Source organism: Trichosurus vulpecula, chromosome 4, assembly GCF_011100635.1.
Source record: "Trichosurus vulpecula isolate mTriVul1 chromosome 4, mTriVul1.pri, whole genome shotgun sequence".
NCBI classification, from domain to species: Eukaryota; Metazoa; Chordata; class Mammalia; order Diprotodontia; family Phalangeridae; genus Trichosurus; species Trichosurus vulpecula.
The window spans coordinates 215608663-215897020 of NC_050576.1; the positions used below are offsets into that span (position 1 = coordinate 215608663).

The window sequence follows — 288358 nt, forward strand, 5'->3', positions numbered from 1 at the left end:
CTTTTATGCGAGATAATTTACCCCATTCTATCTCTCCCTTTCTCCCTCTCTCAATATATTCCTCTCTCATCCCTTAAATTGATTTTATTTTTTTAGACATCATCCCTTCATATTCAACTCACCCTGTGCCCTTTGTGTGTGTATATATATGTATACCTACATATATACATACATAGACACACACATATGTATATATATATGTATACACACACATATATATATGCATATTCCTTTCAGCCACTATGATATTGAGGTCTCATAAATCATACCCATCATCTTTCTATGTAGGAATGTAAACAAAACAGTTCAACTTTAGTAAGTCCCTTATGATTTCTCTTTCTTGTTTACCTTTTCATGCTTCTCTTGATTCTTGTGTTTGAAAGTCAAATTTTCTATTCAGTTCTGGTCTTTACACTGAGAAAGCTTGAAAGTCCTCTATTTTATTGAAAGTCCATATTTTGCCTTGGAACATGATACTCAGTTTTGCTGGGTAGGTGATTCTAGGTTTTAATCCTAGCTCCGTTGACCTCCGGAATATCGCATTCCAAGCCTTTCGATATCTTAATGTAGAAGCTGCCAGATCTTGGGTTATTCTGATTTCCACAATACTCAAATTGTTTCTTTCTGGCTGCTTGCAATATTTTCTCCTTGATCTGGGAGCTCTGGAATTTGGCGACAATATTCCTAGGAGATTTCTTTTTGGGATCTATTTGAGGAGGCGATCGATGGATTCTTTCAATTTCTATTTTGCCCTGTGGTTCTAGAATATCAGGGCAGTTCTCCTTGATAATTTCTTGAAAGATGGTATCTAGACTCTTTTTTTGATCATGGCTTTCAGGTAGTCCAATAATTTTTAAATTATCTCTCCTGGATCTATTTTCCAGGTCAGTGGTTTTTCCAATGAGATATTTCACGTTGTCTTCCATTTTTTCATTCCTTTGGTTCTGTTTTATAATATCCTGACTTCTCATAAAGTCACTAGCTTCCACTTGCTCCAATCTAATTTTTAAAGTAGTATTTTCTTCAGTGGTCTTTTGGACCTCCTTTTGCATTTGGCTAATTCTGCCTTTCAAAGCATTCTTCTCCTCATTGGCTTTTTGGAGCTCTTTTGCCATTTGAGTTAATCTATTTTTTAAGGTGTTATTTTCTTCAGTGTATTTTTCAGTATTTTTTTGGGTCTCCTTTAGCAAGTCGTTGACTTGTTTTTCATGGTTTTCTCGCATCCTTCTCATTTCTCTTCCCAATTTTTCCTCTACTTCTCTAACTTGCTTTTCCAACTCCTTTTTGAGCTCTTCCATGGCCTGAGACTAGTTCATATTTTTCTTGGAGGCTCTTGGTGTATGCTCTTGGACTTTGTTGACTTCTTCAGGGTGTATGTTTTGGTCTTCTTTGTCATCAAAGAAAGAATGCAAAGTCTGAGACTGAATCTGGGTGTGTTTTTGCTGCCTGGCCATGTTCCTAGCCAACTTACTCGACCCTTGAGTTTTTTGATGGGGTATGACTGCTTGTAGAGCAATGAGTACTTTGTTCCAAGCTTGAGGGGATGTGCCATTGATTTCAGAGCTATTTCTATATAGCTAGCTCTGCCACCCCAGCACTCCCCCTTCCTCAAGAACCACCAACCCGGACCTGATGCAAATCTTCAGCAGGCTCTGCACTCCTGCTCTGATCCGCCACTTAATTCCTCCCACCATGTGGGCCTGGCACTGGAAGTAACTGCAGCTGCAGTTCTGTAGCTGCACCTCCCCCGCGGCCCCTGGGGCGGTGGCCGAACAGCGGACTCTGTCCCCCACAGCTTTTCCCACTAACCTTCTCTGTTGTCTTTGGTGTTTGTGGGTTGAGAAGTCTGGTAACTGCCACAGCTCAGTGATTCAGGGTGCTAGGGCACGCTCCACCCGGCTCCTGGTCTGGTTGGTCCTGCTGCCTCCCATGCTGAGCTCTGTTCCCCTCCACTCCATGCGCGATAGACCTCATCCAGCGACCATCCGGGCTGTCCTGGGCTGGATCCCTGCTTCCCTCAGCTATTTTGTGGGTTCTGCAGTTATAGAATTTGTTCAGAGTCATTTTTTATAGGTTTTTGGAGGGACATGGTGGGGAGCTCATGCAAGTCCCAGCTTTCCAGCTGCCATCTTGGCTCCACCCCTGGAAGTCCCGATCAGTAGTTCTTAAAGGGACCTGGGGGTATATAAGATCCTGGGAACTGAAAGTTCAAAACTATTTTAATAAAAATACTAAGATATTATTTGCCTAGTAAAGTGCCCTTTTCCTTTCCAGTTATATATTTGTGTGAGGCCAAATTTTCTTTATATACTCAACTAAAACAATTAATTGGAACAGATTAAATGAAGAGGCAGATATAAGAATCTGTGTCCTTTTAGAAGCCAGATATTAAAGAGATTTGTAAAAATATGTAAAACAATATCACTTTTCTCATTAAAATTTTTTAAATGTAGCAATATTGCTTTTAGAACGACTTTGAGCGACTGTGTCATTTTGAGTATTATAAATACACAAATTAAAAATAAAGGACATATGAAGATAAATAAAAATAAAGGACATATCTACATCCAGAAAAAGAACAGATAAATAGAATGTGTAGAATAATTTTACATATACCTATTTGTGTCTAATGGTAGCCATCTCTAGGGCAAGGTGGAAGAGGGGAAGAAAAAAAGAAAAAAAACTTTACATGATAACTTTATTATATATTTAAAAGGAATAGCAAGTTGTACACAATAGTTTTGCAGTTTCATGTGCAATCTTTTTTTTATTATACTATATTATGGAAATCTTTGTTTTATTCCATAAATTAAAAATTAAATAAATTAAATAAAAAGAAAATATATTTTCCCACAAAATATATTATTTCAATTTTTTATTTATTTTAGTTTTCAACATTCACTTTTACAAGAATTTGAGTTCCAAATTTTCTCCCCATCTCTCCCCTTCCCCCACCCCATGATGGCATGTATTTCGATTACCCTTTAACCCAATCCACTCTCCCTTCTATCACCCCCCCAACCCCGCCTTCTCTCATCCCCTTCCTCTTCTATTTTTATGTAGGGTAAGATAGATGTCTATACTCCATTGCCTGTGTATCTTATTTCCCAGTTGCATGCAAAAACAATTTTTAATATTCTTTTTTTAAAACTTTGATTTCCATATTCTTCCCCTTCCTCCCTCCCCACCCACCCTCATTGAAAGGGCAAGCAATTCAATATAAGTTATACATGTGTAGTCATATAAAACACTTCCATAATAGTCATATTGTGAAAGACTAACTATATTGCCCTCCATCCTATCCCACCCCTTTATTTATTCTTTTCTCTTCTTTGACCCTGTCCTTCCTCAAAAGTGTTTGCTTCTGATTACCCCTCCCCCAATCTGCCTCCCTTCTATTACCACCCCCCCCCATCCCCTTCTCCCCTACTTTTCTGTAGGGTAAGATAGATTTCCATACCCAATTGAGTATATATATTATTCCCTCCTTAAGCCAAATCTGATGAGAGTAAGGTTCCCTCATTCCCTCTCACCTTCCCCCTCTTCCCCTCCACTGTAAAAGCTTTTTCTTGCTTCTTTTATGTGAGATAATTTACCCCTTCTACCTCTCCCTTTCTTCTTCTCCCAGTACATTCTTCTCTCACCCCTTAATTTTATTTTTTAGATATCATCCCTTCATATTCAACTCACCCTGTAGTCTCTGTCTATATATATTCCCTTCAACTACCCTAATAATGAGAAAGATCTCATGAGTAACAAATATCATCTTTCCATGTAGGAATGTAAATAGTTCAACTTTAATAAGTTCCTTGTGATTTCTCTTTCCTGTTTACCTTTTCATGCTTCTCTTGAGTCTTGTATTTATTTGAAAGTTATTTTTTCTATTTAGCTCTGGCTTCTCAAGAATGCATTAAATTCCTCTATGTGACTGAATATCAATTTTTGCCCCTCATTGATTACAGTCAGTTTTGCTGGGTAGATGATTCTTGGTTTTAATCCTAGCTCCTTTGACTTCCAGAATATCATATTCCAATCCCTCCAATCCCTTAATGTAGAAACTGCTAAATCTTATGTAATCCTGATTGTGTATCCACAGTACTTGAATTGTTTTTTTCTGGCTGCTTGCAATATTTTCTCCTTGACCTGGGAACTCTGGAATTTGGCTAGAATATTCCTGGGAGTTTTTATTTTGGGATCTTTTTCAAGAGGTGATTAGAAGAATTTCTATTTTTACTCTCTGGTTCTAGAATATCAGGTCAGTTTTCCTTGATAATTTCTTGAAAGATGATATATAGACTCTTTTTTTTGATTATGGCTTTCAGGTAGTCAATAATTTTTAAATGATCTCTCCTGGATCTATTTTCCAGGTCAGTTGCTTTTCTAATGAGATATTTCACATTGTCTTCTGTTTTTCATTCTTTTGCTTCTGTTTTATAATTTATAATTTAGCTTCCACTTGCTCCATCTTAATTTTTAAGGAATTATTGTCTCTAGTGAGCTTCTGGACCTCTTTTTCCATTTGGCCAATTCTACTTTTTAAGGCATTCTTCTCCTCATTGGCCTTTTGGACCTCTTTTGCCATTTGGTCTAGTCTATTTTTAAGGTGTTATTTTCTTCTTTTGGGTAAAGGAACAAGCTGTTGACTTGTTATTCATGATTTTCTTGCATCACTCTCATTTCTTTTCCCAATTTTTCCTCTACTTCTCTTACTTGATTTTCCAAATCCTTTTTGAGCTCTTCCATGGCCTGAGACCAATTCATATTTTTCTTGGAGGCTTTGGATGTAGGAGCTTTGACTTGTTGTCTTCTTCCGATTGTATATTTTGGTCTTTCTTGTCACCAGAGTAAAATTCTATAGTCTGAGGTTTTTTCCACTTTTTGCTCATTTCCCCAGCCAATTACTTGACTTTTTTTAACTCTTTGTTAAGGTAGGGCTCTGCTTCCAGTGTGGAGGGTGCACTGTCCCAAGTTTCAGGGGTTTTGTGCAGCTGTTTTCAGAGATACTTCTAGGGACCTGTAAGTTTTCAGTTCTTCTAAGGTGGCATGATCAAAGGAGATGTGTTTACTCCCTTCCTGGCTTGTGTCTAGTCTGTGAGTGACCACAAGCACTCTTTTCTGCCCTGAAACTGTCAGGAAGGTTCCCTCTGCACTGCTGCCACAAGCTCTGCTATGTCAGTGCTCCTCCTAGCCCCAGGACCACCACTCAAGTTTGTGACCCAGATTCAGTGACAGCAAAGAGATCCCTGTAATCTCCTTCTGATCAGTTGTTCAATCCCTTACTGTCTGTGGGCTGAGAGCCCTGGAAGCTGCTGCTGCTGCTGCTGGTCTGCACTTCTCTCTCACCCAGGTCCAACAGATCTTTCCCACTAACCTTCTTAGTTGTCTTTGGTGTTTGTGGGTTGAGAAGTCTGGAAACCACCTCAGCTGCAAGTGATTCAATCCCTGAGGCCTGCTCCAGGTTTGCTGGGGCCTGGTCTGTGCTGGCTCAGCCTGCGCTGGACTGCGCTCCTCTCCCAGCCTAGAGCAACAGATCTTTTCTGTCAACCATCCAGATTGTCTTGGGCTGGAAATTTGTTTCACTCTGTCTTTTTATGGGTTCTGCTGTTCTAGAATTGTTTTTAGAATCATTTTTGCAGGTATTTGGAGGGGCTCGAGGGGAACTCAAGTGAGACCCTGCTTTTGCTCTGCCATCTTGGCTCTGTTCACAAAAATTGTGTTATTTCTATCAACATGTATAACCCAAAGAGCATGGTATGGGATTCAGTTCTCATTGTGGAGATCAATGCCCTGAGCTTGTATGAGGGCAGGGGTGGAATTGGCAAGAGTGGGACAGAGGAGAGAGAGGTTCACTCTCTTCACTCTTGGGAGTCTCTCTCTTCAGGTCTGCCCTCTTCTTTGGGCTTTGGGTGCTTCCAACTTCAAGATTTGGAAGAGAAAGATGGAAGAGGCTAACCCCACTTCATTTTGCTGAAGGAAAATAAGGTTGTGGAAGATGCTGACATGGGAGGAGCTAGGCAGTCTCCACCATGCGCCTGTCCCCAGCTTGCTACACTAGAGACTATGAGGAGCTAAGACTTTCTCTTTTGGCTGAAGAGTTGCTTTGATTCCAAAGGGAGAACTCTTTCATTCTCTAGTGCCTATCGTATATTCTTCTATATATTCTTTCTCTAATTTCTGTTTGCATGGACTTGGATAAATGGATTTCTTTGATACCTGCTGTAGGTGTTCATTGTGGAACTGGTATTTGGTGGGGGGGGGGGTCAAGCCTTGGATATAGAGTTGGGGTCCTGCTCCCTCCACTTAATGAACTTCAATCGAACCCAAAAACCACCTCCCTCCTACACTAACAATATTTATGGGAGCAGAAAGATATAATCTTATTTTAGTACTCCCCTTTCCCTGAGGAGAGCAGAGTGGCCAAGCTTCTGGTCCCAACCTTCTGCTTCCCCTCCTGGCAGGAAATAAAATTTCCCTTGGAGAAGAGTTGGGCAGAAGAGGCTAAAGATGTCTATTCTGCCTCTCTTCAAGCCACACAATTATATTCCCTCGCTACACGTGGGGGACAGCTCTTACAACATGTGAAAAGGGTTACTGTTATTTTAAAATAAATCAACAAATAAATCTTTAAAAATGTATCCATTTTAACTTCTAGCATGCTAAATATCTATAGATAAAACCCATGTAAATGGGAGCTCTTTGGGCTTTTAAATTACTTTAAGAGAGTGAAAGAACATAAGACCCCAAATTTTGAAAAACGCTGCTCAAGCTGTGGCCTGCCCAAGACAGAGTAGGATTAATACTTCCCTCTTTCTGGACACTGTCTTCTATTAACATGGCCAAAGATTTAATTAGCCCTTTTGGCTTCCATTACACACTGCTGACCTTTATCCTGCTTACCATCACCTAAAACGCTGCTTGGCGCTTTTTAAATTTAAACTTTCTGGAACTATGATTTCATTAGTGTAGGGCCCTCTCACTGAAGAAACTCCTTCTGCCAATGCAGATCTGAATCTAACCTGCAACTTAGAGTCCCATGATAAATAAATAAATGGGGGGGGATCTAGCCCCCAACCCCCAAGATACTTTGAGAAGTATAAGCAATCAAAAGTTACATTCCTTTGGACAGAGCACTCATACGTAAAGGTATGACTCCCCACGTGGGCAGAAAGATAGAAGGAGGAGGAGGAGGAGGAGGAGGAGGAGGAGGAAGAGGAGGAGGAGAAAAAGAAGAAGCATTGTCCAACTTGAACTGGCTGGTTGGGTCCCCAGGGGGCAGCTGCTACTATTCATAGATTGTTGTTCATCCTTCATTCTGGAAGAGGACCGATGACATCAGGAGGGTGATGTCTTGACTTGTGAGTGAATTGAGTTTAAGTGAGGCAAAGTCATCAATCTCTCTCCTCCAGGGTCATCCATGTCCAGTGGCAAGATAAGTTAAGAGACTTGCCCAAGGTTATGGAGCCATCATGTGTCAGACTGAGGACCTGAACCCAGGACTTCCTGAATCTGCAGCAATCTCTCCATGCTGTCTCTACACAACAGCCTTTTTCATATGAACTATTATCTGGCTGTGCTTCCCCTACCCTGTATTGGGGCATGAATTTATTGAACCCAAGTATAGAACTTTTTATTTATCCCTGTTAACTCTCACTTTCCTAGTGAACCATGAAGATAATTGTAGTGTATGTGCCAACGTCTGTGGCAAAAGATAAAAAAGCAGAGAAGAATGTGATAAGATCAGAGAAATCAAGTTGACATGGTTTCGTCATTAGTGTAAGGCTGCAAGCGAGGCTGATGAAAATACATTGGAAAATATGATTCATTTTTAAGAAACAAAAGCCACCAAAGGCTCATACACTGCTATGCAGCCTTACACCTATATTTGATGAGTACTTTCCTCCAGAAGATCACTGGAAGGTGTTGAATGTGTTGAGTGCTATCACCACAAATAAACAATTCTTAACTGACAGGAAACAACTGCTTATTGATGTGGAAGTCCTATTAGAATCGACTCTGTTCAGTCAGATCACCAGCTCTTTAGAACAAAGGTCAAAATCAACCTTAGAGTAGAAGAAAGGTTAAAGGTGGGAAAAGATGCTTTGAACAATTGAAATGGCTTCAACCTGACCTATTCAAAAGAGCCACTGATCAAAAAAAAAAAGGAAATGGAAAAAGGTGACTATATTGACCTTGATTTTTACCATTTGCTGCAAAAGATTAATTGATGTAAAAAAAAAGAAAACTTGCCAAAAGAAGAAGTCCAGTAGAATGCAGAAGTCACTTTAGGCAGCAAAGACTTGATTTCCTTGCCAAGCAGAAAGATATGGCAGTTAAAGACCGCTTTAGTTTAGAATATAAACTTATTTGTAAATCACTATGGAGATTGATAAACCTCCAGTTCCTGGAGGAGAGTCTCGGAATCTGACAAAAACTGCTTTGAAAACTGGAAAGTGGTCTGACAGAAATTAGGTTTAGACACAGCGCCTATATATGCCAAGATAAGCTCCCATGGATGCATGGCGTAGGTATAAACAAATCAGCGGAGCAAGAAGGAAATCACCTTTCAGATCTATGGATTGGGGAAGAATTCATGACCCAACAAGCGATAGGCCTGCAGAAGATAAAATGAACAATTTGGATTACATAATACTAAAAAGTTTTTGCAAAAAGTAATAGAATTAAAAATAGAAGAGAAACATGGAAAATTTTTTCACAGTGTTTCTTTGATAAAGTTTTCATATCCAAGAAGTATAAACTGATTCAATTATAAGAACAAGAGCTATTCCCTAATAGGTAAATGCTCAATGGGTATGGATAGGCAGGTTTCAAAGGAAGAAACATAAGTTATCAACAATCATATGAAAAAAGGCTCTAAATCACTAATAATTAGAGAAATGCAAAGTAAAATAATTTTGAGGTTCCACCTTACACCAATCAGACTAGCAAAGATGACAAAAGAGGAAAATGGTAATTGTTGGAGGGACTGTGGGAAAGTAAATACATTAGTGCATTGTTGGTAGCAGTCTGCACTGGCCTAGCCATTCTGCAAAACAACTCGGAACCATGCCCCAAAGTTGCTAACTGTACCTTTGACACAGCAATAGCCCTAAGAGATCAAACAAGGAGGAATACATCCCGTACATACAAAAATATTTGAAGTAGTCTTTTTGTGGTAGCCAAAAAGTTGGAAACTAAGAGTGTGTCCTCCTATTAGGGAATGGCTAAGCAAACTGACAGCGTATGAATATGATTGAATATTATTGTGCCATTGAAGTGACTAAATGGACAGTATCAGAAGAAACTTAGAACTGACACAGAGTGAAGTGAGGAGGTGAACAATTTATACAATGATAGAACAATTATAGAGGAAAACAACTTTGAAAGACTTTAGAACCTAGCAAAAAGATAAACCACTAGCCCAAAATAAAGAAGAGAGAGTTAACAAGTCACCAAACTTTTATTCATTATGTAGTGAATGAAAGGCACTGTGGTAAACCCTAGGGATACAAATACAAGTGAGAAGAAAGACAGTTCTTGCCCTCGAGGAGTCTACATTCTAACTGGGAAGATAACACATTAAAGGGAACTTAAAAGTACGTGGGATTGTGGGAAGCTTGTGGAGTGTCAGGAGCAGCCTGAAGGATGATTGGCCCCTAAACCCTTCCTCAAAATGGAGTCTCTTTGAAGAGCTCACTATGGGAGAAGGGAGCTGCGGGGGTGGAGGGATCCTCCAGGGGAGGAAGGCCACAGGGATGGGGTTGGGGGAGATGGAGAGAGGGAAGGATCTTCGGTGTAAAGGTGCCTGAGGCAAGTTGGCAAAATCAGGAGAGTGAGTTATATTTCTTATTTCTTTCATTTTCATCCAAAGCTGTGGTGTCATTGGCACAGGGAACTCCTGGTGAGTGAATTCCCTCTACCAATGGAGATATACAACAGTTCTGTAACTTCTAGTCTAAGCAGGTCAATAAGAGGTTAAATGACTTGCATACATACTCACGCAGTATGTATCAGAGCCAGAATGCAAACCCAGGTCTTCCTAACTCTTAGACTGACTTTGTAGCTATCTGCTAGACCACAGTGATCTCCTGAACAACTGAACGTCTCCTTAAAAACTGAACAAGTTTGTTTTATTTTATTTTTTATGGCACATTTCTATTCCATTGCATTCAAATATCACAATTAGTTCAGACATTTCCCAATAGATGGACACCCATTTGCTACCACAAAAAAATGCTACTATGAATACACACACATATGCATATGTGAGTGTATGTATACACACACACACACACACACACACACACACACACAATTTTTCTTTCTCTTTTTGTCTTTGATCTTAGTATATATGCCAAAAGGAGGGTGTATGAGTGTTCAAGAAGTCCCACTGGTGTGAGGGCTTCTGGAGCCTTTTTCAGGGCTGCTCATCCACCTTTGGTGTCCCACCCGATCCACCCAACTCTCGCTTGTGGCTCCAAGAAGCTGTAGCACCAGCAGTGGCCACACCCCACAGACAGGCTAAACCAGGTTAAGGGTAACCAGTGGGTCTGTTAGGGGGGTGTCTACCCCAAGAATGTCTACCTCCCTCGGTGGAATGGGTGGATGAGAACAATTGTTCCAACAGCCATGAAGGCGTCTGAAGCAGTGCCGTGGAGTGCTTAGAACTTGGTGACACCAAGGTGGCATCTTGACCTTTGTCCTGCCACTAGACTTCAATGACTCAGTCAAAGAGAGAGTGAGGCTGATGACTGCGCAACTCAGCCACACTTAAATCCAATTCAAACACGAGTCAAGACATCACCTCGTGATATCATTGGATCTCTTTGAAAATGAAGGACAAAAACAACAACATATGTCAAAGGACTGAAATCTCTGAGAATAGCTTAGCCTCTTTTAATTGTTTTCCAGAATGGTTAGATCAGTTCACTGTTCCCCCAATAGTGTATGTGTTGCTGTATTCCTGCACCCCCTCCAACATGATTTTCATCTTTTGTTATCTTTGCCAATTTACTGAGAATGAGGCAAAACCTTAGATTTATTTTAATTTACATTTCTCTCCTCATTAGCGATTTGGAGGATGTTTTCATATGTCATTCATAATTTGCAATTCTTCTATAAAAAACTGACTAGTCATCTTTTGGTCATTTATTTACTGATGAAATGGCCTTTGGTCTTACATGTTTTTTCCATTAAATACATACATGTACACACATATTTATACAGTTAATTCCCTATATAGATAGCAGACATTTAATTATTAATTTTATTGATATCTTTTTATTTACATAAACCAATTTCCCCCTTTCCTCTCAGAAAGTCATCCCATATAACAAATAATATTTTAAAAGAAAAACAAGGAAAAGAAGAGAGAAAAAAGCAGCAAGCTGATCAATACATTGAAAAAAATCTCTAAATATATACAATGTTCTACACAGGTGAACCTTCTGGAAAGGAGTGGAGGTGGGGTTGCCTTCTCATTTCTTTTCTTTGGAGCCATGCTTATTCTTTCTAATTTTTCAACATTCTTTTTCAGTTGTTTCATTAGAGGCAGCTGATGGATAGAAAAAATGAGGCTGGAGTCAGGAAGACCTGAATTCAAATATTGCCTCAGAAACTTATTAGCTATGTGACCCTGGACAAGTCACTTCTGTCTGCCTGTTTTCTCATCTGTAAAATGGGGATGATGATAGCATCTACGTCACGGTGTTGTCATGAGGATCAAATGAAATGATATCTGTAAAGTGCTTAGCAGTGTCTGTCACAGAGCTTGTTTCCTTCCCCTTCCCCCTCCCCTACCTTTGTAGTGGTTATTCTTCCCATTTACATTGTGTATATTCTTTTATTGTCTCTACTTACTTCCCTCTGCATCAAATCATCTAAGTCTTTCCATGCTTTTCTGCATTCATCATATTTGTAATTGCTTACAGCACAGTAAAATTCCATTACATCCTTGTACCACAATTTGATTAGCTATTCCCCAACTAATGTGCATCTATTTTGTTTCCAGTCCTTTGCTATCAAAAAAAGTGCTGCTGCTGTAAATATTTGGGTGTATATGAAGACTTTCTTATTAGTGGCCTTCTTGGGGTATAAACTTAGCAATAAGGGATAGACATCTTAGTCACTTTATTTACTTAATTCCAAATAGCTTTCCAAAATGTTTTTTTTTTTACTGATTCACAGCTCCACCAACAATGTATCTGTGTACTTATCTCTAACTCTTTAATATTAACTATTGCTATCTCTTGTCATCTTTGCTAATTTGTAGGGTGTGAGGTAAAACCTCAGAATTGTTTTGCTTTGAATTTCTCTTATTATCAGTGATTTAGTACATTCTTTCATATGGTTGTCAACAGTTTGCAAGAAAAGCATTTGTTTATATCCTTTGATATTTATTGGGGATTGATTTTTGGTAATATATATATATATATATATATATACACATACACACATATGTATGCATTGACATATGTGTGTATAAATCCACACATATGCATATATGTACCTGTTGGTCGTCTCCTATTTTCGATATAAAATCCTTATTTGAGAAAGCTGATACAAGGATTTTTTTTGACCATTTGACTACTTCCTTTCTTATACGCATTAATTTTATTCATGCAAAAGATTTTGTTTTTTTGTGATGAAAGTTATCTATTTTATCTTTAACAATTACCTCTATCCTATCTTTAGTTAAGAATAAATTTCCTAACCTGTAGCTATGATCTGCTTTTCTTCTAATTTTTTGTGCTATGATCTTTAATATTAAGGTCATTAATTTGTTTGGAATTTATTGTGAAATATGGCATAAGGTATTGGTCTAAGTCTAATTTCCACCAGATTGCTTCCCAGTTTTCCTAGCAGTTTTTTATCAAATAGAGAGTTCTTTCTCAAGTAATTTATGTTTTCTGGGGCAGCAGACTTCTTTCAGAGATAGCTGATGCAAAGATTTTTTTTTTCCAAATTGTCAATTTCCAAATTCTCTTATTAACTGCTTTATCTTGTTTGTGTTTTTAGTTTTACGTAATCCAAATTGTTTACTTATCTTTTATGCTCCCCTTCATCTCTTTGTTTGGTTAAGAATTCTCCCCCATTCATAGTTGTGAAAGAGATTTCGTTCAATTTGCCTCTAATTTGTTTAGGACATACTAACGGTATTCTTTCAGAACAGTACCACTCCCTTGTGTTCAGTTTTCCTCCTCTTCCTCCTCTCCTTCCTTTGCTTCTCTCACCTGTGCTGTGGTTCACTTGTTTGAGCCGTGTCTGACTCTGTGACCCCATTCCGTGTTTTCTTGGCAAAGATATTTGAGTGGTTTGCCATTGCCTCCTCCAGCTCATTTTATTGAGAAAGCTCAGGCACAAAGGGTTAAGGGACTTGCCCAGGGTCGCAGAGGTTGGATCGGAATGAACCCAGGTGGTCCTGCCTTCAGGGTGGGCACTCTATCCGTTGCACCACTGAGCTATCATCTCTCTCCTATACATACCTTTTAAAAGTCTGAGCTAGTCAATGAGGCCCCTGTGTGTCTGTGTTGTTGCTCCTTCTTTCTGGGAGAGGATAGATGATATGTGGGTGATGTCTGTGAACTGGATTTAAGTGTGGCCGAGCCATACATCCACCCTGGTCTCTTTAGAGAGCTCCCCCTTACCCCCTAGATCTCCTGACTTCTTGTTCAGTGCTGTTTAGGGTTGGTGTTGAACTGGACTGTTAAAGGGATCTCTGGGCTCTTGTGGAATATTAGTTTTGTAGTCAGTTTTGACTAACTGCACTTGCTTCCCGCTTCCTGTTCTCTCTCCTTGGTCCTGCTCTCTTAGCCTGCCATGGCCTTCCTCCCCAATGTCACCGGCCTTCTCCTTGCACAGCTAGGCCAGCCACTCTGAATCATAGGCCTCCTCCTTCACCTCGTCTCTGCACATTGAACAAGGGGAGTGTGTTCTGGGCCCACATCCATCATGTTCTTCCTTGAAGGCTGGTGCAGGAAGAGGAGGTCCTGGGTCACTCTGGCTGTGAGATTCATCACGCCGGCTGCATCCTAATCACGGGAGAGGAAGGAATGGGGTGAACATGAGCCTTTAGTAATGATGATTTTTATTTATCTGGAGTTTGTCTCAGAGAAACTTGGAGCACTTTACAGACATTATCTCATTTATCTTTACCACACCTCTGTGAAATAGGTCAAAGGAAAGGATTGTCCTTGCTTTAAAGGGTAAGGAAACTGAGTCATAGGAAGAAGCAGGGGCTTATTCAAGGCCATGCAGAACCAGACCTGAGATAACAAACCAAATCTCTGTAAGACGAAAGGAGTCTTGATTTAAAAAAAAATATCACTATCTTCACTATTGCTTATTTTAATTGGACGGTTAATAGTAATAGCAGAGGATGAAGGCTCTGGACTCCGTTTGTGGGTCCATTCAGCATGTTTGCACAGGAAGAAATAGTAATTGGCAGCAGCAATCTTTGCATGCAGCTTGTACACGGTCACATTCCTGTCTGCCCTAGATTCTTAATTTGGGCTGATCCTGGCTCCAGGTAGAAATGGATCAGGGCCCGCAGCCTAGACTCTTCCGCCGATCGGAGCCAAGACTTGGTCTGGGGCTGGACTCCACTCCTCTAAGATGTGGACCGAGGGATGTCCGAGGTGAGCCAGCTGCTGCAGAGGGGGCTGGACGGAGGGGGAGGAGGACTTGGGGAGTGGGGGATGGATCTTCGTCTGTCCCTGAGCTGCACGGCTCCTCTCTTCTTCGTTTGTCCCTCACAGAAGCCGTGTCTAATGGAAACAGCAAGGGACCCAGTCCCGTTGCCAACTTTCCCTGCAATTGGCTGGGTGTAGTTCAGTGCAAGTCATTCCCCCTTCTGGTGTCTCTGCTTTCCCATATGCCCAGTGGGCACGAGCACACAGATGGATGCGCGGCATCCCAAGCTCTGTCAGCAGAACAGCGTTCTCTTCCTACCCTGTTGCTTCTTTGGGTCCCTTCTCCCCTCTTTTGTTGGGGGAGCTTAGGTCTAGAGTTTTCTCTAGATCTAGCCTCTTCCCTGTTCTCCACCATTCACAACCCCCCACCCCCTAACACACATACACACCTTCATTTGGGATTGCTGCCCAGGCCAGTGGAATGAACAATTAAAGCTCCCTTGTCCCCAATTGGTTTGTGGTATTAAAAACTAATTGCGATCAGCCCTGGTTGTCATTTCTACCTGATAAAACATCACTTTTATTGATCTCACTCACCCAGCTATCATTTATCTTGTTTCAGCATTCCACATAATGGTTCATTTGTCTTGATCAAAGTGTAGTCTTATATTTTTAACCCCTTGGGCTCCAAACCCTTTTCTACTCTTGCCTTGCCTACCCCCAAATTCCAGGCCTCTGCCCTTCATCAAGCTCCTTCTCTCTATGGCACCCCATGAGAATGGGACTGGTGGTTACTAGAAGTGGCTAAGGTCCCTTTGAGAAAGTTTGAGCTGGAGGGAAAGAACAGCAGACGGGAGGAGAGGAGAGAGGCAAACAAGACAGAAGGACTGGAATACAAGGAATACAAGAGAAGGACACTGAAGGGCAAATCTGAGTCCAGTAATGGTGGGAATAGCTGGAGGGAAAGCAGATGTCACTGGGAAAATGGGTGTTTGTATGGGGCAGAAGGCCCTGTCTTTTCCACTACAAAGCACATCGGATGGGTTTCAGCCTTCAGCATTTTGCAGTATTTCATAGCAGAGTGAGACCTAATGAGGAAAGAAGAAAGAGGTCTTTGCGGTTGGCTCTGGCACTGACTTGCTATGTGACCTTGGGTGAGTCACTGGTCTTCTTGAGGTTTCACATCTCAATAGGATTCAAATCTTAAAAGAATACTGGAGAATTTCTCTAAATTGCTCTTATTTTATACCAGTATGTATGTCCTTTCAGGCAGAAAGGGAGTGAGGGGACCTTGTTCCAGCACTATAACTGGCAATTTTTATGCCCGGGGCAGCATAAACTATGCCAAGGTCAGCGGCAAGAATCAACATTTTAAGCCAGGTCACCCCTGGTCTGACATGCCCAACATTGTGAGGCAATTGGAGTCGGATGTTGGGGAGGAGCTCACCTGGCATACAGCCACAAGGGGAGGAACTTCAACAGAAATGTCCCATTTTAACTGATTCTTTTTGCAGCCTAGGTGCTAAGCTTTGTTTCTACTCTGCCGAAAGATTGCAAAAGCTTTTTCGGCGACTTCTAAATCCCTGCCCTGTGACAAAGCCCTTATCTCCATGCCCTAGTTATAACTCTAACTCCTGCCCCACCATGTTTTCTCAAAAGTCTTATTCGCCTGTTGCTTTTGCCACATTTCCTCCTTTTAGCCTATCCTTGTTGACGTTGTTCTCCCTAATTACTCTGTCCGGGTCTTATCAGACCAGGGCTTCTTAAACGTTTTCTACTTGTGACCGCTTCAGCGCTTCTTGAACTGTGGGTCATGATTCTAGGTGTAGATACTGGGCTGGTAGAAGGAACAGAGAACTTTCAAGCACTTTCAGGGATAGTACTTTATAAACTGGCACAGAGCACGTGGAAGCCACTGGCAATATTAATTATGCCTCTTGTCAGAATATTCCTATTACCTTCTACTAGTAAGTCCAGTGTGTTTCCTGGGTGCCTATTCAATACCATCAGATTCTAAGAAGAGGAGTGTGGGAAATAGACTAAAGAAGACATAGGGCCAGCTAAGTGGCTCAGTGAGTAGAGCACCCACCCTGGAGTCAGGAGAACCTGAGTTCAAAACTGGATGCAGACGCTTGACACACTTACTAACTGTGTGACCTTGGGCAAGTCACTTAACTCCAATTGCCCTGCCTTCCCCCCTCCAAAAAAAAATAGATATGTAATCCTGGCCTCCAAGCAACTTCCAAATTTCCTTTCCTGGCTTAATAGGGAAGCTTTTTCTTGCTCTAGCTTTCAGGAATCTGATGGAACCATGAATGGTAGAAGAGGAGTGTTTTTAAAAGCTCTTTTCCTCATGAGTTCTCCACTGTTTCAGCCTTCTATCCATCCCTCATTAGTTTCAATCATGGTGGACTTCATACCACATCAGGAAGAAGAGGCGGGGTAGGGGTGAGGTCTTACTCTCCTTCATATTGTACTAGTTCCAGGAAAAGAGGGAAGGAGTAGAAAAAGGACAGAGGAGAAAAAGAAGAGTACTATATTAAGGACTACAATAGCAGCCCAAGGATCTATCTCAACTGTGCTGGCAGGGAGTAGGGTCTGCTCATTGGGACCTGGAGCTGGGTAATGGATTCAAGGGCAAAGCAGCTGAGTCAGGGAGGGAGATGATGATATGGGTGAATTGGGTAATGTGAGCAGAGCCAAGAAGCTTCTGCGAAGTCAGCTTCTACATCATGGGGCTTAGGGATGTGGAACACCCTCCCTCCCCATGCTCCCTCTCCCACCCTGGTTAAAATTTTTGGACATCCCTTCATACCAGAGAAGGTCTGAATTTTTCTTTTTCTTTTATTGGGTATTTATAGTGCCTTATTGTAAAATTTGGGTTTAAGTATTTGGTCATGGGTTCTGTGTTGTCTGCTGGCCTTCATGTGTCATCTGCAGCTTCTGCAAAACTCTCCCATAATTTGCCGACCCGCGACATATTGAAACCACGATGGGGAAAGTCATAATGTGGGAGGGATAACTGTACAGTCATCACCCATACTTGTATGCCCAGAGAACCCGGGGTGGTTGATGCTGCCCATAACTTCATAGAGGCTGAGGCCATTCCAATGCGTACCTTTTCCTTGTTGTTGCTCTTGGCACTAAATCCAGAGCCTCACTGGTTCCTACAGTCCCTTCTTAAGCCAGAGTAGTGGTTTGCTCCATCGTGGTTTTTCATTCTCAAATTAATCTCCCCAAGTAACTACACAGTGATTAAGTATATTCTGGCCTCAGTTTCCCCTTGCTTACCTACACTGATCTCAGTACTCAGAGGGTGGAGTGTGTCAACCCCAGTCAATTATTCTCCTTCCTGCAAACTAGCTCAAGAAAGGAGAGGAAGAGCAACCTGCTAGAATGAAGAATCACAAATTTAAAGTCAGAAGGGACCTCCAAGGTCATCCATCTAGATACCTGTGGACTAGATGACTTGGGAGAGCTCCCAGCTTTAGAGTTATGATTGTTGTGTCCAACTCTCCCATTTTAAAGATAGGGAAATTGAGGCCCAAGAAAGTTAAGCACAACCAAGATTCAAATCTGTCTTCTTAAGATCTAGTGCTTTTACACTGGAGTATAAGCCCCTTGAGGGTAAAGGTTGTACTGAGTTTCTATCTTTCTCTGTGTCTGTCTCTCCCTCTCCCTCTCTCAGACTAACCTCCCCAGGCTGGATCTACAGTGGCCACTCATGGACCTGATCCCACTACTAATCGGTTTTGTTGTCATTCAGTTGAGTCTGACTCTTCGTGACTTTATTTGGGGTTTTCTTGGCAAAGATACTGGAATGGCTTGCCATTTCCTTCTCCAGTTCATTTTATAGATGAGGAAACCAAGGCAGATGTGGCTAAATGACTTGTCTAGGGTCACACAGCTGGTGATTATCTACTGTACCACCTAGCTGCCCCACTACTAATCAATACAGAAATTATATCCTCCTCTGACAGGAGCCAGTTTGCTCCTCTTTGGGCAGCCTGGTGGCTCTCCACTCCTGAGGGCTTACTATATTGGGGTCGGACACCCAATCAACGCTAGCCTCACTGCAACTCAGAACCCCTGAACTCAAGCAATCTACCAGCCTTAGTCTCCCCCAATAGCAGGGCTTCCTGGCATTTATCACCACATTTGACTACTCTGAGTATCATCGTGCCCGTAAAAGGTGCTTAATAAATGTTACTGGACTAAGTCCTGGGCCTCTTGAAGTTCTCTCAGAGCTGCAGCTGTGCTAGGTGTAGGTTTCTTGCTCGGTAAACAAGTACACTCTTAGAATCATACCCTCCCACTTATTTTCTCCTCACTTTCTCTAAGTCCCAATGCTCAGAGGCAATGGTAGTCCAGTTAGAACAAATGGGCGACTGAGTGGGAACCAGTAGTGCTAAGAGTGAAGGGCGATCTCCACTCACCATCCGGCTGGTGACAATCCCGTTTGGACTGTCCCTCAAAGACTAGGCTGAGCCGGACATGATTAATTCTGTCATCCAAGCTCAGGCTGGTCATTTGGATTCATTTGGCAAAAACACACAGTTGAGAGAAATAAAGACCGGGCCCGTGTGTCCCTGAGAATGCCTGGGAGTGAACACACATGTACCTAGCTTCATATGCATGTACACCAGATGACCTGAACAATGTTTCATATATTTATTCATAAGCCAAGTTATCAATAAAAAATTAATACTAAAATGCCTTTACATAGAGTTTGCTGTTCATAAAACCTTTGTTTTGTTTTTGTATTTTTAGTGTTTACATTGAAAAAAAATTCCAACCATCATCATACTTTACACATTTACAATAATACCGGCTTTCACAACATTTAACCACGGTTAGAAAGGGAGGGGAATTCACGTTATCTATACAAAAGAAAGAAAGGAAGAAAGAAAGACAACAGAAAACCCAACACAAGGAGGAAAAGAAACTTCAACAAGAGGGACAAAAAAAGGGTCTTTTTTTCCCTTTCACTCTCAGTTCTTCTGTACTTGGGGCTTAAAATAGCTTTAGATTCTAATTTCAGCCAACAGCATTGTCCTCACTTTCTCTTGTCACTTAATCACTTTTTCTTCACTCAATATCCTTGTATATTTTCAGAGTGAAAAAGTGGAACTTTCAATGGGGGTGTGGGGTGAAGCATGTGTTTTCTCAGCTCAAAAACAAGGACCCCCAGCCCCTGGGCTTGGAGGAGGTTGCTGCCTTTGACTTTAGCAACCAAAGGAGAAAACCACAGATAGCAAATATTGCACTCATGTCAAGAGACAGAAGAAGACTGAGGCATTGGAAGATACCCCCAAATAAATAAAAAGGCCCTTCCTCCCCCAAACTTTCTGCCATTGTCCTCTGAGCCAGGGTCACGTTGCCTGGAAACTGGAAACCATAAGGCATAGACACGGGTCAGGCTGCCTCTTGGGACACCAGAGATTCCTTGAAACCCATTGATTCATTCCTCATTCTTTTAAGGAAAGGAAGGCCAAGAGGTGAAGGATGGGGATATAGGTGGGGTGGAGAAAGGGAGATCAGCAGTGGTTAGGCAGGAATCCGTGAGATGGAAGACTGGAGCCCTGAAGCAGAAATCTCATTAATGTCACCTTTAGGACTAAGTTCTAAAGGATTTGACTGTGACACCTACTAGTTTCAGATATTTTGGTACCTGCTCTTACTAGAGGATTTCTTTAAGAGGGCTCATCCTAAGAATAGGAAAACTGCTTAGTGATAGAACCCAATGGTTCAAATAAGGGTGAGGGCAGAAAAAGGATGCTCTATAAGGTGGTGGACCAAACTGGGGCCCTCTCACCTGGCCCCTTTACTTCTCCCCTCTGGTCCAACTATTCAGTAATTGCCACCTTAGGAGGCATAGAAGCCCAGGGAGTTTGTACCATCGGTCTGAGACCGGTAGAGTACATGTAATATGCTCTAAAAGAAGTCACATTTTCAACTCAGGCCCAACTCAATTGGTCAACTAGAAAATAAAGAGGAAAAGGGCCTAAATATTTTGGGATTAGATGATCCCCAAGATCTCTTCCAGTTCTGACAGTCTATGACTATGATTTTTCCTAAAAGAAAATTGCTGTTCAGTTCTCAGTCAGTTCTGGACAGCCTCAGTCTTTGGAGTCACTGTGCTACCCTTTACATGAATATAAATTCTTACCTTGTCCTATTAATACTAGGGCATAGCACTCTGGGGCCCAAGGGATGAACTGATTTTTAAGTCAAGAGGAGGAAAAGTCAAGGACGGGCATTAGGCATCATGTTGAGTGAATCTTAGAGAAGGAACTGAAATTGTGTGCTAAACAATGGTCCAATCTGGAAGGCTTGCTTTCCTTTTTGGCCAATGTTCTCATTGCTCTTGGCCTGTCTACATGATGAAGGCTCTGGGAGACCAGGGGCCCACATGATGTAACCAATCATCTCATGGCCAGAGGTCATTTAGCCCACAGCATCTTCTTCCATCTCCATCTCCATCCAAGCAACCAACAAAAGGGAAACAAACAAACAAAAAAAAAACCACCACAGGGAAAAAACAAAAACAGGTAATCAAAGAAGGCAATCAATACCCAAAGCCCATGCACCAAGGGGAGAAGGCTGGGAGGGGAAGGATGGGACTTGATTTCCTCCTGAAAAGAATGTGCTCCAGAGAGCTGTGTTTGATTGTCCTCCACATGGGCCCCATCTAGGTCAGAGGCGGACAGTATTCATCACACCCACCCAGGGGTGTCACCGAGAGGGCTTCCTGGCCAGGGAAAGGCCAGGAGGTCAGAGAGGGCATTGGGGGTGGGGGAGGAAAGAAAGTGGCAAGGTGATGGGGAGGGCATTTTCTCTGCTTTGGTTTGTTCTTTTATCGTCTGATGTTTTCATGGAAAGTCATTCGATCTGACTTTAGATGTGAGGTGGGGAGAGAGAAAGAAGCAGCCATGTGGTCCTGTGGCCATGCTGCCCACTAAGAAAGCCACGAAGGTCATATGGCATGATTCTGGGGCAACAGTAGGGATGGGCACATGAGGGGTTAAGTTAGAGGGGAGTTTCCTTCCTTCCTTTTTCCTCTTACTCCACACATTGGAAAAAGCCAATCTGTCCCAGCTTCCTATGCTGCAGCAGCTCAAACAAGGGGGCTGAGGACGAAAGGAAGGAACCCGAAAAGGGGGAATCTGCCTTATTCCTCTTAAACCGAGGAAAGGCTATCACAAGAGAGCTAGAAAGAAGGAAAAGGTAGATCTATCTCTGCCTGAGTTTCCGAGAACTGAGGTATAATATTCATATATCATCACTGTTTGTTTGCAGGGTTTTTGACTTGAAAAATAAAACTGAGGCTCTAGGTTGAGGAGGGAATTTGCAGTCCTGCCTAAGCCAGCGTAGGGGTCATTTTTGGTGTTCCTTGTATGGATATTGACAAGTGAACGGGAAGGGACACCAACATTGGTGGGGGAAGGGGAAGCCTGAGCCTCTATTGTCCCGGATGGACAGCAGGTACCTAGTTTCTCCTGGGCTATGAGGGCCGTGAAGTGGGGACAAGGGAACATGGAGTCAACCATGGAAAACTGAACTAGGAAAGAACTTGCAATATACAGAATGAATAAAATGAAAAGATGACCTTTTCTTACTTTCTCTCACTTTTAAACCTCATTTTACTTTTCCTGTTTTGTAGATTTCTTTTCTTAAAAAATAGAGGTAAGGTAAATATGGCTGTTGTCCCCCACCCCTAGCTCCTGCCCCCGAGGAATGCGGGACACAGTTGATACTGATTTTTAGAATAATTTATAATCTTTTCTTGTGGGGGTATCACCTCATGCCATCCTCCCCAACCCCCCTAATATAGTGTGTGTGTGTGTGTGTGTGTGTGTGTGTGTGTGTGTGTGTGTGTGTATTTAAAGGATGTATAAAAGGAAAGAGACCTTGGTGTGGTTTCTATCTTTAAACAGTTCCACAAGGAGGTTAGTGAATTAAAGTGGGATATCTCTCATTAAGAACACTTCACTAGAGTGCCCACAGTTGCTCTCCTGGCCCTTAACACCCCCTACCCGCCCACCCAAATGCTGCCTCTATATTTACAGATTAGCCCAGTCCTGGAGCTCAGCCAGGCTGAGAAAAAACAGTGCATTTTCAAAGAAAATTCCCAAACCCAAATCCCTCCCAACACACGCACATGCGCACACGCACACACACATACATACATACACACACACTCACTCACAAAACCTTCTTTTTTTCTAGTTTTTTTCCATAAAACTTCCCCGAAGAAATACAATATTTACATAGAGAAATAAATAGACAATACACCTGATTTCTGCTTTCCCTGGTGGGAGACAGTCAGAGGTACTAGGGAAAATATGGCTTGAATTCTAATCTCTTGTGAACTGCCAATGCTGGGGAGAAAAACAGAGGTGGAAATCCACCGGTCTGCGTGTGTGATCAACTGAGGGGAATGCGGCCCTCAGTCCAGGTCCCAGGAAGGAGACCTTGGGGCCTAGCAGGATCAGAGTCAGATGGGGAATTGGATTCTGAAGCCAGAGAGCTTTCTCTTTCCAGGGAAAATAATTAATATTAATAATAATAATAATAATAATTTAAAAAGCCTGAATCTTGCTGTGATGGGTTTTGCATATTTACTCAGACTCTCCATTTTGGAGCGCCATGTGGGGCCTGCCTTAAAGCTGTGTTGTTAGGCAGGGAGGGTCCTGACTGGGGCTTGGATGGAAGACCCCAACATTGCCAGCTGTCACAGCCTGGCTCCTCTTCCGTGATCCACACTCCTCCTCATCCCTGGGGAGGAAACTGCTCGGGGAAGCAGAGGCCATCTGAGTGGGTCGGGGGAGGTCCGGGGAGGCTCAGGGTGGAGGAGGATGAAACAAAGTTTTCAAGTTTCCGATGATTAGGGAGGTCACTGCCCTGGGGTGGGGTTTGGGGAGAGCCGTTCAGTGCACCCCCTCATGCAACGCAGTGGCGAGTTCCAGTGGTACTGCCCAGATCAGCACAGGATGGGCACACCATCTGCTGTCACGAGGCGTCCGGTGGTAGGGTCATAGGTCCCTGCCAGGTAGTAGAGGTCCTGGCGGTCCTGGTATTTCTTACTCCGTGTCATCTGCTCGTATTGTTCTCTCCCCACAACCTGGCACTTATGTGAGATGGTCTGGACGTCATTTTCATCCTCATGGCATGACTGGTACAGGGCATTCTGTGAGGGGGACAAGACAGACAGAACGGGTTGGATCAGCAGCTAAGCATTCACTCCCATGCAACCTTCCTCCCCCAGAGAGGGGATGTGACTTTGCTCCCCTATGAAATAAGGGGTTGCCTTATATGACTTCCAAGATTCTTATCCCAGGCCAGAAAAGGGATGCAATAAAGGCCATTGCTACTGCTGAACCTTTCCTTGACTGGCACCTACCTAGCAGCACTAATCCTGCAGGAGAGATGAACTTCTAAAGGGAACTGGATAGTTGGGAACCAATGGTGAGCCTCAAGGCACAGGGGCCACTATAATGCAAATGGAGTCAATTCCTAGGCTGGAGGTAGGCTTCTGGTCTCTAGAAGATGGGGGTGGGGGCAATCCCCAAAAGAGGGCAGAAGAAGTATGTGGGAGTATGGAGAAGGCCCTAGCAGACAAAAAATGTCCAGTCTGGGGGAAGGACACCCAGATTCTCATGCTTCAAAGCATCAAATCAGCACCTAGCTTGCTTCCATGGCCTAAGAAATGGTGATACCTTAGCCCATAGGAAGCCATCATCTCCCAATAAGCTCTCAGACCCTCCCACCAGGCTCACCTTCCCGTCACTTTGCCGTTTGCCCAACTTGGTCTCCTCTGGGTGGTAGAACCATTTCACCTTCACCACCATGTTGCTGCCCCAGGATTCCCACATGCTCTCGATGCGTCCGATATAGGGTAGGTTGGGCCGGCCTGCCGACAAGAAGACAGCGCAATCCCCGATGCAGAGTGTCTCCTTTCCCCGAACGATTGCCTTGTAGAACAGCTTCCTGGCCTTCCCTTTCATTCCCCGCCTCTGCATGGAGACCAAAGAAAGGCTTTGAGGGACAAGAATACTCTGGAGGGAAGGAAGGTGCTAGGAATGATAGGCTGAATTGGGAAGGTGTGAGATGAGTGTGTGTGGGCAGTGCTATGATGGAAATGCTGTAAAACATATAGCAGGAATGTAGCAAGTGAGGAAACGAGGGAGGAGACACACAGTTTGGGAAAGCTAGGACATCTGAACAGAGTTGGGGAGAGATAGCTGAAAGGGTGAGAGAGGAGGGAGGAAAGGGTGGGGTCAGGGGAAGAGACAGAGAGAGAGAGAGAGAGAGAGAGAGGGAGGGAGGGAGAGGGAGAAGGAGAGGGAGAGGGAGAGGGAGAGAGGAGGAGGAGACAGACACACAGAGACAGACAGAAATGGAGAACATTATTACTTGTATATCTCTGAAGCTTTCCACTATTCCCTCTCTACCAAGAGAGGTTCATAGGCTGTTGGAATTTCACATAAGAAATCCCACAACTTTCCTTCCTAAGGATGCCTTGAGGGAAAGGAGTCAGGGATTCCCTGCCTTCCAGGGTCCAGTAACTCCCACCCCTTACCTGAGTGGGATTCCCAGACCACTTCCACAGTTGCCGGGCTGGCAGGAAGGCTGAGATCTTTGGCCGATTTTCCACGGAGGGCAGCCGCTGCCTTCGGGAAAACTCTTTGGCTTTGGAGAAGCTCAGGGCCTCCTTCCGCTTCATCTTGGTCTTGCCACTGGCTGCAGCGGCTTTGGCGAGGAAGCAGCGCTGGGGGTGAGGGTGGGGGCTGCCCCCCTTCGAGCGCAGGGCCTCGGGCTGCGCCAGAAGGGCGGGCACAGGGTGGGTGAGACAAGTCTGGAGCAGCAAAGTCGAGTCCTCATCATCCGAGCTGTAGGATGAGTCCTCATTATCTGAGGAGCACAGGCTCGATGTAGAGATGGAGCCTGAGGATGACGACGTGGAAGAACCGGAGGAGGAGGAAGAGACCGAGAGGCGGGTGAGAAACCGAGACGGGACGTTGCCTGCCAGTCCATCCTCGTCCTCATCGGAGTAGGAGCTGTGGCAGTCGCTGTCACAGTGCAGTGAACAGTCAGCTTGGCCTGCATATTTACGCAGGGCCAGCCCCATGGGCAATGGGTGGACGGGAGCCCGCCCTTTTTTTTCCTTGCTGACTAGAGCCGGGTGGACATAGCCTGGGGTGGGCAAGGGCCTCCCCAGCTTGGGTCCATCATCTTTGTCTCCCATGAGCAAGGCCTTACAGTTCTTATTCTTGGGTGAGGTCACCCCTTCGTGATCCAGCTTGACCAGGAACTCCCCACCGACTTTCCGACGCCCACTCTTCTCAGCCTCCAACCGTTCTGCCTTCTTTGCTCGAAGCAGCTTGTGGGCACCCCCAGGCAGGGCCAGCCCTGCCCCGCTTGCAAATGGGGCATAAGAGTTGGCTATGCTGCTGAAGGAGTCAGCCCCAAAGCCATTGCCAAAGACTGGGGTGGCCATGCTGTGCACAGGGAACAAGGCTTCTCGGGCTCTCAGCTTCTTGGCACTGCCGTTGAGCTGGAAGAGGTTCTGGAGGACACCTGTGCTCTTGCTGCCCCCTCCTCCTCCTCCAGCCATTGCTGTCCCTTTCCTCTTAGTCTGTGCCACTGAAGACCAGCTCAGCATCGGGCTGCCCCGTCTGCCCAGGAAGTGCTCGGCTGCTACCACTGGTGTCTTGGTCCCTGGCGTTAAGACATCAGCTTTGCCTGTGGGATGAAAACAAGGTAGCATCGGAGAGGTCGTACTGCACTTTCCCTTACTCCACTCCCTGCCCTGCCCTGCCCCCACCTCCTAGAACACTGCTGACATTTACCTCCATACATCCCGTCCCATCATACCTCTAGTCTTTCACTAGAGCTAGTTCAAACTGTGTGCCTCAGCAAGATCTGAAAACAGCACCCTCTGGGTCTGTTGAAGGCTCTGATCCTTTGTCATTAACACAAGGAACTTGACTTGCCATAAAAGAAATACTAATGTGTCATGGAGATATGGAGATATTTTAGGATAAAAATATGTGCATTTATTTAAAAAAGGTTATATTTTCAAAGCGTGGTCTGTGGGTACTCCAGTATCTTATGTGATAGGCGGCTGCCTGTCCTTCCTGCTTGCAAGATTCCAGCCTCCTATAGACTGACAGAAGTGCCCACCCCTAGCTCCAAGCTCTTCACATTAGCCCGATGCTTTATCTGTCCCTCCAGAAACGGCAATTGGAGGCAACCTCTCTTCTAGCCCCTTTTTGGGTACTTTCCTAAGCACCCCCTTTTGGTTACCTGCTTTGTCTTTGCTGACAGCCTTCTTCCCCAAGTTCTTTGAGGGTTCAGGGATATCCCGTCCCTCAGGAGACAGACTGGGTGCTGTTTCACTGGGTGGGGGGGCATCACTGGAAGATCTTTTGTTTCTGCGACAGCTGCTGGACACGAGCAGGGCCGGGGAGGGTTCTGTGCCTGCAATTCAGAACCAGCCATCTCTTCATCCCAAAAGGTCTTCTTGTTCACCCCACCCTTGGCCATTCTACGCCCACAGCAACAGCTCTATGACTACATGATGGGCAGCTGGGGAGGCTGGAGGTGGGGCAGCAGAGACACCACTCATTCCTGCCCACTCAGGGTGGTGTGGCAATCAAGGTTCCTCACTACAGCAGGGTCCCCAGGTTTCAGAAAGAACTCATCCTTGAGGAGGAGAGCATTCCAAACAGAGATGGGAGTCAAGTAAACCAGTCCTAAGGGGTGGGCCTTAGGGTAGAAATGATCTGAGGTGAAGGAGGCTGAACTAGACGAGCTTCCCTCTGCCCTAGATGATGCAAGGGCACTTTCTAGCCCCCAAGCAGACTCACACTGGATCTTGAAGTCTGGAGGTAATAATCGAATATTGGATACAGAGATGTGGCCTGTGTCACCGTCATCAAACTCAACTACCACTGAATCTAGGTCTTCTTCTTCATCACTGGAGGCACCTGTAGGTGGTGGAGATCAGACAGTTAAGTCTTAGGGGCAGAGGCAGGAGACGCTGTCCAGGAGCGACACCAAAGCACAAGAGCCAGAACCCCACGGTATCAAGACAGCAGTCACCCTGCCCCATCCTCATCCTCCCTTCAGTGGGAACGCACAGAGTTACTATCTCTCTAAACACCTGTAGATGGAAAAGCAGATGAGAAAGGGGCTAGGTGGAGAGCTGGGGTGTGTCTGGGGGCCCAAGAGGTGAGATGGAGTGAGGCAGGGGGCTGCCCTGTGCAATCAGATGGGGATTGATGAAGGGAAAGGGCTCCCCGAGGGGCCTCTGACAAATGACACTGAGAAAATTCAGCTCCCAGATCACATTCGACCTTGGAGTTCCCCACCCCCAATCCTGGGTAACTGATGGATTTCATCTCTTCTCACTCCTAACAGCCACTCCGCTCTCATTGCAATATTATTACCATTCATCATGCCCCCTTCCCTTCCAATGTACACGCCAGATGCAGAGACCCATCCAGAGTACCACGCGCACACAGAATTCAGGTCTTTCACCCAGCTTTGAATAGACCCAACACCCTGATATCCACAAGGCTGAGGTCAAGCAGACACAGCCAAGGACATGGGTGCTTCCCCCTCCAGAGCACTGCTTTCCATTCCCCTGTGAAACTGGGGCTTTGTTGATCCATCCTTTCCTGATGTCCCCCCCACCCCCGTCCCCAGTCCCCATTCCCCCATTCCCAAGTCCAGCTGGGAATGGGTCACCCTAATGGAGAGCTAATTCACATTTAAATGTTTTCTCAATGGCAGCAGGATGAGGGCTCATTGGGTGATAATTACTCTTTTTGCCTAGCTCAGCAGAAGCAGCAGGAGCCCCTCCCTTCACCCCACTCGCAGCCCCTCCCTATGGCTGCTACTCCTTACTCCACCTTTTTTATGGTGACATTCAGAGCAGATTCTATTATCTTGCTCCTGTATAAGCAGGAATATGTCACTGCCAGCTAAGAAACTCCTTGGCTCTCTCTCTTCTCGGGTCTGTAGTTGGACCAGCCTCACTAAGGGCCGTAGGTGTAGGTATAAGACCGTCAGGAGGTATAGTTACAATGGGGAAATGTCATAAGGTTCTTGCATGGGAGGCGGAGGAGAGATGTTCAAGGAACACTGGAGAGATGTGATAATGGAGAAATGGGGTTGAAGGGGGATATAATTGGACCGGGGAGATTGGGAGATGGCAAGAGGGTAGAGTTTCTAGATGTTGGATGGTAAGGAAAGGCCTCTTGGGAGTGACTTGGCAACAGCTGATTATGACCTTGGGTAAGCCATCTCCATTCTCTAAGTCTCAGTTTTCCCATGTGCAACATGAGAGAATTGGACTAGATCATTCCTAAGGTTCCTTTCAGCTCTAAAATTCTGTGGCTGTATCCCCATGTCAACCTGCCTGTCATGTCTGCCCAGCACTGAAAGGAGAAGCACCTTCTGTTGGCATTCAACTTTGGGTGCCCAGGGCATTGGTCACACCATCGCCCACAGTGGGAGGAGAGGGGAGGATAGAAGCCGGGGGCAAGAGGAAGGGGTGGGGAGAAGCAGAATCCACACTCCTCCCACCCATGGACTTTCTCTTCTTGACACCCGTATGCCTTCTCTCACCTTGGACCACATTGCCTGGGTATAGGCAGCGGGACTTTTGACTCCAGTAGGCACAGACCCGGGTGCCCGGTGGGAGGTAGCGACTTGATTGGGGTCGGATGTCAAGGACCTGAATGGAGACGGGTAGGGGGGAAGAGAGATGAGCTGGGTTAGGAGAGATCCTTGGGCAGAGATCCTAGGAAGCATTTTGAGACAGGGCTTACATTTGCAGAGGCAGCAGGCAGGGAGTTTGGGGGCCAACCCAAATAGGAGTTAAGATCACCCAGTTGGATTTAAAGTTCCCTACAAGCTACCCTTGGGGAAGGAGCTAGGGAAGGGGAGCGTTGATGTGTCAGGCCCTGGGCTAATGGCAGAGCTGACATAAAGGGCTTCTTCTGGGAATAAATAAGAAGGAAAGTCCTTGTAGCCACAGGGCCTCTGGCTGGGAGCTATTCCTTCATTCTGACTTCGAGAGAGAGAGGGCCTTTTGGGGATAGCAGAAGAAGGGGCACAAGGCCTCCCCAGCAGAGAAGAGGATGGCAGGGGAATGCATCCATTCATCTCACAGTGAAAGGTTATCACTCAAGACATAGAACTCACAGCTTCCTGTAACAGCTGCTCCAGGGAGTAGATCCTCTGTCTGTTTCCTCTCTCACCCTCAATCACGATGCTATAGCTGAAAAGCAGAGTTTGGAAGGAGCCGATGAAAAGAGGCCAGGGAAGGAGAACCTCCACCCACCTGAGGCCACTCTGTCCTCACCAAGGTGTGAGGGAGAGAAGGTGGGGAAGGAGGCGAGGAGAAGGGCTGTTTTTCACCTGGTCTAATGCAACACTGAAAAGTCACCCTGAGAAGCCACACAGAGGATGAGGGAAGAGAGGAGGGTCCTACTGTCCTTTAGCTAAGAAGGAAGGGGACTACTTTCCTTGGTCTAGGAAAGATCAAACTGCTGGGGTAGGTGGGCAAGAGGGAAAGAGGTTCCCCTTCTCTGTTACAAACACCAAACTTGGGGAAATAGGATCTGAATTGGAACTCCAGTTCTGCTACTTATTTTAACCTGTGTGACTTTGAAGAGTCACTTAATCTCACTGGGCCTCAATTTCCTCTTCTGTAAAATGGGGGGACTGGACAAGCTGACCTCTATGATTCCTTCCAATTCCTTCCATGACCATGATTCCCAGTCCTCCTCAGTGGGGCTAGGTCTAGGGTCTCCTCTCCTACATATTGTTATCTTTTCCCGACCCCACCCCCTCCTCCCATCTATCTTCATAGCTCCCTTTTTGAGAGAGGAGGAGGGGTGGCCATCCTTACATGTCTGGAGGCTGCAGGGTTTTCACACTGCCAGCATACAACAAGCTGTCCTCTTTGGGGATGAGCACGTGTAGGCCGTCCTGGAGATCTTCTTTGTGGATAGTACATGACTGGACTGAAGGACAATGCAGAGCATTTGTAACACTTGTATCAGTTACCCACCACCCATCTCTCCTTAAGATTCAGGTGTCACAAGTATGGATTCCCAAGAGAGGGGGGAACCCATCTAGGGTAAGAAACTGTGTGGAAGTCGTAGGCATCCCCTAACAAGAGAGCTGGTGTGACCTTTAAGAAAACTTGCCAGGAAAGGCAATCGGATGATGTTGCTCCCACCAAATTCCCATCTGGCCTGTAAGCTTTTGGCCTCCAGAAGTGACCCTGGGATGGTCTGTGTGGATGAGGATCAGCAGTGGCTCCCCTCCTTATTCCTGTTCTATGTCCCCAACCACCCCCACCTTTACCAAATTCCTATAAGCCAATACTACATGCATGGAGGTGGAGGTAGGGTCTTAGTCTGTGCTACTGAACTGGGATGGATTAACTCACCATGAGCAATGCCCTGGTCTCCACTCAGGGTGCCGTTTTCTTCCTCTGAGAAGCTGCTGTTATCATCAAACTCGAAGTCATCCTCCACTGCAAAGCTCTCCAGCAGCCGGCTCACTGCCCGGCCCTTACCCTAGGAAGATGACATGGTCAGACCCATGGGTGCTAACCTTCCTCTTCCTGGATGACCTAAGGGACATCTTCACTGGTCTCCCCATCCCCAACCCAGGCCTTCTGAGGGGCCTGCTCAGATACAATTTAAGAAGAGTTTCATTCAACTTCTTTCTTGCACTATTGGTCCCTTTAGCAGGTTGGAGATAGAGAAAAGTGGGGGACTCCATGTTTGGGGCTGGGGTTGAGGAATATATCTACTTCTGGGTAGTTGCTTGGGCCCCAAACCAGCCCCACCTTGCCTCAGTTCCCAGAGGCAAACTAGGGTTAGCTTTTTTCCTTAGAAGCACTGGCTTTACCCTCCCTCCAGGGGAAGAAAGGAAAGAAGGAAGGAAGAAAAGAAGGAAAAAAGGAAGGAATGAAGGAAGGAAGGAAAGAAGGAAGGAGAGAAAGAAGAGAGGGAAGGAAAGAAGGAAGGGATGAAGGAAGGAAAGAAGGAAAAAAGGAAGGAAGGAAGGAAAGAAGAGAGGGAAGGAAAGAAGGAAGGAAGGAAGGAAAGATGAAAGGAAGGAAAGAAGGAAGAAAAGAAAGAAGAGAAGGAAGGAATGAAGGAAGGAAGGAAAGAAAGAAGATACCTGCTTGCTGACAGCCTTACTCTTCACCTTGCCCAGCTTCTTGCCCTTGCTCAAGATAGTCTTGGCATTCCGGGGTGACAAGGCGATAGACAAGGCTCCGTTCTTCCGCTGTTGGGGGAGGACAAGATAGAGAGGAGATGTCAGAGATTGTACTCATTGAGGGTGCCTTGCTTGACTGGTGTCCAGTGTGGTTAGTTCTGTGTTAGCTATATTTCCATGGCCTGCCCTACTTTCTGTGGGGCTAATAAGGTCTACCATGGAGGGCAGGTTAGCTTTGTCTCAGTATGGAACAGACCAACAACCTGAGAAGCTGTCCTGAGAGAGGGAAGGACAGAGGCATAGCCCAGTGCCCTGATGGGGTCTGTGTGTAGAGGAGAAAGGGAGTCTATCCTTTACTTTGGCTGTCCCAGCCTCCATGCTTCCTTGTCTCTCTTCCTGAGCTTCAATGCTCAGGGGTACAAACTTGGCCTCAGAGAAACAGTGAGGGCCATCATTTTCCACTCTTTATTCTCCCTCTGGAAACCCCCTGGATCCAACTCAGGCCTCTCACCCTTAGAGCTGACTGTAACACTTTGCTCTTCCTTGTGGCTTTCTTTAGTCGCTCACTGGCCAGCTTCCCACCCTCTTCCCGAGAAGAGAAGGCCCGGGCTTGGCTGTAGAGATCATCTGCACTGGGTGTAGCCCCAGGCTCTGGACGCAGGCTGTCTTTGGGCTTTGCTTTCAGTTTCTTCTTGCCCTCTCCATCACAGACTCCTGGCCTCCTGCGCACTGGGGCCCGCTCCAGTTTTCGGGTCTCAGCTCCAGGCTTTACCGCCCGCCTTTTAATTTTGACCTCACCCTCAGGGCTGGATATTCGGCAGGACCCTTAGGGGAAAAATTGGAAGACAAAAATACTTAGAGTTACTGGAGCTCTGGGTGCCAATATCTTGGTGCCCACGAAGGCTGGAGCTAGCAGGGGTGCATGTAGCTGGTGCCACTGTCCTGGGCGATGACTGTGAGAATGGCTGACAAAAACCAAGGCTAAAAATAGGCTCTGCATAGGGGATGTCCCTCTGGGAGGCAGAGGGGGAGGGATACATGGGATACTATGGTGATAGAAAAACAGAAAATATCAACAAAAGGTCATTTTTTAAAAAAGGCTCTGCTGATGGGCTGCTCTCTGAATGCTCCCTGGGCCCCTTATATGCCAGGCAGCCAAGCCATCATGAACAGGACTGAGTTTGATTATGGGGGTAGTGGTGGTGGAGGGTGATATCCTTCACAGCTTCACTGGCGTGTGCCCTCAGCTTGGGGCTACAATGTTGTCATGGTGGGGGGCTGTCCTGTTAGCAGTCATTCCCGCTTTTTCTCCCTCTCTCTGCTGTTCATTGCTTCCTCCCATAGTTACCTAGCAAGCCCTGCCTCTCCTTCTTCTTTTTGGCCTTCTGGTTGGCTTCCATTTTCACCACTGAGGATGGGGAGGGGCCCAATGTTGTAGGACTGACCCCTGTATGGAGGGGAGGGTTTAGGTCCTTGGTTGGAGGTTCACCTCCTAGAAGTCCCTCACAATCCTCACTGTCATAGTCCCCATCCTGGTTTCCACCTGCAAGAAGAGAAGAGAAAATGCTTTTAGCTGGCCCTGGCCTAGGTTCTCAGATAACCTTCCCTTGAGTGCCCATGCTCTGCCAATCAGTCTCTCCTGGGGTTTCTGCCAAGGGCAGAGGCCTTCTTTTTAGAACAGAGGTTCTTAACCTGTGGTCTGTGAACTTATTAAAAATATTTTGATAAATGTATTTCAATATAATCGGTTCCTTTTGCAATCCTATGTATTTTATTTTTATGCATTTAAAAATAGTATTATGAGAAGGGTTCCCCCCTCCTTGTTTTGGAAATAGGCTTTGCCAGACTGCCAAAGGGGTCCATGGCACACAGAAAGTTAAGAACCTTCTTTTGGAGCACCATAGCCTTGTCCTCAGCATTCAGGTCACCAGATTTTGAATGGAAGCATCTTTAATGGGTATGCAATGAAGTTCTCTGTGAGCTGGGGGTGGGGCAGGGATTCAAGGGTGCTGCTCATCTCTTTGACATCTGTTCAAGCCCCACACCCACCTTGTCTTGTAAACTATTTGGTTACTGGTAAGGGAGCAGGAGAGGCTAAAAGAAGATGGGGGCAACAAAATAATGTGGGCCTGGAACCTACACGATGACTCCATCTATGTCTCTGAGGGTCGAGTCAGGGAGTTGAGCTAGAAGGGACCTCAGGGATCATTTGGCAGATGAGGGGCCAGGGCTCAGGGCCAAAGAAATGGAGTGATCTGCCCTGTGTCTTGTTTGGGCAAATGGGGGTAAGGATATGATGAATGGGGTTCATGCCCATCATCTCTGGAGCAGCTATCAACCCACTCTACTTTATGTCCATGGAGGGCAATACACATCATTTCAACTTATCTTCACAACAAATCCGGGAGGCTGAGATCATTAACTCTTTGCATGGCCTTGCCCACTGGGCATGCCCCAGGACCTAGGGTACAGAGCTTCTACCCAGCAGGCATCCTCCTGGCCTTCCAATCTCATCTCATAGCCTAGCCAGCTGCTCCCAGAGAGTACACCTCCTATACAGAGAGACCTTCCTGCTTTCTATTTCCTGGTTCCTCTTCCCTCTTCCAGCCCTCAGAACTTTTCTTTGTTCTTTCCAATGAGAGGTTCTTGTCCCCCCCCCTTTTTTTTCGGTGTGTGTGTGTGTGTGTGTGTGTGTGTGTGTGTGTGTGTGTGTGTGTGTATGTAAGGGGAATAGGTCAGGGGAAGGAGGAAGAGGGGGGGGAGTAAGGGAAAATGGGGAGGAAATATCTATTTGTTCAGTGTTGTGTTTCTTGTGTGTGCATGTGTTGTTTTTCTGGGGCCTGATAACACATCCTGCAGGCTTCCAGGTCAAATCCTGGGCTGGAGATTCACAGGAAGAAAGCTAGGGCTATTTTAAAATCCATTTTCCGAGATGCTTTCCAGGGCCACTTGTTAGGCTTCTGGGATGGGGAAGCAGGAGGAGGGAGGGAGTCCTCAATGAGAACGATAAAGTCGTCCCAAAGGAGATCCTTGCTTTCCGTCATCTCTTTGAGATCGCCTTCCTACTCACTGCCAACCCTCCAACTCTGCCCCCCTCCCCCCGTGATATCCTCTTTTTAGTCACACAGGTTAGCTGCTGAGGACAGCAACAGAGGACACGTTAACCACACCTCTTTTTATGCTCTGTGGCCTCCCAGCCACAATCTGATTTTTCCACCAGTCAAGGGTTCTTCCCTTCTTCCCCTTTCTCCTTCTATCTTCCAGACACTCAGAAGAAGCCCAGAATGCTCTGCCAAACTGGTCCCACCTGAGTTTGGTGGCACAAGGTTCACCTCTCCCTGAAAGTGAAGAGTAGGCCCAGACTTGAGATTACTTGCCTGCCTCAGTTCCCCCTGCTGCTGTTGTGGGCTTGGCTGCGAACTTGGGGCTGTCCTTGCCATCGCTGTCTGGCTGTGGGTGCTTGGCTGCCAAGGCCACCTTGGTGCTCTTGGCTCGAGACAGCTTCTTTTGGATGCGTCCGCCAGGGTTGGCCTCTTTCCGCCGGAAGGGGCTGATGCCAGCTGGCAAACCTTTGTTCCTGACCTTCGGCTTCAGCTGGGCCACTTTACTCTGGGATCCACTCTTTTTACACCGAACCTTCTCCTGTGGAACAATCCATACAGGGAAATCGCTCAGTGCTTGGTCCTCGTTCGCATCTCAAGACCTATAATATGCCTGGCTGGTTTGGTGGGGGAGGGCATTCAGTGATAGAAATCTAGCTTGAGGTTGCCTTCCCCAAGCAGACCAGGCAAATTCCTGTGATGCTAGGCTGTATTACTGGGCTGAGTTTTTTGGAGGCTTGGGCCACTGGTTCAGTTCTCCTTTCCCCTTCCCTCTGGGAAAAGCAAAAAAGCAGCAAATTATCCCAAAGGCCCACTGAACTCTGGCAGAATTGCCCAGCTGTGGCAAATCTCTCCAGAAGCTAAAAATGGCTGGGGGTAAAAGGACCAGCACTCATGTGATGAGGGAAAGGCCAGACCTTGTCTCTCTGTTATGGGTAAAATGGGGTGAGGGAAGGATGTATGGATTTTTTTCTCAGTTTCCCTTTAGCTGAGTGCCCTGCTCAGACTGTGCCAACTCCACTGGAGTCTCACACTTCAAAGGAGCCAAGGCAAAGTCTGGGACTGGGTGGAAATGGTGCCGATCTGTTTGGGCCTTCCCAAATCTGACTACGTCTGGCTCCCTGATGACAAGCTTAAGATTGGTGCTATCAATGGAATCCCATTTTCCCTGCCCTGGCCCATTTTGGATTCCATGTGGGTGGGCAGAGGGGCCAAGGACACCCAGAAAGTTGTGGGTACTGTGGCCACTCTAGTTTACCAAAGTGTCTGGCTAGAGTTGGCTTTTCTAAAGCAAAAGGAAAAAAAAGCTGGGGGGGGAGGGAAGGAGGACACATTTCTGACACACTGAATTGCCTGTGGAGGGCAGTTTAGCATTGCCTTTTCAGATGGGGATAGGGGAAAGAAGAGAGAGGTCACTGAGATGGTGTGAGCGCAAGCAAGAGATTATTGGCTAGAGTGGTCTTGGGGAGGCTGCAGAGAGTGTGGGTCAAGGGGCTGGCTCTGTGTGTGGATGTGCTGGGGAGATGGGAAGAGGGTTTTTAAGGTTTTCAGTTCTCTGAATGGCGGCCATCTGGTTCTTCACTTCTCTAATGACAAAAGTTTTGCAAATGACTCTTATCCTGTAAGACTGAGGATTTGTCACTTTGACCCTGCACCTCCTTACTACTCGTATGCTTAACTGGTGCTATAGGTGGGCCTTGCTTTCCATACTAGATGTGTCCCTGAGGCGTTCTGTGGAAACCCAGTTTCTGTAAATTGAACCGTATTTTAGGTGTCCTAGGGGAGTTTGCTTTTTCTGCAAGGCAACTCGCTCAGGATTTTACCCACATTATAAATCTGGATTTTCCTATATTGGATTTGTTTAAAGTGAAATATATGGGATCATAGATAGAGCTAGCTGGGAAGCCATCAAGTATTACTCTCTTATTTTACAGATCAGACAACTGAGGCACTGAAAGGTTAAGCGACTTACCTATAAGTATTATTTTTTACTCTGGGGATCAAAGAATACAGGGCCAGAAGGGTACTTAGAGATAATCTAAATCCAAAATTTCATTTTTCAGATTGGCAAACTGAGGCTTAGAAAAGTTAAGTCACTGCCAAAGGCTACAGAGATAGTAGCAAAGTAAGCATTCAAACTTGGAGCCGCTGTCTCCAAATCTAGTTCTTTCTCCCTTCCCTTTTCCTTCTCTGTATTTCGTTGACTGGGTCCCCCTATTTCACTCCGTCTCAATGTACAGCAGCCACTCAGGCCCAACACTGCCCCTTCTGATAGCTCAGAATCCCAATCTGTGCTGGTTCCCACCTCCTGAATTGGGCTGGAGGCCCTACCCCATTCCTCAGCAGCTGGGTGCTACCATATTGGTATTGGACTTAGTGTAGGCACCTGATTGGCTTTAGACCTAGTACAGCTCAGAACTCCTGAGCTCAAGTGATCCTCTAACTCTGGCTTCCCCAGTAGCAGCAACTACAAGCCTGCATCAGGACATCCCACCAGTGAACTTCCTATAACACTGCATATATGGATACTATTTCTCATTTTTTTTTATAGATCTAGAAATGGAAAAGACCTCAGAGGTCATCTAGTCCAGCCCCTCATTTTATGGATGAGGAAACAGAGGCTGAGAAGTAAAGCGATTTGCCATAGGTCATAAAAGTAGTTAAGTGACAGAGAGAGGATTTGAACTCAGTTCCTCTGACTCCTAATCCAGGATTCTTTCCAAGGACAGTAGGCTACTGGCAACTTGGAGGAAGGTACTACGTCTTGAATCTTTCTTCTGTAAGCCTTACCGTCTCATACAGTGCCCTGTATATTAAGGAGGTATTCAAATATTTGCTGAATGAATAAATGAATAGCAAATTTCTCAATAAATGCTTCTTTACTGTCTGATGTATTGCTTTCTTAAATAGCTTCAGTTTTTAAAAGTCTATGATCTGTTTTTACAACTAATAATACAGATAACAATAGGTAACATTTATATAGCTCCTACTATGTGGCAGGCACTGTGCTAAACGCTTTACAACTATTATCTTGTTTGATTTTCACAACAACCCTGCGAGGTAGGTGCTATCACTGTCCCCATTTTACAGTTAAGGAAACTGAGGCAAACAGAGGTTAAGTGACTTGACCAGGGCAACAAAGCTAGTAAGTTTCTGAACTCAGGTCTTCCTGATTCCAGACCCACTGTACCGTCTAGCTGCTCAGATTAGACTTTAAGCTCCCCAAGGACCTTAACCTATTTAGTTTACATCCCTTTACAACAAAAGAGGCCCCTTTTCTAGAGAGACGCTACTTTTGATTCTCCAAACCTTTAGCCTAAGAGCAGGGTGAGGGTTGCTGACAATATAATTGCTAAGAGAAGGGAGAAGGAAAGGAAGGAGATGGGAGAGCTGCTGCCAGCCTCCTCTCCCTGTGTGCACATGTGTGTGTATGTGCGTTGGGGGTGGTGTTGGCAGTGACAACATAGCCAGCTGGAAGCTTCATCAGGGGAATGGTCAAAATCCATAAGCTGCTGATAACGGGTTAACCTACTGTAGAGGCCTGGCCCGTAGGATATCTGTACAAGGAAGATGCTCTGTGCGGAGGACTCACTGACTAGGTTGGGAATATTTAAGGGCCGCAGCTCCCAAAGGCACTCATTCTAGCATCTATTTCTGGAATTCCAGGGATAGAGAGGAGTTAGCAACATACCCATGGCCGGTAAGGGGTCCATTAACAATTTAAAAAACTTTAGCCCCCAACAGTCATTCAAAACCTTACAGACAGAAAGATGGTAGAAAATGGAAATGGGAACATGTTCCTTCCATGGCTGCTAGGCTGAAATAAAATGGCATCGCTCCCAAATAACCCAGGGATGACAGAGGGAGGAAATGAGTGTGGAAAACAGACTGAGCAGGAATATAGACAAGGACTTACCTGGGAGTTGAGACTGCTGTAGACCCCCTTATCTAATTTGCTTCTCTTCTTCTTGGGCTCCCCTTCACTCCGTAACTCAGCACACAGGATGCTCAGGCTGGCCTTCACGGATCTGAGACGTGGGGAGGAAGGAGGAAAGGATGATTAAGTCCCACAGGAAGCGTCTTGCCTTGGTAGAAAGAGTACTGGAAGGTGAGTCAGAAGACCCAATTGGGGTTTCTAGTCTTGACCCTGCTATGGACAAGCTACCTAGAAGTAGCAAGGGCAAGTCATATGCCTTCTCTGGGACTCAGTTTTCTCATCTGTAAAATGAGCAAGTTGGATTAGATGCTATCTAAGGTGCCGTCCAGATCTAAAAGTTGATGCCTATGTCTAACTCCATTATAACCAAGGTCAACACCAGAGGCCATTATGGATGACGTAGCAAAGAGTATGCTCACATAAACATCTCACAATGATCAACAGAATGTAAGGGTGGTAAAACAATGAGGGGAGGGATGGGGAGGGAGAAAAGAGAAATAGGGAAATGGAAAGAGGGAGAAACTCCAGAGCAAAAGGGGATGGAACTGAGATAGAAGGAAAAAGGAAACAACTGGGGAAAGAAAATGAAATTTAAAGATTGAGACATAGACTATGAGAAAAGGAAAGAAGAAAGAGCAAAGGAAGGAGAAAGAGCGGGAGGGATGGCTAGTGAGACAGGATGCAAATATAACAAAGAAAAGGGAAAAAAATCTCAGAGAGACAAAAAAGAAGACCCAGAAGGGAGACTAGAGAAAAAGACAGTACAACCTCACTGTCACAAAAAATCAATCAGGGCAAAAATACGACAGATTTAGTACTGAAAAAAGAATAATAACTGATATGTATATGTACGTGCACATACATAAATGTATACATACATTATATACACACATACATATATAGATATATCATATGTGCATATATACACACGGTGTACACAGTAAGGTAGGCCTGTATCTAGGCCTTCCCCAGCTCCTTGACAACAGCCGCTATTTTATCTTTGCTTATCCCAGACCACTGAACACAGAGCTTTGCACATAACGGAAGCTTACTAAATGTTGGTTGATTATTGGATGAAAATTTAAGGTTCCTGCTAAGACATAGTCATGGTCCTTTTAGGCCATTCTTTGAAAGAAGCCCTCCTGAAAAACAGTTGAATGGCTCCCCATCTCATCTGCTCTTAAAAGTATTGCTAGAAATAGACTTTGTTTCCTTTAGGTGGTGGTGATGCAGCTCCCAAGTAGACCACCTGGATCCTCTTCAGATCACCATGGTGCCCCCTGCCAATATATACTGAGTTTTGTCTCTGGAGACAGGTACTAGGATGGTATGGCCAAGTATCTAGGGATGTTCTCTCTTAAGGGGATTGTCTAACTTATCACAGGAAGCTGAGCTCAGGTGGCAGTGGGTATATGTAAAAAGATAGAATGGACCCTTGGCCTCTGAAGATAGCCTTAGTTGGAATGGATGGACTCAAAATGAAGATAGAAGCATTTTTTTTATTCCTTTCTCTTGCTATTTTTTTTGGGGTGGGGGGAACATGGCTAATGCAGAAATTTCTTTTACATGTCTATACATATTTGCAATAGATTTTGTATTTCTTGCCTTCTCTTTGGGTAGGGGAGGGAGTAGAAGGAGGGAAATAATTTAGAATTGAAAAAAAAGAATGAAAAAGTCTCTGTGCTTAAAAGAAAGATAGCTTCATTTATAAAATAGGCAAGGTAAGTAAATGATGACTAAGATTCCTTTTAGCTCACAGGTTCATAACCTTGGGTCTATGACCTTTAAAAATTTTTTTTTGATAACCATATTTCAATAGAATTGATTTCCTTTGTAATATTATGAAATTTATTTTATGCATTTGAAAACATTATTCTGAGAAGAGGTCCATAGATTTCATCAGACTGCCGAGGAGTCTCGGCAGTCTGATGAAATCTATGGACCTCTTCTCAGAATAATGCTCCCACCCTGGCACATCTTTGGACATTTCAAACTGGATGTCCTGCTGGCAACTCAAACTCAATACGTCCAAACCACAAGTGATCTTTTCTTCCAAACTCAGCACCTTCTGTCACCAGGTTCAGTGACTTGGTGTCCTACTCAATTCCTCACTCTTCCTCACCCCACATATCCAATCTGCTGCCAAGCCTTTGTGTTTCTCCCTTGACAGACTCTCACTCTACGATCCCTTCTCTCTACCCTTAGAGACGCCTTCTCATCCTCTCTCCCTCACAGTATTGGAATAGCTTGTCTCACCTCTCTTCCCACTCCAGTACGCCTTCCACACAGCTGCCGAAGTGATAACCCCTTCACAACCTGGTCCAAACGATCTTTCTGGCCTTGTTATTGCTTTCCCTTCACACATTTTCATATGCACCCACCCAACCCTCACTTCTGCTTCTTCCACCCTAGCTCCTTTCAACACGCAGCTCAACACCCAGAGGCTAATACCCTCCTTAAAAATCACCTTGTATCTACTGTATAAAATGTATACGCACACACACACACACACACACACACACATACATATGTACATGTATAGGTTTCCCTGATACAGATAAACTCCTTGAAGGTAGGGATTGTTTCATTTCTGTTTTTGTATCCCCGGCACCTAATTCAGTTCCTGACACATAGTAGGTACTTAATAAATGCTTAATGATAGATGGATTGATTCTGCAGAACACCTCTCGAGGGCAATTTCTTCTAAGAGACACCAACTTTGATGGGCTTGGAGAGCCATCAAGCCAGGAGACAGAAAGACTGTCTCTCCTGGGAGCTGCAATCCAAGATCACAGGATTTCAAAGTTGCAAGGGACCTCAGATGCCATCTGACCCAACATCCCCAGAAAGTGACCATCCAGCCTTTGCCTAGAGATCTCTAGTGAGGGGAATCTACTGCCGTCCAAGGCAACCCATTCTATTTTGGGAGAGCTCTAATTGGTGGGTTGTTTTCTTTAGACCGCATAAATCTATCTCTCTGTAGTATCTAGCCATTGCTACTGGCTCTTTCCTCTAGGGCTAAGAACAAGGCCAATCCCAATTCTACATGACAGGCCTTCAAATATTTGCTTTTGGCTCCTCCTCTGGACTCTCTCCAAGGATCAGGAGTGGGTCACTCACACTCCTCTGCCACATTCTCAGAGGGTTTGAGTTTTGGCTACAGCTTCAGATTGGGGGAGGGAGAGAAGTGGAGGACCTGAGTGTAAGGATCATGCCTAGGGAATTCTGGGTCCCCTAACATTTATCTCCCATCCCCAGTGCTTAGTTCACCACCACTGAGCCACTGGAGAAAGTTTTCCCCTGAGTACTGAGCAGCCCAGAAGATGAAGGGGACACCATCATCTTCCACATTTCAGACCAAGTGCCCACTCACCTCCCACCCCACCCTTCCTCTCCTCAGCCTCCAGCGCTATCACCCTCTGCTCAGCCTGGGACTGGGTGGGAAGAGGCACAAGTGTATGGTGGGCAGTATTATTTTTTAAAAAATAACAAACTTTGAAAGACTTGAGAACTCTGATTAATGAAATGACAAATCATGATTCCAGAAGTAGCTAAAGATAAAGTACATTAGAAATCTCCAGCTAGAAAAGGGATAGACTTCCAATGCAGAATGAGGCATACATTTTTGGACATGGCCATTGTGGGAATTCGTTTTGTTGGACTGTGAATATGTTCTAAAGGGTTTTTTTAAAAATTTTTTCAATGGCAGGGAGGGTAAGAAGGAAGGATAGCTAATAAATTGGTATAAATAAACAAATGGGGAAATGTAATGTACGTTATGGAACCTAACATACATAAATAACAGGTTCTAACAAGTATGTTATAGGTATGTTATAGGTTAGGTCAGCACTGTGGTCAGGTGGGTTTGTATTATAGTCACACCTACAAAGAGCTGTCAACAGGAAAGCCTTGCTTAAAGTTTTCAAAGCCAAGAAGTACTTAAAACTGTGGCTACTCCATATATATTGGGTCCAGTCAATATGTCCTTCCACCTCTCCAGGTTCCAGGTATAAGGGATGCCATTTGGCCCACCTATACTCTAATGGAGACACTTTCAAAGAAAGTCAGTTCCTAAGGCTGGGTTGCCAGGATCCAGGACTCTGGGTCTATCAGAGTGACTCACTTTCCTTGAAGGCTTATGAGATCACAGTCATTTGGTAGGCCTGGGTCTTGGTCTGGCTCGGCTAGGGACTTGAACTGCCCACATTGGCCACACATATGATCACAGGCAGGCAGCTTCACTGCTACACACCACTGCTTAGGTTACTATTCCCAGGTTATAACTGGCCAGCGGTACCCAGACTTTTCCTGATCTTTGTAGCTTTCAAAGGGACCCAGGTGTGTCCATTCACTTTTCCTTTGCTCTAGCTGGAAACGTCCTTGCTTGTGCTGGAGACCAGAGAAGGGAAATGGCTCAATTCCACCATTTGGTCCTCCCTGCATGCTATAGGCCGATTCTGAACCTCTAACCCCAGCTTCTAACCTCAGAGGACAAACCTAACTGGGATCTGCTAGGCAGGATGGGGCCTGAGTTTCCCTCTCTAATCTGGCTTCTTCCTTGATCCTTGGCCTCTGGAGAGGAGAAGAAACAATAGGGCTAGAGATTAAGGGGAAGGGCTGTTGCTAGGAGGAGGCTGTATCACTAGTGGGCTCCAAGTACCTAGTCAAAAGACAAAAGAGGAAAGGGGGTGGGCAGCAGGGAAGAGGGGGAAGAGAAGGAGAAGGAAGAAGAAGAAGAGGAGGAGGAGGAGGAGGAGGAGGAGGAGGAGGGGTGAGGCCTTTAGTAAACTGGAGTCCACTCTACTGGACTGTAGCTTTCCTCTTGTCCTGCTCCTCTTCCCTCTCTCTCTTTCTCTGTCTTCTCTGTTTCTCTCTCACACACCCACATACACACCAGACCTAGATAAACCACACCCACATGCACATGCTATTCACACATATATACAATATATGTACACCACACACATGCACATATATACACCATAAACACATATATTGACCCACCACACACACACAGAACTGAGGCCACGAACCTAGGGTCACAGAAATAGGCTAGGCGCAGGGGTGGGGAACCTGTGGCCTCGAGGCTGCGTGTAGCCCTCTAGGTCTTCAGGTGCAGTCCCTTGACCGAATCCACACTTCACAGAACAAATCCCCTTAATAAAAGGATTTGTTCTGTAAAACTTGGACTTGGTAAAAAGATGGCACCCAAGGACCCAGAAGGCCACATGTGTGGCCTGGAAGCTGCAGATTCCTCACCCCAGTAGGGAGAACAACTCCTTCACTCTACCAAAGAGGAAACTGAGCGTCACAAAACCAGTAAGTGACAAGATTTAAGATGAGGAGCTGCCTGGGGTCCCTCTAGTGACTGAGGAGGCAGAACAGAGAATATGCTTCCTAAAACCCCTGGGGAGGGGTGGGGAGGGTGGCAAGGAGTAGAACAAGGACCTATCCCCGTCCCCATCCCTCCTCCCCCTCCACCAGTGCCATTTTTTAGTCACTAGAGAGCTAATGATTCATACTCTAAGCCCAGGGTGGGACAGTGTCCTCCACAAATCATACAGGTTTCTCATCTGTGGTAGGAGTCATGGGCCTCAAGATCCTCTACCAGCAATGCAGCACATGTTGAAGTCCCTGCCAGCAGGTAGTCACTGGGCTCCTGACACTGTCAACTCACTAGATCTGGAATGGTGCTGTAGTGTCTGGGTCTGGTACTTACTAAACGCTATGCCAGGACCTGGTTTGCCCTTCCAGGACCACTCCAGTTTCCTAACCCTTCCACCCCTGACATTCCCCTCTGATCAAGGAGGGGTGAGGAGCCATCCCTGTACTCTCAAAGCCTCTCGACACCTACCCATTCATTTACTCACTTCCCGTAATTCTTGGTTGGTATTCCCTGTCTCAAAGCTCTCCTCAATCCAGACCATCTTTCATTTAGCTGTCAAGGTGATTGTTCTAAAGGGTTGGTCTGACCATGTTGCCCCATTATTCCATAAACTTCAGTGGCTTCCTATTACTCCTAGGATCAAATACAAAATCTTCTGTTTTGCTTTTAAAATCCTTCATGATCTGCACCCTTTCTAGCTTTCCAGTCTTCTTCTCACATTTTGCTCCTCTCTTCCCTCTGTCACTATCTCCAGTCAATCCTGTATCTATCTTATTTGCACATAGTTGTTTGCATGTTGCCACCTCCGTTAGACTTTGAGCAACTTGAGAGAAGGGACTTTTCTTTGTATCCCAAGCACAGTAATAAATGACTGATTGAGGGAGCAAAAATGGCACTCATTCTTGTTTGCCAATGAGTATTAGAGGTTGGTGGGCCATATAAAGCCACCTCTAAGAACCAGGGTCAAGGAACTGAAGGTGAGGGGATACCTCTACCTTTCCTGTCCTGAAGGGACATCTGCTAGGTCACAATTTGCCAATAACACTTGTGCTGGAACAGAGAGGTATAGCGTCAAGTGGCCACACCAGTGGTTTCTCTAATAGCAGTGGGGAAAGCAGCCAACTCAGCTAGTCAATGCCCTGGGTGGTACTGGTCCAAGGGTTTTGCCACCTAACAGGCTACAGCTGGTTCCGGCCCAATCCATCTTGAGCCTCCTTCCCAGCTTAGGTTGGGGACGACTGGCCTGGGTGGAAAGGACCCAGCAGGACTCTGGTTCGAGTTGTACTATCCCATTCGGGTTCTAGCAGCTCCCCCAAAGTGAGCATAAGGGATAGCTTGGAGGAGAAGCAAAGGTCCCTTGGACCAATGTGTTCTCTGATCTTGGGGATGGGGGAGGGGGATTTGGGAGAAGCTGCTTTGGGACAGCTCCTAGGAGAACATCCCCCAGCCATGTTGGTATAGCCCTGATGCAACCTGAAGCCAATACTAACTTCTCCCCCCTCCCTCCCTCTAACCTTCACTACATTTGCTAATGTTTTGTGACATAAAACCCAGAGATTAATTTTTTTTCTCTGTCTTAATTGAAGGAACCATTTAGTGCAGATTTAACTATTATTACCAAATCATCAGGATTGATGCAGTGCACACACACTCACTCCAATCATGTTTGGAAGAGCTTGGAGGATTTATGCAAATGGGCCTGCCGGGAGAGGCAATTTGTAGCAGAGAAGGACAATTATAGAGGGCCCGGGAGTGCGAGAATGACTGTGCCGGGCGGGTAATGGATAATAACAAAGCGCCAGCAGCAATGAACACCATTGCAGCGTGACCAACGACTTTATACAGCACAGATAAAGAGGCTTTTATGCAACGCGGCCTCACACTTCAGAGGGGGGAGGCCACAGGGCGGAGGTGGGGGGGGGGGAGGGGATGTTGGCTCCAAAACTAGGTGATCAACATCTCAGGCCCCCCTGGTGTTGGTGCAGAGGCACCGACCGATAGGGGGAGCTGGATCCGGGGAGTTTAGTGACTGTGAACATTGGAGTTGTGAGAGGCAGTTCCATCATTCCAACTTCCCGTTGCCACCCCCATTACTGCCTCCTCCTGGGAGGGGGGATGCTGCCCTGTCCTGCCCGGCCACAGAGGGAAGCTGTCTGCTGGGGCCAGAGCTGGGTGGGGCGTGCTGGTCGCTACCCAAGAAGAGGGACATGAAGGTACCCACCTCTTCTGGGTACCCAGCCGGGAACCCCTCAACTAGCAGTTCTACTGATTCCAGATGAACCAACAGGCAGATGCCACACAGAGACCACTGAGAAGAACACAAGGCTAAAGAGCCCCCATATGAGCCACAGCAACAACTCTGAGCAGTGGGAAAGGAGCAAGGCACACACTGATGCAGACACACAGGCAGAGAGGTGAGAGGGGAGATGATCCAAGACAGGATGGTTGATCAGCTCTGCTACATGCCAACCAAATAACTTGACTGGCCCAGAGGGCCCTGCCTAGCACAACTGCAAGCCCTCTGAGCAGACAGGCTTAAGGGATTCCCACAGCAAGGAATTCTTCCCAGCAAGACCACCTAGTGAAGACTCACTTGACTTTTTTGCTGTCACACTTGGGAAGGTGGCTGCCCTGTCGGAGGGTTGGCAGGATGCCAGAGTGCTTTCGTTTCCTCGGTCGCCCTGGCCCTCGCCGAGCTGGGCTCCTGGAGCGCTCATCTCTTCTGGATGGGAGGGAAAGAGTACAGTGAGAACCTTCTGGAGCAAACTGCTTCTCTAACCCAGAACTCTGACCTGCCCCAAAAAACTATGTTCGAAATGCTATGCTAGGTGCTAAAAAAGATCCCTTGCCCTCACGGAATTTACAGTCTAGTTTTAGAAGAAGACACCAATCCAGCTATGATATACAATATTACAAAAGTACATCAGAGAGTTACTTAATAAAGTGCCACTTGTGGCTCAAAGGGGATAGTCATTACCAATAAGGGGGGAATCAGGAAAATTTGTGGACAAAAGTAACTTTTGACTTGGTTAAGCTTTAAAGGGTGGATAGGAATTTGCCAGAAAAAGATGGGAAAGGAGGACATTACAGACCTAAGGAATAGAGAAAAGTTCAGGGCATTTTTTGTGGGGAGGGGAAAGAGTTCAGTTTGGCCAGAGCATACAACATATGGAGGGAACAACAGGAGACAAGACTGGAAAAACAGCAGGTTGGGGGCAGGGTACCACATTTTGGGTGCTTGAATGCCAAGCAAAAGGAGTTAGAACTTAATTCAGTAGGCAATGAGGAATCATCGAAGATTCTGGAGTAGAAGAATGCCATGTCTGGGTCTATGCATGAGGAAAGTTATTCTGGAAGTGGTATGAAAGGTGAGTTATAAAATCCCAGCTTCCCACAAGTGCCTTAATTCAGAACCCTGAGCAGGCCGCTCAGCTGCAAGGCTCGGGTTTCTGAATCAGTCTGCTCCTTCCCTTCCGCATTTCCTATCATGGGTGCCTAGAGAATAAGGAAGGTCACTTAAATAGAGTCACAGAATCATAGTGAAGTTTGGGGTTAGAAAGAATCTTTGAGGTCACCTTGATCCCATCTCCTCCCCTGTATGGGAGGGAAGGCCATCTATGACATCCCTGATGGACGTTCTTCCAGCCACGAGAGGCTCACCACCCCATAAGGCCCTCCATTACATTGGAGGATACCTCTAATTTTTAGAAAGCTCTCAAAAAGGGGAGTTGAACTAGGCAATCCCTAAAGTCTTTTCCAGTTCTTTCTAAGATGAAGGGCTCTTAACCTGGGATCTGTGAACTTGTCTTTTAAAAATATTTTGATAATTGTATTTCAACAGCATCAGTTTCCTTTGTAATTCTATGTATTTCATTTAATGCATTCAAAAATATTATTCTAAGAAGGGGTCCATAGGCTTCACTAGGCTTCCAAAGGGGCCAATGGCTCAAAAAAAATGTTAAGAACACCTGGTCCAGTCTATGATTCCATATAATCCTCTACTCCTTCTCTCTTTTCCACTTCCTGCTATTCCACTCTCTTCTCACATTCCAGGTCCAACTTGATGCCTTGAAGGGCCCACCTCAGCCCCCCTCCAGACTTGCTCCAGACTTACTCATGATCATGCCGCCGCTGCAGCTTGGCCAATTCCCGCTGCTTTTCCTTGTACCGCCGCTGCAGGTCTACCAGTCGCATCCTCATCTCCACCTCCTTTGTGCCTAGTTGGTCGATGGCGGCTTTGAGAGGGCATACCTGGTGAGCAGGGACATGGGAGCCTCTTAGTACGGGGAAAGAGAATACCATGTTATGTGTAATTGAAGGATGGGGAGGCAAGAGCCAATGAGTTCTGGTCATAGGTAAGGTCTAGGGATCCATGGAAAGGTCTCTTAGGGTCTCTCCATGCTGGGTCTCTCAACTTCCTTCTTGTTTAGGAAGGGGAGGGGAGAGAACTGAAGGAAGTTATTCTTGGGATCATAGTGGACCTTCTTCATCAGTCCAAAACTGAGGTCAAATCTTCCCTAGAATAAAATCATGTGCTAGGACATCCCCCTGCCTATTTGCCCTCTTTTACCATCCCCTGCCATGGGTTGCCCAGGGTGATCTAGGAGAATCTTTTACTCACAGGTTTGGTTTTCGGGGTCCATGTGTATTTGCGTCGGAGGATTTGCATTCGGGGTGTGAGGGTGGAGCAGCAGGGCCCAGGAACGGGGAGCCCAGCAGCAGGAGGTCCAGCCTCCAGGCTGGCAGCCTCCGCTAGAGACCAGGCGGCAGCCAGGGTGGCCAGATGTTGCAGGTTGAAGTCCATCAACTCTTCCTCTTCAGCTGGATGGGAAGAAGGTTAATCATATGGGGGAAGAGGAGAAACGAGGGAAAGGGGATGACAGTGGAGGTGGAGAATAAAGAACTTTCAGCCATGGGAAAGCATCCCTAACTCCTTCTCTAACCTCCTACTATTACTAGCTATGTGGCCTTAGACAGGTTATTTAATCTCACTGAGTCTTAGTTTTCCCATCTATAAAATGCAGACAGTAATCCCCACTCACAGGAGTGTTTCAAGGAGTGAACAAAATAATGTATTTAGAGTGTTTTTACAAACATTAAAATGCAATATAAATACCGGTTTTTATTTCCTCCCCTCCTTAATTTGAAAGGTTCCTTATCTCTCTTTTTTTTTTTTTGGAGTGGGGAAGGCAGGGCAGTTGGGGTTCAGCGACTTGCCCAAGGTCACACAGCTAGTAAGTGTATCAAGCGTCTGAGGCTGCATTTGAGCTCAGGTCCTCCTGACTCCAGGGCTGGTGCTCTACTCACTGTGCCACCTAGCTGCCCGGAAAGATTCCTTATCTCAAATACCAGATTAGGGTAAGGAATAAAGGAATGAAGGAGTGAGCTTCAATGACTGTATTTCACATGGCCAGGCCCCGCTCTGTCCCTCTGTCTCTGGGAAAGTCATTGAACCTGTTTGCCTCAGTTTCCCCAACTATGAAATTCAGATAGCATCGAGCTATCTTCCAAGGTTATTGTGAGGATCGTATGAGATATCGGTAAAGCGTTTAACACAGTACTTGGCACAGAGTAAACACTGAACAAATGCTATTCCCTCCCTCCCTCCCTCCCTCCCTCGTCTTGGTTCGTCTCCCACACAAGTGGTTAGTCAAGCAGGCAACTTTGAACTGCCTTGAATTTCAAAGCCTGCTTGACCAGCACCGGGGTGATCTCTTCCATGCCTCCAAGGGCTTGTCAAAAGCTGACCTTATTACCAGAGAGGCAGGCAAGGCAAAGAGATGAAGCTGTAGAGAAGGAACACAGAGGCAAGAAAATGGGGAGCCTGAATCTGGGACCACTACAAACGTTATGCACATCCCAGAGCCTGTTGATATTGATAATATCTGACATCCATAGAATTAATAACAGTAGCTAACATTTGTATAGCACTTTAAGGTTTACAAAGTACTTTACAAATGTGATTTCATTTTCTCCTCACAATAACCTTGGGAGACAGATTATATTATCACCATTCTACAGAAAACTGAGGCAGACAGAGGTTAAGTGACTTGCCCAAAGCCACACAGCTCGTAAGTATTCCGAGCTGCATTAGAACTTAGGTCTTCCTGATTCCAAGCCCAGTGTTCTAACCACTGCACCACTAGGTCATCTGCTAAGATAATGTAGAAGCAGAGGGGCAGTGTGACATAAGATAGAGAGTCAGCTTCTGAGCTAGGAAGATCTGGGTTCAAATCCTACTTCTGATGCATATTGGCTATGTGAGTAGGGTCGAATCACTTAACATCACTATTCTATGCAACTCTCTTAAACCAGAAATTCTTGACCTAGGGTCTGTGATAAGTATTTCATTCTAATTGGTTTGCTTTGTAATCTTAGGCATTATATTTTATGCATTTAAAAACATCAGTTCTGCAAAGGAGGATGTAGGCTTTACCAGACTGCCAAAAAGATCCATGGCAAAGAAAGGGTTAAGAACTTTTGCTTTGGGGCAGCTAGGTGGCACAGTGAGTAGAGAACCAGCCCTGCAGTCAAGAGGACCTGAGTTCAAATCCAGCCTCAGACACCTGACACACTTACTTAGCTGTGTGACCCTGGGCAAGTCACTTAACCCCAATTGCCCTGCCTTCCCTCCTCCAAAAATAATAATAATAATAAAAAAAGAACTTTTGCTTTGAAACCCTACGTCAAGGAGAAGGAGTCGGGGATTCTCCTCATCCAGGAATGCTCTATAGCACAGGTGTAGAGAAACTCCAGATGTAGGTGAAATCACACACGCAGGCCCTATCTCCTCAGAGTTTGCCAAGTATTTTATACCCATTGTCTTATGTGGTCCTCACAGCAACCCTATGAGGTAGGGAGTGCCTATGATAACCCTGCTCATTTTACAGAAGAGAAAGCTTCAGGGCACGGAAGGTAAGTGATTTTGCTAGTAAGCGGCTAACCTGGATGCCAATAGAGGTCTTCATCTGCCCTGTGCTATGGTGCTTGTAGGAGGTATGGGATGCAATGAATACCATTCCGTCATACCTGGGGTAGAGGGGAAGGGGGCGACAGGCAGGGCAGCCGGCTTAGAAAAAAAGAGACTAGTTTGGTTCTCTTGAGATGTGTTAATATCGATAATACGTAATAATCTTGGAGCAGATAGGTGATGGAGTGGATAGAGTACTGGCCCTGAAGTTAGGAAGACCCGAGTTCAAATGTGGCCTCAGACACCGTGTGACCCTGGGCAAGTCACTTAACCCCGATTACCTCAAAAATACATAATAATCTCAATAACACACAGAAGGATGCGTCTAGAGTGAGAGTGTTAGGCCCCATGAATCCACTGATGCCACGTCCCTAATACCACAGGACATTAAGCACCTGCCCCTAGGCGCTCCAAGCTGGGGCAAGTCCTTTGTCCATTCTTGAAGTGTTAGTCTTAATCAAGTAAGGTTTGAAGACCATGCTCCGTGTGTGTGTGTGTGTGTGTGTGTGTGTGTGTGTGTGTGTTCCATGTGTGATGCTCTTCCTCCTGGAAGCCTTCATGGAACACATGTCACAAGCATCACTTTGATATTTCAAGGATCTTTGATTTCGTCATAGTGGGAGCTCCCTCCACAAAGGCAGAGCACAATAATCCTGCCTCTTAAGAGAGTCTTCAAAAGTTGTTTTGCCCAAAAGATACTTCACCTCTTGTCTAACTTTTGATCACAGACTTAGGGCCAGAAGGAAACCTCAGAGGCCATCTAGTCAAATGCCTTTCATTTTGCAGATGGGGACACTGAGGCACAAAGAAGGGGGATTTGAAGCTTGGTCCTCTTGATTCCAAATCCATCTATCTTTCTACCTCATCAAGATACCTGGGATTGAGAAACAAATGCCTGCTATGGAGAGTGGGACATTTTTCGATCACCAAAAATATGTGATTCATAAAATATGTTATATATATTTGGTTCATATATATGTATACACACATATATAATACAGACACACATATATGAATCAAAATGTATTTTTTACTTTGTATCTCTTACAGCTGCTTCCTTTGCCTACCCCTGGTCCTGTGCTGATGTGTTTTTCCAAAACTTCTTTCTCTGCCATTATCAGCTTTCCCCAGGACTCCAGGTTCTTGGGCAGCAGTGCCAGGATACTAGATGGTTTCTTTGTTGGATTCCTTTCCAATCCACCCTCAGTTGGGAGGTTGAAGAAATAGAGCAGAAACCCCCTCCTAGCAGAGAACTCTGCTCTGCAGGGTTTTGCCCCAGGTAGAGAGGTGGGTGGGACAAGCCCGTGGAGGACTCAGAGATCCCTATTCGGTTCTGCTGGTGTGGGAAAAAGGGTCTGCTGTGGGTGACTGCCGCAGGCCCAGGGTGTGGGAATCTGGGCTCCTTCCTGTTCTTGTGGCAATGGGTGCCAAAAACTTTACTATCCTGACTCCTTGGTCCCAGTCTCCTCCTTGTCTAGGTGTTTGCTGTTCTGGGGGCAGCCACAGCTGGATGCTGCCAACCACCATGTAAGCGGCAAAGGTGGTGGTAGGGAGTGGGAACAAGGCTGTGGTCTTTTGCTAGGGGAGGGTTTAAATTCCCTGGTTTCATTCTTCTCATCCAGTCCACTGCTAACCTATTTAGAGACAAGATGCTATTCTTCTAGAGCCTTAGACCCTTATAAAATGAAGGGCAGGGGGAACCAAAAAGTGTTGAGATCCTGAGTCACTTAAGCCTTCTCTGCTACTGGATAAAGCCTCCAAACCAAGCTCAAAGGGCAGACAGTTCACAGTGGGTATGCTTAAGGCTCAAGAATGCGTTTTTGTTTTATATTTGGGGGATGGGGAGGCCCAGACATCCAGGGGTTAAAAATAAAAACAAGGGTGGGCTCAGACCCAAACCGCCCCCATCCCTCTCCACTCATACATCTGTTTGCTTCTAAAATACCAGGCAGTCATTAAGGGGGGAGGGGGAAAGTTTGACAGGGATACTAAAGACTTTTACATAGGAGTCAGTGCCAGGCCATGGTGTTGACAGCCACCCCAGTACAGCCGGCCCATGGAAGGAGGCAGTTTGGGGTCAGAGAGGGGCAGTCTGGCTGGGAAGAGATGGCTATGCCTTCCCAGGAATCCAGCTTTCCCCCTCCTAAGCTGTGAGAAGGCCACATAGATGGGATGGTTCCTCTTGTGTCATTATTTATTACGGGAATTATAATGGGTTCTCCCCCTCTCCTGAGACCATCTCCCAGACTTGAGAACTGCTCTAGTGATTCTAAGAACTTCTCTCCCTAGGGAATTTCCAACTTGTAGTTAGCACCATCTCACATCCAATACCCACTTCTGAGGTTAGATCCTCTCCCTTTGTCCCCACCCCATACATCTTATCTAGTGCAGTGGTTGGATCTAGCTGACCTCCAGGAGTCACTTAGCTCCTTATGGAAAGGGACTATGAAAATGGAAGAATAGATTTTCCTCTGTCGGCATGTGGTTTAAGGTAGAAGAAGAAAGAAAGGAAGAAAGAAAGAAAGAAAGAAAGAAAGAAAGAAAGAAAGAAAGAAAGAAAGAAAGGAAGGAAGGAAGGAAGGAAGAAAGGAAGGAGGGAAGAAAGAAAGAAGGAAAGAAAGGAAGAAAGAAAGAAGGAAAGAAAGGAAGGAATGAAAGAAGGAAAGAAAGAGACAAAGAGAAGGAAAGAAAGGAAGGAAAGAAAGAAAGGAAGAAGGAAGAAAGGAAGAAAAAGAAAGAGAGAAAAAGAGAAAGAAAGAATGGCCATGAATGGAGGCAGGAGGATGGCTTAGTTGACCTTCTGTTGCCCCCTCAAGCCTTAAGGTTATCCTGATAAAACTGGCTCTCTTTCTCTCTCTCTTTGTACTTCCAGGAAGGACTGGTGGGAGATAACTAGAAATAGGGAGAGGAAGCACCTGCAGGATGCCGAGGCTAGGAGGAGCTCATTCCTTTAGGGGAGGGAGGGAGGCTTAGTCCCCGTTGCCAATGTCCACTCAGGCCCAATTCAGTTTTGATTCCCAATCCCAAAGCCTGGGGAAAAGGAGGGGCCAAGTTGAAAAATGGTACTTGAGTTCTAGGGCATAGGTTTCCAAACCTTGGCATCCTGGGACAGGGTTTCCTGAATAAAAAGAGGAAATGTCTCAGGTACAGAGTGGTCAGCTGGCAAAGTGATAGGTCAGACTTCCTAAATTATATAGACCTCTGCATGATGTATGTGCACACATAAACATGATCCCCAGACATCTGCATCTCCACATCCTAGCTTCTTTCAAGGCTCAGTTAAAGTACAGTGTCTTCCCTCTGAGATCAGCTCCAATTTATTATAAAAACCTAGAAGGCTTCACTGGAGATGATGATGATGATAATTAGTATTTAAACAGTGCTTTAAGGGTCACAAAATACTTTACAAATATTAATTCATTTTATCCTCACGGTAACCTGGGAAGTAAGTGCCACTCTTATCCCTATTTTACAGTTGAGGAAACTGAGGCAGACAACAGTTGAGTGATCTGCCCAGGGTCACTCAGCTAGTAACTATCTGAGGCTGGATTTGAATTTAGGTCTTCCTGATTCCAGTCTCAGTGCTTTGTCCACTATGAAGGTTGAGAGATTAGGGGGAAAGAAGACTGCAGGCGCTGTCTGACTAAATAGGTATGGCTCCGTCTAGAACCATTTTAGAGCCTTGAGCTTGAGGCAGTCCTAGAATGAGCTACTGGCTTGTCCTAGACCTAGATGACAGCTTTAGAGCTGGATGTCCCTTAAGATCCCTTATGGGTCAACTTTTCTCATTTTACATGTGAGGAAAGAGAGGTCCAGAAAGTGACTAAGTGACTTGCTAAGGGCCACACAATGTTTAAAGTTAAATTTGAACCTAGGTCTTCCTGACTCCAAATACAGCACCCGACCTACGACACCATGAAGCTAAGTAAATATGCTTTTCTTGAAGTTGCCTGAATGTTTTGAAGACACTGGTTTGGAGTTGGGAATTTGGGGGGTGCGGGTTGAGAGGAATGTAAGAAAGGAGGTGCCTTGGAATGGACTATGATGGGGGAGGAAGAATCTGGGTCAGAGATTCAGTCACCACCAACAGAGGGCAAAAAGAATAGAAGGCAGCAACTAAAATTCAACTCATGCCATGGATTTCAATAAGTTGGATTTGGGAATGGAGGGGATGCCTAGATTTCTGGGCTGGTATTGTAATGGGGAAACTCTCTTCTGGGGAGCAAAGGGCTTTACTGTTTCACTTGCCAAGAGTAGGAGACGCAAAGTCTTTCTCTCCCTTTCCTTACCCCTTCCTTACCCAGTCCTAAACACATTTTAAGTAGTCAGTCTGTCCTAAGTGAACACCTCCCCTAAGCAGGCAAAGGGCCCAAGAGTCTTTGAACGTCAATTAACTAATAACGTGGCAGACACTCCAAATCAAGAATGGAAGAGGTGACTGGGTCACCTTCCACACCAGTGAGTTTGCCTCAAGCTTCTCTCATACTGGGAGGAAACGGAAAATGAAGACAAACCTTGAAGGTTAGATGAAAATGGGACTGGAGGTCTATATTGTGTATCTGCACAGCCAGATCAAAATGGACAATCCTATGAAACACAGAGAGGTGAAGAAAGGCAGTGAAAACAGAGCCTTTATCTTTTGCCTTTTAGAATATCATATCGGGTTCTCCTTTCCTTTAAAGTCTTAGTTGCCAAGTCTTGTGTGATCCTGACCCTGGTCCCCTTGGTACTTAAACTCATTCTTTTTTCTTCTTTTTACCACTTTTAGTATTTTTTCTTTAACCTGGATGCTCTGAATTTTGGCTCTGGTATTCCTAGGAGTTTTCATTTTGGGACTTCTTTCAGGAGGCGACCAATGTTTTCTATTTTATTCTATTTTATAATGGATCTGGACAGTTTTTATTTATGATTTCTTGAAACATCATAAACAGACATTTTGGGAGATGGGAAAGAATCATGATTTTCTGATGTCCTGATAATTCTTGATTATATCTCCTTGACCTGTTTTCCAGACTAGATTAGTATACATCATATTTTTTTCTTTTTTTTTTAGTCTTCTGATTTTTGTTTTGATATTTTCTATTGTCTCAGGAAGTCTTTACTTTCCCCTTGGTCTATTATAATTTTCAAGTTCAATTCTGGGGTAAAGTTTACAACCTGCTAGTCTATGCTACTAATTCTCTTTTCCATTACATTTTATATCTCTTGCTTCATTTCTTCCAGGTACTCCTGTAGTTCTTATGGCAAGGTCATTTTTTCTCTGGGCTTCTACCTGGACTTGTACTGGATTTGCATTCTCTGTCTGGGTTTACCTCTTGGACTCATTGAAATCTATATTGTGTTTGACATTTTCTTCTGTTGACTCATACCTATAGCCACAGGTTCTGGATTGGGGCTTTGTGCCTGGGTCAGACTCCACTCCCTCCAATCCTCTTGAATGCTGTGGGCAGTCTCTTCCTAGTCCTGGATGGAGGGCCTAGAGGCTCTACCCCCTTTCGTAATTCCTGGGTTTGGGCTTTGTCTCGTGGCATCTTGACTTAGGTTATGGCCTTGAATCCTTAGATCCTCTATCTTCTTTTTGCATAGTTCCATACCTGAAGTTAGCTCCAGCCCTTGCTGTGACCCTGGCAGACTACACCTAGATGTCACTGACTACACTGGTAAGAGGCTTCCTGCAGGCCCCCAGATATTCTGTTTTGGGGGAACTGTCCTCATCTTTTCTCCTGTCATGGGCTTGGCCATGAGCTGCTTGGGTGCTGGGCTTCCCCTACTGCTGCTATGGTTCAGGAATGGGTTATATGGCCTCTGGGTTGGGAACAGGCTAGTGTGAGGCAGTCGGATGGCACAGTGGTGAGCTATTATTGCTAGTCTAGCTGCTTCCATACTATGCCTCCCACCTACCCCCTCGTTTCCACTCAGAGCCTTTGGAGGTTTCTAGAAGTATACTTGGGTAGTCTTCATTATTGTTCTTTGTGGTACATTTTTAAGAGCTTTCATGGAGGTGTTTCCAGAGGGTCTGGGCTCCTCTAAGTTCTAACATACCACCACCTTAGCCAGAAATCTCCAGGTGACTTTAATGGATTAAGAACATCTCCGAAGACTATCACTCTGCAGTCCCACATCCTATATTGCACAGGCAGCTAGGTGGTACAGGGGAGAGAACGCTGGACAGAGAGTCAGAAAGACCAGGTCCAAATCCAGCCTCAGACACTTTCTAACTGTGTGACCCTGAGCAAGTCGATTAACCTCTCCTGCCTCAGTTTCCTTATCTATAAAAAGGGGATATAATAGCATCTCCCTCCCAGGGTTGTTGTGAAGATTAAATGAGATAAGATTTGTAAAATGCTTTGTAAACCTTAAAGCAAAATATAAATCCTAATTACATTAGGAAAGAGTGACACTTTTCCTCCAAGCCCAGAGAGAAAAGTATTTGGCTTATGACAGAATGAAGATTCAGAAGCAGGAATCTCAGTTGCAGTCCAGCTGTCCCTAGCATGAACCTAAGTAGCCTCTTGGGTGAAAGATGTAGTCTCCATTTCACTGGGTGAAAATATATCTGTCCTGTTGTGTGTCACCTTTGGGCAGTAGAGCTGGCTAGAAGGAGATGAAGATTAACCAAAAGCTCAGGAGTAGAAACTGTGGGCATGGCTCTAGCCATGCCATTTTAGCCTGAGTGCCATCCTTTGCATCTAATCACTTTGTTACACTTGGCTCCTGTCTTCTACTTTTTCTTTCTGCAAACCTTTCTGTTCACCAGGAAAAAAAATCACCTCGTGACTGTATCTGATTTCCTATTGAATATCTAAAAAAGTTGTCACTGCCTTTATAATCAGGGAAAGAAGTCTAGATCCAAAGAACTCTAGATACGGGTCTGGCCTATTGACCCAGGAAGAATGTGTCCCTGTACCTGCCCCTATGCCTACTAAAGAGACTGCTGTGCTCTAAGCGCTGCTCCTGCCATGGAGGCATGGTGCCAGGGCTGGAGCTAGGGCAAGCAAGTGTAGAGGGGAAGGAGGAACCAGTCTAAAAGAAGCAATTCTCTGCATTCCACCCCCCAGCCCCATTCTGCAAAGGGTTAAAATTCACTCCTCTGGATCCTGGGATCTAGCAATGCAGACACATGCTAAGTGCACATACATCACACACAAAGTCCTATGATATGTGAGGCACGGACAAAAAATACTTTAGTTGGTTCACACCACTAGGCCGCTTAACTTTGGAAAATACACACAGAATGTTCACATGGGTGCATGCACGCACACAGACATACAGTTTCAATGAATATATTGACAGCCCTCCGTAACTCAGGTACTTTGCATATGAGATGATAGAATCAGATTTAGAGCTACAAGAGAGTGTAAAGGTCATCATTTTACACAGGAAACTGAGGCCCCAAGAGATGAAGACAATGTAGTAACATTGGCAGCAGCAGAGGAAAGATTTGAATCCAGGCCCTCTAACTCTAAATCCAGTGCTTGCTTTGGGGGACCACACTTCTAATCTCATACACACTGGGAAGAGGTGAAGAGCTTCCATGTCAAACATTCATTCTATGCATACACTGCTGCAGAATCACCTGTCCTAGGGCTCATCTAGACAGCACACATCCCTACCACCCACTGTGGGCAGCTTTGGGGCCCCATAAACCCTGGCTTCTCCTTCATATCTCCCAGGAGGGGCCATCCCGCTCAGCTTCTCCAGGGGACGGAATGGGGAGGATGCTTCTGGTGGGCAGGTCCTGAAGGAATAGATTAATGGGAGAACTAGAATGTTAGGAATTCCCGAGGGAGGCTAAGCCACCAAGGGAATCTCTCTTCTCTCCAGCCACACAATCTACAATCTCAGCAGCTGTCTCTTTCCTTCCTAGGTAAAGGATGAGGGATGGGAAAACTGAAGAAAGGAAGATTGGGGGGGAGGGAGGTGTCTAGCCTCCTAGTCTGCAGAGAACTACAAGGCTCATGAGGTTGACAGCCTCAGTTCCTTTCCCCAGAACCTTCTCCAGGCCTGACACAGCCCTCTCCCTGCTGGTGGGTGGCTCCAACACGCTCCCTCCCTCCTCCACCCTCCCTCCCTGGCCTTGACTGCAGCTCCATCCAACGGCCAAGGCAAGCTGCAGCCAGAGGAGAGGGAGTGACATACAGGCCTTCGGGGAAATTAACTTTACAAGAACATTCGCTTTATCTCAGCCCTACACAAAGACTCTGAAGAATGTTGGCAGCCAGTGCTGGCTGGCGGGTTTTATGTGTTGGGAAAACAAATGCAGGCTGAGCCATGAGGATTGTGCTATTTTCTTTCTATAAATATCAATGAAACGTAATATGTGGACTTGGGAGGTGTGATTCTCTACCCCACACCCCTACCCCCAACCAGGGGAAGGTAAAAGACTATGAGGATGGGTTTCCTCTGGTGTCTCATTCCAGGTGCCTGGAGGAAGAGTGTGTGTGTGTGTGTGTGTGTGTGTGTGTGTGTGTGTGTTTGTGTAGGGAAGGGAGTGATATATGTCAAGAATCTGTACCAACCCTTCCTCACCACCAACTGTACCATCTGGAGAAAGTTGGGGTCATCCAGTTACTTAACCTTCGTCTCCCTGGCAAGAAGGGGCTCCTCCTTCTACCCCTTGCACTCTCCCTAAATCCCAAGATTCTGAGCTCCATCAGTGCTACAGAAATCTAACTGAAAAGCAGTGGGGAGGATGTGCTGAGAAATAAGTCTGGGGAATTAAGCAGAGCTTGCTGAGACAGGGGATGTGCCCATGGCTAAGTGCAAGGTAGAGAACAAGCTTGCCCCACCCCCAGGCCTGGAATCTGCTCTTCCCAAAATCTTTGGCTTATAACCATAGCTCATTAATGATGGCAGGTCAAAGGTGGAGGCCTTCCTGCCATAAAAAGACTCCAGGTCTCCATATAGTTACTTGGGCTAGCATCTCTGGGCAGCCATTTAGGATCCAGTGGAATGGGTAAGGAGAAAGGATGGTGCCTGAAGATGTCCCCAACCCCAGGGAATCTCCTGAAGATATCCTTATCCTTTAAGACATCTAGCTCTTAATCCCAAAAGGAGAGAGATGGAATACAGAGACCTGCCCTGAGGCTGCCAGGGTAAAAGGTAGCCAGCCCTTCTCCAGATTCCATAGGCATGCATGCATGTGTGTGTGTGTGTGTGTGTGTGTGTGTGTGTGTGTGTGTGTGTGTGTGTGTGTGTGTAGGGAGTCCTACACAGGTGGATGCCTGGCCTGTTGAAGCCCAACAGCACAGGAGCATGATTAGAAGCTACTCTAAATGTGTCTGAGGTCAAGAGAAATCTTTCATCTTTACAAAATTTGGTAAAAATAGAAACAGGTTTTCAAACTCTAACCACCAGAAGTACGTAGTTGTCAAAGATGGACATTGGGGTCATTCCTTAAGTCAATCCTGTATGTGTATATGAATTGGAGTTAGAGGTCCAGAGTTCAAATCCTGACTGCTACTATGTAATGTTGGGCAAGTCAACTCACTTTCTGGACCTCATTTCCTCATATATAAAATTAGAGGACCAAAATAAATGATCTCCAGAATCCCTTTCTGCTCTAAAACCTAGGAGCCTAGTTCATTGGCTATTAGTTTAACTGGGTTTGAAAGGAACCTCCCACAAAATCGTTTCACCTCGGGCATCACAAAAAGGTTGGGTAGGAAGGTGAGTCCCAGGTTTGAAGGTCAGTGGTCCAATGTGAAAGAAGGTTAAATAGAAAGAGTAAAGGAAGACTCTAGAATACTTACCTTCCGTGACTTGTTCACACTTCTGCCGCTGGAACTCCAGGTCAGCCAATTCACTAAGAAGGGCAATGCCATGAATTCCTGAGCCACCCTGAAGGGCAGGAGCATTTGGAAGCTGTAGAGGGGCTGAAGGTTGAGTGCTGGGTGGGCTCAATGAGGGTAGGTCTCCCAGGTCAATGGTGGCTGCTACCAAGGCATCCAGACCTGGCAACGATTTGGGCAGGTGGTCTTCCTCTTGAATCATGTCCCAGGCTTCCTCTCCTTCTTCCTCTTCCTCCTCTTCTCTTTCTTCCTCCTCTCCTTCCTCTTCCTCCTCCTCCTTTGGGTCAGGCCCCTCCCCCACCTCTTCCTCTCCCAGAGGACGTGGGCTTAGTGCTCCCTGCTCAGAGGCCATAGGGGAGGACCTTGCCAGCAGCCCTTTGCCATCCCCCTCCTCAGTCATCTCCTCTTTTGTCCCTTCCTGAGTAGAATCTATGCAGCCCCTCGTCTCAGGGCCTCCTCCTTCCATGAGGGCACCATAGGGGAGTTCCTGAAGCTCCCCCAACCCACTGGGAGCGTCTGCCTCACTGGGGGGCCCCAGCTCCATGGGGTGTGGATGCCCATGAGTGTGTGGCTGGCACTCCAGCTCCAGGGCCCTTGGCTCGGTGCCCTCCACCTGGCCACCTGCTCCCTCTACCAGGCTGGCCCCATCCAGAGCACTAGGATCACAGTGAGGCCCCTCTGAGGGTGGAAATGTCCTGGACTGCTCGGGTTCGGCTGCAGTGGAGACAGTTTGCATAGTTTCAGGGTCTGCAGGATCAGCCGAGTGCATGTCATGGGGTAGGGGGGAAGAGTAGCCCATGCTGACTGCAGGGTAGGTGTATCCTGGGGGCAGGTCTGAGAGAGAGAGAGAGAGAGAGAGAGAGAGAGAGAGAGAGAGAGAGAGAGAAGCTGATAAGACTGGTGAACAGATTGTGGGCACTTAAGGGGCTTGCCCTGAGCCCCACTCGGGGAGGGCATCCCCAACACAGTTCTCTAGGAGCTAAACATCAGTTGCTTGCTGGTGCTCCCTAACCTGTACAGTGAATACTCTAAATTCTGCATGGCTACTATCTAAGATGAAAAGGACAGAGGTAGATCCAGACTTTGCTGACCATGAAAGGCTGGCTGATCCCAGCTTTTCCTCTTTCCCCAGCCCCCAGTCACTCCTGGGCCCTGGAATACCAGACCCAGACAAATGGGGACTACAGGGCTAAGCTGGGAGGTAGGACCTGGGCTCCACTTCTAGGGCTCAATGACTCTTACTCGAAGGGCAAGTGCATCAGCTTCTCTAGTGGATAAGGATGGGGTGACTATCTCCCTCCCCATAACAAGGAGTCTGAGAAATGTTGTAGGGTTTAGGAGGAGGGATAAGGAATACTCAGGGTGTCAGAGGCTGAGAAGAGGGAGGGTCACACTGAAGCAACTCTGACATTCCCCCCAACCCCAAATCCAAAGTGTTTTCCCCTCTAGCCTGGAGTCCTGCCCTTACTGCTTGCTGTGTCTCCACCTCATGGATATGCCCTTTGGTCTGTCTGAAGGACAGACTAACCAGAGAAGGGGGATTTTTTTTTAAAGCCATGATGCTTGAATCAGGGCTTTCCCTGAACCAGAACGAGCCGGCTGCATGTCGGAGGCATTACGCCCCATTAACTGTAATAAAAAAAAAAACCTTAAAAAAAAAAACCCTGTTGGCTCTGTCTCCTTATTGTGAAACTGGGACCGGTTTTATGTTCGCCACACGGATTTCCAATGTAAACACTCAGCCTAATTCAGAGAGAATTAAATAGCCTTGTCGGGGAGCTGGCACTGAGAGCTGGCTGGCGTGGCTGGTACTGGCACTCAGGAAGAGGTGGCTTCTGTGGCAAAGGGGGGTGGGCAGGCGGGAGGTGAGTCTAGGGCCCTGGCCGGGGTCTCCAACACGAGCTATAACAACTTTCCTTCCTCTCAGGTTAATTTCCTCAACATCCCCATCTGAGTCTCTCTTTTTTCCCCCATCCCTTGCTGCTCTGTGACCACAAAAGTCCAGAGAGTCAGTGGCTAGAAATGACCCCGTCTTCTTGTCTCCTTTACGTCCAAAGTTTCCCTGTAGCATAGCCACACATTGTTGCTTCTAAGATCATTCTGCTCAGCAAACGGCCTTGAATGGACGAATGGTACTGCCATTCCCTTCCCCTCCTCTGCCCAGGGATTGGTGAAGGAAATAACGAGGACTTTACCCATCCCCCTACTGATCACCCCAGCCTGTGGCCTAAGAAGATGCGGGCAGGGGAAGGGAAGGAGAGGGACTTTTCTAGAGGTGCAGCCTTATTAGGGATGGGGTATGTGGGCCAACATGCCTTGTCAGAAAGAAGACATCTAAGAAAAGAAGCGAGAAGCAGGCCCTTCTTTGAAAAAATGGTTGTTTTCCATTTGGGCCAGGACCTCGCTCTCCTTAAAGCAGACTAAATGACCCCAGGAAGTCATTAAGATCGAATGTCTCAGCTTAGCAGTTCCCATGATATGGAACCATTTCTGCCCCTCTGCCCTCCTAGAATGGGAGAGGTTAGCTTCCTTCAAATGTTCTCCTTTCAGAGCATCATAGAGAGAGCTGGAAGGAGCTGGAAGCCACCTTAGAGAAGCCATATAGCCCAACCCTTGCCCTTCACAGATAAGGAAACTGAGGCAAGGAAAACTGGCCAAGGTAATGCAGCAGAGCCAGGATCTGGACCCAGGATCTTGGACTCTCAATCCAGCATGGTTGCCATGCCCCCCCAGGAAACCCCCTATAAGTCTTACCTGGTTCTAGAGATTTGGGATAGTCTTGCGGAGGCTGGCCCTCTCCTCTCTTGTCCTCAACTTCAGTACCCTTAGAGCTCTGAGCAGGGCCAGGACTGGTGGCTGGGGAGCGGGGCGCCACAGCAGAGCTGGCAGTGGGGCAGAGGGGTAAAGTGCACGGGGCAGTGGAGAGTGGCGTGGTGCATTTGGAGGGGTGCCGCAGGGCAGGAGAATGGCAGCAAGGTGAAAGTTTGGCAGGGCATGGAGCAGCAGCCGGTGAAGAGGCGCCCTTGGATAGGGGGGTTAAGGCAACTGGTTTATGAGAGGACTTCAGGGTCTTCTCAGGGACTGCTTCTTCAAACTCTGCATGGTAATCCTCAGGCTTCCTCTGGGAAAGTAGAGACAGAGCATGGTCACCCCCATCACCATGACTGGCCAGTGGCAAAGGGGACCACCTGGGGAGCTCTAGGCATGAGGGACAGGGAACAGGGTCTTTAGCATGGTCACGGGAAGGGGGATCCTAGGGAACAGGAAGGTGATAAGATGAGAGACAGAGAGGAAATCTAAACCCTAAAGGCCTTGGACAAGGCAATGGGTTCTCCAGAAAGGATAGGGGAGGGTTTTCTAGCCCCAGGGAGATGGAGAAGGGAGATGTTTGGCTTGGGTGAGGACATCACCACTACAGCAGGATGACAGGTCCTTTGTGGACAACAGAGGAGGGAAAAGGTTGTGTCCATGGGTAACTGGAGGGAAAGAGAAGGGGGGGTCTCATTGGTACCTGAAGCTGAGATTTCCGCTGCATTTCTAGTGCCTGGGCTGCTCTCTGCTGCTGCTGGAGGGCATAGAGCTCTTGCTGCCGTAGAAACTGGGAGCGGGAATAGACAGGAAGCTGGCTGGGGTGCTGCATGTGAGAGGCAGGCCCCCGACCTGGGTACATGGGTGGCCACAATGAAGCCTGGTCCATGACGTCAGCTGCAAGAGGGTTGGACAAGGAAGAAGGAAGGAGACCAAAGTCACAGAAAATGTTAGACAGTGGTATGGGGGTAGGCTGTGCTTTGAATGGGCTCCCCCCCTCAGCCCACCCCTAATTCCCAGGGACTGCAATGAGTATCCTAAATCCATCCACTTGACAGGTTAGACTGTCCAGGAACAAAATGGCTCTTCCCAGGTGCGATCCAAAGTACATTATGATGTTAGGTTTCCCATCTCCCTTCTTGTCTTTTCTTCAATCTCCCCTCTTCCCTTTTGACTTTCATTTTATTTATTAAGTGGCGAAGATATGCTGAGCTAGGCACTGGGGACACGAGACAAAAATGAGATAATCCCTACTCTCTTGGAGAGTTTACATCCCGATGGGGGATGGAGGTGGAGAAGAATGATTTTCTTTCTGCCCTTTCCTATTCCTCATCCCTTCTCTCCTCCATTTTCCCTTTTCTTTATCTCCCCTTATTCTTTCCCTTTCTCCTCTTCTTCCCTTGTCTTCTCCCTTCTGTTTCATCCTTCACTCCTCTTCCCTCTCCCTTCTTCTCCACCCCCTTCCTTGTTGTTTCTTTCCCTCTTTTGTGTCTCTCCATCTCGGCCCTCATCATCTTCTCTTCTTCCCTCTTGTTCCAGATGGGGCTGGATTTGGGAGGAGGCTTGGATCAGAACAGTTTTGAGCAGGAACTGGCAAAAAACCCGGTACAACAGTGCTTCCTGGGCCTCAGGCCCTTTCCAACACCCAAAAGGGGATGGCAACAGAATCCTCCCCAGGTCCCTAGGCTTTCCCTTACCAAGTGAATGGGGAGCAGCATGGGGTGTAGGCTCGGTGGGCAAGATGACCAGCTGGGCAGGGGGGTCCTGGGACAGGGGAAACATGGACTGCATTGTGCTGGGCATGGTGGCTGGGAAGCCAGGTGGCAGGTTCTGGTGGAGAGCCGGGTGGCCAAGCCCTGCAGAAGAGCAGGTACACAGTGGTCAGTGCAAAATGGTGGAAGCAGAGGGTACCACTGGCTTTAACGGGAAGCAGGCAGCACTGAGGCTGGCACGCTAAAAAGCCAGGGCTAAGAAAATATCATGACAACCAGAGCTGCTGGCTATATTGCCTATGGAGCTAGACAGCTCTGGAGCCTGTGCCTAGGGCTCCAATTTGTTGGGTTCCATGATGACTTATGGGGCTCCAATGGGAGGCACTCCTCTAGAGGTCTGGAGGCCAAACTGGAGTTTGGCACCAAAGAAAATGATCTTGCTGTTTCTTAGCCTCCCTCCAGGGCCTCCATCTAAGCCCAGTAGAGTCAGGGGTCTACCCGGGGAGCAGGGAGTACTGGCAGACTTACATGAAGCCACACAGGAGAGGAACAGATTGATAGTATCCACAGGAAGCAAAAGGACACAGAGTCAGGGGCCCAAGGAGGACCCCAAGTGGTTTGTCCTTTTTCTTTTAGAAGGGTCAAAGAGCAATAATGGCCTAATCACCTTGGACACTTGGCTTACCAGAAGTGTTTCCTAGCTCAAAAATTGACCAAAGACCAGTAAAATATTCTCTACCATGGCTGATTTCCTCTCTGTAAGCTCAGCAGAGAAGCTTCCAGTGGCTCTGGGAGTGGGGAGGGGGAGCCAGAGAGAAGGGGACCAGAATGGGATGTACAGAATGCAGGGAGAATTAGGTTTTTATTTATAAGCTTAAAAAAGCAAGGACCATTAATATCAAAAGTTTTGTGGGCCAGAAAAAAAATATTTGAAATGGTTAAATGTTGCAAAACACTAGCCTAAAGACTTAGCATCCCGGTCTGCTTTGGGGAAGTTGTCCCAACCTGAATGTAAGCTAGAGAGGGGTATGTAGGAAGGCCAAGGGCTTTGGATGGGGGTGCTTGGCACCTAGTGCCCAGTGATTCTAATCACCGTCTGGGCTCCAAAAGAGGAAAAGCCAATGAGCTACCTCAATCCCACTTCTCCCATCTCCTGTGTCCATCCCCATCTTACCCCTGAATACTGACCGTAGGAATGTCCTCCCATCCAAATGGAGGGACTGCGGGTTCGGGGCAGCCAGGGGGGGTGAGCTGGATGGGCGTGGGTGGTAGGATCACCCCCAAGCTGGCTAGTTTGCAGAGATGATCCTCCAGCAATCATGAGGTGGGAGGTCACATCTCCAGGGCAGCCACTGGATGGGTGAATTCGGGCAAACTCAACAAGGTCTTTGTTATCCCTGGAAAGACAATATGGATAGAGTAGGGTCCAGGAGTTCCACTCAGACCCTGGTCTCTTCACCTTAGAACAGGGAATCTTAACCTGGCGTCCATGAGTTTATTTTAAAAATTATTTTATTAAATATTTCAACAGAACTGGTTTTTTTTGTAATGCTATTTATTTTATGATTTAACAAAATTACTCTGAGAACACAGGTTTCACCGGGTGGCCAAAGGGGTCCATGGTATCAAAAAAAAAAAAAAGTTAAGACTGCTTGTCCTAGAATCACAGATTTTAGAGTCAGCAGGGCTAGGCACATGCCTACAGTCCCTGCTCCAGGAAAGGCTGAGCCTGCTGGCATCTCTTGAACTTAGAATTCTGAGCCACTATGGGGTGAAAGACAACTGGGTGTCCACACTGAATCCAGCACCAAAGTGGTGAGTCTCCAGAGTTGTGGCGGCCATCAGGCTGTCTAAGAAAAAGCGAACTATCTCAGGTTGGAAATAGCTCCTGTGCAGATCAGTAGTTGGATGGGGGGTGGGTGGGGGTGGGAGTGGGGCAGCCAGGTAGCACAGCGAGTAGAGTGCCGGCCCTGGAGTCAGGAGGACCTGAGTTCAAATCCGGCCTCAGACACTTGACACATTTATTAGCTGTGTGACCCTGGGCAAGTTACTTAACCCCAATTGCCCTGCCCCTCAAAAAAAAAAAAGTAGTGGGATGGGGCTGTGAGTAGCTGTGGTAATTCTAGATGGGGCAAGATAGGGAGATGACTGGGGGAGGGGGAAAAGAAGAGAGAGACAGACAGAGACAGAGAGACACACAGAGAGAAGAAGAGGAAGGAGGAGAAGGAGGAGAGGAAGAGGGAAGAGCAAGGGAAGAGGAGAGAGAGGAGAGAAGAGGAAAGAGCAAGGAAAAGGAGAGACAGGGAGAGAGAAGAAAAGAAGAGGAACAGAAGAGAGAGGAAGGGGAGAGAGAGAAAAAAGAAGAAAAGAGAGGGAGGGAGGAAGAGGAGAGAAAGAGAGGGGAGGGGAGAAAGAGAGACAGAGGGTAGGGAGCTTAGAAATTCAATTCAGTTCAACCCCTTTCCTCATTCCCAGGCCCCATCTTCTTTCAGATTAGGATATACCTCTATAGAAACACTTCCAGTGGGAGTCCAAGAAGCTACCAAGGGACACAGGGTACAGCTGAGTCTGAGTGGTGAAGTGACTTGCCCATGGGCCATCTAGACAGTAAGTGGAAGAGCTGAGAACAGAACACAGGCCACTCTCCCAGTCCAGTGCCGTAGGGCTCCTCTCCCTTACCTCTTACTCCCTCTGCTCAAAAGCCAGGTCCTTGACAGTACATAGCCTGCCTCTGGAGAGATATCATCTCAGAGAGGGAAATAACATTTTTACTCCTATAGTTAGGGATAACAGATGGACAACTCCAGGGCACCGATGACACCCTCAAAATGCCACTAAAGTCCTGGAGCAGGAATTTTCAACCATGGATAGATTTCAGAGAATGTGTGAACTTTGATGGAGAAAAAAAAACTACATCTTTATTTTAATATAATTGGTTTCCTTTATAAAAATGTGATTTATTTTATGAATTTAAAAATATTCTTGTGAGAAGAGGTCCATGTTTCACTAGACTTCCCCAGGAATCCAAAGCCCCAAAGAAGTTAAAAATCCCTGACCTGGAGGAAAGCCTCTAGCATGTTGGCCAGATCCTATAAATGGCAGATCTCTGGAAGAATATGGACAAGAATCTTACCCATGATGAGAAAGCATGGATGGGCTGGGATGTACATCCATAGGAGGGAGACCCCTGTGGATGAGATCGCAAATTTATTGCAGTAATAAAGCATTCCACACCTGAGATAAGGTGGAAATATGAAGATCAGGTCAGCTCTATGATCTAAGGCCTTCATCACTAATGGAGATATTTGGGTGGGTGGAGGCCTAAGTTCCAGGCTATCATCATCATCATCATTACTCATAATGGCTCCCATTTATATAATGTTCTTAATGGTTTACAACGTCCATTAAAATTCTGCTCCATTGAATCTTACTGGCTATGCTGACTGAGCATAGGTTCTGGCATGTTCTACTAAGATGTAAATACTTAGAGTCCCGAAACAGACTATGTATGTGTCTGTGATCTGAGGATCAGCCTGGCTAACTGGGTGAATTCGCTTGGTCACAGCCAACTCCGACTGTGCGGGGAAGGCTCTGGTCTGGCTAACCGGGTGAATTCGCTTGGTTACAGAAACTCATCAAGCCAACTCCGACTGTGCGGGGAAGGCTCTGATCTTTATGTCGGTGGAAGGAAGGAATACTCACACAGGTAAAATCACAGATCCTTCAAAGCAATGAAAAAGGAGATAGCTTCCAAGAGAGGCAGTGTGGTGTAGGGTTAGAATGCTTGCCTCTGACACTTACAGGCTTCGTCCCCCTAGGCAAGTCCCATAACCTCTCAGAGTCCTGAGCGGCCCTCTAAGACTCTACGTTGCAGAACACATGCTGATATGCGTTGACAGAGGGAACTTCCTTTGGGGCGGTGCAGTGGTTAGAGTACTAGACCTGAAGTCAGGCAGTCAATCCTGAGTTCAAATCTGATCTCAGACACTTGTTAGCTGTGTGACCTTGGGCAAGTCACTGAATAGCTCTGGGCCTCAGTTTCCTTATCTGTAAAATAGGGATAATAATAGCCTAACCTCTCCCAGGGTTGTTATGAGGATAAAATGAGATATCTGTAAAATGTTTTATAAACGTTAAAGCACAATATAAATGCTAGCTGCTGCTACCACTACTACTATGACTGCTGTGACCACGATTACTACTACTACTGTCACTACTATTCACAAGTCTAGTTAAAAAAATAAAAAAACGAAAAAAAAGTTTGCAAGATGCTTTTCTCAGAACGATAGGACTGGTGGGGAGACATCCTATTTCGTTCCATTCAATTATTTCAGTTTATCCACAGGACAACCTTGAAAGGGCAGGGATTACCACGACCCATTTTGGTGAAGGAAAAGCTCTGCCCTAGTCAGGTTAAGTGATTGGCTTAAGGTTACACAGACAGTGAAGAGTACAGTGAGGAAGAAAAGCCAGGACTTCATGACCTTTAGCTCAATGTTCTTTCCACATCATCATTCTCTGTATCAGGAGAGATTGGGCCCTGTGTAAATTAATCTATGACTCTGTGTGTGTGTGTGTGTGTGTGTGTGTGTGCTCACGCGCGTGTGTGAGTGCACACGAGCGCACATGCACCGTCCCACCCTCCACCCCTGCCTTGGAGCCCCAGGTCCTTACTGGAGAAGCAGCTCCCGGCTTGTAAGGCCCAGCCGTTCATCACCACAGAGTCGGCTCCTCTCCTCCTCGGCTTCCAGATCGATCACGTGCATGGAGCGGTTGGGGCCCGCTATACAGAGGCCAACAGGGAAGAAACAACAGTAAGGAGGCTTAGGCTTAGGAGCTCCTCGGTTCTACAATGTGGGGAAGGTTGACTAAGGGATAAGGCATGAAGTAGATTGGATGGGGCTCTGACAAGGGGTCCAAGGAAGGGGTTAATGCCCATAGCAGGGACTGGCACTGCAAGTGATGGGTAAAAGCTTGATGGAGTTATGGGACGTGGTGCATCCACTGGGAGGGCAGAAGGAAACTCAGATGGTGAGAGAAGGGGTGAGAAGAAGGGAGAGAAGAGGGTGTAAATAGGGCTGGGTCAGTGGGGGCATGCTAGCACAAAGCACCCTCTCTCCAGCCACAGAGGGATGGGGAGGTGGGTCTGGAGCTTTTGGAGTACAGACCAATGAGGGGATTGGTCTGCTTCCCTCCTGGAGAGCTGACTGCCTCCATTCTGTCCCCCTGCTGCCCCTCCTGAAAGTGAGCCATGAACTCTAGAAGGCCTTGGGGCCCTGTGGGTGAGCCTGAGGTCAGGCAATGAGAACCAGATGAGGTTAGTAGGCCCATTCTTGACTCCACCCCCACCTCTAGTTTGGAGCCTGAGCTCTGGTGACATCACCCCAATTCATCCCTCCCCCACCCCTTTTCCTTTAGGTTCTGTACCTTTGAACCCAGGCATTGCACGGCCCTGCCGGCTAGAATTAGTGCCATAGGAAGGTTCTGGGCGGCTCAAAGTGTCCTTCTGGCGGGCCACAGCCACAGCAATGCCCACAGGGGGCTGCCTCACCTCCCCATCACTATGGGGGGCTTCATGCTCCCGGCTCCGGGCACAGTCAGGCCTCTCTAGCTCCCCTTGACCCTTGCCTGACTGGAACTTCACTTCCTGTTGGACACAGCTGGCTTTGATATTTCCCAGACCCACAAAGGGGGGCTTCTGGCCGACGATAAGCGCTTGGTTGCTATACTTAAGCAGGTTCTTCATGGCAGAGACCTCGTCCGGTGGGGCGGGCAACTCTTGGGACATGAGGGCTGCCTGCTGCAGGCTGTTGCTGAAGGGGTCAAGGTAGGAGCCCTTCCTCTCCTCACTGATGGAGATGGGGGGACCCTGACTCCCGTGGACTGTCCAGGGTGGCAGGTGGGGCCCATTGTAGCCCAGAGATGCCAACTCAATGGACTTCCTCTGGGCTTCAGCCCCATTTCCCGTCTGTTCCATCTCAGGTAACAGGTGCTGCTGATGCCGTATCCTAGCAACCTTTTGGGCACTGGGGCCTGGGGCCTCTTTGGCACCCTTGTCTAAAGTGCAGCAGGTTTGGCTGATTTTCACACACAAGGGGTCCTGGTGGCCAGGGCGGGAGCAGTCCTGAGAGGGAGGGGGCATCTCAAAGTAGCTTCCTTTCTCGAGGCCACCTTTGGGGGGTGCATGGGGTAGATTAGGGAAAGGGCCTTCAGATCCAGTGCTATTGAGATATTCCAATCCCTTCAGCCTTGGGTTGAGGGCTGCCTCAAAGCCAAGCCTCCGCTCCCCCTTGCCCTCGGCCTTTAGGTGGGGGTAGGAGGTTCCATAGGACGCTGGGTGGTCAGCACCCACCTCATGGTGCCGATCCTTCCCCTCTCCTGCCAGGCATGGCTCTGATGCCACCTGGAATGACCGGCTCTTGTCAGGTAGGTGCCCCACAGAAGGCACAAAGGTGGGCCCACTGAGTTTCAGGTCTCGGGTGGCTTTGTCTTGAAGGGGGCATAACATGTCTGGATTGGAGTGAAGCTGTAAGCAAGGAAATGTCCCAGAGCTGGTACTAAGTGGGGGTGGCACAGCTGGCAAGCTGGAGGGCACCGTGTAGGAAACGGAATGGTGGAGCATCTGCCTCCGCTCCAGACATTCGCTGTACGGCTGGTTCGGCTCGTGATGGCCCAACTCGCGCTCCCGCTCAGGCCGTCCTGCATCCTTGGCACAGCGGCTGGGCACCACCCCTGCCCCATGTCGAGGCAGCATGCCCCCTGTACAGCTGGCCAGGACAGCTTTGCCCACCTCACCATTGAGCACCTTGGTACTCAGGAAGCAGGAGTTGAGGTGCTTGGTTCGGTTCTCACAGGTACTTCGAGGATGGGTACTCTCCTTGCAGTGTCCCTCAGGAGTCATGGGCATTACCAGCTTGTGCCGTTCCTTCACATCATCTTCTACTGGCCGATCCTTACCCTCTGCCTTGCCTGTCTTCTCCTTGCCCAGTTCCTTGTTCATTAGGAATCGGTCAAACTCCTTAGGGCCTTTCTGGAGGTGGCCTGCCTCCCGATCTCTGCTGCAAGAGCCAATGGGGTGACCTGGGGCTGCTCTGGCAATGCTGGGGAAGTTGTGATTGGGGGGCAGAAGTGTGGGCTGGGCAGGCAGGTTGCGTAGATAGAAGTTATCTGGAACACAAATGAACAGAAGGTCAAGGGGAGAAGTGGCGGACAGAGGCAGTTTGGGATCCAAACAGTTCAATATCTCCACCTAGCAAGAGTCCAAAGAGATGCCCCTAACCAACCAGAGGTTGCTTCTTCACATCCAATTAATTGACAAGCATTTATGAAGTTCATACTATGTGCCAGGCACTGAGAGTAGCTGCTGATACAAAGACAAAAATGAAAACTGTCCATACCCTCCAAGAGCTTATGAGAGACTGAGCCAGAAAGTGAGATAGGGGGAAAGGGGGGGGGAAGGGGAATGGAGGGAGGGAGAGAGAGAGAGCAAGAGAGGGGGGAGAGACAAGGGGGAGGGAGTGAGAGACAGTGAGAGAGGTAGGGGAGAAAGAGAGAAAAGGGAGGAAGGACAGAGACAGCGAGAGAGGTAAGGGAGTGAGTGAGAGAGAAAAGGGAGGGAGAGGGAGAGAGAGTGAGAAAAAAAGATGGTGGATGGAGAGAGAGGGAGACGAGAGAGGTAGGAGAGAAGGACAAAGAGAAAGACAGAGAAGGAGGGAGGGAGAGGTGGAAGAGAGGGGGAGAGGAAGAGAGAGGGGGAAGGAAGGAGAGGAAGAAGGAGAAAGGGGAGGGGGAGAGAGAGAGAGAGAGAGAGAGAGAGAGAGAGAAGTAGGCGTCTCCAGGAGTAGCTTCTAGGACTAGGTGGACATTTTCCACGCTTTGGTTTCTCCAGCTGGACCTAGAAAGGAGGGGAGAGGGTCGTTGGGGCTGCTTCTCTGGAGCTGGGTGGCTAGAATGTTCAGGGGACTGTTTCTACCTGAGTCTCAAAGCCTCCCTTGGTAGCCCTGTCTGCTTCATCCCTCATCTGTTTCTTGTCTGCCAGACTGATACGCCCAATCCTATAGAGTCCCAGCCTGACAGCCCATGGCCCAGAGAGCAATAGGCCCTCAGGTAGAGGGAATCCCCATCAGAACCTCACCCTCCCTGGCAATTCTCCCTCTTCTTTGTCCCGGCAAAGACGCAGCCTCTTGACCTGCCCCTAATGCCCCCAGTGGAAACAAGCCTCGAAACCCTAGAGGCCGCTGAGGAATCCTGGAGGAGGAAGGGCCCCAACCTCCCCTCACTGGGGTTGCCCCAAGTGCTTAGTTTTAGAGAAGCCTGGCCAGACCAGCACAGGCTGGGAGCTCAAGGCTGAGAGCTGAAAGACTACTGGTCCGAGGGTGAAACAAAAGAAACATTTGGAACTTGTAAAACTGTCCTCAGTCATGTAAATTCCTCTGTCAATTTCCTGCTAATTAAAAACAAGGGGGAGAGTGGAAGAAGGAGGGGGGTGGGGATAGAGGGAGGAGGGGGGGGGTGAAACCTAATTAGCTCAATTTCCAAAACCAAATAATGTTCTTGGATTAGGCTCCCGACACAATATTATGAAAGCTGAGAGGCCCACTAGGCAGCCTCCTGTTGAAACCTGCCTGCCAGAGGCAGCACCCCAGGAACTCCCCAGGGGCTCTGGTTTGCAAGGGAGGGAGGGGTCAGGTTTCTTGGGCCTGGGACAAGCCACCTGCCTGCTTGTGACAAATGCTGTCAAAATAGCTCTGCTGGGATGGAGATTAATTTAGGGTGGTGGGGGGAGGAATCCCACACACACACACACACACACACACACACACACACACACACACATGACAAGTGGGGGAGACTCTCTTTTTTGGCAGGGTACAATAGCAACCTCCTTCAGAGCATGCCCAGGAACTCTCTGGGACGCCAAGACCCCAGAATTTTCTCCCCCTCACCCCACTCAGAGACAGAAAAGAGCAAGACCACTGGGCACATATCCAACTGCCCTCTAGAGGGGTCACAGGTGACAGGGATGGGAACAGGAGACGCAAGGCTAGTCTCACTGGACCGTTTTGCAAGACTCCCAAGGGTCAGGCTATTATTCCTCAGTGGTGGAGAGCACTACCTTGGAGAGAAAGGTAGGTCAGCTCCTGGTCTTCTCCGAAGACTGTAACCAGAGAAGATTTCTGGGGTGTTCCAGTCTGGACTTCAGAGGCACTAAATATAAGGTCCGGTGAACTCTTGGGGCAAGGCCCTGTAACCCCAAGGGTGGAGCTAAAGAGCAGGAGAGGGGATTGAAAGGCACTGAATATTCAGGCTGGCTGAGGCAGGGGCAGGGCTGGAGACCTGGGTTTCCTTCTCTAGCCCTCCCTCCCTCACCCCCCAGTCCCATTGGCCAGCTCTTACTTAACTCACAGCTGGGCCTTTTCTTCTAAGATTGTTACCATTTACTCAGGATCTATCTTGTATGTACTTAATTATTTGCATGTAGTCTCCCCCATTAGAATGTGGGCTCCTTGAGGACAGGATCTATTTTTACCTTTCTTTGTATCTTTAGCAGTTGGAATAGTGTCTGGCACATAGTAAGTGTTTAATAAATGCTGGTGGACAAAACAAATCTTCTGGGTGTTTCCTTCATTAGGTGGTCGAATGTCTCCTCCTGACCAGGTCCTTTAATGTCTCTTCCAGAAGGCTTATCGCCACAAACCACTCCATTTTGTCAGGATTTGGTTCATCCCATCATAGATCTCCCTCTAACTTCTCTCCCCCATCCCCACCCCCACCCCCACCCCCACCCCCACCCCCAGGGAATGTCACAGCTCCGTCACCTTCTCCTGCTGGAGCACCAGAAGCTTCTCCCTTCGGATGTTTCCCACCCGCTTCCATGGCAATGCTAGCTACAGCTAGATCCCACTGCCGCTGGTACTTGCCTTTTTGGGTTTCATAGAAACGGTGTTGCCCGTAGAGAACGTTGCTGTTTCCATGGTGATCTAAGTGGCTCATGGGTAGGAAGGTAGATGCCAGGCTCCCCGAAAATCTGGGGTACCCTGGAGCTAGAGAAAGAGAGAGACAGGCTGGAGAGGCAGAACCATTGGCCCCCTGGGAACCTTCCAGCCCCAGCCCAGACACCAAGGTGCTGAGATACTGTCCGGCTCTGTATGGATACCCTATAGAACTCCATATAGCACACCAGTGGGAAATCAAACCATCAATACATCATATTAACTCTGACTTGACTAATACCATCCCTCCGGTGCTGTACAAATTGAATTGCTGATGGGATGGAGGGAGTGGAGAGGGGAAGGAAGGAGGGGAGGGGACCCACTTTGATTTTCCTTTCATGACCACAGCCACCATGGTGAGAAGTGCTCAGAGGGATGGCAGCAAGAGAGGAGTTTTTAAAAAACCTCTCAGGAGAAGTGAAGGGAGAGATGAATGGCAGTGGATCAACTCCTTGGACTGGGGAGGGGGTGGCAAGAGCTGCTTTTTCTAGCTGATCAGGAAGAAAAAGGGCGTGGCTCCAAGTTCCTCAGGCCTGGAGTTCTGGATCTCTCAGTGAGAGGTAGCCTTGGGCACAAGGAAGTCTTTTTCTAACTGTTGGAAGGGCGGTGCAGACAGTGTGGCCTAGGACTTGGTGGCAGAGAGCTTTTAAACTGTGTTTTTAGAATTTCTCCTGATCCCTTGTTAAGTCAGTTGGAGAATGCCTTCCACTCTTAGCAAGGGGGCTGAGAGCCAGAAGGGGTAATGATAACTAATATTTACATAGTAGTTTACAATTTGTAAGGCATGTTACACACATGACCTCATTTGAGCCTCCGGACCACTTTGCTTATCCCCATTTGATGGAGTGGTTAATTGACAGAAAGGAAGGAAGCAAGAAACAAGGCTCTCCATCTACCACAACCAAACACCCCACCTCAGGAATACCCCTGTACAGACCTGCTCAGAAGTATTCCAAGGATCTGATTCAATCCAAACCTAATCCAATGCGATCCAACAAGCACATATTTAGCACCATCATCGACATATACGACACTGTTAGGTGCAGGGGATATAAAAACAAAATGGTCCCCGCCCTCAAAGATCTTACATTCTACTGGGGACATCAAGGCAGGCCACATGGGGATAGGGTAGCTGTGTGAGAAGCGTGGACAGGAAGCTGATATGTCTAGGAGTCTTATGGAGTCCCCAAAATGACATAGCCAAAGTAAATTATTCCTCAATAGGTACATACTACCCCTTCAGTCACCACATAAATTCATGCAAAATAACACAGGTGTCATTCTCCCAACCAGACCAGGTCTTCCTTTTGATCTAACTCTTCCTCCAAGGGAGTCAAGGTTGCAAAGGGACCCTGGAGACTGTGATAGCTACATCTTCCTAAGCTCCTCCATTAAGCCTCCAAATGCTAGGCTTAAGGGTCAAGCACACCCTGCTGCCCTCCTTGGCTGGGAAGACTCCTTCCTTCCTTGATGCTGTGGGGAAGGAGAGGGGAAGGGGTGCTGGTCTGTTTTCAAGTCTAGTCTTTTTTTTCTCAATCCTCCCATGATTCTCTCTGCCTAACAGGATGGGGCCTAAGCTCAGAGAGCAAAAGTGACTGGGTAACAGGTGGAAAGGGCAAAATGATAAAAGGGCTAGAGTAAAGGGATCTCCTACTATAGGGGTCCACTATAGCCAAAGGGAGAGGGATGGGTTTGTTTGGAGACAAAAACCTAGAACTCATGGACTGGCATCAAGTGTGGGATTCTTCCTTGTGGTCAGAATTGTTTTTTCCCCCACCAGGCCTCAACTCATTAGAAGTGGAGAAGCAAGGTGGCATCCCCACAGAGATAAAAAGAAAGGCTGTGGCTGTGGTGATAGGGTTCCAAGTTAAAATCGGCTCTACCTGAGTGTCAGGGACACGTGTTCCCCAGCCTGTGTCTCCCACAGACCCTCGCCCCCCCACCCCATCCTGACCCCACTCCCCTACTTTGCAGCTGCCATGGCAAACATGGAGTCTCTAATTCCTCAGTTTATATCCACGGGCAGCTTTCCCCTAAGGGAATGATGCAGAAGGCTGAGAATCATCTTCCTTACTACTTCCAGCCTCTACCCAATGAGTGGCCAAGAAATTTTCTACATTAGGACAATTGTCTCTTGGATGTAGAGAGAATAGGACACCCTACTTTGGTGAGATGACCCTGGCTAGAATAGGATTTTTTTTTAAATCACTGAATAGGGTTCAATAGTAAATAACTTCTCCCCCTTCCATCTTTTTGTCCTCTTCCCTCAGGCCCTGAGGCCAGATTCAGTGACCTCAGAATCACCAACCCCCCTCTCTGAAGCCTATGGACTCTTTTTTCTGCTGGGTAGGAGAAACTGTACTTTTTTTTTTGCTTTTGCTTTCTCAAGGAGGGGACAAGGTAGGGGTGAAGTGAAGAGAGTGGCAGGAGCTTGAACCAAACATCCTGGTCTTACCAAGTCTGGCCTGTTTGCTGTCATCCTGCTTGTGTTAAGGAGATCCATGGGTGTGGACACAGTTCCCCTGAATCAGTAGTTACAAACTAGAAGCTGGGGTGCAGAGTTGTAAGTCAGACTTCCCAGTTGGGAGTAGCCAGTCTTTGCATCTACCCGCCACTTAAACTCTGTGCCCATTCCTAGTGCGATTCTTAGAATCTGGTGAGGCACAGGGTTGGTTTGTCTCTGGGAGCAGAATTCTGAGTGGAAACAGTTCAAGTCTCTAATGGCAGCTAGGTGGTGCGGTGGGTAGAGCATGGGGCTTGGAGTGAAGAAGATCTGAGTTTGAATGTGACCTCATGCACTTACTTGCTCTGTGACCTTGGGCAAGTCACTTAACCTCTGTTTGCCTTAGTTTCCCCAACTATAAAATGGACCTTAGAGCTTTTGTGAGGTTCAAATGAGATAATAATTGTAAAGTAATAAATTGTACAGCTCAATGCCTGGAACATAGTAAGCTCTATATAAATGTCAGCTATTATTGTTGTTATTAATGGGGGATGTTCTAGTCTCAGTTTGGAGTGTAAAACCCCAAGGTTGAATCTCTGGCCTTTTGCTGAGACTAGAGCAGAAGTGTCTTATGGGAGAAGTTTTACAGTCCTCAGTCTTTAACAACTGAAAATCTAAATAAAGAAGCCTCCTTAACACCACCCGTATCCTTCTGCCCCAACCACCGGTCTGGGTGGACCCCTGGTCCCATGCCTTATGGTGATTCTTCATGCGGCCCCAAGAAAAGCTCTTCATCCTGTCCAGCCATGAGCACTGGAAAAATGGCTGGTCAGTAAGTCTTGTTGTGGGCACGGGGTCACCCCTATCCCAGAAGAAAGGAGGACATTACCAACCCAGAGAAAAAGACAAAGGGACCATGCCTGATCCCCAATGTCTCCTCCTTCTTCCACGAGGACACAGATGCAAAATTTGAGAGGAATGGATAGACTTGGCCTCTGTCTGGTTTGTGCCGAGGCACATCTGGAACAGATGTTTGCTAGATTAACCTCAGCTGCTGGAAAACATTTTTGAGAGAAGCTGAGAGGGTGGGGAAAACAGGGGTGGAGGGTTGGGAGGGGCAAGGGTGGAAGTAGTGGTGATGGGAGGTTACTGCTTCTCTGCTACCCAAAGCCAGGGGAAGGGACAGATTGGTTAAATCACTGCAGCTGTTCTCTTTTAATTGGCTGTTGTTAAAACTTTTACTGGCCCTCGTTTTGGTAAACAGAAGTCTGTAAATTCCTCTATCCCAGATGCCAGTTTCCCAGGCACAGAACCCCCCTGCAACCCCTCAGGAGGTCCTTGCCTCTTGTTTCCCCATTGGGAGGAGCCCATACAAATAGCTGGCAACTAAAAAGGCATCTCAGGGTGGGGATGCCCTCCCCACCCAGTCCTCCACTGCTCCCTTCCCTCCTAGTCTGGGGACAGGGAGGGTGGAACACTAACCCACCAAATGCCAGAGGAATTACTCTTTCTCTTTTGGGGAAATGGGAGAAGGGGTTCACAGGAGGAAAAGGCTGGTGCTGGTGGGAGTGAACAACATATGACCACATGCTCTCCACCAAAATGAGACCCTATAACCAAAAGCTTGCTTCTTGTGCCAGGAGCAGTCTCCTGAACTTTAAACTGGACCAAATATAGCCAGATAGCAGCTGCTAGTAGTGTCTTAAAAATGACAGGAGTGGTTGCTGGGGGCAGAGGGAGGTGGTAGGTAAGGCGGAGAGAAATCTGCCCATGTCTATCAGGGGCACTGAACAAGATCACAGTGCCAATCTGGCAGACCCCATCAGCCTTAGGCTGCTCGGTGTACCTCTGCCTCTATTCCTTGGCCCCCTGACCAGCTGTGAGAACAGAGGGAGGGCAGGGAGGCTTGGGGGAGCAGAGGGAGGGCAGAGAGGCTGGGCGGGAGGCTAGGCTCTGGAAAATGCCTCTGCCAACACTCAGGTTCTGACCCTAGAGAAAGAGATGCATAAAGAAAAAGTACAAGAAGGGATGGAAATGAGGACATAGAAGAAGGGAGGGGGGATGAGTGGGAGGAAGAAGAAAAAGAAAAGACCACTGGGAGAAAACAGCGTGGGAGAGGCAAAGCAAAGTTGAGAAAAAAGAGAGGATGAGAAAGTAATGAATTGGTGCCTGGGGGTATGTGTGTGAGTCTGAGAGGAAATAAATGGGAGGGGGAAAAGGAAGGAAGAAGAGAAAGAACAAAAAACGGGAAGAAAGGAGGAAAGAGAAAGTTAGAAGGAAGGAAAGGACAGGACTTGGAGATGCTAAGCGTGAAAGGAGCAAATGAAAGACAGGAGACAGAGAGGATGGGAAACTAGACCCTCTCAGACTGACAGGCCTGCCTAACTGGATGATAAAAGACTCCTTTCTTTCTTTCTTCCAACAAGATAGAACCCTCTGAATTGAAGAAAATAAAAAAAATGATTTTTATGAATCAGAGCAGCTGTTCTTGGACCAGTTCGGTCTCTGTTTATTGCCCGAGTTGGGGAAAACACTGGGATTCTTTCAGGGACTGGGGCTGGGTTCTGCCTGCAGCTGTGCTCAAGGAATGTGCCTTGGGCTCGGCAGTGGTTCATTGCTGAGGTAGCCTATTGGGGGGTGGGGGTGGGGGTGGAAAGAGGATGTGGGGGGAGGAGATAGGTCATCAGGGAATCGCTGATTGTAGGACCCAGAGGAGCTGACTGAGATCCATTCCTCAGCTAGGGCTTGGTTGACATCAGTCCTTGGGAGAAAGTCTGGAGACTGAATCCCATTATACAGGAGGTCAGGGAGAGATGCTGAAGGAACAAAGAGAAGATGAAGAACAGGTCAAGGATAAATGGTCCTAGGAAAGAGAAGGAGGTACTTTGGGATGTGTCAAGGAAAAGAAGACAGTTGGGGTGGGGGTGGCGGGCTTGGTATTGTTTAGGGATGCCAGGTAAGGAAAGCAGGGAGATGGTAATGTGGGTTGTAGAAGGACCTGGAGAAAAGGAAAAATACCAAAAAAAGTGAAGAGAAAAACAGGACTTGAGAAGAGCAGGGCAATGTTATATCCAAGTGAGAGAAAGGATATCTTCTGAACCTTAGCCTCAGAGTTCTGAGCAGAAAGGAGCCCCCTACCTGAGCACCTTCCCACAAGCATTCCCGGGGAAAGGGACCCAGCACGCACCCTTTTCCTTCTTTTCCCCGTTCTGTTCTAGAGAATCTGACTAGTGCTGTAGGGTTGTGGCAAGTTCATGAGGCACTCGAGCCCCACACTGTTAACGGTGCCCCTTGCCCCAGTCCTTAGCAGAAGTGAATTGCCATGGAGACCCAAGAGACTTTGGTTTTTTTTTTTTTACAAAAATCCTATTAATATAAATGGCAACAATTAGACAGAGGATGGTCGGAATCAGGGAGCAATCAGCACCTAATGATGTGTAATAAAGCTGGGGGAAGTCATTTGGCCTTACTATAAGCCAATTGTAGGGATGGGTGGAGGGTGGGGGGTGGGAGGCAGGGAAAAACCACATGGTCCCACTAGGTCCTTGGGCTAGAGTGAGACAAGGTTATTGTCCCCAACTTTAATTAAATCTTCTAAACTTCTGCCTCTCCTCGTGTCCCCGGGACTCCTCTATCTGGCCAAAACCAAAAAGGTCAGGGGTATTTGCTGGAGGGAATCCAAGAGAAGGCCAGGCAAAAAGATAAGGTTGAGGGTGGGACTCCTTCTGAGTCTCTGGTTTCCCAAGAGCAAGGGGCCAGGGCCATAGATACAGTGACCATATTTTGTGAACCAGATCAGTCACATGCCTGTCAAAGAGAGGCAATGTATTTTTACCAAATAGAGCGCTGGACCTAGGGTCAAGAAGACCTGTGTTCAAATCTCTCCTCAGACACTTACTAGCCCCTCGACCCTGGGCAAGTCAGTGAGCTTCAGTTTGCTTATCTGAGACTGGACTCAGAAAATCTCTAAGATCCCTCTCCAACTCCAAGATCTAAGATTATAAAAGAGGTTTCCTTTGCAAAGCCTTTGTTTTAACGAGTTGTTTCTTTTGCTGAAATCAAAATGCTCTCAGAAAAAGCACGTAGGACTAATGTGCTCAGCATTCAGGATAGAGGAAGTGAGCTAGGTTAGGACCTCACCTGGCCCTCAATGGGAAGGTCTGTGTAGGCTCCATTTGAAAGGGTGGGACCAAGAGCAAGAACGGTTCACAACAGGACCTAGACCGTAGGCCAAAAGGGTGAGAAAAAGCAATAGAGATAAAGTGCAGTTTCTTGTACTAATGTTGGATAATTGCCAGGAAGAGTTAAGGGAGGGTTAAAGCCCTAGCAAACTGGGCTTCAGGGTGTCTCCTAACACCAGAAAATCCTACTGAGAGCTAGGAGAGGCCCAAGAGACTATCTACTCCTTCATCTTATAGAAGAGAAAGCGAGAACTCCAAGAGGTCAAGTGAATTGCCCAATGTCCCAAAGTCATGCCAAGTCAACAAGCATTTATCACATGTTTCTAATGTGCCTGGGACTGTACTAAGTGCTTGGGGATACAATGAAAAGAAAAAAAAAAAGGCCCTGCCCTCAACGTACTCATATTCTAATGGGAAAGACAACAGGCAAACACCTAGGATCCAAGATACACACAGGGTAAAAGAGAGATTCTCTCAGAGAGAGAAGGCACTAGATGAAAGGAAGAGGGAAAAGCTTCTTGCAGAAGGTGGGATTTTAACTGACATTTGAAGGAAGCCAGGACAAAGGTTCAGGGATCACAGACCTAGAGATGGAAGGAACCTCAGAGACCATCTAGCCCAAGTATCAAGCAGCAGAGCCAGGATTCAAACCCAGGACTTTTGACTCTAGGTACTCTTTCTGGTATACCAGTCAGTCACCTACTGAAGGCCTCCACCTGATGTTAATTCTCCAGGAAAGGCCCTGGGTTCAAGTCTCTGCTGCATATCCAAGACTGAGAGGAACCCTCCAGCTCATTCTCTTCCTCCTCAGATTAGCCTAATTCTTGTCTAGTTGGGCTTTGGGGAAACGAGAAGGGGTCTTACGTTTTTTTTTTTTTTTTGCTGTTAAGAGTACCCAGGCTAGAAGAGAGAAGAGGAGGAGGGCCCTCCAGTTATCCATCCTTACTGTTAGTAAGTACTGTTACTTAAGTTAGTCTTTTCTCATGTTATCAAACAAATAGAGAAGGGTAACCTTCCTTAGTCACGTGGACACTGTTGATGACAGCCAAAAATGAGTCTCCATGAAGTCCTCCTTTCATAGCCGACATTTCCCGGGTTCCACTTCCTCAGACTTGGACAAGGTCCCCACTTCTAGAATGACGATTCCCCCCTTCTCTTCTCTTTTCCTTTCCTCTTTCTTCTCCCAGACTCTTTCCCATTTGGTCACTCTCTGGGAGGAAGTGGGTAGTGGTATTGGGGGCCGGGGGTGGGGAAGGGTGGTGAGTGGAGAAACAAGACTTCTGGTATGGGACCTGACTGGAACTTGGGGAAGGAAGAGGTGGGAGAATGATGTATCCAGATCCCTCCTCCCAGGCTCAAGTAGCAGCCTCCTGCCTTCCTCTCCGGCCCACAGTCGAGGACTGACATTTGCCAGTGCAGACCTAGGATCCTGGGGCATTCCCCACCCCCAACCCCCTTGCTCTGAAAGCCCTGCTCTGTTTGGGATTTAACAGGCCTAGGGAGGGTTTTAAAGGACTCCAATGCTTCCCCTGCCAGCCAGCCCTGGGCCTCCTCTATAACTCTCTTTCTCTTCAAGCCAGGAGTATTTCTATGGAAAGCAGCCTCTCCAGCCTCCCCTCTCCCTTCCTTCCCCCCCATCATTGTCTTGAGACAATAAGACCATTTTCCCAAAGGCACAAAGCAGCAGGGTCTGTCTCCCAGGCTCAGCTCCCAGCTCCCTTCTCTCCCTGCTGTCCTGGGGGTGGGATGGGAGGGTGGGAATGGAGATACAGAAGGGAGTTGAGGGGGAGAAATAACTGGTGTTAGTGCTCACTCCCCATGTCTCTTTTTAGGGTCCTCACCTGTTCCCAAACTGCCTTCCTTGAGTAAGAAGAAAGGTAAGGTTATGATAGGAATGTGTAGAGATGGGAAGGATAAAGGAAGGGTTGCCTTACCTGACTCTTATGCCTGCAGACTGGTTGATTTTTTCCTTTAACTCCACCATAAAACTCTAAGAAGCTCACCTCTAGGGCAGGGCCTCAGCGAAAAGAGTGTGGTAAATGCTGGTTTAGCCGTGAGCTATCTATCTCCCTTGATTTGAGAATTTGCCCTAACCAAGTTAAAGTGGCAGGTAGGTGGTGAAGTGGAGAAGAGTGCTGAGGCCAGAGTTAGGAAGACTCACCTACCTGAGTTCAAATCTGGCCTTAGACACTTACTAGCTGTGTCGCCCTGGACAAGTCACTAAACCTCGTTTGCCTCAGTTTCCTCATCTGTAAAATGAACTGGAGAAGGAAATGGCAAAGCACTCCAGTATCTTTGCCAAGAAAATCCCAAAGGGGAGTCGCATCAGACATGACTGAAATGACTGAACAACAATGAAATAACTAAGTTAGAAGAATATTTTAATATAATAATATATAAAAGCTATAATGAGTCACAGTGTGTTTTGTGCTGGATAGAAAGAGGCAGCCTCGGAGTCAGAGGACTTGAGTGCAAATCCTACTCCTGACTAAGTACATGACCCTGGGTGAGTCTCACTGCTTTGGGCCACTCTCCGAGACAAGTTACAGAGAAGGGCTGATCCACGCTTGGCATCCATGCAAATGAAACCATGGGTCCGATTCCTAAAAATAGAGACTATCCTAAGAAAGCCAAAGAAAGCCAGGTTCCCACAGGTTTGAAAACTAAGGTTTTGACCACAAGTTCACGAGTCACCAGATATAGCCCAATCTTAGATCTAAAATCCTATCTGACTATCCACATGGCATGGCTAAAAGAATACTTGACCTAGGAATCAGATCTGCCTCAGAGAGATTAAGAAAGAGGAAAAGGATCTTTATGCACAAAAAATATTTATAGCAGTCTTTTATGTTGCAAAGAGTGGGAAACAAAATGCATGCCCTTCAATTGGGAAAGAGCTGGATAATTTATGGTATAGGAAAATGATAGATTATTGTATTATATTATTGAGCCATAAGAAATGGCAAGAAGAAAGGTTTCAGAGAAACCTGGGAGGATATGTATGAACTAATGCATGGAGTAAAGTAAGCAGAGTCAGAAGAATGACTTATGCAATGACTACAACATTGTAAAGGAAAACAACTATGAAAGACCAGAACTTTGATCAGTTCAGTGACCAGAGGTGCAGAATTGGACACAGCCAATGTGCATATTTGCCAATGTGCATATTTGCTCTGTGGATTTGTTATAAAAAAGAATTTTTATTAGGGGTAGGGGGTGGGGAGTGAGATTTGGGGGGAATACGGAGGTGACAATAGTGTGTGTGGGGGGGAAAGGAAGTAAAGAGGAAAAAAACACAATAAATCCTTAAAAATAAAGAGAAGTGAGCAGAAGGAAGTTCAGAAGGGAGATTTAGTCAAGTAGGGCAGTGATATAGCTATCATATTAAATATAAAATATATCAAAAAAGATTCAACTCATAGAGATTTATGATTTTATACGCATTCTTCTTTTTCTGTTCTTTGTATATGGAAACATTCAATGTTTTCAAAATTAATAAAAAATAAAAAGGGACATTAAAAAAATCTGGGTTCAAATTTTACCTCTGACCTACAAGTCACAAAGCTAGGTGGTATAGTGGAAAGAATGCACAGCACTGGAGTCAGGAAGACCTGAGTTCCAATCCTGCCTCAGATACTTACTAGCTATGTAACCCTGAGCAAGTCACTTAACTCTCTACGTGTCTCAGTTTTCTCATCTGTAAAATGGGACTAACACCTACCTCAAAAGATTGTTGTGAGCTAACATATGTAAAGCCCTCTGTAAACCTTAAGGAGCTACATAAATGCCATTCTTATTACTTGTCCATAGACAAATCAGTTTACTTTTCTGAAACTCAGCTGATCACCTATAAAATGGTGATAATACTCACGCCACATTGTAAAAGCAAGCAAAGTCAGAGTTTTTACTTTTGCTCTTTTTTCTTTTGGAGTTCTAGTTCTTCTCAGCACTAAGGTAATCAAGCGCCTTTGATCGAGACTTGCCTTTGTTTAAATCAAGAGTCTCTGACTAGTCAAGAGTCTTTGATTAATTAAGAGTTTTTGATGACCTGCTTAAGTCACAAGAAAGCCTAAGTCACATGAGTTCGAGTCACATGGTTGTGATACCCTCTGTGGGCTGACCCTGAAGAAGTGTATATATACCCTGAGGTTAGCATTTTGCTTTGGTCACTCACTCACTGGAAGAGAGAGCGTTCATGTGATTTGACCAGATGAGACTCTGGTAATGGTTAAACAGCTGCCCCCCTCCCCCGCCCCCTGGCTTTGAAAACCCAGATGTTGGTGCTTCCTTCTCTGGTAAATATGTTTGTATGTATTGCTATGGACAGACAGTTAGAAGTTCTATCTGCTGATTTGTGTTATTTGCTCTGTTTACATAATTTCTGCTTGTAATTTCTGTTTGTGTTTTCTCTGAAGTTCATGTGCTGACTTTTCCCCTTGAACTAAGTGAATGATATATGTATGTTTAATTAAAGTGAGATTGTAAACCCCTTAAAGTTGCTTTCCTCAGAAAAGCAGATCAAAGAATCTGTGCTAGCAGCTCTCTTGTGTGCTGGTGCTGTTGGTCTTACACCTCCACAGCAGCTGCAAGCAGCATTGCTGTTACACACATATTTAAATGTAAGCTATTAAAAGAAAGTGCTAAGCTTGGTAAAATGCTATATAAACATGAGCTTTTGACATTAGCTTTACCCTACTCTCAGCAACTTCCTGCCCCTCATATCCCAGGCTCCATCTCTCTTAGAGTACCTGGTGGTTGCTCCAGTGGGAAGAAAGGTGCAAAGGATATCTGTATAGACAGACAGTCAACAAGCATTTATTAAGCTGATGCACCTATGGAGCATTCCTCCATGGCATTGAATTAAGCATGGCGGATACAAAGAAAAGAATGTACGCCAGTCCTGCTCTCATAGCACTCACATTTTAATGGAGGAGACAACATGCAAACAACTATGCAAAATGAGAGATATACACGTTAGATGGAAGGGTTGGAGGTGAGAGGGTAGTACTCTTGTAGAAAGTGGGACTTAATTTGATTCTTAAAGGATGCTAAAGTCAGGAAGCAGCGTTGGGGAGGCAGCAAATTCCAGGCATTGGGAAGAGCTAGGAGATAGAATCTGGTATTTGAAAAACAGCAAGATGGATTATTTTTTTTTCCTGGTCCAAACCTGTGATTTTATTGGTGTAGATGAGAAAATTCTGTATGCCAATGCAGATAAGCTACTACTTACAACTTAAAAGTCTTTGAGAGTTGCTGGGACCACTGAGAAGTTAAGTGATATGGCCAGGATCACATAGTCCGTATGTATCAGAGGTGGACTTGAACTCAGGTCATTGTGACTCCCTGGTAACTTTTCATTACTCTCACACTGCTCCTTTTCAATATTACTTTTTAAAAAATACAAATATTTTTAGCGTCAGAAAATCTCACTCTCCAGTGCATCCAATGTATTTATATGATGATATCAAGATGTACATGCTATGTAATTGGGGAAAAAATAAAATCTTATTAAAAAATAAAATTAGAGTTAAACCACACACACAGAAAAGGGATATATATATATATATATACTCAGATTCAAAGCCTCAGTGGGACCCTTAGGATTGAGGTACAATTTTTGAACTTTGCCCAGATGCCTTAGTTTGGCTCTGCCTGAGGGATGGAAGCTGTGGATTCTTCCATCTGAGGGAAGATGTCAAAAGCCCGGGCAACAGTGGTCAGGTTGCTTTGGAACAACAGGAATGGGCAGTCTGCCCCAGAGCCTTGGGAACTCCCTGTGCCCCTGGCACATACTTCAAAGGGAGGAGAGGTATTTCACTGTAACCCAAACTCAGAAGGGAACCCTTCCAAAAGGGAGTCCAGCCCTGAGGGGTGGGGGGAGGGGCAGGAAGCCAGGCAGGCTTCTGGCCTGGGTATGTGGAGAGCAGGTGCAGAGACACACAGAATCCTGGAGTCTTCTGGTTAGAAAGGACCTCTGGGAACATTGCAGAAATCCTTCCTACAATTTCAATGCCTTAAACATCTTTGATATTTAGGATAATGGTTATTGAACTTTTCTTGAACACTTCCAGAGACAGGAAGCTCCTTACCCCATTGGGCACTTTGTTCTTTGCAATACCAAACTAATATCTCTGTCCTTCTCCCTATAACATGGACCCCTTGGTTCTCATTCTGCCTTCTAATGCAAGAAAACAAATCCAGTTTCTCTACCTTACAGTAGCCCTCACTAGCCTGGAGGCTCTCTAAACTCTGTCAAACAACAAATATTTAAAGCATGCCTACTATGTGTCATCCAAGATAAAAATGAAACAGCCCATTCCCCTTGAGGTGTGGCTCCCAGAATGAGACTACACTTGATAATGGTCTGTTTGACCACCATTTAGATTTCTGAGGACACAGTCTCATACTGCAATAGTCTGGAAGTCTCTGGGCTCATGCCAAGAGATGTGTATATCTAATAATAACAAAGGTGGTAATAATTTTAGCTCACATTTCTATAGGGCTTTAAGGTTGACAGAGCACTTTCCTTGCAATGGCCCTGTGAGGTCTATCTCCCCAGGGGAGAAAACCACCAGTGCCTTTTTTTTCTAGACATATAGATATGGGAACACACACGGGAACCCAGAAATACATCCATATCTTGCATGAAAACCGGTGCATTTGGCTGATTATAGGCAACTAGGTGGTGGAGTAGGTAGTGTAGGAATTGGCATTCAGGAAAACACAAGTTGAAATCCTACCTGAGACCTTTATGAGCCATGTGGCCCTTGGTCAAGTCACTTAACTTGTTTGAGCCTCAGTTTCCTCATCCGCAAACCTATTTTATAGGGCACCATTGTCTCTCACCGAAAACCCCAGGCACTCCTGTCCCTCCACCTAGTTAATGTCCCAGGTACTATTGTCTCCTCACCTTGGGTCCCAGGATAGAAAAAGGAAACCTTTCTTCCCAGTGAGTGACAGGACACCCCGGACCTGGAGCTGGAAGCCTGGCAAGACACAGAGATTCAGAGATGCTACCTAACTGGACACATTCAACTCCTTTTTCTCATAAATGGCTGAGCCCTAAGGAATTAGGCTTTGCTCCTTCTCCTTTGGGGGGTTCTGTACGCCAGCAGAAACCAGGCAGTTTCTGGCTGGGCAGTGGAGGCAACTAGGGGATTGTTGCTCAGTCATTTCTGATTCTTTGTGACCTCGTGTGGGGTTTTCTTGGCAAAGATACTGAAGTGGTTTGTTATTTCCTTCTCCAGGTCATTTCACAGAAACTGATGCAAACAGGGTGAAGTGACTTGCCCAGGGTCACAAAGCCAGTTAGTGTCTGAGGCCAGATTCCAACTCAGGTCCAGGCCTGGGGCTCTATCCACTGTGCCACCTAGGGTAGTAGTGAAGAGTTATCTTAGATGTCATTAAAAAAATGGAAAAAAGACTAGAGACTCATATCTATATATCCAGCCCCCAACACTATGACAGAAAGCCCTATCTTTTGTCCTCTTCTACACACATCCCCACTAATTCTCCTTAATGTTTTAATTCTTTAAAAAAAAAAAACAGCCACTCAGGGCAGTTAGGTGGTGCAGTGAGTAGAGCACTGGCCCTGGAGTCAGGAGGACCTGAGTTCAAATTCGGCCTCAGACACTTGACACATTTACTAGCTGTGTGACCTTGGGCAAGTCACTTAACCCCAATTGCCCTGCCTTCCCCCCTCCCCCCAAAAAGAATCTTTACAAAAACATCTGCTCCTTTCCCCCACTTCAAGGCTAACCTATTAATGTTAATTTTTGCCTGATTAAAAATATATGTGAGAATTGTACGGGCTTGGCATGACACCCGGGTCTGCATACAGATCTTCTCGACACCTCCTAGCTAGGTGGCACAGTGGAGAGCATGCTAGAGCAGAAGTGAAGGAGCCTTTGGTTCAAATCCATCTTCAGACCCTTAACTGCATGACCTTGGGCAGGTCACTTAACCTCTCAATGTCTCAGTTTCCGCCTCTGTAAAATGTGGGGAATAACAGTGCTTACCTTCCAGGGTTGTTGTGAGGATATAATGAAGTGCTTCGTGAAACTTAAAGCACAATATAAATGCTATCTATTATTATTATTAATTAATGCTGATGATGTCACTTAATCACAGCCCCTCAAGTTCCTCATGAATAAAATGGGGGCGATCATACTTATTCCACCAACACCACAGGCTTGTTGTGAGGTCAGCACTTTCCAAACTTAAATGAGTATGAGTTGGGATTGGTTATAATACTGATCATTAGACTCCCCAGCTCCATACCGTTCTAGAAAGGTCCCGAGCTTCAGGACCATCTGAGAAGGGGCTTGCTCTCATGCTGATAATAATGACACTGATGCACATTCATATATTGCATTAAAGTTTGCAAGCACTTTACATTGTTATCCGGTTGGAGCATCACAACAACCCCGTGAGGTATAACTAGTACCTATGTGTACCATTATCCCCATTTTACAGCTGAGAAAGCTGAAGCTCTGAGGGTTAAAAAGAATGAGGACTTGTTGATGGCCATGCAGCTGTTAGAGGGAGGATTTGAACCCAGATCCTCTTGACTTCAAGTTGGGCACTATGCCAACCTGTCACTTCTATCCCCACCCTGTCCAGACTTCTCAGCCAACTCCTTGAGAATCATTAAACGGCCATGAAAAGCAACTGTACACCCCCTAACTCTGGGACGCTTTGGCTGGAAATCATCGACTGTGTGCTTCAACTTGGCTTGGAAGGAGTGTCCTCAATGTGGGGAGAAAGGCAAAGATAAGGGAGGATGACTCTGTGACCTTGGGCCCCAGTCACTTCTACCTCCCTTTTATCGTGAGTAGAATAGTGGTGTTGGACCGCAGAGGTCATCTCGAATATGAAGGGAATTCATTTCTTGGAAAGTGTCCTTGATCAGAGATACAGTCAGGAAAAAAGGAAATCGGTTAGAGTGGGAGGACCACCTTAGAGAGTGATAGATGTTTTCCCAAATTTAAGAAGACCTCCTCTGGAGCCATTTCCTGACCAAAAAAAGATTTTTTTAAGTTCATGTGGGGGGAATTGGAGTCTTTCCTAGGTCCTGTTAAAAAGACATAGACATAATATGATGTTGGGCTCAGGATCTCATTGATGCCCATAGATATTCTCAGGGAACCACTTGTGAAAATAGGAGAATTTTCTTCTTTTCTCCAAAGACTAAGCTGAATCCCCAAATAAAAGCAATTATTAAGAAATGCTAAGGATAATGGGGAAGGGGAGATGACAGCAAGATGGTGATTTCTGAGACCTGCGATCACTGTTATGCGTCAGGATCCTCTCTACTCCAGCTAGAGACTTTGTCTTGAGGTCAAACTTTGACTTAAGACCTGAGTAGGCCCCATATATGGGAGTTTGGGATCAGTGAATTTTGCCTGCCTAGGACTTTAGAAAACACAAGGCTAAGGGGTTAAAGTTAGGGTAAGAAGCGGGTCTATGTGCCTGGCTTATTTCAGAAGTTTTGCCCCCCTCCAGAGACAAGAGACCACAAATGAAATAAGTTTCAGAAGTCTGCTCTGCTTTCCTTGCCCCCAACCTCCAGCCTGTTCCCCATTTCCCTCCCCAGCACAGGCCCCCATCAAACAGCATCTCCTTTCATCGGCCCTGTGGGTGGTCCCAGCCTCAACAGCTGGGGGGTGGGGTGGGGAAGGAGGGGGCAGGAATTCCCTGACAATAGGACCAGCTGCACTGAACCCCACCAGCACCACCCCTGCTCTGACCCACCCAGAACAGGGTGGGCCAGGATGCCTGGCTTACCTCAGCTGAAGAGGGGCCCTAAGTCCTCTCTGACCCACCCCACTCACCACAACCTCTAACCAGAAGATGAATCCATCTTCCCCTAGTAGGAACAGGCCTCCTGGGAAGGCCTGGGGTTTGAAGGATAAGGGGGTAGCAGCTGCCCTTGGCTCTGTCTTGTCACCAGATGTTATTTCATGACCAGCTCATCAGCTCCAGACCCAATTCAACTTCTCTGCCCAGCTCTATGGGAGCTTCCCCAAGCCCCACCCAAAGAACTCTCAGAAAGCCAATGCATTGGGCTGCTGGGAGCATCAGGAAGTTCATTCTTCCCCTACCCAAGGACCTAGCTGGACAGCAGATGCTAAAGCTAGGCCAGGCCAGGGAGGAAGAGCCTGCTGGATGAGGGGGTGGGACACAACTCTGGAATGTGAAAGAGGCTAAGAGCTGCCCCTCCTCTGCTTATTTCAATCTCAAAGCCTTCCTTGTCACCCCCATACCCTTCCATCCTGCCCAGGTGCCCACAGCCCTTTCAGAAACCCCGCCTGCCATGACCCAGCTGCTTCAGCTCCTTCAAATGAAGGATCCAACCCTTACATGCCTTGTGATGGTTGGCAAAGGAGGCTGGAGGGCAGAAAGGGGTGGTAGTACGTGGTGATTTGGTTTCCTTTCTTCCAGGGAATGAAGAGAAATGGGAGAGGTGAGCCTGGGTTGACCACTTGGAGTGCAATTTCATGGTGGAAAGACTCCTAAGTTCCACCCTGTGCCTGGGTCCACCCCATTCCTACCTCACTCCCTTTTGCCTCCTTGGCCTTGTCGTGTGCCCCCACCCGGCTTCCCCCCCACCTCCCCTGAACACACAAGGCAAAGGAACAGGCCTGAGCATGCCAGAAGCCAGTTGGCACTCATCCAAACTAGCAGCCAGGCATGATGCCAGGGCAGGTTGCCAATACTACCTCTCTCTCTCTCTCTCTCTCTCTCTCTCTTTCTCTCTCTCTCTCTCCTCCCCACCGCAGCGCACCGCCCCCCTCCCCTACCCTCCCCCACCCCCTGCTGCTTATTGGTTCTCTACTCTCCTAAATTGAAAGGGAAGAGGAAATCCCAGGGCTAAGGGGAAGTGGAAACAGAGGCAGGGTGAAACCATAGCATGAAAGTGAAGATGAGTTGGGAAAACTGAAAGGTCCTAGTCCTAGGTCACCTAATGAAGGAGTAGCAGAACAGGGAACTAGAGTCCAAGAACCTCCTAGTCTGAGACTTTCTGCTTTGGAAGCGGTTTGACCACTGGTAAACTCAGCACATTGACTTTCCCAGGTGGATATGAAGGATGGGTCACTCTTATAAAAACTCACCGTTATATACAAACTTAAGCCCTTGTATTAGAACATCCCTATACAGACACACACATGCCCAAACTAACATACACACACATAAAGACACTGACACGGATACAGCTACACAAAAGATACAGGTATTTGTCCTCTTGGGCAGAGTCCTTCTGTCCCCAGTGAACTGACTATGCTGGCCAAGCACCCTCCCTGGCTCTTCTCTTTTCTCCATATCAATAACTGAAACCCTACCTTCTTCCCCCAGCTTCTCTACATCCCAGAGCATTTCCGAGCTTTGCTCACTGCCTACCCCTCCCCACCACTGGGAGCTATGGGACCCTGACTTGGCCCACAGCTGAAAACTTAGAATTAGGGGGCTTTTGTACAACGTATAAATACTAAGAGAGTTTGTAGATGCTTAGCACAATTCAGTTCTAAAGGCCTTTGGTGAAGTTCCGATCTGGTCACCCTCAGGGTTGGGTTTTGAGTCTTTAGCTGGAGGTCAAGATCTCTTCCTCCTGCATTACCGGAGTTAGGAGACCTATTTCTGCTCTCAATTCAGTATATTATCCTAACCCTATTATACTTCAGGGGCAGTTAGGTGGAGCAATAGATAGAGCACTGGTCCTGGAGTCAGGAAGATCTGAGTTCAAATCTGGCCTCAGACACTTACTAGCTGTGTGACCCAGGACAAGTCACTCAACTCTGTTTGCCTCGGTTTCCTTATCTGTAAAATAAGCTGGAGAAGGAAATGGCAAACCACTCCAGTATCTCTGCCAAGAAAACCCCAGTCAGACACTAATGAAAGTGACTGAACAACCACTGTTCCTCAGTTTCCTCTTCTATCAACACTCCCTCACAGGGTTGTGAGACTCAAATAAGTACAGATAGGAAAATATCTTGATGAAGCATATAGATACAAATGTTGTATCCTCATCATCACCATCAACCTGCTTCCCCTCCTGAAGTAGCTACAACTCAAGGACAGGTGAGGGAAGGGTCGGCAGGGAAAGCAGACTGGACCTTACAAGTGCTTTCTCCCTTACCCTACCCTCCAGAGCTGGACGCAGAAAGCAGAGAGGGTAGGATAAGGGAGAGAAGGCGGCCAAATGGAGAGTCAACACTGAAGGGGCTCCCAAAGACGGCATCAAGTAGGGAGTTGAGGGGAGGGGGGTGGTGAGTAAGCGATGTGGCAAATTTACCAAACTTCCCTTCTACATTATCTTGCCATGGCTCTGCCTGGTTTGTTTTAGGGAATCCCTGGCTTTAGGGCAGAGGAGTAGGCAATCAGTTTATGATTCCCTCCTGCCCTCCTCAGAGCTAAATTATATCCTGATGTCTCATTTAACCTATCCTAATTCTGGCAAGGAAAGGAATCCTTAAAGGGAGATGACAGGGGACACTGTGGGGCAGGGGAGGAATATCGTGGAGATGCCGAGTCTAAACTGTCCTTCAGGCGGCCGTTGGTAGAGGGGGAAGTGGGTAGTTGGGGGCGGTTGGACTCAGGGACATGAGGACGGAGACTTTAGGTCTAAGTTAGGTGGTGGGGGTGGGGTCTAGCAACCTGTCACCGTCTTTAAGGACAACTCTTCTTCCCTCCCCTTCCTCCGACTCAGCCCTTTATGGTTGGGCAAGGCTAGACAGAAGGATGGACCCCTTTCCTCCGGGCCCCAGCAGGTGGTGTTGCCCACAAACCGCCGCCTTTTGCTGGCAAGATTCCCAGAGCCATGTGGGGAGTGGTGGCGGGTATAGTCCCTGTGGTGTGGCTGGAGGGAGGGGAGGGGTTCTGGGGGATAAAAGATCACCCCAGCAGCCTTTTCTATCTCAGGAGTAGGTCAAGTCCAGTACAAATTACAGGGTGACAGGCTGTTCTCTGCTCTCCATCCACCAATTCCCCAAACTCCTTGGGCCCTTATGAGAAAACGAAGGATAAGGTTATTTTCCTCTCACCCAGCTTTGCCTAAGTGCCCACCATTGTGCCCCACTCACGTGCACCTGTGACAGACCAGGGAGGGAGTCAATGGAGCAGACAGCTGTTTATGTTAGTGTAGCTTCTTATAGCCCCTGTAGGCCTGCTGGTGACATCTTCCCCCAACACACGCATACACTCATACCATCCATTCCTCCCCTAGTCTAGTCTAAGGGGCTCCATGTTAGAGGCAGCAATGGAGTGGGAACAGGGGTGTCAGTGTATTCAGAGAGTTCTAAGTGGGGCATGGATGAGTGGAGCGGCATTGACGGAAGTGAGGACCAGAGACTTTGGAAAGAATGGGGCTCAGTTTCCCAAGCAGGGCTCTGAAGGAGTTTTCATCGATTTTCCTGCCTTTAGTCTCTGCCAGTGATCCCTTCTCTGTCTTCACCTTCCTTTCAGTGGCAACACAACAGGTGCTGCTGAGAGATGCTAGGTAGTACAGAGAATACAGTATGTGGGGACCCGGAGGCAGGAAGCCCTGTCTCAGACGTTGTGCGATTCTGGACAAGATGCATAGCCTTTGTTTGCCACAGTTTCTTCATCTGTAGAATGAGACTGATGGTAAGTACCTCCCAAGGCTGTTGTAAGGATCAAATGAGATAACATATATAACGCATTTTTTCAAACCTTAAGTTGCTGTGTAAATGCTAGAGATTATTATTATCTTAGGGGGAATAGAATTTAAAGGGTGGGGGAAAGATTAGGGCAGAAGGTACTCTTTCTCCCTCCTTGGAGACCAAATGCTACTCCAGGCCCTACCCAACTCCCAGCTTCCTGAATAGTGGATAAGAGAGTTGTTCCTTATCTCTCCCAAAACGTGAGCTGCGCTCTGAAGCTGAAAACAGAGATGATTTTTAACAACTGTTGCTCATTCTTCACCTGTCCTGTATAGAATACAAAGCCTTCTCCCTATTTTTCTCCTCCTCTCTTCTCCTCTCCTCTCCTCCCCTCCCCTCTCTTCTCCTCTCTTCTCTCTCCCCTCGCCCCACCCCCACAAGCTGGGCGCTAATCTCCCTTGTTGGAACACGAGGTGTACAGTGTGAGTCCGACGGACTGTCAGTAAACACGACATTCGCTCATCAGAGTCTTTGAGTTACAGCGGAGCCGGGTGCCAGGAGCGGAAAGCCCTCTATACTCAATGCCAACTGCAATTACCTCTCTGTCTGCCAGCCGGCAACAAGGACTTAACTCTTTCCGTGTCTTATGGGAGGAAATAACTGAGGAAGAAGGGTAATATGAAAGAAGAGAGGGAGGGGCAACTAGCCAGGAAAAAGTAAATTGCCCCAAATATAGAAAAGAAAGTTTATTCCATGGTTTCCCCCCACCTCTCAACAGCTGCAGATTCAATGAAGTGTAGATTAATCAACAAGTATTTACGAGTCCCTACTATGAGGCTCGAGCTAAGTTAGGCAGGGGATGACTAGGTGGGCGTGTCACAACTTCTCCTCTCTCCTGAGGCATGGACTGTTAAGGGGTGGCATGCCCCACTCATGATGACAACTCTCTACCCCCTCCCACTCCCAGGCTGGCACGTATGGTGACCATTCTTCCTACCAGGGATACCCAGTAGCCTTGTCCCATCTAGTGGGACGAGCATCCCACACTGGGGTCTTAACCCAGCTGTGAAACACATTTCCCTAGCAATGAACTTTACTCCTTTCTTTTCCACCCCCACCCCTCCCACCCCTGCCCCAACCCTTTCTACCTTTCTGCACATCTGTCTAAAACAATTGTTAATATATCTCCTTTTTCCTTCTGAGTCAGAAGTTTTCATAGGGAAGAGGATGGTGAGAAAGGATTGAGCCCTAGACCCAGAACTCACTTGACCCACCTGAGTGGGGAGAGGCTCCCACTAAGAAATGCTTGAATTCTGTCTCATGTTATGCCCACCCCTTCCCATTCTAGTCTTGTACTGTGTGCCCTCCATAACTAGGACTTATTCTTGCTAGTAGTAAAGGTCAGCAGAGGTCCAATCCAGGGGCCATGGGTCCTTTCCTTGCTCCCAACTCCTCACCCCACAATATCAAGTACAGAGGAAGGGCCCCTGCCTCTCCCTCCCCTATCAGTATAGCTGAGACTGGGTTGGGGAGGGGGAACTCTAGAACTCCTTACCTTCATGGGAGTGGGAGAACCAGATCTGGGAGGTACCGGAGTGGGGGCCCCGATAGGCCTGATCAGAGGGGGAGGAAGTGGGACCACTGGGGTGTGCAGGAGCAGTGGATCCCAGGCTGCTGGTGAGGAAACTGCCCATGAAAGATGAGGCTGGAGGATTCCCCATTAGGCGGCTGCTGGCTGTGGAAAAAGAAAGGGAGGAAAGAGATGAGTATGGGGTCAGTAGCTCTGTTTGGGGTCACCCCCACAATATGGACATGAATTGATTCATTGAGAAATTTCTTCTGTGCATATTCTATGCAAAGCACTGCACTAAGTATGGGGGGAAGGAGGAGAGAGCTAAGAATGACACAGTCCCTGCTCTCATGGAGTTTACATTCATTCACACCTGGCCTGGCGAAACAGATGCATTCACCCCAATGGGTACTTGTCTAGTCTGTTCACTTCCATGTTCATGACAGGTGGAACAGTGAAAAGAGTTGGGGATTTGGAGTCAAAGGACCTGAGTTCAAACGCCATTAACTACTGCTATGATTTTTGAGCAAGTTACTTGAGACTCATTCTCTGGGCTTCGATTTTCTCATCTGTAAAATGAGGGAGTCGGACTAGATGACCTCTAAGGTTCCTTCCATCTCTAAATCTTTGATCCTGTAGGATTCATATTCAACCCAACCAAAGGGCTACCATTCACGAAGCACTCTCTATTCATATGTCTGGCATATGCTCTTCCACCACTTTATCCACAGGCCAACGAGTCCATCCCAGAGCTGACGCACAGGTCTTGGACCTCATCTGGAAAATGGAGTAGGTCTATTTTCAATTACCCAAAAGCCAAAAGCTAAGGAGCTCTCTTTCCTCTCTTCCCATGTTTATTTACAGTTGCTTGGAGTCCCTCACATTGTACCAATTATTCTCTCAGGGCCCAAACACGACCCTATGCCTAATTCTCTTCTCAGTATCCAGTACCCTCCTTGGTACCACACAGCCTCAAAAACCAGACATGCCTTGATTGCACATGTATAATCTGTATCAGATTGCTTGCCATCTTGAGGAGGAGGGAAGGGAGGGAGAAAAATTTGGAACTCAAAATCTTATAAAAAATGAATGTTGAAAATTGTCTTTACATGTAATTAGAAAAAGATAAAACAGTATTTACATTAAAAAACAACAACAACAAAACACTGCCCTGCATCAGACATTCTTAACTTGGTCCACAGATGACTCCACCCCCACTCCAATTCCATTTATTCCTGTCTCTGGTCCTATGTAGATACTCACCCAGTTCACTATAGTAGAAAACACACTGGACAAGGAGTCAGTGGGACCCGGGGACTAGTCTTGATTTTGCTACCAATGAGCTATGTGATTGGGCAATCTATTCACCCTGTCTGAGCCTTAGCTCTCTCATCTGTAAAATGAAAGATCTCAGAACTCTTTCCAGGTTTAGCATTGTGTGATTCAGTGGCCTAATGCCCTCCACTAACTTGGGTAATGTTTCTTAGGCTACCCCACTCCATTGTATCTAGACTGGGGACCTTTCAGCTCTTCTCGTCTACTCAGTCTGTGGCGCCATAAGATCCATAAGAAAAGGAGAAACACAACAGGATACTAGAGAACTCTGTGTGTGTGTGTGTGTGTGTGTGTGTGTGTGTGTGTGTGTGTGTGTGTGTGTGTATATGTGTGTGTGTGTGTGTTGGGGGTGTGTTGGGGAGGGGTGGTAAAATGCAATATGCCTGGCCTTGAGAGACTCCAGTGAGAGTCAACCATGTTATGTAAGTACAGAGTTGTTTGCACACTGTCTCTCCCATTAGATTGGGAGCTCCTTGAGGGCAGAAACTACTTTTGCCTGTCTTTGTATTTCCAGAATTGAGCATAGTATGGCATATAATAAGTGCTTAATAAATATCTGTTGATTGACTGACATCAGCTAGTTCCCAGTTTCTTTTAGGGAAATATTATATGCAAATGTACACATATATTTAGAGACTGCCATACTGGCCAGCCAAAAGGCATCCTGCCGCTGCTATGGAACTAACTGCTACCTCCCCTGGGGAACACAGTGGGGCATCTTTTCAGTACAGCTGAAAATAGTATCCCTACCAGCAATGTGCAGCTGTGGGCACATCCCAATGAGCACCATAATCACACATGTGTGACGTGCTCACTCAAGAGAAGGACACAGGGACTCTATGACAGTTTGCTCTCACTTGGGTACCCAACTAATCTACATGTATATCAGGGAAGAAGAGCAAAATGAAGGATGGCCCCCTAGGGTTCGGGCCCTCTTTGGTGTAGAGTAAACCATGGCAGTGAACAGCCCTCAGGCTTAGCCTACACCCACTGTCTTACTCCCAGAATAGCTGGCATCAGGCCACCAAGCCATTATCCTGATCATCTCAGTTGACACCACCCAGCCAAGTCCTAAACGCTGGAGTCTCAGGAGGGAGAGGCTTCTGGAGATAGTCTCTCCAGGTAGAAGGGAGCTGTAGGGGGCTCTTAACACCAACTACCCTAATAGGTATCAGTTAGTGGGACATGAGTGGGCCCATAAGCTTGCCAGGAGCTTTCTGTCTCTAAGTGAGAAAGTATCAGATTCCCAAGAGCAAATGCACAGAAAGCCTGAATGCCTCCCAGACCAACTGGACTCTACTGATTGGCTTGGCAGGTTTGGCCTCATTACTTTGGCAGAACAGAGTTAGTGCCCCTTGGGGCCAGTTCCAGTCTGAAAACCTGATACCTCTGACTGAACAGGCTAGAATGAGGAGTGTGTCTCCCCAAGGAGGGGGAGGATCTTCATCAATAAGGAATGTGGACTGCTGGGGGTAAGTCCTTTCTGAAGGGTCTCACTCTGGGGGACTGCTTATAGAGCCCATGGGTCTGAGCTGGGGAATGATGCATTTGCATTTGTGCATGGGGGAAAGAGAAGGAGAAAGAAAAAGAGACGGGGGAGAGAGGAGGGAGTGTGAAAGGGGTAGGGGAGGAGAAAGGGAAGTAGAGAGAGAGAAGGAAAGAGGGAGGGAGGAAGAGAAAGCAGAGAGGGAAAAGAATATCTGAATTGAATATCTAGCATGTGATTCAACTGATCTATTTAACAATACCTTCAACGTTTCATACACATCACACTCTGACTATTACCAGGTCTAAATACAACTGGTAGGGATTCTTTCACTTTTTTAAAAATCACTTTTGGAGTCACAGCCTTCTTGGAGGCAGCAACACACAAGTCACCATTTTCCTTTACCCTATAACCTTTAGTGATGGAGATGAGGAACATTGTTTTCCTCCAGGCCCCTACTGGAAGTAGCAGGCTTGCTGTCCTTCCTGTCCCCAGTCCTGAAGCAACTGATCACAAAGGTCTGGTTCTAGGCCATCCTGTTAACTTCTGACTGAAGGCCAGCCCATCTCTCCAAACCTGTGGTATTTGCGTGTGTGTGTGAGTGTGTGTGTGTGTGTGTGTGTGTGTGTGTGTGTGTGTAAAGTGACGTAGCGGATAGAGAGCTGGACTCAGTCAGGAAGATCTGAGTTCAAATCTTGTCCTTGACACGTACTGAATATGCCCTATTAATTTCTAAAAGGAAATTATATGGAAGATTTCAGTCGTGGGATTATAACTCTAGTTGGGGTAAATCCCTTAACCTCTCTCAGTACTAGAGGCAACTCTTGAGGGAGCAACCTGTAATGGCAGCGGGAATTTTTCTTTGCCTGGGAATTCTTTATGCCAGTAAAATGACAAGTCTAATCTCTGCTCCCCTCCCCTGCCCCTGCCCTCTGCTATGCCAAGTTATCTCTGTGTCTATGCACATTCGTATGCTCCACTAAGACACTGTGTTCTACTGCATGTGTATGTGTGGGTCTTGTTTTCTCTGACTTTCCTGCTCTTGGATAACCAGAGCTCTGCTGGGCCAATGGGGAATAGGCCTTAGACCCGAGGCACCATGAAGTAATGGAAAGAAGGTTAGATTTGGAATCAGGAGATTTGGGTTCTAGTCCTAGTACTGACACTTTCTAGTTCTATAACCACAAGCAAATCACGTCCCCTTAGTCGTTTTCTTACCCGAGGTGGTGGGTTAGAAAAAGCTTCTTCTAAAATCCCATTCAACTCTGGCACCTTCTCATTTGGATCTTCTAGGCCTTCCCTTAAACCCAGCAGACCAGCTTCAGTTTAGGGCAGAAGACCTCCAGAAGACCTCCCTTTCTATTGCCATGATACCAAAGACCCTCTCTTGAAGAAAAAATGGAGGCCTCCTTTTCATGTACTTCTTGAAGAGCATTCCATTTGGAGTCTGAATTTTGGCTCTGTGTGAGTTACTATTACTTCTATGACCTGGGGAAAATTGTTTTAACCTCACTGAAACCCTGTTTTCCCAACGACAAAATTAGGGAGGTTACACTAAATGATTTCCAAAGTCCCTCAGGCCCCTGTGGATCCCTGTTCTGCTAGAAACAACCCGAGTCAATGGATTCCCTGACCATTTTCTCAGAACCCTAAATCCGGTTGGCTTCGGTCAGTTTAGTGCTGAACCAAGGGCAAGGGAGCAAAGGAAACCAGGATGCTAAGCCGGAAGCTGGTGTAAGGCACAGACAATGGGCATATTGCCAGAGGGGTCCAGGCTACAGAAAGAGAAGGATGAGGACAAGGGGTGAGTTGGAGTCTGTGTTGGGTGAAGTTGGAGGAATGTGAAGGTCAGTGGTCAAGGAGAGGCAGAGAGACTGGGGCATTAGAAAGGGGAGAGGTGCCACCAGCCTAGGGTGGTATAGTTAAGGGGATGTCTCCCTGGATTCTTCCAGCAGAATACAGGCTGACCTCCTGTAATCCAGCTGCACAGGCCAAGGTGAGTCAGGAGGTCATTCCATTGCCTGGGGGTGGGGAATTTATGATGTCTCATCTGGGTCCAGCCCAGAGACCTCAGGAGCTTTTCAGACAGTAGAGTGACTCAACCCTAGAACCTCAGGAGGATGGGAGGAAAGCACAAATATTTGGAAGGGTGGAAGGTAAGGCTGTGAGAATAGACTCCCAGAGAGCCACAACATGTGAGAGCCAAAAGAGTGTGAGACCAAGGGCCTGAGAAATGCTTTGAGATGTGTGTTCTCATTTGTGGAAGAGTGGGAAGGTAGAGTATCATGTGGAAAGATATAATGTCTATCCCATGTGTGTAGGGCTGGATGGTGGGGGAGGGGGAGGCCAGGGAGGAGTAACTTCACCCTATAGTCGCTGAGGCCTCTTAATGACATGGCTTACAGAATAAAAATTGGTTTCTGCTGGAAGATGCATGTGTGTGTGTGCATGTGTGTGTGTGTGTAAGAGGATGTGTGTGTGTGTGTGTGTGTGTGTGTGTGTAACAGACAGTTAAACATTCCAGCTTCCTGAGGTTAGTATTGATTGTGAGACCATGTGAGTGAACGAGGAGAGGGCAGCAAAGGGAAAGTGTGTGTGAGCTGGCTTGGGAGTGTGGGAATATCATAAGGTTGTCAGGGAGAGAGTGTCAGACAGCGTGTGAGGAGGGAGGAATCTGTGGGAGAGTGCATGTGCTGGAGAGTGGAGGCATGAAGGAGTGTGTGTGTGTGTGTAATGGAGATTAAGGGGTCTGGGAAGAAAGCAGAGGAAATGGGTACTAAAAACCTGGGGGCGTCCTGAGGAATCTTGCTGGGAGATCCCAGGGATTCCTTAGGGTAGAGATGGCTCACACTGTATACACGCCCAGACCACATGTGTTTCCAGCCGTGGGTGAAGGATTGGAGAAAGAAGTATCAGCTTCCTCGGGCTCTGCAGAGAGAGGCTGTATATTGAGGTGGGGGGGGGGGGGAACATGAGGGGAGGGAAATAAAGAGAAAGCTTTGGCCCCTGCTCCCTAGCAACTTCCTCCATGGGGATGCCTGTGGGATGAGTGTCAGGGATAAAAACTCACAGGCTTCCTGCTTCATCAACTGGGGCTGGGCCCTAAATCCCTGGGGCAGATCCACCCCCTCGTCCCTCCCAGGGCAGTCCCTTCCCACCCCTTTTCCACCCAGAGGCAAACGGAATGGCTTGAATCTTGGTGGGAAGCACCAGAAGTCCAAAAGTCAGGACTGGATGGAGGAATTTTTTTTTTTCTCAAGAGTTCAGCCCTGAGAACCCAACACCTTATGCTCTCCCACACGTGGGAGTCCAACCCCAGGCCTCTGAGACCAGGCCTCTGGCTCGAGATGGAGAGACAGTTCAGTTGGCGGAAAGGCTAGGGATGTGACACCAGCAGGGCTGTGGGCAGGGAGCCCAGGGTGGGGGTGGGGAGGAGCTGTTTTCAAAACACTTTTCAAACTGTTAGAAACACTGACCCTGAGGGCTCTCTGGAAAGGGTCAAGAGGAAGGATACAGGGGGAAATCTAGGTGACAGAAAGACAAAAACTATCAATAGAAATGGAAGGAAGGAATGAAGAAAAGGAAGGAAGGCACTTGAGAGATGGAGCATCTCAGCTCTGGGCATTTTCTCTGGTTGTCTCCCATGTCTGGGACATCCTCCCTCCTCTACTTTGATTACTGACCTCCCTGGCTTCCTTTAAATCTCCACTAAAATCCGACCTTCTACTGGAAGCCTTCCCTAACTCCTCTTAATTCCAGTGCCTTTCCTCTGTTGATTATTTCCTATTTATCTCGTACATAGTTTGCATCATATATATTTGTTTACATGTTGTCTTTCCTATCAGATTGTAAGCTGCTTAAGGGCAAAGACTGTCTTTTCCTCTTTTTGTATCCCCAGATCTTTGCACAGTTCCTGGCACTTAATAAATGGAAGGTAGGAAGCAAGGGAGGGAGGAAGAAAGGGAGGGAAAGATATAATGGTATGGAAACAGAAACACTCAGTGTTCAGTATAATTAAGGGATCTTTTCAGAACAGGATCCAACACATAGGAGCACAAGGACAGACCGGGGATACAAGAATCAGATTAAACCAAAAACGAAATAACATAAAATAAAATACAAAGCCTACTACTGAATCAAGAGGTGAGTGCTAGTATGAATGAATGGCTTGAATGAAATCTTCCTTATCTGAAAAAGATTTTGGAGGGCTAGATTAGATCACCAAATACAGCCGGCAGTACCCTGCCTAGAAACGTCAGCATTCCTAGGGTAGCTGGACAGCTAGTCAAAATCTAACACCTGGCTGCTACATTTGGCAAGAGAGACGTGGAGATCCGAGGCCTTCTCTCTGTTGATCATCAACAATTTATCACGTACACATATATGTATGCTACGTACTAACTCTGTATACTATGTATCATAAAAATGTATACAAGTACCAACAAGATTACATATACATTGTTATATATGTATGTGTGCGTGATATAACTGTACATACCATGTATACATGACGTACACTAAATATCATTACGCACACACAGGATTTGTGCATATACATACATGATACATAATGTACACTGTGTGATACATTGTGTGTACATAGTATACATCTATGCATATAAATTATAAGCACACATGTATAATACACACACAAAAATCTTATTTTTTAAAAAAATTTTTTGAGGGGGGAGGCAGGGCAATTGGGGTTAAGTGACTTGCCCAAGGTCACACAGCTAGGAAGTGTGTCAAGTGTCTGGGGCCACATTTGAACTCAGGTCCTCCTGACTCCAGGGCCAGTGCTCTACTCACTAGGCCACCTAGCTGCCCTACAAAAATCTTATGTATACATAGTATGCACTGTGTATACTAATGCACATATATGTATATATGCATATATGCTCTATCTAGTGTTTCTATAGTTGTTTGCATGTTGTCTCTCCCCCATTAGAAGAAGATCCCCTGGTCTGGCACATACTAGGTGCTGAATAAATGCTTACTGACTGACTGAGAAAAAAAGCTGTATCTTTCTCTGGGGTAGCAAGAGAGGACATTTGATGTCTTGGCTAAAAGAAGCTGTTCAAAAGCAGCAGAATTGTATGGCGGAAAGAATGTCGGACTTTTGGGTCAGAGGTCATTGGGTTGGAATCTCAGATTGGACAGTTATTACCCATGCAACACTAGCCAAGTCACATAAATTCTCTGTATCTTATTTTCCTCAGTCTGTTAAATGGGCACATACTGGAACTATCTATCTCACAGTGTTATGAGGAGAGTATATTCCCCATTCTGTTAAATGGCTATAATAATGCTGGTAGTATCTATCCCACAGAGCTAGGAGCAGAGTATTCTGGAAATCTCTCCTTCCAAATCCAGGCAGAGCTAGAGAGCCCACCAGTAGGGCTGTAGCTCAGCAAAGTTCCTCCAGGGAAGCAGGTTTTCCAAGTATCATCCCTAATCCCTCCCTCAAAAAACCCTTTCAAAACCCAAAGGAAAGGTGATGCCCAAGAGAGAAAGATCCTACTGCCTGACCTCAGCCTGTGAGTCCCCAAACCTTGGCAAACACATTAGCCTCTGGCTCACGCTCTCACCACAGGAATTTGGACTTTGACTAAAAGCAGCTCTCTATCAGCACAACCCCTTTTCTAGCACCATCATCTGCCCCCAAACAGTCTGGCCTAACTTGCTTGCAGTCCTTTGGGATCCCTTTCTACAGCCTGCTTCCCAGAAGCCATTGTGAAGGGGGAAAACCCAAAGCCCAGGAGAAATGAAGGACAGAATGGAGGGGACTAGTCAGGGGTATGAGTAAGGAAAGACAAGGAGGGGGATTATGTTTATCTCCATTCCCCTCATCCCTGGCCTGGTCAGTTTCTAGTTTCAACCCAGAACATCTTTTGATTAATTGGCAATTCAGAGGTAACCAAAGTGGCCAATCCATAGGGTAGGCAGAGGTAGTAAAAGGAGGTCTGAGAGAGAGAGAGGATATAGCTAGGGTAAAGGAGGAAGCTAAATACTGGCTTCTACCTCCAGCAGGGGTCCTTAATCTATTTTTTGTGCCATCACCATAGCAGCTAGCATTTAGATAACACTTTAAGGTCTGCGGAGCACCGTACATATGTTATCTCATTTGATCATAGACCCCTTTTGCAGTCTGGCAAAGCCTTCTCAAAATAATATTGTTTTTAAAAATCGTAATTCAAGAAAATGCTAAATTTTAGTTGGAAGTTAGTGAAAATAAAGATTTCCCTCTACATTCGGGGGTGGGAGAAAGGGGTGTGTGTGTCTATGGACTCTAAGTTAAAAACCCCTGACCTAAAGCCTCGTTAGGTCTGATTAACCCTCTCCCTGCTTTTTTGTCCCACATGCTCCCATGTAATCCCCACAAACTCCATTGGCCGCAGGGGGATCTCCTCAGAAAGCTTGAGCTGCCAGGAAAAAAGGCTCGGCAATTGTTAGAACTGATGGGGAGCATCACCAGCTCCTAATTGTCACCTCAACCAGAGGGGAGAGAGAGTTGTAAGGCCTGGTGCCCAGCCTGGCTCCTGGCAGAGCCGTGGGACAGGCAGGGGTGGCTGCACTTGACAGTCTGCAACTCCTTCTCTATCCTCCATCCTATCCTGTCAGTCACACCAAAAGCCAAACAGTGACTTTCCCCAGCTCTTCTTGAAAGCTGGAGGAATCAGATCCAGGACCAGAGCCAGAGTCAGAGACAGAGCTTTCCCCGGGCCAAGCAGAGCCGGGAACTTGGCTTCCGGCTTCTTTTCACTTGGCACCATCCATTCTCTGCTTTGCACTGTGGTTAGCAACACAGAAGGGAACTAAGCAAAGGCCCTGATATGGGGAGGGATGCAGAGTTTAAAGTACTGAGGGTAAGCAGGTGATAGAGAATGTCCCAAAGCTGTAATAGGAAAATGGTCTGCCAACCTAAGCTTCAGAACAAGAGTCAAGGATGTTAGAACTAACCAGGTTAGGTGATGAGGTAAAGTAATTTATCCTCTCTATACATCAGTTAAATGAAGATAATGCCTGCCCTAGACAACAATACCTTACTTCTATAGGGTGCCTTACTCTATTCAAAGCATTTTTATACTCATTATCTCACGGTTGTAAGGGGTGGGGGGACCAGGGCATTATGATTCCCACTATGACAGGCAGCCTTGCATAAGAGAAAGAACACTAGTCCGGAAATTGAAAAACCCTGGTTCAAATCCTAGCTCTGCCACTTGTGACTGGGCAATTCATTTACCTGCTTTGAACCTCGGTTTTAGCATCTGTGAAATGAGGGTAATGATACTTGTAGCACATGTCTCAAAGGTAGGGGTGTTTAGAGGATTTCACCTTGTAAGCTGTAGAGACTACACAAATTGTGAGCACTTATCAGAGATGGGTTAGTTAGGTGGTGCAGAGGATAGAGTTCCTGGTTCAAATCCAGCCTCAGACACTACAGGTGACCCTGGGCGAGTCACTTAACTCTGTCTGCCTCAGTTTCCTCATCTGTAAAATGAGCTGGAGAAGAAAATGACGAACCATTCCAGTATCTTTGCCTCCCCAAATGGGATCGTGAAGAATCAGGCATGACTGAAAAATGAATGAACAACGTCAGAGGTGGGGGAACTAGCTTTACAATGCTCACAAGGTTGTAGTGATGCCAGATGAGCCAGATGAAAGCCCTTTGAAAAAAGTAAATGTTGATATGTAGATAATAATGTAACATTTCTAGAAGGCTTTAAGGTTTGCAAAGAGCTTTACAAATATCTCATTTTAACCTCACAACAACCTTGGGAGGTAGTTGCCATTACTATCACCCCTATTTTAACAGATATATAAAATATAAATCCTAATCGTCCTCTAAGATGAAGAGTAACCCTCTTTACCCATAACTCTAACCAATGGCTTACTGTACATGGCAGTGGCTTGTGAGATTCAGAGGGTGTCACGTCCCTGTGCCCAAAGCTCTATTGGAAAACAGGATGGAAGAAGAGTTCTCCTTAGCCTGGTATCAAGGGATGTGTGTTGTTCCTGTCTGAAGAGACAAGGTTAGAGGAAGGAAGCCCTCAAGAATTAAGATAGGGCCCACTTTAGTGGCCCAGGTACCCATACCCATCAGCCTTATTCCATTATGGAAACCCTAGTGTTTGTTTTCTTAATCTAACACCTTATACTTATCACAGTCTTGAGAGATTAGTCTCTCCAGAGTCAGTATGGGTTGAGAGGTAGAGACTGTGGGTGTGAAGTGCACTGTTAGATGCAGTTATTCCACCTGTTTGTTTTAATGAACTTTTTATCTGTCACAAGAAAAGGCTCACCAGAGAAGCGTGAAGGGGGTCAGTGCTCAGATGAGGAGACGTTATTATTATTATTATTATTATTAAGAGGCTGTGGAACAATACAAAAAGTGCAGGTTTGTTATTAAGAGGACCTGGGTTCGAATTCTTTGTGACACTTACTAGTTGTATGCCAGTGGGTGAGTCACTAAACCTCCCAGCTTACTCACCCATTAAATGGGGATAATAACACCTCATGTGATTGGGGTGAGGGTTGAATCAGTTAACATATGTAAAAAGGTCTTCATGCATTTAACAACTAGGAACTGTTCTCAGAACTAGAGAAGACAAAGACAAAATGAAAAACAGTCCCAGTCCTCAAGCATTTACGTTCTACTTGGTTGTGAACTTTAAAGCACTATATAAAACTAGCTATTATTATTAATCAGTGGCTAAATACATGGTGCCTTGCTCAAAGTAGAGGCTTGACAAATGTCGGTTGAATTGAGCCCAATTTATGGCTGCTCTTTCCCTTTCTTAGCCCTTGAACTTTGAGGTTCATCATGTGCCCTCCAGGCACATCTTTCCTCTTCAGGTTGTGGTCACTGTGCCTGCCCAGGTGAAAGGAAAGACTGGCTTAGTGCCATATGGGCAGAGGAACAGAAGGTGAGATAGGGATACCTGCCAGTCTCACCAGTGGCCTGTTTTACAACCTCAACCCTACTCACCACCCCATTCCAAAAGACTTCTCCCACCTGGGCTTCTTAGGCACGGTGGTCATTTCAAGAAGGTGACAGGGAATTCGTAGATAGCCCTACTTGTTGACTGGTAAAGTGGGCACTTGGATAAGCCCTCAAGTTGCTCAGAGACCCTAAAAACCAAGGAGACCTGAGAGCAGGGAAGAAGTCAATCGGCTGGTCAATAGAATTGGCTGTCCCAAAACTGTCATTATTTAAATTATAGGCTCAAGGTGGCATTGGATTGACTAGCTTTTGAGCAAAGTCTCTAAACATACTCTGCTTCAGCCTTTTAATCACCTCCCCCCACCCAAACCAAAATGAAAGCTACCATGGAACCCAAGTCTGGCTTCTATGGATTTATTTTAGCAACTCTCCAGCTTCTTCTACCCCTAATTCCCACTCCATTGAAAAGAGGCATTAACAGGTTCCCCAGGGAGGGGGAAAAATTAGGTGAAGGAAGGTCTGGTCCCACAGTCACATAGGATGAGGGAAGGAGCTGGAAGGAGGAACATACAGGGAAAAGAAAGGAGAGAACGTGGGAGGAGGGTTTGGGGAGAGTGAGCAGGAGTTGGGAAAAGAAACAGCGGAAACAAACATTTGTTTTGAGTTAAGTGAGCCACTGAGAAAGCATCCTCCTTTTCTGGAAGCTGTGAAATGGGTTGTTAAAAAAAAAGTCTCTTAGCGATTCCTGGCTGCAGGCTCCTTGAGAACAGAGCCCCTTCCTTCCTCAAGCTCAGAGCACACACTCCCCAGCCTTCTAGTCTGGCAGCCAAACCCTACACACACACACACACACACACACACACACACACACACACACACACACCCCCTCTCTCTATCCTCCCCACAGCCAATACCCTTATTTCCTGTCCCAAGCCTTCTATTTTTTTCTTCTCTCAAAGTACTCAACCTGCCAGAACCCTAGGCTCTCACAGTTGGAGGAGAGGACTGAGGAGGAGGAGGAGGTGGCAGGGGGAAGAGGAAGTTTCCCTCCCAAGCTCCCCTTTCATTCCCTGGGAGGCAGCAGAACAGGCAACAGGAGACACACCTCAGCCCAGGAAGCCTCTGGGGGGAAGTCCTAGCCTTTCAAAGCTACCTCCTGAGCATCAGGCACAGCCCCAGGGAGGATGGGAGCCAGAGACAAGAGACACAGCCACAAGTAACATAAGGGATCCACGGGTGTGAGATGCCTAAAAAAAAAAAAAAGTGAAAATCACCAATTCCACCATAAATTTTAAAAATTCCACTAAAGAGGGAAAAGGAAAGGGTCCACATTAGCCCTAGATGAAAAGCCCCTCATCCTTGAGAGCTCTACGGCAGGTGGGGTTGGCTGAAGTAGGAGACTGAGGGGGGACATGGTGGGAGCAGAACGAGGTGGGGTAGGAGGGAGGCAACCCTCCTAGATCTGTCTCATCATGATCCCACCCCCTAGCACCACAGCTGTGGGATCAGGCAGACAAGAAGCTGCTGTGTGACTAGGGCTAGGAGCCTCCTGCTGTCACATCTCCTGGCCCATACTTCCAGGGAGATGAATAATTAATTTCTCATTGCAGCCTGGCTCTGAAACTGGGACCATTTAACTCCTTGGAGCGAGTTTCACAGCTGGCCCTTAGAATCTTCCAGTGTGGTTAGTCAGTCGGTCAGTCAGCATGCATTTATTAACCATAGTGCTAAGATCCAGGGAAACGAAGAAAGGCAAATATACTGCTCCTACCCTCGAAGAACTCATATTCTAATGCAGGAGACAGAGGTAATAGGGAACAACTGGAGTTTATGGAATAAGAGGGGAGGGGGTAACAGTCAAGAAAAGCACTTGAGCAGCTGTGTAAAGGATAGATTGGAGTGGGGGAGAGATGAAAGGCAGACAGACTAATTAGAAGGCTATTATAAAAGTATGTGTGTTTCTTCAGGTCTAGGGAAACTGTGACCATCCTATTTTTATTCTCTCTCTCTTTTTTTCACATGTGTTAGATTCAGTCCTGTGCTCCGTTTCCCAGTTACTGGGTTGATGATGTTCAGGAGTGTGTGTGTGTGTGTGTGTGTGTGTGTGTGTGTGTGTGTGTGTGTGTGTTTGTATGTGTATATACATCATCAATCTTCTGTACCAGGAGCTCCTGCCTTAGTGGAGGTTAGCAATTGGGAACCCACCAAAATAGGGCTTGGATGAGGTGATGAGCAGTCTGCAGAAGCAGGTTCCAAAGGTGTAATGATCCAACCTTGAGTGCATAGACCTGGTCTATATTTGTATTCCTGATGCCTGCATGTAGTGAGTTGTGACTGATAAATGTCTGTTGAATTCAAATGACTGAACAGTAGACAGCACCAGTCCTAAAGTTTCCATCTGATTCATGGGATGTTTGGTTTAGATGGTGCCTATGAAGAATGAGTAGGTGCCTCCCTAAGAGAGTGTTATGCCCTCAGTGGGGAGTATCCAGCCCTAGATGAAGGAAAGAAGTGTATGAATTCTTAGGGGCAGCTGGTACCTAGAATGATGGCGAATAAAGGGAGTGTTATGGGGAACAAGGAACCAAAGATGAGATGTCACAGCCTTTGGGAAGGAGACTCTTCACAATCAGGGCAGGAGGTTGTTAGGCCACAGGATTTAGGGCACAGCAATTTCTACTCATGAGGTGCTGCTTCTACCCACATTGTTTCCCTCGCAAATGGATATTTCTAAGAGTGAAACACAGCAGAAAAAAAGGGGAGGATGAGGCAAGATCTATAAAAGTAATAACACAAAAATTGATTAGAAGATAGAGCTCAAACCTGGCACTTCAGAAGCTTTAACCCCATGAGGAACACAGAAAGAATAAAAAAGGAACAAATACAGGTATAGCCCAGGAATCAGAAAATAAAATTAAGACCAGAAAAGAAACAATGAAGAAAATGGAGCAAAGATAAACTTCTCAGAGAAAGGTACAGTAAAAGAAAATTAATAAAAATAAGAAATTGAATGGGAGGAGAGAAGGAAATTTTGAACTTAACACTTAACTGAGTGGGGAAAGGGAAGAGACAAAAGAGGGAGAAAGAAATAGATAAACAAAGAAAAGAAAAATTAGCAATTTAAGTAAAATCCAAGAACTAGGGAACCGGTAGGCAAAATGCAGTAGGGGAAAGAAAAGTCTATGGGAATAAAAGATAATCAAGATGCTATAAACAAAGTACTGATTTAAAAGGAAGGGGATTTTTAAAAAGCAATACTAAGGAAATAAATGGAAGAAAACAGAAGTCTAACTATCATAATTTTAAATGTAAAAGGATTAAACAACCCAATAAAATGAAAGAGTGACAGAATGGATAATTGTTGGAGAATTTACAGCTCAATGACTTATGAACACAAACATATTTCTTAGCACCACATGGCACCTTTTAAAAAAATAGACCATTTACTAGGACACAGAGAAATTATAAGTACAAAAAAATACTAAGCACATACTTTGCAGATCATAACACTAAAAAATAATAATTAATACCAGAAGTACAAATGAAAGATACAGATCCAAAAGAACTTATTTATTTATTTTAGCTTTGAATAATGAGTGGGTCAAAGAACAAATCATAGGAACAATTAATGACTATGCAAAAGAAAATGAAAAAAAGATGAAATAACATACCAAAATCTGTGGTACACAAATCATTCATTAGAGAAGAAATCATAACCCTGAGAATACATATCAACAAACTAAAAAAAAGACTATCAACAAACTGAATGCAATTTTTAAGATTACTAAATAAGCAAATCCAAAATAAACACAAAAGAGAAATCTTGAAAATTAAAGAAAAGAGAAACTGGGGGGAAAGACTAAAAAACTAATAGACAAAACTGAAAGCTGGTTCTTTGGGAACACTATAACAAAACTGATAAACCTTTATAGTAAAAAGAAGATAGAAGAAAATCAAATGAACAAAATAAACAATGAAAGGGGTGAAATCATAACAGAATAAATAAAGGGAATTATCAACATCTGCTATACACATTTATGTTATCAAAATTGAGAGTTAAAAGAAATAGAGGATTACATTTGTTGTTCAATCATTTCTGTCATGACTGACTCTCTGTGACCCTGTTTGGGGTTTTCTTGGCTAAGACGCTGGAGTGGTTTGCCATTTCCTTCTCTAGCTCATTTTACAGATAAAGAACTGAGGCAAACAGGGTTAAGTTACTTGCTCAGGACCACATAGCTAGTAAGTGTCTCGGGCTGGATTTAAACACAGAAAGATGAGTCTTCCTGACTTCAGGTCCAGCATTCTATCCACTATGCTACCTAGCTGCCCAGAGGATTACTTACAAATACATAAAATACCAAATTAAGAGAACACCAAATAGAGATCTTAATCTAATTTCTGAAAAGAAGTTGAAATAACTGTAAAAGAATCAGCAAAGATGGGAGAGACTCTGATCCAGATGAATTTTCAGGAGAATTTGATCAACACTTTAAAAGAACAATTAATACTGATGTAATGGGGGTAAACTGGCTAAGGAAGTCGGGGGAGGTCAGTCTTTGGAGTATGAACAGATTCCTTGCCTGGGTCTAGTACAAGCAACCATGTGGAAGCTTGTGGAAAAATGATTTACTAGCAGCCATGATGACTCAGGGGTTTCTACTGTGTAATGGGAAACACACCAATAGACTCTCAAGAACTCCGGTACTAAAAGTTCTCTAATTGGCTGCAGAGCCTGAAGAAGTAATGACTCAGGGTTTGCTAAGCCTGAATTACATGTACTGCCCACTCATCTCTCTGTCTCTATCTCTGTGTCTCTTTCTCTCTGAAGAGAGAAATGCATTGAAAGCTGGCTCTTGGAGAGGAAGGAAGGAATCAGAGGGCAGCAGCCCAGTCTTCCTAGGCCTCACTCTTTTGTATTCTCATCTTAAGTGAATAAAAATTCCAGAAGGAAGTGCCTAGGTGACCTTATGAGCTCTGGAAATCCAAAGGTCCCATTGGGGTCCTTTGGTATAATTTCTAGTTTATTAATATCTCCCTGAACACTGTGCTCTAGAGGTGTTAAAACTAGACCAAATCCTACCCAAAAAGATAAAAGAAAGAAGGAAAGGATCCTTATTGTGGAAAAGAACTGGAAACAAAAGGGGTATCCACTGATTGTGGAATGGCTGAACAAATTACATCACGTAATAGCATATTATTGTGCCTCAGGAAACGATGAATGGCACAAATTCAGAGGAACCTGGGAAGACTTGTACGAACTGATTCAGAGGGAAGTGAGCAGAATCAGGAGAACAATGACTGTACTCAATGACTATAGCATCTTAAAGGAGAACTGAAAAATATAGGTACTAAACAATAACCGACCACAGCTCCTTAAGACTGATGATGAATCATGCTTTCTACTTCTTGACAAAGATGTGATGGACTAGAAGTACGGAATGAACCACATATTTTTAGGCTGTATTTAGTCCTTATGAAAAGTTTTAATTGGGAGGAGGGGCATTTTATGGAGGGTAGTGATTTTAAAAAATTAGGAAAAGAAAACAAAGAGCATCAATGAAACACTGTAAAGACACACAGAAAGGAATGGTAGAAAGAAGGGAATACAGATAAGCAGGGCAGTGTTGGTACTACCATGTTAAATTTAATATATACTTTAGAAAATAAGTTGTATCTAACAGAGATTCATGATACCATGTACAATCTTTTTCTGTTCTTTCACAGTGAAAGGTTCATGGTTGTTGATATATGTAAAGTTCATAATAATAAAAAGTAAAATAAAACTACATATAAAATTAAAAGGCTGAGGATTCTAAACTAGGACAAGGTGTCCCAGATCTTTCTCTCAGTACCTTTTCCCAACCTAGAATTTATTCCTCCCTCACCAAGAACTCCCCAAGACACTGAGATCCCTCAGATTTTGCCTGGCATTCCTGCCAAGAGAAAAAGATGCTGAGTGAGAGTCCCACCCATACCAATTACTGTGAGCCTCTGTGTCAACTCTTAGTAGATATTGCTTTGCCCCCAGCATTACCCACCTTTAAAGTCATCTCTTAGGAGGTAAGCTCCAGGGTCCCAGATTAGTATTTGACTGTCTCTCCCACAGATTCCTCTCCATCTGCCTCCCCTAATGCATATACAAGACTTCAGCGATCCTGGTCTTCACCTACCAAGGACTTTCTCATTCATTTATCCATGCATTCATTCAAAACATATTTTTAAGCTCCTACTCTATGCTAGGCATTGAGGGAAATACAATTCAATTTAACAAACATTTATTAGGTCCCTACTATGTTGCTTGGGATATGATGACAAAAATGAGGTTCTTGCCCTCGAGCTAACATTCTATAAAACATGTCACATATCATAGAATTTCTAGTCCAGTAGGAGGGAAGGACATGAATATGGACAATATTACGTGATAAGTATACTAGAAAGGTGCTAATGAAATGCAAGGGGGATCAAGGAAGGTTTCAAGGAGGGGTGACATTTCCAGTGGTTGAATGGATAGGAATTTAATAAATGAAGAGGAGGCAGGGAAGAAAATCCAGGTATAGCAACAACGTGAGCAAAGTCATTGTTGAGGAAATAGAGGAGGCCACGGGGTGTGTCTTGGGGACTAAGAGTTGGACAGTTTGGTTGAAGCATAGTCAGTACTATGTATATTACAAATGTTGCTTTCGTTGTAGATGAGAAGACTGGGGATAAGGTGATGAATACCCTTCTATGATCACACAGCTAGTGGGGGATCAGAAGCACGATTTGAATTCTAGTTTTAACACACCTGGAGTACTGCATTCAGGCCAGTTTCAGGAAGATGTTGATAAAGTAGAAAACAAATAGAAGAGAGTGACCAGAACCTCAAGATCCCACCATATTGTCAGTGGAAGGGTCTAGGAAGGTTTAGCCTGCTTTAGGGTAGGCTGGAGGATAGGCATTGTGGTCTAGTGAATAGAGCTGGAAGTCAGGAAGAGCTGGGCTCAGATGTCATCTCCTACACAAGCTAGAAGAGAAGCTGTAAAGGGGACATGGTAGTTACCTTCTACACGCAAAAGTTAAGTGACCGCTTACTCGGATAATGGTTGGCCTGGAGAGCTTCTGAGGTCCCTTCCAACTCTGAGATTCTGTGAAAGCTATATCATCCATAAAGTAGTATAATATAAAATAATACTGGCAGCCAATCAGTCGCTCAACCAGCACTGGCTAAAGCACCTACTATGTGTAGGGCACTGTGATAGGGGCTGGAGATACTAGACAAAAGTGAAACAGTTCCTGCTCCCAAGGAGTTTCCGTTCTATCAGAGGAGACAACATGTACATCAACAGGTATGTACGAGGTGGCTAGGGAGGGAGAACATTAGGAATTGGAGGGATCAGGAAAGGATTAGAAGATGGTGCTTGAGCTGGGTCTTAAAAAGTAAGGATTCCGTGAAGTAGAAGGGAGGAAGAAGTATATTCCAGGAACGGGGTGGGAGGAGGGGTGGATAGCCAGGGCAAAGGCATGGATTTGGAGGATGGAGTGCTATGTGTGAGAAACAGAAAGGAGGCCAATTTGGATGGGTAATAAAGTATGGGATGGGGAGAAATGTGTAATAAGGCTGGAAAGGTAGGCTGGAGCCAAATTGGGAAGGCCTTTAGAAGCCAAACAGAGGAGTTTTATACTTTATCCCAGAGGCAATAGGGAACCACTGGAGTTTATTCAGTGAGGGAGTGACAGGTTTGGAAAATTTCTTTGATTGCTGGGTGGAGGATGCATTGGCCTGGATTTCCATCACGCTACATGTGAGAAAAAAGTATTATGAAGGCATATGGATGCTTGCATGTGGAAGGAAGAGAGATTAGAAGATGGGAAATCTATCAGAAGATTACTTCATTAAGTAGTCCAGGTGGAGGTTTGTGAAGACCTACTGGAAGCAGTGGAAATAGAGGCGACAGATAAGAGATACCACGGAGCATTCTGGACACTTATTCCCTATGGCATCATCAAACCATCATTGACCTTGGACAGTCATTCTCATGCTGACATGCTTCCCACCCACCCAACATACAGACAGAAGAGAGTGAGACATGTCAACAAACAGGATAGGAGAAGGGTACGAGAGGGAAGAGGATGAGAATGGAGAAAGGAAGAGCAGTGACTGAGAAAGTACAGAGCTTAAGTGACAGAACAAGAGTTATAGAAGCTGGGAGAAAGAAGAAGAATGAGTCAGAGAATTCTGAGAAGGGGTGTCTCCACTCCTGAACACGATGGGAGGTGGGGGTGGGACCAGGGCTGGGGGGAGGAGAGGAGTCTTGCCTGAAAATATTAGCCATTAAATCTCAGAAACCTCTTTAAGTCTTGCCTAGGAACCCCACACAGTAAGCTTGTGTGAAAACCTCCCCAAAAGCCACAGACAACCCGAAAGGCCAGTTCCTCTCTACCCATAATAGGAAAAATATTTGGACACTGGGCCATCAGACAAAACAAATATGGAAACATTCGGGATTCAATGCTGGCCCCCTCCCCCTCTAACCCCACCCTAGGACTCAACAACCAAGAACCCAAAAACTAATAAAAGAAAGGAAAAATTCGGATATAAATCTGGTTTCCATTAAAAGGGTAAATTTAGCCCTGTGGCTGGGGCAGCTGGGGTAGGGCAGCTGAGGCAGGCCATGGGATTAGCTGGGGCAGGGTGAGTCAGAGTCAAGAGTCCTCTCTCTGGGGGTTGGGGGAGAGCGGGAACTGATAGAGATGGCTGGAAGGATGCAGGCAGTGGGAGGTGAGGAACACAAACTTAAAGAGAGAAGAAAGGCAAGAAGGGGAGAGGACAGAGGAGCCAAGATGGCCTCACTTCAGACACTAAAAACTGCCTTTACATAGCAATTTAAAGTTTGCAAAGTGCCTTGCTTATATGACCACAACAATCTTGTGTTGGAGATGACATCCGAATCCAGCCCTTCCTGACTTCCAGTACTCTATCCATTAGATCGCACTGCCTATTCTCTGGTCTACCCCCAGAATATACGACTAAATGACTCCAGAGCCTCCTTGCCTCCCTTCTGCCTCTTTCTAAGATTCTCACACCTTCTCTGGGCCTCAGAGACTAAGTTCTGTTCTTTCTTACTGTATCTCGACTTTGCTCTTTTTCCTTGCCTGTCCTCTCTCAGTGTATCTCACAATTTCTTCCGTAAGCCTCTGGCAGTCACCTAAAAAGATCAAGGAAGCCATCCACTTGGAAACAACTTTGACAAGCCTGGTCCTTTTAGGCTCTGGCCAGGGGAAGCCACAACCCAGAATTTACCTCCTTTATGCCAGGACGCTGTGGAAGTAGGGGGCAGAAGTGAGGGAGAGAGGGGACCTAGGGGACAGGGAAGATTACCAGAGCCTCTTCGATAGCCTACCTCAGTAAGTACCCCTTGCCAAACCAAATTATTTCCCCTTCTAGGTTACTTGAGAGAGATTATCATTCCCTGACTGCAACAGCCAGAACATACATAAGGAGAATGACACAGAGAATCACTATGGATGACAACGATGGTGGTGGTGATGGTAACGTTCCACTCACTTCAGAGTAGCAGGGCTTCCAGGCAGGATGAGTTGTAATCAGAGCTAAGTTTTGGAAAACACTGGAATGGCATCCAGACCAGAAACTTAATTCCCCTCTTCCGCCCCATGCAAGAGAGGAGGAGTGTTGTAGTATCAGAGTATCCAAACATTTTAGAGATGGAGAGGACCTCAGTGGTCAGCTAGTCCAACTCATACCTGAAAAATATTCCCTGTTATAACAGACACATGGTCATCTAGCTGTCCTCAGACAGGAGGAGTAGATGGTACCTAAGGATGGAGCTTGGGTGGTCATCAAGTCAGTTACCATCAGCTAGTCTAGTCTGGGAAGGAAAGGCTCATGAATATAAATCTGGGTGGCGATGCAGCAAGGATCATCTGAGTAGAGAGATCCCCTTGGGAGCTTTACTCTCAGATGCAGCCTGGGCTACCACCTGTTTAGCTGCATACCTGTGTGTTTATGTCATTCTCCAGTCCCCCTTTCCTATCCAAGGTAGAATCCAAGGCTCTTTTGCACTCCTGGCTACCCTCAATTTTGGTCATCCTCAATGGAATGAAAATTAATTGTAACATATGCTGGAGAACCCAGAAATGCAAGCTCCTGGATATAGCCATCCTAGAAGCAGCTGTTATTGAATGTCATAGTCAGAAGCGATCTTCCAGTTGGAACTTGATCTTTCACAGAGGAGGACACTGAGGCTCAGAGGGACAAAGTGGTTTGCCTCTGGTGGCAAAAAGAATCAGTGGTCAAGCTTCAGCTAGAACTGTGTTGCCTGCCTGACTGAATCCTGCATTCTTTTTAGAATCTTGGCTCTGCCACTCACAACTTGTGTGACCTCAGGCAAGTGACAACCGCTCTGGACCTCAATTGCCTTGTCTGTAAAATGAGGGGGCTGGAGCAGATGGGCTTTGAGATCCCTTCCAACCACAAATCTTTGCCTTTTTTTTCTCTTTGTTTTTTTAAAAAGTATGTGTGTGTGTCTGTGTGTCTGCGTGCATGTGTGCACGTGTGTGTGTACACAAAAATTTTCTAAGTCAATTTTATTTTATTTTCAGCTCCAAATTCTCTTCCTCCTACCTTTTCCCACTGAGAAAGAAAAAAAGAGAAAGGAAAAACAAGATAGCTTAACCCATTATAAACATATATAGTCATGCAAAACAAATGCACAAAAATATGTGACTCAATCTGCACTGGGTCCATCAGCTCTCATTCTGGAGGTGGGCAGCATGTTTTGTCATGAGTTCCCTAGAATATGATCTATGATTTTAAATTACCCTAGGACCTAGATTTGCTGGGATCATCCTGATTCACAGAAACAAGAGCGCAGTTTCATTAAAGCTTTGCAAAAGAAATATCCCTTGTCAGACAACGTGCTTGGAATTTTCGTTTCGGTTTGGAAAATACAGTCCTGCTACCGTACCACATGTACTCACTGCCTTACACACAGGAGACTCAGTACATTAAAACAGCTGTGGCCAGAGATAGCCACACCCATTAGACAGACACACGTGGCAATTTGACATATGCCCAAAGTCCAACCAAATTTCATAGCCCCATATGTCCAGTTGGGTGCAATTCCTCTCCCCATCCCCCATCCCCCACCCCCAAGAGGGACAGGCAACACACACACATTCATAATGCCTCACGCTTGTGGATAGAGAACCTTGATTTCCCCAGACCACCTAACAGCTTCAGAAATTCCCATTAATTTCTTTGACAAATAGGGGTAAAGGTACAGGACTCTCCATTTCTCTGCCTCTGGTTACCATTTTTTGGTGGGAGTAACTCTTTTTTCCTTTGTCCTGTAGCTTCTGCTTCCTTCACCCCAAGCTCAAATCCTCTCTCATTTCCTCAGCATCCTCATGAACCTCCCAATGACTTCTCTCCTCATCACCCTGCTAGAATTGGTCTGGGTAGGAAGGAGGCAAAGGAAGGCAAGAAGGAGGCTAATTCAGAATCCAAAGCTTCTAGACTAGAGGGTACTCCTAGACTCCAGAATAACAAGAGAGCTGAAGAGAGTGAGGAAGCTGAGCCAACCCTGACTGTCAAAAACAGGAGGAGGCTTAGGATGGGGCAGCTCCCAGTGCTCCTAGTGGACTCCACTGTCTCTTCTTCCAATGTTCCCTTTTCTTGCTCCAACCCCTACCCTCTACTGAACACGGCGGGGGTGGGGCAGGGAGGTGACTGGCCAAAAAAACTATGAAAAGCTAAGTACAAAACCACCCCCACTATAAGAAAAAACAACTCAAGACACTGATTTTTCCATGCCAAAGATGACATATATCACCCTTAGAACAATACTATTTGGTGGCCCCATTGGCCTCTGGGTTCTTTGCCCATCTGATTTTTCCTGGTCTAGATGTTGGACTCTGCTTGCTAGTCGATGTAGCCTACTTCCTAATATGGTGTGTGGAGGAGTCAACTTCACCGTTTCTCTACTCTTACTTTCAATTCCCCCGGGGCCCAGATATTAGCTACTCCTCTTTGGGTACTTCCTTATTAGCAATCTCCAACCATTCTCCCTAACTCATAGTTATTTTATAGGATGATAGCTCTAGAACTGGTAGCAAGGGTATGCTGAAGTCAGCTCTGACCAGCCGGCTCTTGAGCAAATTGTAAAATTTTGTGTGAGCATTTGCAAATCAGGGCTTGATTTTTTGATTTGTTGATTGTCTAGACTTAAGGAAGCAACAGAGAAAATGTTAAGAACAAAGACTTTCAAGTGTGTCTTGCATATATCCCAACCCCTACAAAGTTGGTTGTTAAACATTTACCAGCACACCCAAGAGGTGATCTAGTCCAGACTACTCATTTTACAGAAGAAGAAACTGAGGCCCAGAGATATTAAATATCTGGGCCAAGGTCAAAGAGGTAGGAAATACCAGAACCAGGCTTTAAACCCAGGTACTCTTGTCTCCAAATTTAGCAAACTTCCCGTTACACTAAATAGTACCTCGTGATTTATTTTACAGACATTATTCCCCTGATCCTCACAATAACCCTCTGAGATGGGTGATGTAAGTATTACCCCCATGAGGCTTAGAGAAATTAAGTGAATTTCCCATGCTAACTCTGGGAGATGTGTCAAAGCCAGGGCTTGAGCCCAGGTGGCACCATCTAGGTGGATTCCTCACTAGCTCTGACCCCCAAACCCAAGCTACTGCCAAGACCATCCATTTCAACATTTCTCCCGTATGCCCCCCTTTCTCTTCTGACACTGCCACCACTCTAGTGCAGGCCTTCAACACCTCACACCTTGATTATTGCAGTAGGCTACTAGTGGGTCTGCTTGCCTCAAGTCTCTCCCACTCCAATACATACTCCATTCAGCCATTAAAGTGATTTTCCTAAAATGCAAGTCTGATCATGTCATCCCTGCCCCTCTCAATAAACTCTCTTGTCTCCAGGAGCAAATACAAAATGCTCTGCTTGGCACTCAAAACTCTTCATAACCTAGCCTCTTCCTACTTTCTAGTCTTCTTATACCTTACTCCTTTGACATGTACTCTTTGATCCAGTGACACTGGCCTCCTGGCTGTTCCATGAACAAGACACTCCATCTCTTCAGTCCAGGCATTTTCTCTGGCTGCCCCCCATGCCTGAAATGCTCTCTCTCCTCTGCTCCTACTAGTGACCTCCCTGACTTCCCTTAAATCCCAAACTAAAATCTGACCTTTTACAGGAAGCCTTTCCTAACCCCTCTTAATTATTTTCTATTTATCCTGAATATAGCTTGCTTTGTATATACTTGCACATATCTGTTTGCATATTGTTCCCTCCCCCACCCCATTAGATTATAAACTCTTTGAGAGTAGGGACTGTCTTTTGCTTCTTTTTGTAGCCCCAGCACTTAGCACAGTGCCTGGAACATAGCAGACACTTAATAAATGTTTATCGAATTGAATTAATAGACTACTAGGCCTGGTGTAAGGAAGAGCTGAGTTTCCTGACTCAGACACTTAACTGTGTTTCCCTTGGCAGGTCACTTAACTTCTGTATGCCTCAGTTTCCTCTTCTGTAATAGTAATAGCACCTACTCCCCAAGGTTGTTGTGAGAGAGTATTTGTAAAGCACTTAGCCCAGTACCTGGCACACAGCAGGTGCTTCCAATGCTTGTCCCTTTCCTTCCTTTTGTCTCCAGATTCAGGAATCTCTCTCTTTCCTACAAGCTCTAACATAATGCCTTTCCTTTGACTCAAATTTCCACCTAGGAGTTTGTCTCAGTGGCCAAGCTGAGAGTTAAGTTTCTTATTTTTAACTCTCCTCTTCATTGCCCCCAGAATAATAAAATCCCTTTTAAAAATAAGTAAAACCAAAACTTTCTGCAATAATCAAAGGAAGGGCTGGTTCTTACTATACTTTAACTGGGGGTAGGACTTTTCTAATATGGAGATTGCCATATTTGTCAATATACAAAATGTCCCTTTGAAGACCCAAAGTGGAGCTGAGAAAACCCAGTGCTCAAGCAAAACAGGAACAGGGCTAAAAAATGGAAAGCAATCCATCAATGAGCAACAGGTATGTATTAAGCATTTATGTGCCAAGCACTGTGCTAGGCAGTGCAAATAACGAGGGGAAAAGAAAACAGATGCTGCCCTCAAGGTGGTTATATTCTGGGAGGGGGGGGGAAGTACAAGCATTTAAGGAGGGGGCTTAGGAAGGAGGGGATGCAAGTAGTTCCCCAAAGTATATTATTCCAACATCACCAATATGGCTCTTGGGGCCTAACCCAGGCTTCCAGAAAAAGAGAATGTTTGTGAAGCCAGTAATTCTTCACAAAGTGTGAGTCATTCCAGGTCATAAAGAATCAATCAGCTGAGACGTTGGTTTCTACTTCAGAGCCTGGAGAAGGTCCTCGATCCTTTCTCTCTGCCCACCCCCATGCCTTGCCTTCTCATTCATACCTAGCACTCCCCAACATCCCTGCTATTCTCACTATCCTGGGTCATTGGCCCAGGCCTAGCCTGTGTTCGCCTGGCTCTGACAGGATGCTGAGACTAAGTGGGAGTGATTCAGGACAGAACATTAGCTTCCAAAAAGGGTTAAGGATACAGCTGAGAAAGAAAACAGGACAAGAGACAGACTCTGGGAGCCAGCAAAGAGAAAAGACAGAGGCGACCATGCCACAAAGGGGGAAGGCGGCCATTTGTGTCCAGAGTGGGGTGGGACTTCAGTCAGACATCGAAGGAGGGAGATAGGAAAACAATTTGGAACTATGCTAAACCATTCATACCACAGCTGGGCACTGACCCTAAAGAAATCAAAGATAGAGAGGGAAAGTCCCAATAGGCCAAAATATTCTCTGCAACACTTTTTGTGGTAGCAAAAAACTGGAAACAAGGTGACTGCCTGTTGACTGGGAGATGACTGAACTAACTGGTGTATGAGTATAGTGAACTTTCACTGAGGCAGGAGGAAGGATGAATATGAAGAGAAACAAAAATAAGAGAAGACACATAGTGACAGAGAGAGGAGAGAGAAAAAAAAAAGGGAGAAGGAGTCTAGGATTGAGAAAAACAGACAGAGAAGTGGTAAGGAGAGCCAGAGACAAAATGAAGGATCAGAAAACCCCAGACAAAGGGAGAGATAGAAACCGAGATAGGAATGCTGAGAAGCAAGGGAGAGTTAGGGGTGAATAAAGATTCTGGGGAGAGTTTCAGTCTGCACCATCTAGTTTTTCTCAAGGCCCAGCTCCCATATCTTTCTGTCCCCTTCCTCCCTGATGGAAAGGAAGCCCAGAGATCCCAATCTCAACAACTGGAGGGCCTTGGGCCCAGCACCACTCTAATGCCCGAGTCCCGTCCGGTTTTGTCTTCAATCTGGCCATGAAATCTCCCGGCCAAAGATATGCTTGAATATAATCAGTTCCTTGAGCTCCTTAAGCACTTATGCAAATGAAGCACCTCCATCCTCTCCGGTCATTGGGGGAAACTAGAGCATCAAGGGTAAAGTTGGACAGGAACCCAGAGAGACTTCGGAAAGGACAAACGTGAGAGAATAAAAAAAAGACAAACCCAGAGAGTCAGAGGAAGAGACAAAGCTTAGGAACCGAGAGAAAAAGAAACCCAGAGAAGGACAGAGACCTAGGAAGAGTGAGGGAGAAACATAACGAGAGAGATTAAGGGAGAGAGACTGAGGGAGAGGGGAGCCTAGAGAGAGCCCTGGAGAGTAAGTAACAGAGACCCCAAGAGAAGCAGACGCACAGCAACATGGGGACTTGTGAAGAGAAAATAAATTGTAATGAACATGTAAAAGGCAGTAAATGTTTTGTGGGAAATGAGATATGACAGGCAGGGATGGAGGGAAATGGAGAAAATACAGGGATCCAATTAACTTAAAATGCTGTTTATTTTTCAGCGAGATTGCATCACCCTGAGGGGGGAAGGAGAGCAGAAACCCTGGACCAAAGCTGAACAGCCCTGAGTACAGGGCCCCAGGGACACACTCTCCTCTCCCCTCCCCCAAATCCACACTCAAGAACTTCCCAAGGCACAGTCTGCTGGCGACACTGTCTCTTAACTCTAAAGTCGGGGATTTCTGCAGCTCATTCTTCATATTCCTAGAAGTTCCACAGCTTTCTCGTCCAAATTGCTCCAGTCAGGAGAAGGATGACAGAACAATCACCACCCCCCCATACTATAGTTGGAGTCATTAAGGCACAGAGAGGGTGAATGACTTATCCAATGACACACAGTACGAGATCAAAACAGAATGCAGGCTCCTCCCACATCCCAGTCCAGGCTTGCTTTTTAAAATCACATCCGAACTAGTTGTCTACACCTCTTGCCTCCCATTTCCTCACCTGTCGTTCACTTTGCAACCCCTTGAGATATGGTTTTTGCTCCCATTATTCAGCTGAAACTACTCTCTTCGAAGGTATTTGTCATGATCTCCTGGCTGCTAAATAGAGGCCCCTTCTCAGGTCCTCGTCCTGCTGGATACCCTACTGCACCTTTTGACACTGTTGACCACCCCCTTCTCCCAGATACTCCCTTGACTACAAGGTTCAGTGCCCCACTCCTCAGTCTTATGTACTGGATTGCTCCAAAAGTTACTCTCTCTGTTGAGGACACCACCCTCCTTCCGATCACCTAGTTCCAGTTCACAGCTACAGGGACTCTTCTACTCTTCCCTAACCCTCATTTCCCATCTTCGATCAGTTGCCTCATCCATATCCTGCTCAGACAGTCTCCAGGGCTCTGTTCTGGGTCCTCTTCGCTCAGTGTTTCTCATCCTTGGTGATCTCATCAGGTCCCGTGGGTTCAATCATCATCTCTATGCAAATGACTCCCAGATCTATAAATCCAGTCTTCATCTCTTTCTTGAACTCCAGTCTCAAATTGCTATCTGATGACCGCCTCCACCTGGCTATCACACTGGCACCTCATACTCAACAGCCTTCTTCGCTGGCTTCGAGTTTCTCCTCCCTCCAATCTCCTCCCTCTATTCAACTGCCAAGGTGATTTTTCTAAAGCATAGATCTGACTGTCACCCTCGGCTCAACGAGTCCCACAAATATAGAGTCCTTGGTTAAATAACCTGGCCCCTTCCAGCCTTTCCGGCCTTTCAAAGCTTCCCCACCCCAAGGACCACTTGCCCGCTTTCAGTTGCTCAAACAGGACTCTGTCTCTTGTCTCTGTGGCCTTTACTGTCCCTAATGCCTGAATGCTCCACAATGTCACCTTAACTTCCTTTAAGGCTCAGCTCAAAAGCCACCTTCTGCAAGAGAACATTCCCTGTCCCTTCCCTCCTCCTCCCAGCTGCCCAGCAATGCCTTTACCTTTTAAATTAGCTTCCAACTGTTCTGTGTATGGAGGTAGCTAGGTGGGGTAATGGATAGCATATCTGGCTTGGAGTCAGGAAGACTCTCTTTCCAAGTTCAAATCTGGCTTCAGACACTAACTAGCTGCATGACCCTGAGCAAGTCACTTAACCCTGTTTGTCTCAGTTTCCTCATCTGTAAAAAGGAGCTGGAGAAGGAAATGGCAGACCACTCCGGTATCTTGCCAAAGAAAACCCCAAACGGGGTCACAAAGAGTCAGACATAATTGAACAACAAAAAGTCTGTGTTTATCTTGTATATGCCTCATTATTTACATGATGGCTTTCCCCAGTAAAATGTATACTCTTTGAGGGCAGAGATTGTGAGGATTTTTCCCCTTTCCTTTGTATCCTCAGTGGTTAGCAAAGTGCTTGCACATAGTGAATGCTTAATAAAGCTTGTTGAGTGACAAAATAGAGCTCTCTGTTTTTCCACAGAAAACTATGCCTCCTTCCAGACTTTCCTCTTTCTGTAGAGGGAACCTCCCTTCTTCTCACTCAGGTTCATAACTTTGGAGCTATTCTTAACTCTTACCCCACTCTCATTTTTCCTTATCCAATCAGCTTCAACTTGTCATTCCTACCTCCACAATATCTCCTGTAACCCTCCCCTGGTTTCCATCAGCTCTCATTATGGTGTAATGGAAGTAGTCAACCTATGTGGCCCCTCCCAAACCTCATTCAAGCCAGTGCTGGTCCTCCTCAGCCTCTGTGAGTGATCTGGGCTAAGGAGCCACAAATGTCTGTCCTCTCTCGGAGACTGCCTACTTTGGTGAAGGTCCTTCCCCTCTGCCATCCTGTCATTACTCACTTTACCTCCTTCAGAGGCCACACACACACACACACACACACACACACACACACACACGCACAAAACACGGAAGGGGCGGGTTGCTATCTTTCCCTGGGGGGGTCCCATCCCATGGCCACTCCCTTTGACCTGCCCACTCTCTTACATATTCTGGCAACACTTGCCTTTCCTTCACCCAAATGGACTGCATGTATCATGAGAGCTACAGGGGCCCATCTTCTACCTCCAGTGTTTGCCCAGTGTGACTGGATTCACTTGGAGCTCTGGACGTCCTTGGATACATGACTGTGATAGAATCTGTGCTATAAGAAATGATGAGCTGGTTGATTTTAGAAAAACAGGGATATGAAATAATGAGTTGAATGAGCAGAATCAAGAGAACATTATATACAGCAACAGCATATTGTTTGAAGAACAACTGTGAATGACTAAATTATTTTGAGTATTATAAATACTCAAATCAATTATAAAGGACTAAGAAGGAAGATGCTATCTACCTCCAGAGAAACAAATGATAAGTAGAAGTATGTATAGTATGGCTCTACACACACACACACACATACACACACACACACATACACACACACCCCACAGATGTATGTATATATTTATATGTGCATGTATACACATGTATATATATCAAAAGGTGGCCTTCTCCAGTGCGGGGTAGGGAGGGATATCCTCTCCATTGGTGCACCTAGTGACTACTATTTCCAGCTCTACTATACATATCAACACAGGTCCCATCCATGCAAGCTTCCCATGGGCAGAGATGTATCTCTTACTTTGGTATCTGCCACTGCATCTAGGATTCTGTAAAGAAAAATTCACTGAGACCCCCATAGTGCCAGGTCACTACCCAGACTTCAGAGCACCCATCTCACTGCCCTTTGGGGAAGTCTAACCACTCAATCTCAACTCAAAGATACCTTCCTCCACCTTTGTTCAAGTTAACAAGCATTTATTAAATGCCTACTGTGCTAAGTACTGGGATACAAAGAAAGATACAAAAAAAAAAAGAAACAAACAAACAAAAACAAAAACCAAAACCAAACAAAACCACCAACCAAAGCTAAAACAAAAACAACCCTGTCTCCGATATCAAGGAGCTCACACACAGTCTGATGGGAGAAACAACATGCAAACAAGATATATTAACAGGATAAACTGAAGATAATCAATAGGGTAAAAAGGCATGGGAAAAAAGATAGGGAAAGGCTTCTAGAGAAGGTGGGATTTTAGCTATTCTAGGTCGATGTGGGTTGTGGGCAGATTCATTCATTCATTAAGTTTTCACAGAGCTTCTTCTGTACAAGGAATAGTGTGCTGCGGTTACAGATAGTACAGAAAGGAATAGGAGCAGGGGTGTGCTGGAGCCAGCTTCAACCAGGGAGTCCATTGTTCAGTTTTCGGTGAGTATTTATACCTCAGAAATCACACCATGAATCAAGGCTTGTTCGATTGTTTGGACTTAAGAAAGTGATGGAGAAAGTGGTAATAATGCAGGTTAAACTTAAAAGTGTCATGCTTTTTTGCCTTTTTTTAAATTTTAGGAAAGCTGATTGTTAAACACTTACAAGCACACTTCTGGGTAAAACTGAATGGTTGAGAGCAAGTGGCTCAGAATAGTGGCTAATAAAATGAGGCAGGACCTAACTTTATGGGCTCTAAATCTTATCTTTACATAACTGTGAGAATCTAGGGGTCCAAATCCTATTTGGAATCCTGAAGAAGCACAATAGAAGGAGCAGTATTGGCTCAACCCCTAATCAACTTACCTGGGCCTCCAGCATTGTGCAAGGGTGTTGGAAGGGGTGGAATTCTGATAGTAAGTGGAGGCCTGTCAGCTGGGAGATTTTAAAAAGTGAATAATTGCTTGTTTTATCCTAGGGCCTGGAACAGAGGACTAAATTTCCCAACTGAGAGTGGGGGGTGGGTGGGAGAGAAAGGCAGTATCAGGAAAATAAAATCCTAGACTAACATTCTGGGTTAGAGGGCAATAAGTGAGATTCGTCACCTATCTACCCTGTGCTACAGTTCCACTCCAACCCTGAGCTGAGATCAGGCAGCTGAGGAGTGAGGGCACCAGACACTGGGAGCTGAGCCAGCTCGGCAGCAGAGTTCTGGGAGGGCTGGACCAAGATCTTCCAAAATAAACACCAGAGAAAAGAAACAAACATTTGAACAAGAGAAAGAGATAAGGACACATGCAGACTCTCTCATGAACACACCCACATGTTCGTGGTCACACACACTCACACAGAAACATACACACATTCAAACACATTTGCCTAGAAATACTCTCTCCCACAACTGAAGACTCATGCCTATTATCTTCCAACTATACACAGCTTAGCAATATATAAAACCAACTTGGTTAAGCCATGAATACTTATAAACATAGTCTCTGTGTCTCTCTGTCTGTCTCTGTCTCTCTGTCTCTCTCTCCCTCTCTGTGTCTCTGTGTGTGTGTGTCTCTCTCTCTATGTCTCTCTCTCTGTCTCTGTCTCTCTCTGTCTCTGTCTCTCTCTCTCTCCTCCCCCACTCCTATTCCTAGGGCAATGCCAGGGATGAGGGCTAGCCTAAGGGCAGAGACTGGGGCAAATCACATTGTCCTCACCTCCTATCACTATCCTCTCTGTAGCTCCTACCCTAACATCACTTTTATAGAAATGAAATTGTAATGAATGAACATCCAAAGTCAATGCTTAAGGGGAAAAAGAAGCCCCCTGAAGAGCAACATGTAGCACTGGGGATAAGTGTAGAAAGCAAGGACAACTCTTTGTTTTGGTGATAGTTGGAGATTTAAGGAGGATTGATAAAGTCCTAGAATGGAAAATGTTCTTTTAATGAATGAATGAATAGAATGCTGGAGCTGGAAGGGATCTTACAAATCACAGGGGGAAAAGCGCTGCATTTAGAATCAGACCACCTTGGTTCAAATCCTGGTTCTGCCATGTACCACCTGGGTGACCTTGGCTTAGTCACTGAATCTCCCTGGGCCTCAGTTTCCAAATCTGTAAAATGAGGGGATGGGAGAGATGAGCTTGAAGTTCTCAGATTAGAACCTGGATTTCTTGGCTCCCAAAATAACTTCTATTCACCACACTGCCCCTGGTTAGACTACATGAACATGAGCTTCAGCCCTTTTTAAAAAAACAAGTTGGGAGAGCCCCTTCAATCCCCAACTCCTGCTACTGCACGGACACCAGCAGTCTGGCCGGACAACACAGACACCCAAAGAAACACATTCATTTCCACAGCCACATCTCCACACGTGTAGGTCAACCCCCATTCAGTTTCGCTCTTGTCTTGGATCAGGTTGGGTCTCTGTCCTCAGACTGCCTGGGATGCTTCTCTGGAAAGAGGGGAGAAAGTCCGCCTAATAAGGGCCTAGCAATTACCACTGAAGACAGGTCCTTGTAATACACACCCACAGATTCTACTTGATCCTATCCCTTTTACTGCTTCTTCAGGGAAGGCTACATCTCCTCCCTCTTCTTGTCTAGCCCCCAAGAAAGTTCAAACAGTTGCAGTCACCAGGCACATGCCCAAATGCAGTAAGTCAACGTCTTCTCTACTAAGGACGAGGTAGGAAGAAAAGAACAAGAGGAAAGAAGTCTCGGAGACATCTACGCCTTCTCATCCCCTCTCCTCTACCTCCAGCTCCCTCTATTTTATTCCATTCCAATCTCAGCACTACTTAAAAACCTCAAGCTGGGATAGCTGGTTACTGAGTATCTGAAAGGACACTATATGTGACCATTCTATTCATGACACACAACAAAGGCAAGTTAGCCTTTTGGAAGCAGAAAGGCACCCTGAAGGAGGAGGAAGCATGAACCAGGCAAGTCAAACCACCCCAACACCTTGACCACCATCTCCCCTCGGACCCCAATGCAAACAGCTCAAGACCCTGAGCCCAAGAGCCTTGGGAATAGTAATGCTTCCAGCATAAGGCCCTTTGCCACCACACTGGGAAGTGCAGGAGGTGCAGGCTGGCCATTGTTCCTGAAGGTGCTCCAGCCCCACATCCTGAGCAGAGTCAATGGCAAGGATGTCAAAGGAGAGGCATTACCATCTGCCTTGCTGCTGTACTCAAAGGACCCTGGGACCTTTCCATCTGACTTGAAGCTGAAACTTCCCATATGTGCTGTCTCCTCTATTAGAGTGTAAGCTTCTGGAGGGCAAAGACTATCTTACTTTTCTATGTATTTGTATCACCAGTGCTCTGCACATAGTAAATGCTGAACAAATGCTTCATTCGCTAATTCATTCATTCAACATAAATCCCTTCCACCACCATTCTTCCCAGCTTCTCAGCTCTATAATGTAAGCATTATTCTCCACTTCCCACTCTCCTTCACTCTATATATCTAATTAGCTGCCAAATCTTGCCATTTCTTCCCCCACACCATCTCTTGAATCCAAACCCTTTCTATTTGTACAACCACCATCTTACATCAAGCCCACATCACCTCCCTCCTGGACTATTGCAATGGCCTCCTAATTGTTTTTCCTGACTCAAGTCTTTCCCCATACCATTCCATCCTCCCCACAGCTGCCAAAGTGATTTTCCTTAAGTGCAGCCCTAACTATATCACTATTTTCCCAACTCTATAAACTTCTAGACACTCTCTACTGCTTCTGGGATAAAATATAAACTGGCTTTCAAAGACCTTCACAAATTGGTCCCATTCTATCTTTCCAGTCTCCTTATTCATTACTTTCCATACTCCACAGTCCAGCCAAACTGGCCTTCTCTCTGTCCTTCACAAACAGCACTTCCTATCTGATCTCCATACTTTTCTGCTGGCCATCCTCCATGCCCAGAATAATCTGCCTCTTTACTTTCACTTTATAAAATCCCTGACTTCCTTCTAGATACAGTGTGAGTACCATCTCTTCCACAAATCTCCTAGTCTTTCTCAGTCTCCAATGTTCTCCCTTCCTTGTAGTTATATGTTATGTACATGCCATCTTCTCCAAAGGAATGTGAGCTTTTTATGAGGAAGAACAGTTTTATTTCTTGTCTTTGTATCCCCAGCAACTACCACAATAGCATAGGATCACAGGATTCATGTATTTTGAGCTGGAAGGGTATTAGAGGGGTATTTCATTTTATACACAAGGAACTGTAAAGCTCAGAGAAGTTGTTATCTCTCCAAGGTGACACAGCTAATACACATCAAAAGCAGGAGTTGAACCTAGGTCTTCCTGGCTCCAAGTCCAGCATTTTATCAACTGCAGCACATTGCCTCTGGCAGAAGGCATTTGATAAATGCTTGTTGATTGATTGATTCCCTTGCCCTCTGATCGCAAAGCATAAATCGGGTCTTGAAGTCATCCATGACGGTGGCCACCCAAGACTAAAAGATCTTTTTCCCTTTCTGTGTAATGGTAGTAAGAGAGAAAAAAAAGAGAGAAAGAAGGATGAAGGAAATAGTGATGCAATCATGTAAAAAAATGAAAGGAGAGACTGTCTCTCAGAGCTGCTTCCTTATCTGATTGTGGAGTTAAGAACACCACAACTGACCAGTTATAGCCATCTCCCTGTCCCTAAGTCAGAAGACCTGGGTTCGAATCCATTTATGAGTTGTTGGACCATGGCCAAGTCAATGACTCCTTCTGGCTTCCTCATTGACAAGATGGTAGTCAAGACACACACGCTGTCTACTTCACGGTCAAGGAAAGTGCTTTGTACACCATAAAGATGCATAGAAGAAGTATAAGTTACTGACATTGGTCAATGCAATAATCTTATGAGAGGAGGCACTGAGCACTAGGAGGACAGAAGGCAAGAAGTAATGCAGAAGTAACCAAGCCCTTCCAGTTGGTACTCTGTATTACCCTGAGTATAAAATCAGAGTTAGGGGTCATCTGGTAATCAATTGCAAACTTCTAGCCCACATAAGAATATACTCTACAGGGATGTAGAAAACTGGGACACTGATGCACTGTTGGTGGAGTTGTGAATGGATCCAACCATTCTGAAGAGCAATTTGAAACTATGCCCAAAGAGCTACAAAACTGTTTATACCCTTTGATCCAGCAATACCACTGCTAGTCTATATCCTAAAGACATCCCAAAAAGGGAAAAGGACCTATTTATACAGAAATATTTACAACAGCTCTTTTTGTGGTAGCTAAGAATTGGAAATTAAAGGGATGCCCATCAATTGGGCAATGGCTAAACAAGCCATGGTATGTGATTGTGGTGGAATATTACTATGCAATCAGAAATAACAAGCAGGATGATCTCAGAAAAACCTGGAAAGACTTACATGAACTGATGCATAGTGAATCGAACAGAACCAGGAGAACACTGTACACAGTAAGAGCAACATGGTACGATGAAGAACTGTGAATGACTTAGCTATTCTCAGCAATACAATGATCCAAGACAACCCCAAAGAACTAATGATGAAGCAGATTATCTGCCTCCAGAGAAAGAACTGATATTGTTTGAATACAAACTGAAGCATGCTATTTTTCACTTTCTTTTTTTTTCCTTTTATTCAAATCTTCTTATACAAAAGGACTAACATGCAAATGTTTTATATAAGTGCACATGTATAACTTATATCCGATGGCTTACCATCTCAGGGAGGGGGAGGGGAGGAAGGGAGGGCGGGATAAAATTTGGAACTCAAAACTTGAAATAAAAATGTTTTAAAAATTAAAAAAAAGAATATCCTCTACAATGATCAGCCATACTCAGTTTGATATTTCCAGTGACAGGAGCTCACTACTAGTTCCTTTCCTTTGTAAGCTGCCTTCCAGTTTTTCTATATTTATCTTGGCAGCACAGATTTAGATATGTTGTCTCCCACATTAGAATGTAAGTTCCTTTAGGGCCAGAAATGTCATTCCTCTGGTAACCCAATAGGAAAAGGAAATGAGGTTAATTGGGCATGACATATTCTTAACCCATGATGGCTTCTAGTGATCACCTCTTCTCCTGCCAAGTGACCATAAAACTTTTTCTAATGAATAGATCTAGAATTAGTATCAAGCTTTTCTCACTTATTGAAAATTGAGACAGCTTCCTATTTTCAGTCAGAAAGAATGGTTCTCAGAGTATGCTCTGGGGATCCTTGGGGGTCCCCAAGGCCCTTTCAGGGGATCTGTAGGGGCAAAATTTTGTTCATAAGAATACTAAGACATCTTAATTTCTAAAGCAGTAAATATCAATAGATATAATCCATATAAACAAAAGCCCCTCAAGGAGGTCCTTGATGATTTTTAGAAGTATAAGGGGATCTCGAGACCAAAAAGTTTGAGACCCATTGTGGATAAGGCCCTGCATTTATGTATTTATGTATACATATATATCTGGGCCCAAATCTCATCTCAGATACTTAGTACCTATGTGACTCCTGGGTTCTCTCTCACTTAGCCTCTCTGGACCTCAGTTATCTCATCGGTAAAATGAGGGGGTTGGGCTCTAAATTCCCTTCTAGCTCTAAATCTACAACCCTACAATTCTGGCACCAATCATGTTTCCTATGATTCCTAAAAGCTTCCTGACAATTATTTGTCCACCACAGAAATCAGATTTAGACCTAGAAGGTTCATTAGACATCATCTAGCCCACTCCCTCCACCCCCATCCCCTAGTTTGTGGAGGAATATTCCAGCAGAAACAAAAAACTGCCTTCCAGGAATTCTGTAGATATCCTCTGTAGAAGGTGCTTCAAACAGTACCTTTGCAAAACAGAAGGGTGCTAACATGGAAAAAGTATTTTGAAGCAGAAGACCCGAGCTTGCATCTGGGTTCTCCTACAGACTAGCTGTGTGCTGTGGTCAAGTTAGTTCACCTCTCTGAGCTTCAACTTCCTCACCTGTAAAATGGAGCCAATAATCCTTGCCCTGACCAGTATATCACAGAGTTCTTCTAAGGATCAAATGAGATAATGTGCTGTGAAAATGCTTTGGAACCATAGTCAATACTTCCAAAGAATGAACTCAAAATTCCTATCAGTTTAGCTTGGATATTAAGCTCACCCTTCCATGCTTATTCTGGATTTCCTCCTAAACTCAGTCCTTCCATGACTTTAGGATCTGGGAGGGTGAGGACTAAAGGGAAGAAGTTTTATGGCACAGGGTGAAAAGGATTGAATTTGGAGTCAGAGTCCCTGGGTCAGAATCCTGACCCTGCTACTCACTACCTGTGTGACCCTGGGTGAGTGATTTGACTTTTCCATGCTTTAGTTTCTTTCTCTGTATAAAAAAAGTGGGAGTGGGGTGGACTGGATAACTTTTAAGTTCCCCTCCAGTCCTAAATCTATAATCCTACGGCCTGCTCCCCTACCCCATTTGTATGTCTCATTTTAAAGAATGGCATAGTCCAACAACTTCATTGTATAGAAGGGGTAAACTGATCCCAACAGCAAAAATTCCTGTACAGAAAAGAGGGAATCTCTCAAGATTGGAAATAGATCTTTGGGATCATAAGATCATGGATTAATTGATTGATTTTATGGCTAGGTCTTCCTCTCATGTTCAGTGTGTGCAGCAGCCACTCACAGGCTTACCCCACTACTGATCAGCACGGAAACTGTGACCTGCTTCATTTCTGACCTGGGCTGGCTCACCCCCCTCATTCCCAGGTGGGGCCCACCATATCAGGGCCAGATTAGTGGGAACACCTCATAGGTGTTAGCCCTACTGTAGACCTGGACTGAACAAAAGCTATTCACTAACTTCAGCTTGGCTAGTAGCTACGGGCCTCAGTCAGGATCAGAACTAGAGATAAGAAGAGATCTTTAATGTAATCTAGTCCAATCCCCTCATTTTTACTTTTATGGAAGAGAGGTTAAGTGACTTGCCCATGGACCCCAATGTAATAAATGGCAGTTCTGAGATTTGAACCCACTCCTCTGGACATCAGCACACTATCCATTTCATCTTGAGATATCACCTTGGCTTGCTGACTCGTTACTCTTCCCCCACAAAACAATAACAAGAAAACACGCTTTCTATCTTTGAGGAATGAGCCTGTCCAAGGCGAACGTTTTCGAATCAGATTCCCTGCCCATTCACCTATACTTCCTGGCAGATTCAAAGAAGCCAGATCTCAGCTGGTGCCCTGGATCTCTCCACCTCCCGCCTCAAGCCTAACCCAGGGAGGGACACACAGTCCTCCCCAAGGCTGCAGCAGACCCTGATCCGTGGGTGAGGGAGGGAAAACACAACCACTTCACTCTACCTAGCTCGCCCCAGACCATGCTTCACCTCCCATCCAGCCACACACAGGACACCAGGACCTGCATGGCTCAGGTTTCTCGCAATCTGCCCTATTCTTTACCCTCCCCCATCTTCCACTTACTCTTGCTCTAGGTAAACTATTTAAAGTCAATACTGCCACTGCTTCTGGGAAGGTTGTGAAAGGCTACTCTCCGATGACTCCACTCTCAGTCCCTTCAACTACCAGACCAAAAAACTTTCCCCCACCCACACCACTGACTCACAGTGTTGTAAACTCCCTCATTAGAATATAAAACTCTTTGAGGTCCAAGGACTGTCTCACTTTTGTATTTGTAGCCTCAGAATCTAACACAGTGCCTGACATATAGGAGACATTTAATAAAAACTTGCTGATGGAATGATCTAGGGTTTAAAGCCAATACATTCTCTCCAGATGTGTGGACAGTTACCAGTACAGCTTAAATACACAAATTCTAGACAAATCTGCTTACACAAATGCAGTTTCATGCACAATCATCTTTGTTTGTTATACTATGTTATAGAGACGCTTGTCTTATTCAGTAAATTAAAAATTAAATAATTTTTAAAAAGACAAATATGCTTGCTACCTGTGTGACCTCGGGTAAGTCATTTAACCCCTCAAGGACTTTAGTTACCTCACCTGTAAAACGATGTGTGTGTGTGTGCACGTGCGTGTGCGTGTTAGACTACTAGACAGCCTCTGCCCTAGACATGATCCTATGAAATAGATAATTACAAATCCAGTCTTGTTGATCAATTTAACTTGCAGCATATGGGTATATATAAGGCAAGGGTGGTATGTGAGTCCCACTACCACTCCCCCAGCTCAGCTGATAAAATCACAAAATATGATATCATTCATGATGAGGTTTTAAGATAGAAACAATATATGTCTACATCCTGTCATCCCTTTATGAGGTTCGAATACCTTTGATTGGTTCAAGAAAGGAATATAGTTATTGGATAAGCAAACACATCAGTTAGATGTGTAATCTAGGGTATGGGGGTTTTAAATAGCTGGATAAAATTTGGCAGTTCAAAACTTGAAGAATATTGACTCCAGAATACTTTGTGAAGGAGACCCATGCAAGCTTACCCCTAGAATCCAAGGTACCATCCATCCATTTGGTACAAGTACAAAAACAGGCTGAGGTCAGCTCTAGTTTTACCCCCAAACTCCAAGCTTACTTCTATACCCTAGACCAAATCAGAATCCTTCTAATCACTGTAGAAAATCCTTTATGTTTGAATCTCAGACCCCTCAATTCCCACTAAAAAATTGTTCTCCTTTAAGCTACCCAAACTCTAACAAGAATGGTCTCCCTCCCACCTTGGTTTCTGCATAAAGAACTTTCCTGAACTAGATTTTGCCTTTGTAAGACCATGGTCCAAGATAAGAGTTCAAATGAGGCTTCCCATCTCCTACTTTTTTACTTAATCCCATTTCTGAACCAGGTTCTCTGAAGTTTCTTTACATCTCTGCCCCTCCAAATTACCCAAACTGATTAAAGCCATAGTGTAGTCAAAAGACCATTGAGTCAGGAAACCTGGGCTTGAAGTCTTATGTCCATCACTTACTGCTCTGGAAGTCTTGGTTAAGTCACCTAACTTTCTGAATCTCAAGTTCCTCATCTGTCAAAGGGAGATGAACATGACTTTGAAATATAGCTAAGAAGGGCGAATAAGAAAAAGGATGTAAAAGACCTTTGTAAAAGGTGGGATCCAGGCAAGCATGGGAGAGGGAGATAATGCCCCTTATTCTTCAGCTACTCTCCTATCCAGCTTGGTCATTCAGATGTTAGGTTTCCTTAGAGGTCTACCATGATTAGCAAAGAGTTCCAGTTAACAAACACTCCTGGGACTGGCCTTCCCAGTCAAACATTAGCATATCTAAAATCCATTAACATTTAGATTACTTTGACCTCTAGAGAGACTAGGGTGACTTAGTCCAGGTTGAGGGTGTTTGTAGAGGGGAAGGGCATTGCTTTTATTCCCTACAAACCAAAACAGAACCAAGTCATAATAACTCTATGCTTTAGAAAGTCAACAGTGGTAGATGATCCAAACTTATGTGTAATCCAAAATTTATTTTCTATTTGGCTTGGCTGTAATTTCTTTTGATGCAAATTCAGCTTCTCAATTTTGTTTTCCTTAGACTGATATTAAAATGAGTTTGCATTCACTGAAGAAACACTGACCGAAAGAAGCTATAAAGTGTGCTGGAGGGCAGAGAGAAGTTGGCCTAGGAAATGATTTCACTCAGTTTCCTTGCCCATAAATGCCTATTGGATTGAATTGACCAGGATATTTCTTGAAGACAAGCCAGTGTGAGCAGAGCTGACTAATAGGTTGATTCTCCCAATTCAGTCCAATTCCATTCAACAGGTATTTACCAACTATTGGCCTGTGCTAGATGTGTGCCTTGGTACGAGGGGAACAGGAAGATGTAAAGGGAAGGGAATAAGCATTCATTCATTGCCTACTATGTGCCAGAAACTGTGCTAAGCACTTTTCAGACATTGTCTCATATGATTTGTACCTTCAAGGATCTTATGGTCTAGTAATAGAGGAATACACAAACAGCTATAGTACAAGGCAGAAAGAAGTTAAATGTCATAAGACTTATAAACAAACTCCTTTTGGAGTTGGGAGGAAGGAGAGGAAGAGAGAGGAGTTAAAGAGAACTCATTCTCTTCACTGTACAGATAAAGAAACTGAGGTCCCTCATGACTTGTACAAGGTGCCTTTCAAGGGCATGGTAAACAGGGAAGTCTCCTTAATCCTTCCAACATCTCTTCCACCAATGACATCACACCCTGTGCTCCAAATATTGAGGGTTAGAAGACAGACAAGGGATTCCTGAGATATTAGTGGCTTCATCTGACCTTGTAATTCTACTGATCACCCATAGTTCAGCAATTTAATTCAACTCAACATGCACTTTTTTGAATGTCTACTATATGCCAGGCTAGGCAGTAGGGATGCAAAGGCAAAAAAGGAAACAGTCCCTGACCTCGAAGAACTTACATTCTATTTCCTCCCTGCTCTAACCCTACCATTGCTTTCTCTCAACTCTCTTAAACCACCAAACACCTCCCATCAGATTATCTTTACTTCCCTCCCAAATGGTTGGTATAAGTCCTTAGTCCTTTGCTTTCTAGTAGGGTCAGTGACCTAGACCAAAAGTCTCCCCAAATCCCAAAAGCCATAAAGTAGAATGTATGGGGTATATAAATGTTCTGACCACCTGCCAAATAAACTCAGGCCCTAAGGCCCTTATAAATATGATACATTCTCCCAACAGTTTGCTTGGTTATGACCTAGGACATCAATCCCAAGTAGGTAGAAATAGCACTGGGCTGGTGGTTAGGAGACAAGGTTTCCCTCTAGTCCAATTATGCCCTGTGTGACTACGGACAAATCGTTTCCCCTATATGGGCCCCAAATTCTCCATTTAGAAAGAGCAAAGGGTTGCTTTAGAGCAGGAGTTCTTAATCTGGGGTCTATGAACTTAAAATTTTTATAGCTATTTAAATATAATTAGTTTCCTTTATAATCCTATGCATTCTATTTTATGTATTTAAAAATATGTTTCTGAGGAGTCCATAGGTTCCACCAGACCGACTGCCAAAGGAGTCATGGCACAATGAAAAGTTAATTAGCCCTGGACTAGAAGATTTCTAAGGCTCTAGGTTTGGAATCCTATAAATCATTTCATTGCTTTTGGGGATCTATTCTTTTTGGTATTTAGTTTTTAAATATTTTATTGATACCTTTTGCTTCACCATAACCATTTTGAAACACATACCTTCTCCCTTCCTTACCCAAAGTTCCATATCTTGTAATAAAGAATAAAAAGAGAGGAAAAAGAAACAAGTCAGCAAAACCAACCCACACACTGACCAAACGTGAAAGTTATGGCATCTTCTAAATCCATCGGGACCTACCTTTTTAATTCACCTGTGTCTGGCTCATCACCACGATGAGCGTCATTCTGGCCTTATATCATTATAACAGACTTTACTACCAGCTAGCTGTTGCCCATTTTGTTCTGTCTTCTCTGCACTCCATGTCTAGAATACATTTCCTCTTCATAAATGCCTGTGAAAATTATGTACTTTCTTTAAGGTCCAACTCAAGTGCCACCGATTCCATGAAGCCTTCCCATGAAGGTTCCCAGCTGAAAGCAATCATTTCCTCCTCAATTTTTTTCTAAACCACATTGACCAGATGCCCTTCTCTCTTAAATCCTTCAGGATAGTTACTAAGTAGTTTTTTAAAAAAAATCTTTGTATGCCCAGGACCTAGCAGAATGCCTAGCTGCAGGTTGCTAAATAAATGTTTACTGAGTTGAACTGAATCATCTCAGCTGTGGAGAGGGAGAGCTTCTCTCCAAATGCACAATTTAGGTAACTCTCTTTCCTTCCTAGGGCTGCCAGGGCATGTTGAGAAAAGCAGATGACAATAACAATAGTTTAGATTTCTAAAGTTTTCAGAGCACTTTCCTTACTACAAACCTGTGAGGTGCATTTTACAGCCGAGAAAGCCGAAGTTCAAGAAGGCTATAAGTAACTTTCTCAAGGTTGCACAGTAAACATCTGAGCTAGAATCTGAACTCAGTGCTAGACTTGAAGTCAAGGTTCAAATCCATTCTCAGATTCTTTCTAGCTTTGTGATCCTGGACAAGTCACCTAGCTTCCTCAGTTTCCAAATTTGTAAAATGAAGGGGTTGGATTCTATGGCCTCTCAGATCCCTTCCAGCCCTAATTCTGTGATCTTTTAACTCCAATCCAGCATTCTTTCAATTATAACAACTAGAATGGGTATCTTTCCCCGTAGTCAAGTCAGGTACTGTGCTAAGATTAAAATACCATAACGTTCAACTTGAAAATCTTAACATTCAAGCTAGATAAATTAGGGGGTGATCATTATAAAGGAATTCACTCTTCCCTTAGAATATTTAAGTGCTGGCTCACAAACAGCTTAATTAATGGGGAGAAGAAGTGTGTAGTGATTTTCTTAGATAAGCCAGGGGTGAGGAGGGCAGTGGTATCTTAGGAGAAGCATCCCAGAGTCACCTGAGATAAAGTGCCTCATCTCACAATGATAAAAATGAGTCAACAGGAGCATAAAATTAGGTTTACAAAATCCAGTCTTCAGCTTATTTGTTTTTATTTTTGAGAAGCCATACTATTGGGTAAGATTAGCCCTCTATTGATAATGTTTACTCACTGACACACCATATTATCCCAGCTTCCCTGTTCTACTAGGTATCCTGGGAATTCAGGCAGGTCTAGGTGAGAGGGATAATGCCGTTGAGGCAAGTATCCCTTCTATCCTTCAGAAACTCTCTCTCTCTCTCTTCCCATCAGCCACATCTACTCACTTTACTGCCAGGCCTACCCATTGCCCTCGTGGCCCCATCCTCCATCTTGCCTTAGTTCTTCCCACCCAACTCATGTCCAATCTCCTTCCTTTCCTTTTATAAACCCCACCTGTCCATCAAAGAATAAATGCCACTTACTAACTGTGTGACCTGAGCAAGTCACTGGACCTCATCTTCTAGGATTTAAAATAAGACCATTGAACCACATGATCTCTAAGGTTTCCTCAATGCTCAGTCTATTATCTCCTGAATCATACCTCCTTCATGAGGCCTCCCATCCCACACCCACCTTTCTCTTTTCAAGCCCTACAGCACACACTAACTTGTATTTGCTTTGTCTCCACAGCTAGCCTCTAGGTACCTAGAAGTTAATAACAGAAGTCCTCACTGTGTGCTAATAAGCACATAGTAGGATCATGCATAAGTCTAACCCCATCATTTAATATATAAGGAGGTTGATTAGGAAACTCCACTGAATAGAAATTGGGCCCTAAGGAGGTAACGGGACAAGTTCTAAGTTGCAAATCTAATTCCCAAATCCAATGTTCTTGCTGCATACCAACCAGGTTCTTGAGAAGTGCTTTTTACCAAGTAACTGATGGATGTCAGGGACTAAGGCACAGATCATATAATGTAAGAGCTGGGAGGCAAAACCAAGATCAGGTAAGTCCAAACCCCTGATTGTTGTTGAATGAATGAATGAATGAACAAACAGAACATTTAGTGAGGGTTTGTTAACCCTTGCATGCAAAGTACTGGGGTTGAAGACAGAAAAATAAGATGATCCTTGTTCTTAAGCAGCTCACATGCTAATGGAAGTGACCACACCTATGGAAAATTTCAGCTTCCAGTCAGATGGAAAAGGTCCCATGATCCTTAGGATACAATAGCAAAGAAAAGAGTAATGCTTCTTCTTTTATGTCATTGCCATTGACAAAGTAGTGTTAGTGTTTGACATTGAACCATTTGGCAATGCTAAGGACTGTGGGAGCAAGAGCTTCCTTTTCCGGATGTTCAGGAGCTGGGGCTGGAGCACCTGCAGGAACTATTGCCAGGCTACGTGTCTACAAGGGTTTCTTCCCAAGATGATAGCTGAGGGCACTGGGTTGGGAGCATTGTTTTTCCCAAGGCTCTTGAGTTTAGGATTCTGGGATGTCTCCACCAGCATGTGAGCAGAAACGGTGGTCAAGGCAGTGGTGATGATTGGACTTTCCTGGTACATGCTGCCTCCTGTCTTTCCTTCAGGGTGTCCTACTGTTTCTGCTACACTGGCTTGCCTACTATTATTAATTATTGTATGGACCTATGATTTTACTGGTATAGGCAACATGATGGACTCTTTACTAATGTAGATTGGAACTTGCCTTGCAACATACAGTCACTAAGCACTACAATGTTAAGTGACTTGCCCAGGGTAATACAGCAATTTGTGTCAAAGGTTAGTATTTTATCCACACTTCCAGACCATTGTTCTGTTAAAATCATTGAACAATATTTCTCCCTCTGAAGACATAGGATAGATTTAGAACTAAAAGAGACCTTAAAGGTCATTTGGTCCAATCCTCTTCATTTTCCAAATGAAGAAACTGAGGTCCAGAGAGGCGAGTGACCATCAAAGATTATCAAGGTATTAAGTTGCTGAGCCAGACTTCAATCCCAGATCCTCTGACTGCAGACCCTCTGTTATAGCACCGTCTCCATCTCCTGCTTGCTGCCTTCTACCATTCCCTCTAAGCTGTTAGTGTACTTTCCCTCCTCAAAAAACTGTTTATACTTACTGTTTATAAATTGTATCCACCTAGTATAATGTTCAATCCCCAAAGAGAAAAGTTTTTTTTCTTCCTTACTATCCTAGCACATGTACATAGAACACAGTAGCACTCATTAAATGTTCATGGGAATGTAAATGGAAAAAAAAAACAGCAAAGACAAAATCAAAACTGAATTCTATGAAATGATAAAGACCAAGCGTGGCCCCAAAGAAGACATAAGAGAATACACCTTCCTGCCTTCTTCACTGAGGTGGTGAACTATAGGTTTAGAACACAATCACATAATGACAGAATTGGTTGATATTTTTGCTGAACTCTTTACTTTGTTATAAGGTATGGCTCTCTGGGAGTGGTGGGAAAGAAAATAAATTAGAAAATAAAAGTGAAGTTAAAAAAATCAATAAAAAATTTAAATGTAAAAATGCCTATTAGATTGGATTGGATTAGATTGGGAGAAGATATTTCCACCTTGCTTAATTCAAAATCTGGCTCATAATTTTTCTCTTTTTGCATTATATACAATGGAGAAATACTAGAAGCTTTCTCAATAAATGCAAAGCAAAGATGTTTTCCTGATTTTTGTTTATAAAGAACTAGAAATGCTAGTGATACAAATAGGACAAGAGAAAGTAATTAAAGGTATAAACATATGCAAAGAGAATATATAACTATCTCTATTTGCCAAAAACATGACTTACTTAGAAAACCCTAGAAAAGCTGCAAAGTAACTGAGACAATGGCTTTACTGAAGTAGCAAGGTACAGAATAAACCCACAAAAATTAACAATGTTTCTCTAAAGCAATAACCAAACCCCTCAGGACAGTAATAGAAAGGGAAGTCCCTTTCAAATTAACTACATAATATCTTTGAGTCAGTCGACCAAGACATACTCAAGACTTGTGTAGATACAGTTAGAAATGTTCTTTTTTTTTTTTTTTGGAGGGGGGAAGGTAGGACAATTGGGGTTAAGTGACTTGCCCAAAGTCACACAGCTAGTAAGTGTGTCAAGGCCATATTGAACTCAGGTACTCCTGGCGCCAGGGCTGGTGCTCTATTCACTACGCCACCTAGCTGCCCCCAAAAACATTCTTTAAGGGAACACAGAATGGATCTAGTGGGCCCTCTGTGACTCATAGTCTGCCCCTTGCTGATACAACCCCCATGAAGAAGGTAAAGCTGTTGGAGGAGGAGGCTTTGTCACATCTGCCCTGCCCTTCCCTGCCATAACCCAGCCCAGTCCATCTTCCAAGTTCAAGATGAACCATAGATGGGGAGATGGGGGGATGGTGGATGGTACTGGCAGTTTCATCAAGGATATTGACAAGAAACACTTGGGTGCTCCATTGAGAGGCTGTGGGACCCACATAGGCTATTAGCAAAACACTGGTCAATTTGTTAACTAAGGGTTACATCAGATTGTGGAGAATATTGATGTGGGTGAAAAAATACGGCAGTATTCCTGGATGGATTTTTGTTTTCCTTTTTCTGATCACAATCTTACCTCTTCCTATGTCTCATTCCTCATAAACCCATTCTTTGTCCTCACCATGACTTCCAATCCTTTCATCTCTCCACACTATTTAAGGTTTGCCCTTGACCTGGCTATACTTCTCCTCCCTTCCCAATCTTGACACCTTGGCAAACCAGTTCAACTTGACACTATCCTCTACTCTTGACTCCCTTGTTCCCTTGTTTCCTTGTCCTATCATCAATCATGCCTCCACCAAACCTCAACCCTGGGTTACTCTTACCATCTGCTTCCTTTACTCTTATTCACCTGCTGCTGGATGAAACAGGAGGAAATGGTGAAACTGTGCTGACTGGGTCCACTACAAATTTATGTTAGTTAATTTCAACCAGGCCTTCACTACAGCATAGTGATGCTATTCCTCCTTCCTAATTGATTCCCTATCCCACTCACCACATAAGCTATTCCAAAACTTTTCTTCTCTCCTGGAGCCTCCCATAATAACACCTACCTTTTCACTCACTCTCTACTGAGATCTGTCCTTGCCTTGTACTTCATTGAAAACACTGAGGTTATTGGCCAAGAGCTCATCCTCATCTCACATCCCCCTGACATTGTCCTCTATTCTCTCTTTCTTCAGTCTAGTGCCTGATAAGATGACCCTTCAGCTAACCAAGGCCAAACCTTCTATAGTGGGGTTCTTAACCTGGGATTCATAGGATCTATGTGTAGATTGCAAATCTGTGAACTTAAGATGGGAAAATATAATATAATATGCCATATTATATTATCTAACATTATCATACATTTTCACTAATCTTTGGTTGCCTTTGTAATACTATGTATTTTTTTAAACATTATGCTTTTTTTTAACCCTTTCTGGTTCCATAGGTTTCCCCAGACTGCCAAAGGGGTACATGACACACACAAAGTTTAAAAACTCCTGATCCCTATGTAGACTTGATCTCTTCTCCCACCTTTCTCTAGAAGCTTGATCCCACCATCATCCCTAATATATCTGTAAAATCTATCTTTAATATTCCATCTAGTAATTATAATAGTGCAATCTAATAATCTAATATTCAGTCTCTCCCCATCTACTGTCCCCCTCACTGCTGTGTACAAGCACAACATGCCGTTTCCATCCTTGAGATAGTCTCACTCGATAGCTATTATTCAATACCTCTCCTCCCTTTCTCATATATATTCACTGAGAAAGCTGTCTTCCACTTCCACTTTCTCCATTTCCTCTCCTTTAAATTCTCTGCAGTCTGGTTTTATCATTCAACTGAAACTGCCTTCTTCAAAGTTACCAACGATCTCTTGATTGCCAAATCTCCTAGCCTTTTCTCAATCCTTATCCATCTTGACCTCTTTCTTGCTTCCTGAGCCTCTTTTGTAGCTCACTCTATTGATCACCTTCTCCTCCTGGATGCTCCCCTTTCTCCAGGTTTTCATGACATTGCTTTCTTGGTTCTATCTATGTCTAGCTGCTCTTTCTCATTCTGTTTTGCTGGATCTTCATTCCTGTCATGCCTATTAATCTCAGATTCTCCCCAAGGCTCTATCCTGGGTCTTTTTTCCTTTTAGCTTCTCCTTCTTTACTATCTCACTTATTGATCTCATCAGCTCTCATGGTTTTATCTTTTTGAAGATATTTCTCAGATCTGTTCATATAGCCTTAGTTTATCTCCTGAGCTCCAGTCCCACATCACCAAGTACCTGTTAGATCTCTCAAACTGGATGTCCCATAGGTATCTCAAACTCAACATGTCCAAAATAGAACTCATTATCTTTCCCCCCAAAACTCATCCCTCTTCTAAACTTCTCTATTACTGTTGAAGTCACCACCATCCTTCTAATAATTTACATTCAAAATCTCAGTGTCATCCTCAACTCCTTTCTCTCATGAGCCCCAAATATCCAGTTGCTGTAGCTTGTAATTTATTTCTCTATAACACCTCTGATTCATGTCTTTCCATGCATATAACACCACCTCATAACCTCTTACCTGGACTACTATAATAGCATCCTAATTGTGTTCCTTACCTCAAGTCTCCCCTCACTCCAATCCAACCTCCAGAGTGGCTGTAATATCAATTAAGTTGGGTGTCTTTGATTGAGTCTTATTAGGTGCTAAGCCCCAGGCCCAAACCCCTATCTATTAGGTGCTAAGCCTATGTGGGGGTGAATTGGTAACTAAGGTGGGGCTCCAGGTGGGGCCAATGAAGGGAGGTGCTAACTCCGGAGCCAATAGTAAGAGCTGACAGCTAGAGAGTGCATGAAAAGGGAAGACAGAGCTATTTGCTCAGGGCTCTCACTCTTGGTGGTGCGCTAATGTGGAGACTCCGGGCAGCTGTAGTTGAGAGCCCTCCAGCTTGCCTGGATGTTCGGACTTGGTTAAACTCTGGTAACTATGAATAGGGATTTGAATCAGACAAGGTCTGTCTGCTGATGTTTGTAATTTGTTTGCATTTGCTCTGAAGTTCAGGATGCTGGCTTTTTCCCCTGAACTAAGTGAATGATATTTGTATGCTGGATTAAAGTGAGATTGTTAACCCCTTAATGTTGCTTTCCTTAGTAAAGCAGATCAAAAGAACCTGGGCTTGCAGCATTATGTGAGCTGGTTGTTGTTGGTTTTACACCCCCACAGCAGCTGCTAGCTGGATTGTTGCAACAGTGGCCTAAATAGTTTTCTTCAAGTGTAGTTCTGACCATGTCAAGCTTCTACCCAATGAACACTAGTGGCTCCCTATTACTTCCAGGTTCAAATATAAAATCTTTTGGCATTTAAAGATCTTCACAACCTGGCCCCTTTCTACCTTTTGAAATTTTCTTATATTCTGCTGCCCTCCATATATTCCATGATCTAGCCATACTAGCTTTTTTTTGTATATTTCCAATCTAAAGACTTGTATCAATAAGGCAAGTGTCACAATATCAATGGTGACCATGAATATGCCTGTATAGTTCTGTATCACAGAATATAAGAAACTCTCCATACAGACAGCAGAAGAAGTAAAACATTTATTCAGCTAACAGAACATCAAATCCCAAAACCAATAACTCCAACTACATCCCCAAACCAGCAAGTCCACTTCATTATAACAGCAAAGAACATAAAACAATATCACAGCAGGGAGCCAAGCCAATATCCATAACCTTCCCCTCTGCTGAGGCCTTCCCATAAACACTCTCTTACAAATCCTAGCTGTCTGTTTGCCTTCATCCTCTCCTCCCACAGTTCTGAGGGAGAGCTTAATGGCTACCCTCAGAGTACATATACCCTTTTTAGACCCTGTGGGCTTCATAACCCTTATGATCCAATTAGCAAAAGGGTGTGAACCTTCCTACAAACAAGCCTCCCCTAATCACGCTTCCCTTAACTATCTCCATCTGAGACCTATTAATGGGTGGGAAAGATCTTTAATCACATTAACATTACATTCAGCCCCAAGATCTTTCTCGTCCATTACATAGGCAACTTGTGTCTGAACAGGTACTAACATTTCTTAACTACAACAAAACCTCCACAAAACGAACACATCATGAGCTTCACATTTACAAAATATATAACATAGCAGCTCATTACCAGAGTGGCCACATGGCTCACTCTTAGGCCCCTAGATCTTTTATATCCATTGCATAGATCAATGGGAATTTTGGTATAACTGGTGTCAATAACACCATAACAGTATAACAGTATAACAGGGGTGACACAAAATAGGTATATAGAACAATATCATCATTCCCCCCTCAAACGAATGGGGCTCAAAATCTTGGGGTAAGGGGCACAGGTTTCATCTCCATAGCTTCTGTTCCTAGCTTTCACGGAGTTCAGCACCTTTAGCCCATTCCCTTGCTAGGGAGGAATAAGATAAATTCTCCCATCCTGGGATATTCATCTCTTCCTCTAAAGCCCTTCTGCCTCTAAATAGAGATTTTATACCATGTGATCCCATCCTCATCGCCAAATGTATCAATAAGGCAAGTGCTATAATATCAATGGTGACCATGAATATGCCTGTATAGTTCTGTATCACAGAATATAAGAGACTCTCCATATAGAAGGCAGAAGAAGTAAAACATTTATTCAGATAACAGAGGAACAAATCCCAAAACCAATAAGTCCAATTCAACATACCAGCAATTATATCCCCAAACCAGCAAATCTACTTCATTATAACAGCAAAGAACTTAAAACAATATCACAACAGGGAGTCAAGCCAACACCCATAACCTTCCCCTCTGCTGGGGCCTTCCCATAAACACTCACTCACAAATCCTAGCTGTCTGCTTGCCTTCATCCTCTCCCCCAAAGTTCTGAGGGAGAACTTAATGGCTACCCTCAGAGTATATATACCCTTTTTAGAGCCTGAGGGCTTCACAACCCTCATGACCTAATTAGCAAAAGGGTATGAACCTTCCTACAAACAAGGCTCCCCTAATCAATCTTCCCTTAACTAGTTCCACCTGAGACCTGTTAATGGGATTAATGATTGGGGAAGATCTTTAATCACATTAACCCTACAAGACTGGAAAATATATTTGTAGATTTTGTATATTTCCAGCTCCATTTCCAGGCTTTGGACATTTGCATTGGCTGTTCCTCATACCTGGTATGCTCATCCCATTCTAATCTTCCTTTAAGACTCAGCTCAAGTGCTCCCTCCTCCAGAAGACTTTTCCTGGTCTCCAGTCCCCACATCTGCTAGTGCCACACCTTCCAAGGTTACCTTCCACCTTCCCTCTAGCTCTCTTGCATGTTCTGATTTATATGTGTTGTCTCCCTAATTAGACAGCAGTTCTCTAACCTCAAGTTTTGGCTTTTCCTTTGTATCCACGGTTCTTAATGCACTGCCTGGTACATAATAACTTAATAAATGTTTGTTCATTTATTGTTGTCTCAGGAGAAAATGTGGTCCTCCTAGAAGAAACAAATATGGAGAAAGAATGTAACACTCCCCTCCAGCAAGTGTCTATTGAGGAAAACCTGAAAGAACAAAAGAAGGAGCAGCAGGCTAAGCAGGAAGCAGAAAAGCTGCAAATTCAAATGCTTAAGGACTGGGGTCTCTCTATTCCCTGTGCAGATCCTCTGGGTGAGTATTAGGTAAACATTGCTCTCCTAGGGAGTAAAATCTGTCACTAAGGTTTATGCAATATAAACTACATCTACACATTGGATTGGAGATTGGAGAGTTTTGGAAAATGGTTTTTATTTTGGATTCTCAGTTTTAAAATTGATCCATGAAGAAATCAAATGACCTTACATATTTTTTTAAAGACCACTGTTTAAATGGTCATGGACTCCGCCTAACACGCACTCATGTGGAACCAGCAACTACTTCCATTAGACCTTGTAGGAAAACCTCTTCATTCAGTTGTAAATAAACTATGTATCTCAAAACTATATGAAAAAGAAAAAAAAAACTTGAAGTCACTGCTCATGACTGGTCTGTATGTGCCAATATAATAAAGATAACAATACTATTTAAATTAATTGGCAAATTTAGTGCTAACCAAACTACCAAGGGGATACTTCATAATACTAGGCAAATAATAACAAAATTATTAAGAAGACACAAAAATATCTAGAATCTCAAGGGAAACAATGACAAAAAAAGTAGGAATGAAAGGGGAATAGCAGTTCCAGAATTCATCATCAAAACTATTAATGATTGTCTAAAAATAGAAAAGCATATCAATGGAATAAACTAAGGAAGGCTCAGAAGCAATTATCATTATTAATGATAACAATAATAATATTTATGTAGCACCTTAAGGTTTATAAAACTCTTTACACATATGATCTCCTTTGAACTTCATGAAAATCCTGTGGGTTATTGTTATCCCCACTTACAGATAAGGAAATTATGACTGAAAGAGACTTAACCCAGGATCACACAGCTATTAAAGAGTCTGAAGCAGGATTCAAACTCAGAATTCTATTCAGTATAACAACTAACTGCCTCAAATGAACTCAATAAGCTATTGTTTGAAAAATTGGAGATCATCAAATACTTGGGGAAGGACTACCTATTTGACAAGAACTATTGAAAAAACTACAATTTTTCACTTTGACCAATATCTTAAACCACCCACGATAATACACTCAAAGTGAATACTGAACCTCAGTGATAAAGTTCACATCCCTTAAAAAAAAATTTGAAGAGAATCAGATCAGGAAGCTTTCACAACTATAGCTAATGGGAGAATTCTTAATCAAATAAGGGAAAGAGGCAATCACAAAAGATAAAATAGATAATTAGGATTACACAAAATTGAAAACCCTTTTTTAAAAAAAACTGGGATTCCCTGAATTACCTGGGCTGGAAGTACAGCAGCTACTTATGGGTTCTATTACACTTCCAAATGGCACAGGAGCTCTAACCTGCTCTGTTTCTCACCTGGGCTAGTTGACCTCTCCTTAGTCAACCCAGTGGAGGGGGTACGGGCAAGGAGAGAATGTCCTGAAGGCTCACTCTATTTAGTTCAAGACTTAGTGAAGACACTGAATCAGTTAGCCCACTGTAGCTCAGAATGCCTGAGCTCAAGAGATTCACCAGCTCAGCCTTCTCAGTAGGCAAACACCATGTATAACTTTTGCACAAACAAAATGAACACAAGCAGGAAAAGAACAGAGTAGTTGATTATCAAATGAGATGATATACATAAAGCACTTTGAAAGTCTTAAAAGCACTATATAAATGTTAGAAGTGATTGCTAACTGCTCGATGCTTCTATGTTGGAGGAAAAATCTTTTACATCAACTATATCTAATAAGGGTCTGATATCCAAGATATATAGGGAATTAACACAAATATACATAGCGGAATTGATCAAGGGAATCCTTAGTCAGCTGAATGCCCCAATTCACTTGATGAAATATCCAAGGCATGGACCTTTGTCAGAAAGCGGCACATCCACCAATTGGGAGATGGCTAAACAATTTATGATATATTAGTGTAGTGAAATATTATTTTGACACCAAAAATGATGAAGGGGATGATTCAAAGAAACCTGGAAAGAACTGAATGAACTAGTGCAGAGTGAAATGAGCAGAAAGAGGAGAAAGTGTATTTAATTAATAACAATATGTTAAAGAAAAACCATGTTAAAGCCTTAAGAACTCTGACCAATATAACACCCAGACACAGTTCCAGCACCTCCTAACAGAGGTGATGGTCTCAGAGTGCAGAATAAGAAATGCATTTTCAGGTGAGGATAATGTGGGAATTTGTTTTTGCTTGACTATGTATATTTCTTATTTAGGTTTTGTTTTTCATTTTTTTCAATGGGAGGAAGTGGAGGGGAAAGGGAGGATAGTGATAGGGTCATCAACGAAAGAAAGTGAAGAAGGGAGGGTCATTGAAGTATTTTTAAAGATACACAGAACAGAAAGTAGGCCAGAAGAAAACACAGACAAGCAGACAATTTTAAAAGTTAGATGTCGAATTTATTATGTAATTAAAATGAAAAGCAATCTGTACATAATAAAGATTTGCAATTTCATGTACAATCCTTTTTCTGTTCTACTTTGTATGTGGAGATGCTCATTTTATTTGGTGATTTTTAAGTATGAAATAAACAAAAAAAAATAAGAGAAAAGAAAGGGGAACCTCCTAAGAAGCTGGACGTGCGTATGGCTCCCTTGCTGAAGGACAAAGCACACTCCTTTGCTGGGATGACACTGCACTGCTGCATCCCCTGTACAGAAGACAAAGCCTAGCATATAATAAACAATAAATAGCTCTTGAATTGTATTGAACTCTTTTAACACTGAATGGAGCAAAGGAGACAACGAGGGGCTTGTGGTCAGGGGACCTGTGTTCAAACCACAGCTCTGCCACTTGCTACTTAGGTTCTTAGATAGGTCACTGAACTTCGATGAACCAGTTGGTCGAGATAACCTCAAAGCTGCCTTCCAGCTCTAAATCTATACTCTTATGAAAGATGATATCATGATGTGGAAGGAGTACTGTGAAAGCAGAGGGCCTGGATTTGCACCTTTCACTCTATGATCTTAGATAAGTCATGCGAGCTTTCTGAGCCTCAGTTTTCTCATCTGTAACATGAGAAAGTGTTCTAAATGATCTCAAAGTTTCCTTCCCACTCTATACCCTATGAACTATGATCTCTATGATGTTTAAGCTTCCCCACTTGCTCATCCTTACAGATCGTACTCTGCCAAAGAGTGGGTCCCTCCACCTCTCTCTATTCTCCATTCTCTTAGTCCATCAGCTTCCTTCAAGCTTCATTTATCTCCCTCCTAGACTATTCTCCCATGGTCAGTCATTTTAACACTGCATTCACTAAAATCTCTCCCTTGAATTCCAATGTTGTTGTGGTTCGGTCATTTTTCGAGTCACGTCCAACTCTGTGACCCCATTTAGGCTTTTCTTGGCAGAGACACTAGAGTGGTTTGCCGTTTCCTTCTCCAGCTGATGAACTGAGGGAAACAGGGTTGAGTGACTTGCCCAGGACCACACAGTTAGGAAGTGTCTGAAGCCAGATTTGAACTCAAGATGAGTCTTTCTGTCTCCAGGCCTGACACTCTATCCACTGTAACACCTAGCTGCCAATTGTTCCAGCCAATCTTGAAAATGAATCAAACTCACCATCTCCTATTCTCTACCCCAGGCTGCTGAACAAAAATGGGGAGTGACAGTGTCACAGCACTGACTGAACCCAAGGCCATGCTATCTAACCCACTCTAAAGTGGGGCACTTCTTGTACTACTGAGGAATTTGTGTGCATTTTTGGTTAAATTCTCTATCTCACCTATTTTACTAAGAAAAGGCCTAGATTTTGGAGTCAGAGGACCCACATTTGAATCCAATAGGACCTTAGACAAATTGTTTTCTTTCAATGGATCTCAGTTTCTTCATCTGAAAAATGGGGGTGGGGCTGAATTAAGATGATTCCTACAACCTCAGCTAGCTCCAACTGTATGATCCTATAGTACTAGAAATAACAATTAGCCTCTACCTCAAATGCCTATGTTCCAAAGTGGGTGCCAATTGATTGGGAAATGGTTAAATGAAATGTGTCACATGAATGTAAAAGAACATTATTACATTTCAAGAAAGAAAAGAATAGAGTGCCAGGGCCTGGAGTCAAATTTCAAATCTGGCCTCAGATACCTACTAAGCTGGGTGATCCTGGGCAAGTCACTTAACCCTGTTTGCCTCAGTTTCCTCATCTGTAAAATGAGCTCAAGAAGGAAATGGCAAACTACTCTAATATCTACCAAGAAAACCCTAAATGGAGTCAGAAAGAGTCAGATACAACTGAAATGACTGAACAAGAACAAAAAAAAAACCCAGAAATTTTGGAAGACGTGAACTTTTGCATAGAGAAATAAGCATAATGAAAATAGACATTGACTAAAATAGAAGCCAAATTCTGAGTAATTAAAAAAACCAATAAAGGTGATGAAAAACAGATAATGAAACATACAGCCTTCCTCACAGTAGAGAAGTGAGGTGTTGCTAGGGTGCAATGTTGTATACATAGGCAAATGCAGTTCTGTATAGAGTGGGTTTTTTTGTTTGTTTTTCGTGTTACAAGAGAGGGTTTGATCTGTACACAGAAGGGTTTTTTTGTTTCAAGAAATGACTGTCATGTAAAGACAAAGCATTAATTTTAAAAAATGTATGTTAAAGCTTAAAACCTAAATATTAGTAAATGTAATATAGTAAAGCTTAAAACTACACTAGGACTTTTGGGACACCTTGTATTTGTGTCTATGACGCAAGTATGCACATACAGGTACATAAGTGATATCTTCACTTGTCCTGTCTTCACTACCTACATGTGACCTTGGGCAAGTCATTCCCCCTTCTCTAGGCCTCAGCTTCTATCTCTATAAAATGACAGGGTTGGACCAGGTGGTTTCTAAGGCCCTTGTCAGCTCTAAATCCTATGGTTCTCTTTCTGAGTCTCTGATTCTCCTGATTTAGAAAGATTCTCCTCTCTTTCTTTACAAGGCTGATTTCTCCAACCATCCTCTTGATCAGGATCATAAATTTAGATCTGGAAAGGACCTTAGAGGTCATGGAGTCCAACCCCCTCATTTTATAGGTCAGGAAACTGAAATCCTGAAAGGTTTCAGTGACTTCTCCAGGGTCACATAGCTGGTGTCTGAAGTGCAAATCAAACTCATCTTCCCAAGTCTTGCAAGACCAGCACACGATCTTGCCTCAGGCTCAAAAGAAGAACGGTTCCTAAGGTCTGGACCACCACTTGGGCCATAAGGGATCTTAGAGGTTATAGAGATCCACCCCCTCCTTTTATTTTTTAAAAAGTTATATCGATGTACCTTGTTTTTATGTTACAAACATTTCCAGATTATCCCCACATTTCTCTTGTAACACAGTAAAATAATTAAGCAAACTAATGATGTAGGGACCTCCTAGGAAAGTACATTCAACACTCTACTCCTGTAGCTCTTCCCCACTCTCTCTATTTTTTAAAGTGTTTTTAAATGAACCTAAATCTATTTTCTCTCCCTCCTACCCATCGCCTACCCCACTGGAAAAAAAAAATTTCTTGTAACAAATATGCAAATCCAGCAAAACAAATTCCTCTCTTGGCTGTATACAAACACAAAATATATGACCTTAAATTCATCACCTCTACCTCAGGAAGCAGATGGAAAGTTTTATCATTGGTCCTTTGGAATCATGGATGGTCATTTCACTGATCGTGAACTTTCAGTTTCCAAAGCTGTTCGTTGTTGTTATCCTTAAAGGGTTCTTCTGGTTCTGCTCGTTTCATTCTTCATTAGTTTATAAAAGTCTTCAACATAATTTATTTTCTTTAAAAATACTGATCTAACAATCTTCTGGTTCTGTTCACTTCACACCGCATCCGTTCATCTGTCTTTCTACGTCTCTGTGCAATTGCCTACTTCCTCATTTCCTCCAGCATGATAGTGGTCCATCACATTCATTTAACCATTTCTCAATTTGGGGGTCATCCCTTCAGTTTCAAGGGGTTTTTGCCAACACACACACACACAAATCTGCTGTAAATATTTTTGTACATATAGGACCTCATCCTATTTCTTTGATCTCTTTGGGGTATAAGGTCAAAGGGCATAGGCTATTCCATCATCTTTTGTGCATAATTTCAAAATGCTTTCCAGAATGGTTGTACCTATTCATAGGTTCAGTATCAGTGTATCAGTGGTTCTGTTTCCCCCACCCCCACGTCGTTTTATAGATTAAAGGACTAAAGCTCAGAAGTTAAGTGACTTATCCAAAATCACACAGATAAGTAAGCAGCAAAGTCAGAATTTGAACCCCTCCAAATCCAGCATTTTTTCCACTATAATGCTGACTTAGGAAAGAGAGTGTAGTGGAAAGAATGATAAACTCAAGAGTCAGAAGAGACTTAGGTTTAAATATTAAGTCTATCAGGATTGTGATTTATTTGATACTAGCTGTGTCATAATAGGCAAGTCACAACTTCATTGAGCCTCAGTTTCTTTATCTGTAAAATGAAGATAATAATGCTTGTGGCACCTACTCCATATGGTTGTTGTCAAGAAAAATGTACATAAAGCATTTTGATTTTTATAAAGTTCTAAATAAATAGCAAATCTTCTATGGCCACCTGGACCATTCTCCATCATTTCTGTATTAACTCAACAAAGATGTATCAAGTTTTTACTATGTATTGTGGTAGGGAATGTAACTATCCCCTCTTTCTTGCTTGTTAAACCTCTCCTCTATAGGTTCCTTCCCCTCAACTCACAACATCTTCATGCCTCTAGAACAAAGAAGGAAAGAAGAAATATGGAAAGGAGAAAGAGAAAGAAAAAGAAACAAAGAAAGAAAGAAAGGAAGGAAGGAAGAAACAGAGGGAAGAAGGGAAGAAAGGGGTAAAGGAAGGAAAGAAGAAAACAAAGAAAGAACTTTTCCTTATATCCTCAGACTACCATCTTATCTTTTCTTTTTCCTTTCACTGTCAAACTTCAACAAAGAATAATTTACACTCACTACCTCCCTTTTTTCACCTCCCACTCATTCCTTGAAATCTGGTTTCTGTCCTCATCACTCTACTGAAATTGCTCTAAGGTCACCACTGACCTCCTAATTAACAAATCCAATGGATTTTCTCAGTCTTCACTCTCCATAACCTCCTTGCAGCTTTTGACACTGACAACAACCCCTTTTTTCTTAAAAAAAAAATTTCCCCCCTTGCCTTGCCTTGCCAGACATCCTCCTGGCTATTGTCCCACCTCTTTGACCATTCCCTATCTGTCCTAAAATTGGTACCTTCTCCTTTTCTTTGGATTAAATTTGCCTCTGGCCTTGAATTCTTCTCCTCTTGATCTATGGCCTTTTCCTCCTACAGAATAAAATCCTACTAAAAAAAGTTCAAGCTCTTTGGGTTGGCATTCAAGACTTTCTACATTTCCCCCCTCTTCTATATTTCCAACTTTATCTTCTACCACTCCCTGACTTATACCTCATAAGGACAGCTTACCTGCCCCCACTCTGAGCCTTTGGTCATGCCATTCCCTCTGCCTAGAATACCCTCCTGTCTTCACCTATAAAGACCCTAGTCATCCTTTAGATTCCAGTTCAAACTGGCATGTCCTCCATAAAGCCCCTCTTTTTTTATTTTTTAAAATTTTTTTAAAAGCCCCTCTTATTACCCTAGCAAGAGTGAACCCTCCCCCATGAACCCTCCTGGCATTTTGTACTTCACTAAGGACATCTTAGTCCTTATTTGTGCCTGTCTTATTGTCCTTGCTAGATTGTAAATACCTTTGTATCTTCCACAGTGCTTCACCAATACTGAATATGCAATAAATCTTTGATGAATAAATGAATGAATGAGTTAATGAATGAATGCTAAAATAGGAACGTGCCAGATCCTTGCTGAGCCCCCCTGCCCTTGGGTTTTATGCTGAGTGAAGCAAAAACTATAAGCCTCCAGAAGCCCAAATCTCAACAAAGAAACTCCTTAGAGCACTGAGGCCTAGGAGAAAAAGTCACCATTTGGTGAAGCTCTGGCCTTGCTGGGTGACATTATGACCTAGTAATGAGAAATCTTTCCAGCTCCAGACAGGTTCTATACTGGCAACCCTGGATGCCCTCCAGAGGAGGATATCCCAATGTAGATATCACTGGAGAAGGAAAGAGAACTGATGCCAAATTCTCTCCCTCTGCATTCCTCTTCCCTCTCTTACTCACTTACTCCCCAGTAACTTTCTCAGTGTGTGCCATTATTTCCTGTTTATTGTTTAGTTCAAAAATGTACACTTCTTTCTCAGCCTCATGCTGTGTGTCACACATAGCCCTGACTATCCACAACCTTACCACTTCTAGAAATGACAGAGATGCTGAGCAGGTAAAACCACACAGAAAATCGTTGGGAGGGGATGTCCTCTTGCAGGAAGAGGATGGGAACTCCTTTCTCTCACACCCCCTTCTCCAGCCTTTTATTCTGGCTTTCATCAAACCAAAGTAGGAATGCTGCTCCATCCCTTCCTCCTCTTCCCTGCCCCACCCCCAGGCATGAGATATCCCAGACTTCTCTGCATCCTCTTTCCTTCACAGCCATTCTTATAATCTATCCAGTAGCAACTCTGAGGAAAGGAAGAGACCTGAGACAGTATGGTTAATAGAAAAAACACTGACTCTAGAGTGAGAAAACTTTCATTTTAATCCAGGATCTCCTGCTTATTACCTATATAGCAGTTCACAAGATCCTCCACCTTTCTGGACCTTATGTCCCCTCTCAAATGAAGGTTTGGACTAGAGAATCTTTTTCTTTTAAAGGCTTTTTTTCCCTTTTATTTTTCCTTTTTTTAATTTTTAGTTTACAACACACGGTTCTACATAATTTTGAGTTCCAGATTTTCTTCCCTCCTTCCCCCCACTCCCCAAGACGCCATGGAATCCCATATAACTTCTGCGTATAACTTCGCATTGAATTAATTTACACACTGGACTAGAGAATCTTTAAGATTGCTTCCACTTCTAAATTCTATGATCCATTGTTTCTCCACTCTCCCCTCCCCATATTTTGAGGAAAGGGGAGAAGAAAAGAGAGGGAGAAGAGAAAGAGAGGAAAGGGAGAAAACAGGAAAGAGAAAGGAGAGGAGAGGAGAGGGGAGGGGAGGGGAGGGGAGGGGAGGGGAGGAGAGATGAAGAACTGCATTTGTACACGTTGTCAGGTAGCTGCCACCTAGCTACGACCACAATGTGTGGAGAATATAGCAACGACAAATTTGCCCCAAGTCTGGGTCCTCTAGGAAGCTGAGTACTATTGGTTTCAGAGGCATTAAGTGGGACTCTGGACTTGGAATGGAGGTTAAGGAATGCAGTCTAGGCATAGCCGTTATTTTAAAGAGAAGAGTTTGGAGATGAAAGGGGGACTGAGGAAGGAGAAGCATGCTTCTAATGCAAGTTCACAAAACTATAAATTTAGAAATGGAAAGTACCTTAGAAGTCATATAATCTAGCCGTCTCCTTTTACAGATCAGGAAAGAGGGAAAACCACTTGCCCAAAGTCACACAGGTTGTAAGTGGAAGAACAAGGATTTGACTCCAGACATGACAAGCTTTCCATTCTACCATTCTTCTTTCTTCTTCCTTCCCAGCCTAATTTCCCCCCGGGTCTGGCAAATATTTCCAAAGATCTATGATTTCATCCTATCTTTGCAGATTAAGATCCATTCACATCTCTCTAGTAGTTCCTCAGAAATTCTTGTGAACTCCCCCGCCAAAAAAAGAAAAATCCATCACCTGATGGGCAATAAATTATTTGGTTATAGAAGTTTCCAAAAGCTGACCATTTTACCAGCCCCAGTAACTTTGCCTAGGAATGAAGGAAGAGGACCCGTTTAAGACAAAAGAGGGGGGCAATGCTAAACTTGGAGGCAATACCTTTCCTGCTTAGAACCTCACCTATATAGACCCTTGGGGAAAAGAGACAGTCTATAAAACTTAGAGATGATAGTCAGCTGATAACATTAACAAGTTCAGGTGTATATACACAAAAAGGTAAGTAGGTTAAAAACAAAACAAAACAAAATAAAACTAGAACCATCTGACCTCTGACTAAACTAATTTACAATGTTGCAGGAGAAATGGTGATTACTCACACAGCCAGATGTAGTTCCTGATGAATTATATTTAATGTTGCTATGTAATTGCAACCTATGTTCTTATGTATGTTATATAAATTACATGTTTCATCATGCAATGGGTTGTTGTTTCTGTTTTATTGATACATGTTTTTGATTCCCATATGCTATTGTTATACATATATTGTTATTACATATTTATTATGTTATTCCTGCTAATGTTGCAATGCTTCCCCCCTTCCCCTTTGCATACAATGCAAGTATTGACATATTTGGGGATATGCTATTACTATGGATTTAGCATACCTCCCCCAAATGATTTTTCAGGGGCTGAAAAATTACCATTCACAGGGAGAAAAAAGACCCCCAATTGCAATTGCCTCCCATAGAGACTATGGATACTGTTACTTTTTCTTTAAAAGGAGAGAGAAAGTTTAACTGTCATTCTGGAAGGAGTTAATTATTGTGGCTCAAGAGAGATGGTCTAGGGCACCAGCAGAAAGCCTGCAAGACTGAGTGAATCTGAAGAGGGATTTTTAGAGAACCAAGTTTAACTTGGGCTGTGGAGAAGATATGATGTGGAGAGGATATCCTGAAGAGAATTCTTAAGAGAATTTACCATCCTGTGAGAGCTAAATTCTTGAGCTACCATTTCAGTGTCTGAGAAGGAGTTAGCAGCTGCAGATAATAGTTAAAGGCTGTGATCTTTTTCATGTCAGAGCTGATATACTGTTAAAATATTTAAATGTATTTTTTTACCTTGTTAATAAATTGTAAAGACATCAACTTTAATGTTATTGAAGCCTATGAGACCAGAGGGTTTGAAAAAGAGAAAGGAATAAATGTGTGTGTATGTGTTGTGTGCGTGTGTGTATACACATATATACATATATGGAAATTTCAATACAAACTAGTGATTGTAGGATAGAATACCTGTAGTACCATAGGACAATAGACCTAGAAGGAACCTTAGAGATCACCTGGCCAAGCCTCTCATATTATAGATAAGATGCCACAAAGATGAAGTATGTCTAATGTTGCTTTGTTATTGCAACCTATATTGTTATATATTTTGTATGGATTGCCTATTTCATTATTCAATGAGTTATTTCTATTGTTTGTTACATCAATACAGGCAGTGTTATGTATGTATTATTCTATATACTTATTATTGCTACTGCTGCATTTTTCTTCTTGCCTATACTGTTGAAACATGTACATGTATCATATTTTGTGTATATATTGTATATAATATGTATATCTTAGTAATGATTTTCACTGTTATGTGTTTATTATACATGATATTGATGTTGATTTGATGTAACCCAATGATTTTTAAGAGACTGAAACATGTTGGGCATGGGGCGGGGGATGAGATAACCCTAATTTAAATGGCCTCCCCTACAGAAAATACAGATACTGTTATTATGTCTTTAAGAGAAAATGTAATATTGGGGAGTTAGTTTAACTGTCATGTAGGAACAGTCAACTGTCATGGCCTAGAGACTCTGTATGAATCACAAATAGAAGGTCCTTTCTTCAAAAATGGAGTGAGTTAATCGTCATGGAGAAAGAGTCTGAAGAGACATTTGAGAGGAATGAGTTTAACTCTTATTCTGTGGAGAAGACATCTTGAGAAGAAACTTATAAGTGCCATCCTTAGAGAGCAGAAAATTGTTAGACTTTGGTCTCAGCACTGGGGAAGAGTCAGCAGCTGATGATAGGTGACTGGTTGTGACCTTTCTCATAAAGCAGCTAGTGATCTGACAACCAATCCATCCAAGGACTCTAAGGGAGATTTAGGTTGGGCCTCAAACAGTAGGAATTGCTTTTTCAGTTTTTATTGATAAATTGTTTTCAAACATCATAGTCCCAATTGAATGCCCCTACAATGCACAATTGTGGGTAGGATTTCCATAGGTGAAGATAAAGGGTAAGACATTCCTGGTAGGGAAGATGAAAACGTCATTGAATTTGGGAACTATGAGCAGATCAGTTTAGTTAGAGCAGAGAGTTCAGCAGAGGTGTAGTAGGAGGTCATTTTATTAGAGAGTTTAAATGACCTTGAATGCCAGGTTGATGAATTAAAATATTAGCCAGTAGGCAACTGGGAGGGAGGGGCTTGGAGCTAAGTGAGTTGGAGTTTTAAGAAATAGAATGATATACTTTAGGAAAATTAAAGTGGTGGCAGCATATTAGGAGGATTAGAGAGAGCAGAGGAGAAAGACTAACATGCAAAGAACAGTTAGAAGGTGATTACAATTGTTTTGTCAGAGAGGTAGGGGACTATAAGGGAAGAATGTTGAATATACTGTCAGAAATGGTCTCTGTACCCATTGTTGGTGCTTAACAGTTTTTCTTTGATATAATGGAAGGTTTAATTAGGAGGGGGAAAAGAGGAGGGGTATATCTAAAAATGTGATGTAAAAATCAAAAGTATTAGTAAAACTTTTTTTGAACAGTCTAAGTATGAGAAGACAAGGCAAGGGAAATAAAAGAGAGTAGCAGGTGATAGATATTTTGATATCTGATAGACTGGAGAGATGGGTGATAGGCCCTGGGGAAGAAGCTGGTGTGGCCAGAGCTTTTTCTTTTTTTTCCTTCCACTTCTACCTCCTTCCTTCTTTGGCAGCCCTACCCGGTAACCTGTGAAGCAGGTACATGCTGTGTTGCTGGCTTAAGGCAAAGGGGAGTCCATTTGGTTTCCTTGCTACCTGAAGTATAAAAAGACTCAGACAAGTGGGAATTGGTGTCAGAGGATATACCTGAGTTCATGACTTAGCTTGACTCATTGCTATGGTGACAGGAGGAGAATGTATCCTTTTTTAGAAGCTGCATTCTTTCAATTTCCTATTATTAGTGAAGTTTTCTTTATTGTACTTTGTGGTCCATAAGTGGCCTATTCCATTTTAACCCCCAAACCCGAATCACTGGACCAGCCTAACTTTGGCCTAGGTCAATATAGTATGGATCAACAAAACCCATCCCAACTACTGGGAAACAATTCAAAGGTCATGCATACATGCTTATATATCTAAATGCATGTATAAATATTGTACACCATATACATAGGATGTGCTCATGTATGCATATATGTTACATGCATGCATATGTTATTTTTACACATGTATGGTCAAAGCTTAATCCATACTGTTGGTAAGTCAGTAGCGGTGTTATTTTATACATTCATACTTTTTTTTTTCCACATTTGGATATTTACAGATCATGAAGTAAAAGGTAGTGATTTATATTGAAAGCTGACCTCATTGTCTCCCCACCTAAACAAGGTCTCCATTTCTATAAATAGCACCACTGTCTTGCCCTTATTTTCAGTTCCTTTCTCTCCTCTTCCAAATCCAACCTCTTGGCTCATTGGGTTTCTTGACATTCCAGTGCCACTACCATATTCTAGGCCTTCATCATTTCATGATTAGATCACTTCTATAGCTCTCTAGCTGATTCCTCTGATTCTGGTACCTCCTTGCTACAAGTGAATCTGGAGAAGGCTGCTTAAATAATCATACTCAAATACTGCTTTCATTATTAGACATTCTCCTCCTAAACTGACCTACAATGGCTCTCTGCCTGTAGGATCAAATTTAAGTTCTTTTGCCAGGCCTTCATTCATTGCTTCCTTCTGACCCTTTCCATCCCCAATCTTTCTAATCTTTTATCTTTTCTGTCCAATAAGGTCCTTCTATTTAGCTTCTACATGTGTTAATTCCTTCAACAAACATGTATTGGAAGCCAGCTATTCTTGAGGCACTGTGCTGGCTGCTGGCAGGTCGAGGGGAGATGGGTGCCTGCTTTGGAAAAGCTTACATTCTACTTGGAGGGCTGAGACACAGACACATGACAATTTAACCATAGAAACAATTTAGGACAAGTGTTAGCACAAAGGTGGGCTCTCTTTCCTCATCACTCCCTATTCAATAAACTCCAGTGACTTCCTATCACCTCCAGGATAAAATATAAAATGTTTTATTTGGCATTCAAAGCCATCCACAACCTGTCACACTCCCCTCTCCCTCCCCAACAACCTTTAGAAACTACTTAGAAACTACTTACACCTTTACTCTCCCCCCCTTGTATTCTTTGATCAGTGACCCTGGTCTCCTTGCACAGCCTCAAACAAGACACTCTGCCTCTCATCTCCAGGTATTTTCACTGGCTGTTTCCCATGCCTGCAATACTCTACCCCTCATTTCTGCCTCCTGGCTTCCTTCAGGTCCCAGCCAAAATCCTGCTTTCTACAGGAAGCCTTTCCTGATCCCCCTTAATTCTAATTTCCTTCTATTGATTGCTTCAATTTATCCTTTAGATATCTTGTTTGTACATAGTTGTTTTCATGTTGTCACCCCTAAGAGCTCCTTAAGACTAGGGATTGTCTTTTGCCTCTTTGTATCTCCAGCACTTAGCACAATGTCAGGCACATAGTAGGTGCTTAACAAATGTTTATTGATTGGTTTGATTGACCTTTATTGACTGGCTGACATTTTGCACAGTGTAGTGCTGGATGCAAAATACAATCAGTGCTCAAGAATGAATCAAATCAGCTGCCTGCCCTTGATCCTCTACCTCCCCTGCATTCCCCCTCTTTCCCCCAAGGTTAAATGAAATGGGCTGCTTATGTAGTCTTAAGAATGTAAAGCAAACAGTATGGACTCTTTATTAAATAGGCAGAAGAACTGAGGGGGAGGGGGAGCAGGGAGGAAACCAACCCACCTGTCCATCCCTCGCCTGCCCCTTCCCCAGGCCAGAGTGAAAAATGCTTCCTGGCTGATCCCAATCTGGAATTTAATCCATCAGGACAGCTGCAGCAATAGCCAGCTGATGCAAGTCCACATCACAACTTGGACACCAAAGGCTAATGTCTCATAGGCCAGGAGCTTGATTGAAGTACAGGATTTACCATAATAACTGAGGAACAAGGGGTTCTGAACAATCTCATATCACCAATGAGATGTACAGACTGATCAGCTCCAATCAGCTCCTTATGCATAAATTTTCCAGAGCAGCTTCCAGGGCAATGGAAGGTAGAAAGTATTATTATATATTACAACAAAGAGCGGGGCCCTGTGAATTGACAAATATTCTTGCATGATCTAAATTATCTCATAAAAATGTCAGAGTGGCAGAAACTTAGAATGAAGTTTGTGAGCATGCAAGCAGACCCCACTCTTCAGAGGCTGAGCTCCAGGCTTTATTTTTATTTTTACACATTTTATTCCAGTTGTGTTTTTGAGGTTCAGAGATGTTAACGGTGGTGAGGGAAGTCTTTGGGGGAAATATTCCTTTGATACATGGGGTTCTAGGTAAATAATACATCTGCTTGGAAAGGGTGATTCCTCTATATGTTGAAGCTTTTCTACAATGTGGTCACCATGAGACTTTTTTTTCAATCATACACCTTAGCTCTCCACCTGAGAACTATTTCCTTCAAAGTAGTCACCTTAGATACTTATTCCACTGATGCTGCCATTGTTCAGAATACATCTGGAACTTCACTATGGGAAATGCCTTCAGAGCCCAGGGCACATTCTTTTGAATATCCTGTGGTGGAAACTCTTAATCCATTGAGGGTAGATTTGATTTTTAGAAACAGCCAGAAATCATAGGGAGCCAAAGCTGGTGAATTAAGTGGAGTTATCAAAATGGAGTGATATCATTTTGAGTCAGAAATGAGATGTGACTATAAAGCAATGAAGCTGCTTTTCTAAAGTGGCTTATAAACTGGCTCAAAAGAAAATTCCCATAGAGGAATTCAATGAATATTTGAGCAAAAGCCGTCATCTTTGGGATATGTCTAGCCTCCCAAGGCAACTGCTTTGAAGAGTACAACACATCATTTGGATATGTAAGTACTGGGGGATGTGTGTGTATATCTATATATATATATATATATATATATATACACACATACATACACACATACATATATATGTAGTAAATATACAAAATATACACGTGTTACTTTGTAGTTGCACCTAAGAGAGACAGAAATACAGAGTATGAAAGGGCCTTTATCCAAATCGCTACTTTAAATACTGAGATGGAAGGAGTATTTTGTATTTGATGGTAGCTTCTATTAATATACGATACTGAAGTTGTTATTAGTGGCTCTAGAGTCAAAATGCCCTGCCCAGCTAGCACAAGAAAGGACTGAATAGAAAGAATCCTAGAGCCTTGAGACAAATCGATCAGTACTACCCTGCTTAGAGCAAACAGGTTTTCTTGATGCCACTGGCTGGGCTCTTTAACTAGACCTTAGCCCAAGGAATATGAACTTCCCCCTATCCCCATCAGGACCTTGGAGTTCAAGCACAGGCATTCTGGGAACTGTAGTTTTTTTGAGATTCCCGGAAACCTTAGTGGTTTTTCTGGAAGGCTGCTGAGAGGACAGACACCAAGATGAACAGAAGGCAAAGCAGAAATCCACCAGGATTATCCAGAACAGGCCTCTTTGGGTCTAAGGATCTCTGAGCATTTAAGAATCCTTGAGAACTGGGGACTTCTCTTGGACAAAATAAATTTTTAAAAATGTTTTTGCCTGACAAAAAAACACAACAAGCAATCATGAGATCATAGAGCTTGGGAAGAGAGCTTAAGTGAGTGGTATTGGTTATTTATTTTAGGCACACATACCAATGTCTTTTATTTTGGTTGGGTGATTGGGAGACCCTACCCCAGAGAATTCCTCCCAGACAGATCAACATTCTCACCAAACTCCTATCACCAACACCACATTTCTATCACGTTCTATAAACTACTACGGTTGAAAAAAGGCCACACTTCCTCTACCACCACTATCACTGTAACCCTTCTCTGGAAGCCAAGGTGTGTGCGTGGGGGTGGGGGAGGGTCAAAGAAGGAAGCTGAGCAGGAGGAAGAATGATGAGTTCAGGGAAGTGGCCCCATTGGCCCAGACTGTTCAAAAGGGGCAAAGAGCTATTAAATGCTGGGGTTTCAGGGAGAGGATAATCCAAAGCACTGTACATTCACATTATTTATGTTTACAGCCTGCTCCAGTGACATGTTAGTAGACATTATACATGCTATCAACTTGCTGAAGTGTATCTTACTTGTTAAAACACTCTTAAAGGTGCACCATCATTTATCAAATTAAAATAATCATTTTACTTTTTATTCTTTCTTTTTCTTTCTTCCCTCCCCCGGGGCTGTGATTCACCTTCAAGCTGCTTCTTCCTCTATGGCCAACCCTTCTACCCCTTCCACCCCAGGTACCCGCAAAACCAAGGGGAGAGGAGAAAAATCTAATGTTCTGGGTTCCAAGGAAGCCACTAACAATGGATTCTGATTCTCAATCAGGCCCAAAGTAGTGTTCTGTTCCCACCCCCAACATCCAGTACAAACCTACTAATCTCTAAGAAATGACAAACTCCAGAAACCCCACCAATTAAATTTAAACTCATGAAAAGCTCGGTGGCTAGTAAATTATTATTTTTATTAGCTTGAACCAAGTTCCAGTAAGAGAGAAAGTCAACTTACTCCCATGAATGGTTCTTTAACTCCTTAATTTATTTAACTCTGTGCTCTTTGCCAAAGCCTGGAATATTTTTAGCTCATTCTGTTGTTGGATTTGGCTTTTTTATGTGTGTTTCTGAGGGGTATTTTTAGCTTAATACATGTTATTCTAACAGCCTCCTATGCATTTCATCCTGCCTATGCTGGCTGTGTTGTCCCCTGTCTCGCAGCGAGATGAAGGAGGTTTCTAAGAATAACTGGTGTACCTTTTTTTTTCCAGGGGAGATGTGCTATTTGCTCAGCGATTCTCTCAGCCTCTCTCCCTAATTTGCCTTATTATTCACGTGACCTGGATATTCCTATAGAAAAATTCGGCATCTCCTTATAGAAATAATTAGATATGATGGCAGTGCGATCCCCACTGGTAAAAACCACATTCCAAAAATGAGCTTTGATTTCAGAGAGAGAGAGAACACCCACCGAAGCCTTGCATAACAATGTTCTGCCTGGCAGTTCAGGGCACCAAGCTCCTGGCTGGCAGTTCCTGCCTGTTTTCCCTGCATTTGCTTTGATGTCTCTTGCTCCTTGTCATTGAGAAAGAAAGATGGTTGGATTCTTTGGGAAAGCAGCCTTTGAAAAGTAACTCCTTTCACACCTATTTAATGTTGGTAACTGTTGCAGAAACACTCCTCTGTGTCAGAGAGTTAATGAGGTATTTACTAAAATGTATTTTTTTTCCTTTAAAAAAACACATAAGAAGAGAGGGGCGGGCCTTTATGAGGGTCTTTTCACACCAGGAAATGATCTTTCTTACAGAATTTTATGAGAACCGCAATCTACTGAAAGCTCTATTAGCACTTGAGAAGTTTCCATTTCTCTCACCATTCAGGGATCTCTCCACCCAGATTTACCCCAAAAATAAATGGGAGGGGGGGAGGAGAAAGGGAATGCCATGTTTTGACTTTTGGTGTGAGATCCAATCACTAACACCAGCCCCCTCCCAAGCTGCGGAAGCTTCAGACTTCCAGTCCATTGTCATTTATACCCAAAGGAAATGAGAAAGAAAAGGAATTGGAGGATAGGGGAGGGAGAGAGAGAAAGAGGAGGAATCAGAAAGTCATCTGTTATATCTGTACATAGAAATCAAAGTGGAGATTAACTCCTTACCCCAGATTGTAGACAGCATTCAAGTGTAGACTAGTTGTCACACTAGGGGACCTGGGAGACCCTTACTTCCTGCTCCCAAACCAAAAACCCTGGGCCTCATTTCCAGGTGAATTTCCAATTTTCAGGTGAATTATGTAAATAATCCATTGCTTAGTTTCTCCAACTTGTCATAGCACCAAGAAGGAAAAAGAAGAAAAAGCAAGACAGGAAGACAGAAGAGATAAACCACAGCATCATAAAGGAATACATATATATGAATGTGTAAATATATATGTTTATATTTGGAGTTTTACCCAAGATATGACTATCTCCCCTGACTAAATATCCCAGCATGATGTGGAAATCCCAATTGCTTGAGGCAGAGTGGGCTGATGAAAAATCTTGGGTTGGTTCATTGTTGATTCTCTTTCTTCCCCCACCCCCCACCCCCCTAGCTTTCACAGCTTTGACTCTGGACCATCTGTATTAGAGACAAATTCTAACACTGCACTAAAAATAATGATACCAAACATTTTAATTGCACCTTTTTGTGACAAGGTTACTATAACAGCATTTTACCATAAAATCCTACAGCTCGATTATAAAACTATCAGCACTTTCATTTTAAGAAAAAACAATTGAAATGCATTCTGAGCCTGACTTCCCCATCAAAGTCTCCTGCAGCTGATTTAAAAAAAAAAAAAAGCAACACTGTATGCAAAAGAGGAGAGACCAGCTCTCTTTCCTTAGGGAGAGAAATTCATAGCAAGAGAATTCCACAGCAGAGAGAATAAGAACCCAACCTATTGCCAATGGAATCTAACTGGACTGAACAGGACACAATGGGCAGCTGTGAAAATGCAGCTCTCTTAAAGGACTGGTAGAATCCATCTCCCTCAAATAGATCTTAATGCCCATCTTGCAACTGGACAAATGGGGGGAGGGGAAATAGCATAATCTGCCTTGTTCTTATTTATCAGGCATTCTTACTTGGTAGAAGGATCCACACTAAGGCCTAAGAACAGATCTATATAATATCCAAACAATCAATTAAAAAGAGAAAAATTCAATGAAGTTAGTTTTTTGGAGACCATGATAGTATGATGGAAAGAACATGGGAGACTGGAAGTTAGAATACCTCTATCCCAGTTCTGCTACTTACTTACTTTGGCTTGACCTAAGGCAAGTCAACCCCACTATTTGGCCTTCAGCTTCTTCATTCATAAAATGGGGTAAAATGTAAACATTTGCCTTGCCTGATTCACAAAGGTTGTAGTGAACATCAAATGAGAGAATGCACTTAAAGTGTTGTAGGAGTATGTTACAATTAAGGTACATAGTATTTTGCTTTTTAGAAAATGCCTTTTTCTTTAAAAAAAAAGACAACCTTGTTTCCATTGTTCAGATGTAGTCCAAGGCAATTTACATTGATTTATTGGTTTTATTTTTATTCCCCCAAATGTAATGTGACTAGATTTTTTAAAAGTTCATTTACCCAGTGTAGTGGCTTTCACTTTTGTCTAACACTATTCCCCATATCAACAAAAAATGGTCTTCAAAGCACTTTCAGATGGAATTGTCTATACTGGCCAGTTTGCAGCTTCCATATTTAGCAGAGAATGTCTCCTGTCACAAAAGTTCTAAATAGCCAAATATCTTCTAGTTATTTTTGTCCCTCTGAAACCTTCCTTTGGGCTAGTGGGGGAAAAAGAAGAAAATGACTGTGAGTGGGGAGGGTCAGGACAGAGTTCAGATCAAGTGAGTTCTTGGTCTTTTCTGAAGCCTTTGGCTTATCCCTGAGGAAACCCCCTGGGTTGGCTTCATTGGAACCAGATGTAAGGGGGGGGGATTTTTGTTGGGGGAGGGGGCAGAGAGGGTTGAATGTGTGGGGTAAAAGAAGCAAAATAGCTAGGGGAGTTCAGGGCCTAGACTCGTCCCATTCCTAATGAGGCCTTGAAATTATCAAATGGTAAACATTTAGTACACTGAGATCTATAGTTACCTAGAGTGCAGGCTCAGTTTCCATCCCACTCCACCCCTTTGGCTCTCATCTTCCTGGGGGACTTTTCTACAACCCTGAATGACCAAAAAGATGAGTTTCAAGCTGAGCATAGGCCCAATGGAAGCTGTGAGATATTGAATATGAAGGGGAATGGGGGGTGAGAGGGAGTTGGGGAGGCATTAATTACCTGATCTCATTCAAAATTGGCACCATCCCCACATAGCCTCATCTGTAGGGGAAGGCTGTTAGGCTTGTGGTCAGTCCCTAGCCTGTCTCTGTATTATAATTAAATACTCAGTGTCAAGATCCCAACCATAATTTATTTAACACTCATTTCTGATTCAATTTTACCTGCCCAGGCTAAAGAGCACTGGAATGTTTGGGGGAGTTCTTCTAGTCACCTAGAATATTTGGGGAGGCATATCCTTCAGGCCTAGACACCTAGGACTTGAGGGGCCTCTGCTCAGAGGGAACTTTAGGCTGTTCAGAAAAGATTTAGAGGCTAGGATATCAAAGTTCTGATGCTTTCTGTGTGCTGACCACATCCAAGGGATTCCCTAAGGAACACCTTGAATTAAGAGAGTAGGGAGAGACATTTAATAAAATAGAAATAAAGGAAGATATATAAAATCAACAATTATACAACCAATTTTTCTCCTCTTCCTCAGTTTTATATATAAAAGAGGGGGAAAAACAAAAAAGAAAAAAAATCAGAGAAAAGAGAGGTCAAATTTGGATCGGGAAATACTAGAATAGAAAAAGGCTGCAGATATAGGTTGTAATTATATAAAACAGCATGTTTGAAAGTGTCAAGATCACTGTGTTTGTTAGTGGCACTTTTGGGGATCTCACCATGTTATAAATGCTAAAAGCCCATTAGTAATTATGCAATTTTGTGTGTATGTTTTTCTTTTTAGGAAATTTATAGTCTTCTTTTTGAGTGCACTCCCAACTGACAACTTTCCTTCCAGCCTTGTCTGTGCTATCCTTTTTAATCCACATACTAATTGTAATCCCATTAAAGCAGATATAATTTTATTAGTATTCACAGTTCATCAAGCTAGCAATAATAACTGTTACTGCCGAATTTTTAAAACTTGGGGGAAAAAAAGAGTCATGTTTAAAGCAAACTGTAAACAAAGCCCAGCCAACCTGCATGATCCAAGAGCTAAACCACCTGATTACAGATCCACAGGCATCTCTTCCCAACAAGAGGTGACACATCACTAATCTAATTCCCTGTCTCCGACATATATAGTTAGATAATGACAACTCCACAGCAAAACTTTCCCACCACTTTTTTCTACCTTTAAATTATTTTTAAAAATAATTAAATGTAAGTCATAGGGAGAGAAAGGAATCTCCAACTTCACTGATCTAGAGATTACTTTCCTAAGGACAGGAATAAAATAGTTACAGGGCCACACACAAATGCAGATGAAGGTGAATTCAAAAACTCCACAAGCTTCATCAAATCAAGCCTTCTGATATTTTTTCAAAGTTTTCAAGTTTCTCCCTCAACCTTCCACCTTCCTCCTCTTAATATTCTCAAAGGACCAACACCCAGCTTTACAGCAAAAGCCAAAACTAGTGGAGAGCTCTATTTTCTCCTTTTCTACCAAATTCACAACACTCTGCCAAAAGACTAAATGCAGAGGTCCTCAGGAAGCACACTCAGAATAACCACATTCCACCCAGCTGTCTTTGGGGCCACAATGACCCCACAGATCCCTAGATGCTGAGGGTCATGCTCTCCTCCCTCTACCCCCACCTCCCAACCCATGCAGCCCCAAACCCCTTTAACTAACAGATTTTTTTTTTGAAAGGGTGCCTGTGAGTTCCCCGGGCCCTTTTGCTAGCCACGCTTTGTATGTCTTTAGCAGGATACCAGAGGCACTTGTTAAAGCTAATGCATCCCCTGCAAACCCATTCTCACCCTGACACTTCAAGGCTTTATATAGAAACAGGATTTTCTAGTCTTACACCAGCAGCCCCTATTAACACTAACCCTGTGCACACAACTGCCCCTAATCTGAAAAGGCCACTCTGAGTTCGACGCTGCTCCTTCCCCCCCTCCCTTCCCCAACCAAGAACAGGCGTTTTGTTCCGCCAGAAAGCGCCTCCTTGTCCCAGCACCAGAATATCTTAAAGATGTTAATGCAGAAAAGAGGTTTCAACGGAATTTATTTTCTTTTGGAGGAGGAGTAGGGAGGAGGAGAAGTAGGAGGGAATCTTTATTTTTAGCTCCTTCTGCGGCTGTTCCTCTGAGTCCCAAGTGTAACCCGGCTCTAAAGGGCTATTCTATTCTACCTGATAATAGTAGGGAGAAGAATCAGATAACGGGGCCAGTGGAGCACAGAGCAAAATTCGGCTAGACCAAAACATTAGGAGGCCACCAGAACCTTCGCCCATTTGCTTACAAGTCACAAACTATAAAATCCTCGAAATAGGAAAAAAAATTAATAAAACAAAAGTAAACCAATCTTCTATATTAAAAAAAATTTTTTAGGTCATCTCGAAACACACACCCTTATGATTTTATTCGCTTCCCCAAATATCCCTTAGAGATTCTCCGTGAAAGACAGCAAGAGAACCCAGGTATCCAGGGCAGTCAGCTCCTGGCACAGTGGCAGCCTCTAGGCAGAGGCCTCGGCAGCCTCCTCAGCCTCCTGCCGGGGAGTTCCCCACAGAATTCCAGTACCTGGAAGAAGGACCCCTCCCTACTCTCCTGCCCCGAGGTTAGGGCTGAGCAGGCTGGAAGGACACTGACCTGTGTGCGTGGCCATGGGCAGAGGCGACTGAAAGTACTTTCCGGGCGGGAAGTGAGCCGGGTGCTGGACTGCGGGGCCTGCCGGGGCTAAGCGCGAGGCGGCGGCGGCGGCTGCGCTGCGGTGGCCCAGGCTTCCGCGCTCAGAGAGGAGATGAGACGGCGGAGCGAAGTCCCGGCCATCCATGCCGGGGAGCCGGCAGCGGCGACTCCGGCCCCTAGCCAGCCGCCGCCGCCGCCCTCCCCGCTCCGCCTACTCCTCCCCCCACTGCCGCTGAGGCTCCTCCGCTGGACGCCGAGATCTAAGCGGCGGTGGCAGTAGCCCCGAGCGGCGGCAGCAGCCAGCCGGCAGCGCTGGTGGAAGGAGAGGAGCAAAAAGAAACTGAATCCGAAGCCGAGTGAAACGATGTTTGGGACAAGAGGGAATGGTGATCCTGGTGAGAGTAATAGGTTTTTTTTTTTTAAATAACAAAAAAAAATAAAACTGATAATTAAATGATAACAGTGACGGGCAAAACAGCCAAGAAGAGATCCGGAGTTAGGGATAAAATCCTTCAGCGCGTCAGCCGACTGGGGTCCTCCCGGGCTGGCCAGGTGCAGTTCCTGCGATCGGGGCTCATAGTCTGTGGAGTGAAGGAGAAAGACACTGTGATTCCGGCTCCGGGGTCCCCTGCGGCGCCCCCGCGCCCCCTCCCAACCCGGGCTTTTTCAAAGTGACCCGACGGTCAGACGGGATGTCCAGGGCATCAAGGTACCCGAATAGAGGGAGGAGTTAGTGGGGAGAGGCGAGATGCAAACACACAAAGTCACTGAGACAGACACCGAATCACCCCTATGGATGGACACATGAAAACACTAATATCGGCGGCCCATCGAGACACAGAGACACGCAATCACACAGGGACATACACCCACACAAAGATCATAAGAGATAATGAACACACACACACACTCTCTCATAAATTAATGAAATCTTACAATGTCATCCCTCTCTCTCCTCCTTTCTTTTTCTTTCTCCTCACTCTAACCTGGGTTCCTTGTCCCTGGTTCGGAGATGTTTCTCACTTGGACAATAAAAACCCAAATCTATGAAGCTGTTTCTTTCTTCTGTTCTCCATCCTCTCTCTCTCTCTCTCTCTCTCTCTCTCTCTCTCTCTCTCTCTCTCTCTTTCTCCTCTCCCCCCTCCCAGGTGTCTCCAGTAAAATGGAATTCTGTTCACACTTGTTTTTTAGCTCCCCCCCCCAGAGGTCCCACTTTTACTGCATCCCTCTTAACCGAATAACCATGCTAATTAAGCGAGTAATTTTATTGATTGTAACTCAAGAGGTTGCTTTAAAAAAAAAACCGGCTCTTTTTCTTCCATCTGCCTACTCCCCAATCATAACAGATTTGTACCCCATTCTTTCGAACCTAGGAACACCCTCAGTCGCCTCCCCTACTTCTCCCCCCACTTATACACTCACCTTTGGTAACCCCACCTGAACTGTGGAGCTCCCAAAGCCCTCAAATCCCAAATTCATTTTCTGCTCCCCACCCCCACTGACTACCTAGCGAGAACTGCAGTGATCAATCCATCTCAAACTACCTCCTTTCTTTCTGACACCTAGGGGCCCACGACCCAGGAATCTAGTGAAAGGCTGGGATGTATTTGAGTGCAAATGATTTTAACTCATTTTTTTCCCTATTGAATAAATGAAAGGTTTTCTCTTCCCCCCCCCCCCCCCAAAGAATCGAGAGGACTGAAATCCAGGTTAAAGGATTGGGGGAAGGGGTGCTCCAAGGACCAGATACTGGCCTTTTTGAAGGATCCATCCAGCAACTCAATCTCTCCCTTCAAAATCCCTAGCTGTGAGAATGGGCGTGGGGGTGGGTGAGAAGGTTAAAACTGCATCTCTTTTCTGGAATGTGTTGGTCCTTCCAGAGACAGATGAAGGGGAAAGAACAATCCCCAGCCAGCGGCCCCTGCCGTTTCCCTTTGCATTTGGGCTGGGGATTCCCACTCCGAGGGTTGAGCACCCAGACTCAGCCCAAACAGTTATGTAAGCGGCTTGCTTTGCAGCCGCTGCAGCTCACGCACCGGCCTTTGGCTTCGGCAGACCAACAGCAAATCTTCCCTTCCCCACCTGGGAAAAGAGGGGTCTTGGGCCAAGCCAGCCCCTCTCTACTGCCACTTGCTCCTGATTTCAAGTCTAGAAGTGTATAATAATCACTCCAGCACCATCCTTTTTTACTCAAAACCTCTCCTATCTTCCCCCTCCCCTCCATATTTCCAAGTTGAATCGTAGTCACTCCCATTAAGACAAAATCTGAATCGATTACCGAAGCCCGGATGAGGCAAAGAGAAGGGACAATCTATATTGTGTACATGCATGTGTATTATTATATATTTATATGTGGAAGTTAAGTTCCCGCCTCCTAGGCTTCTTTCTGAGCCCTCGTACATTTTGGGTATTTTTCCTTTCTTCATTGCATTGTTTTAATGTTTAATACCACATATAACAAAAGGAGGCAATAACAGACTCAATATTCTTAATAGTGAATATAACAGAAAGCCTTATGGATTTGATGTGTCTGTGTTTTTTACCACCCCACCATGACAACAAAGTGATTAAGATGTTTTTCATTTCGTGAATACCATTTAAATTTGCTATATTTAATGCTCTGAGTTCTACAGTGTCTTATTTGCAAGCAATTTTGTGTCTGATTTAATCTATAACCGAAAACTTAATGTATTAAGTGAATACATATTTGCTCAGCTGATAAGCTTTTTTCATATTTACACGAGGAGCTTTTGCATTGTAAATACAAGGGGACTACACAATGAGTTCTCTTTGTCTTACAACTTCACACAAAGGGGCTAGGGGCTCCCCTCCCCCTTCCCCTCCCCGATGGAGAGCTCGAGCTATCGCCCTCGATCTAACAAATATTTCCTAGTCCTCGGAGGCATTAGCAGGGGGGGCAGGGTGGGGGGAGAGAAAGAAAAGAACATTTGAAAATCCCTAATGGAGAAGTGAAGATCTCCGAGCTAGTGGGCCTACTTGCAGAGACTCAGGAGCGAACTGTCCATGCAGGAAGTGAGGGATGAGGGCCGCTGCAGGGCAGACCCTAGAGTGAGGAAGAGGGAGAAACCAAGAGAGAAAGGAAAATCGCTAGTTTCAAAAATCCGAGACTGGAATGGAAGATGTTGCAGAGACGGTATAGCCCGCACAGAGGAGACAGACCGAAAACATCCGAGAACAAGTACAAGAATATTGAGATTCTGGAGAGCTGCGCTGATCACTCCTTTCTCGTTCGGTCACTCCCTTCTTAAAGCAGATCGAGGGTAAATTACCTTTATGGTTAAGATTATTTCCCTACGCATTTTTATTTTTTCCTATCCGAGGCGAAGCCGCTTTACCCCAGCCCTGGATTCTTCCTGTGAGCTAAGGCTCAGATTCATTCAACCACAGAGGTTCCCCCCGGGACCAGATAGGGAGAACGACCCAAGCAGCCGCTCCCCGATCCTCCGGATGGCCTACACAAGCCCGAAGCGACTCTACCAGCCACCCGAATCCAGAAGCCTCCCTCAACCCTATGCCTGCCTTATTCCAGAGGTAAAAGCCCGCGCTAGCGTCTCCAGCCTATCTACCACCTCAATCTGCGCCTAGGTAGAGAATTCCCTTCCGCCCCACTACTTTCCAACCGTCTCTACCGTCTGTATTCAAGGGAAGGTGACCGAGATTTCGGAATTGAGCAAGCAGTACCTCCATTAAGAATCAAGGCCTGTAATGCTTTCCAGACAAGCCGGTTGGAGTGAATCGAGAAAGGATAGGGAGAATTAGTGTAAAAACCCGAACGGGTTGTGAAAGAAATAGCAAGAAAAGATAATGAGCTAACTTTGTTTCTGTGAAAGGGACACAGGGCCTGGGTCCTTGTAAGGAGGTAAAATGAGAAAATATATTTTAAGTAAGCCAACAAAAGTGGATTAAAAGAGGGGGGAAAAACACAAAACCCTGGCGGCTGCAGAACGGAAAAACGTGGGCCCAGTCGAGCCCAGCTCAAGCCGTCGCCTTTCTTCAGCAACCCTGCCCAGCGGTGATGGTTTATTTTATTTCTGAGCTCCGGAGAAGCATTCAGGGGCCCCTCGGGTCCTAGCTGGTCCCTGAGTCAGAACCCGACTCCCTTCTTGTAGTCGCCAAGCCGCGCCTGGTTGTAGTTAAGAACACGGGTTGTGATTTTTAAAATAAACATGCATAGTCGCTTAAATTAGCCCCCCCCCCCAATTTTTTTTTTGCAACCAAAAAACACTTTCTCCCGGCTCATCAAGATCCATTCGTCTCGCTTGTCCTCCTTCTCTCTCCAAGAGTGCATCCAGCTTAAGCCCTGGCCCCTGAACTGCCTCCTCTTAGGGTCGAAGAGTACTAGCGAAGCGGAGCAGCAGAGGCAAGAGTTAACCTGGGGCTGGTGGAGGCGACCCGAGGGAGCAGCAGGCCGCTACCTGCGCTACCACTCGACCGCCCGGGAGAAGACGCTAGGCCACCAAGGAGGGTGCATGCTTTGTCCCGTCTTCTGCGCTTCCACAGTCCTGAGGTGGAGGAGGGGTTCCCCGGGTGTCCCCCCGTCCTATTCTTTCTCCCCCAGAAGTCTCGGGGCCGAGGGAACCCAAGCCTGCAGAACCCGCTCACAGCGAATTGCAAAAGCAGCTTGGCCGCCCTATCTTCTCCCGCGCGGGGCTCTGGAGCCCGGGAGCTGCAGGACTCCAGAAAAAGCAAAAGAATATGGAAAACGGAAAGACAGAATATCCTCCCTCTCCTTTCCTTTTCTTCTCAAGAAATAGAACCTCTTTTCCCGCAGCAGGCCAGGGAGTCCCCTCTCTCTCCACAGGATCCCCAGCTTGAAAAACCCCAGGCCGAGGGCTCGCGCTATCAGGCTTCAGCTGCAGTTTCAGACCCCGAGGGGTGAAAAAAGAGTCATAATTTAAAAGCTGTGCAGATTCCAGCCCCAACGCACAGCTCGAATTCGGCACCTTTCCTTTCGCATCCCTTACAACGCCCCCCGGACTAAGAGATATCTTTCTTTGACTTCCTCAAGCTAAAAGTGAACATTAGGAAATTAACTCCCCCCTCCAAAAAAAAAAATAACCTGACCCTTTCCCGCTGAAGGGTAGAAATGTACATTTCTATTTTTTCTGCAGATTTTTTTCTCCTCCTATGGAAATCTTTCTCCAGAAATAAGGCACCGGCTACCAAGGAGTGGTTCCCTCTCCCCCTTCCCCCAGACAGTGCAGCTTAGAGTCCCCACAATCACCTTCCTCGCAGGCAAAGGTCTTACAATGAATCTTTTTCCTAGTAGTAGTAGTAGCTACTTTTTACATAAAAAGCTGAGATTGCTGGGGAGGGGGGTGCGGCGAGGGTAGAGGGAGAGAGAAGTTGGGGTGGAGGGAGGGCATTTTTTTCGTTAAGCTAATAATGGGCACAAATTTCCAGGGAATCTGGGGATCCGTTTACTGTAGGTATTAAAAATAAGCCCGGCCTTATATCCCTGCACCAACGGGGGGGGGGGTCTAAAGAAACCCTGTCCTTTTTCTTTATTATTTATTTTTAATTAGAGGTGTATAACGAGGCAACAACCGCTCAGAGCAAAGCAAGGACGCAGTACAGGGTGGGGGGAATTTTAAACAAATCTATACGATTCTTGAGAAGAAAAAAATCGCTTGCTGTCGATATTATATATACATATACACACGTGTATATATATTATGTAATATATTTCTTCCGTCTCGACAAAAAAACTGCTCGACATTATAACGAATTTTTAAAGAAAATATTTTAAAATCACAACCCTGGCTTTCTCCTTTAAAAAAATAAATTCCCAAAGAAAAATAATAATAATAAAAAAGACAAAAATTTTTAAAATGAAAGCAATTTCAATTACTTACTGGAGGCTGTTCCCTGGATACAATTGAATGCAATACAATTAAATCAGTAAATGTGACTTTGTTTTGTATTCCTATTGGTATTTTCAATGTGCTGACTGTCGCACTGTAAATGCGCCGCTTCCACAACAACGACTATATAGCAAGCCCATCCAGAGCGGCTCTCAAACCCTGCAGCTCAGTCCTGAAAGCAACTCTCCCTGCATACTAATAAGCTCGTGCCACTCACCCAAGATGGGCCAGCTAGCTGATTGGTTGTGTGGCCCTCCACTGTAATAAGCTCGTGCCACTCACTCGGCGTAAACAGGCCTCCCAATAGGCTGGCGCCGGGCCAAGGAGCTGCCAATCAGAGAGCAGCAGGGCTACTACTGAGCCCAATGGCGCCTAATTCAAGCGGTGCAACTGCGCAGCTTCTCTGCGCAGATCAGTACTTGGCTGAATGAGAATGTGGAGTAGCGAGAGGGAGGAGGTGGAAATGTGTGAGCGTGGAGGCGGCTGGGGACCCTGAGCTTTTTTTTTTGTCTTCACAATTTTACGGCGGCCGAAATATTGAACTGGTGCTCTATGGGAAACTCAAAGAAGAAACCACACCATCTTTTACGGCAGATGCAAACTTTGGAATGGGTGTGTCTGTCTGTGTCTGTGTCTGTGTGTGTATGTGAATCTGTGTGTGTGTGTGTGTGTGTGTGTGTGTGTGTGTGTGCGCGCGCGCGCGTAGTAGGTAAAGCTGTTTTAGTGAATCTGCGAATTGATAGGCCTGGACTAAAAGCAGAGCTGTCTTTCAAGGCTGTCACACAAGAAACAGAACAACTGCAGAAGGGCAGCCTCTCTACCATGAAGGTACTGGCACACGCCCAGGGACGCTAACCCCTGCACTGAGAAGCAGGACCTGCACTCGACTCCTTCTTCTCCCCCATCCCACCCTATCTCGATATAGCCTACATTTTCCCTAGGGACCTCCACCTCCAGAAGGTTACCATATATAAGGTTATTTTATTCCTTTTCAGGCACATGGTGGGTCGTCGTCGTCCCCCTCCACCCCCATTCTTAAAACGAAAGGGACAGCAAACAAAATGGAAACCTGGGAATAATTGCCAAGAGGGAAGATTATGTTTTTCTCAACTAGAACCAGAAAGTTACGATCTAAACAATGTTATGATAATTTGAGGGGTCTTTTGTTAATGTGCAAAAACCATGCATTGTGTTTCTAAATACCCAGTTCCTTGGTTATAATCCGACAAATCCCCCCATTTAAGGGGGGAAAGCCCTACAGAACAATTCTCTTTATCGTAATCAGAAACAACTTTCCATATATCCCCTGAAATTAATGCAACGCACTAAAACTTTTGGGACACTGCACAGTAATTAGTATTTGGTTTCCAGTACCCCTATTGGTTCCCGAGAAGTAATGGTAATAGTAGTTTACAGAGGCGGATTATTTCCTCTTCTCTCTGCCTAAGAATCTCTGCTCCCCCCTCCAGAAAAAAAATTTTTTTAATTGGAAGCTAGACAACATACACCCACACGCAATAGAAAGTCTCTATATTTTTCATTAGCTCTGGGCACAAAAGGGTTAAGCACAAGGGTTTTTTTTTTTTTCCCTGATTTCTCCTCCAACCTTCCACTCCTCCTCCCCCCTCCGCCCAGTCCCTAGCTCCTTTTCCTCCCCTCCTGTCTCCTCTGGGATGCTTGGGATTGGTTGGCAATGCGCCAGCTTGCTGTCAATCACCAAGTGTAAACAGGGCGCTGATTGGCTGTTGTCCAGTCCGCACTGGGCTGCCTGAAAAAAGCAATTACTGGCCCGGCGGTTTCAAGGCGGCCCCTTGCCGCTGGATAAAAGGAGATAAGTTAGGGACGGTTTCCAGGATCCCCGAGGGTCGACCCCCACCGGCCCTGGAGCCGAGGAGTAGAGAGCGAGCGGATCAAAGAGAATCCAGGGAGAGAAAGGGGAAGCGGGCTGAATGCCACAAACTGATTTCTATATATTTATTTATTTTATTAAGCGCGTAAAATGGGGGGGGTGGGGTGGGGGAGAAGAACCATGTGGGAGGGCCCAGGGCTTGGGGTACCGGCTGGGACTCTGGGGACTCCCCCTCAATGGTGAGACTAGGACTGCACCGGGAGGAGGGGTTGCAGTTTCAAAAGTGGGGGAAGGAGAAACCCAGGATGGCAGGGTTGCTACTTACCACCCCCCCCTTTCCCTCGGGTCCCAGGGGAAGTGGGGGCTTCGGAGGAGGAGGAGGAGGATGAAAGGAGACTGGGAAACAGTGAGTGGGGATCTCAGCCGATCGGCTTCAGGGTCTACTCCCCCTCCTCCCCCGGGCGCTAAACCCGAGGGGTCCGAACTGGTCCCGGGGCGAGGAGGTAAGCGCTGGAGAGTACAGCGATGGAGGGAGATTGGGAGGAAACTTGTCCTCTGCTAGACCAGAAGAATGTGCGGAAAGGGTTGTAGGACACACTGGAGATGAGATGGGGAACTGCAATCGAGTGGATCCTCTCCCACCTCCCAAGGGAGAGGGGGAGCGGGGAAGATGGGTTGCGCAGAGACCGGAGACCTGGACCTCAAAAGGAGACTGCGGGGCACTCTCAATCCTTCTCCTCATGCCCGGGAGATCAAGGATACGGGCCGAGGCAAGGGAACTGGGGCAAAAGGAGAGACTGCCCGAGAGTAGAGCGGTTGCCGCACGTCGGGAGGGTTTTACTGGCGTTCAAGAAAGTCCCGGCTCCGGCGACTGAGAAGGGGAAGAAATTAAAGGGAAGTAAAACCCAGGTAGCCCGTGGGGTGCGGGACTGGACGCGAGTGGCAGGAGAGTTTGGCTCTTTCAGATTAAATATATGTTTGTTTGTTTTTTTGACAGGGGGGTAGTGTTTGCTATTGTGTGTTTGTGCTAAATCGCCTGATGGATTGGAAATGCGGAATAAATAAATCCCCATAAAGCGCCCACGAGATCCGATTAGCTTACGGCTATTCATTAGGCAGAGAGATGATTGAATGAGGTCCTGCTAGGCACAGCCTAACTGGGGTAACGGGATGTGCACCCGGGTCTGAGCCCCTAGGATGGAGGAAACTGGAAAATCCAGGCCAAGCCCTAGAAGACATTGGGGTTTGGGGAGAGGTGAATGGGCCTCAGAAATTTGAGATCTGGAAGAAGGGTGAGGATTTCAAATTCGAAAGGAGATGAGTGGAAGAAAAAAGAGATATGTCCTAAAGGAGTGAACGTTGGGGGAGGGGGTGGGGCAACCAATTTCCCAGTCTTAATGCAACCTTCTCTTGCCCTAAATCTAAGTATTTCATGAAGTATTCAGAAATTCACATCTGCAAACGAGTGTGTTTTTGGGGAGAGGGAAGAGGGAATAGCCTCACACACTCAGTTCCCGGAAATATCCAAGGAAAAGTTTATTCATAAAGCCCTGATTCCCATGTCACTGGACGAGATTTGGTATTGCTCGGTTCACTAACATCAACGCATCAGAGTCAGGAGACACCTCCCTCCTTCTCCTCCCCCTTCCCCTTGCCTGCTTTACACCCTTAGGCTGGGTCTGTTTACGCTGCAGACCCGGGTGCAACGGAGAGAGGGAGGAAAGAGCTGCGGAACTTGCTTCTAGCCAAGGCAGCATGGAGAGATGCTTTTATAGAAAGTGACAAGAGAAAACCTGGAAGGACTGGGAACAAATACATTAAATACTTGGATCAAGTCTCCTTGGAAAACCATGGCTCACAAGACCAGTCGAGCAAAGCTAGAGAGCCCCAGTCCCAGTATCCTCCCTCCCACCCACCCACCCCCGAATTTTCCAGTTTGCAACGCGTTCTTATCACACGTAGGGCCATCCTGGTCCACGAAGTCATCCCAGGAACAATTCCATGAAAAATATTGCAGTGAAAGACGAAATCAGAAAAGGAAGAAAGTGAAAATCCAGGACCCGGTCCCTAAATTTATCTAACATCTTTATACACAATAAACTGATCTCTCCGTATCTAGGGTCCTAGACCCTAAACTACCTCTGATGAGATTGTATTGCATCTCTAGTCCAACCATATCATTTATCCCTTCCCCCTTTCCTCTTCTTGAGTTCTTCACCTCCCTTTTCTCCCTCTGTCTTCCTCTCCACACCAGAAAAGCTAAATCAGGAATCGGACCCCAAAGATGTCCATTTGGGTTTGAGAAACAGAAGAAAAAATTGGTGCTGCTTAGATCTAAAAGCAAACATCTTTTAGGCAATGTACACTTCATACACAAATTAGTCCTCTTTTTTTTGTAAAGGGAGACACAACTGAGAATCGGAAAGGACTCGACCTTTTCTTAAAACATCTGCTTTCCCCCTCCTTTTTATTGCTCCTAGCCTAATTACCCAAGTTCCCACTCAGTCCGCTCTTGTTAACTTATCGCCCCCCCCAATCACTGAGATTACATTGTCTGGTTTTTAAAAATAAAACCAAATTTTTAAAAAGGAAAGGAGCATAAGGGTGAGATATACAAAGTAACTCCACCTAATACAACCGTAGAGGAAAAATTTCCAATCCGTAGGGTTTTTAGAGTTGTCTGCTAAGAAAATTCAGTAAATTATCAGAATCTTTTAAGAAAAAGAACTTTGGGCCTTGCTTGCTCCCGGAAGTGGGGCTCAAGCCTCTGTCCCTCTCTTTGCTGCCCTTTGTCTGAAGGGAGCGGAGGGGATGGGAGCCCCTCGCTTTTCCGGTGCCTGACTGACCCTCCCCTTGGTCCTGGAACAGGCAATGCATCCAAGGGCCAGGAGGGGCTCTTGGAGCCCTAAGCCCCCCAGGAGTTAGGGGGAAGGAGCCTGGGCGCTCAACGAATTGTCCAGGAGCCCTGGAGCGTGGCTGATGGACCCTCCCCCCACCCAGCGGTGCCCCAGTCACGGGTTTAAGACTATAAGGGGGCTAGAAAATGCCCCCAACTACCAAGGGAGGAGGATAGAGGAATGAAAACACAGCACAAAGGAAAAGAGATGATGGGGAGGAGGCTGAGGACCCGAGGGGCAGTGGGAAAACCTCATGGGGGGGGGGGGGGAGTGGGGCAGGGAGGCCTGCAAAGGCTAAGATATACACACGGATAATACTCTTCTATAGGATTTGTGGGATCCCTCCAAATTTCAAGGGATCGCTTCTTGAATACAAGATCAATACTAGCCAATTTTATTGTAGGGTTGCTTGGGGACAGAAGAGGACCAGCTCCTTGAAAAAAAAAAAAACAACTTAGCAGGTTTTCTTTCCTACTACCCCAGCCCCAGACCCCCTTCCCACCCACACAAACATTTCGAATAAACAAAAACTTGCTCCTTCCCTTGCCAGTCTTCAAGGTAAAGGCTTATGGACATGGATGGGGAGGGATAAAAAACCTGCACTCGTCTTGATGTCTTTTAATTTTTTTTTTTTTACTGCTAGTGCTTACATCTCCCCGTCTCCTTTTCTTCTTCCTCCGCCTCCTGTTCCTCCTCCTCCACCATCTCTTCTGCTCACTTAAAAAAAAAAAAAACAACACCCTAGGATTAAAAAAAAAATTGTTTCAAAACAGTTGTTACAGCAAATAGCTAGAGACAGGGCCTGTTGTATACAGCGAGGTTGCTGGCAGATGCCCAGCCCAGAAGAAGCGGTCCGCCTTTTGCAGTTACACTGTACTACCAAAATAAGATCACTTTATTCCCTCTCGGAAAGATGCAAGGGTCGAGCTAGCCCAGAAAGGCCCTGGCTAGGAATACGTTTGGATGGTTATATTATCAGCACCGGTATAACCTTCCTGTCCCCCCCCCCCTTCTGCTGTCCAAATCTAACAAATGCTTTTAATTTTACAGGAACACAATGTTGATATCCGTAGACTCTCGCCTTCTATAGAGAGAGGTGTATGGGGGAGGTAGAGGGGAAAAAGGATTGGAAGAAAAGGGTGCAGATAATAAGGCTGGGGGGAGGTAAATATTTACACTTGAGAGTCTGAGTCTGAGCTATCTCCTTCATTTTTACAAATGAAAGGGAAGGCGCCTAGAAGTCTCCTTCCGCGTTCAACTCCTGGAGCCCCTCTCCCCAGTTCAACTCCAGCTACTAGGGAAGCCTGGGCAGGTTCGATTCTTCCCAACCCGGAAAACCCAGATAAGCAACTATACAAATGCGTTTCTCTCTTTATTCCAGCTTCCTCTTCTACTGGGGCCTTCTCTCCTCTTTTTTCTTCGTTTTCTCTCTCTTCTTCCTCACTGACACCCGATAGTCTCCCAGACTGAAGAGTTTCGCATATCTCAGGCCTCACTAGATGTCCAGTTATTTTCCCCCCATCCCCCCCCCCAGGCCCTCGTGGCAGAAGCCTAGGCTGGCCTCCTTTGATATAACTGGAAATCGACGCATGGTATAAAACTTCTCTTTCCCCAGAATTGGCCAGCTATTAGGTGGCATCTTGTTACATCCTCTAGATCTGGAGATGGGTCGGGGAGCCAGATAACCCCTCACCGCTTCACACTAACGGTCATGCACTTAGACACAGAAATACACAGCCATACCGATTCACCCTCACAACCCAGTGATGCAGGCTCTACCATGCACACCTTTCCATGTACACACAAGCTCATGAATACGGTCACATATAGTGTCAGACACGCTACTCGAGTCACAAACACTTTACCCACCCACGGTGTCCCACCCAGAGTCGAGTTCTACAGACGCTCTACTTCTGTCTGGGACACAGTAACTGATGCGTTCCCCTAAGAAATAGGCTAGGTAGCACAGTCTTCTCCACCTACGGTCTGCATTCACCCCTTTCAACACCTCTCCCCCGCCCTGGACTCCTAACATACACACACAACTTCCAACTTCCCTCTCCTTCCCCTACTGTTGGTAGTCTAAGCGTGAAGCTTCGCTTTGAGAACGTGTGCCCAGCCACCACATCTTCCCACAGTGGAAGCACCCGCAGAATGGGGGGGGGGGGCGGAGTAGGGAAAGACTCCAGAGGATTTTTTAGGGGGGCGGGAGGAGGGGATGAAAGCAAGGGAAGGGACAGAACGCTAGAGAGGAATCCGGAGTCAGAAGGGGAAGTAGGGTTCGAATCCTAGAAGAGGACGATCTATTCCACTCGAGTCTGAGATTCTTTGCCGAGTCCCTGAAGTCCCTGGGCACGTCTGGCCACATAAGCATGCTCCATCCCATTAGAGAACACGAAGTAAATAATATCTGACAAAACCAACCAACGGTGGTTGGGGGGGGGGTGTCCTGCGAGTTACACAAAATTGTGAATTAACCCAGTGCACTAAATAAGCGCCTAATAGAGCCGGATAGATGCAAATCTACGCTCGGGTAATTGTATGTTGGGTGTCTTTGACTAATGCGATTGTTGGTGCCTCTCCATTGTTCAGAGAGCCATTAGTCAAAGAGCAAATTAGAAACAATTTCTTGACTACGAAAAATGACTCAATTCTTCCCTGCGAAGGCTAGATGGCGAGAGAAAGAAGCCATTGCTGGTCTCTCGCTAATCTCTTCCGCAGCCACCTGGGAGTGCCTCAATTCAACAAGCATTCAATGACCCCAAATTTGAAGGGAGTAAGGTGAGGGAGAAGGAATTCCCCCCTCACCCCCCCCATATACACACTTGACTTGTGGTTTGGGCTTTGACTGATTGGGCAGAGATCCAAGGAAGGAGATGGAGCAGACATTTCTTGTCCCTTAGACCCCATAGGAGAAACTCAGATTCCCATAGCTCTTCTGAAAGCATCAGGGACAATTTTCCCATGAATGATTCTGGAAGTTTGCACTCTTCCAAGGTAAAGTGGGACGAAGGCAAAGAACTAAAAATGAAAACAAATATAACCCTGAACGAAGCCCAATGACAAACTACAGAATTTGGATCCCCAGAATTTGGATCTTTGACAATGTGGTGCCCCCCCCACATGTTCAGGCCCTTCTTCTCCTAACACTAATAGAAATCACAAGGAACTGAGTTTGTGAAGAAGAGACCTTTGTTGAGCTTGCTGATGACTGGAATACATTTTTATTCTATTATTCTGTTTCACCAGAGTTTGTAAGAACCGTGTACTGGAGGCCAGGTCTCCAATAATTCATCAGACCATCATTTCTCAGATGTGTGCTCTGTAGAACTGCCAGGAAGATAGATGCTTGGGCCTGGGTAGACTGTGCTGAAAGGGAGCAGAGAACCCCAATAAGTAAAGATGAAGTTCTCCTAGATATCTAGAGGTTTGGGGGGAATGTGGCAGGTAGGATGAGGCTTGGTAGCTCTGTGTTTCAGGTGCTGCCCAGGCACAACTTCAAGAACCTAAGGCGGTTCTCCCTCAGGCCACGCCTATAAGAGTAGAGGTGAAAAGTCCCCAGTAAATTCCTAGGGTTTTTTCCAAACAGTTGTATATATATGGTGGGATGGTGGGGGGGGGGGTTCTCAACATAACTTAAGTTCTATTCAGCGTGTTTATCCAAAACGAGGAGAGGAAGGGGTAAAAATCTCAGCTATGCCATCAATAGGAGCCTCTGAAGGGAGAGTGTAACCTTTGACCCTTGCCTGCCCCTGAGGTAGCAGGCTACAACAGGCTGAAGGAAAAGAGAAACCGTCCCTTTCATGAATTGCCCCAGGGAAGCATCTCAGCCTCCAGTTGCCCTAATGAACAATCCAATTCCGTATAGATTGGAGCCCGAAGCTTGATCTTTTCATTCCTTGCCAGGGTAGGATAGGCCCTTAGGCAGAGGCCTTAAGGCCTCCACAGACCTCTTCCCGGAGGTTTGTCTGAGATGGAGTTTCTCTGCAATCATTCCGGGCCTTGTTCAAGATCTGAGTTTAGAACTGAAATAGGAGAGAAGTTGCTGGCATCAGAACAGGAAGGAATATAGGATCAAGGAACAGAATAAAAAGGAAGGTTGCTGTGGAACCCCAAGGGAGTTTGGATCTGTCCAAAAGGATGCCAACCCACATCTATACAGCCACACAGAGAACACAGACTATGCTCTTCCTTTAGCTCACTCTCTCTATTCAGTCTGAAAGTTCTCAGGTTAGAACCTGACTTTCTGTTATACTTTCTATCCTAGGTTCTTACCCAACCCCCAGAGCACTGCATTGGTTCCCTAGGGATCAAAAACTCCATATCTCTTGAAAGCAGGAGCTCTCTGCTAAGAGAAGGAAGAAAAAGGGTTGGGTTCATCCTATGACCTGTACACACATTATATACGATATACTTTTGTAGGTTAACACAGACAATCATCCGTATATGCATAAACACAGACACATCTGTCCATACATATTAAGGCAGTGTAAACAGAAGATTCAGAGACACTGTGAGGTGGGGTGGAGTTGTAGGAATAGCGTTGAGATGAAGACTTGGAGTCAGATAAGTATATTTTCTCTTTTTTCCCACCTAAGATGATGCATAATTTTAATTTTTATTGTTAGTTCACTCCAACCACATCAGGAGTCTGCTTTCTCCACCTCCCCAGTTCAGTAAATGTGGGGTTCTAATTTGTAGCTAAATACATCCCAGTGTATTCACAGGGACAGTATAATTCAGCATGCTTGTTGTGGGAGGTTATCAATGAGAAAACCCATCTGGATTAAATTCAAGTGATTTTAATAAACAGACAAATCCATTCCAGTACCACACTGACTTTTTTCAAAAAAAAATTAGGGTCATTATGATAGTTATTGCTGTTATTAAAGGGAAAAAAAGGGACCATAGGGAGACTAACAGAATCATTAGGGTAAGAGGGAAGGTACCAAGAGAAGAATTTCAGAGTCCAGATGCTGGGGACTGCAGAAATTAAAATCTGGTGGTCTGGAACACTCCTTCCACCTTCATTCCCTCTCAACTGCCCCTTCCATCCCAGTTCTAGCCACTGCCCTCAGTTAAATTTCCCTTTTCTCCCCAAGGGGAATAGGAAGAAGATTGTACAATCCAAATTTGTACAATCCAAATGAGGTCACTAATGGAAAGAAGAAATCAATGCTTGGTCCTGGCAGATATAACTCCACTTCCCTGGCCCCAACATATACTATCCACAACCTCAGGGACCAGTCCTTGCTCCAATTTGAAGGCTCTGTCCTCTGTGGAATCAGGTAAGATGACGTTAGGGTGAGCTGAAGAGTAGGTTTTCAAGAGATCAATAATGAGTCTTAGAAGCTGCAAAAGTATTTTTGAAGGGACAATGCAGCTGTAGAGATAATATTTGCAAAGCACTTATAAATACAGTGCCTGGTACATACATAGCACTTAACATATGCTTATTCCCTTTCGTTCTCTACCCCTGTGGAACTAGTTGACACTCAGTATGTAGGAAATACAGTAGGTAGGATGTATGTAGGGGGACATATGTGTGTATGTGTGCACATACACTCTGCTAGAATAACAGAGAGAGATGGCCTCCTAGTCAGAAAGAATAGGTTCAAACCTGTCTCTTTTACATACTGGCCCTATGACCCTGGAAAAGATGCCATCTCTCAGTACTCCCAGGAAACTAAGATTAAAGATGACTTAAGTTCCTTACCAGGAGCCAATAAAATCAGAGGTACAGGTTTTTGAAAGTTGCTATTTATATGCATATATATTCTACACATGAACTTTTCACTGACAGGCAGTGTGGCATCATGACAATTGGAAAGACCTGGATTCAAGTCCAGTCTCTGATATTTGTGTGACCATGGGTTAATCATTAAGCCTCTCAAGAGTTGTTGACTTTGTACATAGTGGAGGGAATTTCTATACCTGAAGGTGCCAGTACCTCTAAATCATTGGTCCATTCCTTCTTAATCCTCTTCCCCTGGGAGCAAAATTAAAGCACTTTACCCAATGTGGATTCCAAGAGAAAAACATTAACTGATCCCTAATTTCCTTGGCCAAATTGGAGGGAGAGGTGGGTGGAATGGTTATTGCTAGAAGGTACCTGTAGGCAATAGGTAGGCTAACTTTATAAATATTCCATTGATTGACTGATAGCTTCACTTGGGTGCTGTTGAGGGGGAGGAAGGGGATGACTTTTATGTCTTCTCAGTTGCAGAAATAAGGAAGCAGGACAGTTAGCCACAGACAGAAAACTATTTTTAGGCAAAGCTACCAAAGACAGAAGTCTCAGGCCTTCCAAAAGAAAAGTAGAATGGCATTCCCTGAATTCCCTAGTAAAGCTCATCCCCAGTTAAAGAACTACACCAGAGACAAGCAGACATCAGGCTTCACTCCCCTGAATACAAGCTTATTTGTAAGACTATGTATCACTGTCAGTGTGTGTCTGGAATTAGGAAAGGAGTTGGATAGGTGGGAAGGGTGGCCTTGGGAGGAGTCAAATGATTTCCCCTAAGGATTCTGGGCTATACACCTAAGGGTTCAGGAACCTACTACATGGCTGATCCCAGGCTAGGAAAGGGAGAGAACACACTTCCTCTGGCTTCCTGGTAGAGTTATGTCTCCAATTTTTCCAGTGGCCTCCAGGCCTGGTCCTCTCTCTTAAACAGGGCCATACTAGAACTGACAGGGGAAAGTTGTACTTAGTGCTGTTACATTCTCTCCTTGAATAGCATCACTGTGACACAAGACTCGTATCAGGGAATACACCCAGAAAAGAAAAGAAAAAAGAAAAAGAAAGGAGGAAGGAAAGAAGGAAGGAAGAAAGGAAGGAAGAAAGGAAGGAAAGAAAGAAAAAGAAAGGAACGGAAGGAAAGAAAGAAAGAAGAGAGGAGAGAGAAAGAAAGAAGAAAGAAAGAAAGAAAGAAAGAAAGAAAGAAGAAAGAAAGAAAAAGAAAGAAAAAAGAAAGAAGAAAGAAAGAAGAAGAAGAAAGAAAGAAAGATCGAAGAAGGAAAGCGAATAGTTCCCAGAGCCTGGAAATACCTGCTTGGCATTACCTCCCTTCTAGGTGCCCCCTCCACCACGCGGGTCTTGTCAATCCCAACTGTCAGGTGAAGGTGAAAAGATTACTAAATCTCTCAGAGAAGGAAAGAGGAATGCAGAGAGGGAAAATGTCAGCTATCACCCTCTCCCATCAGTTCCTTTTTTTCCTTTCCTCCAGGATTTGGAAGGAAACTTTACAAACTTTTTTTCCCTCCTACTCCACTGTATCACACCCCCATCTCCCTCCTTTTCCAGGAATTGGAAAAGTTCCCCTCCCCCTCGGGATCCCCCACTGTGAGGAGCCAGCCTGGCCGCAGTCTCCCCCAACCTGACCCAGCCTCTTCGCCAACCCCGACCCCAGAGGCAAAGCCGGGGGAATAGGGTGAGGGTGGGGGGCGGGGAGGAGAGACAACAGGAGCTCTGGGCCAGAGAAAGAAAAGTCCGCCGCTAGTTCCTTACTTTGATTCTGATACACAAAATGTGACACACGAGCAAAACACATGCAGGGCATGCTCCTTATCTCTGCCAGCACGCACGCACGCACACACACGCGCGCGCGCGCTCACACACACACCACACACAACACCACACACACACACTCTCCTCTTTCCCTTCCCCTCTGTAAAATCATCACCCGCCCACGGACTCCCCGAATTCTGCCTCTCCAGACGCCGACCCTCCACCTTCCACCCCCGCCACACTGCTAGGCTCAGGCGCCTGCGGGCTCCTGCTCCGGCGGGGGACGTAGGGAAAGAAGCAGCCACCCCGGGGGCCCAGTTAGCACCAGCGCGCGGGCTTCCAGGCCAAGCCCGGGATGCCTCCCTGCTGCAGAGCTCCAAGCCGCAAACACACACACACACACACACACACACACACACACACACACACACACACGCCCCTTTCTTACAGCAGACTTCCAGGAGCGAAGCCAGTCCCGCTTTGGGAGGATTTTCATTCCCCCTCATATCCCAATTTTCCAATAGCTCAAATAGCTCACTGCTCTTTGAACTTATGGAGACCAGGGTCAGGAGTAAGAGTGAAATGGAAGAGAATACCCCCTCTCCCTTTATCCCCTTTAAGAACTAAAGAACAGCTCAGGGTAACGGGTTTAACCAAAGCAGCTAAGTCACAAACCCGCTTCATCTCTGAGCCTCCTTTATGCGTTTCTACCCAACTCCAGGGGAAAGGGGAAAATAGATAAGCAATAGGTTCCGGAACCAGCAAAACAGCTGTATATTTTAGACCCATTTCTTTTTACTCCGAGGGAATGGGATACTGGGGACTCCTCACCCACCATCCCCCACCCCCACCTCCGCATACAGCCTCTTTCGTCCCCCAGATAGAGAAAACAGGACCAGAGCCAGCGCGGCCACTGGGGCCTGTAAGGGCAAACCTCCAGTTTCTTTCTCTCTGAGCTGAAACCTGGGGCCGGCAAAGAAGGACAGTCAACTTCTTTTGCAAACAGCAAGTCGATACCTTCGAAATCATTTAATGAATTTTCTTCCTCAGTAGTACAATATACTTTCCACTCGACACGAATTCACCAAGCTTTCTTTCAAATGAAAGCAATTCTTTTCAGGCAATGGAGAAATGAGGGCAGAGATTTACCCTCGGGCGAAAACTCCCCCAAAGGGATATTCGCCCATAATCTTCCCCCTCCTGTCAAGTCCGCAGGAGATGGGAGGGGGGAGAGGATAGGATGGTGCGGCTTGGCTGTGCTAGGGGAAAGGTGAGAACCATGGTTCCCAGTTTCCACTGCCGCTGGTTGGTTTTGTTTCTGGACTGGGATATCAGGTCCAGACGCTGGTCCAAATTGCGGAGGAACCGAGGAACCTGTAAGGTCAACCAGCGATTTCTTGGGACCAAGGTTTCATGTTTAAAATAGAAGGAAAATGGATCCAACCGCTAGTCTAGATTATTTTAAAGCTTTCCTTCAATCCTAGGCCCGTACAAGAGACGAACTGCAGGGGGGAAATGAGGTCCCTATGTTTATCCACTCCGCATTTTTGCGTTTATTATTATTATAATGTGTGAAATACAAAATGGAAAATCTTTACCAGATCAAGAAACGATTCCCAAAGCGTTCCTGATGCCCAGGTGCAAATTTGGAGGACTTCTCCATCCCTTGGGACGTAGCAGCTGTATATATACATATAATATATGTATATATATACACACATTATATAACTATTATATTTTAAAAAAAATAGCCTTTGTAGTACATGCAAAAGACTTCTGAGTAAGAGGGTAAAGAAATCCAAACAAATAAAAAAACAACCATAGGCACAACTAAGGCAGTAATATTAAAAAAAAAACCATGGTGTGTGTGAGGGGAACAAACGTATTTAGTGAAAAGAAAAACTCTCTGAGAGCCTAACAGTCTAGCCCTGAAGGATGAATAGAGTCCGTGGGCTCGGCTGTAAAAAAATTTCAGGATAGAGATCGGAGGGGGGTGGAGAAGAGCAGGAAAGTGATGGGGGGGGGGAGAAGATGGAGGGTGTGCTCTTTTTTTTTTGTTCCCTGGAAAAGATCAGATCTGGTGAAAAGGTTTTGAGAAAAGTTAAAGGTAGGCTCAGAACAAGCGAGCCATCTCTGCCTGCATCGGACCCGCTGCGGGTAGCAGCTCAGCGGCCAGGGACACAGAACGGGGTGGTGATGCGGTAAGCTGAGCCTGAAACCCTGCTCCGGGTCCCCACCGCGTTCCATGCAGCTTCAGTCTTCCGAGCAGTAGGGGGGAAAAGCCGGTGTATTTCTTCGTGCGAGAAGGGCTTGGAGAGGAGAAACACTGAAGGTGGTAGAGAGGGAAGAAAGCTCGGAGGGGGGAATCTCCCCTCCCCATCTCCATAAGGAAAACCCCCTACATCGCAGGAGCGGCCACGCGGCAGAGAACGAAAGAAGAAATGCCAAGCCGCCCCAATCCAAATCAAAGCCACCTACCGGGATTGGCGGTCCACTCAGAGGGATCAAGGTCCTGGCGGAATCTCCCGGGGGAGATGGCCTCTCCGGACCCGAATCCGGGGTCGGGGCGGGGGGGGGGGCGGTTGCTGCACGGCACCAAACACCTCGAAGACTTGTCCTGGAGGGAGGATCCACCCCCTCCCCCAAGTAAAGTGGGAGTTGCTCTGGATCTCCTCTCGAGCAGGGAATTTGGAGGTTTGAAAAGATAACTTTTTTTAAAAATCGAGATGTGAGATTTTATTTTATTTTTATTTTAATCCTCCTGAGGCTGCGGCTCCTGCGTCCCCTACCTGCTAGCGCCGAGTAAATCCCATTCCATTAGAGCGGGGAGGCGGCCAGGCGCTCCATAACCACAAATTTATGGCATGGGTGACGTGCTTCCCTCTCCCACAATGGGGCCCGGTGACATTAAACAGAAAATTGATGAGAGAGAAGCGAAATCTAATCTCTTTTCCACCTCTACGCCATTTCTTCTTGCGTTTTCTGGTTGGGGGTTAGTTAGGGGGAGGGGAGCTGGGAAGGAAGAGAGACATCGCTGAGTTCGCGGCACAAGGTTATTCCTTCTTAATTCATTTTTCCTTTCAAGGGAGGTGCGGGGCAGGGGAAAGGGGGGAGGGGTGCGCCTTGCTTTAGCCCCCAAGTGGCCGTCATATGATCTCTCCGTATATTTTCAAGCGGAATTGCAGCTCCCTTTTCGCGCTACCCAGTCCGAGAGAAATTTGGAGGATGTGAGGGTAGAAGTGGGGGAGAGTGTTCTATCCTATAGAAAAATCCCGGGGTGTGTGGTGGGGGGGATGTGGCGAGGAAGAAAGAGACAACGGCTATCTGTGTCGTGCCCAATTGCGGCCATTGCATCCCGCCCTCCCCCCCTTTCCCTTCCACCATCCCAACCCCCAGTCCAGCCCTAGGGAATGATCCGCCTTTCCCCCAATCCCTTTTTGATTGCCCGGCCGCTTTCCGGCACCGAGTGGCTCCTGCCCCAATCTCCAGGACTAGAAGCTTGAGAATGGGGTAGGAGGGCAGGAACCCTCTAAGAAACTTCCAGTACCTGGCCGAAACTCGGTTTTGCAGAGAACTCCGCATATTGGGCCCGGGGCGGAGACCCAGAGGCTCCAGAACATGCCAGAAAGTCCCCTCTGCCCTGCCCCCAAAATCCTATCTTGCAAAAATAAATAAATAAAATGACCACACGAGACACTCTTGGAAGTGCTTGCCAAACAGCAGCAGCGCTTTACTGCCCCGCTACCCGCCTTGCTTTACCTTCGCCTGGCAGCACATCACTATACGGCGCTTTCCCGTTTTGCACCCGGCGGTTCCTGGCACAGGTCCAGGGACAAGGAGAGCCGGCGTAGCTTGGAGTTCGCCGCCTTACTTTCTTAAAGGCGCCACGCCGCTGTGGCCCTCGCAGTCTCTGCCTCCCTCCATTATCTTCTCCCCACCTCCTCCCTCCAGTAGTCTTTTGTCCTGGTTGCCAGAAAGGTCACAGCCTGGAGACCGCTGAGCCCGGGAAGGAGACTCAGGACCCAGCGGTGCTGCACTAGGGCGGGATACCGACGGACGCGCGCGCGTTCAAACACACACACACACACACACACACGCACGCACGAGCTCTCGGACGAGGTCTCACTGAGCTTGCAAAAATTTCCTCTCCCTCTTCTCCTGATCTCCATTAAGTCTCTTCTTCCTCAGACCCAGGACCACACCCTCAACCTTGTGAGGTTCGGCAGCCCCAGGGAGCCAGGACAAGGGATAAATTAAAGCCATTTCAATATCCAGGCCTGCCCGCCCCGGCCCCCCCCCCCATGTTGACAATCTAAGCAATAAGACAATCCCAGCAACAACGAGGACAACCACAATGAAAAGTCACAAAACCTTTTCTTTGGTTATTTGGCTGTTTAAGACAAAGATGTACTTCCAGTCTGAATCGGGGTTAGTATCCAGATATCAAAAGAGGAAAAAGACACATTCCAGAAATTACAAGATTATAAGCTTGATTTTGATCCTTAGCAAAACTCTGGAGCATATCATTAGATTTTTTTTTCTTTTGTCAGCTTAAAAAGAGAAGAGGCAATCACTTAGGAACTAACATGGGTTCACTAATAATATAAAGTCATGCCAAACTAACCTCATTATCTTTCTTGATAGCGCTACCAAAATGGATAAATTAAGGAAACAACCAGAGACAAAATGCCTACTGATTTTAGGAGAGCATTTGACAAAATCTCTTATGAAATCTGTGGATAATGCCAAAATGTAGTTGGATAATAAATTAGGGAATCTTGGGATGATTGAACCACTTTACCTATATTCTTAGTGAAATGCCACAGACTCTGTCTTTGGCTTCATTTATATAGCATACTTTCCCAAATATTATCTCATGTGATTCTCACCAAGGTATTATATGATTTTACAGGTGAAGAAGCTGAGCCTCTTGTAAAGGAAGACTCTAGGACTAGAGCCCAGATATTCTAACTCCTGGTCCCCTGCTTTTTCTACTATTCTATACTGCTGTTCTGTTCAGCAGTTTCACCAAAGACTTTTATGAAGATGTATAAAATATTATTATGAAATTGGTAGTTTACACAAAGCTGAGAGGAAGAGCTAATATTTTGAATGACAGAATCAATATTCAGACATATCTTGGCAGGCTGAAACAATATGCAATTTTAAAGAGAATAATGTAAGGTCCTGGATTTAGCTTTAAAAAAATCAATTGTGGCTAGTACAGGGTGGTGTAACTATAATTTTCATTTTAAAAAACCCAGGTTTTTTAGGTGATCATAAGCTCAACAGAAACATTAGTGTGACATGAAAAAACTAACCTAGAAGTACTGAGTACTTCTGAGTACAACCAAGAGTGGTTGTAGCCCTACTCTGTTCTAAACTGGTCAGTCCACGTGAAAGATGGACAAATTAGAGTTCCTCCTGAGGAAGGTAAAGTTGGTCAGTCAGTGAACAAGCATTTATTAAGTACCTATATGCCAGGTACTATGCTAAAGAAGGGATCCAAAAAAAAAAAAGCAAAAAGACAGTTTCCTACCCGCAAGAAGTGCACAGTCTAATGTGGAGACAACATGAAAAACAAACTATGTACACAGAGATATATATATAATATAGTATATATATATATATATATATATATATTATATTATATAGATATAGTTATATATATACATACAGGATAAACTTGATAGAATGAACAGAAGGAAGGGGATTAAGAATTAAGGGGGATTAGAAAAGCTTGAGCATTGAGAGGGATCAGAAAAGGCTTCTGGTAGAAGGTAGGGTTCTAGCTGTGACTTCAAGGAGCCAGAGAAAGTCAGGAGGCAGAGAGGAGGAGTGAGAGAATTACAGGCAAGAGAGATAGCCAGTGAAAGTGCCTTTGAGTCTGGAGATGTCTTGTTTGAACAAGGAGTCCAAGGCCACTGGATCACAGAATACATGGGGGTCAGTAAGGTGTAAGAAACCCAGAAAAAGTGGCAGGAGACCTGGTTATGAAGGGCTCAGAATGCCAAAGAGAGGGTATTATATCCTGGAGGCAATAGGAAACCACTGGAGTTGCTTAAATAAGGGGAGTGACATGGTCAGATTTACACTTTAGGAAGATCAAGTGGAGAGTAGACAGGACTAGAGAGTCTAGGCAGGGTAGCCAACCAAAAGTCTAGGCATGAAGAAATGAAGGCCTGTGTCAGGGTGATTGGCATGTCAGTGGAGAAAAGGGGGTATATATGAGATATTACTAACCATTAAAATTGATGGGCCTTGGCAACAGATTGGATATTGATGAGGGTGAAGGGTGAGAGAATGAGGCATCAAAAATAATACTTAACTTTCAAACTTGAGAGAATGGTGGTGACCTGAAAAGCAACAGCAAAGTTTGGAAGGATTGGTGACAGGGGAGGGAGATGAGTTTAGTTTTGGATATGTTAAATTTAAGATGTCTACAGGATATCCAGTTTCAGATGTCCAATAGGCAATTGGAGATGAGAAAGCTGGAGGTTAGGAGTGAGGCGAGGGCTGGATAAGTAGATCTGAGAATCATCAGCCTAGATATAATTGAATCCATATCTTCTTCTGGGCGCAGGATAGAGCTCCATGGGACATCTACTGTCATTGGGTGCAATTTAGATGAAAATCCATCAAAGGACACTGAGGAAGAGGGTCAGATAAGGTTGGAAGATGACTAGGATAGTGTCATGGAAACCTAGAGAGAAGAGAATATCAAGGAGAAAAGGGTGATCAACAGTGTCAAAGGCCACAGAGAGGTCAAGAAGGATGAGGATCGAAAAAAAAAAGACCATTAGATTTGGCAATTAAGAGATCATTGGATGGTGATGAAAGGAAAATTGAAAGAACTGGGAAGATTTAACCCAGAGAAGACTTGGGAGTAGGACATGGGGATAAGATGACATAATAGTTCTCATCAAATATATAAAGAGATGTCCCCAAAATAGACAGATTAGATTTATCTTGTATGGAAGGTAGAACAAGGACCAATAAATAGGATCTATGTACAGAGACAGACTTCTGCCAGTTATAAGGAAAAACTGACAATTAAAGATATCCAAAAATGCAAGATTTCTTGAAATAGTCATGCTGTGTCAATGACATTGTCTGATCACAGACTGCATGACCACCAGTCTTGGATATTTTAGAGGGGATTGCTGAATTGAGTGGGATGTGAGTGTAGATGAGAGGTAGTATGTTGAATTAAGAAAAGGAATGGATTGGGAGGTAGAGGTAGGGGGTTCTTGTCCTGATTCTACTATGCAACCTTGAACAAGACACTTCACCTTCTGGATCACCTACCCTGGATGACACCCATCCCATGCCTCATCATGTGGTCCCCTGGGATTACATGCCCCATCCCCCTATTAAAATAGAAGAAAGATGGAGACTATTATAAGTCTTGGTTATTTTTAAACATTTAGTAGCAATCCAGGCCTGAAATCCAGAGGTGGAGAAAAATGAGTTCTTCATTTCACTTTGCATTTTTGTCTTTATTGTTATGATTAAAGTGCAAAAAAGAAATACAGAGGCTTTTCTAGACCAGAAATGAACTCCCAAAGGTTTCTCTTCATCTAGGCAAAGTTATAGCTAGCTATAGCTCTATGAGGAAGAGATCTTGGAGAATAGTTTGGCTTACCATTCTCATTTTACAGATAAGGAAACTGAGACCTTTAGAGCTACATAATGATTTGCCCCAAGGTCAAAGAGTAGATAGTAGGGGCAGTAGAGAACAAAAATCTTCTAGTTACAGGTGCGGTGCTATCACCCACTGGACAATTTTCCTATCTCTAGTTTAGTTGTGGTATTTATAAGAAACTTCATATTCCTCAGCTGAGCAACCAGCTCCTGTTTTGGTTTAAAAAAGAAAACAAAACAAAGTTAGTCCTCAGGAAAGAAGTTCATAATTTTAGATTGGTAAGGACCTTAGAAACCATCTAGTTCAAACCCCACAATTTATCAATGATAATTAGAACTAGAATTTACAGAGCACTTTTTAAAACAACAACAACTCATTTGATCTTCATAACAATCCTGGGAGATAGGTGCTATTATTATCCCCATTTTACAGATGAGGAAGCTGAGGAAAACAGAGTTTAAGTGACTTGCCCAAGGTCATGTAGCTAGTGTTTGAGACTGGATTTGAATTCATCTATTCCTGACTCCAAGTCTATTGCTCTATGCACTGGATCACCAGGTTAAGTGACTTGCCTAGCATCAAAAGGGTAGTAAGTGACAGAGGTGGGATTTGAACACAGTTCTTCTGATTCCAAATCTAATCCTCCTTTCTGGACCATGAGGCCTTTCACATGTTGGTCAGACTTGGTAATAGGAAGAAGAAGAAGGAAGGAGACTACTGAAAGAGGGTGGGGATTGGAGGTGACTAGATGTTAGGGCTAAGGAAGAAAAATGAGGACTCCTGACACAATCTGTCCATTTATCTAGCCAAGATGGGTCACTCGAAGGCGTTGTTGAGCTATATTCAACTCTTCGTGACCCTATTTGGTATTTTCTAGGCAAAGATACTGGAGTAGTTTGCCATTTCCTTTTCCAGCTCATTTTACAGATGAGAAAGCTGAGGTAAACAGGGTTATGTGACTTGCCCAGGATCACATAGCTAGTAAATGTTGGAGCTAGATTTGAATTCAGGAAGATGAGCATAGATAGTATAGGGGAAGGGTGCAGTTTTCATGTTTTGTGAAATATTAGATATTGGGGAAGGTTTGCTATTCAACATGCCTCATTCTATTACTAGATTGTAAACTCCTTGAAAAGACACTGGATTTGGAGTCCAAAGATCTGAATTTGAATCCCAGCTTTACTACTTGTTATCTGTGTGAATTTATTTATTTATTTTTATTGAGGGGAGGGGGAGACAATTGGGGTTAAGTGATTCACCTAGGATCACAACAGCTAGTAAGTGTCTATAGCCGGATTTGAATTCAGGCCCTCCTGACTACAGAGCTGATGTTCTTTCCACTGTGCCACCTAGCTGCCCCATACTTGTATGAATCGATTTCTCTAAGTCTCAGTTTCCTCATTTATAAAATAAGGGAGCTAGACTACATGGGCTCTAAATGTCCCTTGTAGCATTACATTTTAGGATCCTGTGTTCCTTTTCCTTTCCATTCCTCAACCTCTAGGTCTATAGAATTTGTTTCATCAGAGGATTTAGCTAATGTCAGCTCTCCACTGGCCACACCCTCATTAAGACCCATTCTAAATGAGCAGCACTCAAAAGGGGTTAGGCAACAGTTTGACCACCACATTCCAGATCCTTTCTTTGGACATCTGTTTAAAGGGGTACTAAATGACCATATTTTCAGACTATTGCCTATAAACATGACCTGAGATTAATTGTTTTTAATTTGTTTATATGAAAAGTCTTACCAGAATTAGGAGTATCCTAGAAAACCTGGGACATAAAGATGGCACGCACAAACTCACCCCCAGGGAGCACTTCAGTATTTAGCTATGGACCGTCCATAATTGACTTTATACAATTTTCTGGCAGTTGCTTGCTGTGCAAACAGAGGGGATGGAGAAATGGAGGTGACTGAATTTGAGGAACATGACTAGGCACAGCCACAGGAACTTTGTTCCACAGTCTAGGACTTTGAGGATTTACCTGGCTTACTTTGAGTTACCCAGGCCAATCCCAGGGTCAGTTGGAATGAGATTATGAATTCACTTTCTCCTCTAGAGTCATCAGAATCCAGGGGCAAGACAAAAGTCAAGAAGACTGGTAATGGTCCAGCTCACAATTGGTACGCTTTGGAAAGTTAGGCAACATTTATAATGTTCTAGGATCATTACTCTAGCTAGCTTTACTGAACCCTATCTCCACTTATTAAATGTCAGGCAAAGTGAGGGGTTAACTTGAGGTCCCCTTTAGGTCTTAGAAGAAGGGTTCTTAAACTTTTTTTATCATGGACCCCTTTGGCACTATGGTGAAGCCTGTTGGATTCCTTAAATGCATAAAATAAAATACATATGACTAAAATGGAAACCAATTATATTGAAATGCAACTATCAGAATGTTTTTAAAAGAGTTCATGGACCTCAGGTTAAACTACTGTCTTAGAAGCCATGTCAACCACTGGGTCCCTTCCAGAACCTAGGAGTGAGGAATTCTGTTATTTTATTTTTAAAGTAAATTATCAAGTGCCTAGTATGTGAAAAACACTGCTATGCACTGGAGATACAAAAACAAGGTGGGACCCTGACTTGGCTCATAAGGGACTTATAATCTAAGAGATATAACTGTCTTTATTCTTGGAAATAGGCTTCATAGGGGATGGGAGTGAATTAAGAGGTGAGTAGAAAGGGGAAAAATAAGCAGAGGATTGTGTAGAATGGAGGTTGATGGGGTGGGGGTGGGGGAGAGTAGAATAGGAAGGCTAAAATTTTTTCTATTCTTATATAACCCTTTATACACTTGCTCAGGAGTCTTGAAGGATAAGTGGGGGAAAGGGGAACTAACAGAATCAGTAGGGTGAGGATGTGCAGTGAATAGCAAGACTGGAGAAAGGTCCCTCCCCCCCCTTCATCCCAACTACCCCACTCCTATCCTCCTATCCTCTATCCCTGTCCCCCAAGCAGGCAGAGCTCCTGTGGTCCTGCTCTCCTGCTTGCCTCTCTCCATTTTGTTTGGTGATTTACATTATTAATAAAACTCCAAGTACAAAGTTCAAAGGTTTAAGTGGAATACCAACTATGGAAAAGCAAGATGGTTCCTCCCACCCTGGGCTGGAGAAGGAAAGAGTTATCGAAATCAATCACTGTACTTTAGGAGAAGGGCAGTAGTGAGTTTTTTGGGTTTTTCTCCCCCACCCCCCAGTCAGAGCTTCCTGTAAACAATATATTTTAAACTGCAGCAGTTATGGAGAGTTCAGAGGTTCTATACAAAATGCTCCTGTTGATGGTCAATGCTTACAGATATGTACATAAATGTTTCTTTCCTCCTTCCCTTAATCCTTCATCGGGTACACACCTACACATACATACACAAGGCACTCATGTACCCATATGCATCTTGCGCATAAACCATTTTTTGTGTGTCATGGACTCCTTTAGCAATTTGATAAAACTTACAGATCCTTTCTCAGAATAGTGGTTTTAAATATATAAAATAAAATATATAGGATTTCAAAGAAAACCAGTGTTAAAATAGAGTTATTAAAATAGTCAGTTTAAGAATCCTTGGTATAGAATCTTATCCACTGGAGGTATCTAATAAATGTTGAATTGATTCGTTGAACATGTGTGTCTACAAGTGCATACCCACACACTTACATTTTGGGGGGAGGAACCTGAGCTGTGGTTTCATTGGTATAACAAGCTCCCTGGGAAGGAAACTCTTTATTCCGCAGCTCATAGTCTTAGAGAGCTATCACCTATTCACTTAGGTACCCAAATCCACATAGGAACACTTAGCATGTGCCATACACTTGGGTTTCCTGCACATTGATGCACCCACATGTATGCTGAGGCCCCCCAGCCTCTACACACATGATGTGTGCTGCATACTTGGGCATGGATCCCTGTATGAGATCTTCCCTTCATCCTCCCTCCCCTTCTCAGTGGTCATCCCAGGCTCTCCAGCAATAATGGGGCAGCATGGTGTGTATTGGACAGAGCATTGTTCTTGGAGCCAAAGAGAGCTGGGTTTAAATCTGGCTTCAGACACTTACTAGCTATATGATCTCAAGCAAGTCACTTAACTTGTCTGGGCCTCAATTTCCTCATCTGTAAAGTGAAGGTATTGGATCCTTCCAGCTCCCAGCCCGTGAATCTGTGGTCCTATAAGGACAGACTCTGGGCCAGAGTCTACTGCACTTTTTAATGACAATGAGACAGTTCAGTTCCTTTAGTTTGTTTTTAATCAAAGTTAATGAGTCAAAGACTTCCAGAGACTCCAAGAAAACCATCTCTGGGAAGGGGTCCCCTTAACCTGTCTCAGAAAAATAAATAATTGGTTCTCCTTGCCTTAGAAATGTTCAAAGATTCTATGAATTAGGGATTTGTAACATTTTTTTTTTGGAAGGGGGTCATATGTCCCTTTTAGCAATCTGGTGAAGCTGGTGAAACCCTTCTCAGAATAAGTTTTGTTGCCCATATTCTTAAGTGAAGGAAATGCTAAATTCCAATTAAAATTTAGTGAAAGCAGTGTCAGCAACATTGTGGGATGATCAACTACGAATGACTTAGCTCTTCTCAGCAATATAACAAGCCAAGACAATTCCAAAGGATTCATGATAGAAAATGCTATCCACATCCAGAGAAAGAACTGATGGAATCTGAATGCAGATTGAAGCATACTATTTTCACTTTCTTTATTTTTTCTTTATTCTTCATTTTTTTTCCTTTTGTCCCATATCTTCTTTCATAACACTACCAATGTGCAAATATGTTTTACATGATTGCACATACAAAACCTATATCAAATTGGTTATCATCTTAGGGAGGAAAAGAAGGGAAAAAATTTGGAACTTGAAATTTTTAAAAAGGAATGTTAAAATTGTCTTTACATGTAATTGGAAAAAATAAAATTTTATTAAAATTATAATATATAAATCTATAAATAATTTTTAAAAATAAAAATTAGTGAAAATAAAGATGTAATTTTTCCCCATCCAAGTTCACAGATAGGGATATATGTAGAAATGTGATTTCTTAGTTATTTGTACATCCCATTGCCAGTCAAGCTTGATTTTGGAACCAGTTTACCTTGAATATGTCAACTTGCTTTGTTTTCCACTGGGACCCACAAGTCATTTTCTACTTATCTTGGAGAAAGTCAGTTCTTGTCTTCTTCATATATGAAAAAATAGGTGAGGAAGCTGAGAAACAAGGTATTCTAGGTAAAGTCACTCATTTTTTTGTTTATGAATCAGAAAGCAACCCAGAGGTCCTGACTCTAATGGGTGTAAAGTAAAGATCTAAGTCACCATAAAATCTCCTTTAATTTAGTGCTTGGTAATGTGGAGTTTGAAACAAATTTGAACCAGTGGCTGAAGTTTAATTCTTGAAGAAAGATTTTATAAGCAAATTATTAGTTTAAACAAGAATAAGGAGAGAATATTTTCCCTGAAAACAGCAATAATCTCTTCATTTTACCAGACAATGAACTCCTTGAAGGTAAAGACTATGTTATTTATTCTTTATCTGTCTCTTGCTCCAATCCTAGTGCTTGGCACATTCATCAAAGGAGCACACATACACAGAGCTGGAAGGCACCTTCAGGTCATCTAATCCAAACCTCTCATTTTACAGATGAGGAAACAGAGGCTCAGAGAGGCCCAATGAGCTGCTTATGGTCACACATATGTAACATGTAGTTACTCTTAGGCTCTTGTCTATGTAGCAGGTTTAGAAAAATTGGCTTATGTTTGCAATAATTCTGCACTTAAAAGTGTAGGTAGTAAATGGTAGTTTGTTGTTAAGTCAGCTCAGCTGTGTGGGTTTTCTTGCCAAAGATACTGGAGTGGTTTACCATTTCCTTCTCCAGCTCATTTTACAGATGAGGAAACTGAGGCAAACAGGGTAAAGTGACTTGCCCATGGTCACACAGCTAGGAAGTATCTGAGGCCAAATTTGAACTCATGAAGAGGAATCTTTCTGACCCCAGGCCTGACACTCTATCCACTGAACCACCTTGCTGCCTAAGGAGAGGTAGTTAGTTAATTGAGCTACCAGCCCTGGGGTAGAAAGGCCACGCTTCTGTGTGGCTTTCATTTTTGCTCTCATGCTCCAAAGGAGGACCAAGTAATTTAAGAACAGGGCCAACCATGGGTTAAGAGAATTCTTAAATCTAGCAAATGTATTCTTTAACAGGATTTCTGAAAACACAATTGAGCAGAAATATGGCAGGAGTGGGATATGGATAGCTGGTTCCTTTCAAGTGCATACTGATATTGGAGTGAAGGCCTGGAATAAAAACAACACAGTCCCACCCCTCTCCATTTGTCCATTAAGGTAGAGGTCATTTCTCATGGTTGAGAAGAAGTGAACTGCAGATATGGTAGACGCTGGCTTGAAGGCTTGATGTAGCCGAGGTATGATTGTCACCTCTTCCTTTTCCTCACTTCTTTCTTTCCTTTGTATTCTTCAAAACTCCTGCTACATCCTGTGGGTGAAAAAACATGTGATTTCCCTTTTGAGGACTGATTTTAAATCTGTTTCCTCTCTTCTAAAGCTGGAAAGAACTCTAAATCCCAGGATCTTTGCCACCAAACAACATCTTCCTTACCAGAAGTTGTTACTCAGTGGTAAGCCAGGATTTGAGCCTCGTCTTCTGACTGAAGATCTAGTACTCCTTCCAGGATACTAAGCTTCAAACACCTTTCCAGTTTCCATTGACATGTAGTTTATATGATAATTAAAATGACTTTTGTTAATTCATTAATATGCTGCTCTACTGAATCTCTGTTTCATAGGATCATATTTTTGGAGCTAGAAGGAAACTTAAAGGTATAATACACCCCCCTCATTTTTTCAGATGAGGAAACTGAGGACCAAAGGTGAAAAATTACTTGACCGAAGTTACACAGGTGGTAAATAACAGAACCTAGATCTTGACCCATGTCCTCAGATTCCAAATGGAGCTATTTGGGATATCCCCAATATATCTTCCCATAGGTCTTTTCAGCCCATCAGGTACCCAAAACTTTTCTGGTGGACCCCTGAAATATGGCCACACTAGGACAAGCAGGATAACTCAAAAAGAAATCAAACTCAGATGAGCCCTAAAGATGTATGGGGCAACCAGCAGGGATTAAGGTTTTGGTGTACATTGAAAATAAGGCATCAGATACTGGATGAACCTCCATGATGTATCAGGTTGGGTGTGGTTACAGGGTATCATTTGATGCTAGACTAGAAACCATGCTAAAACAGGAGCTCAGGGACAACTCTGCCACTACCCTACCATAGGCTTTAGGTTCATTATCCTTCTCTGTTTGACTTCAAACACAGTCTAGCTGGTATACGCTGGAGTGCACACAGAAATAACCACAGTACAAAAAATTCTCAATCTCTTTAATTGGATTGAACCCTCATCTTCCCATGGACTAGCTCCTCTCTCCCAAACTCAACTTTCCAATTCACAAGATCAGTCAAATCAATAATGATGGCTGGTTAACTTAATTGCACAAATAGTCATTAGCACAATGCATGGTAGGATGCAACAGGTTTGCAGTTGGGGTTGAATCTTTATTTTTCTCCACTCCCTCTTCCAGCCAGTCTGAAATGGTTGAAATTCAAACTTTGCTTGGAAATTGCCCAAGTACTGTATTCTAGGGGAACAAGAAGGGAAAGAAGCTATGAACTTGATTTCTCTTTGTCTTACCAGTTGTCACTGGCTCATCATGATCAGGTCTTGGGCTTGGGATGTTCACCACCTTATCCAGCTGTCCAGACAGGACCTTGCCTCTCTGCTGGGCTCACCTACGATCTGCTTCCTCCACCTGATTCTAGTCCATTTCCAGTTCATACTCAACTCTTACATTGTGCTCATCACAGATTTTCCCTGTTCATAAGGCCAGGCAGGGAAATGGCACCCTGCTTCATTCCTTGCTGCACAGTGGGTCAATCATGGAATCCCATAGTGATTCTCTTTTATACCCTTTTTTCCATCTTGCTGTCACATGGCCCTCAAAGCCATAGGTGAAAATTGTTTTTCAATAGTACCAGACCCAGAAACCTGGAGTTTTTCTACACATTCATGCACCGTCTACCCCCAGAAAGTCTCTGTGGACTATAGTCCTCCACTGTCTCTATGATAATGTATGGCAGGTGTATGGGAAGAGACCAGGTAGCCCTAACTGGATTACATTAATATTGTGGGTCTGAAATCCCGTGGCTCCTTACATGCAAAGGACACAAGGGCCCTTGTGCTGTTCAGAAGCACACAAGTAGGAGTGAGGAAGTTGGATGGTATAACCATATTTGCTAAGTCATTTGCAAAGACAGGATAAAAACAGAAATGTTTCAAGGCTAGAGAACAGTGTATACTTGAAGTGCTCAGATCTAGGCACTTTCTCCCCTATTGAGAGAGAAAAATGAGAGCAGAGCACAGAGGATAACCCAGGAGAACAAGGAGGGATGGAGTAACTGGAGGACACAGTATGGATGAAGACAAAGGATTAGGAGACAAAGAGAGAGATGGAATGATAAGAAGTCACAATCACAGAGGCAGCATTTTAGAAGCCTAGATCATCACCTATACCTTCTTTGTTATGGTTGATGGCTAAGGAAGAATATGAGAACAGTAACTGGTGTGTAAGGGATGGCCATGAAGCAGGCGTTGACTTTTTCAACAAAGAAAGGAAATTAACTTGGAAGCTGGTAGACAGTGACAGCAAAGATCTGGGCAGGAAGATAGAGACAGTTGTAGTAAACAGTAAATAGGTTACTGAGTGATGGCAACAGTGGAAGTATTTGAAAGTAGCAGTAAAAAATCAAGGAGGATACTTACTTGTCTTCCTGGCTCTGTGTCAGAACCTTAGAGAAGGTGGCCAAGCTTGGAGCATCTTCTAGAGGAAGATTAATTTTCATCAATCCATGAAAATGGGAAGAGCAGAGATTCCACAAAGCACAATGAAAAGAGAGAAGAGAGAGAGAAAGGGAATGGAAAAAAGGAGGGCTAGGGTAGTTGGGAATGAGATAGCAGGAAATAGAAGAAGAGAAGAGAGTATCTGCCTCAGCAGACAGACTCTGAATCAAAGAGATTAGGGGAAGAGGAAGCTGGAGTGAACTCAAGCAAGTATGAAGGAAGTGTCTTAGGATTTTAGAGCGTAGTGTCAATAGGCTGTCTCCAAACACACAGAAAGAAGGATCCTAATGAGGTCTTATTTTCATAAAAAGTTGAGCAACTAGAATAAGTACCACTTTCATAAAACAGTTTCTGGAGTGCGAGTTCAAAATCCAGTCCCTGAAAGGGGCCAGAGCAACAGAACCATGGTGGATAGCCCAGTATCATTTGAATAAACCCATTGTTTTAGCCTCTACAAATATTTAGGGAATTTTCACTCTCATTGAACATGTTATCCATTCCTGCATGTTTTATGTCATCTGAAGACCTGAAAAGGGCAGTATCTATAGCTTCATCTAGATAACTGAACAAAATGTTAAAACAGTTCAGAGTGGTGGGTATGTATGGCACTCCACTAGAGACCTTCTTCCATGTTTAGTCAGTCAATTAATCAATACACATATATAAAAGACTAAGTGCTAGCTATCTTTCTTGTATATAGTAGGTAGGTAGCAGCTAAGTGGTTAGGGTGCTGGACCTATCAGGAAGACCTGACCTCAAACACTTATTAGCTATTGTAATATTAATTAAGTTGGGACTTTTTTTTTACTGTTTTAGAATGCTAAATTAACTGTCTTTGATTGAGCCTTACTAGGTGCAAAGCCCCAGGCCCAAACCCCTAATTACTAGGTGCTAAGCCTATGTGGGGGTCCTAAGGGAAGTTGCTAAGATCAGAGCCAATAGTAGGAACCTAAGTTCTGGTAGCTCAGATGACGTTTGATGACGTCCAAAGACTGTATAAAAAGAGAGAACAGAGCTATTTGCTTGAGGCTCTCACTCCTGGAGAAGTGTGTGGGACTCTGGACAGCTGCTCTAAGAGCCTCCTGGCTCATCAACCCAGATGTTGATGGTTTCTTGGTAACTATGAATTGTATTTGGTCTGTTTATAATGTATGTTTGTAATTTGTTTGTATTTGCTCTGAAGTTCAGGGTGCTGGCTTTTTCCCCTGAACTAAGTGAGTTTATATGTATATATTGGATTAAAGTAAGATTGTTAACCCCTTAACACTGCTTCCCTTAGTAAAGCAGATCAAAAGAACCTGTGCTGGCAGCATTCTTGTTGTTGGGCTTGTGTTGGTCTTTCACCCCCACAGCAGCTGCTAGCCCAATTGTTGCAACAGCTATATGACTCTGGGCAAGACACTTTGGCTTCTGTTTCAGTTTCCTCATCTGTAAAATGGGGATAATGGTGACACCTACCTTCCAGGGTTATTGTGGGATAATATTTGTAAAGCACTTGGCATAGTGCTTTGCACATAGTAGGTGGACTTTTAATAAGTGTTTATTTCTTTCCTGCCTAGTAGGTGCTCAATAGATACTTCTTTAATGAATAAATGGTTATTAACACCACCTCCACAAAAAAGACTACTTGCCAGGCACTGGGCTAAGTGTTGGAGATACAAAGAAAGGTAAAAGACAGTTTTTCCTCCTGAGGAGCTCGCATTCTCATGGGGGAGACAACACGCAAACAAATATGTACAAATAAGATATAGGTTATAGAAGATAAATTGGAAATAATCAACAGAGAGAAGGCACTAGAATTAAAAAGCATCGGGAAAGGCTTCCTACAAAAGGTGAGATTTTAGCTAGGACTTGAAGAAAGCCAGGGAAGCCTACTCTTTGGGTCTGGTCATTGAAACAATTCTAAATATACCTAACTATACCATCATTGCGTTCATATCCCTTTCTTTCATCCATGGTAACTGTATAAGAACTTTGAATATCTAGTGAAGGACCAGCCAATGAGCCCAGTCCTTATGAGCATGCACAGAAATGCATGTGCATTTTGGAGGAAGTATAGACAACAGGTAACTGGTTCTGAGACTTTTTGATTTGCTATGACTGGTATAGCTGGAACTGGGGTATATTCAAAGGGAATTAGTTAACCAGAACTTGCCCTTTCTCTTAATTTGAATTCTTCCTGCCCATCAGAGTTCTAGTGAGGCAGGAGAGAGAATGGATGAGGGGAGAGGCCTGTGAGTATGGACCTCAATTCTTTGCCTTGGTGTCTATTCTCACAAGCCTACTACCACCTCATGAATTTCAAAAGATCAGGAGAGCAAATCACCAGGAGGTAAGTCTTTGTCTAACTTTGCAGTCAGTTCAACTCTGAGGTCCCAGGGAAGGAGGAACAAACCTCAGAACCCGACCCATCAATAGCTGAGACAATTATTTATCTAGCAATGCTTATTCATCTCGCAATTGAATGTGAACTTGGTGAGACCAATGCTATATAGAACTCATGTTAAATCCGAGCCCACTTTCCCCAAAGACTGAGGTGATGTAGGAAAGTGTATCCTCCAGGCATTTAGGGGAAATGTTTGTATTCTGGTTTTGTTACGTCTTTGAAGTAAATATCCTTTTGTAAAATCTAATTGAAGTTAATTAGTTAAATGGAACTGGGGTGCTAACTACTGGCAGCTAACAATGGTGGTGGTGGGGATATCAGAATAGGAACTTACAGGAAGGTGTAGCCAGCTTGCTCTGGGATAGTGGGCCCAGAGTACTTATTACACATAAAATGTCAGATTTTTTTCTCTTGATGCACTAAGTTTTGCTGAAATTTTTTCTTTCCTTTTTAAAAACAAATTATTTGTTTTAAGGGATGCTTCTGTGGAAGGATGAGGAAAGGAGATACAGGGGAGAAATCGAGTCAACAACAGAACTACAATACAGCAGGTACAACATAGTTACTGAAGACCCAGAAAGGAAAGTTTATGCCACCAAAGTTCTTGTCAAATGATTCAACATCAGAAACTGATACGATTTTAACAGTGGTAATGGCATTAATAATAATATTATAGACATTAATATCTGCTTTGTTGTTGCACCTAAGGACTATGGGACCTTTTCCACCTGACTTGGAAGCTAAAACCTTCTGTCTTTGTGGTTTCCCCCATTAAGATGTAGGCTCCTTGAGGGCAGAAACTGTCTGATTTTTCTCTTTGTAGCCCCAGTCCTTAACACAGTGTAGGCTTGAACATAATAGGCAGTGCATAAATGACATCCATTTATTCAAAAATATTTCTGGGGCTTTCTTCAGTTGATTGTAACATGTTGGGTCCTTCTTTTGGAGCCAACGTTAAATTGGGTTGAATCTTCACCCCAACTACTAGTGCTGCTGGAAGGAACTGCCTTTCTGGACAGCAGCTAAACTCACCTGCATCTACTCCTTCCATATCCCTCAAAGTAATCAGATCCTGGTCATGGAGAATAAAAAATTGGTATGTTTATTAAAACAGCAGCTGTAAATGTTGAGCCTTTCTGACTCAGCTTATCTGCAAAAGTCTTGTCCAATGTAAACATTGTTAGCCTCATGGGCAATGATGGACCTGCCCCAGCATAGGGTCCTGCCTCTGCTGGAGGTGCTATTCCTGATAGCAAAGCTGTCCTGGCTGTGGAAAAGAAGAAACAGGGAAACAAAGAGTCAGATGATGACATTAACTTTAGTTATTTTTTAAACTAAATATCTATTTTAACATGCTGAATAAAAAGCTGAAATACTTTTAAAAGGATAGGAAGAAAAAAGAAGAAAAGAAGCTAGAAATTGAAGATAACACCAATAATCGATCAATATTTACTAAGCACCCACTATGGGACAGACACTGTGCTAGGCCCTGGGAATGTGAAAAAAAAAAATAAAAGTAGGCAAACAAAAGGAGAATTCCAAGGTTCACATTTCTCCTATTCTTATCACAAGCTCTTAATCAGCCCCACTATGAGGCTAAAAGGACAATTTAATAAGAAGTTGGCCCCCAAAATCTGAAATTATCAAGATTATTTGAAATATGTGTTTCCATCCACTATTGTTAATAAAGAACCTCACCCTATGTATATGTCGTACCTTGAGATATTAGCCAATGATAGTATGAAGCCATTACAGTTAGTAATTACTGCCATGTTAAGTTTATTCTTTAATAAAGTTAAATTTTTAAATGAATAAAAATTGATTTTCTCTTCCTTCCACATTTCTCTCCCCACCTACTCCCATTAAAGAAAAAGGAAAACAAAAGCCTTGGGACAAATATATACACATACACATATGTATATATATACACATACACATATGCATATATATGTATGTATAGTCAAGCAATATAAATTCCTACCTTGGTCATTTCCAAAAATATATGTCTCATTTTGCATTTTGACCTAGTAGCAGGCTCTGTCTTCAGTCCTTTGGAACACTGGTTGGTTGTTATATTGATCAGAGTCCTCAAACCTTTCAAAATTACTGAAACATTGAAATACTAAGCTGAAATGGTATGTGTGTCATCTAAATCTCACATCTGCACCCTTAGAAAATTTGGACATAAAATTTTCTTACCTGCTCAAAAATCTTTGAAGGCCTCCAATGGGTTTTTAACCATTTTGTTAAAAATGTAAAAATGCAACCTTGTGATTCATTTGCGAGAACAACTGATTGATATCAGAGAAGATGGAAATGGACTAGTGGAATTTCGACAAAAAGTTTTGCATAATTTCTTCATGGTATTGAAAAATGAGTACCCTGATTTAGAAAGTGCAGCCATCTGTGTTTCTTTGTGATGTATCTTTTTCAGTTTTGACAACCACTGAACAACAGTGGTTGAACCTTGAACAACAGTAATAAAAATAAATTGAGCTTAGAATCATACCTTTGAATCATTGTATCACAAAGTGTTAATCCAAGATTTTAAACAATAATATAGCATAGTCAATCACATGGTCTTCAATAAATTATATTAGTGATGGTAAATTTTCTGGACTGTTAATCAATTTTTAAAAATATTCATCTTACCCATTAAAATTTCTCATTTGTGGCATGTTTTATATTATGTGTAAAACATTAGTATCAGCACATGAAATAATTATAGATAAATAAACATATTTTTAGTGGGATCTATCCTTAAAAAATGGTTTTTTTTAACTGATAGAAGTACACGACCAAAAAAGTTTGGGGACCACTGCTCTAGGATATTGCTCCTGTAGACCAGATGACTTGAACTCATTATATAACACCTCCCTAGAGAAAAATAAACTAAGCACTCACTTCATTTTGAAGCCACAGAATCAAAGATTTTCAGAATCAAAAGACTCCTCAGAGGTCATCTGCTCCAACTTGTACCCAAATCACATTCTTGCAAAAACACAACTCGAGGGGTCATCTAGCCTTTCTTTGACATAGAATATTTACTCTGATAGAATTATCAGTTCTTCCAATAGAATGTAAGGTTCCTGAGAGAAGGAACTGTTGGATTTTTGTCTTTATATTCCCAATACCTAGCACAAAGCCTGTCATCAAAGCTCTTATATGTTAGTTGAAACGAACTCACCACTTTGCTTCTGTGATTAAGAATCAGAAGGATTAAGAATTAAAAGATCTGAGAGCATATTTAGTCCATTACCCTCATTTTACAGTTAAGGAAGCTACTGCCCAGAGAGGGACGTGATTTGCCTAAGGGTCAAAAAGGTAGTAAGTGACAGAGCCAGGATTTCAACCCAGATCCACAGAGTCTTTCCAGTATAAGCTCCAAAGTGTGGGTGTTCTCCAAGGTTCTGTGTTGGGACTTTTCTTCTCCCTCCAGACTCTTGCTCTTTTCATCAGCTCGCAAGGGTTTACTATGACTATGCAATGACTCTCAAATCTAAATATATAACCCTAGTCTTTCTTCTGAGCTCCAGACCTACAGCTCCAACTACATATTGGATATTTCCAACAGGATGTTCCATAAGCACCTTAAACTCAAAAGGTACCAAACTTTCTCTTTCCTCCCAAACTTACTCCTCAAGGAAACTTTCTTATTTCTCTTGAGAACACCACTATCCTTCCAGGTACCCAGCTTCCTTCCTTCCCTTCCTTCCTTCCTTCCTTCCTTCCTTCCTTCCTTCCTTCCTTCCTTCCTTCCTTCCTTCCTTCCTTCTTTTCTTTCTCTTTCTTTCTTTCTTTCTTTCTTTCTTTCTTTCTTTCTTTCTTTCTTTCTTTCTCTTTCTTTCTTTTTCTTGCTTTCTTGTTTTCTTCCTTTCTTTCCTCCCTTCCTTCCTTCTTTTTCTTTCTTTCTTTCTTTCATTGAGATCCTTGACTCTTTGTTCTCCTTCATCTTACATGTCTAATCAGTTGCCAAATCTTGTTTTTGCCTCAGGAAACGTCTCTCACATCTGCTCACTTCTTTCTTCTCATGCAGCCATCATTCAGGGTCTCTTCATTCTTGTCTGTACCATTATACTCACCCCCCAATTGGTCTCCCTACCTCATGACCTTCCCTTCTCCAATCTATTCTCCATGTCACTGACAAACTGATTTTCCTATAGTGTAGGTCTGACCCTGCTATTCCCCTATTCGATGAACTCCAATGGTTCCCATCACTGTTAGAAGAAAACACAAGATCCTCTGGCTTTGAAAGTTCTTCACCATCCTTTCCAACCTGATTATACCTTATTCTCCTTCCTGGACTCAGGGAAAGAAGAAAGAGCTTTCTTGCTCTTTCTCACACATGATACTCCATCCCCAGTTTCTGAAATTGATCTTTTTTACATAACATACATAGCTCACTGAGGACAAGAATAGTTTCATTTTTGTCCTTGTACCCTCAGCACCTAGTACAATGCCTGGCACATAGTAGAGACTTAATGAATGTTTGTTGATCTATTCAGGGCAGAGATGATTTTTTTTCTGTCCATGTATTCCCAGCCTTTAGCACAGTGTCTTGCATTTATATACTTAATAAATCTTTGTTGAAATACAGTTTAAATCTCAGGGGCCTGAGAGGAAAAAGACTTTTTTTTTTTTTAGCAGGGAAGGAAAAGCAGAATCCTGAGTCCTTGGACACTGCATAGCTTAAACAGGGGTTGACCTACCCTGAGCCTCTGAAATAAAGATACTTCTGTCTGGAACTCTTTCAGTCTCGGGTGTGCTGACTGTCAGATGACTTCCTTCTTACCTCCTTGTCCTCCCTTCAAAGACTGGGTCTCCCCTTCTTGACTAGGCTCATAGCAATGAAAGTTTTGACTTTTCTGTTTCTGGATTGAGATGGTTTGCCCCTTCTCAGGCAGCTTGATGGCTCCTGCTCCCGGAGGTTCCCCATATTGATACTGGATTTAGTGTGATTACCTGAACTGCAAAACCTCTTGCAGCTCAGAACTCTCAAGTTCAAGAGATCTACTTTCCTCAGCTTCCCCAGTATCTAGAGAGGAACATTCTGGATTGGGTGGGGGGGACAGTCAGTGAAAATACACAGAGTTGGGAGATGTAGTTACAGCTGTGAGGAACAGTAAGCAGAACAGTGTAACTGGATCACAGCATATGTGGATGAGGAGATAAAAGCCTGGGAAAGGAGGAAGAGGGGGGGTATGAAGAGTTTTAAATGCCACAGGAGTTTACCTTTGATCCTGAAGGTTATAGGGAACAAGAGCTAGGGCAATGGTGATGTGATCAGATCTACCCTTTATAAAAAAATCACCTTGGATTAAAGTAGGGACAGACTTAAGGGAAGGAGACCAGTTAGAAGGCTATTGTAGTAATCCAGGCAAGAGGGTCTGGAGGGACTGAGCGAGGGTGCTGTCTGGGTGAGTGGAGAAAAGGAGACATACACAAGAGGCATGAATGCATCTGAGGCAGCTAGGTGGATAGGGTCCACAGGAAGGAATATCTCAGTTCAAATCTGGCCTCAGACACTTACTAGCCATGTGCCACTGAGCGAATCACTTAACCTCTGCCTCAGTTTGGTAAGGACCAAATGAGATAACATTTGCAAAGCACTTAGCATAGTGCCTGGCACAGAGTAGACACTTAATAAGTCCTTCCTCCTTTCTTCCTTGCTAAATCCTTCCTTCCTTCCTTCTTTTCTTCCTTCCTAAATCTTTCCTTCTTTCCTTCCTTCCTTCCTTTATCCCTCCCTTCCTTCCCTTCCTTCTCTTCCCTTTCCTTTCCTTCCTTTCTTCCTTCCTCCGTCTTTCCCTCCCTCCCTTTCCTCTTTTATCCCTCCCTGCTTCCCTTCCTTCCTTCCCTTCCTTCCTCCTTCCCTCCCTCCCTGCTTCCCTTTCTTCTTCCTCTTCCCTTCTGTTCCCTTCCCTTTCCTTTTCCCTTCCTTCCTTCCTTCCTTCCTTCCTTCCTTCCTTCCTTCCTTCCTTCCTTCCTTCCTTCATCTCTCCCTGCTTCCCTTCCTTCTTTTCTCTTTCCTTCCCTTTCCTTTGTTCCTTCAAAACAATAAGATTTGGCAACATAACGGATGTGTGGAATGAGTGAAAGTGAAGAGTCAAGGATGGTCTGGGTGACTGGGGGAATGATGGTGCCCTTAACAGTAAGGGTTTAGTGGAAAAGATAGTTAATTCTGTTTTGGACACACTCAGTTTTGGATGCTTATAGGATATCTAGTTTAAAATGTCCTAAATGAAATCAGTAATGCATGGCTATAGCTCAGGAAGGAGAGCAGAGCTAGTTATACAAATTTAGCAATCATCTGCATCGGAATTATAATTGAACCCATGGATTTATGGGTTCATCATGCTGATGAGATCACCACATACTACAGTATACGCTTACTACGTACCTACTAAGGGCTAAAGATTGTTCTAGGCACTGAGAATACAAAAAAAAGGCAAAACTCAGTTCTGGCTCTCAAAGACCTCACACTCTAATGTGGGAGACAACATACTAACAACTATGTAGAAGCAAGCTATATACAGGATAAATTGGAAATAATCACAGCGGGGAAGGGCTTCCCATAGAAAGTGAGATTTTAGCTAGGACTTGATGGAAGCTTGGGAAACCAGGAGGTAAAGATGTAGAAAGAGAGTATTCCAGGAGTAGGGATAGCCAGTGAAAATACCCAGAGTCAAGAGACAGACTATGTTGTTTGAGGAACAGAAAGGAGTACAATGTCACAGGATCACAGAATATACGGTGAAGTGTAAGATGAAAGAACAGAGGATTTTATGTTTGATCCTGGAAGTGATAGGAAGCCATTAGGGTTTGAGTGGGGGAGGGTGGCATGGTCAAACCTGTACTTTAGGAAGATCTCTTTGATAGCTGAGGATGATGGACTGTAGTGAGGAGGCACTTGTGACAGGGAGACCAACCAGTGAGCCATTGCAATAGTCTAGGGCGGTGATAAGGGCTTGAGCTAGGGTAGTGGCAATGTCAGAGGGAGAAGGAGGCATATTTGAAAGATATTACAGTTGTTCAATATCACAGTATTTGAGAGATGTTAAGGTTAAGCTGACAGGCAACAGATTGGATATGGGGGGATGAAAGAAAGTAAGAAGTGGAAGATGACACTTAGGTTTCAGCCTGGGGGACTGGGAGTATGGTGGTGCCCTCAACAGTAATTGGGAAGTTTGAAGGTGAGGAGGGTTTTTTGGGGGGTGGGGTGGGGGGAGGTAGTGAGTTCAGTTTTGGACATGCTAAATTTAAGATGTCTACAGGACATCCAGTTTGAGATCTAGTCAGAGATGTAGATCTGAAGGTCAGCAGACAGCTTAGGTCTGGTTCAATTGATTCGAGAATTGTGCTTATAGGGATGAAAACTGGATCCATGGGAGGTGATGAGATCGGCAAGTAAAATAGTATAGAGAGAGAAGAAAAGAGGACTCAGGATGTATTTTGGGGGGCATCCAGAATGAATGGCCTTGAGTTGGACGAAGATCCAGGAATGGAGAGTGACGAGTGATATGATTGGTAGGAGGAGAAACAGAGAGGGTAGTATCAGGAAAACCTAAAGAAAAGAGAGTATCATGGTGAAAAGAGTGATTGACACTGTCAAAGTCTTCAGAGTGGTCAAGATCTTCATTAGATCTCCAAAGGAAATGAAAGGCAGTTTTTTAAAGGAAGAAATCTAAGCTGTCAATACCTTTTATGAAAAAATGCTCAAAATCATAAATAATTAGAGAAATGAAAATTAAAACAACCCTGATATTCCCTTACACCCATCATATTGATAAAGATAACAAAAGAGGAAAATGACAAATATCAGAGGGGCTGGGAGGAAACAAGCACACTAATGCATTGTTGGTAGAGTTGTTCACTGGTACAGTCATTCTGGACTGCTTTTCATTCTGGAAAGCAATTTGGAATTATGCTCCCCAAATTATTAAGCTCTTTGACCCAACTATACCACTACTAGGCAATACCTTCAAAGAAAAAAAGGGAAAGACCAATATGTTTTGAAAAATGTATATTTATAGCAGTTCTTTTTGGAGTAGTAAAAAACCTGAAACTAAAGGAGTGTCCACTTATTGAGGAATAAACAGATTGTGTTTATGAATATAATGGAATGTTATTGTACCGTAAGAAACGATGAAATAGGTAGTTTCAGAGGAAAATGGGAAGACCTCTGTGGACCAATGCAGAATGAGGTGAGCAGATCTACAAGAACAATTTATACAATGACAACTTCATGGAGAAAAACTACTTTGAGAGACTTTAGAACTTTTAGTAATGTAATCATAAACCACCAATGAGGATGAATAACACCACTAAACTCCTGCTAGAGAGGTGATAGGTTTAAAATCCAGGAAGACATATGCATTTTGGGAGATAACTAATGTGGGAATTTGTTTTGCTGTACTATTTGTGTTTGTTGTGAGGATTTTTAAAAAATGTTTAATATGGAGGAAGGGGGCAGTGTGAAAGAGAGATATTAAATGTAAAAAAAAAAACAGGCTTTTTTTAAAAAAAAAGAAAGAAAAGAGTTCACTCAGGAAAGAGCCTTGGAAGACACCCACAGTTGGTGGGTGTGATGTGGATAAAAAGCCAACAAAGGAGACTGAGGAGTAGTTGGACAGGAGGAAAATTAGTAAAGAGCAGTGTAATGAAAATTCAGAGAGGAAAGAGTATTTAGGAGGAAAAGGTGATCAACAGAGTTCAATGCTGCAGAGAAGCCATCTTTTAGGCCATTTATTCTCAAGGTGACTGTGAGAGAGTCAGACAGGTATCATTATGTTCATTCTGAAGGGGAGGAAATGGAGGTCCAAAGATATTTCTGTAATTTGCCTGAAGCCACATAGCACATCAGTGGTAGAGTAAGGTCTGGGACCCGAGCCTGCTGGCTTCCTGTCATCATTCTTGGGGATGAGTTTTCCCTAGTAAATAGGAGACGATCAGGATGAATATGAGTGGGGTGAGGAAGAAAGGAAGGAGAGAACAGGAACTAGCTAGGTGGAGAGAAGGATTGTGGTAGGCATAGGTAAAAGGAAGGGCACAGAGAAGGCATGTTGGCTTTGAGCCCTCACATACGATGTTAGGAGCCACTCATCTTGTTCTCACTTCCCGTGCTGGAAGGAAACAGGGCTTACAGCACTATGTATAGACTTAGAATTGAAGGGATCCTCAACATCATCTAGTCTGACCCCTCCTAGTGACCTGTCTGGTGATGACTCCTATTACAGATGAGAAAACTGAGGTCCAAAGAAGTTAAGGCTGCATGCCCCTTTTCTCCCACCTCTACTTTTTAAAAGTGTTATCATTGTCTTTTGTTTTCTTGAAACTCCATCAGCCATCACTACTAAGACTTTCCTTGTAACAACAACAAAAATGTTGGGGTTTTTTTTTAAACAACCAGTGACTTCATCTAATGATGTCTTCCACATTCTACACTTCCCTATCCTTCTACTAAGAGAAAGGAGACATTTCATCATTAAAATTAATCAGAATTCTGCTTCTATTTAGAACTGTTTTTCATTTACATTTGTAGTCAGAACCATCCCCTACATGTAGCATGGTGGAGTGTCATTGTGTGACTGGAAGGAAGGCACACTAGGCATCTCTAGCCTCTTTTCACCCCTCTCCCTTATCCAAGGGAGACTTTAATTCCTACCAGGAGGGAAAGCAGGAAGTTGGGATCAGAGACCACCACTCTGCTCTCCTCAGAGAGAGAGGGTATGGGACTAGAAGTATATCTATCTGCTCTCTTAAATATTGTTAGTCTAGGGGATATGATTTTTCAGGTTTATGCTAATTTCAGATCACTGTTTCATTATTGAGGGAAGGAGGATTCCCAACCTTTATATATAAGGCTCCACCTCTTTCCCACCAAATACCAGCTCCACAGTGAACACATATAGCAATTAGCCAAGAACCCATTTATCCAAATTGGTACCAAAATTAAAGTCAGAGAAAGTATACACAGGAGAATATACACCAGACAATATAGAGTGAAGGAGCTTTTCCATTGGGAGCGAGGTAACTCAGCTCAAGCAAGAAAGAGAGTCCTGGATCTCATCCAAGGGGAAGTCTCCTGAATTCTCTAGGGTAGCAAGCTGGGGACTGGGATGTGTTAGAGGTCCTAGTTCCTCTCATATTGGCTTTTTCCCAGAGTCTTCTTTTCCTTCAGCTACCTGAAGTGGGGTTGGTATTTTCTATCCTCTCTCTCAAAGCTAGAAGCCAGAAGCGCCTGAAACCCCAAAAGACTGAAGAGACCAAGAGACTCAAAGGAATTTGAAGTGATCCCTGAGCATGAGAGCAGACCTCTCCTCTCTTCTGCTTTAACTTCCCTTGACATCTGATACAGGTCCAGGTCATTGTTATCTACCACTGAGAAGAGAGTCCCATAACAATGGACTTTGGGACTGGGGTTACACATCATTATGGACTTGGTATATATATATATATATATGTATATGTATATGTATATATATGTATATATATGTATGTATGTATATATACATATATACACATACACACACATACACACACACACACACACACATACACACATATATATATTGTTCTCCTGCTTCTACTAACTTCGATGACTCTGGATGAGAGAAGGATGCTGATGACTTTGTGCAACTCTGCCTCATTTAAGTCTAATTCATGAAAAGTCAAAATATTACCTTCATAATGTCATTGATCCTCTTCAAAAATGAAGGACAAACAAGAATTTATTTCACTCTGTATCAGGTCATTCAAGTCTTCCCATGTTTCTTTAAATTCCTTAAAGTCATCATTTATTAATTCATTATATTCATGTGTCATACGCAGCCAATCTGCAATCAATGGGCACCCCCTCTGTTTCCAGTCTAATGCTACAAAAAGGTCTTTTATAAATATGTTGAGATTATGGGAACTTTCTGACTTTTATCTCCTGGGATTATATTTCCATTAATGGGCTGGCTGGAACCAATTCCAAACCATTTTTCAGGAATACTGGGTCCATTGACACGGCCATTAACTGTGTCTTTCTTCCCACTACCCTCCCAACATTGTTGTTGAGTTGAGTTGAGTCGTGCCTGACTTTTCAAGACCCCATTTGGGGTTTTCTTGGCAAAGACAGTGTAGTGGTTTTCCATTTCCTTCTCTAGCTCATTTGAGAGATGAGGAAACTAAGGCAAACAGAGTGAAGTGATTTGACCAGGGTCACACAGCTAGTAAGTCCCTGAAGTTGGATTTGAACTCATGAAGATGAGTCTTCCTGATTCTAAGCCCAGTGTTCTATCCACTAGCTTCAAATATTATTTCCATCTTTTGTCATTCTTGCCACTTTCAGATCCCTTCTATCTGGGAATTACATCTGGATCTAAGAGCTCATGTTTAATGCCAGGGGCCTCATTAAAATCAAGTGGAGTAAGGGACCACAATATTTGTACAATTCCATTTCAAGCTAAAAAGCCTGTTATAAGTTGTTCAGATCCTAGGGCCTTTTTGCAGCTCAGGGTGGGTTCAGGAAATGCCCTAGAGCTGGATGACATTTTACGCTTGACTACTGGTCCTTTTTTTAGGTCTCAATGAATTGAAGGTCTTGATAGGCAATGACAGAAAAAAATGAAATGCAAAGGTAAGGCCCTTTGAAGTATAAATGTAGTATTCCACACCTTAGAAGCAGTCTGAGACTTCAAATATCAATTGTATTTGATCCCTTAAACCCTGATGGGGACAATTCAGGACCCAGAAGGCAAAGCCTTTCGACCAGTCTCAGACTGCCATTCTCGATTCCAGCCCAGCTCTCTCAGCTATCACTGGGGGAAAAAATGTCCATGGAGAAGGATCTAATCATCTCCACCAACTGTCACTAACAGGACAAGCAAGCCACCTAGCTGAAGCAGGAAGGCACTCAGAGGAACAGGTAGGAGGCAGCATGGGGCCAGGCAAGTCAGAACAACCACCATGACCACTTTAACCATCTCCCTTCACACTGTCATTTGGACAGTTACAGGAGACTGAGCCCAGGAGCCTTGGGAATAGCAATGCTCCTAGACCAATGGGAAGCAACCCGTGTGGAGATACAGCCTGGAAATTGCTCCTACAGGTGCTACAGTCACAGTTATGGAAGACTCAGGAAAAAAATTCTTATCACCCTCAGAGTCTTTGGCACTATCAAATGCTTCAACATCAGCATCAGGAAATGACACAACATTAAAGAAGAGGCATTAAGAACTGCTTTGCCACTGTACCCTAAGGATCATGGAAGTTTTCCATCTGACTTGCAGCTGAAACTTTCCATGTGGCATCTCCTGCATTAGAATGTGAGCTCCTTGAGAGGAGAGTTGTCTATTTTTGTCTTTGTATCTTCAGCACTTGGCACATGATTTTCACATAGTATTTCCTTAATAAATGATTTATTCATCATATGAAAAGCCAAGTACAGATCCCCCAGAGTACGGATCCATGTCCCCAGCCATTTATTTGCATTAGACAAACAATAAATAAATAAATAATAAATTAAAAAATAAGCAGGAATCTGGGAAATGGAACTGGCTATTCAGACATAGAGGAGTCTGTCACTGAGATAACGCAGCTCTGAACTAGGAAGAGTTATCAAACAGGTTGTCAAATAGGAGATGCTATACCTCTCCCACCTCCTTTCTGGGAGGTCATAAACCTCAGAGCTAAGGCCTTCAGGGAGTCAAAGAGGAAAGGCTCTGATAATCCTAAACTAAGAGTTGCTGCCCTTTCTGAAAATTCACAGTAGCACTTCACCTGAAAAGAGCCCTATAACTCCTTCAACAAAAGGAACACAGTAATGTCCCACTGAGCCAGAGGCTAGAGGTGTTGGGGACTGAAGCTGCTTATCAAAGAGCAAGCTAAGGCAATCTGATATATCTACACATTCAGTAAAGACCTCTGTGCCCTGTAAGGAGACAACCCAGCTGAGCAATCAAGTGACATCCATCATTGGTTCCATGCTCCGAAGTTAATTTCATAAGGATTCTCTGGAGAAAGAAAGGATGTTGAGATGCTCCTGTTTCAGAGTTGGGAGTTGCTTTGGCTATGTGTGTTCCCTATATAAGTTCCTCCCTACCACTGTACAGTACAGTACAGTAAGTACTGTACAGTAAGTTTGTGCCCACTCTCCCCCCACCCCTACATAAAGACTATGTATATTTTCTGGAAATTGTGTTCCAGTAAGTAAGTACTGTATAATAAGTTTGTGCCCACTCTCCCCCCACCCCTACATAAAGACTATGTATATTTTCTGGAAATTGTGTTCCAGTAAGTAAGTACTGTACAGTAAGTTTGTGCCCACTCTCCCCCACCCCTACATAAAGACTATGTATATTTTCTGGAAATTGTGTTCCAGATTTTCAGGGCAGGGGAGAAATTTTATAACTACTGGCTATTTGGATAAATGTCTTTGTTAAGAACTTAGACTACTGACTGTTAATTAGAAAGACACTAGTAGGGGCATGTGAGCTACAATAAAGGCAGCTGGTAGTGCAGTAGATAGAATATTACACCTAGAATGAAGAAGATCTGAGTTCAAATTTGGCCACAGACCATTATCAGCTGTGTGACCTGGAGTAAGCCATTTAATCTCTGTTTGCTTCAGTTTCCTCAACTGTAAAATGAGAGAAATGATAGAACCTGCCTTGAAGAGTTGTTGTGAGGATCAAATGAGGTAATATTTGTAAAAGCACATAGCACAGTGGCTAGCACACAGTAGGTACTATTTAAATGTTTATTCTTTTCTCCTCCCTCCTATATATTAAGAATAGTCCTCCACAGGGTTACCTTCTAGAACCATTGTTTGTAAGCACCCCTTTGGGGACCCAACCTGCCAGTTCCAATTCAAGGAGGGTCTTGATCGCAGGGCACTAAAATTTTAAATTTTAAAAAGAGGAGGTGGTTTGTCCTGATAGTGAACGTTCTGTGTCTGGAGTCCGGAAACCTGAATTGTAATTTCAGCTCTAGCCATAATCCTGGTCATGTAATTTTAGGAGGCAAATCACTTTTCTTCTGCATACCTTGTTTCTCTATCTACCAAACAGGAATGATAATGCCTAGCTACTCCCTCACTAGGGAAGTAATGAGTGAAAAATGAGATCATAGACGGATCATAGAAATATTGAAGGTGTGGAAGGATTTGGGGAAGCACAGAAGACAGGCTGTAAAAAGTATTGGTTTTCACCATAAGCCAGGACACTTCTTGGCCTTTCCATAAGTAAGATGATGGCGTGTACCCAGGAAATGCAAACTCATCTTAACAGCATCCTGAGCCAAACATAATGAGGGAGACATCCAACGTAAGGAAATAGGATCTAATTCACTCCAAAGCCAAACAACAGACATTTGGATTAGTCATACCATTTCTCCACTCTGTTTGTGTGCAGAACTAGCCTCAAAGGAAAGTTGTTGGTGTTACTCCCAGTCTTCTTTCTTCCATCACTCTCTCTCCCTCCCTGCTCTCTTTGACCCCAATAGTCCTGGATCAGAGATCTGTGAAATTTGCTCACTCCTTATACACTTTGAGAAGAATATAAGATAGCAAAGCCTTGAGGGACTTCAGAGTTCAAGACCTAAGTCAGAAAAAGATCTGAGTTCAAATCCTGCCTCAAATTCCTGCCAGCTGTGTGATCCCAGGGCAAGTCACCTAATTGCTCAGTCTTTATAAAATGGGGATAATTATAGAACTTCCCACCTTGGGTTAGTATGAGGCAAAAAATGAGAAAATATTATAAACCTCAAAGTACTACATAAATATGAGTTGTTATTAGCCTTTTTATCCAAAAGCAATTTTTAAACCAGCCTGCTTTAAAATCCTGGCTTGTAAAATGGATTATATGATTTAGAGCTGGAAAGGACCGTTACATGGTGTGTGCATATTGTGTGTGCCTGTGTCTGTGTTTGAATGCGTGTGTGCAGGCCTGGGAGTTAAGATGGGAAGAGAAGATGAGGAGCTGAACAGGTGTTGAGAATCACAGAGGCTGGCACCGCTTCATTCAGCCAGTATAACTATGACTTTGGAGTCTGACCTGGCACCATGGCTACTCCTGTTACAGAGGGGCACTTCCTGCAAAGGAGCTGCCTGAAGCTCCCAAGTGGATCAACCACCTCTAACTCTTTCTGCCTGTCAAGGTGTCTGGCTCCTCTGACAGCTCATTCAGGTGAGGTGAGGACAGGTTCTCCAGAGCCACCTCCCCAGGTGTGATGATGAATATGCCATTAGCCTGCCTGTGGTTATGTTGGCAATTGAACTGGAACGGGAAGTAAGTTTCATAAACTGGAGCGTTGACAAATTCATCAGACAAATGAACCTGAGTGCACACAGTACTTCTCCACTAGATTGATTGGAGTAGCACAGGTCCACTGACTAAGAGCTGGAAGAGACTTAAAAAAACCCATCTAGGTCAATTACCCTTCCCCCCTGCCATCCCCCCTCTCCTACCCATTTCACAGATGAGAAAATAGAGGCCTCTATAGGTTTAGTGACTTGCCCAAGGTCACATAATTAATAACGAACAGAACCTGGATTCCAACTCAGGTCCCCTGACTCCAAAACTAGCATTCTTTCCACTCTAACTGAAAGCACTTCCACTGCCTTCTGTACATGACGACCCCTCTCCAAGTTGAAAACAACTATTGGGCCTCTTGCCCAAATTGAATCTAAAGAACATTGGTCTAGAAATCAGGAGCTGTGGTTCTAGCCCCAGTTTTGTTCTTAGCTAGTGATTAGGGGCAGCTAGATGGTGTGGTGGATAGAGTGCTGTTCCCAGAGTCAGGAAGACTCATCTGCCTGAATTCAGACCTGGCCTCAGACACTTCCTAGCTGTGTGACCCTGGGTAAGTCATTTAGCCCTGTTTGCCTCAGTTTCCTCATCTGTAAAATGAGCTGGAGAAGGAAATGGCTATTTTTTTTGCCAAGAAAACCCCAAAATGGGGTCACAAAGTGTCAGACACGATTGAATAACAAGAAGCTTTATAATCTCGAAGTCTTTTTACTTCTCTCTCCTGTCTTTGTTTATTTGTAAAACAAATAAAAAGGGAACCACAAACCTTAAGTATCCCCGCAGGCTGCACATTGGTTTAGAAAACCCCATATTAATGTTATATATGTTCTATCATATTTTTATTTATTTCGTTAAATATTTCCCAAATGCATCTCCATCTGGTTGGGGCCCACTCAGAAACGTTATCGCACGCTGCTGTTTGGACCCCTCTGGCCTCTGACTTCTAAGGAAGGGATTTTCTACCTTTGTATCTGCTAAATTTTTGGTGTGAGCATTTATACTTCAGAATAATACAAATGTAACAAATACTACAAATTAGGGCTTGGTTTATTGTTTTGTTGATTGCCTAGATTGAAGAGAGTGAAGAAGAAAATGTTAATAGTATAGATTAAACTTAAAAGAAAATGTACGTTTTTGGGGGGATTGTTGTTGTTCAGTCGTTTCAACTGTATTTGACTTTTTGCAACCCCATTTAGGGTTTTCTTGGCAAAGATACTGGAGCAGTTTGCCATTTCCTTTTCCAGCTCATTTTACACATGAAGAAATGGAGACAAACAGGGTTAAGTGACTTGCCCAGGGTCATACAACTAAGAAGTGTCTGAGATTGGATTTGCACTCAGGTCTTCCTGACTCCAGGCCTGGTGGTCTAGCCACTTGCCACCCAGGAAAGCTGGTTGTTAAATGTTTACCAGCACACACCTGGCACAGAATCTAGGGGAAAATGGGCTTAGGCTTAGAAAGCATATGTGACAAAGTGGTAATTCATAATTTCTGGTTGGATAAAGGTCCTTTTCTTCCTACATGGAGTCTTCACAAAATTCCCACCTATTTATTTAGTTATCTATCTATCTATCTATCTATCTATCTGTATTTCTGTCCATCTATCTATCTATCTATCTATCTATCATCTATCTATCCATCTAATCTATCCACTCATCCATCCATCTATCCATTTATCTGTTTGTTTATTTATTGGTGATCTTGGAGCATCTCTCTTTTGGGATCTATGGTTCCAGTCCCAGTTTTGTTCTTAGCTAGTGATTAGGGGCAGCTAGATGGTGTGGTGGATAGAGTGCTGTTCCCAGAGTCAGGAAGACTCATCTACCCTTGTAGAGTCCTGAAACCACAATTCTTGTTGCTCCCTTAATTGTCAGGCCTTTCTTCTATGTGCCTAATTTGTCCTTTCTCTCTGCTCCCATGTGGATGTATTGATTGCTACTGGTCCATTCTCTCCAATAACACGGTCAATGGGGGTGGGAGTGGGGAATGTGTCACTCCCTCTAGGTTCACTCTTCTTCCCCTTGGTTGCCTTCTGGCTATAGATACATTCTGGCTCCTCAAAACCCTCCCAAAGCTTACTCTTGAAGCAATGGCTGCAATGCTCTGGCTGGAATCTCCTTTTCTGGCCCAGAAGTATGTCTAATTCTTTCTATCAATACCAATAAATTTTGTCATTTGATTTCACCTACTGGTTTGAAGTACTTTAATTCTTCAAACCCAGCTTACCTTTGATCTGCAGACTGAATAGAGGTGTCTGGGAATTATTCGCACCTAGTTTACACATTTGATTGATTGATTCTGTAACTCAAAGAGGCTTTTTCACCTGATAAAGTTATTAGGGCTTAGAGCATTTTGTTGGCTACGTTAATTGAGATTGGAAACTGTTGAAATGCTCCTCTTGCACCTAGATAGCAATAACTCACATTTCTACAGCACCTGAAACTTTATAATTTTTTTATTTATTTCATTGAATATTTCCCAATTACATGTAAAAAATGAATAATAATTTAAAAAATTTTGGAGCTCCAAATCCTCTCCCTCCCACCACTTAAAGCTTTATAAAACACTTTCCTCACAACCTATAAAGTAGATGGGGAAAATATTATTATATTATTTGCAGGTAAAGAAACTGAGGCTCAGAAAGGTGTTTTGTCTAGGGGACATTTACAAAGCTTGTATATGTCAAGCTGGTATTTGGACTCAGGTTTTCTTTCTTTTTTTTTTTAAACTTCTTTATTTTTTTTTGGAGGGGGGAAGGCAGGGCAATTGGGGTTAAGTGACTTGCCCAAGGTCACACAGCTAGTAAATGTGTCAAGTGTCTGAGCTCACATTTGGACTCAGGTTTTCTGAAGCTAAAAACAGAGCCATTTTTTAACCACGCTACCACTCTCAGGCTGATTCATCAGTTCTAAAGGTGTCATTTTAAGAGTCCCCTCTCATATTTTGGTGATGGTGAAAGACTTGAATCATTGCCTGGAAAGCCAAACTAGATCCCAACCTTGACCTTGACCTTGGTTTGCAAAGAGTTTTCCAGGCTAGTGACCTCAACAGAATCCTCTCTCGTGTTTGGTTTGGTATTGTAGCAAGCAACACACAAGTCCGTTGGTACTTCAGCCCCCTCACCAAGTTCCACTCAATTCCAATTCTTCGACTCACCAGGAGAACCACTAATCTAGAAGAACACTCAAAAAAGTATCTGCTTGCAATTAGTACGCTTGTTGTTTCCCACCTCCTCCCAAAGCCCAACCCTGGAAAAAGCCCCTAAATCCAAAACAGTTCGCTTGGTTCAGACTTGCATTAGGTTAAAGTTGCTTGGCTTTCATTTAGCCCCATCTTTATCCTCACATAAACTTCTCAGCCTGGCATTTCATGGGCTCATGGGAGTATAAGTGTGGGGATGGAAGGGGCCTTAGTCTGAAGCTGAAGAAACTGAGGACCCAAAGAGATTAAGTGATTTGACTTAACACTGTGTCTAGCCCAGTGACTGGCACAAGGTATATGTTTAATAAATGCTTATTTTTTAAAAATCCATTTTTGTGTTATTCTGAACTTGACTAATCACAGACATGAACATTTTCACATGTAAAGAATAGAAAAAGAGGATTATACATGAAAAAGTGAATCTCCATTATATATGGCTTGTTTTTTTAAAGTTTATAAGACATTATAAACATTCTAAGACATTAATTCCAAAAATGGCTTGCTGATCTGTTTCCCTTTGAACCTGCTTCTTTTTTCTTCTGTGCACTATTTTTTTAATGCTCCATTGAAGATCTTATTTTCTTTAATCACTGTCTTTATTACCCTCTTCCTCATTTCTCCCTTCTCAAATAAAAAAAAATCCTCTCTAATAGCAAAAGAAACCTACATATTGCCTTACGTTAAAAAATGGGTCATATTCTTCATTTTTATTCCATCATCTCTCTGTGAAATGATAGGAAACATATTTCATCCCTGGTCCTCGAGAGTTGTATCATGGTTGGTCACTGAATTGATCAGAGTTATTTTCCTGTTGGGTCCACCACAGATTTATGTTACATAATTTCAAATGGGCCCTCTCTGTAGCAAGGCAATCGTTTTATGCCTCCCTAACCGATCCACTATCCCATTCACCGCAGTGGCTTTTTCAAACCTTTTCATCCTTCTTCAGACTCCCATGGTTCTCCCACCCCTTCACCTTCTCAGCTGAGAAATTGCCTCAAATTTACTGAAAAAAAATGAGGCCATTGGTACAGAGCTCCCTCTTCTTTTCTTCCTTATCTCATTTTAGCCTTCTCCAACTATCTCCTCTTTCAGCCCTATCTCACATGATGAGGTGACCCTTCTCTTTAGCCTGGCAAATCCATTTATATGTGATCCCATTCCATCCTGTCTTCTGCAGTCCTTCTCTATTCCCTACTCATTAATATTCAATTTCTGCTTGTCTACTCGTTGCTTCTCTGCTGCCTACAAACATACATGTCTCCCCCACATAAAAAAGCCCCCTCCCTTTCTTGTTCAGCTGGCCAAGATGCCAAAAGAGAAGAAGGCCAAGGGGAAGAAAGTGGCTCTGGCCTCTGCTGTAGTAAAGAAGCAGGAGGCCAAGAAAGTGGTCAATCCTTTGTTTGAGAAGCAGTCCAAGAACTTTGGCATTGGTCAGGACATCCAATCAAAAAGGGACCTTACTTGATTTGTCAAATGGCCTCGTACATCAGACTGCAGCATCAAAGGTCTATCCTTTATAAGCGTTTGAAAATCCCACCAGCAATTAACAAGTTCACCCCAGCTTTGGATTGTCAGAAAGCCACTCAACTGCTTAAACTGGTTCACAAGTATAGACCCGAGACAAAGCAACATAAGAAGCAAAGGCTGCTGGCAAAGGAGATGTCCCCACTAAGAGGCTACCTGTTCTCAGAGCAGGCGTTAACACTGTTACTACCCTGGTAGAAAACAAGAAAGCACAGTTGGTAGTGATTGCACATGATGTGGACCCCACTGAGCTAGTGGTCTTCCTACCTGCCTTGTGTCAAAAAATGAAGGTTCTTTACTGTATTATCAAAAGTAAAGCCAGACTGGGTCATTTAGTTCACAGAAAGACCTGCACAAGCATTGCCTTCATACAGGTTAACCCTGAAGATAGGGGAGCCCTGGCTAAGCTGGTAGAAGCCAAAAAAATCTAATTACAAAGACAGATGTGATGAGCTCCATCGTCACTGGGGTGGCAATGTTCTGGGTTCAAAATTGGTGACTTGGATTGCCAAGTTGGAAAAAGCAAATGCTAAGGAATTTGCAACCAAGTTGGGTTAAAAGTATATTTGATTTTTCCCTACATAAAAATAAAAATTTAAACAAAAAATCCCCTCAATTCATCCACCTGTCAGCTCCAGAACAAGGCTGCCTACAATCAATGCTTTCACTTTCCTGCCTCTCATTCTTTTCACTCTCTGCAGTCTGGCTTCTTACTTCATCATTTGATATTCTCTCCAAAGTTGACCTGCTCCCTCTACCATTCCCTCCAAATTCTCTTCTCATGTTCATCAATTATGAGTTAAGGGAGGAAGTTCTCTTCCCACCTGAAATAATGTAGTCACAAAAGACCAAGAATATAACCAGTGTAAGGGAGAGTCTCCAAGCCAGTTCCCCTTCCTTCCTTCCAGTGATTCAGTCACAGAGGACCTAGAATGTGACAGAAGTGTATTAAGGAGTTGCTGAGGAGTTTTCCAACAACCACACAACAGCTCCAGCCAACCAAGACACTACAGTCAGGAAAAACTAATATAGATGCGGGTACTTTGTCCTAAGGATCACAAAACACTGAAGCTATGGCGATACCTTAGAAAAGGTGAATACAATATGTAAAACTCAGTGAACTGGATTACAAACAAATAGCAATATAGCTAAAAATTTGGAACTTCTACTAGACAGTATGCCAGCAGTGAACATGAACCTTGCTTCATTGAACCAGCCTTCACTGCCTCATTTGTTTGCTGGGGAAGAGAACAGATGGTTGATGGACTGTGAAAAGTGATACACACCAAAAAGCAAGATGGTAATGTCAAAAGACTCAAGTATAGTCTCTTTTTTTAAAAATTCCATACTTTATTATTTAGTATTTTTTAGTTTTCACCATTGATTTCCACAAGATTTTGAGGTACAAATTTTCTCCTCATTTCTACCCTCCCCCACTCCAAGAAGGCATATATTCTGATTGCCCTATTCCCCAGTCAGCCCTCCCTTCTGTCACCCCACTCCCCCTCAGTCCCCATCCCATTTCCCTTTACTTTCTTGTAAGGCAAGATTGATTTCTATGTCCCATTGCCTACATATATTATTTCCCAGTTGCGTGCAAAAACAAACTTTTTTTTGAGCATCTGCTTTTAAAACTTTGAGTTCCAAATTCTCTCCCCTCTTCCCTCCCCACTCACTCTCCCTAAGAAGGCAAGCAGTTCAACACAGGGCATGCATGTATCATTTTCCAAAACACTCCCATAAATAGTCATGTTGTGAAAGACTAAGTATATTTCCCTCCATCCTATCCTGTCCCCCTTTATTCAATTTTCTCCCTTGACACTGTCCCTTTTCAAAAGTGTTTGCTTTTGATTACTTCTTCCCCCATCTGCCCTCCCTTCTATCATCCCCCCTTTTTATCCCCTTCCCCCTACTTTCATGTGGGGTAAGATACCCAATTGAGTGTGTATGGTATTCGCTCCTCAAGTCAAATCTGATGAGAGCAAAATTCACTCATTCCCCCTCACCTGCCCCCTCTTCCCTTCCAATGAACTGCTTTTTCTTGCCACTTTTATTCGAGATAATTTACCCCATTCTATCTCTCCCTATCTCCCTCTCTCAATATATTCCTCTCTCATCCCTTAATTTAATTTTATTTTTTAGATGCCATCCCTTCATATTCAACTCACCCTGTGCCCTCTGTCTATATATATATGTATATTCCCTTCAACTACCCTAATGCTGAGAAAGGTCTCATGAATTACACACATCATCTTTCCATGTAGGAATGTAAGCAAAACAGTTCCACTTTAGTAGTCTTTTATGATTTCTCTTTGTTGTTTATCTTTTCATACTTCTCTAGATTCTTGTGTTTCAAAGTCAAATTTTCTATTCAGCTCTGGTTTTTTCACTGAGAAAGCTTGGAAGTCCTCTATTTTGTTGAGAGTCCATATTTTGCCTTATACTTAATTTTGCTAGGTAGGTGATTCTTGGTTTTAATCCTAACTCCTCTGACCTCTGGAATATCATATTCCAAGCCCTTCAATCCCTTAACGTGGGAGCTCCTAGATCTTATGTTATCCTGATTGTGTTTCCACAATACTCAAATTGTTTGTTTTTGGCTGCTTGCAGTATTTTCTCCTTGACCTGGGAATTCTGGAATTTGGTGACAATATTCCTAGGAGCTTTCTCTTTCGGATCTTTTTCAAGAGGTGATCAGTGGATTCTTTCAATTTCTATTTTACCCTCTGGCTCTAGAATATCAGGGCAGTTCTCCTTGATAGTTTCTTGAAAGATGATGTCTAGGCTCTTTTTTTGATCATGACTTTCAGGTAGTCCAATAATTTTTAAATTATCTCTCCTGGATCTATTTTCCAGGTCAGTGGTTCTTCCAATGAGATATTTCACATTGTCTTCCATTTTTTCATTCCTTTGGTTCTGTTTTTGACTTGGTTCTGTTCTTGATTTCTCATAAAGTCACTAGCTTCCACTTGCTCCAATCTAATTTTGAAGACAGTATTTTCTTCAGTGAGCTTTTGGACCTCCTTTTCCATTTGGCTAATTCTGCCTTTCAAGGCATTCTTCTCCTCATTGGCTTTTTGGAGCTCTTTTGCCATTTAAGTTAGTCTATTTTTGAAGGTGTTATTTTCTTCAGTATTTTTTGGGGTCTCCTTCAGCAAGTCATTGACTTGTTTTTCATGATTTTCTTGCATCAAACTCACTTCTCTTCCCAATTTTTCCTCTACTTCTCTTATTTGCTTTTCCAAATCCTTTTTGAGCTCTTCCATGGCCTAAGACCAATTTATGTTTTTCTTGGAGACTTTTGATGTAGGCTCTTTGACTTTGTTGACTTCTTCTGGCTGTATGTTTTGATCTTCTTTGTCACCAAAAAAAGATTCCAAAGTCTGAGTCTGAATCTGAGTCCCTTTCTCTGCCTGTTCATGTTCCCAGCCAACTACTTGACCCTTGAGCTTTATGTAAAGGTATTGTAGAGTAGTGAGTACTTTGTCCCAAGCTTTAGGGGCCTTGTGCTGCTGTTTTCAGAGCTACTTCTACACAACAAACTCTGCCACACCAGTGCTCCTCCTCCCCCAAGAACTACCAGCCCTGACCTTGACCCAGATCCAAACAGGCTTTGCACTCCTGCTCTAATCCACCACTTAATTCCTCCCACAGGGTGCACCTGGGGCCAAAAGCAACCACAGCTGGAGCTCTGGAAGCAACCCCAGAGCTGCACCACTTCTGCGTCCCTCAGGCTAGGGCCTACCACAAACTCCTTTCACTCTGCCCCAGCAGCTTTTCCACTAACCTTCTCTGTTGTCTTTGGCGTTTGTGGGTTGAGAAGTATGGTAACTGCCTGTTTCACCTGGCTCCCAGTCTGGTTGGTCCTGGATTGGCCCATGCTGGGCTGTGCTCCATTCTGCTCCCAGCATGGTGCAATAGACCCTTCCCAGAGACCATCCAGGCTTTCCTGGGCTGTAGCCCTGCTTCCCTCTGCTATTTTGTGGGTTCTGCAGCTCTAGAGTTTGTTCAGAGCCATTTTTCACAGGTGTTTGGAGGGACCTGGGGGAGAGCTTAAGCAAGTCCCTGCTTTCCAGCTGCCATCTTGGCTCCACTCCCTCAAGTATAGTCTCTTAAAGATGTCTTCCTCCTGAAAAAATGGCAGAATTCAATGGAGTAGTGTGCCTGTCACTGATCCCACACATGGTACTAGAAAAGAGTTGCATTAATTTTTTTTAATAATGTGACCTTTGACATCTAGGTCATGAATTCATTTGAAGCTTATTATAGCCGGTGGTGTGAGATGTTGGCCTAAACCCAAGTTTCTGTCAGACTGCTTTCAAGTTAATTCCTTCTCTTATACTAGGGGACATCAGCAAAATATTTTACCCCCATCACCTCTTAATCTCCCAATTCTTCTGTCTCTTGAACTCCCATGACCTCTCTTCTACCTCAGTTCTATGCAAGAATATTTTTCTTTTCAACATCACCTGCATATACATATGTTCTACTTCAATGACAAAAAAAAATCCCAAACTTTTTTTATTAGACCTGGGTTCAAAACCCATCTTCATACACTTATTAGTTGTGTAACTCTGGGCAAGTCACTTAACGTCTGTTTGCCTTGGTTTCCTCAACTGCAAAATAGCACCTACTTTATAATAGCGCTTACCTCACAGGGTTGTTGTAAGAACCAAATGAGATAATATTTGTAAAGTGCTTAGCATAGTGCCTGGCACATAGTAGGTGTTTAATAAATGCTTGATTCCTTGTTCTTCCCTCCTGCACAAGGGTGATAACAGTGTCAAAGGAAAGGGATGCGTATGAGAGAGGTTATAAAGGTAAAATTGATAGGCAATAGATTGTCTGTGGAAGGTGAGAGACAGTGAGGAATCCAAGATGACACCCATATTGTCAGCCTGGGTGACTTTGATAGTAACAAAAGTTGAGGGGGGCAAAGTTTTTGGGGAAAAGATAATTAGTCCAGTTTTGTGCATGTTGATTTTAAGATGTCTATGGAACCTCCCGTTTTGGATATCCAATAGGCATTTGGAGATATGATATTATAGGTCAGGAGAGAGATTAGGGCTAGAGAAGTAGATTTGAGAATCATCAGCTGTACATGATAATTGAATCCATTGCAGCAGATGAGCTCACCAAGTGAAATAGTGTAGTGGGAAAGAGAAGTGGGTCCACAATGTCATTATTGTTGTTCATCCTTCATTCTCAAAGTGGATTGATGACATTATGAGGGTGATGTCTTGACTTGCAAGTGAATTGGATTTAAATGAGACAAAGCTGTGCGAAGTCATCAGCCTCACTCTTTCCTCCAGAGTCATCTGAGTCCAGTGGCGAGACATAAATCTAGATGATTGGTGACAGCCCAGGGGCCCATGATAAATCCCCATGGGACACTCATCATTATCATGCATGACCTGAATGAAGATCCAACAAAGAAGATTGAGAAGGAGCAGTTGAACAAATAGGAGGAGACCCAGGAGAGAGCAATGTCCTGAAAACCTAGAGTGAAGAGAGTATCAAGGAGAAGAGGGTGACCAAGAGTGCCAAAAGCTACAAAAAGGTAAAGAAGGATAAGGATTCAGAAGAGGCCACTGGATTTGCCAATTTAGAGATTTTTAGTAACTTTGGACAGAGCAGTTTCTGGTGAATTAGGAGAATTAAGAAAAGGATGAGAGGAAAGGAAGTGGAAGCACCTATTGTAGAAGACCTTCCTAAAGAATTTAGCCACCAAAGGCAGGAAAGATATGATGATAGGAATGGATGGATCAAGTGAGAATTTTTTGAGGATAGAAATGTTTATAGACTGCAGGGAAGTATTTAGTAGGTAATGAAAGATTAAAGACCGGTGAGAGGGTGGTGGCGATAATAGAAGGGGCTAAATTCTCAAGAAGACACAACGGAACAGGATCATTGTACGAGTAGAAGAGTTTCCCTTGGAAAGGACAAGAACCACCTCTTTATGTGGGAAAGGGGTGAATGTGGAAAGGCATCTGAGAGACATGACTTGGGAGAAAAGGGAGAAGAGGGAGCTCTTGGCGAATGGCCTAATTTTTTTTCAGTGAAATATGAGCATGATTCTTGGGTGAGAGGGTGATGGGAGGAGAACCAGAAGAGGTTTGAGGAGAGATGAAAACATTTGGAAAAGCTGCTGTGGTCAGTGGAATAGGAGGTTTGTTTTGTGAAGTTTGGATTCAATCAAAGGGCCACACTTGAGGACCTAGAGGTCCACATGTGGCCTTGAGACTGAAGGCTCCTCACCCTTGACTAAGGAGTCAAGAGACTGAAGATTACTATGAAGACAAAGAACAGAGTTTGGAGTTTCAGGACAGAAGGAGAGGTAGAGTGACAAGAAATTGTGATCAGATAAGAGTCAGATGTGGTCTACTACAACTTATCATATGTCTGTCTACATGTTGTCTTCCACCTTTTTCTAGCCCAGATATAATCTCCTCCGGGGCAAAAATTGTTCCTTTTCTTAATTTCTGCATTTCCAGTCCCCAGTAAAATGCCAGATACACAGTAATCTTATTAGTCGATTAATGTGTTTAGATACGCTGTACCCCTCCCCAAACCCCCAACACTCTGGGAATGGATGCTCTGTTCTCTTCACTAGAATCTATTCTACTTAGAATTCCTGCTCATGGTTCCTACTTAGATCCCAAAATTCCTAGTCATATTCCAAGGTAAAGGGCAAATTGAGGAGGATCACTCCACAGGGCTCTGGGGGTCCCATTTCCCTCTGGGAGAATCCCACTCTGACTGGGTTAGCAGTGCCCAAAAGAAAATCCCTAAAGTGCCTTCTCTTCACTCCAAATGTGCTCCTGAACCCTTTGCTCCCCTTTTTGCTGAGTAAGCAATGAACTTCCCTTTGGCAGGGATCCCTCTGTAATAGAAAGCAGCCGCCAGCCCAAGCAGGCCTCACTTGATTGGCTTCCTCTGTTGGCCATTGACCCACATCTGCTCTGCAACTCTTATCTCAAAATCCCTTTACTCCAACAGCTTTCAGCTGTTCTTCCTACACATTACTCAGCCCCCTTCCTGACCTTCAACCCTGTTTACACTTGGACTCCTGGTCTACCCTCTTTTCCCCTCCCCCAAACCCCAACACCACACGCAGACCTCCTGTGGGATTCCCAGGCTCCAGAGAAGATTCAGAGAGAAACCTGAAGACAGAAGTCTAACCTGAGGGAATTTGGATACAATCCAGTCTGCTGGTGTGGCAAAACTGGGTAGTTTTTGACTGCCACTTCTCTGTACATATTTTCTCTTGGTCTCTGAAATGACCTTGGTGTTGCTTATGATTCTCTTCCACTCCATCCCCCACCCCACTTTTGGGTTGAGTGATAAATATGAGCCTGAATTGTAATGAATACAATTCACAGAATCACACGTCTTAGGACCGATCTAAGACAGCACCTCAGTCTAACAAGTGCCTCAATAGGAATTCCCTCTATCATATCCCTGACAAGTGGCTGTGCAGCCTCCACTTGAGGGGGAACCCTTTGCCTTCTAAGGAAGTCCATGTCAAGGAAAATTTTGCTTTATATATGTTGTCGAGCCAGAATCTGTTGCTGAAACTTCTTATCAGTCCTGGTTCTGCTCTTTGGGGCTCATGCAAAATAAATCTAATTTCTCTTTCTCAAGACAGTATCTCCAATACTTGAAGCCCCTCATAGAAGCTGGAGCAGCCAGAAGGTCAACTTCTGTGATATCTGAGCTGTCCTGGTTGAAGATGAAGGCCAGAAGCAAACACATGGGAATATTCAAGCTCCTTCTCCATCTACTTTCAGTCTCTACTCTCCAGGAGAAGGAAGGGACACCAATATGTCTTTTACAGTTTCCCCAGGGCATGGAGTAGTAGGACTTTGGATCTAGTAGCTTTTAGCCCTGTTCTTCCTCTCCAACTAGGGGGTAAGAGGCAAATACTGGACACCTTCTTGGCTGGTTCTCCCACCCTCAGGATATTCAGGCTTCCTGTCTTTTGGACATAAATGAAAGAGCCCAGGGCTACTGGAAAAGTTACTCAACTCTTTATCCAGCCCTAAGAATCTTCCAGGGCCAAAATTGTGAGTGAGAGCTTTGGGGCTTGTTGGGAATTTGTTGGAGGGCTGAGAGATAAAACTGTATGATTCTTTATGGAAATGGGGGGTGGAATTAAAAAAAAAAGGTGAGGGTATAAGGAAGGTACCTAGAAACTTCACACGGTCATCTAAAATTGTGAAGACTGACTTAGGTCCGGGAATCCTGCTCCAGGGAGGAAGCTTTTCTGATCAAGGAAATCACCCAAGCGTTTACCACTTTTCAAGGGTTACTGGCCAGACACTGGGAGGTGGAAGGTCACTAAAGATTAATCAATAAGAATTTCTTTTTTAAAAAATTTAATTTTTTAATTTTCAGATCTACATTCTCTGCCTCCCACCTTTCTCTTTCCCAAATTGAGAAAACAAGAAAACAAAATCCCATTACAAACATGAATAGTTGAACAAAGCAGATTTCTACATTGGCCATATATAAAAAAAATATCTCAATCTGTATTCTGAGTTGACCTATCAGGAGGTGGGTAGGGCATCTAGGTGGTAAAGACTGGGCTGGGAATCAGAATCAGACTTGGGAAGACCCATCTTCCTGAGTTGAAATCTGGCCTCAGATCCATACTACATCTAGTATGTGACCCTGGCACTTGACCTAACCTTATTTGCCTCAGTTTCCTCATCTGTAAAATGAGCTGCAGAAGGAAATGGCAAACCACTTTAGTATCTTTGCCCAGAAAACCCAAAATAGGGTCATGGAGAGTCAGACATATGAGTAGCATGTTTCACATCAAACACTCTGGAATTGTGGTTAGTCATCGTGTTGATCAGAGTTCCTTGTCTTTATAAAAACGCTGTTTTTTGTATAAATTGCTCTTCATTCTGTATCAATTCATATGAAGTCTCCCCAGATTTCTCTGAAACCATTCCCTTCATCTTAGTAAGTACTTTTTAAGCCTCTACTACTATATGGGTCTGGCACAGCTGTGAATACTAGAAACACTAAGACAAAAAAAAAAGTTCTCATCCCTCAAGGAGCTCACATTCTATGGGGTGGGGGTGGGGAAATAACTATTCTAGATAAGAGAACTATTTCTGCACTGGAGGATTGGATACAAATTTCAAAGAAATGGCTTAAGTGAATTGAATTGGGAATCTCTCAGTCTATACATAGTTATCCCTAAAAGGGGTTCTCCAATTTATGGAAGGACAGTACTTTTTAATGCTTAGATCCTTAATTCCTAATTAATACCTCTTATGAAAGAATTACTCAAACCTCCTAGGGTACCCAGTCTCAGAAATACCTCTTCCCGATCCTGAGTTAAATCTCCCCTCTCCTCCCTACTATGGTATGTAGTGTGTGTGTGTGTGTGTGTGTGTGTGTGTGTGTGTGTGTATATGTGGTGGTGGTGGTGGTCTGGACCTGTAGTTCTTTAGTGTGAAGAACTCCTTGGTGCTCTCACCTATGCAGATCAGAACCTTATTTGTAACTTAGTCATAGAGGGCACTGAGTGCATTGAGAAGTAAATTGAGTTATTCAGGCTCACATAACCAGTAGATGTGACAGCGATGACGTTTCTGACTCCAAGATTCCTTCTCTATTACTCCATACCACCACTTACGATGGTAATCATGTTGGCAGCTAGGTGTCCCAGCGGATAGAGCACTACACTTGTAGTCAGGAAGATCTGAGTTCAAATCCAGACATTTACTAGCTGAGTGACCCCGGACAAGTAATTTAACCTCGGTCTGCCTCAGTTTTCTCATCTGTAAAACAAGGGTAATGATAGCACCTACTTCACAGGGTTATTGTGAGGATCAAATGAGTTAGTATATGTAAAGTCTTTTGCAAACCTTAAAGCACTGTATAAACACTAGTTATCATTATTAGCTATTATTAATCACTGAATACTAGAATGTTAGAGCCAAAAGGGTCGTTAGGGATAATCTAGTCTCACCACTTCATTTTTTTTTAACAGATGAAGAGAGCCCCAAAAAGGTTGAATGACTTACCCAAGGTCACACAACTAAATAGTGCAGAACTTCAGGAGGAGGGAGGAAGTTTTCTGACTCCTAATTGAGTGATTTTCCTACTGTCCTTTACTATGAATCACCACTAAGTTTCCATCTGCTCTCTAGCAGTATAGAAAAGTGATTTGGGGATAACTGAGGTGTCATCCAACTAGAACTCTACTTTCATTTGGCTACTTTTTGGAATACTAAATCTAACAATTGTTTAACTTTGTGACAATCGTATATCACTTGCCTGAAGGCATTTGCATATATATATGTATATGTATATATACATATATATATATCTCCAAAACTTAAAGAGAATTAAAACTAGAGACGCTTGAAATACTTTTGGACACCGTGTTGTAGAAGAAGCAAGGCATAGAGTTGTTGGTCTCAAATCGGTTGAGAGATGTCTGTAGATAGTTTTCTTAATCAAATTATTCCTGTGCCTAACTTTTGTTGAAGATAAACAAAGAACTTTCCTTCTATCTCTGGTCTTTTAGTTTGGCCCCTCTTCCGGAAGAACCTTCGTTCGGATAGGATGGGGAAATTTGGAAATTTAGAAACCAGAAAGAAAGCTGAGCCAGTTTTTCCTTAGTGAGTTTACTCACCGCTGCTCCCTCCCCCCAGGAAAATTTTAAAGATATGAATCACCCCTACTTCCTTTCCTCCTTCAGTCCTGACTTAAAGAGTGTCAGGTTGAAGATGCGTTCAAATATCCTACAGACAGGCAACAAATATAGAGGGAAGGTAGTATAGTAGCTCTTCTTGGAATAGATTGAAAAAGCGGACGAGAGAAAGCCGTAGGAAAAAGCCAAAACTGTGCCCAAAGCTTGCATGGGAGACAAACTCTCTCCACAGACTAGGTGGCTGGGCCCCACCCCCTCGGAGGAGATCGTAGCGAGGTCTGGATCTTTCCTGGCTCTCATAGGCTGGGGCTCCAGGCACAAACAAAGGGAGAGTCTTTCAGGGATCGGGGTCTATTCCTGGATTGGCTGAGGAAGCCGAGTGTGTGAGAAACGAAATTGGGCTAGGGAGGAGGGGAGGTGGCGTTCATCTTGGGGGGAAGGGTGGTGGTTTTTTTATTTCTGCAAGATTTAAGGTGGTTCTTGGCTTGTTACAGGCTGAGAAGCCGCACAGCTTTTAGATTATTTAGTCAATACCTGTTAATCAACCGAGGGCTCCGACAACATCTGGAGATTATGTACCAACGTACCTAAAGCGATGCTGACAACAGACACTAACTGCATGGATAGAATTGGGATTTTTTTGGGGGGGGTCATCCTAAGGGGGTGGGCTCCACCTCCTTAAAAGAGGCGTGGCGAAGTACTTCCATTGACTAAATTTGCCCGCGTGGGAAAGGCGAGACGGAAGAAGCAGAGCCCTCCCTTCCCCCAACCCCGCAGCCTTCCCGCCTCCCCCCCCCCCCCCGCTCCCCTTGTCTCCCGCCACCACCCCCGTGCCTTCCTCCTTCCCCTCCCCTTCTACCTCTCGCCTGGGGTACTCCCAGACTGAATCCGTGGCCGCCGCCACCCCCTTTTCTCCGCCTGCTCTTACTCTCGCTTCTTCCTCTTTCCCCCGGGGTGAGACCTGAAGCAGGAAGCTGCTGGAGGAGGCAGCGCCTGGGGCTTTGCATTTCGGCAGCTCGGGGTAGGATCTGGAGAGAGCTAGTGGTGATGGCGTAAGCAGCAGCTCCAAATCTGTGCGAAGCCGCTGCCTTGTGGGCCCCTGAGCTGGCTGCGGTCGGGAAGAGGATGGAAAAGATGCTGGCAACTCCCGAAGACTACGGAGACCTAGAAGGGGGTGCCTGGGCCACCCCTTCTGCGTCACTGGATTCGACAAACCTCGCCGCTGGCAGATGGAGAAACTGGGCAAAGGCAGCTCTTTCGCAAATCTTTTCCTGGGGGCTCCCCAAGTGCTTGGCTGAGAACCCCCGTCCCCACCCCCAACTTTTCCTGAGGCCTTAGAGCAGATACTCGCAGCTGCAGAATGGAAAATAGCCCAGACCTGGTGACCTCCCAGAGGTACAGTAGAGCCGGGAGCCGAGCAGAGGTGCAAGGAGCGAGAGATGTGAAGAAAAGAACGGTCACGGCCCGGGAGACCGGACTGGAGCACTCTGCTCCAAGTCAAGCTGTGCTTGATCTGCGGACAGCGCCGTATGGAATCGGGAACACCACCCCTCCTCACGCTCCCCGCGGCTTTTTTTTAAGTGTTGAGAAGGGGATTTTTTTTTCCCTCAATGGCAAAAGAATGTCATTCTTCCCCTCCCCCCCCAAAAAAGGTCAGCCAAGGAGAACCCCCACAAGCGAGATGGTCTCGGTTGTTGCAGAACACGCGGCTGCAGCTTGGCGGGGAAGAGAGATGGGGTGGGGGTGGAGTGGGGGTCGTAAATTCCTCCTCTGTAGCTTTCGGAAGCTCAGAAGGGTCAGAGGCTCAGGAGAGTTGCCAGGTACGTGCGGTTTTCGTTATTATTATTATTATTTTTAATTTTCTCTCCAAAAGAAAAGGGAGAATAAAATCGCCGCTGGTGTGTAAGTGGTTTTCTTGTAAACGTGTCTTTACTCGGGGTTGGGGATCGGAAGCAATTAAGCCACTGTGGGAGCTGAGTTATAGGCTGGTTCCAGCTTCGCAGCCCCGCGATACAGACCTTATTCAAACTCCAAATGCATGCTGGGGCCGGGGGCGCGGGAGGGTGTGTGTGTGTGTGTGTGTGTGTGTGTGTGTGTGTGTGTGTGTGTGTGTGTGTGTGTGTGTGTGTGTGGTGTGCCACGCTTTGAGTGAGTTTCGCTCTTGTAGCCTCCGGCTTCCAACCGCAGAAATTGCTGAGGGGACCAGAGTGCCCCCAAATTCCAAGCAGATGCACTTAGCGCGCTTTGTTTTCCGAGGACCAGGTCTTCCTCCCAGATACTGTCCCTTCCTCAAAACCGCCCAAGATTCGGTCTTAGCTGGTTGGAGATTTCTTCCCTGATTCCCAGGGAACTTGGTATTGCAATGTGGAAAGAACAGGCGCAGCTCCCCTACTAGTTTCATCACTTCTCTCATGGAGAACTTCTCTGGCGGCTAATCATTCTTTCTTTCCCCACCCCCCGAGTCTCCTTCCCCTCCCCCACACACTCCCAACAAAAACCCCACCAATTTTTCTTTTAAAAGAAGGGAAATCACCTAAGTTTAATTTTTTTTTTCTGAAAGGGCTACCTTTTAGAAAGAAACGAAATACGGAAAGAAAACAGGAAGTCCATCTTATGTTAAGCTTTTTAAAAAGAGAGCTTACCATATTCCCTCCCCCAAAAAAGTTACAATGAGAAAAAGATTTTTCCACTTCCTCATCTTAGTTTAGAATTTAATTCTGCATTTAATTTGCTTTTGCTTGTTTTTGTTTGAATATTTTCTGTTCGGTATAAGGAGGAGAGGAGAAAGACCTTATTTAGCTGGGAATTTGGTACCGCAGGTCTCTTCCCGTAAGCCCCCTCCGGGTGAAATGAATTTATATCTAAGCAGAAAAATGAAGGATATTTGGTGATGGGGGGAGGGGAATGTTGGCTCACTCCTCATCCCTCCCATAAATTAAGCAGAACAAAGGGTCTGAGCCCTGCAGAGGAAGAAATAGAATGAGGGCTGGGAATTGCTTTCAATGGAAGCAAGTTTTGAGAAACAGAGCCAAAGAAGTTTGTCTCCTGAAACGTCCTGGATGCTACACCTTCCGAAATATTTTTGTTCCAAATTTTTTACGCGGTGGAGCAGGGTGTGTGTGTGTGTGTGTGTGTGTGTGTGTGTGTGTGTGTGTGTGAGAAACATATAAATCCGTAAAGCAGACCGTGTGGTGCTTGTGCGTAAATACTGCCCTTGGCGCCTTCTCAGACTGCGGTGACTTTGGCAGCCTGGACAAGGCAGTCCAGACCGCGGCAGTGCGAGGGAAGGTCCGGGACCACTACTCTGGGAGACTTTTGCCACCCCCCCACCCCCCGCCCTTTTCCCTGAAAGCCGCTCCATCGCCGCCTGAGGTAGAGGAGAAAAGGAATTTTTCTGAGGCGGGAGAACTCCAAGTTTCGGTTTCTACGTCCCGGGGAACTGTGTGTGATTTTTAAGACAATCAAAAATATTTTCGCCTTAAAAAATACTCTCCAAGCTGTCTAGATCCACTCAGCGACCCTGGACTCCCAGCCTAAACCAAAGAAAATTTATTTCTCCCTCAAAATAAAACCAAACCAGCCAGAAAGCGTCAGCTTCCTTTGGAAAAAGGCGCCGAAGATTTATGTTTCCCCGAATTCCCCACACTCTAATTATTCCTATTTTTAGTTGACTTATGGACGGTGACCACGTTAAACATTTTTCATTGGAACTTTCTTTTTCTTTAAAGAAAATAGATGGAAAAAAATTCAAAGGCGCAGTCCTCTTTGAGGAATTTTTTTTGGGGGGGGCGCAGGAATAGCAATTGAGTGGCTTTATTCTTTTTAGGATCGAGCCCCGTCCCACATGCCCTTTACATTTAAAAAAATATTTTTTTGACACGATCTTTAAGGGTTTACCCCGGGTCCTCGGACTGCACAGAAGCTGAAAAAGAACCATTTCCCCAGGCACCTTCCCTTCTTAGGAAACTTTTCCTCTTCGGTTCACCTGCATCCAGGCTGAGACAGTTTGGCGACGGGGATTCCGGCCCCGCTGTTATCTTTGTCTAGTTGTATAAGGCATATTTATCTAGTAGCCCCCTCGTTTTTCCTAGACGCTGACTCTTAGTTGCCTCCAACTCCTCCTATGGCTCCCGATGGATTTTTCATTGTGCGGTTCCTTTGGCGGGGCCCCACGTTCTTCATGCTTGCCCGAAGTTTTCCAGCTCTGGTGGCAGGCGGAGACCCTCGCCTTTCGTCCCATTCGACTTGAACTGAGTAAGAGAAGGGAGGATACTCCTTTTCTCCCACCATCCTGTTCAGAAAATTCCAAATTGAAGGCAATTACTTTTGTTGCCCGAAATTTCTTAGCCTGCCTTTTCCTGGGAGTGGAGGTGGGAGGTAGGGGGCGAAAGGAAGAAGTTAGAGTATCAGTTAGGGTTTGTTAAGGGACTTTGAAGGGATTTCTGCCTTCTGTGTGTGAGCTTTGGGGGGGGGGGAAGGAGTGGGTGGGGAGACTCCCTGCTTTCCTCTCTCCCGAGGCCTGTCTTGTCCCCACACCCCTCTTCCTTTGTTTTGCTTTCAAGACAGTGAGTTAGAAGCAGCAGGAAAAAAATCATTAGATGGAAATCAAAGATTAGACGAGAAAACCGCGGACTGAAAAGAGAGACTGGGGCCAGGACACTCGCCCGGCGCCTCATAAATCTTTTTCCAGGCTTTTGTCTTCATCTTCTGTCCCATTCCCTTTGAATTTCGAAACTTATCGACCAGCTCTGCCCCAACCTTTAGCTTTTCTGAGGGCGAAGGAAAAGGCTCTCCAATGATCCTAATTTCAGACATCTATCCAATCCCTAAGTCTTTTTCGAGCAAGTGTATTCTAAAAGGTATTCGAATGAATAGTTAGTGATTTGAGTTAATTCTTTTGGAGGAGAAAGGAAGTTGAATTAAGGCTCTCTTCACATCCCACCCCATTCCTCTTTCCCAAAAATATGGGGGGGGGGGAGAGAGAGAGAGAGAGAGAGAGAGAGAGAGAGAGAGAGAATCAATTAATTGTAATCAGTTTTTTAAAAAAATATTTTCCATTATATCCACAAGGTCTCCAATGGTCACGATTACACCCCCTCCTGCCTGTATGACTCAGTTTCCCTGAGAAGTTGTTAATCTTGTAGAAGGGGGATTTCTCATGGGGAGAGGGGCAGGCATTGAGTTTTGTATAGATGAGTAAGAGAGAAAGCCTTCCAGTTCGATGAATATCTGAGACTGATCGTGGAGAGTGATGGGTGTGCGCCTGTGTATGTCTCTGTGTGTCTTATTGTGCACAAGTACACACACACACACACACACACACACACACACACAGGAATACATACATCTTGCCTTTTCTATATTGCCTACCTAATTGTGACTGCAAGAATGGACAAGGTGGAGATTGGAGGGCTACCAAACCTCACATCTCTGTATTACAAACAGAATGTTAGAGAAGGAAGGAACCTTAGAAACAATCGTTTAGTATATTTCCACCCCCACCCCCATCCCCTATACACACACTTTCTCTTTCTGTCTCCAGCTTAGGAAGAGGAGGTCTTAAAGTATAGGTCAGGTTTACAATTCTTATTTTTCTACGCAAATTAATTAGAAAAATCACTTTTACCGCCCCCCGACTAGAACACTGAAGAAGAAAAATGAGGACTGGCGAATCTTTTTTTTAAATTATTCTCCTTATGTTGTGCCCATTTCTGACCTTTCCCTGCTGTTAAAAAAATATTGCCACATTTAATTTTTGTTACATTGAGATATAGAAAGGGGAGCCAGCATTTTGAAGTAATTTGATAAGCCATCAAGTAGCGAAATCTGAAAGGTAGGCTGACTGCACAGGTATAGTTTCTTTATAACCTGAATTTACAATGAAAGCATTCTCCTTTATGGATATAATAGATTAGATTTCACAACTTAATTCACCAGAATGGCTCCGTTTAAGGGAGCTCCGGCTGATTTTATTATGCCAAGCCAAATTGGATGTTTGTGGTCTTAACAAAAAACGATTGTGACGTGAAGATATATAATTTTAAAAGTAAAATAAAGCAGGGACTCAACCCTCTCTTTTCCTCCCCCTTCTCTCTCCTCATCCTCCTTCCCCACCCCCACCCCCAGTTTCGGAAACACTAATAATCTTTGTGATTGGCTAGGGAATTTGAACACCCCCTCTTCTAAGGAGGCAGGAAAGGAGGGTAGGAAGTGGAGGGATTGAGAGAACTTCCCTCTTTTATTAGCAGGGGCTCTGGGTCTTCTGGGGATTGGGGAACTAGCTATAACCAGTGCTCCTCCTCCTCCCCTTACTTGCTCCCCTTGGGCTTCATTCCAACCCAGTTGCAGGAAACTGTCCCAATGTATTTGGTTGAGGGTGAAAAGGGAAAAGAGAGCTCCCTGATTTCTCCAGTCCAGCCTCTATTTCAGAGAGCAAGTTGGAAAGAAGAGAGCCTTTGTTGACAATTGGAGGGGGAGCTACCGACTTGGTTATTTCACTTCCTAGCACCCCCTGTCTTGGACCCCTTCTTTCCTTTGGCAGCCTGATGGATTGAGCTGGTTAGGGGTACACTGCCCCTTTCCCACCGGCTCCTTCCACTTCAAATGCGGCAGAAAGAGGCAAGGGAGTATTTTTCTTCACTAATGTTCCGAGTAGAAATTTAGTGTTTTCTCAAATCTCTCCCCAATCTTTAACCTCCACACCCCCAACCACACACTTTTCAAGGCCACAATCACCAGGATCCCAGTAATTCCTATTTCTCCTCAGCCGCAGTTTCCAAAACGGAGAGACAAAATATAAGCCAGAGTCCTATCCTTCCTTCCTTTCTTCAAAGAATACTTATTTATTAAATGCTTTCTGTAATCGCCGGATGGTTGCTCTTCTTCCCAAAAGGGAAAGGAAGAGTAACGATTGGTGTCCGCGTAATACGCAAGGTGCCAGCTCTCTGGTTGTGCTGCAGTAGTCAAGGCCGCTTACTTACTGTGTACCTCTATCCCCATCCCCTTCCAGGCGCAGAAACTCTCACTCAGTCCAGGAACAAGCATTAAACTGTACTACAAAATGAGTAGCAGCTAGGTTACAAAATCCGACACTTGGTCCTTGCCCCTAAGGAGTTTATACGCTAGCAGAAACCGGCTGGCACTACGGCTGTATGTTGAGACCCCTAGGGTTTATGCGCATATGCTTCTCCCCTATCGGCAAGGTCCTGGGCGTTTATCCTGGTCACCAGCGCCCGAATGAAAGCCTTTCCTTCTCATCTGGACTTGGAGAGAATCCAACTAGGGATGGAACAGACAGCGGTGGAAGCACTAGGTGTGGGTCGGCTGACTAAGGCCCCAGTGCATTAAATACGACGCTTTTTGGATTAGCCGTCTCTTTCGTATTTGTACTGATACCCACCGCAAGCCTGTGTGCGCTGGGAGTTTACCGGCACTTACAGAAATTCAGTCTGCAAGGGGGAAGAGAGCCTGCAAGGTAAGGGGCTGGAGGCCACAGACCCAGGCAGATTCGTCGGGTTTTAGGAAGTTCATATGCAGGAAACCAAACACATCTCAAGGCGGAGGGAGGAACAGTGACAATACAGAAAATGAGACAAGACTGGGGGCAAAGGAGAGGGCCCCGGTGCCTGGGCCTCTTCCCCTTCTGTCTGCTGCTCGCACCGAAGCACTTGGCTGTCGCTTCTCATTAAGTAGTCCTCTGTTCTCCGGGGAGTGGCGGCTTCACCTCCCCCCTTTCTTCTCCCCCATCCCCCATTTCTTTGGTGCCTTGCTGCTGGCAGATTTAAACCTGGAAATACGGGGCGGGGGCGGGGACAAACCGAGGAGATCTTCGTAGATTTAGATCTGGAAGGGACTTTAGAAGTCATCTCGTTCAATGCCTCCCCGCCTTTTATAACTGGATAAGTAAACTGAGGCTCAGAGAGGTTATTGGGCCACTATGATACAAGCAGTATGCTAAACCCAGAATTCGAATCTAGATCCTCTGACTCCAAATCTAGGGGTCTTTCTATCGTACTTCCATCCCTGGCAGTGTATGCATTCCTTCTGGCGACTGCTCTCACCTCACGCCCCACCCCTCCCCATATCCCATAGCCCAGTCAGTCCCTTCCCCTGTTTTCTACCACAGTCTAGCTCCCCACTCCCCGCCTCAACCCCATCCCCCATCCTCTAGGCTCTTATTTTCAGATCTCAGCTTCCTGCGATTCACTTGTAAACGGCTGCGACCCCGGAGTCTCCCGGATTGGGGCATCAAGCTCCTCAGGGGCCTCCTGTACTCCTGTACAATCCTATTCTTGAGGTCGCCTGGAAGGCTCTGGGGTGTGGGTGTGGGGACGAGTAAAGAGAGGGGGAGGTGGTCAAGTCTTCCGATCTCTCTCTCTCTCTCTCTCTGTGCCCCCCCCCCCCTCCACGTGGTCCTTCTGGTCTTCTTGGAGCCCCATAGCTTCCAGAGTTTGGAGTGTGAGCTAGGGCTACAAAAGCATGAGTGTGAAAGAGCATGTAAAATTTTAAGTTGTTGTGTTGGGGCTGAGTGAGAATGAGCGTGATTATGAATGTGTGTGTGTGTTAAATTAAACCCTCCGTGTTCCTGACCTTGTTTTTTCCTCAAGGCTGATAACGACAGCAGCTGTTTCTCCAGAATTACTGCTGCTGGGTTTCTCATTCTTACTTTTGTTGTTGTTGCCACAGTCTGCTGGAAAAATTCTGGTCTCAGAAAGTTTAACAAGACCTTTCTCAGGGTCCTGGATGGGATGGGACAGGGCACCATCGTGCAAATAGATCCTAAGGTCTCTTCTTCCAATTCCCTCTCAGCCAGCTGCCTTTTCTCCTCCCAATAGGCTCTGGCAACTGGAAAGTTTCCAAAGTCTCCTTTTTGCCTTTATAGCTTGAACCCTATCCTCAATCCCTGGAGATGAAAAAACACTTTTTGCCCAGACTATCACTATAGGGCAGCATGTAAACCTCTCTGGGTCTGCCATCCTTTCCTTCTCCTCATCTTCCTTCTCTTTCATTCCTGGCTCTTCAGAACCCTTGGGGAAAAAAAAAACCTGCCTCTTCCTTCCAAACCTGGCCCAGCACTAGGAAGGTATCCATTCTTCTCCAGATTACAAATGAACAGCTGTTCTCCATCCTCAGCAAGGATATGAGTCAAGCCTCCCCCTTGTCTCACAGGTACAGATCTCTACTTCCCTTCCTCAATGGGAAGTTGCTATCAGGTCTTGGAAGATAGCAAAAGAAATCTCTATAGTTCTAAGAAACTCAGCTGTAAGTATTTGGGGAGGTAGGCACCACTAAACTTCCATTTTAGTTGCTATTGATGGTGTGGTTTCATCCACCCTCCTGTTATTGGATTCACTTATTCTCTACATTGTTAGGGGTAATCCCTCCTTGGCACTTCCCTCCATCAGTACAAAATTGTGATTCCCCAAACAACCTATCTTGACCTCTCCTTTAGTAATCTCTCTCCCTTCCCCCAATCCCAATAAACTATCCTGTTGTAGACATGAAGCATCTCCCTCCCCTGGAATCCTCCCTTGGTTTTGGCATCAAAACTAGCTCAGAGTTGGTTAAAGATTAGCCCTCCTAGTTTAAAAGGGGAAGGGGGTGAGGGGGAGGGGGGCTTCTGGAAGAAGGGGACACTAGAACACTGGAAAAAGTGCTGCATCAATGATCTCCCACATCCTGTCCTCCCTTGAAAGGGGAACAGGGTCCAGCAAAGATGACTGAATCAGTGATCTACATTCTGTCTTTTGAGGAGGCTACAGGGTTTGATCCACTTCCATCCCTGACCCCATTCTTTAGTCTCCCAGATTCCTGTTTCTCATTTTCTTCTCCTCCCACCTTCACCCCTATCCACCTCAAGGAACTGACACTCACTGAAATCCTAAACTAGATGATTTACAAAATAATGTGGTTATTTCTCTTAGGTAAACATGGGAGTCGGGAAACATTGGGCTCCTAGTCTCCACTAAATTTTTTGCTTACTATCTCCCATAATTTTTTCTGGACCCTTACCTTCCCTATCCATAGAATGAGAGGAATCATTAGCACTCTACTGCAGAACAGGTATATTGGAGATCCCAGGAAAATCAAGCCTGGAAAGAAGAAAGACCACTGAAAAATGTAGAAGGTTTCTGGTGTCATCTATTTTTGGTGCCTGTTTTATTGACTGGATTTCCCTATGGATCCTGCAACTCTTTCCAGGTGATGGTCAATTTCTATTCCCCACAGTTTTGGGAAGGGGAAGGAGAGAGCAGTGAGGCACAAGGGGGATTTCATTCTGCTCTGGCAAGAGCCACATCTGGGCTTTAATTTCCCATAGTTCTCTGGGGGCCCTGCAGAAACAATACCGCAACCTTCCTCAAATGTCACCTGACCCTCCTCAGAAAGGGGCCAGGATGGGGAAACTGAAAGGCTAGGGGCTTGCAGGAGATTAGAACTCATGAGTATCAGCGGACACACCCACTCTCACCATGTGATCTGAACCCCCAAATGGAACTGGCCTTTTTGTGCCGACTCTGGGGCTTTGCTCTCCCCTGCCCCTATTAATCTACTGATCACTTCATACTAGTAGCCTAGATAGTAGATCCTCTTTAGTTGTCTTCCAGGGCTTGCTTTATTGCTTCACTATTTAACCTTCCAGACTTCCTCCTTATATAAATATACCAGATAAATAGATTCCCTCTTTCTCATTCTCCTAATAGTGTCCATAAATTTATTTACATTTCTAATATGCCAGGTACTTTAACATGACACACTGCATCATCTGGCCTGTACTAAAGATAGGAATTGAACTTTAGTCTCCAAGCAATTAAGGCGGCTGGAACTGTACTTCATTAATGGTTGTTATGCAATAAAAACGATAAAAACTGCCCTTATTTGTGATATAAAAATGCAATTTGTTTTAATTTATATTTCTAAATACTTCTGAGTTTCAATGAGAGCCCTTTCAGGGCATTTGTCATTGGGGTGGGTGATTCACTGACAGTTTAGGATAGGGACCAGGAAATGGCAGAGTCTATAAGGAAATCAGAAATAAGGTTCGATGGTGGGGCAGGGCAGAAATTGGGCAGAGAGTACATGAGAAAGTTGAAAGGGGAAGGAAGAGGAGGAAGCAGAAGGGAGAAAAAAGGAAACCTGAGTGGAAATGCATAGTGAGTTTTAGCTGGTTAGGGATGAATATTCTTGACCACCTCTTTAAAAGCTGTTCGTTCCCCTTTTCCTTACATGTGGCTAGAAGAGAAACCGATTTTATAAATATTTAATTTATTTTCAGTTTTCAACATTCATTTCCATAAGTTTTAAATTTTTATCCCTCTCCCTCCCTCTTCCCTCCCCAAGATGGCATGCAATCCAATACGGGCTCTACATATACATTCCTATTAAACACATTTTCACATTAGTCATGTTGCATAGAAGAATTATAACGAATGGGAGAAACCATGAGAAAGAAAACAAAACAAAAGAGAAACGTCTGCTTCACTCTGCCTTCTGACTCCATAGTTCTTTCTCTGGATGTGGATAGGAAAACTGATATTTTTAGTGAGCCATGCATGGCCCTATGTTCCTGGAATGTACAGGAAAGACTTCAAACAAACCAACAAGGTGAAAAGGCAAAATAATACAACAGACAGGACAGTGGACTTGAAGTAAAGAAGACCTGGGTTCAATTCCCACCTCAGACACTTACTAGATGTATGACCTTGGGCAAGTCACTTAAACTCTCTGTGCCTCAGTTTCCTCATCAGAAAAATGAGGGGGTTGAACTCTGGGAAAAACTTTCTGGGGATTAGCTTTGAGCTAAATATTTGAAGGGGGAGAGAGACACATGAATTAAGAATGCAAAGAGAGAAGGAAAGTGTTTGGGGAAAGAGGGACAAGGAACTCCATGATTAAGTCCAACTGCAATCAGTCTTCCAACTCCAATTTCTCTTCCACTTGGTATCGCTTACTGTGCACTTATCATGTTCTAATCTGAATAATAGTTTCACTCGAGATAGCATTTTAAAAGCTGCTACAGTGTGTAAGGCAGTGAAAAATAGTCCCTGCCTTCAAGGAGGTTATGTTTTATTGGGTCAGGATACAACATGGAAAGAGATAAGAATATATATGACATTTGGGGAAGGAAGGAGAGAGCTTCCCATAGGAAGTAATACATGAACCGAACTTGGAAGAAAGCTAAAAATTCTAAGAAGGAGAGGAGCGAGGCATGTGCCCTCATTCCTAAATCAAGCAAAATGACCTTATCTTTGCTGAATGAGACTTTTACCCTACCTTGTTAACTCTTCTGATCTCACATGACTAATCATTAGATCGCTTGGCAAAAGTCCTTTTAAATAGTATTCTGTATATGGCTCTGATAGGCAGCATGTTGTTATTTCTTAGCTAGACTCCTTACCTAACCCTATCATCTCTGCCCTTGGAGGGGGAGGGGAACTGGGGATTGGGGAACAAACATCTTTTCCTCACCTTGCATAGAGCTAGGTAAAGAGGGCACTGTTTCTCTTGTCCTCTCTCCAGATTGCCCTTAGTTTCAGACACCACCGGGTTTTCTTCAGATCGCCCTTACACTGACTTCATTGCTACTCCACAGGGCTCTCCAAGGATACTTAGATGCTCCTTTCCCCTCCAATGAATGTTCCTGCAGCCTCTCTGCTCCTTCCACTTTTCTTTGGGAAGCCTCAGCTTGCTGAGTTAATTGGCAAACTTTCCCAGAAGTAAACTTGAGTGATGGAAATTAATAATTTCCCTGGCTTTGTACTCATTACTAATCAAGCCGGCTGGGAGGACTAGGTCTCAGGGCGAGTCAGAGGACGCCTGAAAAGCCATTAGCAAGAAAGAGAAGATCTTCAGGGTGCAAGGGGGGTCCCCCATGCAATTTACCAGATCTAGACGTCACAGCCCTCGCTCCAAGCACAACAGTGTACAGGTGCAGAGATGGTGGCGATGCTTTTAAAATGATTAGTAGCAATTATTGTCCCATACTGATTACATATTGCACCAGTGAAGGAGTCAAGAGACCTGGGTTCTAATCCTAGCTCTGCTGCCACTAACTAGCTGTGTAACCTTGAACAAATCCCCTTGACCTTTCTGGCCTCAGTTTCTTTGTTTCCAAAGTGAGTGGGATAAAACTAGGTGAACGAATGAATGGATGAAAGAGAATTTATTAAGCATCTGCTATGTGCCAGTTTAGACGATCTCCAAGGTCCCTTCTGGCTGGAACAATTTATGATTCTTATGGAAGAACCTTTCCACAAACAGGAAAGGAAAGCGAGGCAAGATCAAGGCCATGGACTCTGTCCCTCAGAGGGGCTAGCAATAGGGCTGAAGGCTTTAAAAATTGTTACTGCTATCTTTTCGTTTTGTATCACCTTTATTTCCAAGTGTATCCCTGTCTGTCTCCCAGAGAGCTATGCTTTGGAGAAAAAGAGGGAGAAGGAGGGAAGGAGAGAGAGAGAGAAGAAGGAGGGAAGGGAGGGGGGGAGAGAGAGAAAGAGAGAGAGAGAGAGAGAGAGAGAGAGAGAGAGAGAGAGAGAGAGAGAGAGGCAGTTCACTCAACTAGCAAACATATCAACTAAGTCTGACCACATGTGGCATATCCAAACTTCACAGAACAAATCTTTTTATTAAGGGGATTTGTTCTGTGAAGTTTGGATTCAGTCAAAGGACTACACTTGAGGACCTAGAGAGCCACATGTGGCTCAAGGCGGCAGGTTTCTCATGCCTACATGAATGTTCTATACCCATCATGCTCTACTCCTGCATAGGACAGAGGTACATTTTCTCCTCCCTTTCTGAGGGCCAAACTTGACCATTATAATTACACAGGCTTTGGGGGGGGGAGGGGCTGCTTTTTTGTTCTTTCTTTTTGCATTATTTTGGTCATTCTAGATATTGTTTATCTGGTTCTGCTTACTTTACTTTGCATCTAATCATATAAGTTTTCCCATACTTCTCTCTATCTTCCTATTTACCATTTTTTACAATGCAGTAATATCTCATTACATTCATGTGCCACAATTTGTTGTTCTACAACCGATGGGCGTCTACTTCATTTCCAGTTCTTCGCTACTTACAAAAAGTGCTGCTGTGAGTATTGGATGAAGGCTTTTAAAAGCTGAACCATTTCTTCTGTTCCTTCCCCACTCCTTGCTGAAATAAAAGCCTCTGAAAATCAAACCAGCAAGCATTTATGAAGCCCCCACTCTGTGCAAGGTACACTGTTAGGTGCTGGGGATACAAAGACAAAAAGTCCTGCCTTCAGGGAGCTTACCTTCCACTGATACACAGCTGAACATAGAGAAGTAAATGCAACGTGTGTACAAAGTAGGTTGGCATGGACAGCCAGGGCAAGGAAAGCTTGGTCTTATGCTTTGTCACAAAGAATTAGTGAAATATGGAGGAGGGATGCAGATTATAATAGGACCTACCTCCTAGGGTTATTTTGAGCATCAAATAAGAAAATATTTGTAAAGCACTTTGTAAACCTTAAAATGCTCTATAAATGCTAGCTGTAATAGTAATAACGATGATATTTATTATTACCACCTCATAAATGAATTCAATGTAAGTGTAGGGGGGATTCCTGCTCCCCCCCAAATATGCTCAGAATTACCCTTAGTAGTTCCTACAACATCATTCCTATATATATATATACATATATATATACACACATATATATATTATATGCACATGTGTATGTCAGTGTGTGTATATATGTATGTATATATGTATATGTGTGTATATACATACATAAACACACACACACACACACACACACACACATATATATATATATATATATATATATATATACATATATATAGTTCCTATAACCCTAAAGCTCATGGGGAGCTTTAGGGCTATTCACACACACACATACACAAAGACAAAAATTGTCTATAAAACATATTATGTAATAGAAAGGCTTTGTGTTACCTATTGGTAATACCCCAGTTGTGCTTCAAAGACAGCTAGGTACTACAAGAGACAGAGGTGAGGAAGCAGAGCATTTTGGGCTTGGAGAATAGAAATTGGTTGGCTTAAATTCTATTATTCTGTGGTTGTTAAGAGTTTTTCGATACAGAGGAGAGATCAGAATTATTAATAAAGTTGGGAGGGGCATGGCGGGCTACAGGGATGACAAAAGGGGTGGATACATAACTAGGTCTATTAAGAACAAACACCTAAAAATCTATAGGTGATCAATTGATATTCAGTGAATGCCAACTATAAGCAATACTACTATACACCATTTATTTAGATGAAATTTAAGAGCATTTCTGATGTCCTATCATCGACTAGGACACCTAGATGAACATGTATAGATGATATTTGGAAATGTAGGACGGGAGAGATTGGTGCTGGAGATACAGAGGATTCAGGAGTTATTGTGACAGAAGACAGTTAAAGCAACAGCAGCTGTTGGAGGGAGGCTGCCTTAGGATGTAGTAGATTCCTATGATCTGAGATCTGTGAGTGAAGGATAGATGGCCACTTGTTTGGAGATGCTCTATAGCAATGATTTCAAACTCAAAAGCAATGGGGATCACTAAATTGTACGTAAGGATCCTTGTAGGCTACATTTTAACACAGTTTCAAAATGTAATGTTACCTATGTTTTGTTGTATTTTTATTTATTCTGTTAAATATTTCCCAATTACATTTTCATCTGATTCCAGTACACATGAGGGTGTTACAGGCCACGTGTGTGTCTGATACCTCTGCTCTAGAGCAAATTCTTGTCCAGTTTTGGATTGACCAGATACTCTCTGAGGTCTCTTCCAAAACGGACATTTTGTGATATAGGAATTTCTGTGTTGAAATTCCCCAAGAAATCCAGAGATCCCTCAGATTGACCGTCTTCAGTCACATTCCCATCTTTTGATGTTGTGTTTGAAGACAAGATGATTTTTCCTTCTAAATGTAGGAGAGGATTCTTGAGTACAATAGGAGATTCTGGTATTGCTCTCTTGGGCTTTTATCCAGGCACAAAGTGTAATGGACTCTAGGGAGCTTTTCTCTGGGATGTTCAGTATCAGACCCTCAGTTTGCCTATATCTAGTCTTGCATCATCTCTAGCTTCTCTCTCCAAGGAGTTCTGCATTTGATAGATCCTGTTCTCTCAATCTCAAGGAGGCGGGTGAAGTTATGGAAACTGAGGCACAGAGCAAAAAAAGCGTACTCAATATTACTTAGTAATCAGGGAAGCAGAGAAAGTGCTATTGCTTTGCTTTTCCAATTTCTCAGGCAGAACTAATAACCTTAAATTATTCTTTTGTTATCTTTGATAGTAAGTGTTTCAATTCTTTGTTATAAGGCATGGCTCTCGGGGTCAGGGGCAAGGAATACAGAGAGAAATTTAGATGACGTAAAAATAAAATATTAATATGTACCAAGTTGTGCATGTTCATCCTTTGTTTTGAAAGAGGACCAATGACATCACAGTGATGTCATGATTTGTATGTTCTCTATGACCTCATTCTACAGATTAAGGTCAATTCCATCTCCCCCTTAGAGTCCTAGGAGTAACCTTGAGAGGCTGGAGTATCTCTCTTCCCTACTACCATCAGCTAAAGCCTCCATTCTAAGTCACGGGCAGCTGCCCGTGACTAGCACCCCAGTTCCATTTAAGAACTTAACATCAATTAGCTTTCACAAAGAGATACTTTGAAGATATAACAAATGCAAACATTTTTCTCTAAAACTTTCAGAGAATATTTCCGCTTATACCACCTCAGTCCCTTGAGGAAAGTGGATTAAGACTAACCACAGTTTCTACATAACACTGGTCCCATCCAATTCAAGGCCCAATCACTTCCAGGAAATTGATTCTGGGCTTGCTGCAAAACCTGGCATGGACTCACTCTTGGACTCAAATCTTGGAAGCTCACAAGGTCACAGACACCAATCCCCTCACCTAAAACTAAAGAACAAACACGTAGAGAGGCAAAAAAAAAATCCCCAAAACCCAAAGCCAATATTCATAACACTTCATTTTGGCCTGGATGGGAGAGGGCTCTAGGCTTCTTCTCTTAAGCTTTGTCCCTCCATGACAGGAAAAGTCCAACCAAGAGAGAGGCTGAAACCACCTAGGGCCTTTTGGAAGTGCCCCTAGTTCTGGTTTTGTCGCCCCTCAAAGGGGCTACCATTCACCATGTGGTTAACACACCTGAACCAGTTACAGAATGGTTATTCATGGTCCAAAGTCTCTCTGAGGATCTTCCATCATGTGCCGTAATGACTTTGTCAGAAGAAGTCTCTTAGCCTTTTCCACTGTAAGAATTATATCAACTGAGCCTATGGAGGCATTCTACTCATCAGCTCAAGCCTCAAGGGCTGGGCTTCTTGGCCCATCCCTGGTAACGTACACACACACATTTATATACATGTACACATATATATGTGTATATATAAATATATATGTTCCCATTCTCAGGTGAAAATATTATATATACATATATGTAAAATATGTATGTAACACGTATACAGTATATATATCCCAATCTCAGGGAGCAGTCTCCACCTTACATGGAACACTGGTATCTTAATTTTCTAAAAAGCAGAGAATTTTGCAGCCATAGAATGGTAGAGCTAGAAAATACCTTAGAGTTCGTCTAGTTCAACTTCAGGGCAGCTAGGTGGGGCAGTGAATAGAGTGCCAGACCTGGAGTCAGGACGACCTGAGTTCAAATCCAACCTCAGACATTGTATGACCTTAGGCAAGTCACTTAACTCTGCCTCAGTTTTCTCAAGTGCAAAATGAGCTGGAGAAGGCAATTGCAAACCACTCTGATATCTTTGCCAAGAAAACCCCAAAAGGGGTCATAAAGAGTGAAACACGATTGAAACAACAAGAAGTTTATATTGCTGCAGAGGAAAACCAAACTCAAAAAACTCAAGTGATTTGCCTAACTCAGGGATGGGGAACCTGTGGCCTTCTAGGTCCTTAAGTGCAAACTTTGGATTGAATCCAAGTTTTACGGAACAAATTCTTTTAATAAAATAAATTTAATTATTTAATAAAACATTTAAAATATATTTAATAAATAAAAGGCCTGAAGACCACAGGTTCCCCACCCCTGGCCTAACTAGTAGCAGAACCAGGACAAGAACCCAATCCAGTGTACATTGGGAGCCAAAGGTAATGGGCAAATCCTCCTGAACTGATTTGGCGATGATTTTAGTTGGGGGATAAAGGCAGAAAGAAAGATTTGAGGGCTAATTGCATGTATATATGAGCTTCAGATTTTTACAATCACTGCCTCTGGCTTTCTATTTCATTGCCCAGTCTTCTATTGGAGTGTGCCTTCTCTGATCCACCTTGCCCCAGGGTAGGAAGGATGTGAGAGATCCTTTACATTATCTTTAGAGTTGTCAATAGAGAAGCAGTATGGTGTAATAGAGAGAGGGTTGGCAGGTCTTAGAGTCACTGGGCAGCTAGTTGGAGCTGGAGTCAGGAAGACTCACCTTGCAGAGTGCAAATCTGGCCTCAGACACTTACTAGCTGTGTGACTCTGGGCAAGTCACTTCACCCTGTTTGCCTCAGTTTCCTCATCTATAAAATGAGCTGGAGAAGGAAATGGCAAACCACTCTAGCATATCTCTTCCAAGAAAACACCAGATGGGGTCATGAAGAGAGTTCAGCAGACTGAAATGACTTAACAATAACAACTTACAGTACTCAGCAATGACAATAACTCACAATCATTAAGATCTGGGTTGTCTGCCAGAGGTACTGACTGCGTACCATTAGAAAATCACTTAAGCTCTTGGATGTCCCAGGCAAAGCTATAAGACTGTAGGTTACAAATGAGTTACTTTTCTGTATCCTTGAAATGGATTTTACATACTGGGAGTCCTCCACAACAGCGAAATCATAGGTCCAGACCCGCCCCCCCCCCAAAAGGATTCTCAGTGTGTCAGTGACAGATTGATAGATATACTGTCAATTACTTAAATTCAGCCTATTCTGGTCAAGCGTTACTACTAATTTTCCCACCTCAGTACAATTGCTCCAGATACTTGGGCCAAAAAGTAAAGAATCTTTAAAATGTTTGGATGTTACTATTGCCAAAATGTTTCATCATCACCATCTTCATCATTGTCACCACTGTCATCATCATGATGCCTGGAATTCACAGAGCTTCAAGATTTACAAATCACTTTCCATGCATTATCAGAAGGGTTATACATTATATTCGAATTTTTTTTCTGAGCCTAATATAATAATCATCCATGATCAGGGCAGATCATAGGATCACAGATTTAGAACTCCTCCTTTCCCAGACGAGATATAGAGGGGTTATGTAACTGGCTCAAAGACACAATACTAGCGAGCGACAGAATGGCTACAATTTTATTTGGTCAATCTTACCTTTCCCAAGTTCATTCGAGGCCTTTTTCTAGGGCAACTTTTGTACCCCATGGTCAAGATCAACTTTCTCTCTGACCATTGAGAAGTTGTATGTTCTGAGAGACACTATGTTTTGCGGGGAAGGCACTAGACTTGGGGTCAGGTGAGACCTGGGATCAAAACCTGCTTCTGAAACTTTAGTGGCTACGAGACCATGAGAAAAAAGTCATTTAACTGCCACCAGACTCAGTTTCCTTATCTGAAAATAGAGATAATATCTCTATTTTCCCTCATATTCTATTATCTGCCTCTCTATATTCCCTCATATCTCTATTATCCCTTATAAGATTATTGAAATAGGTACACTAATGCGATATTGGTGGTACCGTGAATTGGTCCAAGTATTCTGGAAAGCATCTTGGAACTGTGCCCCAAAAGTTACTAAAGCATGCATGTCCTTTGACCCAGCTAGACCACTAGGCATATTGGTTGTTCAGTTGTTTCAGTCGTGTCCCATTCTTTGTGACTCCATTTGGTGTTTTCTTGGCAAAGCCACTGGAGTGATTTGCCATTTCCTTCTCCAGCTCATTTTACAGATGAGGAAACTGAGGCAAACAGGGTGAAGTGATTTGCCCAAGGTCACACAGCTAGTAAGTGTCTGAGGTCAGATTTGTACTCTGCAAGGTGAGTCTTCCTGACTCTCGGCCTGGCACTCTCTCGACTGCACCACCTAGCTGAAAAGAAATCAAAGAAAGAGGGTAAGGATCTATGTGTACAAAAATATCTGTAGCAACTTTTTTCAAAGTAGCCCCAACCTGGAGACTAAGGGAATGTTCTGTTGTTGGGGAATGGCCAAGTAAAGGATGCTAGTTGAATGTAATGGAATAGTGTTGTGCTGTAAGAAATGATGAAGTGGACAGTTTCAGAGGGAATTGGGAAGACCTCCACAAAGTAATGCAGAATTAGGTAAATGATAAGAACTAGGAGACAATTCATACAGTGATAAAAACACCATAGAGAAAAAGAACTTTGAAAGACTTTAGAATTCCAATCAGCACAACAATAAACCCCAACTTCAAAAGAATGAATATGAAAAACACCACTTAACGGGTGAGACCTGTGAAGAACTACAGAGCAGTACAGAGAGACATACATATTCAGACACAGCCAGTGTGGGAATTTGTTTGGCCGGACTATGTATTGAGGGTTTTATTTGTTTCTTCCTCCTTCCCCCAACTTATTTTTTGGTTCTATGGTGGTAGGAACACTGGGAGAAACAGATTAATTTTTTTTAAAGAACAAAAAAGGGTATTTATACTATGACGTGCCACATTTATTTCAATACAATTTATTGCTCTGGAGTGGTGCTGCTCTGAATTAGAACTCAGGCATAGAATGAACCATATTGCCAAAATAGAATGGGGAAAATCCACATCATCATTTTGCTACTAAAACAAAAAAGTATTTCAGTGTACTGTCTTCATGGCGTAAGACTGCTATTGATAGTAAGGAATGAATGGGGAATATTTATTGAAAAAATCTAAGTGCATAGATTTTAAAGCAGATACCATTCTAAGACATATGCTATGTAATAAAATGAGGTAAACAGAAATAAGAGACCAATTGTAGTCATCCTGAACTATAGGGGTTCCTAATTTAGCTTTATTCTGTTCCTATGTATTTGGAAGCATGCCAGAAATTTCTTGGGGGGATAGTGGGGTGGTAATATTACCTAGCATGTCCTTAAGGGTGATAGTCGGAAAAGTGAGTTACTGACAGGCGCTTAACTTCTGGCCTCGGTCTCCTCATTTGTAAAATGGAGATAGCACCTACTTCTCATGGTTGCTGTGAAGATCAATTGAGAGAATATTTATAAAGTGCATTGTAAACCTTAAGGCACTATATAAATTCCAGTTATTATAATTATTAACGTGTACTTTTAAGAGTACAGCTAGGTGACAAAGTAGGTAGAGTCCTGGGCCTGCCGTCAGGAAGACATCTTCCTGAGTTCCAATCTGGCCTGGTACACTTCCTAGCTATGAGACCCTGGACAACTCATTTAACCCTGTTTGCCTCAGTTTCCTCATCTGTAAAATGAGCTGCAAAAGGAAATGGCAAACCACTCTAGTATCTCTGCCAAAAACAAAACCTCAAATGGGTTCATGAAGAGTCAGACATGACTGAAAAACAACTGGACAACAAAAAAGATTTTTAAGAGTATCTTTTCTGGATGAGCCGCATCAAAAAATCAGCTAAAATAGCAGGTAAATGGACTTGGCAATACATGTGTTCTATGGTTGTTGTCACTTTTTAAAAAATGAAACTACTTCTTTAAAAAGAGCTGTCGTTTTGTACTCAGAAACTCATACTAAGTGGCAGGAGAACCAGAGTTAAAATCAGAAAGCACTAGATTCTTGTCTGGTTTTTCCACATACTAGTTGTGTGACCTTGGATAAGTCACCTGCAGTTAATAATAATGGTACTCCTTTTCTCATAGGGTTTTAATGAGTACAGAGCATTGTAGGCTGTTATAAAGTGCTATAAACACAAGTTCTACCATCTTGCTCAAAGGATGTCACACCTGTGCCTGCTCTTTGTCCCGTACATTTTGCTGAATATTGTTAATGTGCTTTAACTCTTTTTTATCTCATTGACCCATTCCTTGAACATCCCTCGGTTTGTGACCCACTCCTGGCTTGGCACCTTTTCTTCCAGGTATCAGGGGCCCTCAGATTTCAGAAAAGCTAGAACTCAGTGGGATATTCTGAAGGTACTGGCTGTCCTCCAGCTCTAAGATACTGGGAGTACTCAGTAGATCTGGTCCTTCTTGAGCTCTTCCGGACTTTGGAGCTTTGGTCTGGAGCTGAATGAACACTCCCCCCCCCCCCCGACATTATCCCTACCCCCACGCACCACTTCCCATACTACCACGGCAGCTGTGGACTTTTCCGACTGGGACGTTGGGGCGTATGCCCAGAAAGGGAGAAGTTGTGTGACCTAAGTCCTCAAAAACTCTCGCCATCCTGGGAAGTTGACCAGCATGCTTTGGGAAGGTGATCTCACTCGAAAGAGCAGTCCCAGACCCTTTCTTTTTCCTCCAAGTCAGGGAGTAGTTACGGTGTTTGTGAGGGTACTGGCATTGTACTCTATATAGAGCATGTATATTTGGCAAGGTGGCGTAGTCAAGAACCCAAGTACATCCTCTTTCTTGAGAAGAGCCACAAAGACGACACATGCCCAAGGTCCTGGTCTATGCCTACCACGAAGGAGGAAGTGTCTTGGCTTCAGCTTCCAGTTTGGGGCCCAGAGAAAAAATTCTGTGTGTGAAAAAGAATAATTTACTCTTTCCCAGAATCTTAATTTTTGAGGGGCAGGGCAGGTAGGAGGGAGAAGTTAAAGTTTAGATCCGGGAAAGTTTTTCCAGCATGTGTGTGTGTGTGTGTGTGTATGTGTGTGCGTGCACGCACACGCACACTCATGCACACGTGTTTGGGGCAAGAGATGCCCTTGAGAAAAGGTTGGGCTTGGGGAGGTGAGTATTTGCAATGATCTGAATGATGAGAAAATTCTTCACGGTGACCTCCCTAGCATGAGGTTACTTTGCCACACCTGCTTTGGAAAAGCCATCTTATCCTGTTCATACGCCAACTAGTTTATTCCCCTACCTCTGGACAAGAGGCCCCTGATAAATCAGAATTATAAACAAACACAGCTCCTATCTCATCACAGACCAAAGCTCCAAAGTCCAGAAGAGCTCAAGAAGGACCAGGTCTACTGAGTACTCCCAGGATCTCAGAGTGCCAGGACAGCCAGGACCTTCAGAATATCCCACTGAGTTCTAGCTTTTCTGAACCTTATAGATTAACAAAAAAAAAATTTGCAAGCCCCGGCCAATGATCCATTTATCCAAGAACATCTGAAACAAAATGGCAGAATTCCAGAGTGTCCAAAAGATGCTAGTGGTCTCATGGAGCTGGAGGAGAACCGTAATAATGATGATAAATAAACATTTGCATAGCACTCTAAGGTTTATAAATATCTCATTTCATCCTCAGAACAACCCTAGGAGGGAAATATTATTATTGGTACAGTGAGTAGAGCACTGGCCCTGGAGTCAGGAGGACTTGATTTCAAATCCAGCCTCAGACACTTGACACACTTACTAGCTGTGTGACCTTGGGCAAGTCACTTAACCCTAACTGTCCTGCCTTCCCCCCTCCAAAAATTTAAAAAAAGAATGGAAATACTATTATTACTCTCATTTTATAGATGAGGAAATTGAGGCAGATAGAAGGTAAAGGACTTGCTGGTCATCTACATACATCCACAGCTAGTAACTGAGTCCTGTGCTCTACGCTCTTCTGCCTAGGAATCAAAAGGGATGAACAGCTCACAATATGAGTGTTAATTTTGAAATCAGTTCCAGCTAATGATGATTCAAAAACCTGAGATCTCTTGGATATGGGTACTCCTTCCAACATAGGTCCCATCTCATCCGTGCCTGCCCGTCCTGTTTATTCTTTCCTCCATAGGAAGTTCCTCCAATAGAATGGAAACTCCTGGAGCAGAGACATTGCCTAGCCCAATGCCTAGCACATAGTCAATGCTTGTTGAAATCAGTTGAATTAGATGGTTCTCATCAATGTGCGTACTCCCTGCCCATCACAACCCACCTGTCCTTCTCATCCTAGAGGACTCTTGTCACATCCTAGTATAATTCCTACAGGAATCCATGCAACACACTAGGAACCTTTCTCTAGATATGTTGACCATGCTAGCTGGTTATCACTCTCTCTCATTGTACGATAGGGCTGCCTTGTCCAGTCATACAATTTCTCTGATGACCAGCTTCCAGTCTTATTCAGTTTCTTAGGCACAGTTGGTAATGCATCATGACCTGGTCACACACACTCTAATTCTCTCCATCATCTTTTGGGTGACCCTTAACTTTAATCCTTCAGAGACTATGGCATTCTATGACTCACTGATATCTAGTATCAATGCCATTCACCTAACATTTATTCAAATCAGTTCAATTTAATGTACCTTTAGTAAATGTCTACTCTGTACGGAGCTCTGTGCTAAGTGCCAGGAGAGAGATAAAGATGAATAAGACCCCCTCCCTCAAGGAACTTAGAGTCTATTAAAGAGAATATGATAAACACTCAAATAACTACAATATAAAAAGGGAACATGATAGGTACATGAGAGATCCCAAGGAATGAAAGATTATTTGTTTCTGTCTCACCCAGCTCCTACCTCCTCTCAGCCGCTCCCATCCCTCAGATTGGGAACTAGTTGTGGTCAGTGTTCATTGAGGCAGCTGTCCCCATCCTATCTGCCAACCATACCCAGACCAGGAAATTAGGGGTCGGGGTGCTGATGGCAGTGACAGGTCATACACCTGGCACTATGCCACTGATGGCTCTCTGATCCTGTGCCCTCTTGAATGGCAGTGTCCTTTCCCCAGCTCAGACCCAAAGTACACCAGCCCTCACAGCCTATTACAATGCCTAGACACAGGGTTATGAAGACACATGCATAGTAAGCGAAATCATCAGAAGGGTAGGATTCAAACCTGGGTCTTCCTGATACAAACTCTGGCTCTCTATTTATTATATCACTGCTGTCTCTTTCAAGAGTCTCAAGATACTAGACCACTTGGGTAGTTTCCAAGGAGCAGAAACTCTAGCTCCCTCCCTGGAACATGCCAGTTTTTCTAGTTGCCCCACCCATAGGATCCCAGCTGGAAGCATCCCTGAGAACTTAGTGCCTACCTTTCCCTGGGCCCTAACAAGAAGAGATCCTGGCTCAGTGATCTAGGTTCTCAGTTGCAGATCTGCTAATAGCTTGCTATGGAATTTTGGGCAAGTCACATAATTTTTTTCTGAGGCTCAGCTTCCCCATTTGGAAAGTGGGGAAATTTCTATCTGTCCATCTCTCAACAGGATATTGATGATGAAAATAGTACATGCAAAAGTGCTCTGAGCTCTTACAAAAGATGGTGCAACAGAAATGTTATTCTTAATAAGAACTGGAGGAATGCTTAGAGATTCCTAATGTGCTCAGAAAGTTCTTTGCTAGGAGAAGCATTTGGAAGGGGTTTGGATTTGAAGTCAGAAGACCTTGATTTGAGACCTGGCTCTGACACATGCTTAACTGTGTGACCTTGGACAGGCATCCTATAAATGTCAATTATTATATATTGTAACTCATCCTAAAGACCATATTGTACATACTCCTTGCCTTGTACTCCTTGGCCTTTGGCCAAAGCAATAAAATCCTGATTGGTATTTTGCCAGTGGGATAGAAAACCCTCCTCTTTCCTGGACCCTGATACTATCAGAAAGTGCTAGGCGTCAGACAACTTGGGTTCTGATCCTGGCTTGGCCCTTTATTCCCTGAGGGACCTTGGGAAAATCACTTCCTTTCCCTGGACCTTGGCTTCCTTCTCTGTAAAATGAAGTCCCTTCCAGTTCTATAGCCATGAGCCTATAACTAACTTGAATCCCTTTTGGTACGATCCTAGACATGATTCTATGATATATCCAAATAAGCATTCATATGTACATTCATACATATACACACATGTGTCTACATGCATGTGTACACATCTGTGTATGTAGGTATGTGTAGACATGTATGTAAATATGTGTATGTGTGTGTACGTGTGTCTAGATGTGCATGTGTGTATTGTGTATACATGTGTATGTGTACATGTGTATGTGTATACATGTGCATATAAATATACGTGTGTGTGTTTATACGTGTGTATGTGTACCCCACTGTGTTATGTTACCCCTAGCACTAATAGTACACCAATGGTACATTGATACATGCCTGCATGTATGATTCTATGGATGTCTGCAGGCATATATACTTATATCCAGGTACCAAATCGTATCTATTTTTCAGGGTGTACTTTCCTCTACTATCTGTCTGTGGAGGGGCAGGGATCAGGGGTTATTTTCCCAACTTTAGAGGTAGGAAAACCAGAACACAGGAGAGGTTAAATGACTTTCCAAATTTCCAAAGTACACGAGCAGGGAGTAGAACCCAAGAGGCCTGCATTCCAGTGCTCCACTTACAAATAGGCCATCATGGAGGCTTATGTCACGGATCCCAGAAGCACCGCTCAGAGAAGAGCAAAGGAAGGGGTTGAGCTCTCTACCTGGCAGAACAGAGCTGAATTTGGGGTGGGAAGGGGGAGGGAGGATCAGGCAGCAACCTGCCAACGAGATGTGTATCTCTAGTGAGAAGTCTCTGGGGGAGGAGAAGGTCCCCCTCTTCTGTCAGGGAACATTGGAGGCAGAGTTTGAAATTCCCCAGAGAAGACTTCCCATAAAGCTGGCTCAGGTCTTCCAGAGGATCAGTCCTATAAATTACAGTGCTCCGTCCACCTTCCTGTCTAAAAACCACAAACCCTTTCAGTCAGCTAGTCATAGGGGTGGGTAGCACACAGTTACACCTACTCATGCACACACACACACACACACACACACACACACACACACACACACACACACACCATACACCCAGATAATGCAACCAAACTCACATACAGTCAAATGTGCGTCTCTCTCTCATGCAATTATAAGACATACGCAAATGTGTATGTAGACCTACATAAAAGCATGCATACACACAAAGCTTTAATATAGTGACATACATAGATCTACAAGCCACAATACACATATAGCACACAGCTAACACAAACACACACATATATGCAAATACAAAACCATGTATAGAAGTATATAAGATATATCATAGACAGACAATACAGCACACATGCCTATATAAACATAGATATAAGACCATAATATAAGATATGACCGTGTATATAAATGCACAATGATATAATATATGCCATTGAGTACATAAAAACAGGAACAAGTATTCACACAGATATGTATGCAAGCACCTGTGCAAACACAGATATGTAACAAATGTAGACAAACACACAGACCTGAACACGCATAACAAACTGCACAGATACACTTGAACTCCAACCCAGTCCAACATTATCATAGTTGCTGCAGACACTTCATAGCACACATGCCTGTGTATATAGGTGACAGACGTGTGTGCACTCACGAGTGCGCACGATCACACACACACACACACACACACACACACACACCTAGACAACCCAAACGCACATGCACACGTGCCCACCCCCTCCAATCATGCACACATACTCCCTCACAAACATACACAAACTATTAAGCAGTTGGAGACAAAGACGTGTTGTCAATAGAAAAGAATCGTAATCAGTTCCCATTTATTAAGTGGCAGCCCTCCTGGTGCTTTTTGCATTTTCATAAAACAGACTGCAAGGCGGAGCCGTCCTTGGCCACCTTTTCTAATTAAAATAATTACAGCCTCCCGGCAGCAGTTTGGGATGGATTTATTCTCTTACCTCTTGAAATCCAAGGAAAAGGAATCTGGCAATCAGCCTGCGGAAGCTGCCCTCCTCTGTATCCCAAATGGGATTGAATTTCCTTTGCCCCTTATCTCCGAGGATGCCCAGCGGGGCTCCCGACTCACTATGGGTTTCTCCTTTTTCTCCATTAATTTGCTTTCTAAATGCACGCAGGAAGCCTCAGCCCCAGCGGAAAGACAACTGAGACTCCATGGGGACCAGTGGGGGGTGGGGCGGGGGTTGTATAGCAGTCTGGGCCTGCCCTGGCAGCCCTGGGTTTGGGGGTAGGGGGGCAGAACTTCTGGGATCTGTGGCTGTTCCTCCTCACACTTTGGTCTGGCACTCCGTGGAGGAGGGAGAACACCATCCCTGTCTCTGTCTCCAAAAAGGGGGGATAAGAAGGAGTGAAAGGTATATTAACTTACCAATGTAGAGATAGTAACTTATATTTCCAAAGCCCTTTATGGTTTACAAAACACTTTAGTGTTGTGTATAAGGCCCATTGCACAGATGAGGAAACTGGAGTGCTTAGACTTGTTTACTGTCAATTCGGGCATTCAAACACAGGCCGCTGACTCAGAGTCCAGAATTCTGGAAAAGCTTTCACCCATGCCATTTCCCCAGCCTAGAGTGCCCAGTGGCAGCTGGGCCTGTGCTATCAATCCCAGACCACCCTTCAAAACCTAGCCCCAAAGTCCTCAAGAAAGATTTCCTTTGACTGACAGCTTCCAGCTCTAGTCATTCCATCGAATTCAGCTTCCCCTTAGTCCTTATGTCAACTCTTGGTTATCAATGTGCTTTGGGGATGATTTGTGGTGAATGTCTTAATCTTAGGCAGCTTCTCCCCACCTGGATTGCTAGGTTATTTTCATATTAGCCTAAGGAATAGTGTTTGAGAGACAACTCCACAGAGGACAGGTGGGAGGACAAATCGGGGAGGGGGAGGGGAAGGCCTCTCTACCTGACACATCCCATCAGTAACTTCCTGGAACCCAAGCATCAAGGATTCCATTCTTTTCACATGGTCCTTCCCTCCCCTATCCCCAGTTCCTTTCTCTTTTTTTCTTTCTCCTCTCCCTACTAAAGGGTCTTGACCCTTTCAGCTCCCCAAAGCCCTCGAGAAAGAACATTCTCCAATCAGGTCACATATATCCCCATCCCCCACCCCCACGCTAGGCTGTCCCTAGGCTGAATATTCAGTCCATTCCTTGAAAAGGCCAAGCAAGGCTGCTATGGTCTAGTTCCATAGGCACATAACCCAAGCTCTTTTTTTCTCTACATCCAGGGCCTAGATTGCACACTACACCTACCCCAATGCATGCTCCATACCTACTACCCACTGCCCACTAACAGAGCCATGACCTGAAGTAATGACTAGGAGAAGAGCCTTTCTGTTTTCTTCCTTTACGAGTCTTTCCTACCTCCGGTACTGGATAGACAGTATACTCCATACATAGCATGTGCTCCTTGAAAGAGAGTCCTGGGTTTAGAGTGTTGGGGGTAGGCAAGATGGAGGTGAGAAAGTAGGCAGAAGGATTGATGTGGCCTTGGATTCAATAGAAGGGCTGGTTGCAGCCCCATGGACCTGAACACCTGAAAACTGCAAAGTGGGACAGAGGGAAGAGGTATAGCCTTCAGGCATCTGGAAATTGGTTGAGGGGGGTGGTCACAGAGCACCTGTGTACCCCACCCCGTAATTCTCCTCCCAGCTGTCTAGCAGCTGTAGTTACTAGGCTAAAGTTGAGAGAGTCTATCAGAAAGGAATCTTGAGGAGCAAGATCTGGTATTCCCCTCAAGGGGCAGCCTGACCCAGTACAGGGAAAGGGGAGGAGTAGACAGACATGGAGGGAAAAAGGGGGAAATAGTCCTCCCAGCCACTCTGCAGCCTCGCTAGCTAAATCTGTATTGAGATGAAGGTAGGATTTGGAAGACAATGGTAAAAGCCACTCAGATGGCATAGTTCTCCCCTTTGGGTAGCACCAAAGTCCCAAAGATTCTTCTACCCAAGGCTTTGTGCCTGGAGTTCCTTGCTTTGTTCTAGCTGACAGTCCTCCCCTCCAGAATGTCCCCATTTTGTTTGTGTGCTTTGAGAGAAGCTAAGAGGCTTTGTGACTTGTCAAAGAGGTGATGCGATTTGCTTCAACCATAAGTGAAGTGCAGAGTGCTGGATAGTCAAAATCCCTGGTTCAAATCCCATCTCAATTACTTTCTACCTGTACTACCTTGGGCAAGTCATTTAGTCTCTGAACTTCAGTTTCCTCATCTGTAACACAAGCTGGTGGGACAAAATAAGGCTCTAAGGCTCGTTCTCTTGCTCCATCTTGGATTTCCTTAAAAGAACTGAGGCATCCAGATCTTTCAAGATAGCCACTTTTCATTCTACCCATCAGGGACCTCTCCTCTTCTGGGAGCTGCTTTACAATCATGTTAAGGAGGTTTTGAGATGATGTACTGGGTCCTAGGGAAGACTCAATGAAGGACACTGCCTTTTGTGGTCTCAATGATCATGTCTTTTTGGTTCTGTTGGTTCTCCATTTATCTAAGCCTTAATCCTTCCCTTATTTTCCCCCTCCATCACTTAAAAACTCCCTCCCTCTCTCTCTCTCTGTCTCTCTCTCCCTCCCCCCAGTCTCTCTCTCTTCCCACCCCCTCTCTCTCCCACCCCCTCTCTCTCCCCTCCCTGTCTCTCTCCCTCCCTCTCTCTCCCCCCTCTCTCCCCCCTCTCTTTCTCTTTCTCCCCCCCCTCTCTCCCTCCCTCCCTCTCTCCCCCCTCTCTCCCCCCTCTCTTTCTCTTTCTCCCCCACCTCTCTCTCTCTGTCTCTCTCTGTCTCTCTCTCTCTCTCCCTCCCTCTCTCTCTCCCTCCCTCCCTCTCTCTCCCCCCTCTCTTTCTCTTTCTCCCCCCCCCTCTGTCTCTCTCTCTCTGTCTCTCTCTCTCTCTCCCTCCCTCTCTCTCTCCCTCCCTCCCTCTCTCTCCCCCCTCTCTTTCTCTTTCTCCCCCCCTCTGTCTCTCTCTGTCTCTCTCTCTCCCTCCCTCTCTCTCTCTCTCCCTCCCTCCCTCTCTCTCCCCCCTCTCTTTCTCTTTCTCCCCCCTCTCTCTGTCTCTCTCTCTCTGTCTCTGTCTCTCTCCCTCCCTCCCTCTCTTTCTCTCTCTGTCTCTGTCTCTCTCCCTCCCTCCCTCTCTCTCCCCCCTCTCTTTCTCTTTCTCCCCCCCCCCTCTCTCTGTCTCTCTCTCTGTCTCTCTGTCTCTCTCTCTCCTGTTTTACATTAGGTAACATCTACATATTGCTTAACGTAGGTTATTTCATTTGATCCTCATGACAACCCAATGAAGTGGGTGCTATTGCTGTCTCCATTATATGGATGTCCCAAAAGTCTCAGTGCAATGTTAATAGATTAAATGTAATAGATTAAAATTGCACAGGGAGACAGAGAGGTGAAATAACTGTGATCACAAAGTGTCTGAGGCAGGATTTGAACTCTGGTCTTCCTGACTCCAAGCTCAGAGTTCTAGCCTCAAATCCTGCCTCAGACACCCGTCTTTCTACTCTGGGTTCTCAGCTTTTCCTGGTTGAAGAGGGATAAGAGTTTGGGTGGGATAAGAATTAGGGAAGAGAAAAGTAAAGTCCTCCAAAATCTCATCTGTATCAGGCGACCCCTCTTCTTATCACATAGTAAAAACCAAAGATGGGACTCAGGATTTTCCTTCAATCCCAGGGTGGAGTGAAAGTGAAGGTTCTATGTTGGTGGTTTGGGAGACATCCATGGCTGACCCAGACAGCTACTCCCACTTCTGGGGTGTGTGGGAGGCCTGAGGAGTCACCCTTTCCTCCCTGCCCTCCCCACCCTAGGCCCCCAGGGCAGGGTTTCCCATTGAAGATGAGGGAAGCATAAAGGCTCCTAGTCCGGTTTCTGACTTCACCCCAGGGGCCAGGATCCAAGACACATGGGATCCTGCCAGGTCCAGGGAATGAGTCACCAGTGGAAGCCCAGCCAGCCAGGTATTCTTGAGAAACATGAAAAACCAGCGGAGCTGCCCAGGGAAGAAGATGGACTAGAAACATCTCTGATCCACTGGAACCTGTTGGTCTCTGGAAAAGGCAAGGCCTTTCCTCATAAGATTTGCTCAGGACTGCTGATGCACATACCTGTGCCCTTTGCTTAGATTTTCCTTGGAGTGGACCCTGTCCAAGCCCAGGATCAGCATGGGCCTTTAAGGTGATTCAAAGTACTTTCCTAACAACATCCCTACAAGGTAGGTAATGAATGCATCATCTTCATTTTACAGATGAGGAAACTGAGGCTGCCAATCAAATCACAGAATCTCGGAGCTGGGAAGAACTTCAGAAGCCATCTATTTCAAGGTGTTTGGAAAGAAGAACCCCCTCTCATTCAACCTTTTTTGAAAGATATCAAGAGCAGAGTCCTCCCCTTCCCACCCCCCACTCCCACCCCAGCCTCCCCCAGCCCAAAGGCAGCCCATTCTGATTTCGGACTGTTCTAATTGCCAGGAAATTTGCCTTGACATTAAACCTTTATAATTTCTGTCCACGCTCCTTTTTCTGCTCTCTGGGACCAAGAGGAACAAGTTCAATCAATCTTTCACAGGCCAGCCTTTCAAATACTTGAATACAGCTATCGCGTCCTTCCCAAATCCCTCTTCTCCAAGCTAAATATCTTTGTATATCAGGATGCTTGGATGACATAATCTCCAGGCTTTTCATCCTCCTGTTTACCCTCCTCTGGAAGCTTTCCAGTTTACCAACATTCTTGATAAAATGCAGTGCCCAGAACTTGACACAATACCCCAGATTTGGTCTGACCCCAGCAGAGGACAGAGAGTCTATCACTTCACCAATCCTAGATACTACCTGTGATAAGAGTAACATCTGCTAGTGCCCCTGCTGTGTAGGCTGGGATGATTTTTCCTTAAAAGGCAGGGCAGCCATCCTAATACTTGATTGATGTAGGGCAGATGTTCTTGATGTGTGTGTGTGTGTGTGTGTGTGTGTGTGTGTGTGTGTGTGTGACAAACCCCTTCATCTCCCACCAGGATGCACTCCCCTGGACTTTTTTTTTTCATACCCCATACCCTCTTCATCTCTGAAGACCACTTCAGCCCTGGAACTCACACCTCAGAATTACCCTCTGTCTCTGCGATCCCTCCCTCTGATTGGAGAGAGGACAGCTTCTCCTAGAACCTTTATTTAAGGAGGGAGTCCAGGCTAGCCAACTCTTCATTTTATATCAGGCTACACTCCTTGGGACCCCTCCTTCAGGCTAGGTACCCACCACTACACACTTCAAAGCTTCCCGTTCTGTGTTGTCTTTCCCCATTAGAATGTAAGCTCCTTGAGGGCTTTCTTTTGGCTTATATTTGTATTTCCAGTACTTAGCATTGTGTCTGACACATAGGAAGTGCTTAATAAATGTTTGTTGACTGACTAGTAGTCTTGTAAAGCATATGAACCCCTAGGCTTAGCATAATATCTTTAAATGCAGAAAATAAAAGACACAGGGTTATATAGGAAAACCAAATATATTGAAATACAGTTGTCAAAATGTAAACAACAGCAACAGCACAAGTTTACCCCAGGTTAAGAACTCTTAGTCTAGGAGATGGGCTCCAGTCATTGACTGAGCAGTCATTTGATATTAAATGCCAAAGATATTAAAAAGCTCAGCCTAGAAGGAATTGGAGCCTCTGAGACTGGATGGATATCCTACTGCTATGAGAGGCAACTCATTCTTCTGACCAGATGCTTTTCTGCATGAGAACAAGTAGAGGGTGGGAAGAATGGGGAGGGGGGAAGGTTTTGGGGAGGTGGCCTTCTGTCTACCTGAACCAGTATCATATTTTTACTAAATATCCTTCTATGTTGCTATTAAATAAACTTCATTTTTGTTAAATGTTACATGGTCTACAAGTGTCTTGTTTCATTCCAGTTCTGAGCTTGAACTACCAACCTAATCAAAGTCAGACCAGACACACAATGTCTTGCCTCTCAATACACCTTAAATAAAACTAATTGGGTTTTCCCAGGACACATACTACAACCTGGGTAGCCCCCATAACACCTCCCATCCCCCATAGCCCCCACCAGATCCCTTCAATTCCCACGATGTCTGTCACAAAGCAGTTAGCAACTAGCCCCTTGTTCACCACTACTAACATCCCTTCCTTCCCCTGCTACCAGGTCAAGATGGAGGATGACTAGCCTCCTAGATCCTTCCTCATGTTGAATGCAGGATAGACACTTTTACTTGGGGTCTGCCTTGGCTGCCACCATCAGATTCCTGCCATGCTCATAATATCTCCTTCAAATCAAGAAAGACAAAAAATTAAAAAAAAATCAGGGAAGACAATGGCCTCCTGGATCCCTCCCCTTTTTGAATACAAGAAACTATGATTCGGCCCTCCCTTGATAGCCCTCACTAGATCCCTGTCTTCCTCTCGATGTCCACTTCCACTCAGGAAGTGCCAGGTCAGGATGGAGAGAGAATAGCCTAATGATTCTGTCCTTCTATTGAGAGGGGTAGGACAAAGGGCTGAGAGCTCCTCTTCAGACAATTTTGGGGGCGCTGAAGGGACTATCCCTATCCCGGAAATAAGAGATAATCCTCCTCCCAACACACAGCCACAGTGTGGGCCCTCTCCGTCAATGCCCTTCTCAAGTCTATTTCCACAGAGCCGGTGTCTGAACTGTCCCCCACTCCCTGCCCCTTGCATCATTGACTGTGGCCTGGGCCCCAGGACTCACGAAGAGGATGTGACCCTTGGTCTTTAGTGACAAGTAAGAGAAGCTTCTGGCTCCTCCTTCCTTGGCTGCTCAGGAGCCTCAGTGCTGGTTCGTTAGAGACATTTTAGATTAGGCAGGTGCTGACTTCTGGTGTCTGGGGATGGAGCAGATCCTGGCCCTCTAAGGGGGAAGAGGCTGGAGATTCATGGAGGAAGTGGGACACTTATGGAAATACTCATGCCACTGGGATCCATATGAGAAATGACACAAAGAATTGATGAAAATGGACCAATAAAATAGAGTATTCTTGCAAGCTCACATTTATATAGCACTTATTGGTACACACTTAATCAATGTTAATCGATTGATTACTATGTGCCAGAAACTGTGCTAAGTGCTTCACAATGATTATTTCACTTGACTCTCCCAACCCTGGGAGGTAGGTGCAGATGAGAAACTGAGGCAGACAGAGGCCAAGGGACTTGCTGAAGGTCACAGAGCTAGTAAATGTCTGAGGTCAAATTTGAACTCAGGTCTTCCTGACTCCAGGCCCTGCACTCTGTCATCTGCACAACCTCAACAGCATTAGACAACATGCATACACGAGAACTCCGCTGAAGACCTCCTTCCAGATTCCCACAAAACTATTAATTACTAATCTTTGCGTGAGTCTTTTCAACCTGGTTCAAGTCTATCTAACTACATTATTCTCCAATCTTCCTCTCCATATCTTTCCCCCAACAACAGAATCTGAGACTTTGCTAAAATCTAGGTAAATTACATTGATAACTTTTCCCTCAGCCACCAGTCTTTTTAACTCTGTTTTCTTGTTTGCTTTGTTGTTTTGGTCTGCATTTTCTTTCTCAACATGGCTAATCTGGAAATATCTTTTGCATGACTGCATATGTATAATCTATGTCTAATTTCTTGCCTTCTCAAAGAGGGGGGAGGGCAGGAAGGGAGAGAATTTGGAACTCCAAAAAAATTTTAAATGAATGTTAAAAGTTATTTTTAATGCAATTGGAAAAAAAAATTTAAAAGTTTTTAAATTAAAAAGAAAGAAAGAAAGAAGTTAGAGCTTGAGCTCATCCTTGAAGGAGACCAGGGATTTTAAAAAGTGAAAATGAGGAGGGAGAGCATTCCAAGAAGGGGGGGAGCAGCCCATTCAAAAGCATGGAGATGGGAAATGAAGTGAGATGTTTGAGAAAGACAAGTAGGCCAGTATGACTGGACCTTAGACTGCAAGAAGGGAATTAGTGTGTAAGGAAACTGGAAAAGGTAGGAAAGGACCATGTCTCAAAGAGCTTTAAATGCCAAACAAAGGAGTTTATATTGGACCTCAAGGTGATAGGGAGCCCCTACAGTTTATTGACTGAGAGAGAGGGGATGGGATGGTCAGATCTGTACTTTAGGAAAGTCACTTTGGTAGTTATGTGGAGGATTTATTAGAATAGAAAGAGGCTTGAGGGTGAAAGGGCAATTCAAAGGTTACTTATTGCAATAGTCCAGGTGAGAGGTAGTGAGGGTGGTTGTATGAGCGGAAAAAGGGCTTATTCGAGAGATATGGCGACAGAACTGACAAAATCACTTGAGGCACTTGATTAGATAGGTGGTGTCAGGGAGAGCAAGTAGTGAAGGATGAGCCTAAGGTTGTGAGCCTGGGGAAACTGAAAGTGATAAGGACAGTGACGGGGAAGTTAAGAAGAGGGATGGGTTTAGGGGAAAAGATAACGAATGAAGGTTGGGATATGATGTGTTTGAGATGATTGGTGGACATTCAGTTTTGGAATGTTCAATAGGAAGTTAGTAATGTGGGACTGGAACTCAGGAAAGAGACCTTGTTATATAGAGTCATTTTTTCAGTCGTATCTGACCCCATTTGGGGTTTCCTTGGCCAGGATACTGGAGTAGTTTGCCATTTCCTGTTCCAGCTCATTTTACAAATAAGGAAACTGAGGCAAACAGGGTTAAGTGACTTGCCCAGGGTCACACAGCTAGGAAGTGTCTGAGGCCACATTGGAACTCAGGTTTTCCTCATACCACGCCCAGTGCTCTATCCACTGCGCCACCTAGCTTCACAGGAAAGAGTTTAGGGCTGGATTTATGGATCTGATGATCTTTAGAATGAAGATGATAATTGAACCCAGAGGAGTGGATGAAATCACCAAATGAGAGAGTATAGAGAGAATAAAGAAGAGGGTCTGGAACAGAGCCTTGGGTGTGACATGGATGAAGATCCAGCAAAGGAGATGGAAAATGAACAGTCAGAAGGTAGGAGGAAAACTAAGAGGGAGCAGTGTCATCAAAGCCTTGGAAGGAGAGAGAGAATCCAGGAGAAAGTAGTAAACAGAGTCAAACACTGTGAAAGGTTCAAGGAGGCTGGGGATTAAGGGAAAGGCCCTTAGATTTGGCAATTCAGAGTAACTTTGCTGAGAGCAACAGAATTGAGTGGTGAGATGGTTGAATGGTGAGATCAGAAGCCAGAAAGCAAAGGATTTAGAAGAGAGTGAGAGGACTTCTCTTAGGACATTGAATACAGACTTTCACCGAATCCTTGGAAACCCATTCTCCCCAAATTTCAGGTGTGTGTAGCAGACCATGCTGGGATTTATTATTCTCTATCCAAAATTTAAGATGGTCAAGAGGTTGAGTAACCTGTCTCCTCCCAGCCCTGCTTAATGCTTCCCATTATTAGTAGAATGACTTGCCTATGGTCACATAATTAGTAAGAGGAAAATCTGAGACCTGAACCCTGGATTCCTGATTTAAAGAGCAGGGCTCTTTCCATATTTCACCTTCTTCCCCTGTCCTCTACCTGCCACAGAGCTCCAGGGCTCCTGCAGATATTGGTCCCTGGTCCTAGAATCATAGACTCTTGGAGCGAGGAGAGAAATGTAGCGACTGTCTAGACCAACTCTCTTATTTCAGAGATGGGAAACTGAGTCACAGGGAGAGGTAATGTGACTTAGACAAAGTCATATAGCAAGGTAGCATCAGAGATAGAAGTAGAACTAAGATGTCCAGGCTCCCAGTCTAGGACTAGTCTGAGGTGCCATACAGGCCCATGACCTAGCCATGGCCAATGACTTCCCATTCTACCCCTATTTTCTTCTAATAATAAATTTCCATTGAATCTGGCTTCATTTGGAAGGAGTGATGTCCAGCACACCTCCACACCATGTAGCCATTTAAACTCCAAATCTCAAAGTAGGAAAACTTCTCCCAGAGGAAACTGGGTACATCCAAAGGAGGCTGGGCCACCACGTAGTTTCTAGAGCTGGGATTCTTAACCTGAAGTTCATGAATTTTAAAAATATACACACATTTTGATAGCTATTTCAATATAATTGGTTTCCTTTGTAATCCTATATATTTTACTTAATGCGCTTAAAAAAATTATTCTGAGCCTAGAGGTCCACAGACTGCCAAAGGGAGGTTAGGTCACAACTGTTTCATTTGTTTTGTTCTCTTTCCTGATTCTATCTTTCTCTATTGGAAAAATTGGGAAGTTTACTTTCCTCATTGGGAGTACAGACTCAACTGTCCTGTGGAAGCATCGGTCCATTCTCTCCCAGAAGTTCAAGTCTTAGAGAATATCCTAAGAATATCACCCCCAAAAATGGATGATTAGAAGACAGGATGAACAAACGAGAGTGACGGGGAGGTAATTGGTAGTAGGTACTTCACTGGTGAGCTGCTTCACAGGTTTCCTCTCAATGGCAAGAGAATCTGAGCAAAGTTTCCAGCTTATTGGGAGTCTAGGGTGAACTTACGGACAGACAAGATGGATAGGCATGAATAGGTTGTGATTTGCATCTATGGAGGGAATCAATCTACATCGAGGAAATCACAGATCCCTTGGATAATTGAAGAGAACCTCTTGAGATCAACGCATGTGGAGACAGCAGCAAGTAGATTGAGCTCTGACACTGTGACACAGTGGAAGAAAAATACATTTCAATGGGGGTGGGGAGGTAGAAATGGGAAAGAAAATAAATGCTAATGAGTGGAAAATATTTAAAAAATAGAATTCAAGAGATTTAGGTTCTAGTCCTGGCTTGGCTATTAACTAGTTGCGTCATGTTGAGCAAGTCATATCGCCTTATTGGGTCTCAGTTTCCCCAATCTGTAAAATGAATAGGTTGAACTAGGATCAAATAGGTGATCTCCAGGATCAAACAGTCTATGGATTTTAATAGACTTAGCAACATTTTGCAAAACCAATAATCAACCATTCCCAGAAACACCTTTATTTTAAGCAACCTGGGGTATCTCTTCCCTTGATGCAACCCCAGACTTTGAAGGGGATAATCATTGTACCTGTGGGAAAAGGCAACTTCTGACATGGCATGCAATAAATACAATTTGGGCAAGAAGAACAAATACTGTGCTCAACCCCTCCTGCACCTAATTCTGCTGCACACCCCAGAAATGCGTGCCCTTGCCTCCTGTCCCGAGGCTATCGTTCCACTGTAGGAACAGCGACTTCCTCCAAACCCATCTCTTTTTTCCTCCCTTCTGATTCCTTATGGATCGAATTCTTTCATTCCCTTTAGACCTTTGCTAGCTCTCCACATGTCACATGTGGAGAGAGAAAGAGAGAAAGGCAGGGACCATGACAACCGACCTTTTATTGGGCTCTGCCAATGACAAGAGAAAGACACAGAAAAGGGGCTCTACTCAGGGTCCTTGGGAAGGAGGGGGGAGGGATAGCTTCCCTCCACAGGAAAAGCCATAATCTCTTGTCACTGTCACCTCCTCCTCATCCCAAATTATGCCTGCCATCAACTCTCCTCATCCCAGCCCCCCACCCCACCTCCTTTCCTCCTAGTTCTGCTACCCTCACACTTCCTTTTCTTGGGCTTCTCAGCGTCGCCAATCCCTATCTAAATGTATATCAGGCCAGGTGGTGCCGCTATGAAAGGGTTAATGGCAGCCCCCCTCCCCCCTTTTAGGAACAACCTGGGGGAAGGAAGCAATGGAGATGGCACCCCCTAATGGAGAAAAAACTACACAGACACTCAAATTCCCTAATTCCCTCTCAAGTTTCCTTTTGCTTACCCCTTCACATTTAGAACCATGGAATGAAACCTGAGGAAACTCAGGCTTGAATCATAGAATGTTACAGCTAAAAGGAAGGATAGGCTTCATCTAGTTCGATCCTCTTAGACACAGAGAGGTGAAGGTATGTGCTCATTGTTGTAGTTAGTGTCAGAGATGAGGCCTAGTCTGGATCCCCAGTCCACTGGCATAAACTACACCGTGGTAATTTCCCTTTAAAAATAAAATAAAGATATTTCCCAACAGTTTAAATGGTTTTCAAACATTAGATTCCCTTGTACTGTCTGGGACAATACACATTAACTCCTTAGGGACACTTCATTTTCACATTTCCTCCACATACACAGGATATTTTGCTCAAACCCAACTTGTCTGGGGAAAGGTCTGGGTAGAAGTGACGTGACAAGGGTGAGGACTGTCATGACTCAGTGTCACTATTCATCAGTTTGCTTTGTAACTGTCCTCAGGCCATTTTAAATTTGTTTGTTTTGGGTCTCCAGCTTCAGAGTACAATTCTAAAAGGTCAGGTGTGTTCTATTACTTTTCTGAAAGTACCTCTAAACATACCGGGAACAGGCCTCATTTCCCGGACAGGGAGGCCGAGAGGCTGAAAGGGAGCCAGTGAATGCCTTGGCACAGTTCACCCAACTGGTGAATGGCAGTGCCAGGACTGGAACCCTTAGTCCAGTGTCCCCGGCATCATGTGAAGGTTCCTTCTAGCTCTAAACTTCTGTGAATCTTTGCAGGATGATAGAGTCTTTATATTACAAATGCATTTTGGGCCTGAATTTACAGCTCAAGTAGTTTTCCAGGTTTGGTACCACTGATAGGATATGGCCCCTCACCTCAAAGCTGGACTTTTTTTTTTCTAACTCAGAAGGAACCAATTCATTGTCTGACTTCTTTGTGTCAAAGTTGGCTTTCTGGAAGGAAAGATCTCATGTACACCAAAATATTCATAATAGCATTTGTTGTTAGAGCAAAGAACTAGGAAGAAACTGAGTGTCCATCATTTGGAGGAATAGATAAACAAATTGCGGTATCTAAATAGGATGGACTGTTATTGGTGCATTGATGGAGCATCTACTAGGTGCCAGACGCTGTGTTAAGTGCTGAGAATCCAAAGAAAGGCAAAAGAAAGTCTTTGCCCTCCAGGAACTCATAATCTAATGAGGAAGAGACAAGGAGCAAATAACTGTGTGCAAACGACCTACATACAGAATGAATAGAGAGCAAACAACAGAGAGAAAGCACTAGAATTAAAGGGGATTGGGAAAGGTTTCGTGTGGAATGTGAGGTTTTATCTGGGACTTGAAGGAAGCCAGCGAAGGCAGGAGGCAAAAATGAGGAGGGAGAGCAAGAAATAATAAGGGTTAGCATTTTTGTGGCACTTTAAAGTTTGCAAAGTTGTTGTTGAGTTGTATAGGATTTTCTTGGCAGAGACCCTGGAATGGTTTGCCATTTCTTTCTCCAGTGGATTAGTCAAACAGAGGTTAAGTGACTTGTCCATAGGCACACAGCTAGTAAGTAATCTGAGGCTGGATTTGAACTCAGGTCTTCCTGACTCCAGGCCTAGCACTCTATCCACTAAATGATCTAGCTGCTGTCTCATTTGAGTCTCACAACAACCCTATGAGATAGGTGCTATTATTATCCCTAGATTGCAGTTGAGGAAACCAAGTCTGAGGATGAGTGACTTGCCCAGGGTCACCTGACTGTGAAGCAGCTTAGGGAGGATCTGAATTCTGATCTTTCAAGCGGCTGTTCGTCACTTACGATTACTTACGTTACCACCTAGGTGCTGATTAATGATAGGAATTTAGAGAAACTTGGGAAGAGCTATGTGAATTGATGCAGGATGAAGTAATAGAACTGGGAGAATGAACATATACAAATAGATGGGCCTAGGAACTGGACCTTTGATTTCATTGACATAGGGAACTCCAGGGTGATAAAACTCCCTCTGACAATGCAAGTCAGCAGCTTCTTCACGATTTATAGTCCTGGTGTGCTCCCTGCAGTAGAAATGATAGGTTAAATGACTTACCTGGGGTCACATAGCCACTCAGTATATGTCGAGGCTAGACTCGAACCTCACTAATCTTCCTGGCTTTGAGGCCAGAGTTCTATCTACTACACATTCTGACTCTTTATACACAATGACTACAGTAAAATAAACAAAACATAGCCCTACTCTGATTAATTGTAATGATCGGTCTCAGAACAGATGATGAATCACTGTTTCTTTCTCCCAGTAGAGGTTAGGGGGTGGGGTGGGGGAATTCTGGGTGTGGAATGTGGTATATGCTGTCAGACTCGGTCACTGTGTTGGTTAGTTTGGCTTAAATGTTTTTCTTTGTGATGAGGGAGGATTCTTTAGGAGGGGGTGTTAAGGGGAAATAACTGTGGTATAAAGGCAAAAGGCATCAATAAAACTTTTTTTAATGGGCTGTCTGCAACTGCTGCTCCTTCGCATCCCACACTGCTAAATGCTATGCCTCACCAACTAACTTCTTTATTTTTAAAAACTTCTTCAAAGAAATCTTTCCTCAACTTGGTACTCCTGAACTGGAATGCGAGGAAGAAATCACAGCAGGATATACCTGCTTCAAGGTGTCCCACTTTGACATCCTATGGGGGGGGGCAGGGTCTATGCTGCTCTCATTTGCTCTTGGGAGATACCTGGTCCTGGGGAGCTCACTGCAATCAAGCATGACTTGAACGCTGCTGGACTGCTTGTATATGGCCCTGCAGCTGGGTCTAGGGCCTCAGTTTCCCCATATGTAAGACTGGACAATTCACTTAACCTCTTAGTCTTCCAGGCAGCTCTCCAAGATTATAATTTGTTGAGCAGATGTCAAAATGCTTAAGTGTCTGGAGTTTTCTCACTGGGAATTCCCTTTATCAATGAAATTACATAAAACTCAACAACCTAGAGGGTTAAACTAGATAAACTCTAAAGGATCTCTTCCAACTCTAAAAACAATGAACTATAGTAATCATGCTTGCTTTTCTTTTCTTTTCCTTTTCTTCCTTCCCTCTCCTTTTGTTCATTTGTTTGCATGTTTCTTTCCTTCCTTCCTTCCTTCCTTCCTTCCTTCCTTCCTTCCTTCCTTCCTTCCTTCTCCTCCTCTTCCTTTCTTTCTTTTTTTCTTTCTTTTTCCTTTCTTTCTTCTTTCTTTCTTTCTTTCTCCCTCCTCCCTTCCTTTCTTTCCTTCCTTCCTTCTTTCTTTCTTTCTTTCTTTCTTTCTTTCTTTCTTTCTTTCCTTCCTTCCTTCTTTCCTTCCTTCTTTCTTTCTTTCTTTCTTTCTTTCTTTCTTTCTTTCTTTCTTTCTTTCTTTCTTTCTTTCTTTCTTTCTTTCTTTCTCTCTTTTTTCTTTCTTACTTTTTTTAGCTAATTTTTAGTAGTTTCTTTTGTTTTTGTATCACTTTCAGTTCTGAAAATATGCTCCCTCCCCCAATAGAGCCATACCTTGTAACAAAGAATAAAAAAAGAGAAACAAATGTGATGGAGGTGGGGAGTTGTAAGTAGCATCCCCCCTCCCAATTCTTGCTAGAGAATACCCTATGGAGAACTAAGCCTTCACCCTTGATGCTTTCGGGGGACCCTCTGGATCAACATTCAAGGATTTATTTCTTTGGAATGATGCAGCAAATCCTAGTTGGTCCCTTGGTTCCACCATCAAAGATGAAATGGGAGACACAGCATCAAAGTTTCATCAGACAGGATTGGCCACTAAGTCAGGTGAAGTGGCCCAATCATAGGACTTTATTTCAAAGAAGTGGCTCCATCCTTGGGTTTGCCCTCTCTTCCCATCTGCTGAACAGATCACAGTTCAAGTTTTTGGAGTCTCCTTTCTCCCACTCCTGTAGAAATATGCAACCACTCAAACATGGTAGCTAGAGTAGATACCCAGCTGGAGGAGCTAAGCATGGCCCTTGGGCCCTTTGGTTACTTTTACAATTCATGTTTCTTTTCCTGAACAAATTGTAGGTGATTAAACTTCAGTCCTGAGATGGACCTGTCCAGCCTTGAAAGCAGCCCCTTGAATGGGAGAGATTGAAAGTGTCTGAGTCTCTCAGTGCTCATTGGCAGCAGGATGAGTCTCTGTATCGGAGGGTATGACCATCAACAGGATAAGCCAACCCCAGCCTGGCTTTCCAGGGACATTGAGGGAGACAGTGAAGAATTGAGGTGAAAGTGAAACGTTTAGTCAGCAGTCTTCTAAGTTACTTCATGTTTGATGATTTAAGTAAGCCTTACTCTCCCAGGAGAATATAACAGTAGTTATGTATTATTGTTTTTATTCAAGCATTTTTCAGTCATGTCTTACTCTTCATGGCCCCATTTGGGGTTTTCTTGGCAAAGATACTGGGATACCATTTCCTTCTCCAGTTCATTTTATAGATGAAGAAACTGAGGCAAAGAGGTAAGTGACTTGCCCAGGGTCACACATCTAGTAAGTGTCTGAGGCCAGATTTAAACTCAAGAAGATGAGTCTTCTCGCCTCCAGGCCACCATGCAACCTAGCTGCCCTATACTCTTGCTTGTTTAAATTTTTATTAAGGCACATTTGTGAGGCTTTTATGTTAAGCATTTCTTATAAATTCCTGTCTGATTCCTAATTTCCATTGTATGTTGAGTACCCCTTCCCTACTTTTTGGGACCTAGTAAACAGGAGCCAAACCTAAGCTTTAAGTGATTCTCCTTGGGGCTTTGGGGTGGAGTTGGTGGTGGTGGTGGGGAGTATAAAGAGTCAAAGAGAGCTGAAGAAAGAGCCTGACTTCTCTTTTTGTAGCGGCTAGTAGTTTCTCTCAGTACTAAATCTCCTCCAGGCCTAGAACTGAAAGGGGTTCCTTAGTGGTGAGGGAGAGGGCAGTCGCCCGGGCCAGAAGCAGTTTTATTGTTATACTAACCAACATATCAACTGCATCTGACATCATATGCCATATTCCATACCCAGAGTCCTCTGCTTCTGCAAAGAGGGCAAGTGGTCACATTTTCTTGTTTCTTCTAGGTAAATCTTGGTCATAATAATTATATGCTTATTTTTTCAATGTTTTGATGTAGAGTGCTAGAGCTGGAGGCAGGAGTTCCAATCTAGCTACAGGGAATTACTGTCTGTGTGACTCCGGGCAAATCCCTTAACGTGCCAGCTGCAGCTTTCTCACCTACAAAATGGGGGTAGTAATGGCACCTCCTAGTGTTGTTGTGAGGGTAAAATGAGACCATATCTGTAAAAGCCCTTTGCAAACCTTGAAGCTCTGCACACATGCCAGCCGTCATCATCACTGTTCTTGGTGAAGCCCATTGTTATTATGTCACAGAGGTGGGCAGCACAGGGGGCATGGACTGGTGAAAAGAAAATGCGTGCTAGGCACGGTGCAAAGTACCGAGGATACAAATACAAGCAACCCTGCCTGCCCTCAAGTAGCTTTACAATCTAATAGAAGACAACCCGGGAAAAGGAAGCTGCAAGGAGGTGGGGAGTTAGGGAAGCAGAAAGAGATGATCCCTCCTTAAACAGACGGAAAAGTGCTGGAGTCTGGAAGTTCCATCTCTGCCCCTCGCTACCTATGTGATATTTAACACAAAATTTAACATTTTTGAGCCTCGGTTTCCTCATATGTAAAATGAGAGGCTTGGACTACGGAGATTATTTCTAAGGTCCCGTCCAGCTCTAAATTTGTGATCCTGCGATTTTCTGTGTAAGCTTTGACAAGTCATTTATGTCCTCTAGGTCCCACTTTTAGTGAATAAGCAAGTGTTTACTGCCTACTGTATGCTAGGCTGTGGAAGGGACTCAAGGAAAGTAGGAGACACCAGCCCCTGCCTTCACTGGGTTTGCAGTCTAATTAACTGATAGGAAGTAATTACAAAGAAATATAGGGCAACATCCAGAAAGAGTCTGAATGTAGGTGGAAGCATACTATTTTCACTTTCTTTGTTTTTTTTTTTTCATGGTTCTTCCCCCCTTGTGTTCTGTTTCTTCTTTCACAACATGACTAATGTGGAAATATGTTTTACATGATTGCACATGTATAACCTATATCAGATTGCTTGCCATCTTGGGAAAGGAGGGAGAAAAATTTGGAACTCATAATCTTCTAAAAATTGACATTGAAAATTATCTTTGTATGTAATTAAGAAAATAAAATACCATATATATTAAAACTAGCTAAATAAATACTTAATCTCCTCAAAAAAAAAAGAAATATAGGGTAGTAAAAGATGAAGTACTAAGGGGTGTGGTATGGACTAATAAGTAAATGTAAACTAAGTGAAAGGAGAAATCATTGGGCATTACATCAGCCAGGAATATCTTCATTCAAGAAGTAGGACGCAAGCTGGACTTTGAAGAATGGGGAGGATTTAGGATCATAAACTCTAAGGGGCCTCATTTCCCAGATGAGAAAAGGAACCCAGAGAAGCAATTTGCCTGAGGTCACACAAGTAGAGGGTGGGAGGAGGACTCACACTTATAACAACATACATTTGTATAGCTCTTTAAGGTTTGCAAAAATGTTTTTCATACATGATCTCATCTGAACATCATTTGGTGGTGTTGTTCAGTGGGGTCCAACTCCTCGTGACCTCATTTGGGGTTCTCTTGGCAAAGAGACTAAAGTGGTTGCCCTTTCCTTCTCCAACTCATTTTACAGTTGAGGAAACTGACAGGGTCAAATGACCTGCCCAGGGTCACACAGCTAGGAAGTGTCTGAGGCCAGATTAGAACTCAGGAAGATGACTCTTCCTGACTCCAGCATGCCACCTTGCTGCCCTATCACAGAAGTCACACAAACAGGAAGTATCAGAATCAGGATTTAGAACCAAGTCCTGTGGCTTCAAATCCAAACGGTCATCCCAAAGTACCACTGCCACCTGTAAAATGAAAAGGGTGATTTGTACATCATCATTACATCACAGGGAGGTTCTTAAGGTAAATGAGGTTAAGTGCATCTGTCTCCATTACTCTTTGAATTTCTCAGGACAAATTTTGCAGGTAAATCCAGGTGGATTTATTGAGGATTAAAAGTTATTTATTTATTATAGCTATTATTTATTTATTATTTATTAAGGTTTATTAGAGATTTAATCCAGCTTGTCTCTGTCTCAGTCTCATGATTCAGGTACCTCTTCTCTTTTTCCTCTATCCCGATGGCCTAGTGGCTCCATTTTTGCTAATTAGCCACTTTTCTTCCCAGCTCCGGGGAGGGGTAGGGGCCCAGAGATGAAATGAAGAGATTTCACCAATTTGC

The 288358-nt window shown here is 44.3% G+C and overlaps 1 protein-coding gene and 1 pseudogene across 1 annotated transcript; one reads left to right on the top strand and one right to left on the bottom strand.

Annotated features, from left to right (window-relative positions):
* Window positions 1–22843: 22843 nt before the first annotated feature.
* BAHCC1 (BAH domain and coiled-coil containing 1) lies at window positions 22844–173884 on the bottom strand. Its single transcript, XM_036757926.1, has 27 exons — window positions 173701–173884; window positions 97376–97555; window positions 75506–75628; window positions 71013–72752; window positions 70260–70368; window positions 66774–66982; window positions 65571–65729; window positions 64577–64770; window positions 63820–64186; window positions 61027–61899; window positions 48926–49125; window positions 48419–48555; window positions 46898–47026; window positions 38898–39009; window positions 35258–35522; window positions 33229–33423; window positions 32392–32705; window positions 31842–31949; window positions 31099–31228; window positions 30553–30667; window positions 29844–29919; window positions 29265–29373; window positions 27500–27619; window positions 26937–27110; window positions 25210–26372; window positions 24407–24643; window positions 22844–23817 (listed from the first exon to the last, which is right to left on the bottom strand). The coding sequence occupies exons 1-27, from the start codon at window positions 173882–173884 to the stop codon at window positions 23611–23613; spliced, it is 7929 nt and encodes a 2642-aa protein (XP_036613821.1). The 3' UTR covers window positions 22844–23610.
* Window positions 145007–150301, top strand: LOC118845942 (annotated as a pseudogene).
* Window positions 173885–288358: the final 114474 nt, after the last annotated feature.

Excerpts from the sequence above, each read along its gene's own strand:
- BAHCC1 (XM_036757926.1), bottom strand. The coding sequence starts at position 173,884 with ATGGATGGCCGGGACTTCGCTCCGCCGTCTCATCTCCTCTCTGAGCGC. Across the intron at positions 75,629-97,375 it reads GTTCTCCCACTCCCATGAAG|CTCCAGGGTACCCCAGATTT; the intron begins GTAAGGAGTTCT and ends CTCTTTCTCTAG. Across the intron at positions 29,920-30,552 it reads ACCCTGCAGCCTCCAGACAT|CTATAGCATCGTGATTGAGG; the intron begins GTAAGGATGGCC and ends TCTGCTTTTCAG.